This window comes from Lissotriton helveticus, chromosome 1_1, assembly GCF_964261635.1.
Source record: "Lissotriton helveticus chromosome 1_1, aLisHel1.1, whole genome shotgun sequence".
NCBI classification, from domain to species: Eukaryota; Metazoa; Chordata; class Amphibia; order Caudata; family Salamandridae; genus Lissotriton; species Lissotriton helveticus.
This window is the reverse complement of record NC_136057.1, coordinates 1,448,070,183-1,448,338,519: the sequence shown is the minus strand read 5'-3', so window position 1 is coordinate 1,448,338,519 and position 268,337 is coordinate 1,448,070,183. Positions and strand designations below refer to the sequence as shown.

General features: G+C 47.8%; 1 protein-coding gene across 1 annotated transcript; it reads right to left on the bottom strand.

The window, feature by feature from the left end:
* Positions 1 to 30,069: 30,069 nt before the first annotated feature.
* PRKAG1 (protein kinase AMP-activated non-catalytic subunit gamma 1) lies at positions 30,070 to 190,770 on the bottom strand. The gene is made up of 13 exons (XM_078685813.1): positions 190,515 to 190,770; positions 158,905 to 158,962; positions 153,980 to 154,086; positions 148,071 to 148,152; positions 111,603 to 111,661; positions 110,205 to 110,250; positions 109,767 to 109,821; positions 109,158 to 109,284; positions 87,366 to 87,531; positions 78,221 to 78,258; positions 71,694 to 71,840; positions 71,345 to 71,438; positions 30,070 to 31,893 (listed from the first exon to the last, which is right to left on the bottom strand). The coding sequence occupies exons 1-13, from the start codon at positions 190,521 to 190,523 to the stop codon at positions 31,877 to 31,879; spliced, it is 1,005 nt and encodes a 334-aa protein (XP_078541939.1). The 5' UTR covers positions 190,524 to 190,770; the 3' UTR covers positions 30,070 to 31,876.
* Positions 190,771 to 268,337: the final 77,567 nt, after the last annotated feature.

The following is a 268,337-nucleotide window of genomic DNA, read 5'->3' as shown; positions in this document are numbered from 1 at the left end:
AGTTTGAACCCAGCCATATGCAAATCAGTCTTGACCTGCTCCCCCATGGGTACATACCAGCCTGAATTGTCACACAAAGTCCTCCCTGGACCAGAAACAAGCATCCTAGGACTGGTTTCTGGGTGTCACCCTTCATCAGTCAGGCTAGCTTGAATCTAGTGGCACAGCAAGCATGGGACCCACATCTGGGCATACCCATGGCCACTTAGAGCGAACATAGCAAACACAAGAAGATGATGGACGGAGTGCTGACACTTTTCAACCACTCACCCCCCAGTCACAGATCTGGGTTTAATCCATCGTTCTTTTGCTCACTATGCCAGGCTAGTTTGAATCCAGTGGCATTTGCATATGATGGATTTAACCAAGATATGTGACTGGGGGTGAATGTTTGATTGGTTCAGCATTTCGTCCATCATCTATTCTTTCTGCATTTGTCACCCTAAGTGGGAAAGGTATGCCCAGACATGGGTCCCTTGCTCGCTACGCCACCAGATTCAAGTTAGCCTGACTGATGAGTGGTGAAACCCCAAAATCAGTCCCAGGATGCTTGTTCCTGGTCCAGGAAGGATTTGGCCTGGCAGTTCAGGCTGGACTGTTCCCATGGGGAGCAGGGTCAAGAGTGATTTGCATATGGCTGGGCCTAATCTGGAATGGCCTGGTGTGCAAAAGAAATGATGGATTTAAACCAGATCTGAGGACTGGGTGAATGTTTTGTTGGTTCAGCATTCCGTCCATGATATGTTCATGTTAGGTCTCGCTAGCGTAGTCTGCGCTTATGCGCAGTCTCGCTGGCGAGATTTAATGACTGAGTAGCGAGGTTAAACCCTGCCCCTCTTCTCCATTGGCTGGCCTCCTAAACGGCGGCCAGCCATTGGAGAAGTGGTTTCAGTTACGTCATTCTTTCCATCTAAGCCCCGTCCTTTTCGGATTGGGGGCGTGTTTTTTAGTTTTGTTCTACCCTCTTCTCCATTGGCTGGAATGTAAAAACAACAGTCAAAAACACACCCGTTGTTTACATTCCAGCCAATGGAGAAGCGGGGAGAAAGAAAAACACGGCCTCCAATCGCAAAAGGACGGGGCTTACAGACATGGCGAGAGCTTGTTTCTCTTTCTTGTTTGTGGCTGCATTTCGTGGTCTGTTGATGTCGACTGCAGGCGGCGTGGTGAGTATCCCCGCTTAAAAGCATGGCACGTCTGATTGCATGATGCACATGTCTCGCATTTAATCCGTTTCAGGTAATTTAGTCTGCACGGCTTCTAGCATGGCGGCAAGCGGGGTTTGTAAGTATATCCGTCTTTCAGCATGGGGCGCTTGCATGTTAGTTCTGATTGCATTGCGGACATGGGTGGCCGGTGGGGCGGTGAGTATCCCCGCCGTGCACTTAGCAGAATGTCGCAGGCCCCTTGTTCTTTGCTGGGGGATTGGTGGTCGGCCGCCGAGGCTCCTTACCTGGCGGCATGCACCGTCATCGGTGGTTGGGACGAGATTTATTGGGAATGTGTCTTTGTGTTGCGTAACCGACACATGATCGGAGCAAAGGCTCTGTTACCATCAAGGTTGCAGGCTAGGTTTGGGTCACGTCGGGCGCATGGCTAGTACCCGGGATCCGTAATACGGGTGTGGGTGTAGATTGGGGTAGCGGAGGCTCACTGTTTCCGGTTTTCGATCGCGGGCTGTTGATGCTGGTCAGCGCACGGTGCAAGGGGGAACTTGCACTTGGTCACAGCTACCTGCACCCCCCCCCCCAAATTGCTGTATTCCTTTTGTGCGGCATTTTAGAGGCTGTTAAGCGGCCGAGACACCTTATTATGCAGTAGGCTTGGGGGTCCATGGCCTGGTGTGCACGGTCCACCAATGGGCGAAGAAGCAATACCACTATAGGAAAGAGAAAATAATCTGCCTAAAAGGGAACGTTGACCAGGAAGGGATGGAGGCGTACATCTAGTTGAAGTAGAGGAGTAACAAGGCCGGTAAAGAAGATTGAGCCTAGACCAAGAAGTAGAAAGAGGAGCTCGTACAGTAAAATAACTTTCATGCAGGCAAGGAGTCGGTCATGCAGCCAGCTAGGACGGGGGAGAGCCTGCAGCTAATGGGTTTTTGTGGAAATTAGACATGGTAATAGGGTGGAAGCTGCAGCCAGAGGGAAGGTGGAACCAACCTGCAATTGGGTTTGTACGCCTCTAGGAGCCCGGTCGGGAAGCTTGTTGCAGGGCTCGTAGTGTATCTTCTTCGTTTGTTGGTCTGCACTGTCCTGGGGCTAGGGAGCGGCTTGGCCGCACCTTAGCCGGCGGCGGCTTTTGTCTGATGGAAACCGATCGCCGCACCACCTGCCACTGTTGGCTGGCCATGCCAGGGAGTGACGATTAGTACCTGCCAAGAAGGAAGGACCCAGTGTTTTTGTTGGCACCCTGCCAGAGAGCGGAAGGGTTGACACTGTCTCCTGGGCCTTCCTAGTAAGGGGGGACCTGTGTGAGACTTGCACTCCATACCAAGACAAGCCTGTTAGTGACCAGCGCCCTTGAGAAACGGGTCCCCTCCAATATGGAACATCTACGGCGCATTACCCAGCCTTCGTCACGTCAGTAAGTGTTTCTCTTTCTTTTTCCCCTGCATTAACGTCTACAGGCTCACTCATTTATGGTATAAATCTTTTATTAATTTTAACAATGAAAGACATAGACCCCCAGCTCCTGAGAACGGTGCACTGGAGACACATAGTGTAGCAAAAAGCAGTATAACAAAAGTAAGATGCAAGGAGCGAGTCACCAGAAAACGACAATATGTAGGGATAGGGAAAGGGAACAAACATTAAACCCTCCCCCCTCCCTCGTCCACAACCGGGTAAAAGGAAAAAGGGGAAGGAAAAGTGTGTGCTCACGTAATCAGCGCGTCTGCCTGGGTTTGCGCGCCGAGCCTGCTTGCGGGATTTGTGTATCGGCGAGGCGAAGGAGTCTGAGATAGCGAGGACAAGTTAGTTCACGGAATTCAGCTGTGAGCAAAGTCAAGAAAGGGCGCCACAAATCTGGGAATTCGGCCCCTCTGCCAGTCAAAGTGAGGGTAAGCTTTTCCATTCCTAGTACATGCCAGAGCCACTGCAGCCATCCAGAGTGTGTCAGTGGCTGGGTGGAGCGCCAGTGTGTGAGAATGTTTTGGGTGGCCGCCCCCCAGTGCGATTGCTATCAATCGTCCCCTCCTAGATTTTAGAGGATACATAATAGGATTGGGTTGCCCCAAGAGGACATAGGCGGGGAACCGCGAGATCTGTGTATCATCTAAGACATGAGCCTAATATGCTTGGATGTGGTCACAACTCCACAGTAAGTGTGTGAGGGTACCTATTTCCCCACATCCTCTCCAACACAGTGCACTCTGTTGTGTATCGAATCGGTGGAGGCGTTCCAGTGTGTAGTACCAGTAAGTGGCTACCTTCGTCAATGTCTCAGTGAGCCCCATATGGTACGCTGAGTGTCGTGCCCGGTGATATATGCCCTCCCACTCTTTATGGCTAAGGGTGCGACCCAGCTCCAGCTCCCGCTCCCAGCGTGTGCGGCCGGCATTGTATGTGAAGGTGGAAGTCAATAATAGCTGCTTATAGAGGTCAGATATAAGCTTTTTGTCTGAGGTGCGGGTGTCGAGCCATTTTTCGTAGGTGGTGAGTGGGCGTTGGGCACCTGGTTTGATGGACGGGTGGAGCGCTCAGTGCCTGAGTTGGAGGTAGGGGAGGCGTTCCGACTCAGGTATGTCATAGTGCGTCTTCGGTTGAGGAAATGGAATAAGCCCTTCTAAATCAAAGAGATGGCCAAGAGACAGGCACTGGGTGGGGTGCCAAGCCGCAAAAGCCTTCGCGTCAGTACCCGGGAGAAAGTCTGGGTTGTTAAAGAGGGGTGTTAGAGGAGAGGGAAAAGAAGTCAGGTCGTGTGCTAAAATAGTTCGATCCCAAACCTCCATCAGCGAACCCGTGACATATGATGCATATAGGTTAGTCGGCCTATCCGATTTACAAAGAAAAGGGATGCCCTGCAGGGGCACAGCGGCCACCGTTTGGTCCTGGAAGAGCCAGTGTTTCTCCGACTCGAGGCGATGCCATTCTACCAGGTAACGCAGTTGTGAAGCTTGAAAGTAGAGTTGCAGGTCTGGGACCCCCAACTCCCCCTTTTTCGGGTGGGAGGATTGCAACTGCGTGCTTAAACCGGGGCTTGCGACCCTTCCAGATGAAGTTCGCCAGGTCGGCTTGGGTTTGCTGGATCCACCCTGGGAGGGGGGGGGGGATTCGGAGAGGGAGGGTCTGGAAGAGATACAGGATCTGGGGAAGAATGGTCATTTTTGTGGCTGCAATTCTCCCCTGCCATGATAATGTGTGGTGTTTCCATTGCCCAGGCTCCATGCGGATGTGCACGGGGAGATTGGAGTAGTTAATGGTGGAGGTAGCCGGTATCGTGGGGCCGAGTTGGATGCCTAAATAAGGGATCGAGGAGGTTGACCACTGGATGGGGTACTCCTCTTGCAAGTGAGCTAGCGTGGTAGGAGAGAGAAAGATATCGAGGACGACGGATTTCTCGATGTCGACTTTAAAGCCTGACGCCTGCGCAAAGTAGTACAGTTCAGTGAAAATGGCTCACATTGCAGGGATCGAGCTCGGGAGTGAAAGCAGGATATCATCTGCGTATAGGCTGATGGTATGAATGTCCCCACCAAATTTAATGCCTGTTATAAGGGTGTGATTGTGAATCCGTAGAGCTAACGGCTCCATGTATAGCGCAAATAGGAGGGGTAAAAGCGGGCACCCCTGCCTAGAGCCCCTGCCTATGGGGAAAAGCGAGGGTGTCTGTCCATTCACCCGCACTGTCGCTTTAGGTAAACGATAGCAGTTGAGTATACGGGTTCGCAGTTTATCACCAAAGCCAAACCGAGGCAGGACCTGTTCCAGATAGGGCCAGTGCACATGATCGAAAGCCTTTTCGGCATCGATTGCCAGCAGCATATACTCTCCGGGTGTGCAGGACGCCTTTTCTATTAGGTGAAGTATCCTCTTGGTATTGTCACTTGTCTGCCGTTATGAAATAAAGCCGGCCTGGTCAGGTTCTATTAATTGGGTCGTATATGGCGCTAGACGGGTGGGCTCACTCATTTAAAGAGTTCAGCTCCTGTGTGCTTAGCTCACTCTTGGCCTACATCTGTGTGGGACATAGTGCTTCGCAGTGCATGTGTGATATACGTGTGCCTCTGAACGGTACAATACAGTCATAATCAAGTAGCGCAGTGAGTCTAAGTTAAATGCACGTGCTGGGTGTATGTGTGCCTGAGTGTTACAGTACATGCAGGATGTACTACTGAGTAGTGCATGTATGCTGTGCACATGTGCTGGGTATATGCCTACCTGTGAATGCTAAAATACAGGGCTAATGCAGTACTGTGCACTGCATGTATGTTTTAAATGTGCGCTGGGTGTATGTGTGACTGCAAGTGGTATAATACAAGGCTAACTCTGGGGTTCTATTTTGGGAGACCCAGGTATGCATGGTGAAATATGAGGAGAGGAGGTGGAGTAATTCCCACAGATTTCTATATTGCTGCATTCCTGTAAACCGGGTGGAATACACAGACGAGAGGGACAGCCAGGCCCCTCCAGTACACTCCAAAGGGTGCCCTTTGATTCAGAGAGAGCTCACAAGGAAGAGGCCTGGGAACATCTCAGGAAGGAGAAGGGACTGATAAGAGAATCAACAAGCATTTACAATGCAATGGTTTTGCCTTTGTTAAAGTTAGAGCTATTGGCATTGCTCTTGACATTATATTTATTTATGTTTTTTTAACATAAATAAATGGCATTGCCATTTACAATGCCACTAGCTTTATCTCTCGCAAATGACACACACAAACACACACAGAGCCCCCCCACACACACACCCATACAGAGCCCCCCCACACACACCCACACAGCCCCCCACACACACAGCCACACAAAGCTTCCCACACACACAGCCACACAAAGCTTCCCACACACACAGCTACACAGAGCCCTCCACACACACCCACACAGCACAAGCAGGCAACAGGGGCACACGGAGGCACAAGCAGTGGGTGCATCGGTGGAGCTGAGTGGTGGGTGCATCGGTGGAGCTGTGTCGGTGGAGCTGTGTGGTGGGTGCATCGGTGGAGCTGTGTGGTGGGTGCATCGGTGGAGCTGTGTGGTGGGTGCATCGGTGGAACTGTGTCGGTGGAGCTGTGTGGTGGGTGCATCGGTGGAGCTTGAGTGCTACCTCCTGCACCATCAGTAGCAGACATATTAAAATGGCACAGATGGTCGCTTTGGATCAGCCAATCTGTGGTGGACATTTTTGAGTTTCTTAAAGCATAAGAAAATTAATTCAAAGATAACCATCAAGGATGCGCTCGCCATCGCGGATCCATCTGGGAGAGAGAAAAAACCATTGGCAAAGTCCAACAGATTTCACAAGCAAGACCTACGGGCTTTGTCAATGCCTGTTGACAGAAATATAGGCTTTGAAGTCAAGACATGTTAAATGATGTTGGTTTATAAACCAGTTCTGAGTGTAACATACTTGACTTGGGACCACTTAGCAGAGTTGTAACTAACTGCTCCCCTACCCAACATATGTCAGAGGCAAGTTATACATCGGTAGTCTTAAATGTAATAAATACAAAGTTTGATAATGGCAATATCATACTGGAAAATGTGGACTAAATAACAATACGGATTACTAAATTAAAACACCAAAGCTTTTATTGGCAGTTTATTTCCTTGAAGTTTGTCCACATCTGATTTACTTCCTTACAAGCACTTTAAATGAACTCACCTACAAACGGTCTGGAGAAGGTCTTTAACAATAGTGCTCTCAAGGATGCAGCGTTTCTATAGGTTCAAAGGGACACAGTTACTGACAACTGAGTGAAGTAAAGACGACGGCAAGCGTTTCAACATTGACTTCATTCTGGTTGCCAATGACAAGGAAAATTTTCAAGGCCTGCCTCTGCATAATGTGATCAGGTCCTGACAACGTTTTCCATACAACTCACCATTCATAGAACGGACACACAGAGACATAAGACCAGAGGATGAGTGTAACCCGCAAAACACTTGTAAAGTGTTGTCGTGGAAATGAATGAAAGTAATTGGGCGACCAAAATAAAATAAAATACAAAGTATGTCATTGATAATGTTCTTTTGATGCGGGTTCTACCGGAATAGAAATTCTTAAGGATTTGTTGAGAGCAAGAGCACGAGGAATCTTCACAGACGGAATGTCCATTCTAAACATGCAAAGGGTGCTTCCATTAACTCCAGCACATGCTTTGCAAAACTTTAAAGCAGAAGCTCCAACTCGCAAGCATAGAGTTTCACTTTTACCTCTGCCCCTCCTTGCTCAATGACAATCAACGCTCTCTAAAGTCAGCCTGCTTAAACCGAAGTACGGCCACCGGGGTCAGGTCTGCGGGAGGACATGACGAGCGACGAGTGAAGGTAGGAGACAGGGGGAGAGAGGTTGGGGCAGGAAGGCAGGGGAAGAGAGGAGGGAAAAAAAAAAAAAACAAATCGACTCACCTGCACCTTGCGACGGCGGCACTTCTCCGGTCTCCCTCTTCGGCATGGGAGACCGGCAACGTCGACAATCTCTCTGGCACTTCTCCGGTCTCCCTCTTCGGCATGGGAGACCGGCAACGTCCTCCGCATCTCCCGGGGTTCCCTCCAGGCCACGGGAGCCCCGCGGGCGCCGCCATACTTCTTGCCGTCTTCCTTCTTCCCCCGGGCTGCGGGGGGCGGGCACTTCCGGCCGGCCGCGCTAGGATTGGCCGGCCGGCCAGTCACGGGGCGGGAAACGGGGGAGGAGAGACGCAGAAGTGCCGGCAATGCCGGACCAGACTCGGGGGCGTTCCCGGCGTCGCGTGACGTCGGCAAAAGCCAAAGAATGTCAGGAACGCCCCCGTGTCTGGTCCGGCATTGACGGACAGGCCCCTCATCCAATGGCTAGGCTCCATTTACGGAGCCAGCCAATGAATGACGAGGGCCGACCCAAAGCACACTACAGTTCTCATCAGGTTTTCGCCTGCGCGAAAAAGATGCGCAGAGCGCATCTTTTTGGCGAGGCAAAACCTAAAAAGGGTATGGGTGAGGCCCTGAGGTACCACATATCACATGGGCTGACATACAGGCATGAACGTAGTCACTCCCATGGTCTGTGTCTTTGGGCTATCAGCTTTGGAGTCACTCCTTCTGTGACAGACTGCTTTCTGAAGGAAGAGAGGACAGAGGAGTGAAGACGTCAAAAGACCCCAACATAAACTTCAAAGACTCAAACTCTAAATCACATTTGGTGTCTGGGAGAGGACGACAAGAAACAGAGCGTGAGACTCCAAACTGTGGGATTTGGGCTCCTCACTAGGTGACCAGGTGAAGGGAGACTAAATCATGTCACACACTGTGGCACCGTGTGAGTTGGCAGGTCTGTACTAGTGGCTGCCTGCTTGCCAAGAGTAGTGTGCCCTGCGAGGAGGCAGTGTTGGAGGGTACGAGGTCCAGTGGGGATCCTGTTGAGTGGATTCCAATAGTGAGGTATGAGAAGATGGCTGCTGCACTGATCAGGTCATTGCTCAGGTTCAGGGAAAGTTGGCAACTCTCATATGCCGGAGGAGGGCTGCTGTGAAGTGAGCCGTGATAATTGTTGCGCCAAAGGTGTCATCGGCCACATGCAGTGAACAACAGACGACCCCGTATGCCAGCAGGGGATGGCTTGAGGAGACTGACATACCAGGTGGGCCTCAGACCGTGTGTGGTGGAAAGTTCAGTAACCCTGTATGCCAGGAGGAGCCACCATGAACAGATTGCAATGCTGAGTGGGGTGTAGCCCATGTGCGGTGTTGAGCCGGAGGCCCTGCATGCCATGAGGGTTTTTAGTGAAGGAATCTGCTGTGCCAATCGGGTCGGAATCCGTGTGCAGTGGAGAGATGGTGACCCCATATGCCACCAGCGCTCTGACCTCAGGGGATTGTGGAAATTGTCTGTGAATTATGAATTTCCCCTTGTGGTCCTAGCTGTAAAATAAATACTTTTTTCATGAAAGCAGGTATTTAACTGGGCCATAAATTATTGTTGTCGCCGTGTGTATTTTGAGTTGTGACCCTGTGTTCAGCCCCCTGTATCTCTCTTCCCCCGAGAAGCCTTGGCCTGCTTGACCCACGCTATGCTTGACAGCCAAGTGCTGAAAGGGTAGTTGGCCTAGTTGCTCAGGACCCATAGTAGGGTGGCCCCGGGACATCAGCAGTAAAAGGTCTCAGCCCCAAGGGCTGGGCCCAGTAGCTCCTGCTTGCCCAGTGGCCCTCTATTTGGTTTCTGACACCAGTTGTTACCAAAGCAAGTGTAAAGTGAGTAACTTCTATGACCACCAACCCATTGTAATGGAAAACACCCCTACAGTACAACAGTAACGGAGATATCTTCAGTCCCCACAAACACAAAATCCACCAATACTTCTGCTTCGCACCAATCCTGAGTCAGCAGGGATACCATCCCACCATAGCAACCTGGTAAGAATGACAATATCACCATTCCCTACCAATCCTGTGTCAATGGGGTACTTCTATGTCCAATCCAGTGTGAACAACATCTGCACTTTCCACTTCCCATGAGCCAAGTGTCACTAGAGGTAACTCCACTCTCTGCCAACCTACTGTCACTAAAGATACCTCCACTCTACTAGTCCGTGTCAATGAAGATGTCCCCACTTCTCAACAATCAAATGTCACCTGCAAGTACCTTCATTGCTGGCGGGTTCAATGACAAAGATACCTCTGCTTCCCCACCCCCCAAGGAGAAAACTCAGGAAGGTTCCATCAATCCCTACCATCTCAATGACATACTCCCACAAACACCAAAACACAGGCCTCTGTCCACAAACATAGGGGCACTAGATGTTCATTCATTATTGACAACTAAAGTCTGATGTCAATGACGATAAAGGCATTCCCTGCTGCTAGCAGACTGAAGACACCTGCACTCCCACAAACCCATAGTCAATGAAAGTAACTACACTACCAACAGCCTCTTGTTAAATGCAGCTGTAACTCCAAAAACCCAATGTCAATGAATATAACTATATTCCCTGCCAACCCATTGTTGAAGCACTTCCACTCCACACAAACCCATTTTCAATTAAGAGAACCTACTGTAGAAGACACCACCGTTCCACACAGACACTCCCCGCGAACCAATGTTGAATATACCTCCACTCCCCACACAAACCCAATGTCAATAGAGATAACTACTCCCCCCACCAACCCATTGATGAAAACACCTCCACTACACAGACAAACCCAATGTCAATAGAGATAACTACTCCCCCCACCAACCCATTGTTGAAAACGCATCCTCTCCACACAGCAACTCCCCACCAACCCATTGTTGAAAACACCTCCACTCCCCACACAAACCCAATGTCAATAGAGATAACTACTCCCCCACCAACCCATTGTTGAAAACACCTCCACTCCCCACACAAACCCAATGTCAATAGAGATAACTACTCCCCCCACACAAACCCATTGTTGAAAACGCATCCTCTCCACACAGCAACTCCCCACCAACCCATTGTTGAAAACACGTCCACTCCCCACACAAACCCAATGTCAATAGAGATAACTACTCCCCCCACCAACCCATTGTTGAAAACGCATCCTCTCCACACAGCAACTCCCCACCAACCCATTGTTGAAAACACGTCCACTCCCCACACAAACCCAATGTCAATAGAGATAACTACTCCCCCACCAACCCGTTGTTGAAAACACCTCCACTCCCCACACAAACCCAATGTCAATAGAGATAACTACTCCCCCACCAACCCATTGTTGAAAACACCTCCACTCCCCACACAAACCCAATGTCAATAAGATAACTACTCTCCCACCAACCCATTGTTGAAAACACCTCCACTCCCCACACAAACCCAAAGTCAATAAGATAACTACTCCCCCACCAACCCATTGTTGAAAACACCTCCACTTCCCACACAAACCCAATGTCAATAAGATAACTACTCCCCCACCAACCCATTGTTGAAAACACCTCCACTCCCCACACAAACCCAAAGTCAATAAGATAACTACTCCCCCACCAACCCATTGTTGAAAACACCTCCACTCCCCACACAAACCCAAAGTCAATAAGATAACTACTCCCCCACCAACCCATTGTTGAAAACACCTCCACTTCCCACACAAACCCAATGTCAATAAGATAACTACTCCCCCACCAACCCATTGTTGAAAACACCTCCACTCCCCACACAAACCCAATGTCAATAAGATAACTACTCCCCCACCAACCCATTGTTAAAAACACCTCCACTCCCCACACAAACCCAAAGTCAATAAGATAACTACTCCCCCACCAACCCGTTGTTGAAAACACCTCCACTCCCCACACAAACCCAATGTCAATAGAGATAACTACTCCCCCACCAACCCATTGTTGAAAACACCTCCACTCCCCACACAAACCCAATGTCAATAAGATAACTACTCCCCCACCAACCCATTGTTGAAAACACCTCCACTCCCCACACAAACCCAAAGTCAATAAGATAACTACTCCCCCACCAACCCATTGTTGAAAACACCTCCACTCCCCACACAAACCCAATGTCAATAAGATAACTACTCCCCCACCAACCCATTGTTGAAAACACCTCCACTCCCCACACAAACCCAATGTCAATAAGATAACTACTCCCCCACCAACCCATTGTTGAAAACACCTCCACTCCCCACACAAACCCAAAGTCAATAAGATAACTACTCCCCCACCAACCCGTTGTTGAAAACACCTCCACTCCCCACACAAACCCAATGTCAATAGAGATAACTACTCCCCCACCAACCCATTGTTGAAAACACCTCCACTCCCCACACAAACCCAATGTCAATAAGATAACTACTCCCCCACCAACCCATTGTTGAAAACACCTCCACTCCCCACACAAACCCAATGTCAATAGAGATAACTACTCCCCCACCAACCCATTGTTGAAAACACCTCCACTCCCCACACAAACCCAATGTCAATAAGATAACTACTCCCCCACCAACCCATTGTTGAAAACACCTCCACTCCCCACACAAACCCAAAGTCAATAAGATAACTACTCCCCCACCAACCCATTGTTGAAAACACCTCCACTCCCCACACAAACCCAAAGTCAATAAGATAACTACTCCCCCACCAACCCATTGTTGAAAACACCTCCACTCCCCACACAAACCCAATGTCAATAAGATAACTACTCCCCCACCAACCCATTGTTGAAAACACCTCCACTCCCCACACAAACCCAATGTCAATAAGATAACTACTCCCCCACCAACCCATTGTTGAAAACACCTCCACTCCCCACACAAACCCAATGTCAATAAGATAACTACTCCCCCACCAACCCATTGTTGAAAACACCTCCACTCCCCACACAAACCCAAAGTCAATAAGATAACTACTCCCCCACCAACCCATTGTTGAAAACACCTCCACTCCCCACACAAACCCAATGTCAATAAGATAACTACTCCCCCACCAACCCATTGTTGAAAACACCTCCACTCCCCACACAAACCCCATGTCAATAAGATAACTACTCCCCTACCAACCCATTGTTGAAAACACCTCCACTCCCCACACCAACCCAATGTCAATGAAGAAAGCTACACTCCCCCAAGCCATTGTTAAAGGCAGCCCCACTGCCATAAACCCACTGTCAATGAAGATAACCACACTCAGTGAACTCATTGTTGAAAAGACAGTTCTCCTCCCCAGGCCACAACCCTAACGTCAATGAGAATACCTATGCTGCACCAACCCAATATCAATGAAGAAACTCACTCGCTCCAACCCATTGTTAACTTGGGTTTCTTCATCTGACACCAAACTACTGTCAGTGGCAACTCCAGCACTCCCCGCCAACCCATCAACAATTAAGGTAACTCCAAGAACACCGATCCTATGGTGGTGGAGAGCCCTCCACTTTCAACCAACTCAATGCTCCCCACCAACCTGTTAATATCATTCTGCCTCGACCAATCCAGTGTCTCCATAAACCTACTCTCCATATCAAAGCAATGTGGATGAAAATAAAGCCACTACAAACCAACCCAGGGTCAAAGGTGTATGCTGCCAATTCAAACCAACCCGTAATCAAGGACCTCCCTCCACAGACCACCACGCAGATGGGCCAACTCCAAAGTGCATGAGGTTGTGTGCCCCAACCCCAAATGTCTACATTTAAGCCTCACTTTTGCTGTCTTTCGAGCCATCTGGTCACTTCAGCATCTCAACGTCCAGGGCCAGCTTCTTGACCCCAGTGATTAAGATGAGCTGCTGCTGGGTGGTGTCTCCGAGGGGAGCCGGGTGTCTTCTGTCTGTGACTGCCTCATTGGCGAATAATGCACCCCTCTTTGGAGTGCAGCTCACCCGCTGCAGCCGGGCACCCCGGGGGAAAGCTGGCTGCCCCCGGTCAGTGAAAGCTGCTGGCTGGCAGAAGTTCCGGAGGCCTTAGTTCACGCTTTTGTCTTTTTGAAAAAGCCACGGAGCAGAACAAACACGGATTTAATTTTTCAACAGCACCACATACTCAGCAGAAACCTGCGCTCCTCTCTGCCTGGAGCCAGGTAGCGCGTAAACAGCCCCGGCTGCCATCACTTGCACACTAAACTCCAAATACAAGGCATGGGGAAGGGGTCTTTATATTAAAGTACAGACACCAGGCGATACAACCAGTCCTTGACACCTACACAGCTCTACCGATGCACCTCTGTCCTGGCTTGCAGAACCCCCCCCCCCCCCCCCCACACAACTCTACTGATGCACCTCTGTCCTGGCTTGCAGACCCCCCCCCACACACAACTCTACTGATGCACCTCAGTCTTGGCCAGCAGCACACCTCCAAGCACAGCTCTACCAATGCACCTCACTCCTGGCCTGCAGCACCCCCCCACACACACACAAACACACAGCTCTATCGATGCATCTCAGTCCTGGCCAGCAGCACTCCCCCACACACAGCTCTACCGATGCACCTCAGTTCTGGTGTGCAGCACCCCCCCCACACACAGCTCTACCAATGTACCTCATTCCTGGCCTACAGCACACCCCTCCCACATATAGTTCTAATGATGCACCTCAGTCCTAGCCCGCAGCACGCCCCCCACAGCTCTACAGATGCACCTCAGTCATGACCTGCAGCATGCTTCTCCACACACAGCTCTATCGATGCACCTCAGTCCTGGCCAGCAGCACGCCCCACCCAACACACACAGCTCTACTGATTCACCTCAGTCCTGGCCAGCAGCACGCCCCCCACACACAATTCTACCAATGGACCTCACTCCTGGCCTGCAGCACCCCCCCCCCCCTCACACACACACACAGCTCTACCGATGAACCTCAGTCTTGGCCTGCAGCACCCCCCCCCCCCCCACACACAGCTCTATTGATGCACCTCAGTCCTGGCCTGCAGCACATCACCCCTCCCCACAAACACAGCTCTACTGATGCACCTTAGTCCTGGCCAGCAGCACACCCCACACACACACAGCTCTACCGATGCACCTCAGTTCTGGTCTGCAGCACCCCCCCCCCACAGCTCTACCGATGCACCTCAGTCCTGGCCAGCAGCCCCCCCCCACACACACACACACACACAGCTCTACCGATGCACCTCAGATCTGGTCTGCAGGCAACCCCCCGCCCACACACAGCTCTACCAATGTATCTCAGTCCTGGCCAGCAGCACGCCCCCCCCCACACAGCTCTACCGATGCACCTCAGTCCTGGCCAGCAGCATGCCCCCCCACCACACACAGCTCTACCAATGCACCTCAGTCCTGGCCTGCAGCACGCCCCCCCACACACAACTCTACCAATGCACCTCAGTCCTGGCCTGCAGCACGTCCCCCCACACACAGCTCTACCAATGTATCTCAGTCCTGGTCTGCAGCACCCCCCATACACTGCTCTACCGATGCACCTCAGTCCTGACCAGCAGCACACCCGCCCACACACAGCTCCACGGATGCACCTCAGTTCTGGTCTGCAGCACCCCCCCCACAGCTCTACCGATGCACCTCAGTCATGGCCAGCAGCATGCCCCCCATACACTGCTCTACCGATGCACCTCAGTCCTGACCAGCAGCACACCCGCCCACACACAGCTCTACGGATGCACCTCAGTTCTGGTCTGCAGCACCCCCCACAGCTCTACCGATGCACCGCAGTTCTGGCCAGCAGCACCCCCCCACCCCACACACACAGCTCTACCGATGCAGCTCAGTCCTGGCCAGCAGCACGCCCCCCCCCCCCACACAATTCTACCGATGCACTTCAGTCCTGGCCTGCAGCACGACCCCCCCCCCCCCCACAGCTCTACCGATGCACCCAAGTCCTGTCCAGCAGCATGCCCTCCACACACAGATCTACAGATGCGCCTTAGTCCGGGTCAGCAGCACGCCGCCCCCTCCCACCCCCCCACACAGCTCTACCGATGCAGCTCAGTCCTGGCCAGCAGCACGCCCCCCCCCCCACACAGCTCTACCGATGCACCTTAGTCCGGGTCAGCCGCACGCCCCCCCCCCCCACACACAGCTCTACCGATGCAGCTCAGTCCTGGCCAACAGCACGCCCCCCCCCCCCCCCCCCCAACACACACACAGCTCTAACGATGCATTTTAGTCCGGGCCAGCAGCACACCTCTAAGCACAGCTCTACCAATGGACCTCACTCCTGGCCTGCAACACCCCCCCCTCACACACACACACACACACAGCTCTACCGATGCACCTCAGTCCTGGCCAGCAGCACGCCCCCCCACACACAGCTCTACCGATGCACCTTAGTCCGGGTCAGCCGCACGCCCCCCCACACACACAGCTCTACCAATGGACCTCACTCCTGGCCTGCAACACCCCCCCCCTCACACACACACAGCTCTACCGATGCACCTCAGTCCTGGCCAGCAGCATGCCCTCCACACACAGCTCTACCGATACACCTCAGTCCTAGCCCGCAGCACGCCCCCCCCCCCACAGCTCTACTGATGCACCTCAGTCCTGGCCTGCAGCATGCTTCCCCACCACACAGCTCCACCGATGCGCTCAAACCTGACCTGAAACACCCCCCCATGCACAGCTCTACCGATGCACCTCAACCCTGGACTACAGCACGCCTCCAACGCACAGCTCTACCGATGCACCTAAACCCTGGACTACAGCGCCCTCCCCCCCTCCAGCACAGCTCTACTGATGCACCTCAACCCTGGACTACAGTACGCCTCCTACTCACAGCTCTAACGATGCACCTCAGTCCTGGCCTGCATCATGCTCCCCCCTACTCACAGCTTTACCAATGCACCTCAGTCCTGGCCAGCAGCACACCCCCCATACACTGCTCTACCGATGCACCTCATTCCTGACCAGCAGCACACCCGCCCACACACAGCTCTACGGATGCACCTCAGTCATGGCCAGCAGCCCCCTTCCCCCCCCCCCCCACACACACACACAGCTCTACCGATGCACCTCAGATCTGGTCTGCAGGCAACCCCCCCCACACACACAGCTCTACGGATGCACCTCAGTCCTGGCCAGCAGCACATCACCCCTCCCCACAAACACAGCTCTACTGATGCACCTTAGTCCTGGCCAGCAGCACACCCCCCCACACACACATAGCTCTACCGATGCACCTTAGTCCTGGCCAGCAGCACACCCCCCCACACACACATAGCTCTACCGATGCAGCTCAGTCCTGGCCAGCAGCACGCCCCCCCCCCCCAACACACACACAGCTCTAACGATGCATTTTAGTCCGGGCCAGCAGCACACCTCTAAGCACAGCTCTACCAATGGACCTCACTCCTGGCCTGCAACACCCCCCCCCCCTCACACACACACACACACAGCTCTACCGATGCACCTCAGTCCTGGCCAGCAGCATGCCCTCCACACACAGCTCTACCGATACACCTCAGTCCTAGCCCGCAGCACGCCCCCCCCACAGCTCTACTGATGCACCTCAGTCCTGGCCTGCAGCATGCTTCCCCACCACACAGCTCCACCGATGCGCTCAAACCTGACCTGAAACACCCCCCCATGCACAGCTCTACCGATGCACCTAAACCCTGGACTACAGCGCCCCCCCCTCCAGCACAGCTCTACTGTTGCACCACCTCAACCCTGGACTACGGTACGCCTCCTACTCACAGCTCTAATGATGCACCTCAGTCCTGGCCTGCATCATGCTCCCCCCTACTCACAGCTTTACCAATGCACCTCAGTCCTGGCCAGCAGCACGCCCCCCATACACTGCTCTACCGATGCACCTCATTCCTGACCAGCAGCACACCCGCCCACACACAGCTCTACGGATGCACCTCAGTCATGGCCAGCAGCATGCCCCCCACACACAGCTCTACCGATGCACCTCAGTCCTGGCCAGCAGCCCCCCCCCCCCCCACACACACACACACACAGCTCTACCGATGCACCTCAGATCTGGTCTGCAGGCAACCCCCCCCCCCCACACACAGCTCTACCGATGCACCTCAGTCCTGGCCAGCAGCATGCCCTCCACACACAGCTCTACCGATACACCTCAGTCCTAGCCCGCAGCACGCCCCCCCACAGCTCTACTGATGCACCTCAGTCCTGGCCTGCAGCATGCTTCCCCACCACACAGCTCCACCGATGCGCTCAAACCTGACCTGAAACACCCCCCCCATGCACAGCTCTACCGATGCACCTCAACCCTGGACTACAGCACGCCTCCAACGCACAGCTCTACCGATGCACCTAAACCCTGGACTACAGCGCCCCCCCCCCTCCAGCACAGCTCTACTGATGCACCTAAACCCTGGACTACAGCGCCCCCCCCCCTCCAGCACAGCTCTACTGATGCACCTCAACCCTGGACTACAGTACGCCTCCTACTCACAGCTCTAACGATGCACCTCAGTCCTGGCCTGCATCATGCTCCCCCCTACTCACAGCTTTACCAATGCACCTCAGTCCTGGCCAGCAGCACGCCCCCCATACACTGCTCTACCGATGCACCTCATTCCTGACCAGCAGCACACCCGCCCACACACAGCTCTACGGATGCACCTCAGTCATGGCCAGCAGCATGCCCCCCACACACAGCTCTACCGATGCACCTCAGTCCTGGCCAGCAGCCCCCTCCCCCCCCCCACACACACACACACACACAAACAGCTCTACCGATGCACCTCAGATCTGGTCTGCAGGCAACCCCCCCCCCACACACACAGCTCTACCGATGCACCTCAGTCCTGGCCAGCAGCACATCACCCCTCCCCACAAACACAGCTCTACTGATGCACCTTAGTCCTGGCCAGCAGCACACCCCCCCACACGCACATAGCTCTACCGATGCACCTTAGTCCTGGCCTGCAGCATGCTGCCCCCCGACACACAAAGCTCTACAGATGCACCTCAGTCCTGGCCAGCGGCACACCCCCCACACACAGCTCTACTGATGCACCTCAGTCCTGGCCAGAAGCACACCTCAAAGCACAGCTCTACCGATGCACCTCAGTCCTAGTCTGCAGCATGCTCCCCCCCACACACAGCTCTACCGATGCACCTCAAACCTGGACTACGGCACGCCTCCAACGCACAACTCTACCGATGCACCTCAACCCTGGACTACAGCACACCCCCCCACGCACAGCTCTACTGATGCACCTCAGGCCTGGCCTGCAGCTCGCTCCCCACGCACAGCTCTAACGATGTACCTCAATCCTGGACTACAGCATGCCCCCCCCCCCCCCCCCACGCACAGCTCTACTGATGCAGCTTAATCCTGACCTGAAGTATCCCCCCCATTACAAAGCTCTACCAATGCACCTCAACCCTGGACTACAGCACGCTCCCCACACACAGCTCTACCGATGCACCTCAACCCTGGCCGGCAGCACGCTCTCCACTCAAACCTCTACGGATGCACCTCAATCGTGGCTTGCAGCACCCCTTACACACAGCCCTTAAACACCCCTGCGCAGCTTTACTGATGCACCGCAACCCTGGCCTGCAGTATGCGCCCCACACAGCTCTACCGATCCACCTCAACCCAAGACTGCAGCATGCCCCCAACGTATAGCTCTACCGATGCACCTCATCCCTGGCCTGCAGCACACTCCCCAAAGCACAGCTCAGACAGATATACCTCAGTCCTGGCCAGCTGCACGCCTCCCCTCACACACAGCTCTATTGATTCACCTCAATCATGGCCTTCAGCCCGCTCCCCCCACACAGCTCTACAGAGTGCACCTCAATCCTGGCCTACAGCACGCTCCCCACAAAGTTCTTCTGATGCACCTCAATCAAGGCCTGTATCACGCCCCCACACACAGCTCTGCCGATGCACCTCAACCCTGGTCTGCAGAACCCCCCCCCACACACACAGCTCTGCCGATGCACCCCAACCCTGGCCTGCAGCACGCTCCGCGCACACACACACACTACTGATGCACCTCAACCCTGGCCTACAGCATGCTCCCCACACAAGATCTACCAATGCACCTCAACCCAGGCCTGCGGCACGCTCCCCCACACAGCTCTGCTGATGCACCTCAATCCTGGTCTGCAGCACCCACCCAATCCCCTGCACAGCTTTGACGATGCACCTAAACCCTGGTCTGCAGCACCCCCCTCACACACCGCTCTGCCGAAGCACCTCAACCCTGGCCTGCAGCATGCCCCCCCCCCACAGTTCTACTAATGCACCTCAACCCTGGCCTGCTGGATACACACAACACTACTGATGTACCTCAATCTTGGCCTGCAGCACTCCCCAAACTCCCCCGCACAGCTCTGCCGGTGCACCTCAACCCTGGTCTGCAGCAAGCCCTCCACACAGCTCTACCGATCACCCGCCCACAGCTCTACGGATGCACCACAACCGTGGCCTGCAGCACAGACCCCCAAACACACACACAGCACTACGATGCACCTCATCCCTGGCCTGCAGCACGCCCCTCACACACAGCTCTACCGATGCACCTCATCCCTGGCCTGCAGCACACCCCCTCCCACACACACGCAGCACTACTGATGCACCTCAACCCTGGCCTGCGACACTGCAGCAGCCCTGCTATTCCATTTCTGAGACCCTGGCACTACTTGGCAGGTGCTCGTGAATCCTGACAGACAGCAGCATGGCCACTCCAATGTTGGGGGACACGCAGAGCTCTGCCAAAACAGCTCGATTGTAGAATTTCTAATCTCGGGCGCTCAGTGGCCTCTACATTTCGATTAAGTGAGATTGTATGCTTCAGGGCTCATTTTACCTTAACCCTGCATAAACCGCTTGAGCATATGGGACCATAACCCTGTTCCTCAAGCGAGAACCCGTTCTACAGGCATACCGCTGTTAGAATACTCTCTCCTTCTCTATTTTATTTTCAGACCATTCAGTACTACAAGGCCTACGGCTTATCTCCGCTTTCACCATTTTACTGTATTTATGTAGAGGTCCTGAGATACCTGTATAGCACCCTCGCTGCACCATAGACCTATTTAAATCCGGAGCAGTGCGTTTTCAAATCTCCTTCGTTATTTGTTGATGTACCCAGTTAATGGTCTCTGCACCCGCATGTTTCGATCGCCTGCATTTCTCTGTCTAAGCTACCTGCAGGCACACATCTGTAACACACGCTCCTTGTGCTATTATAAAGCATTTCACCTCACACGTGTCTCTTGTTTATCGCCCTAAGCCTAAGGCATTTCATTGGCGTGCTCATATATCACCCCCACCTCACAGGTTAGGTTGAGCCATCTCGTCTCTCGCCTTTAGATGCCCTTGGATCACACCAGCTTCTCACTCCCCTGCTTTCTCCTTAGCCTCGGTATTCGTCTCATAGACTGACCTTTATTTGCACAGGCCCAATCACCATATAGGCAGAGACACTCATAAGCATTCCACTTCCCTCTCTCTAACCTCCCAGTTCACCACCTCCTTGGCATGTCAGCTCCTACCTTCTCGTCTGACCAACAAGACCCAACACGTGGCCTATATTCGGCTATCCCAACGGTACAGACATCAACCACATTCAATAAACACCAGAGAACCACCCTATCAGACGTCATCATATACGCTCCTCACTTCCGATAAGCCTTTAGGAGTATGGAGTAGCGTGCTACCCGACGAAAATCGCATTGACACTTCATCAGGGTTAGCAAGCGTTATATAAATGAAAACCCTTCCCTCCTCTATTACTCCACTATGCTTTTTCAATCCCAATAAACAAGTGTCCAATACCCTTTCACCACTAATGCTTTGGGTTCCGGAGTAGCGTGCTACTCGTTGAAAAAGTGCTTCAACGCCTCGTCAGGGGTAGTAAGAACCATATAAATGCAATTACAAGACACCCAATAGCACCTTTCCCCACCATACTCACTACACAAGTCTTTTCCAAGTGCACCTCGATTCTGCCTTTCTCAAACATAACACGACTGACAAAGCGCTCCTCCTCAACATCAGGTGTGCAACACAGCACTAAAGCAATGTAGGTGGTAAAGTGCGCCAACTCTGTGGTATGCCCCCTCACCTTGCCAGCGGACATCTTAGAACCAGGCAGAAAAAGCGAGCTTAACACAGTCACAATCATGCCTCATGGCTCTTTAGCTGCCTTGGCCTGCGGTTTAGAATACAATTAGAGGCCAGGCTACACGCAAGCCACCACTCAACTCAAATAAAACCCGCAAAGTTCCTTTAGCACATCCACCCAAACGCACAGCTCACTACAAATTGTAAAGCGGAATCAAACTCCTAATAATGATCGAATCACTGAACAAATGTCTACTAACCACACAACCAAACCAGATACTTCCTATTGACGAAGAGCCTAGAACCGTGCAAAAAACGCACCCAGGTTAACAAAGAGCTAACTGACATATCAATGGTAGAAAGCACAATCAAAATGGTGGTGACAAACGTGTTCTCTTCATGTAGTTTCCTTTTTAGGTCTCGCCTGAGACAGCGCATGCGTTGTCTGTGAGAAAGTGGCCCTATATGTACTGTACCAAAGTAAGGTGCAGTGTGTATAGAGGCCACCAACCCCAGAGGTATAACCAAGGTTAAAGTCAGGGCTGACCTTACTCTCAAAAGTGGTAGCTTGGTCGAGCAGTAAGGCAGTACCAGAGGACAGTGTGAAGCATTTGTTGTACACACTCAGACAGCAAATGGTCTCACACACTCAAGAACTGAACTCCAGGCCAATTGTTTTTATATCAAAAGATATAGTTGCTTTATTTTTAGAACCAACAGGTATCAAAATATACTTTTCTCAGTGATGAGTAATCTCAGGTTATTGCTTTGCAAAAAGGCAATGACTTGGTAAACACAATAGGTACAGGGGTTGCAGTAGGCAACACAGTTCTATACATAATTTAGCATTGAGCTCAATGGGTTTTTCTACACAATTACAGTTGATTACTTTGTAGATTACTTTGGTAAGTCCAGGACTGGATCCTAGATTCAGTCCTGGGGTCTAAGCTGGAAACAGTTTAGTGAAAACGTTTTGTTTATTGCAATGATTTTTAAGGAATAAAAAGGTATTTTAAAAGTTCACTTTTACAAACTTTTCAGGGAAAATCTGACAATGTTATCCAATGGGAGAAAATTCATTTTGCAGGTAAAGTATGATCTCGTTACTTTTGTAATCCAGTGCTGGGCTCCTAGGTCCAGCACTGGGGTCTCGACTTACGACAGGTGAGTAATTACCTTTCAGTAGTATGTGCGAATTTTAAAGAATATTTCAAGTTTTCAAAAGTAGACATTTAGAAGAAATTTCATAGAAAAGCAGACAACGGATTCCTATGGAGAAAATACAGGTTGAGGGTAAACCCAGTTCGGATTACTTTTGTGGCTCAATACTGGGCTACAAGGTACAGTACTGGCTTCTCTCCTGATCACAGGTGAGTACTTCGGAATTAGTTACTCGGCTGATTTTATAGGAATATTTTAAATTTTCAAAAGTAGCCACTTGGAAGATTTTTTTAGTCAAACCAGTCAATGTTATTCAATGGCAGGTGAGTTACCGGTTTCCAGGTGAGTACTCGGCTGGTGAAGTTAAGGTTCTGGGCATAGACTTAGGGGTCCCCCAGGGTCAGGTACGTACAGTTGGTTCACCCTCAGCGGCACAGGGGCGGCCGGGTGCAGAGGTAGTTAGGCCCAATGTTAGCCAATGAGGGGCAGGGGGCCTTCGGTTGGTGGCTGCTGGCTAGCAGGCCACGCGGCTGTGGGAGCTGGGATCCTGGTCACTTGCTCAGGGTAAAGGGGGAAGTAGGATAGGGCAAAGGTTGCACTGCCAGAGGCACTCGGGCGTCTGGGTGCAGGGTGCTTTTGAGCCGTTGGGCGCTCAATGTTATTCAATGGGAAAGGTCAAAAGGGAACAAAGGCTGCTGACTCGGGACGGAGATTCTTCAGGTGCGACCACCACTTCGAGAGGTAATTTGGGATCCTGGAGAAGAAGTAGGTACCCCAAAGGGAGGCACAGGGAGACGCAGGGCACTGGGTGCAGGGGTGTCTTTGGGTGTCGGGAAATCTTACCCTCGGCTGGTTGCGGTTGGAGGTTCTGAGTCTGCAGGTGTCGTCTGGTTCGTCGAGGAGGGTCTTTGGGCACTGGACTTCGGGTCCCAGTCGCCGGGGGACTTCCTTGTGGTCTTGGATCACTCTGGCACGGGCCGGGCTCGGCAGGTGCAGAGTGGCTGGTCCGGAGCTTCCTGGCTGGCACCAGGGGTGTTGTTGCAGCAGAGCCTCTGCTGATGGGAGTCCCAGTCTTTAAGAGGGTCAAGGCAGGCAGGTCCTCTGGGTGTCCCAAGGTTGCTGTCCGCAGGAGTCGCCGGGACTAGGCAGAAGCAGGTTCCAGGATCGACAGGCCGGTAGGGCTGGGGCCAAGTCAGTTGTTGTCGTCCTGTTAGCAGCTGCACGGCGGGTCTTCTTCTTCTTGATCTTCTTTCTTCATCGGGATCTGAGGAAGGAAGGTTCAGGGAGCCCCTAAATACTAAATTTAGGGGCGTTACAGGTAGGGCAAGGGCAGGGACCAATGGGTCCCTGTCCTGGGGTGAGTACACCCCGTAGCCTGCTCCTCTCCTGTGGGAGGGGGGCAGGAGCCTAGCTGGGATTGGGCAGGGCTCCCCATTTTCAAGCTGGCCGGAGCCCGGGGTTGTGCTCCACCTTGCCTCCCCCACCTGAGGGGTGGGGTTGGCACAGGCTGGCACCCCCCCCTTTCTGACGTAGGGTTTCCCGCGAGAGTGGGGTTCAGAACTGATGGGGGCCAGTTGCTGGGTACAGCAAATGGTCTGGAGAAGCTCACAGAGGCGGCATGCCTTTGAAGCTTCCCCCTCTCCATCCTGGGGGAGGAGACCTAGCACCTCGCCCAGGATGTGCATTGTTGCAGGCCGAGGAGAGCGGGGGGGGCTCTCCACCCAGGGGTCCAGCAACATGTCTGCTGTGTGGCAGCCGAGGCAGCCTCTCAGTCCAGACGTGGATTGTAGGTTTATGTTTCAGGGGGCATCCCTAAGATGCCCTCTGGTGCATTTTACATTAAACCTCACACTGGCATCAGTGCGGGTTTAATGTGCTGAGCAGTTTGACACCAAACTTCTCAGTCTTCAGTGAAGCCATTATGGTGCTGTGGAGTTCGTAATGACAACCTCCCAGCACCATATACTCTTAAATGGCAGCACTGCACTTACAGTGCCCAGGAATGGCCCTGGGCACTGTAGGGGCACAGGGCTCCTGCACCTGTGCTCACACCACTGGCATAGGGCACCCAGCTAGAGGGGTGACGGATGTATGCCAGGGCAGTGGGGTTTGTTGGCATGGCACACAGGGATGTGGGCCATGTCGACACTCTGTTTAGTTCTGTACTTTGACACTTAGCCTGCAAAGACAGTGTGTGTGTGTCAGGGTACAGGCCCCTTAAGGGTGGCACAATAAGTGCTGCAGCCCTTAGGGATCTTCCCTGGTCACCATGCCCTGAGTATCTAGGGTACCATTTACTAGGGGCTGATAGGTGGCCAGAGATGCCAATTGGGTTTTGTTTCAATACAGCTTTAGGGAAGGAACACAGGCCCTGGGTACCTGGTTGGCAGGAGCCCAGAGCACACTCAGTCCAAGTACATCAGCAGTTCAGCAAAAAGTGGGGGCATACCAATGCAAGAAAGATGGCACTTTCTCACACTGTTGCTTCGAGACATTTAGTAAGTGGCGTTTAAAAGTGCCACCAGAGGCTTTTGCAGGCCTACAGCTTGCGTTCACCAGTTTGTGCACGTGCTGCCATCTGTGTTTTTATTGCTGTAATCAGGCTCCTCTGCTTGCACTACCCCCCTCCCTTTTACCCCTCCCTCCTGGTCAGCTTCATTTGTGTCTTCTAGCTGTGAATCATGCTCCTGTGCTGCACTCCCCCTCCCTTCTCCCGCTCCCTCTTCGTCAGTTTAATTTATGTCTTATATCACTGTGAATGCACCTGCTTCTACCAGGCACACACACCATCAGTCGTCAGTGCACGCTTTCACCAGGCACACACACCACCAGCCGTCAGTGCCCGCTTCCACCAGGCACACACATTACCAGCTGTCAGTGCACACTTTCACCAGGCACACACACCACCAGCCGTCAGTGCACGCTTCCACCAGGCACACACCACGAGCCATCAGTGCACACTTTCACTAGGCACACACTACCAGCCGACACACACTACCAGCCGACACACACTACCAGCTGTAGGTGGACGCTTCCACCAGGCACACACCACCAGCCATCAGTGCACGCTTTCACCAGGCACACACACACCACCAGCCGTCGGTGCACGTTTTCACCGGGCACACACACACCAACAGCTGTCAGTGCACGCTTTCACCAGGCACACATACCACCAGCGGTCAGTGCACGCTTCCACCAGGTACAAACACCACCAGCCATCAGTGCACGCAGCCATCAGTGCACGCTTCCACCAGGCGCACGCTTCCACCAGGCACACACACCACCAGCCGTCAGTGCACGCTTTCACCGGGCACACACACCACCAGCCATCAGTGCACGCTTTCACCAGGCACATACACCACCAGCCATCAGTGCACGCTTCAACCAGGCACGCACACCACCAGCCGTCAGTGCACGCTTTCACCAGGCACACACACCACCAGCCGTCAGTGCACGCTTTCACCAGACACGCACACCACCAGCCGTCAGTGCAGCAGGCAGGCTCTTCTAAGTTTCTTGGTAAATATGTGTTTGATAAAATACACATCTTGTGTGTTTAAATATGTGTTCGATGCCTGGGAGGAAGTGTGTCGAGTTTCCTTAAACCATGCCGAGTATGCAGGTGCAGTGCATACACTCCTGTGTGAGTGAGTCATGCTGCCTGGGGCTCGCACTCCACACTTGTAAATTGCGCCTGCATCAGGCTTTTTCTCATCTGCTAAGTTCGGTGCATGCGCACAGCTAGGCAGCCCCCACACCCCAGTGAATGACTGCTTCCTACAACCAGAATGGAATTAACATTAAGAGCAATGAAAACAAGTTCATTTGATGCAAAGCACTGTTAACAAAAACCATGTCCAGCTATTGTAGATCTGGCAACTTAAACAAAACAGCAACAAAAAATAAACAAGCATTGGCATAGCCAATAAGTGTCTTATAGGTTTTTTTTGGACCCTATAAGTATTTAGTTATGCAGCAGAATATCGCTGGTCCAACTGTTGCATGGCTAAACACTTATAAGGTCCCAAATGCGAGACCTATTGGCTATGCCAATGCTTGTTCTAATAATTTCCAATGTATGGCTTTTCTGCATTCAACCCCTTTGCTCCCCCATGAGGTTGTGAAATGTCTCGATCACGTGGAACTTCGCCCTCGCAATTGTATGTATATCCCAGAAGTATTTACTGGCCTCTCTCATATTGTCGCACTCCAAATTATGCTAATCTGCTGAAAGGATCAATCGACTCCATTGCTTCTGTTTGGATGTTCCAGTGGGTGGTTTTCATCACTCTCTTGTCCTCCTGGGGCATAGCGTTTTACAGACAGCACTACGAAAGGAGCTCAGACACGGAGTGCAAAGGTTTCACTTTATTATGAATTACAGATCTACAAAAAAATAACCTGTATGGAATATAAACATGGATCAAAAGATGAAGAAATTATACCATGAGAACAATCGTGTCATCATATTCTGTGTAAAGGCGTTCTGCTTCGATACAATTTTAAACTTAAAGATGAAGGCAAAAAGAAAAATCTAATCAAGAGTCAGCAAAAAAAGAAAAGAAACATTTTTAAATACTGATAAAAACGATGACAACTGTAAAAATAAAAACGATATAGAGATTTCCGACTGGTGCCTAAAATGCTTCTGTGAGTCAAGTGAATTAAATACATGTGTGTAGGCCCCGGAAATGGAGGTAGGGAGAACAAGCCATCGGGTTCTGCAACAAGTGGAGTCCCCAATAATTAAAGCACTCCAAAAGTTCACCTGTGTACAGAACCCTGAGGCCTTGAAAGGAATACATTGTGAAGACTGGTAATTGTTTTTATTCCAGCAGGCTGTGGGTTTAACTGCATGTGAGGCATATACAGGGGCAAAATCGCCAGAAGATTGTTTGTGTGGAGAAACTTGCAATGGAGGTGTCCGGAAGATTCTGCATAGGTGGCGATACATGCATACATGGAAATTTCTAGAAGCTAATTTTGTGGAGGACCGTGGAGTTGAGCCTTCTAGAAGGTTCTACATGTGTCTCACACCGTTTACGGGGAATGCCTAGATAATTCTGCATATGCAACACCTTCCAAAGAGATGCCTAAAAAGTTTTACGTGTGGACGAGTTCTGATGTCAAGCACTAAAATGGTCAATGAGTGGTTAACCCTAGGAGGGAAAAGTCCTGAGAGTTCTATACATATTGAGGAGCCTTCAATAAAGATGCCCAGAACATTCTCCATGTTTGGAAGTCCCTGTGATGTGGAAGTCCAGATGATTCTACATGCACGCCTCAAACTGGATCAGCGAGTGCTATTGGAATGCTTGCTTCTCCATAGCACAATCACAGGATCTTCCACTATGGCTAGAAAAACATCAATCTTCAGCATAAAAATGCTGTAAACAATGGCGCTTTTCTACAGAAGAGAAACATGTCTCTACAAATCGTAATGCCAACCTGACCCCGGAGAACCACAGAAGCTCAGAAGACGATAAACTATTGTTGGACTAAGATTTGGTGGTAAGGAGCAAGAACCACCGAAAAAAATCCAAACTATTACAATCTAAATAATTTAAAAGAACAGACACCCAACAGGTCAAACGATAAATTCCTGCAACGTGTTTCCGTCCACCAAGTGGGGCAATGTTAAGCTAACATGGTAGAAAGGGTAAAATGGATACGAAAATGTTGGTCCAGATATTACAACAAATAACTCAAAGTTTCTTGTGAAAAAATAAATGGATGAACAAGGTTCTAAAACTATACACACAAACGGGCATAAAAGATATGAGAGCACCAACAAACAAAATAAGGTAAGGAAAGTCTCAATGATGCTGCTGAGCCCCTGCTGGAAGGGCGACGTGTTTCGAGATTGGAAAAAAGGTTATGCAAGAGAAAGGCAACCTTCAGGAGGAATGAATGGGGGAGTCTATTTTTCTCCTACTCAGAGGTTGCTAGTCTGTTGCATCATTCACACAAATATGCACCAAATCGAACATGTGATGTTACGACGCATGCCATTACATCGCATGCTGTTGCAACGCAAAACTTTACCCCGACTTTCTGTCGGGGGAGCGCTGGAAGATGGAATAGATTAATTTTCTATTCCAACTCCAGTGTGTATAACAGTAGGGAAGGTGTTTGGAGTTAAATCCAACACCTTCTACCCACTGCTGCACACCTTTTGCGTTGCAACGGCATGCAATGTAATTGCATGCGTTGTAACGGTTGCGTTGAAAAGGCTGTTTCCCTACCAAATCGAATTATTGCACATCTATGCCATTAACACAGGTTTACGCAAAAACATTAGTAGATCAAATTTTGGAAAATCTGGGACAGATTTCCATCAGCAAAAGGCTACTGGTAACCATGTGGGGAAATGTGTGCAAAGATTAACAGAAACATGTGCAGTAACATTAATACTTAATTTTTATCCCCCAGAAACATAAATATGAAGATAATACCATGTGATGAAGCGGGCACTGCTTTGGTGTATCACCCTTGCAATTGCAGTGACATTGAAATTGGGTTTGGGGGACAAACGAAAGCCACATATAAAGGAGAAGGGTGGATACTCCAAGAGGGAAACATTTAGGAAACTCTGGAATCCTCTCCACACGTCATTATTGAAACCAGCATAGATTTCTAAAAGCGGTTCCTCTGAAAACTTTTTGACACCACACATCAAATCGAGACAGTGCAAGCAAGATCGGTCTTCATTATCAGCGGTAAAACCGAAATTGCGAGAAGACAGCCACAACTGTTCTGCACTAGGCTCTGCGAGTTCAGACTTGACCGGAGTCATTCTAGACACACCTACGAGGTATGGCATGGCAACAGGTTGCATACAACAGAAAAACTGACTTGCTTATTCCTAGCCCAACTACTAGATGGCGGGAGTTATGTAGAGCTTGTCCAGCTATAGACTAAGCCTGCCTGTAAAACTAGTGTTAAAGGTAAGTAACTGGTTTATAATGATCCTAAGTGTCACTCACAAGCCCAACATATTAATATAGTTTAAATGCTCGTCAAAGCAGACTAGCGGCACACTCAAGAAAGAACTGTCACCTCACTCTGGGATAAGGTGTTTTGTGGGTCTGCTTGTGTAATTTATGTGGTGTGAGGCCTTCTTAGATTCAACAGTACAACTTTTTTGCCTCCAATTTTTTTAGCCAAACGATAGCTTTCAGTTTGGTCTTATTTCGGTAATCGAAAAATATAATGAAGCAAAGCAATCTAGTGAGAAAGAATTTTGATACATTCTACAGCTTTCTGCACTGGAAGTGCATGATTTTTTTTCTTGGTGTGGAGACCGACATGACATCCTAAATGAAGACCGGGAATCATAAATGGATATGTTATAAACAAACCATATAAGAGCTGGGCGAACGCGGCTCAGAAGGACTATGTCTTCATTTATTGCTACGGTCAGAACTGCATTGTACTCATGGGTCACTATGTTCAGGTAACAGCTGGACTCAGACACTTACCCGGGGCCCTCAGGCATAAACCAGGCAGACCTGGTACCCGACAAAGGTCACTATAAATGTAGCTTAGGAGGATACAGTAACATTTCTCACACTCTTTCTCAGTTTCCTGGCTTTACAGCCAGGGCCTGACAGGTCTTTTATTGCACTGGGCATTTCCCTGCGGGCAGGAGCAGTTTGTTTTAGTGTACAGGAGCTGCTCTTGGGGCCTCTGACACTTTCCCCAGCTCCCCGAGGTTAGTTGTAGCAAGCAAGGGGAGGCTTCACAATAGAGAACAAGAGGGGCTGAAGATACAGAAAAAAACGAGCAGAGAATGGAGAGAGAGAGAATGGATGGATGGAAAGAGAGACTGCAAGGAGATAAAGGAAGCAGGGCTGGATTGAGCATTTTTGACACGGTTGCTTTGGTTTCCCAGTCCGGCCGTGTCTTCTGGCACTGCTTGTTCACAGTCACTGCACAGCCCTGGCTGCACCAGTGGTCCAGTAGGCAGTGCCCTGTTTGAGTGATGTTTCTGGAGTGTTAGATAGGGCGGGGACAGAGTTTCCCAAAAGTAGTGGATTTTTGATTGCAAAAATGGTGCAATTTTTGTCTGAATTAAGGGGAAGGAGCAGTTGGTACACGTATGTTATGATCAGGGAAATATAAAGAAATACAGAAAAAATGAATGCACAATACACAAACAGCAGAATAACCACTAACTAAAAAATATTAACCTGTTGTGCCTAGGTGGCAGAGTCCCAACAACTTTTGAAAAGCAAAACCGCATCCTTAAGTAAACATCCCCAACCCGGCGAGCCTGCAACAGTCCCGATGCACAGCGCCTCAATGAAAGCGCCGAGGGAGCTGTGCCTGGAGACCAGGGAGCTTGGCCGAGAATACTGGGGGTTCGGACACGCTCTTTCAGACAGAAGGTGCTAGTGGTGTCCACAGGCAGGATCATACTTTGACCACCCCCCTCCCTCAGACACAGGCGCTGGTGACGCAATACATCCCATGACGGTGTCACAAGGGCCCAGTCCCTTGCGCGGGAGTTGGAGGCCACAGACTCTTGAGCATGCTTTATCCAATGCGCGGGAAAAGAAAGAAGGGCCTAGTTCCGCGAATTCTCTCGCATGCAGCAACTAAATGTTGATCAGTAGAGTGCTGGTATTTTTGGAGTGCTCACACAAACAATCCCATGATGCTCAGCGCAGTGCTGGTGTCTCTCGGACACGGTCTCGCGCTCTGTCCCATCCCAGGGTTACAGGGAGACCGACACTCGGTGTGGTGCTGGTGTCCGCGGCCTGCTGACTCGTGCACCCTGTATTTCACACAAATACGTCTTTTCGCAGTGCTGATGTCTGTAGGGCGTCCCCTCCGGCACGCTGTATCCAATGAGCGCGCGCCTGGGATGCTCTCTCAGTGCGGCGGCCATGTTGGTCTGCAGAAGCACCTTCTCGAGGGTTCTCGTGGCAGCCCTGGGGGTGCTCTTTGGCAGGCTGCTCTCCGGCGAGCAGTTGAGGTGCGAGATACTGAGGCGGCTGGCACGTGCCTCTGGTCTGCTGGTGGCTGGGGTATGAAGGGAGGGGGGCTTACATGCCGCACAGACCAGCCTTTGTCCGCTGCCTGCTTTACAGCAGGTTCTCTCCTGGGGGTGGAAAGAGATGGAAAAGTTAATTACTTGGTAGATATCATTGTTCTCCATAACTTCCCTGGATTCATTAATGACTAGCAATGCAGGAGTGCGAGACCCAAGAGCAATTTACAAGAGACATTCTACCCCCGCCCCCTTTTTGTTGAAACACAAATGCCCATCTTAAGTCACAATTTCTTTAATTTAAAGAAAGCCCGGCAATGTAGAGAGAGCGGCTTCTAAAGCTTTGTTCTGCTTCTTTTTTAAACTGAAATAATAAAGGCGGTCAGAGCCTTTTAGAAAGAAACAACTACATTGTAAGATCCAAACAAGTATTTAAAAATACACTGGCAATACTTTAATGCCAATACAATTTACAATTACCAAATCAGGTGGTAAATCCAGTCTAGATAAGCGAGGGTGATGCTTCGACGGCTTGCACTTCGAGAGACGAGGGGCGTCTGCCACTGATTTGTGTACTGAAAAGATTTCTTTCCATCATCGACTCGAGAGACCTAAAACTAAGGGTGTAAAGAGTTTTGAAGGCGCTCGGTGCTCAAATATTACTAGTTGACCTGGTTGAGAGAGGGGCCGGGAGAAGCTGAAACACATGTTCAGCTTTGTGGGCCTCCTCATCAGAAGCTCCTCAAACTTTAGTAAATGATTCACTTGTTATGTTATGTTAATTACTTTTGTAACGCGCACAGCTGCCCCAGCAAAGGGGCGTCCTGGCGCCCAGGAAGGTAAACACAACATTACATATAGCTGCCGAATCAGAGGTTTTTATTAAAAAGTACTGTTTTTATCGCACGTCTAAACTGGAGAAGATCTTCCAGTACTCGAATTTCCGCAGGAAGGGAGTTCCAGAGTTTTGCGGCTACCACTCGGAAGGAGCGGCCACCAGTCCTGCTCAGCAGAAAACGTGGGACCACAGACAAATTCTGACCCATCGATCTCAGGGGTCGGGAGGGAACATAAGGGGTCAGAAGATTCTCCAAAATGGGTGGGGCTGTACCTTTTAAAATTTTAAAAGCCAGGCAGAGCACCTTGAACTCAATCCTCCTGGCTACTGGAAGCCAGTGGAGCGCCTGCAATGTTCTTGAGACCGAACATCTCCTAGGCAGGCCAACTACCGCTCTTGCCGCGGCGTTTTGTACTCGCTGCAGCCGTTTTAGTTCCGCCTGGTTGGTCCCTACTAGCAGAGCACTGGCGTAGTCTAACCTGGATAGCACTGAGGCCTGGACCACGAGCTGTCTGGTGGGGGCATCAAAAAATTTCAATACCGGCCTGATGCCTCTAATAACACCAAAACAGGTAGCGGCTAACCTCTCAGTATGACACGTAAAGCTCAAGGAGGGGTCCAACCAGACTCCAAGGTTTTTCATCTCTGTAATAGGAGTTGGGATTATTCCAAGCTCAGAAGGCCACCAGCGATCATTCCACCATCCAGGTTGCTTACCAAACACCATAACCTCTGTTTTCATAGTGTTCAATTGGAGACAGTTCTGATTCATCCAATTGGCCACCGCACGAAGCCCCTCACAGAACTTGAGGGCCTCCCCTGCTGAGTCCCCACTTAACGTGACCGCCAGCTGTGTGTCATCCGCGTAGGAGACCATTGTCAGGCCCCAGCGTTTGACTACATCAGCCAGCGGTCTAACGTAGATATTAAATAAAGTGGGGCTCAGCGCTGATCCCTGTGGGACCCCCAAAGTGAGCGGGTAAGAGGTGGATTTCCCGGGAGGGATAGCAACCTGGAACGATCTATCTGAGAGGAATGAGTGGAACCAGCAAAGAGCGGATCCCCTAACGCCCACTTCCTCCAACCGCCGTAACAGGATCTCGTGGGATACAGTATCGAACGCGGCACTCAAGTCTAACAAGAGTGCCGCTGTTCGTCCACCATCCAACACGGAGCGCAGATGTTCGGTCATAAACAACAAGGCAGTCTCCGTGCTGTGACCTGTGCGGAATCCGTTTTGGGTGGGATCCAAGATATTAGCTTTGGCGAGATGATCAGCCAGGATCCCATTCACGTGGGCCTCGGTGACTTTGGCGGCCCACGGCAGCAGTGAGATGGGGCGATAATTCTCTGGTTTGACCGGATCTAAAGAAGGCTTTTTTAGGATAGGTGTTACTACCGCATGCTTCCACCTAGTGGGCACAATTCCAGAGGACAATGATAGATTGATAAGGGCTAACATAGGTGTGCGACATAAAGCCTGCATGTTTTTAAACTGGGCCGGCTTGAGCGGGTCCATTGGGGAGCCAGATTTAATTTTTTGGCTCAATAAATCAAACCCCTCATCAGAGAGGGGGACCAGCAGGTCCAGCGTCACACCGTCATCCCTCGGGCAGCCATCTAAGATCGGCTGTTGCGTCCCCGTAGGAAAGGAGCGGTAGATTGCCTGAACATTTTGAATAAAAAAGGCAGCTAAACTCTCGCAGTGGGAGTCGGTACAAATTTCAGCTGCAGAAGCCCTCTTCGTCATAAGGTCCTTTAGGACCTTAAAAATCAATTTAGAGGGATTAGGGCTATTCCGAAACTCCTCTGCATAAAATGTGGCTCGGGCTCGACAAATCGCTCTATGGTATGCCTTAGTTAAAGTAGTGTAGCAGGTCTTGAGCGCGGGGGTATAGGTTTTCCTCCATCGCCTTTCTGCTTTTCTACAATCTCTCTTGAGAGACGCTAAAGTCTCATCATACCAAGGACTATGATTTTTCGTCCGACAATTCGATCGAACCAGAGGAATTAGCAAGTCCAAGGCCAAGGAGATCCAGCTGCAGAATAAGTCATAACCAAAGTTAACCTCAGAGAAAGAAGGCAAAGGTGACTTTTCCAATAAAAGGTAAAAGTCTTCTAACTTTAATTTATACCACTGGCGTTTAGGGATAGATTTATTCTGCGATATGAGCAGCGGGTCTGACATAGGAATGACAGCCTTCACCAACATACATACAACACACTTGTGGTTTCTAACTGAAGATGTTATAGGCAAGTAGATGTATATGATCTCCTTGACTAATATGACGACAAATGTATTATCAGACTCAATGGTCTTTTATCACTATTAGCCAGTGTTTGGTAGGAATGACTACACAGCAATCGAGGGGATTCAGTGCAGACTCTACCTGGATATCTCCTGTGGAGGAGGTGTGGGGTTTCTCCTCTTCGTAGGCGCTTCTTGTGGTGAAGCAGTGGATGTCTTTGGATGAAGTATTTTAAGGGCCTGCATCAGAAGCTCCTCTCGATTCTCAGGTGCCTCCTAGGGGAATTAGAAAGTGGTGTATTTTCGACTAGAAGTTGAAACCGAGATGACGAGCTCCAAGTCCAAGTCTACGTGTGTATGTATGTATACCTCTTGACAATGTGTCTCTGCTGCACTGTGATCCTCTAACTGGTAGGACATCAAGTGCCTTGACAAGGAGAAAAATAGGTTTATTCTCCGTGTGATAAAGGGCTTCACCACCATACCACATAACACTAAATGCAAACAGTGGGGGGTGTCACAATCAATGGTTTTGTCATCTTTTCTTTGATCCCTTCTGGGGAGGATTGCAAGTGGTTTCAGCTACTGTGGATATGAAGGTGGACGCTCATACTTTTTTTTTGCTGAGGACTGAGACATACCAACTGAAGACTGAGGCGGCTCTGGAAAAAATTTGGTAGGTCTAATGCAGATTCCCTTGCAGTACTTTCAATGTACCTTGGTATGTAATTAACATATTAGAAGGCTCCAATTGGTCCAAAACACAACAGCCAGAATGATTTTGAATTTCCCTAAATTTCATTCGATCGCCCCAGGAATTTGAGAGCTGCACTAGCTCCCAGTTCACAAGCGGATTCAATTCAAGGCCCTTTGTGTGGCTCACAAGACCCTGAATTCTTATGGGACCAACTTAGGTGGTACACCCCTAACAGACACCTGCGTTTGGCTACAGCTAGAACTATTGCCACGCCCAGATTCAAGAAAGTGAACTAGGAAGGAAGGAGCTTTGTCGCCCGCACAGCCAGGCTCTGGAACACTCTCCCTCCACATCTTAGAGCTATTTCAGCCCTGCTCTCATGTAGGAAGGAACTTAAAAAGTGCCTCTAAAGCAACTAATGGGTCCAATCTCAGCATGCTCACGTTCAGCCAGCGCCAAGAAACCCAAGCGTATACACGCGCTATATACATTTCTTTAAAATAACACCCCGAACAGTATGGCTGTCAGGTAGGCTGGGAATGCATAAGGCAAAGGCATTCTTTTCTGGCTTTTTTTTTTTTATACTTAAGGTATATTTCACAAACAATGAAGGCAAAACGGATTCTTATGGGTGAAAATATGACCTAAACAAACTTAGTTAAGAAAAATACCACTAAGCAAAAGACTACACAAAAACCATCGAATAGTGCTCAGATCTGTACCATCAAGTTTGATTTTGCGAAATACAGACTAAAAGTTCAAACTCCAAACTGCCCAGAGCAAAAAAATAAACGAAGACCCAACAGCCAAATAAATGCCCTCTGGGACTGCAAGATCAGCCTGGAGACCTAGAGGGACTGTGCAGTTCATTACTGTGTAAACTAAAGTGCTTATCTGCATGCATTCAGTCACTATTTTTATTTAAAAAATAACTAGTAAAATGTGTTGAGGTTACTGTGTGTATGTTGTTTTAAGGGTTTTGCTGACGAGCTACACAAGTCCTTGTAGAGCCGAGAGGTCTAGCTTTAATGTGTTAACACAAGCACCGACAGGTGCATGCTAATGGCCACAGTAGAGCTGCAATGCCGCTGTATAGAATGTTGCTTGCTACTTTAAGCTTAAAGATTAAAATACAATAAAAAAACAGGGCACATAAATAGGAAGCACAGAAAGAGGCAGGTTCCACGGAGACAAGGCACTATTAACCTTTGCACACTTGTGCAGGTCTATTTTACATGCATCAGCCAATCAAAGGCCGGCTGGTTGGCTTCACCAACGCTTGCTTTTCTCAGTGCCGTGGTGGCAGCTGAGCTTCATGCTGGTGTTCCCGCCGAGTTTGCACCAGTGGTCAGTGACGAAATCAGTCATGCTGAGGTGGTAGCTGCGGCCCTTGCTATGGTTGATGGTGTCTCCACTGTGGTGACAGCTGTCCTTGCTGTTGTACCTACAACGGTTGGAGCTGTGGATGCTGCTGTTATCCCTGCTGTGGTTATTGCTGTGCTTGCCGTTGTTACAACTTTTGTGTCTGCTGTCGCAGCTCTGATGGCAGCTGTCTCTGCTCTTCCTGCTGTGACTGCAGTTGAGTCGCTGCTATTGTTTTGGTAGCAGTTGTTTTTGTTGCCTCTGCCATCGTGGCAGCTGTGGGCTCTGCTGCTGCAAATGGGGCCAGGGCTGTTATGATCGCTGGTGTTGCTACGATCTTCACTGTTGTGGTTACGGCTGTGCGTGCTGCCGCGAAGGCTGCTGTAGTTGTTTCTGTAGTGGCAGCAGTGAGTATAGTTGTGAAATAACCACTTAACTTCATTCAAAACATTTGAAAGTCCTCTCTTGGGTGAGTCAGTGCAACCCGGCAATGAATACTATAAGGATCTCTCATATCGGCCTATCAAGGCAGTAGCATTATCATCATTCATTGTTGTTGCTGAGGCCCCACATACATTTCTCCCATCTGTGTTCAGCTTCTTACATTCTTACTCCACGGGTGCAGTGGAGGCTGGAGCAGACCCAAGGTATTGCCTTGTGCCTGTCACTATGAGACAGTGAGGGGGGGTCTACTGGTGAAACAAATGGCCATATGCAGGTGGTTTGCATTTCTTCAACCTAGCCCGAGCCACCTTGGTTGATGCAGGTGTCAGGAAAAACTCCGGCACTGGTTCCAATGAACCTTGGTTTAAAGTAGGAAAGTCTTGAGGTGGATTGGTGTTGTAAGGTCTCAAAATTAACATACGATGAAACCAGTGGTGTTGGTATTGGACTATTATGTTTCTCAGCTCATCTGAGTTATATCATGATCTTGGATGAGAGGTGTGCCTCCTCGAGGGTCTACAAAGGAGCCTTGACCTCGAAAAATGAGGTCTTCTTGAGAAACGGGACCATAGCCTCAAGAATCTTGATATCCATGGAGTATCTCTATGTTGGCGTTGGTAGCGACAGGTTTTTGTGTAGTAGTAGATACTTCAGATGACCCAGGAATTGGAGAGATGGATACAAGAGATGCTTGATGAGTACAAGGTGGCGATCTCTGTGAGGGTGGAGAGAAAGACTGAACACTGGTAAAACAGTTTGAAATGGAGAGTAGGTTATTGAGGGCTCAGTGTCTAAAACATGAAGCGATCTCCTAAGCTTTACCGTGCGCATCTAGTGCACTAACAAATGCATCAATCTACTCGATAACATGTATATCAACAGAGTGGTGGCTCAACTTTGATCAATGTTTTGATGTTATGTTTTTCAATGCAAAACTGATACTCTAAATCAAGATGGTTCTCAATGCCGAGCGGGGTCTTGATGGTGCACATATAGTTATTTTCCTGGTCCTCACCATCAAAGATCTCCATAATGACTGAGGTCGAGTTTCTTTTCACCTTTTGATCTCTTTTTATTCTCCTTCGCTGAGAGTCTTTAGAGAGAAGGGAAGGACACATTCCCCAGATCTTCTTCATGATTTCACACGTCTTTGATGGCCCTCCTGCAGGCCATGAAGACCGATCTTTCTCGTCTTTTAATACCCTCCTGGACATCTTCTTGCAGTTGTGTGCAGTCTTTAGGTGGAATGGAATTTTGGAAGACAAACTGTATAGAGATTGTTTAGGGTCTGCCAGGGCCTTCCTTCTTACACACGGACACTTCACAAAAAGTGCTGGCATTTTGAAAGTGAATAAAAAGGCTTTCCAAGGAAAAAAGCCAAGAGCAAATACAAAGAAAATGAAGGAAATGCCACTGACAGGGCATGATGGGACAGTAAAGGATTGTGCTTCCTCTAAGGAGCAAAGTCACGTTTCCCCTCATGGACTACAGCCTATTTAACTACTTTGCCCTGCTTTTCTCACTTTTCCTTTAACAAAATATCTGTGAAATATCACATTTTCTGATGTAGTGCCTTTTTAAAAATTAAAACGGGCTTTTATAAAATAAAAAATAAAAAGTAAATGAAAATTAGCTGATTCAGCGTGCAATTGGTTATCAAAAAAACAAATGGTCTATTTTATACAAATTGTTTTTTCTAAAGAAAAGGGTACAATATTTTGTAAAAAGGGCTCCACGATTCAGCAAACGGGGGGACTATCCATTGTTTATTATCAATGAAGATCCCTTGATGGATATTATTGAGCCTTCCTGTAGCCTGCCCAAGAAGAGTTGCCCCTGGCCTCATCTGTTTAAAATAGTCTGCCAGTTCCACGCTTCAGGGTACTTCACTCCTCCTTGCGAAAAGTGGGTACTGAATATTTGTTTACACTACTGTAAGTGTAGTAGGGTGGGCATATGTGCTGTGTTTGACTGCTACAGTCCAGGAATCAATGGTAGGGACTATGTGTTGATGATACACAGGACAGAGGTTGGAGGGAGGCAACCACACAGCAATGGTAATTACAGGGCTTCTCCAAACCCTACCTGATGTCATTTTAAATGTAGCTGACCCTCGGCGTGGGGCACCGGAGAGAGATGGCTCTTTTGAAGTACACAGACAGACCTTGCTCTTTTCCTGCTGCATCCTCCAAGAGGCATTATTCCTCCCAAGTTATGAGATAGCCGAGTGGAGATGCCCCTCCTCCTTTTGTTTTAGTTCTCCCTGCAAGGAAGCTTCTATCCCCACCCCTCCTTCCTGCTGATACTACAGGGTGCAGGCAGCCTGGGATGAACCGTCTCAACTGTCCTAGAACTGAGATGGGCAAACTACGACCAATGGAAAGAGACTATAAGAATGGGACAGAAAGCTCCACTCAATGTGCCAGCATTTCACATTGACAAGTGTCAGGGGTTCCAAACCAGTGGAGACCCAGAAAGACTTCTGAGCACTAGGGTGGAGGTTTTTGACTGAGCACACCACATTTTCAGGTTAAAAAAAACAGAACATGGACGTTGTGTATCCTGCTGGAAGAAGCCATCTTGAACAATCTTGAAGGAAGGAGCCCACTTTCTGCTGGAGAGGGGTAGTGAAGGTATTCCTACATGAAGGGGATGCTTCCTAAAAGGCAAGGGCCTGGAGGAAATATGCAGAAAGAACTGTACTGCCCAGGGAAGGATCTGCAATGCCAGGCCATGTAGCGAGGCTTTGTGATTGAGGGCCCCTTCTAGTGGGCTCCTGAGAAAGGCAACTGGCACCTTGAATTGTTGCTTGCGTCAGGTATCCTCTAACCAGCCATGGTTAGACAAAGGCTATCATGAAAGACAAAACAAATCAGTTCCTTTGATAGCCTGGGGCTAAGGAAAAATCAAAAACTCTTCGTTGGTTTCCTCCAAAGAAACAAGCATCTAGGACAGCATGGCGCTGTAGAAAATGCAACAGCATTCCGCAGTTGTACTTTAAACCTTCAAAAACAATTACAGCTGTGATCTGGGTGGATTCTTCATTTATGAGTTTGGTAGGCTTGATCTTTGAGACTAAGGAAGATTCCAAAAAGAACAAATTCCCTTGGTCTGGCAGGCACGAGAGTGTGTCTCTGCATACCGGTAACTGCAAAGACTGTATTCTTCTGGACTCGAAGCATGCCCCTAGGTACTTCCGAAACATTGGAGAACATTGTTGGAACAAGCACGGCATTGACGGAGATTGTGTGCGAACAGGCACATGTACGAAGCGCCACCCTAGTATTTGGCAACAACACACAGCAATGAGAAGCAGATGCCTCAGGACATAAGAGAACAGAGTGCCACTAAAAGTGTGAAGACCAGAAGTACATTTATAAACACCAGGGCCTCTGTGTCCCAGGAACAGAGACGACCTATTTTTGTCAGTGGTGTATCGGTCACCCTTGGGAAAGAAAGGATCACTTAATGTAAACTGCACCGAATTTAACCCACATTCTGTAATAATCCAATGGCTATCTCCCTACATTTCAACCATTAACTGTGCACTTTTTGCTCTTTTCAGTAGTATTTAGCTGGGAACTATGAATAGCTACTCTTTCTTTTCAAGTCAAAGCACTAACAGGACAATGATGTATTACCAGCTATTATCTGCAGGCTCAGTTCTGAGTCTCTACCACACATTACCTGCCTGAGAAAGCCTTCAACCCCTATGCCTTGTTATCGCCTGGGTCAAGTGCTAAAGAGGTGTATATGGTGTTGAGTTTTGTGTCCCTGGTCAGGTAACCACAGAACAACAGAGGTAAAAGGCTCCCATTATTACAACTTGAGCCCAGTAACCCTTGATTGCCATAAGACGCCTGAAAAGGTTCCCACATGAAATCACTGCTATAGTGAAAGCTGTTGTCGCTACTGGGGTTGCAGTTGCCATTATTTGTCTTGCTCCCACTGTGGGGCAGCTGTGGTCCCTGCTATGGTCCTTACTGTGGGTATTGCTGTGGACATTGCCCTGGTTTCTGTCACTGTGGCAGCTGTTGTCTCAGTGGTCCCTGCAGTAGTTGCAGCTGTTGCTACTTTTATTGTTCCTGCTGTTGTGACAGCTATTGTTCCTGCTGTAACTATATCTATGGTCACGTCTACAGTCCCTGCCTTACTGGCAGCTGTTTTTGCTTTTGTTGCGTTTGCTGTGTCAGTTCTGTGGTCGCTGCTGTTATGGCAGTTGTTGTTGCTGCTATAGTGGTAGATCTAGTTGCTGTTATGGTCTCTGATGTGTTTCAGCTATGGTTGCTGCTGTTGTCCCCATCATGAGATCATGTGTGATCGCTGGTGTGGTTAAACCATCACTCCTCTGGTTACTACTGTGCTTTTAAGTACTGCTGCAGCTGTTTTTACCACTTTGCTTGTGGCAGCAGTAGGAGCTAATAAAGATAAGGCTACTGTCATGGCTCCTGTAGTTCTTATTATGGTAGAAGCTATTGCCGATTCAGCTGTGGGTGCTGTGCTGGCAACTATGGTTGGTGCATTTTTTTTCTAAGCTTGCTTGCTAAGTTCTGACAATTGTTGTGGTCACTGCGTTGGTGAACCTTGTGGTCAGTGCTGCGGTGGGAACTGTCACAGCTGCTGCCGGCCTTTTCCCGGTCAAGGGTAAGATGTGGTCACTGGCCTGTTCCAAGTCCGGTCTGTGCCATGGCTTTAGCAGTGGTCACTCATACGGTCCACTACTGTGCTTGCAGTATTTGACAAAGCTATGATGGTGAGTGGAGCGGACGCAAAGCCACACTCTATATGTATTTCTTACGCGATGTAAAAAGAATGCCTTTCTTCCAAGGCGAAAACAGACAATTACTTACCAAGCAAAAGTCATCTCTCGCAGACATGAATCAACAGCAGTAAGGTTGTCTCTATTTAATATATTTTTTTAATACTAAAATAGCTAATGGAACCATTATTACCAGACCTAAAAAAAACTTTGGCTTTAGTTATGCATATATGTTACATAAACAGGCATTGGCAAAGCCAGTAGATCTCATCCATGCGGCAATGTGTTTTAGCCATTATGTACACCAGTGTTGCTGCTGCTTGGCATAGCTAAGTTAGTGCGGTAGAGTGGAGTGAGGTAGATTGGCGTAGAATGAAGTGGGGTGGGTTGGGATAGATTGGAGTGGGGTGGAGTGGGGTAGACTTGAGTGAAGTAGATTGATTGGAGTGGGGGAGTTCAGTAGATTGGGGCGGGGTAGATTGTAGTGGGGTAGATTGTAGTAGTGTAGATTAGGGAGGAGTGTGTTAGATTGGAGTGGAGTTGGGAAGATTTGAGTGGAGTGTGGTAGATTTGAGTGGAGTAGATTGATTGGAGTGGGGGAGTTCAGTACATTGGGGCGGGGTAGATTGTAGTAGTGTAGATTAGGGAGGAGTGTGTTAGATTGGAGTGGAGTTGGGAAGATTTGAGTGGAGTGTGGTAGATTTGAGTGGGGTAGATTAAAGTGAAGAGGAGTAGGGTAGATCAGAGTGGAGTAGATTGGAGTAGGGTAGATTGGGGTAGGGTGGAGTGGGTTAGATTGGAGTGGAGTGAGGTAGTGGAGTGGAGTGAGCTAGATTTGAGCGGCGCGTGGTAGACTTGAGTGGGGTAGATTAAAGTCAAGAGTGGGGTAGATTTTGGTAGATTGGAGTGGGGTAGAGTCTGATGGAGTGGATAGGATTTGGGTAGACTGGGGTAGAGAGGAGTTGGATAGAATGCAGCGAGTGGGGTAAATTGGAATGAAATGGGGTAAATTAGATTGAGTTTCGCAGGTGAAGTGGGTTGGATTGAGGTACACTGGAGGGGGTAGATTGTGGACTGGGGTCAACTGGGGTAGATTGGAGCAGAGTGGGGTAGAGTTGAGTGTTGAAGGTTGGGGTGGAGTGTGGTAGGGTGGGGTAGATTGGAGTGGGATTGACTGAGGTAGACTGGAGTAGAGTGGAGTGATTTGAGTGGATTAGGATAGACGAATGGAGTGTGGTAGATTGGGATGGAGTGTGGGAGACTGAGTTGGAGTGGGGTAGATTGAAGTGGGGAAGACTAGAGTAGACTAGGTAAATTGGGGAGGGGTAGACTGGAACTGGAATGGAGCAGGGGCAGACTGCAGAGGAGCGGGAAAGATTGGGGTAGAGTGGAGTGGAATGGGGTAGATTGTGTAGGGTAGAGTGGAGTGGAGTAGATTGGGGTATACGGAAGTGGGGATAGATTGGGATATAGTAGAGTGGGCTAGATTGGAGTGGGGCAGAATGGAGTGGGGTAAGTGGTGTGGAATGGCATATTGTGTAATAGAGTGAGTGGTGAAGACTGGAGTGGAGTAGAGTGGCGTGTCTTAGAGTGGAGGGGCGTAGACTGGAATGTCATGCTGTAGAGTGGAGTGTCCTAGAAAGGAGTAGTGTGGCATAGAGTGGAGGGGCGTGGCGAAGTGTGGATTATGCATATTGTGGTAGCACACTGCCATTACTGACAACAAATTTTCAATTGCATGAATCATTGGCATGGTTGGTAGAGTTTATTTTGCTTTGGCATAACAAATCTTTATATTTTTGACAATCCATCTTCCTATTCTTATTTTAGAAATAGCATTCCCTTTCTGAGGATTTCAGAAAGAAACAAACAATTGTGTTTTTCTGAAGGGTTTTGTGCATTCCAAATAGTACAGAAGTGCCATTTTAACATCAAGAGTATGTAAAGTACGTTCTGCTACAGTTTCTGACTTTGGAAAGAAAACTGGTAACTCTAAAGCTTGGTTTAAATGGAAAGGTGATATCACTTTTGGTAGGAGGTTTTGGTTTGTACGTAAGCACACTTTATCTGGGAACACTTGTAAGTATGGTTCTTTAATAGTGAGCACATGTACTTCGCTAACTACAAGGAAAGACACTTTCCAGGTTAAGAATTGAATTTGACAGCTATGTAGATGCTCATATGGTTGCCCCATGCATCTTGTTAGTACAATGTTTAGGTTCCATACTGGTACAGGAGGAGTACGAGGTGGAATGATTAGTTTTAATCCTTCCATGAAGGCTTTGCTTCCTGTATTGTAGATATGCTGCAATGGCGGCTAAATGTGGGTGTATGGATGTCAAGGCCAGGCTGACTGCACCAGGCGTTTTCCTGGGAAGGGTGGGGGCAGATTTGGTCAATAGGGGCCGGTTTTGTGGCAGTGCTGTAGTTTTAAAAGCACCCAATGCAGATTTCCTTGTAGGTTCAGCAGTTTCCAGACAACTGTAAAAGCGTCAAGATAACTCTGGTGATTAATGTACCTGCTGGAGAGAGATCCTTTATCTAGTGGCAGTTGTGACTCATCTAAGGTAGCACAGAGGGTTAATTTAATATGACTACTTCAATAAATGTGTTTCATGTAGGTCACAGAACAGTATTTTATGTACGTAGCTCAGTGGGCTACTGCTTTCGTAACAGAGATTCTTTTGTTACTATGCAGTTCACAAGTTACAATTGTAATCTAGCACAGTGAGCTATGAACTCTCAAAGAGCTGTATGCAAACTGCATGGTACATATTAGTAGAAAATTATGTTTTTTCACAGTCTTTTATTACCCTAAAGTTGTGAAAAGGGGTTTGTTTGGGTAGAAACAAGTTCTTATTAGTAAAGCCAACTGTAACCACTGTGTTATACTCTGAATACGGAGTGTGTGCTTCTCCAGACCAAGCACACATAAAAAATGCCTACCAGTATGAATAATATGGGAATCCTAGACCTTGGTTTTCCCTTTGTACATTGTAATATTTTCTGTACACAGAATTACACATCTATGATTCATTGTCTCTGTATGTGTGTGTGATGTACGGTGATCTGACACCTTACACCGGTATGAAAAGCACTACAAACAAATAAAATACATGTGAGAGAGGTGCTACGGAGAGATGAGAGGCACCGTTGGAGGGTGATACTGAGGGAGTTAATGAAGAGCCCCAACAAAGATTGTTGTATCATGTTGCACTGTAAGGTCATCATTTACTATGGTTTAAAAGCTAATACAATTGTTTCCCCACATTTTCTGGGGGGGAGAACCTGCCTAAGCCAACCTTGTAGTTGTCAGGCTCACTTGCTGTGCTTGTTCGTTATACACCGTATGGAGGCTGGTCTGACAACTTACCAGGGCTACTTTGGGTTCCCAGTCCGCCCCTGATGGAGGTATATGCTAAATGTGTTTTCTGGAAGTGTAATAGGTAACAGACAAGTTGCTATTCTGTTGGAGAAGAAGAGTTAATGTTTAGTGAAGCGCAATAGTGCATAACACGTTTCCATTTTGCTGCATAGCAAGCCCTTGTGTTTGGTCTTCTGGCCCCTTTTAGAATAGTCATACATTCTGGAGGTAGGTTCCGGTATCCAAACTCTATGACCTCAAGTGCTAAATTGCAAGATTGAGCTGTATAACACTGGGATGTCGCACCTGCCCCTGCTGTGAGTGAGAAGGTTTGGGTAGTTGGGTAACTTTGTGATGTACTAGGGATAGCTTTAGTATTGTTCTGTACCATGGTTGCTGAGTCCATGTAGGAGCTAAGAGTATCAAGGTTAATGAAGTCTGTCAGAGTTTCCTGACCACGTATGGAATGAGTGGGAGACGCAGAAAAGCGTAAACAAATATACCGATCAGTTCATCCATAGTGCATTCCCCTTGGATTGCGGGTGTGGGTGTCTAGTTGCGAAGCTTTGGCATTTTGAGTTTCGGCGGAGGCGAACAAGTCTATTTTCGGGGTTCCCCACCGATGGAAGTATCATTGTATTAACGGAGTGAATATTACTTGTGAACTTGTTGGTGTGTCCTGCTGAGAAGGTCCGCAATGGAGTGGTCCTGCCCTGGTATATATTGTGCCAGGAGTAGTATTTTGTGGCCCGTGCCAGCTGTGGCAAAAGGATGGAATGTGTCTCTCCCTGTTTATGAATGTAATACATTGCAGTCATATTGTCAGTTCGTAGAAGTACATTTTTCCCGGTTATGTTTGGTAGGAACTTTTTGAGAGCCATATAGATGTTGATGTGCAATGTCTGTTGTGGTGTGGTCTAGTGTCCCTGAACCAATATGTCCTTCATATGAGCACCCCACCCCATGAGTGGTGTATTGGTTGTGGTTGTTACTTGCAGGATTAGGTCCTTGAAAGCTCTTCCCTTTAGTATGTTTGAGTTGTTCCACCATTGTAGTGCTGATGAACCTTGGGTGAAACCAACACTAGATCCTCCATGTTGCCCCCCACTTGTGACCATTGCGATGCTAAGTACTCTTGGAGAAGTCTCACGTGTAGGCTTGCATGTGGTACTACTGCTACGCATGATGCCATCATCTTTAGAAGGCACAGCACTGTTTTGACTGGTAGGTGACGATGTGGTTGAAAAAGACTCAGTTGGTTCTGGAGATTTTGAACCCTTTGTGCATTGGGGTAAGCTGTTGGAGATTAGACTTTATCGCATTAATTGTGTAGCCCAATTGCTGTCGTAGGTTGATTGTGCTTTGTGTCTCTTTTAGACATTTGGCTTAGGTTCGACTCTTGATCAGCCAATCGTCCAGATAAGGGAAGATATCTATGTTTTCTCTTCGTAATTTTGCAGCTACTGTCGCAAAGCATTTTGCAAATACCCTAGGGGTTGTTACCCCAAATGGTAGGACCTTGAATTCGTAATGACGTGTTGCTCCTGCCATTGATAGGATGTATTCTCAGGCATAGATGCTTTAGTTGCCCGACTACCCTGGTAACGCCATAAGGGCTGCTGTTTGTGAGGTTTCATATGTAAGGCACCCATCGATTATACAATTGATTATGCTGTGTCAGTGTCTTTCTTGGTTTTCTCAAGTTGTGTGCCCACAGCAGGCCCAAATATTTTTTACCCATTGAATGGGACATTGAGAATATGTAGCTGCACCTCAGGTTTTAACCCTGCTAAGCGCAGCCACGCATGTCTGCAGAGCATGATGGATGTGTTAATGCACCTTGCAGCAGTGTCTGCTCTGTCTAGTGCACACTTGATTTTGCATTAGATATCTGCCTGCCCTCGCTTACCACGTCTTCTCCTTGCTTCTAATAATAGTCTGGGAGCTTTTGCTTGAGTTCTTGCATTTCGTTCCAGGTAGCCCGGCTATATCTGAATAGTAGCCAAATTGAATTGGTAATCCTCCAGTGATTGGCATGGCCTGCTGCCACATGTTTGACTGCAGTATCAATTCTTTTACTTTCTTTATCTGGAGGAGACTCTTCTCCAGTGCCCTGTGCTGCAGCTCTTTTCCTGGAGTCTGCTGGGGGTGCCTAAGTATGTTAATTGGGTCAGTTGGCGATGGCTTGTATTTCTTTTCCATGCGAGTTGGCAGGACCCTAGATTTGACTGGGTCCTTAAAGATCTCCTTGGATACGTGGAGTACGGATCCTATCATTGACAGGTATTGGACAGTGCGCTCTGTGCGCGAAAGTGTTTCCACCAGGAAGTCTGTTTGCTCCCCAGGGGTGCATGGGGAGCTTGTGGTACTCTGCAAACTCTCTGTATGACACCTGGTATGAGGATGCACCATCTGGTGGTGACACTTTTCTTGGTACTGGCGGCTCCATATCTGCGTCACATCAACACCAGGCGAACTGTCATACAGGCGCTCATCACCAACAGACTCTACTACAGCAACTCCCTCTACGTACTAATAACAGCCCAACTCATCAAGAAACTCCAGACGATCCAGAACATCGCAGCCAGGCTCAGCCTCGACCTCCCCAGACGGACGGACGCACCTAACCCCTCACCTCCGTAATCTCCACTGGCTTCCAGTCATGAAGAGATGCCAGTACAAGCTACTCATCCACGCATACAAGGTGCTACACAACAAAGGACCCGTGTACCTCAACCTAGACATTACCTTTCACTAGCCAACCAGGAATCTCAGATCGGGATCTCTCGCCCTAGCTGCCACCCGCTGGATAAACAGCAGAGGCCGCTCCTTCTCTCATCTGGCGGCCCAGACCTGGAATGACCTCCCCTGCACCTCAGAGCCTCACCATCACTCCAGCAATTAAAGAAGGCCCTCATGATTTGAATGTTCAACTAATAGGAGAACAGGCTGCACTTTCAGACAGTGCCTCGAGACCCTCACGGTTCAGTAGCCGCACTTTCCAAATCCTGATTGAGGCCTGTAGGGCCACATCATATTCCTCGTATGGGTCTGGGGTGTGGTGGGTGTCCTGTGTTCCCTGTGTCCCCTGCGAATCTGTGTCCTGGATCTCCCCTCTTCCTCTTGTTGTGGAGAGGGCAAATATGTTTGCGGTGACTCAGCTTTGGTACCCCAGATGTCTGGTTTTTCTTCTGTCTAGAAGAATGGCTGTGCTGTTTTTAAGTCCTCGGAGAGGAGGGCTGTTTCGATTCCAAGATGCTCGAGGCTGAGTGTTTCTTCGGATCCGATGACTTTAATTGGGTCACATCCTGCTTGGCATCCTTCTGTGCCGATTAGCGTTTGGGTGCCGATAGGTCAGTCGATACAGACTTATATTTTGGTGCAGATTTGCAACTGACCCGTGCTCTGGCCTTGTCGTCCGACTGGGATCAAGAACTTTCTGGTGCCCGAAGTGTACTCACGGTGTCGCCCTGACCCGGAAGGCTGTGATGTGGCGTGGCTGGAATGGTGAATGCAAGATCTTTTTTGCAAGTGGTTCAGTAGTACTCACTGTACGTGGCGTCGTCTTGGTCCCCAGCCCAGATATGGGAATCAGCGTAGGCGATGTGGGACCCTCGACCTGTACTGGAGCGAGTTTGTCACCGGAGAATGATTCAAAAGCGACAGTGGGGCCTGGCGATGACCACCATGCCTCCTACCGGATAATTTGTCTCTCTCTCTCTCTCTCTGCGTCGCTGTCGTGTGAGTACTTCACCTTGGCCGCCAGCTCCATGCTGTGCGCCGGACGTAGATCCCAATGGGTCTGAAGTGCCTTTTTGTTCTGTTACTGTGAGCAAGACGCGCACTCGTATTCTTTGTGCTCTGGGGATGGGCAATAATTACACACTTCATTTTTTAAAATTTGTATTTTTATTTTTTTAATATAAATATATTTTATTGAAACATTTAACATACAGTTACTGTATCGTGAGCATAGTACAATCTGGTAACAATAGGACAATCAGTTCGGGCATAGTTTGTGAGAGCTATCACATCAGCAAAAGTACAGTGAAGACAATCATCTTTGAACTCCGTGATCGGCTGTGGTGGTGGGTAATCCTGTTGGTGCCACAAAATAACAGACTCTCACTACACACCATCATACGTTGCGTCATCTATCTCACCAGAGCATCCGGCCCACCCTGTCGTTCAGGGTGCGCTCCTGATCAGAGCCCCCAATGATGTCCACAACCCTCCATTCGGTACTATAATGCGCCAATTTCCCAAGGAGCCGACCTCGCCGGTCAGATCCGTCGTGGAGAGCAGAGCAATTGTGCCGGTGTCTATGTGTGCTTCCTGATCATGGTCGCAGTGTGATTGAGGGTTGTGGCCCGGGTTGCCGCATATCGTGTGTTCACGTGCATGTCTATCAGCTACTAAAGTGCAGGTCAGTCAACTGGGGGGCGACTATCTGCAGAACTAACCTCCAAGTCAGGGGAGGAAATAATAGAAAAATCAGGGGGTGAAGTGAACCTGAGCTCAAAAGGGGGAAGGGGGGTACTGCGTTGCGGTTCCTATTGTCTAAGTCCCGTGTCCAGGTATCGTGATTATGCGGGGCAAAGATGTGTTACACATGTGAGTCGGTGTATGTGGGTGAGTTATGGGGGCTACTAGCTGTGGGGCGATGTGGTCCTGAGTGGGTCGGTCGAGTGATCGGTCGTCCCGAGCAGGGAGAGGAAGGGAATGGGGGAGGGAAGGGAGGGTCGGTGTGTGTGGGGGGGGGGGAGGAACAGAGATGGTGTTGCTCGCGTGCCCCTATATGTGTGTGCCTATCACTTTGCTCTTACCCAGTGTCCCACTTCCCTGCAGTACACCTCCGCGCTACTAGGAGGGGGGGGAGGGGGGGAGGGGGAGAGACGTCCCGTCTGTGTTATCCCCTGTTCTCGGCAGGCCTTGCTAAATGTCCGTAGGATGTCGTCCCAGATCTGCGCTATTGGGATGGCTCTCCTTCCCGCGGTCTCTTCCCTGCGGAGGACCGTGCCCTCAGCCATCGCCCAGTAGGTGAGAGAGGCACACCAGTGTTTCGTCAGTGGTGGGTTTGCGTCCTTCCAATGTCGCGTTATGAGTCGCTTGGCGGTTATCAGCCCCAAATCCCAGAACCTGGCATGAGCTTTGTTTTGTTTAGTCCTTTTAAACAGGCCTAGCACGCAGGCATCCCAATCGTGCCATAGTTCAATTTCTGTCCCCTTAGTCAAGAGCGTGGTCACATCCCGCCAGTACGCCTGAAGCCTGGGGCACGCCCACAGCATATGCAGGAGGTCTGCGTTCAGCAGCGGGCATCGCGGGCAGCCGGAGGTGTCCAGCGCGAAGTAACGGTTGATCTTGTCCGGGGACAGGTACGCCCTGTGTATGATGTAGAATTGTATAATTTTGAACCTCGAATTGCGGGGTATGTGACGGGGGCCTTCCAGGATTCTTTCCCATTCCTTGTCTGTCCAGTCCCTCCCTCTATCGGCCGTCCATTTGTCTCTCAGTGGCTGAAGCGTGCATGTTGTGTGGGACTGTAATGCCTGTGACAGCCAATGTATCACGTGGGACCCCTTCCCCATGACGCGGAGGTATTGTATCAACAGGTGCGTCTGAGGTTCCTCCGTAATGTCTCCCCAGTGTCTCGTGAATTCCCGGACCATGGAGGCGTGTAACAGGAACTGCCCCACCGGTACGTCAGTGTCTTCCACTAGTCTCTCGAACGGGATTAGGGCGCCTTCATTATATAGATCCGCCATCGACTCTATCCCCGCACGCTCCCAGCTGTCCAACTGCGCCGCGGTGACCGCCCCTCCCGGTCTGGGCATGCCCTGTAGTGGGAGTGCTGGGGCATAGGGGGTGGCCACCCGCGTGAGTCGAAGTGCGCGTCTGTAGCATTTAAGTGCCACCGTGAGATGTAGCTGTGCCCCACGGGCAGCTGCATTTAAGGGATGGAACATCGCGAGAGCCCCCGCGTGTGTCAGGGCCGGTGCCGTCGAGGTCGTGTCGCTTAGGTTTCTTCCCGCAAGCCAGGCCACCACCCATTGAAGCTGCGCTGCAAGGTAATAAAGTTCCTGATTGGGAACCGCGAGTCCCCCCAGTAACGTCGGGGCGTATAGCTTCTTCAGGGCCACTCTGGGTCTCCCTTTGTTCCATATGAGTGCTCGTATCATTGACTCCAGTTCTTTAAAAATCCGGGCGGGGACATAGACCGGTATGTTCGAGTAGTAATAAAGGAGTCTCGGTAAGACGATCATTTTCGTTAGAGTGATTCTGGCTGGGACATTCAACGGGAGTGTGCCCCAGAAAGCCACCTGGGCTCGCAAGGAGGATATGGCCCTGACCAGGTTGCCGTCCAGTATGTCTGCCGGAGACCGATATATATGGATGCCTAGATATTTGAAGGTACCCGCGTGCCAAGCCAACGTCGTCCCACCCAGTTGCACCTCGCATTCCTGCATGTCGGGGTGGAAGGGCTAGACCCCGGATTTCCCCCAGTTGACTCTCAGTCCCGAGTGGGCTGTGAATTCGCGTAGGGTGTCCGTGAGGTCCTGCGGTATCCGAGTGAGGTCCCTAATGTAGAGGAGCAGGTCGTCTGCATACAGCGAGACCGTGTGCGTGCCGTCCATCAATGGGACGCCCCATTCTGCACCCCGTCTCCGCAGCAACTCCGCCAGCGGTTCCATTGCTAAGGAAAAGAGCAGAGGCGACAGGGGGCAGCCTTGCCTCGTGCCTCGTCTGACTCGTATGGTGTCTGATAGGAGGCCCCCAGTCCGGACCCGAACGCTAGGCGTTTGGTAGAGGAGGCCCACCATTTCCAGGTATTCCTCTCCCAGGTCGAATTTCCGCATGACTGCCCTGAGGTACGGCCACTCGACTGAATCGAATGCCTTTTCCAGGTCTAATACAAGGCATCCTGACTGTGGCCAGGGCTCCCTCGCGTACTCCTGCACCCTAAATAGCCGGCGGATGTTTTGCGACGTACTGCGTGCGGGCACAAAACCGTTCTGGTCTGCGTGGACCAGGGTGGGAGTGTATTGAGCAAGCCGTCGGGCTAGTGTGGATGCTAGTATTTTATAGTCGGTATTCAGGAGGGCAAGTGGCCTGTACGAACCCAACAACGTCTCGTCCCTCCCCGGCTTCAAGAGGGAGACCAGGGTGGCCTCATTTAGAGAGGGCGGTAGGGAGGAGTCCTCAATCGCCGACTCATACATTTTAATTAGTTCGGGGATCAGGAGGTCCGGATACGCCTTGTAGAACTCCGCTGGGAGTCCGTCGGGGCCCGGGGATTTCCCATTGGAGAGCGCTGCTATGACCACCCGTAGCTCCTCTGCGGTAATGGGCGCCGCTAGGTCTTCGCGTTGTGTGTCACGTAGTGCCGGCAGTGGTATTTGGCTGAGGTATCCCTCCGTGTCTGGAGTGGGCAGGTAGGAGCGGTACAGCGTGTCATAATGCTCAGCAAATGCGGAGTGTATTCCCTGTTGAGTGTGTAGAGGCGTCCCATCGGTTCCCAGCACTTTCGTGACTGATTTTGTCTTTTCCTCCCTGCTGATTAGCCAGTACAATAGCTTGCCTGGTCTGTCCCCTCTATCATGAGTGCGCGCCGCATGGGCAGCGTAGTTCAAACACCGTAGCCTCTCCAGTAACTTGTCGTGTCTCGCCTGCGCTGCTTGTAACTCAGCCCATTCAATTTGGGGGGTGGTGGCGGAACCCGTGTTCTCCTCAAAGTAGTGCACTATGTGCGTGAACAGTGAGTCCCGAAAGGGTGCGTCCAGCAGGAGATCCGGTTGCAGTCTCCAGGTGGGGATAGGGGGGTGTGCGCTTGCCCAAGAAACCGTCAACATATGAGGGTTGTGGTCCGAATGCGTTTTCCCCATGTAATGTGCATCTGTCACCAACGGGAGTAAGTCTTCAGTGAGCATGTACCTGTCCAGTCGAGTATGTAAGGTATGAGCCCCCGAGTAATATGAGTATGTCCGGGTGGTCGGTTTTCGGTGTCTCCACACATCCCAGAGGTTCCAATGCACGGCCCAGGCCCTGAGGGCCTTCATGGCACTTACCACTGGCGCATTAGGCAATGGTGGGAAGGAGCGGTCTAATGTGGTATCCAGCACACAGTTGTAGTCCCCTCCCAGTATCCAGGGTATCCCATGCCAGTGTGATAGAGTCGCCGATACTTGTGCGAAGAAGCCCTGCTGGTCCGTGTTGGGAGCGTAGATCGACGACAACACTAATGGGCGTCCGTCCAGGCGTCCCTTTACAGCCACCAGTCTCCCCTCTCCGTCTATGTGTGTGTCCTCAATGGCAAACGGGATCCCCGGCCTCACCCACACTAGCACACCCCTCGCATAGGAGGAGAACCCAGTTGCATGCAACTGTCCTCGCCACCGTCTGCGTAGTGTATGTACCTCAGGTGTCGTCAGGTGTGTCTCCTGCAGGAGTGCTATTTGGACCCTGTGCCTCTTCAGGTATGAGTAAATCATATATCTACGCGATGGTGTGTGTATGCCACGCACATTCCACGTGCAGATCCTAACCTCAGCCATCACAGTATGTCAGGCGGGTCACAGCCTCCCTCCCTCCAACTCCACTCGTTCCCACGGATAACCTTTCACCACCCGTCTCAACAACATTTCCACGTAAACCTGTTGGGCACAATAGTGAATACAGCAGAGTCACCGCCAAACTGTAGATGCAGCACATTTCAACAGAAGGGAGAAGGGAGAACATGAACTGGGGATAATACCACAGGGTCGGCTGCCAAACGTGCAGCCATCCAAACACTCTGCCAAGACAGTTAACGTTCAAGTCTGGGGGGTTGCTGCCCGCTACGCAGGGCGAATGAGAAACAAACATCAAACAGTGCATGGATGCGTGTACAATCGCACATGGGGGGGGGGAAGTGCATAGTTCAGGCTGGCCACCTAGTGGGCCCCACCGATGGCAGAGCAGTGCGCCCAATGAGTCATGTGGGACCAATGTTACCGGATCTCAGAGTATGGCGGCGGTCCGGACCCACCTGGGGGCACCCCTGCGGCAGCATGACCAGTGAGAAGTGGGCACCCCAGGCCATCCGCCCGGCAGTAGCCAGCAGTATGCATGTCTCAGTGTCTACTCACTGCGTCCCAGGCGGTGCTTCCGTAGGAAGGGGCTGGTTTGCCGTTTCCATCGCGTGCAGGTACTCGACACCCTGTGGCCGCCTCCCCTGATTGCTCCGCACGTTCCGATCGGGAGCCGTTGGGGAGGGGGACAGTAGGGTGGGTGGAGCTCGGCCGATGGGCCGTTGATGCGTGTCGCTCCGTCAGCCGAACAGGTCCGCGGTTTGCGGTGTGACATCAGGCAGGTCACCCGAGACTTGCGAATCTGGTAGTCCATAGATCGCCTCATCGTCGCTCGGTTGTGTCCCGGGGCTGTTGAGTGGCTGGGAGCGTTGGGGCGGCGAACTGCTGAGCTCCGTAACCATCCGCAGGGCTTACTGCTGTTCCCGGCGTCTTTCCTCCTCGGGTGGGCTTGCGCTATGTTGAGTTCCGCTCGCTGCCGGTGAGGGCGATCTGTGACCGCGCCTCAGTTTGGATCCTCTGCGTCTCCTCGTCCGGGGCTGGTCTCCTCGCCTCTTCGTGCTTTTGTCCGTCCCGTTATCCAGCCATGTTTCCACCTCCTCCGGGGCATTAAAGAAGTGGGTCTTTTCATTAGCTATGACTCTCAGTCTTGCCGGGAAAAGGAGGGAGTACGTGAGTCCAAGCTGGCACAATCGCCTTTTCACTATCAGAAAAGAATGTCTCTGGCGCTGCACCTGGATGGTATAGTCTGGGAAAAACATTATGCTCGCGTTATCCACCTGGATGGTGCCAAGCTTTCGCGTTTCTCTCAGAACCGAGTCTCGGTCTCTGTAGTTTAGGATCCGGATGAGAAGTGGGCGCGGATTAGAGCCAGTTGGAAGCGGTCTGGTCGGGACTCTGTGTGCCCGTTCAACCACAAAGTGGGGCGACAGGGCACCCTCCGGCAGCAAGGTGCGAAGCCAGTCTTCCACGTGCGTTGTCGGATCTCTCCTTTCCCACTTTTCAGGCAGTCCCACTATGCGGACGTTGTTGCGTCTCGCCCGTCCTTCCGCATCCTCCGCCCTGTCCTCCAGAAACTCCACTCTGTTGAGGAGACCTTTAATTAGTTTATCCGATTGTGTGACCCGGGGCTCCAGGACCGTTACGGCGTGCTCCAGGGATTGTGGTACGTTCAGCCAGCTTCTTGTGATCCGCCTTCAGGTGCGTCAGGTCTATGGCGACCAGTCTATTTTCGCCTCAAGTGACGTCCTGGTAGACTGTATTGAGTGCTCCAGCCGCTCCATGGCCGCCAGGACCGAGTCCAACCTGGCCGTCACCGGGTCCGTGTCGCTCGACTTCTGAGTCTTGTCCATCTTGCCCTTTGGGAGTGTGCTCCCAGCTCCCGTGCGCTTCCCCGCACCTCCAGACATGGGCAGAGTCCTGTGCTTCAATGTGGTTGTCGGAGTGGTATGCGGTTCTACTGCCTGTCCACAGTCCAGGGTCCAGTTGCACTAAATAGGGTGGGTCCTCCGGTTGCAAGGTCAGGATTGTTGGGCCCGATTGGGCCGTGCAGGTTAACCTTCCCAGATGCTCGGCCAGGCACGGTCCGTTGCGTTGCTTGGCACCAGAGGCCGTGGATGCGAGGTCTGTGTTGTTCCGCCCCCGCGCTAGTCAGTCGGCGGGGCAGGAGTGTAGAGGGGACCGGGTCCTGCAGGCAGCTGGCCGCGCACGTCGTGAGTCACAGCGTCCTAGCTGTGTGCAAGGCTCCCGGTCAGCAGGGCTGCATGCAGCCGCCCACACCTCCCGGTCCCGGCCAAGAGGGCGTGGGGGTCGCCTCCTGCTGTGGGTCGTGGTGGATCCTTCCCGCTGTACCTCTGTGGCCACGTCGGGCGCGGCCGGGCGGTGCGTTCTTCGGTCAGGCGGCCGATGGGGGCAGGTGTATGTGTGCCCCGGTGCCCGTGTGGCCCATACCCGGGTCCGACCCCGGCGCTTCTCATTAATCACCGCACCTGTTCAGTGGCGTGGGGGCAAAGCTTTAGCTCCGAGGGTCTCTCGGGTCAGTGGCGCCTCTCCAGGTTCATGTTTGGGCTGGTAGGGAAGGCCCGTGTGAAGTGGTCGCCGGCCGGCGCCGCCATGTTGGTTAAGGCGTCCCTTCACAAAGTTGCCGGGAGGGTGCCCCGGCAGTGCCCGCCGCGTCTCTCACGCACCCCGGGTCCGAGTCGGCGGCGCGGGGGCCCCTAACATCTGGGCCGGGCGCTCGTGGTCCCCCGGGTGCTCTCGCCGGTTCACGGTGCCAGTGGTCGTGGGCGGGCGTGCTGGTCGCTGGGCAGCCGGGCTCCGCTCACCGTAGTCCGCTACTGGTCTCCCTAGGGTTCTCCTCGGTGGATACCGCGGCCAGCGGGCGTGTGGGGAGGGGCTCCTTACTGCATCGGGAGCTCCTTTGTCAGCCCGTGCCCCTGTCGGCACCGGTCTCAGTCCAGCGCAGTTGTCTGCCGTCCGTGCAGCTCGCGATGTTTACCGGGGGCCAGCGATGGTCGGCGGCACCCCGGATCCACTCCTTCCGCATGGCCACCAAGTGTCTCCGGCTTTCGCGGCCCGTATTTCCGGTGCAGTCCCCGGACTTGCCTGAGGAGCCCTGCCTGCGGCGTCGCTCCCTTCCCGGCTCAGCTGGGCCCCGAAGGACCGGTGCGGTCCCGGAGCTTGTTGGACCCTGAAACTTGGTCCGCTGTTAGACAGCAGTCTCGTGGTGGGATGCTCCGAGTCGCGGCCAGCCAGTTAAGGAATTTGACGGATAAATCACCCCCGTTGTGGAGGGTCACGCCGGAGCTCCTCTAAAACGCAGCCAGCCTCGCTGCGTGCATAGCCACGCCCCCCCATAATTACACACTTCATGTGTGTCGGAATGTGCATATTTGGCCCGCACCAAGGGCACTGTTGAATGAGGTCCTTATTCGTTTTAATCACCTGGAGATGGGCATTTTTGACGGGCTTGCCGATCAGTGGGCAGTAAGTCCCCAGAGTCTAGAAATCCGTTGGTGGTGTCATTCACAAGATCTCTGGTCACATTTACTCTGGACCGTAGGCCAAGTGGGCGTAAAATGCTGAAGATCTCCGACGCAGTCCATCCGAGCCAGATGGAGGAAAGATTTTTCTAAAAAAGGAACCGTTGAATATGCGCAATACCTCGAGGGGGAGGAGACAACGCACTACGCTGATCATAAAACGTCCTTGAGGAAAAGCAACTTGCAGAGTTCAGGCCCAACACCAGATGGCAGGAGTATGCATAGCATGTGTATCTGCAGCCAACATATGCTAAGAATATGTGAGTTACAAACCACAAAGACAATGGTAAGCAATGCATTCCTAGATCAGCATTCTGAATGTCCTCATGATGTCTTTAGCAAACCAGGCAGCTGCGCGGTCTGGTATGCTTCGACCTAAAAAAGAAATGTCTCATGTGAAGTGTTCTGCACCCTGCATATAGGTGGAGCTATTTCAGGGTCATGAATGTCATTAAACATCTAATGGATACATTTTAGATATCACATCAATACCAATAATCACGAACAAGAAAGGCGAAAAAGTCTACTTTGGTAAGTTGTGAAAAACACCCAGGGATGCATAGAAAGAAATGGGCTATGTAACTGCAACAACAATTTTGCAGTTTCATTCTATTCTACATTCACTTTCTGTGCATCATTAAACCATCTGTAGGTTGGAAAAGCACTGTGTTTAGGAATGCACAGTATAGAAAAGCAAGCATAGATAACTTAAAGAGTGAAGGTGTAGCTTCAGACATAAAAAAAACTGTTGAAGCTGCCAAAAAGACCATAAAAGTTAGTTAACTTAAATGTGAATCTAGCAGATGTAGTGATCTTTGTAAAATCTCTTCAAGTAAATTATTTGTTGTACTTTTCATAAGCTTTACAGCGTGCTCTAATTCTTGATATTTGGGATCTAAAGGAAAGTTTATTAAGTGACTTGGCACCTTGGGCGAAAGCCTGAGAACGTCAATTAGGACCAATGTCTCAAAACTAAGCCAGGTGTCATCTTCATACTGGCAGTACCAGGAGAATCAAGGGAGTCTTCGAAGCAGGCTATCAAAATTATTTACGTACATGGCAACAGATGTAGCCTACAGTATATGTTCCCCTGGGAAATGTTGTAAAAGCGTTTCTATCTGTAATATCCCATTGCTGGGAAGCCTACCCGTCAAGAAGTGCCACAGAATCAGCAACATCCCACAGTCTGGCTGATGCTGCCTCAAAGTTCTTTCCTTTACCATTTGCTCTCTATCTGGAGGAGACTCCAATGTGGCGAAGGAGATCACCAACCTCTTTCAGGATGTTGTTAAAAAGACAGAGTAAAGCTCTGACTGGAAACTAAGGAATGGCTGACCCGAAGGTACAGGAAAAAGCTTAAAAACACACAAGAGGTCTCTTGTCTTGTCAGTGTATGCTGTCTTACAAACGTCTGCCCATAGCTGCATTACCCGTTGGGGTGCTGATAACAATTGGTGTTTAATACCTTGTGGAAGAGCAAGCGAAAGAGAAGGCAGAGTATCGTCTTCTACTTCTAATTGCACACCACATAAAACCGTCTCTTTTTTGCAGAACAGCATTGTACGATCCCATTTCATAACAGTGGGATGTATGTATGAAATGCAATTCTTAATTCTCTTTAGGGGAACCACAATCTATTCATAGCCAATTTGGTCTTTCATCTCACCATGAACACAGCTGAAATCTTGTATATCATCTTGGGGTTCCTGCATGGTGGCTTTGGTGAGAATAGGAAACAGTCATTGTTGTACTTGGACTCATCTACCGGGGTGGCACTGAGGGGGGGGGGGCGAGGTTGATGCTTTGTAGAGGCAGATAAATCCTGCAGATTCTATGTGTGCTTTTAGTGAGTGTGTAGGAGAGTAGTTGTAGGAGAGTAGGGTCTGCAATCCTATGATCACCCAGATTTTTGCTTTTTGCTGCACTGGTTTACGACTTTCCCTGGCTGTGGGCCTGCTAATCAGACCCACAGCCTAGCTGTTCTCTCTATCCAAATTGTACTCAGGTACTGAATTGGCACTGGGCCCTCTCCAAGTCCCTGTACCCAGGGCTGAGGTGCACCCAGAAGTCTCCCAGGGGCTGAAGCATGTATTGTGCCACCCCTGGATTGACTAACTAAACTGACACAACTGGCTGCACGACAGCTGGGGCAAGGTGGTGTACTCACCCTTTGCTTTAGATATAGTATACCTATATCTAACCCTAAAATGGACACACAGATCTCCTATCAGTCACTCCTATGGCAGGCCTTAACAATCCTGAAGGCAGAGTGCTTGGAATCGTGTGAGATGGTGCTCTGGCATGAGCTGAGCCTGTCTGCGGCTTTCGGGATCCATCCCTTAGCCGTTTCCATGATATCGCATACCATATACTCTTAAGTGCATTATAATCCTCGCGGTTAAATGCCAACTCTGGTATCGCTTTATCAAAACATGTCGAGTAAGGTGTCATACGACTTGGAATACTAACCCCTCGCCAATTCTGGTGACGGGGTTAGCATTCCACCCTTCTAGAGGGACACGACATGTATGTAACCTGTAACCCCGGTTAAAGTCAGACAGAGCCTTAGCATCCACAAAATGGATGCTGCCACCGAGACAAGTCTGCCCTCCTGCTGCTGGGAGTCCTCCCAGAGCAGGAGGCAAGGACAAAGGGTTTCCTGCCAGGGGCGGTGCCAGCACCGTCCCAGACAGGGTTTTGTGTATTCCAGGTAGGCAGGGCTACAGAGAAAGGCGACTGCAAGTGGCACCCCGGTGCTCACTGTGCATAGGCCGGCTGAAACCAGTTCCAGGGGCACTCCAGCCCCTGGCCTGGGGAAAGCCCGCCAAAGGAGAGGGGTGTAACCACCCCCCTCCTGGTCCCACCCATAGGGCAGGACTTAGTCGCGTGCCAGCCCCCTTTTCCCAGATAAAGGTAGGAGCAGGCCCCCTTCCAAATTAGATCATCTTTGAATCCTGAAACTACTTTCCACGAAAGGAACTCAAGACTTCTTCCTAAGATTTCTCCCTTGTGACTAAGGAGTAGTCACCCTGCATCCGCAGGCACCATCGCAAGAACACTGCGGTCTGCTGTAAGTCCTTCCTCCGGAATCAGACTGCCCAGCTCGACGAGAACCGGCTTCCCTGGCACCTCTGACCTCTACCCACCTCTACAGCCCAGCTGAGAACCGTGGGTGCGACGAGACCTCGAGGGACCGGCCATCTGCAAGACTGCACGACTTCTGCAAAGCAAGCCCGCCGAGTAATTTCCTGGTGAGTGCTTTGGGGTCCGAGAAGCCCCGACCCTGAGCAGCTCCAGCACCGAAGTGCAGCCTCCCAGCATCTCCACGATCTGCGTGGGGCCCTTCTGCTTTTTGCTGCTCACCGCGTTGTTTGGCTACTAGCCCGCTGGCTTGTGGCCTTCTGAACGACGCCCGACGACATCACTGCTGCTGGTCTGGTTGCTCCAGACTGGCCCTTGCTCCCTTCCCGAAGAGGAGCACCCCGGACCCTTCTGGTCCACTCCAGACGCCATTTTGAGTCCACCGCGTGGGCTTGAATTAGCCAAGGCTTTGTTGCCCAATCCGGGTACTTCGACGCCGACAGCTTCATCCATCGTGGGACAGCTCGCCTCTCCATCCTGGTCGCCGACAACGCCTCCTGGTCCGTGAGATCTGCAGAGCCAGCGTCGCCCACTCACCTAGTCGAGGTGACTACCATCCGGTGCCCTCCTGGTGCCCACTGACTACTGGCTAGTAGTCACGAACTTGGTCCCCTCTGCTTTCAGGTGTCATCCATCTTCCAGATCCAGGCTTGGATCAACTCGAACTATCTTCACTGGTCGCCTGCCAGCATCTTTCTTCCAGGCTCCTGGTCCGGCAACGAGGATTCCCGACGTCTTTTGAGACATATGCAGCTGCAGCCCCTGGGCTAGGTAACTTCGGCATTTCGGTGCCCCAGCATAGCCTCACTATCCAAGGGTCAGGATCCACTGTCGTTTTCTCCCTACCAGGTCGGGTTCGCCCGTGAACACTAACTTTAGCGTTACTAGCTACCATAGACTTTGTCCCGCATCCCGCGTGAGAGTGCACACTCTGCACCCGAGTCCCCTAGGCCTCCTAGAAATAATCTAACGATTCCCTAGTCCAGTCCTAGCGATTCCAAAGCCTATTAGTACTGTACTTACCTGCTAGTAATTTCGCATTCCACTTTGAAAGTATATGGTTTTTCGTGCCCCTCGGGCATTTGTGTATACCGTGCTAACTTAAGTATTTTCGTAAGAGTTTTGTTGTGTGCCTAGCACCCTGTCCTCATAAAGAGTACAGGGTTGTTGTGATTCTAATAAATACACTGTTTATTTTCATAACACTTGTGTGGTGTCCTTTCACTGGGTGTTCAAGGGGTAATGTGATGGTAAAACAGCTGGCTTAACACGCCCTCTAGAGTCTTAGCCTTAGACTGCTCGTATCCATGCTACTAGGATAGCTGATCTATAAGGTTGACTTACAACCAATCATCAATAAGGGTTGTTTGGACTGATATATAGTGATCACTAGAATAGTGAGCACTGCACATCAGGCCAACTTCTCACAGTAGTGCTTCTTCAAAGATTATTTGGCTGTTTTTTAAATTCGTGGAGCAGTTCTTAAGAAGGCAACAAGTGGAGATCCTGCTTGAGAATGTAACCCTTTCTATGGCGCTGTGAGCAAGTCAGGATTTTGCCTTGAAAGACTTTGAAATGGAAAGTGCAATTTTGTACCTCCTAATTGTGATGAGACTAATCTTCCAAATCAATAATTCTTTACCCCACAACCTCTAGCAGTGGCTGGCATGTGTTTCAATCTGATCAAATCTCAAACAAAATCTTTGACTTCCTCCCCCTAGATGCTAGAAACAGTTGCCTTCGCTTTAATAACTTCCAGACTTGACTACGGCAGCAGTCTTTATGCATGAAGTTCAAAGCAGCTGCTTCACAAACTTCAGATGGTACAGCATGCAGCAGCCAGATTGGTGCTCAAACTACCCAGAGTTCGGAATCTGAACCGCTTAGAAGACTTCACTGGGTAACGATTTACAAGAGGGTCTTGTTCAAGATCCATCATTCTGGTGTTCAGTGCCTTTAATTCTACCATCCAAAATACCTCACTGCCTGGTTCTGCTGCCACAGAACTGAGAGGATGGAGAGATCCTCTAATACCAACCATCTAAAACTTCCCCCTTTCAAAATAAAATCCCGGGGTAGGAAGTCTTTCATGTTTCTAGGTGCCAAAGCCTGGAACCAACTTCCAGGTCCACTTCGTTCTATGGACAGTGAAGCCAGCTTTAAAAAGAGTCTGAAGACCTGGCTCTTCCTTGCACCTGACACTCTCTGTTATTCTCTAATCTAGCCAGAGCCCACGGTTTCTCACCCTTGCACCAAAGAGAGACTCCGAGCCCACTGAGGACAAAGAAACCCGATGCACCAGACGCCTACGGCCCGAATCCGAGTGACCCACCAGTCCCAACGACGTCCCCCAGTGCTCCAGAGTCTGAGTCCACCGTAGGTTGACCCCTCCAAGACTCCCCGACGAACAAGTTACTTACCTTCGGTAACGCTTTTTCTGGTAGATACTATATCTGCCTGTGGATTCCTCACCTTGTGAATACCCCCCTTGCGTCAGCAACATTCGGAAATTCTTTTTTCGTAGCCTCGCGCCGACGTGGACTCCTGACGTCATAGAGACACGACCTCGCTCGCGACTCCGCTGACGTCACCGACGCCTATAATAGGCCCACGCCGGCGTGATGACATCAGTTCCGCCCTTTTTTCCGTGCCATCGAGGCACACGGACGGACCAATGACAGTAGAAATATACAAGTATACACAGTACACAGTACTCAAGGCAAAACACACAGTGTTAAGCAAAAGCAGGAAAGCAACTGAAACATTTCCTTGACAATAAAATATATATATATATTACACTACAGTAACTCTGGCATAGAAGAGTGGACAACGGGGAGGCGGGTGGGTCGGTGAGGAATCCACAGGCAGATATAGTATCTACCAGAAAAAGCGTTACCGAAGGTAAGTAACTTGTTCTTCTGATAGATACATCTGCCGTGTGGATTCCTCACCTTGTGAATAGAGTCCCACAGCAGTCCCCACTCCCGGAGGAGGGTGTCCACTCTTCTAAACCAGGAAATCCTGAAGGACAGAGCGCGCAAAATGGCCGTCCCTCCTCACTTCGGAATCCAAGCAGTAATGCTTCGCGAAAGTGTGGAGGGAAGACCAAGTCGCCGCCCTACAAATATCCTCCACAGGCACACCTCTAGCCAATGCTGAGGTTGAAGACTTAGCTCTAGTTGAATGAGCCCTTATACCCTCTGGTGGTTCCTTACCGGCCAAAGAGTAGCAGATCTTTATGCAGAGGACGATCCATCTCGATAAAGTCCTTTTATGGACCGCCCTTCCTTTCTTGCAGCCAGCAAATCCAACGAAGAGCTGGTCTTCCAAGCGAAAGTCCTTGGATCTGTCCAAGTAAAAGGACACCGCCCTCTTAGGGTCCAGACGGTGCAGTCTCTCCTCCTCCTTGGAAGGGTGAGGGGGAGGATAGAAGGTAGGTAGGGTAATGGACTGTCCTAGATGGAAGGGAGTTACCACCTTAGGCAGAAAAGCAGCCCTGGTCCTAAGAACCATTCTATCAACATGAATGGTCAGGAATGGGGGCTTGGAGCTAAGAGCTTGAAGCTCACTAACCCTCCTTGCCGAGGTTATTGCAACCAAGAAGACTGTCTTAAGGGTAAGAAGCCTCATGGGACATTTGTGGAGAGGCTCAAAGGGAGCCCCCATCAAAAAGGTCAATACAAGATTTAAATCCCACTGAGGCACAATGAAAGGTGAAGGAGGGAACATATTAGTAAGACCCTTCAAAAACCTTAAGACCACAGGAGACTTAAAAAGAGAGGGCTGGTCAGGCAAGCAGAGAAAAGCCGACAGCGCCGACAGGTAACCCTTTACCGTGGCAACCGCCAGACCCTGCCGCGCCAAAGAAAGAGCAAATTGTAGAACATTAGACAAATGGGCCCTCAAAGGATCAACAGACCTTTCCCCACACCACGTGACAAATTTCGCCCATCTATAAGAATAGATGGACTTAGTGGAGTCACGCCTGGCTGACAAGATGACATCCACAACGTCAGGCGGGAGGGAAAAGGAATTCAGGTTGCCCCGCTCAATCTCCAGGCATGAAGGTGCAATGTCTGGAGGTGGGGGTGTAAAACCTGCCCCTCCATCAGAGAGAGGAGGTCTGCCCTGAGAGGGAGACGGAGCGGCGGGTGAGAGGAGAGGTGGAGTAGATCTGTATACCACACCCTTCTTGGCCAATCCGGAGCGACCAATATGACTTGGGCCCGGTCTTGGCGAATCTTCCTCAGAACCCGAGGAATCAAGGGTATGGGGGGAAACGCGTAAAGGAGTTGATCTTTCCAACTCAACTGAAACGCGTCCCCCAAGGCTCCTTGCATCGGATACTGGAGACTGCAGAACGACAGGCAGTGCGCATTCTCGCGAGTGGCAAACAGGTCCACCCGAGGAGTCCCCCACATCTGAAAGATGTCGTGAACCACCTCCGGGTGCAGCCTCCACTCGTGGTCGGCAGAGAACTGCCGACTGAGACTGTCTGCACGAACGTTCAGAACACCGGCCAGATGATTTGCCATCAGACAAATCTGATGGTCCTGAACCCAGGACCAGAGACGCAGAGCCTCTCTGCAGAGACACTGCGACCCTACTCCTCCCTGCTTGTTGATGTACCACATCGCAGTCGTGTTGTCCGTCAGGACTTGAACAGACTGACCGCGAAGGGAAGGGAGGAAGGCCTTGAGCGCCAAACGTATCGCCCGCAATTCTAGAAGGTTGATGTGAAGCAACCTTTCCTCTGGAGACCAAAGGCCTTTGACCTCCAGATCCCCCAGATGAGCACCCCACCCGAGAGTGGATGCATCCGTTATCACCGTGGCCACCGATGGGGGAAGTTGAAAAGGCTTTCCTTGGGACAGATTGCCTTCCACGCCCCACCAAGACAGATCCGCTGCAGCTTCTCTGGAGATCCTCACTGACTCCCTGAGGTCTCCGCTGTGCTGATACCACTGCCTGCGGAGACACCACTGGAGCGCCCTCATGTGCCAGCGTGCATGGTTGACCAACAGAATGCATGAAGCCATCAGACCGAGCAGGCGAAGGACCTTCAGGACTGGAACGACCGCTCCATTGTAAAACAAAGGAATCATCTCCCGTATGTCGCGAATCCTTTGAGGGGGAGGGAATGCACGACATACGGTTGTGTCCAGTACCGCACCTATGAACAGGTTGCGCTGGGAGGGCACCAGGTGAGACTTGGGTACATTTATTGAAAAACCCAACCTGTACAACAACTGGGTTGTCTCCCGCAAATGATGGAGCACTCTCTCTGACGACTCCGCTTTGATCAGCCAGTCGTCTAAATAAGGGAATACCGGAATCCCTGACCTTCTGAGATGTGCCGCCACCACTGCCATCACCTTGGTGAAGACTCGAGGCGCAGTAGTAAGTCCAAACGGAAGGACCGCAAACTGGTAGTGCTGCGATCCCACCGTAAAACGGAGATACCTCCTGTGCGACTTCAGGATTGGGATGTGAAAGTAAGCATCCTGCAAGTCGAGTGACACCATCCAGTCTTCTTCTTGCAGCGCTTGAAGAACCTGAGCAAGGGTGAGCATCTTGAATTTCTCCTGTTTCAGATAGAGATTCAAGATCCTGAGATCCAGGATTGGACGAAGCCTGCCATCCTTCTTCGGAATCAGGAAATACCGGGAGTAGCATCCCTGACCCCTTTCCTGCTCTGGGACCACCTCTATCGCACCCTTTCTTATCAGAGTTAAAACTTCCTCTTGCAGAAGAGACAGATGCTCCTCGGAGCAATACCCTTGGCAAGGAGGGAAATTGGGAGGGAATTCCCGAAAGGGAAGGGCATACCCATTTTCTACAAGATTGAGAACCCAAAGATCTGACGTAACCGATTCCCAATCCTGTAGAAAATGGGTAAGCCGGCCCCCAACCGGACCCACATGATCCTGAATGTCGGATCTAGGGCTGCTTCTCAGGGGCAGGAGGGTTGGAGGAAGTGGAGGAGGAAGAGACCTGACGTCCACGAGGACGCACTCTTTGCTTTCCCCTGTAGGACCTGTATAAGGAGTTTTGCTGCTGCTGTTGTTGCTGCTGCTGCTGCTGGCCTTGCCGGAAATTCCGAAAGGCAGGACGGCCAAAACCTCTGAATCTTCTGCCAGTTGAAGAACGTCTCATTTGGAGACCCAGGGATTTAGCAGTCGCCTTGCAATCTTTAAACCTCTCAAGGGCCGCATCAGCCTTCTTCCCAAAAAGGCCTGAACCATCGAAAGGAAGATCTAATAATGTCGCCTGAACATCAGCCGAAAAGTCAGAAGATTTCAAGCAGGCAGACCTCCTAGTAGCGACAGCAGTGCCCATAATGCGCGCCACAGAGTCTACAGTATCCAAACCGCTCTGAATGACCTGGCGAGCCGCTGCCTGAGCGTCAGAGATGACTTCCTCAAAATCCTTCCTGCTGTCATCAGGAACTTTTGGAACCAGAACATGTAAAGAGTCCATCAGAGCGTGTAAATATCTCCCCATCAAGCAAGTGGCATTTGATGACTTCAATGCCATACTGGCAGAGGAGAAGGACTTCTTTGCCACCTGATCCTGCTTCTTTGCTTCCTTCTCAAAAGGAACCTGAGGGAAAGCACTAATGTTCTTTTTGGAGCATGCAGCCTGAATGACCAAACTCTCCGGTGAAGGGTGAGAGGTTAAAAAGGCAGGATCATCAGGGGCAACCCTGTATCTTCTGGCTACACTTTTAGAGACAGCTGGAGCAGACAAAGGTTTTTTCCACACCTCCAGAATGGGCTCTGTTAGAGCATCATTGAAAGGAAGAAGAGGTTCCACCACTGAACTCGGAGAATGGAGTACTTCAGTCAGAATATTAGATTTGAATTCTGCTGTAGGCAAAGTCAACTTAAGCAGACTGGCAGCCTTTCTCATAATCAAATGATAGGGTTGAATGTCCTTAGAAGGAGTACTAGAACCTGATGGTAACTCCCACTCTGGAGAGAAATCCAGGCTTCCTGCTTCTGCCAAATCTTCAAAAGTATCTTCATCCAACTCACCCTCCTCGAGGTCAGATTGTGAGTCCAAAAACCTCCTTTCCTCCAGAAGGCGCTGAGCCTCTCTTCTGGATCTCATCTTGACCCGTTTTGCCCTCGGATCCACCATCGGCTCCGACGGATTCGGAATCGACGTCGGGATCGAATCCGCAGGTTCAGAGGGATGTGTTCTAGGTCGACCCGGAGCTGGCGAAGCCGGAACCGGCGTCGACGGCTTCGGTGGAGCCGGAAAATGCCACGGCGGCGTCGGAGCCGGCATGTAAGGCATAAACGGAGCCGGAGGGTAGGAGTGAGGGACTCCTAAGTTAAAAGCCAAAGGACCCATGGGACCCGAAGGTGCACCAGAGGGGTACCACGACCTCGAAAAGACTCCATACATCGCGTTGAGAAACGCAGAAGGGTCCTGGCCTGGGGCAGGAAATGGTGGATGAAAACCTTCAGGCCTGTCCCGAGGAGCGTTCGGATTCGGCTCACCTAAGGGCTCGGAACCCTCATCCTCATGAGGCTCCTCCTCATCTCGGACCGGGGACGGCGCCGGAGATGGATTCGGAGCCGGATTCGGAGTCGGAGACGGAGCCGGAGACGGCGCCCGTGACTCAAAAGGGGAAGCCTCACCTTCAGGTTCTGGATCCGAAACTTCAATGGTCACCACCTTCGAACGAACCTTCGGTGACCTCGACCTCGACCCCGACTCCTTACCAGAACGACGTCGGGACTCATGTCTCCTCTTCTTATGTTTCCTCTTCTTTGAAACATGGTCCGAAGCCGACTTCGAAGACGACCTTCCTCTAGATCTAGACCTGGACCTCGATCTCGACTTCGACCTCGCCCTTCGAGAACGAGACTTCGACGATTTTCCTTTTCCAGCTTTCATTTTAGCCACCAGGAGCTTCGCCTCTCTCTCCCTCAGGGCCTTCGGGTTCATTTTCTTACACGAAGAGCAGTCCTCCACATCATGGTCCGAGCTCAAGCACCAGATGCAGTCGCTGTGTGGGTCGGTAATGGACATCATTTTGCCGCATTCTCTGCAAGGCTTGAAGCCGGTCTTTTTTGAAGACATTGTCGAAGAGACAGGATACAGAGACGCAGAAAATGTTAATAATAAAGACAACAAAGTATCCGTTGGCTACAGAGATTCCCGATAACCGTTAGCGTCGACGACGCGGAAAAAAGGGAACTGATGTCATCACGCCGGCGTGGGCCTATTATAGGCGTCGGTGACGTCAGCGGAGTCGCGAGCGAGGTCGTGTCTCTATGACGTCAGGAGTCCACGTCGGCGCGAGGCTACGAAAAAAGAATTTCCGAATGTTGCTGACGCAAGGGGGGTATTCACAAGGTGAGGAATCCACACGGCAGATGTATCTATCAGAAATCACCTGCAGCCTCTGCACGAAGACTCCCCAACCGCGAGTGGCCCGGTAAGGTGAAATCCAACCTCAAGACACCCCTGCATCCAGCCGCCCTGTGCCCTGGAGAAGAGGACCTGAGGTGCACCTACGTTCCCAAGCCCTCCAACTTGCCTGCCCAGCTGTTGGTTCCTCCCGGAAGACTTGCTGGACAGAGCCTGCAGCCAAAATCCAAAAACACGGCACCCAATGCCAAAACAGCACCCTGCACTTCACCCGGTGGCCCCTGTGGGTGCACTTTGTGTGCTAACTCGGATCCCCCTTTGCCCTGAGCCTAAGTCCAGGAGCTTCGCTCCCACAACCTTGTGGCCTGCCTGTGAGCAGCCACCAACCGAAGGCCCCCTAAATACCATTGGATAACATTGGGACTCAGCACTCTACAAGCGGAAGCCCTAGTGCTGCTAACGGTGCTTTGAGCGTGCATCCTTGATCCTGGGGGAACCCTAGTTCTAACGCCCGAAAACCAACTCCCAAACCTAAGTACTTACAGTTAAACTGATAACATTGTTTTCTCCCATAGGACTGCATTGACTGCTTTCCTGTGAAAATTTCATTAAGTGTGGAGTTGGTTTTGTCTAAAACCCTAAGAAACTGCATATGTACAAAAACTGATTTACTTACCTTTTCTCTAAGAAATGTCCCAGTGTGATATCTAGGCAAATCACAGCGGGTAGAAAAAGTAACTTAAAAAGTAATCTGAAAAGTAACGTACAAAGTAATCTAAAAAGTAACTGAAAAGTAATTCCAACGGTTTTATGAACAAGTGACTTACCTGTAACCAATCCAATTGCATTCAACTGCACTCAAACTGTATTTAACTGCATTATTCTTGAAAAGTATTATTACACTTACCTGTACCAGGCCTGGCTCTGGAAAATAAAATACAACTAAATAATATATATTTTTTTATACAAACAAATTGGTCTGAGTTCAGTCTTTGAGTGTGTGACATTTCTTGCCTGAGTGTGTACAATAGATGCTTAACACTACCCTCTGATAAAGCCTTACAGCTTTCCCACACTACCACAAATAGAGAGTAAGGTATAATCTACCTTTACCTCTGCCTTCCTTTGGGGTTTCACTGGACTCTGTGCACACTATACCCTACTTTAGTATAGTATATGCAGAGCCAGCTTCCTACAGCGCCCGGATGATCTCATTTGAGTGATAGCACGCTCTACAAATGCTTTATTAATTATTTCATTAAATTTAGTCATTCTGAGCAGACAACTGCTTTCACGTGAAGTATGGAACCATAAGCAAACTGTGCTGCACAGCTTCGAAATGATGGCTGCAACCCAGTTCCGGTCCGGATGTCATCAAAGAAAACACCCAGGGCCGGTCTCTGTTTTTTCAGTTTATATGAAAAGAACTGTGTACAAGTCTAACACAGAGTGTCATGGTTGCAAGGAGAACACAAATTACACATCTTGTGTAGAATTACACAAGGATACTAATGGGGACATGTACACAATGCAAAGGGCCTATGGTCCAATCTAATTTCCGAATAGATGGAAAAAAGACTACAAGGCTCTGACTTTGGAGTCATTTTATAAACGTGGTAACCATAGAGGTATGAAATCCAAACCATCCATTGATGTTGAAATCTGGTCACAGACCATTCACATTTACAACTCGTTGGTCCTGACGGCACTCATGCTTTCCAACCAGAAAGGAGAAAAAAGCAACCTGAAGATGAGGTTTATTGCGTAGGGCATGTTGACAGGGACATAAAGCTTAGTACTAGTAAACAAGGTGCTTTTCCAAGACACAACCATTAGATGGTGGGATAATATACAGAGACAAAATCTGGAAATGGTTCACACTGCAAAAATCACAGGCATATCACCCCACGTTCCTGGATTAGTTACATAAAAAAATAGGTCCCACATCGAGCAGGCTCAAACTTCACAGCTGGACGCTGTACTCCCTATTACTTAGGCATGGCACCATTTAGCCCAGCTCCTATGCATTGACCCTATCTCGGATGCCGTGACTAAGTCACCCCAGCTTCTGCCTACTAATAGAACTTGATGAGAAGGGAGTTCACACTTCATGCTCGTTCAATAATCAGGCTCTCTGTACTGGGATTTCCTATTTGGGTGAATGCAACTTTCAGGGCCATAGAAATGTGCCAACTTATCATGGTTAATGTCTACGTACCCCCTGCCGTAAGTACCAGCGCCTGCAGTATATCAGAGAGAGACACTATTCCTTTCACCACGTTGTTCTCATCCACTGCCACCAGTCGATGAACCTGAAAGAAGAAACAAATAAACTGTTGAACTGAGCAATGTGGAATCAGCCTCAACCCAAATTCCCAAATTACCCATCAGACCTCCACATCTGTTTACCACATCTGCCTCACTCACAGATCCCACACTACCAAAGCGCCTGAATTCCATAATTAACATTAGCAGAGGCTCACGACCACCATCTTTCTAGGGAAGCTAACCTCTGCTTCAAATTCTCCCTCACCCAAACCTCCCATAACCCCTAGCATTCACATTACCTCAGCCTCCACAAGACGGTTAATAATAGTTTCCAGGGTTTCGTGTTTGTAGCACTTGAGCACACCCTCGAAGTATTGTGAGCGATGCCGGAGAGCCTTTGTCACTGACAAATCCAGGTTGTTGTAAGTCTTCTCAGCTGCCAAATTCTGAGGAGAAAGGATCATTGTAATCAGAAAGAGAAGAGTGCATGTGTGAGGATTAAGGGTATCAGTGTGGTAAGGCAAATGTGTTGATGTAGGAAGGACAGCTAAGACACCAGATGACAAACATGTTGTTGATCACACAGACCCTGAGAGCTTGCTACTTCCTCCTTATGTGCCATTTGCACCTTCCATAAACTGCTATCCTGACAGACATACCTGGTGTACCACTGGCAAAATTGTGCTACCCCTAAATACATGTCCTATATGGCACTCACCTCCACTAAACATGTGTTTCCTGGATTTGGGGGCGAGGGAGCGGGGGAGGGGAGGGGGGGTAGGTTTGGGGTGGTGGTCACAAATGTGTAGTTGTGACTACCTTTTGACAAATCTGCACAGAACTTTCCAAGTTTATTCACTTTGGCTCCTTCATTGAAAGTTGTGGTCTGACCAGTCAAGCAGGGGCCAAGAAAAAGGAGTGGGTTGAAGGGTATGGTGGACAAAAGTGTGATTTGCTGCTATTCAACCGTTTGAGAAATCAGCGTTTAAAGAGGTCCTTGGGTGGGCATGAAGAGTTTAACTCTAATAAAAAGTCAGATAGCTGGATCGTTGGCATTTGGACATGCTCATATAGGCCTATTCAAAGTGGATGGGTGGATCCCGATTGACTGGCCTCAACATGGAGAATATGTTGTGGCACCTATTAAATGATTCGGGGGCTCAGTCCGAGGGTTGTGGGATAAAAATAATGTAAACAAGCATTTGCAATGCAATAGGTCTCGCATTAGGAAAGTTTGAGCTATTGGTCTTGTAAATGAGAATTTTTTTATTTATGTGTTGGTTTTGAAAATAGCGAAATTAATAGCTTTGCCATTTACAATGCCAATACTTTTAACTTTTGCAAATGTGACACCTATAGCATTTGTAATGCAACATGTTTTGTATTTAAGTGACTTAGATGTATTGATATTACAAATAACAATGTTTTTTTTTTTAAATAATTAATACTTAAATAAAAGTTATTGTAATTTATAATGGCAATAGCTTAAACTTTAGTAAATAACTTTTGTGAAGATTATGTTCAGTGTATTTTATTGTGGCGAAAATACAAGAAAAGAAGTGAAATATTAACATCTTTTTGTGACATTTGTAATAAAGCTTGAAACATTGAGAGAACATATTTGAACCAGTTGTTGAATAGTTGCACAGATTGATGCTGTGGTGGCGCTGAGTGATGTGGTGGCGACGAGTGATGCTGTGGCGTTCAGTGATGCTGTAGTAGCGCATTGTGATGTTGTGGTACCCCTGAGTGATGCTGTGGGGCCCCAGAGTGATGCTGTGGGGCCCCCGAGTGATGCTGTGGGGCCCCCGAGTGATGCTGTGGGGCCCCAGAGTGATGCTGTGGGGCCCCCGAGTGATGCTGTGGGGCCCCCGAGTGATGCTGTGGGGCCCCCGAGTGATGCTGTGGGGCCCCCGAGTGATGCTGTGGGGCCCCCGAGTGATGCTGTGGGGCCCCCGAGTGATGCTGTGGGGCCCCCGAGTGATGCTGTGGGGCCCCCGAGTGATGCTGTGGGGCCCCCGAGTGATGCTGTGGGGCCCCCGAGTGATGCTGTGGGGCCCCCGAGTGATGCTGTGGGGCCCCCGAGTGATGCTGTGGGGCCCCCGAGTGATGCTGTGGGGCCCCCGAGTGATGCTGTGGGGCCCCCCCGAGTGATGCTGTGGGGCCCCTCCGAGTGATGCTGTGGGGCCCCCCCGAGTGATGCTGTGGTGCCCCCGAGTGATGCTGTGGTGCCCCCGAGTGATGCTGTGGTGCCCCCGAGTGATGCTGTGGTGCCCCCGAGTGATGCTGTGGTGCCCCCGAGTGATGCTGTGGTGCCCCCGTGTGATGCTGTGGTGCCCCTGTGTGATGCTGTGGTGCCCCTGAGTGATGCTGTGGTGCCCCTGAGTGATGCTGTGGTGCCCCTGAGTGATGCTGTGGTGGTGCGATAGATAGAGTGAGGGCGATAGATAGGGCTACGTTGCAGCTGTTTTCTTGATAAATGTGAGAAAAAACGTAGCATGCATCACTAACTCTATTTTCCATGTTAATTTATGACAATTATTTACTGTTTGTAGTAAATAAACATGTTTTATGTAAATCTACGTTGTACTCATTGTAGTATTGTAAGGAAAAAATAATTATGGGGCATGCGGGAGCACAATCGCATCCTTAGGAGGTTAGATGGACTGCTGACTTTCTAAATACCCTGCTTCTGTGCAGCATTTCCAGGCACTCATTTTGACTTCGACACCAGTTTGAATAATGAGGAAATAAAACTCCTTTGATAAGGAGTTTCTAACAGTGTTCTGTGGAAAGAAGCAAATGTGGCTGCACACAGAAAGATGCCAGCCTACATAATTAAAGGAGTACAGACGCGGAAGTTTGTTTTAATTTGTTCTTAGAGAGAAACAGACTAAGACTTCATTAAAAGAAAGTGAGAGCTAAGTAATAACCAGCTCTGTGTTTGTTGAATACTTTCTCAAGCACTTTTTAGAAACTGGTTTAATGAGCTTCGCAGCACATACTTTTAACACAGTGACCCGAAAGAAAATGTTTTGCACCGTTTACATTTCTTCAAGTGGCTCCGCTGGAAGGTTAGGTAGGTTTATTAGCATTGTGAGTCAAAGAACACATAAATTATGGGGTATACATGCGTTAACATTAGAAAAAGGCTACGGAACTTGTGTTAGTCCGGGAAGCATGGAGATCCAGCCTCCGGTTACCAGTTTTTTTTGGTATGTAGCTGCTGCTGACTGCACTGTCCGCGTGCGATAGGAGTGGAGGATCAGCCATCTGTGGGATGAACAGGGCAGTGATGACGCCTCGGAGTTGTCGGGGCTGCATCACGGGGCGAGCCCGAGACTTAAGGCTTGATGTGCTCCAGCAATTCGGAAGCACAGAGAAGCAGCCTCGGGTTACCTGTTTTACTTAGCAGGCGGCTATAGCGAAGTGACTGGAGAAGTAAACCAAGCAGCGATAGGAGGTTATGGTGTGGGGAGAGCATCGCAAGGCGTGAGCTGATCTGCAAGAACGGGTAGAAAGTGACAGAAAGTGTTGGTGTGGGGAGGGTAGAGCGAGACATTAGCTGGTCTGCAGCGATCGTCCGAGAGAAGAAAAAAAAATTAAGACAAGACGCACGTCCGAAACAACAAGCATGACACGGCCGTGAAAGTGAAACTAATATCCCACCTGGCCGTTAAACTGGAGCGGACGAAGAGGGAGGGAGAGAAGCGAGGGGGTAGGTGCCTGCGAGTGGTATAGGAAAGCCATAAACTAAGGAAAGACAGATGGCGCCTGATAGGAAACTGAAGCAGGAAAGTAATCATGCTCCAGATGGCGCCTCGGTGAAAGAGAAGTGCGGGCGCGTCAAGAGAGTACGCCTTTGAAGCTGGGGAACAGGATTCGAGTAGTATCGAGAGGGTCAAACATCTTGTGATTTTGAGAAAATCAATGAATCTTAAATAAGGCTGATGACTGCAGGCTCACTCACTCACCAAAATGAAAGTCCCAACAAGCATGACACTGCCGTGAAAGTGAAACCAATATCCCGCGTGGCCGTTAAACTGGAGCGGACGATGGAGGGGAAGTCTGAATGGCGGGGGCGGGGGAGCAGCTTGGGAGGCATACCATTGAAGTCTGGTGCGAGGCTGATGGGTTTGACGTGTACGCGCGTCTCACACGAGTCCATCACATGAAATGCACGTAATCCGCGCTTGGTCAAGAGTTTGTTTCGCCTACTATATACTCGCCTATTAATCCCTGCGAGATATAATAGGCAAGAACTAAAAACATCAAAGGCCATATAAAGCTCACACACATTTTTCCCATGCAATTTTTTATAGAAACTTTAGACACAGCTACAGTCACAACAGCTAAACAGAATGAGACCACATTTGTCAGAAAGCTAGATCCTGCTCCAGAAAGCGTGTTTTTTAATTATGGTGTAAATGTGTTCAGCAGTCTTTGAGAAAATAAGGTTAAAAATGTGTTATAATCTAGCATTGCAGGCTACTGTGGAGTACCGCAAGTGCAAACCATGAGTTATGATTGGCTGGCTGCATCATTCAAATAAAGTTTCAGCTGCCATTTTATGACCCTGGAACTCGGTTCCCATATCATCAGAGACGAATAAAAATAAACAACAAGATGGAGGCAGGGTAGGGGAACTCTGATCTGGCTGTTGTGGGGGGTTGAAGTCCCAGAGGGACACTCCGGGGGTCAAATTAAAAAGATTGTTTCATTCTGTGGTGCAGCAGTACTACAGGGGTGGACAGTGCATCCCCCATACTAACACACAGTAGTACTGGGGTAGAACCCAAAAACAAAAGTCAGGCCGTGGTGCACTGTAAGACCACGGGGTTGGTCAGCAACTGGGTCTAGCCTAGGTAGTGCGTAGCAGGGGTGTTGCCATCGTTGGGCGGTTGGATAAAGGCAGGCCCTTTGGCCAACCCCCACAGCTTACATGGCGGTATACATCTTACTTTATTTTAGAAAAACCATAGAAGGTCAATGAAAAAAAACCTAAGCTTAAAGTGACATTCCAGTTAGGAATTGTAATATCTTACTTTACATAAAAAATAAAACCTTAGAAATTCAGAGAAAAAACAAAGGTTAACGGGACGGTATAGTTAGGTGATATATTGGTTAAAACATAACGTTTTAAACTCACAAAACCACTGAATGTCACCATTTACAGTTATCTGAAGTAACCATAACTTGTGCCCTAAAGTAACTATAACTCGTGCCCTTGCCATGAACCCTCACATATTACACCCCACACGACATGTTCAATGACTGCATTGATAACACCCCTAATGATATTTCAAATTACATCATTGATAACAACTCTGTGCTTGGCGAGGCACAAGTTATAGTTACATTAGTAGTGGTGTAATTTGGTGTTTTAAAACATTATGTTTTAACTGACTTTCAGCTAACTATAGCGTCCCTTTACCCTTTGTTTTTTTCAGCAAAGGTATACACACACACATTACTATGGAGCACTGCAGTTCGGTCAGAGAGACCAGCTTTGTGAACTGGAGGCTTCCCTAGAATATTTATTCTGCGATTACAAATCCAGTCAAATAAGCTTCCACATATCAGAGTTGGACACCAAAAAGGGGCCTTAGGGCAGTGACTTAGTTATGTGCCAGGTTTAGAATCTTAACCTAAAGCTCCAGATTAATATGGTGTAAACTTGATGAAGTTATAATGGCCTTGAACTGGGAATGCTTTACTCAAAGATTCTACACATCACCCCACAATCGCCCACCTCTAAATGACCACAACCCCTTCATGCACCTTCTCCATTACATATGACCCGATTTAGATCTTGGCAGATGGGATTCTCCGTCACAAACGTGACGTATATTCCATCGGCCGTATTACAAGTGCCATAGGATAGTACGCACTTGTAATACGGCAGACGGGATATCTTCACGTTTGTGACCGAATATTCCATCCGCCAAGATCTAAACCAACCCCATAGTCTGAGTAGGGTTGGTGTTAGAAAACATTCACATTTAGCTGGGTTTTAGCACAATAAATGTAGCTGGGCAGCGTGTGGGGTAAGACGGTGACCAGAGCGTCCTGTTAGTATTGCAATAAAAGCAACACCCCAGACGTCCCATTTTGCTCATGAAGCCCACAAGCAAGCTTCACAAGTCATTGTACTTGTAGCAGACCGCTGTAGGCACACTTAGCCTATTTATTTCACTTTTCTGTAAAATACACAATTTTTTATTAAAAATACGTGAGTAAGGTGGGGAGGTCGTGCCCCCGTCCTGAAGAAGGAGCTTGACTCCGAAACATGTCGACAATGCACACCAGAGGTCCTGTTCCTTAATATAACAGATCCGACCTCACATTGCACTTCTTTTAACAGTACCAGCCAGAGTTCAGAATAAAAAAAATTTTCTTTCAACTCATGTGCCAGGTACTTTTTAACTTTTTTCACCACATCCCACCACTCACTTATAACTAATACACCCCACACACCTAACACCACACATAGTCATTACTATTAGTGCTCCCGCGTAGTCGTAGGTCGTAGCACGCCGCATCCCGATAGAGGGGTGCGAAGACCCCGATGATGAAGCATGACACCAAGGGGCCTTTTGGTGTGTGAGGGGTATTTTACAAAACAATGAGTGCTTCAACATTTGTCGATCACTCTTTTCCCCTCCATTTTTCCTGTTGGATTCTCTGTGTTTACTTAAGTACCCTTGTGGAGCAAGAATCCAGACATTCGCTCTACCTCCCTCTTATGTTTTTGACTTAGGCTGGGCACAAATAAACATGCATACAACTATAGCACAGAATGGCAAAATATTGGCGGGTTACTTACAATGACATCGAACTTGGAATATATGTCAACCACGTGACCTGATAGGAAGACAAACAGATACCAGAAAACTGAGAATTAAAGACAGTCAACAAAGGAGCCACAACATATTAAAGCAGGACCCAGGTTAATCTTAACAGTATCATAGTACAGTAGTGTAGTATGAAGGCACACATTCCATCTAGCAGGGCCTCAGCCAATCCAGGTGGAACCTACTGACCTCCCAGGCAAGGCACCTATCTATCCCAGCAGAGAGTAAGCCCGATATTACATGAAAATAAAGTCATTATGAAGATCATAAAATGAATAAAAATGACAAATTATTTTGAGTAGTCATGAAGAAACATACTAAATATTGGAAACCTTTTTATTTATTAACAAGGTCAACGCTCTAAGGTAGTTTAAAAGATTTGAATAAAGGTTACATTAAAATTTAGAGTTAGGGTTTTGGTAAATGTATGGGTAGGGGTAAGCATATGGTTAGGGAAGATAGTTGCCTGAAACACTGGTTCTCTATAGGAATTATATTAATTAAAGTAAAATACTGAATAGCTCCGCCCATGTGCGCGATCCCAGACTATCTTTAAAGCAAATTCTCTCAATAAAGTAATATAAACGACCACCCATATGGCAGGCAACATTCACTTTAAATAATTTTTCTGTTTCTTTCTATTTTTAAAGAGTAACATAGGTAAAGAAAAACTCTTTCCAGAACCAGCAAAGGTGTAAGAATTAGACAAAAAGTTCACTATCTAAAAACACATGCAAGTTTGTATTTAAAAGAGTTACATTAATTGGAAATGACTCACAGGCATCCAGTCTTTGACAGGAAAAAAATACACCGTCAATTCAAGGCTGTCCATGCAAATCTTCCCTCCAGCAGCGACACAGAGTCAGTAAAAGGTGGTGACATGAAAGGTCAAGAAATATGACGTAGAGATGTCTAATTCCATTCCTATGCCCCCACCAGGGAGGATAGTTTATGAATGTTATTAACTAGTGTTGCAGGTAAAGGACTATCATCTCTACCAAAGGATCTTCATTAATATTCGTAAACAGTGAAAGTAATAGCAAAACCGTCCTTTTGAGAAAGTGGTGGGATATGTTCACAGAAAGGAGACCAATTAAACATCTTGTTAAGACCCCCAAAAATGCATGAGCACTCATAAGGGTGAAGCCATTGGAGGAGAGTTGTAGTCAAGAATCAAGAAATACCAAACAGGAATTTAACTGAACCAGGGCTCAGCGTTCAACTTATCACAGGTATAAACTCGTGTAGTGTACAACTACAGCTTAGGTTATACTATCTACATAACTAAAGAAAAAGTTTCACTTTAAAGCTATATAATGGAGGCAGGAAATTTGGTAACCTGAGTACAGAAGCTTTACTAAACAATTCTTAAGATGCGGTAGCAGCTTTTGTCCCTGCAGAATGGTTGTTACTCTTCCCCTCTCATCCTGTAGGGGTGAACGACAAACAAGTAACATTGCTTTGGTAAGTATCTTTGTGGTGGATACTATGCAGGTTTCTCACCTCTTGTATCCTCTCAGTTGCCAGACAGGATCTAGAAACATTAACAGCTCTCCTGCGCCACTATATGGCAGCATGTCTCCGGACTATGCCGGAACACATGGCACAGAACTGCGTAGGCTGCTACCTTGACAAACTGAGGTCAGCCCCCCCATCCTTTTAGCCATATACTTGGTGGTGGAGAGGAGGTTGACAAGAGTGACCGAACGTGCAGTGCAGAAACATAGACTGGGACTGAACGATAAAACAAAAAGCAAGCATTTGCAATGCAATAGGTCTCGCATTACTGAATATTTGAGCTATTGACGCTGCATTAATATTTGCAGCGCCAATAGCTCAAATATTCAGTAATGGGAGACCTATTGCATTGCAAATGCTTGTTAACTCCTGCAGGGAGTTTAGGATTATGCTAGAGAAAATAAAGCAGATGGGTCAAATGACCCTAAATTTGGCATGCAAACAGAGCGGAGTTTTTTTTCCGGAGTGTTTTTTCCAAATTTACTTTAACTCTGTTCACTAATTGTTGTACAATTTAAAAAACATTTATTAGTCCTCATGCTTCTTAATTTTAGGAATGGCCCTGAAACCTTGAACGGCTGGTCAGCCCACAATTGCAGTTATTTTGTGATACTGCATCATGCCCATGGACTGCTGTGCCATCTGTGGGCTCTGTATTGGAGAATATGTCACTGGGGGCTACTGGGTGCAAGGATGTGCACACTCCCGCGCAAGCTCTGGGCACGGACGTACCCGGAGTCTTAAGTGCACTGCTTGCATACCACTGCAGCTCGCTAGCCTCCTTCCCCCTACAGACTCCACCAATGAGCTATTAAAAGACAAAACCGTACCTAAGGCCTCTATCTCCCACGTCGTTGTTCTGTACGTGGTTTTAATGCAGTCACGCGACACATCACGCTATTACAGGCTCCCTTATCTCACCCACTTCAGGTACCCATATGGTCTGGAAGTTAAGGCTGCTTTCACCTCCCCGTCATTGTATTAATCTCATTTCACTACTACATTGATTTAATCATGTTCTGGTTTACACTCTGCGTCCTCACGTGCTGTTAGAAGAGGGTCGGTGATCAGCAACATTCTTGATGTTTTCAGGTAAGGATAATGTAAAGGCGCATTCAGAAGTCATTCAGTGTCCTCACCACTGAGGTGCTTGATGATGCATCTGCTCACGTCATATGTGATGTCATTAGGATGTCTGTCACGAGGGCAGACTTGTATGTGATCATGAGTAGTGCATAGTAGAGGGGAGGATATGGTGTAGGTGCCGTATCTGGTAAGCGTCAGTAGTTTACAATTACTGGATAATTCCCAGTATATAATCGGACTACTACATACGCGATTTATGCAGCATAAAAATGTATATGCACTCTTTGCAGCCTTTATATGCTGCTTTTAAATGGTGGTCCATTAAGAATGCTCTATGGCCAAAGGGGTCTTTGAGTGGTCTGTGTGAGGCTTGTAAGAAGTAGTGGAAAGAAAGTGTAACTTCGGCCCTAAAACGTAAGTGATAAATTAATTCATAAATATGATTATGTGTCCCTTGAATGATCGCCGGGGGGACTTTTGAAGCACTGACGCGACTAAAGGAATGAATGCCTAATATAATACAAGACCATATGCAAATAAATCTGCTGTTCAGTAGCTGTGAAAGTGTAATGCAGTGTGGGCAGATGTCCGTGTACAGAGCAAAAGCACCGTGCACTGCAGTGTAAGGATGATGATGGATGTGAGCAGTGTTCCAGGGCTGAATTAAATACATCTGCTTTTCAGTAGCGATGAAAGTGTAACGCTGTCGACAGATGTCCGTGTACAGCACGACACACTGCACGCTGAAGTGTAAGGGTGATGTTGGATGTGAGCAGTATTCCAGGGCTGAATTTTACATTTTAGTTTACGAGCTGCACAGTAGTAAGTTGCTGGGACGGCATACAGGGAAATGCTCGCTGGTTAGAGCTAGGTCAGCCGCAGGAAGGGGGCTGGGAGCACAGGGTTAATACAGCAGAAAATAGCAGGGACTGAGGTGAAGCGTAGGAGTACCGGCTGAGACAGAAGAAGTGTCTCCAAGTACAACAAGCCTGCAAGCAAATGAGACGCCGAGCGGTGTGCACGCACATGAACTGAAAGCTAAGAGGAGACGCCATGCGCATGACCTGTCCATACGCGCACATGGTTTGTCTAGCTTCGCTAACAAAACCCACAACAATAGTCTCGCCAAGGCGAAGTAGCGCAGTCGCTGCATTCGCTATGCGAGAACTAAAAAGAAAAATGCATAACCACTGTTCATAAGGGGAAGGCGGCAGGGTAGTAAGGAACCCTAGCTAACAGCATCCACCAGAAAGGTTTAAGTAACTTGTTCTACTGATGGCTACTTCTACCTGCAGATGCCTCACCTCTTAAACCAATATAAAAGCAGTGCCTCCCAGGTAGCGAGCAGGTCTGAGGAACAAAGTGCCCACTTGAACAAAGAAAGGTCGACAAACTGTGACAACAGAAAAGCTTTGCCCCAGCAAGAGGCAATGCAAATACAACATATCAGATACCCAACTTCAGGGGGTCAACATCCACTTCTGCATGCGGTGTAGATGGTTGGTTATACTCCCTGCTACCCTGGTTGGAAAAGGGAGGGAAGTAGCTGGCACCTGGAAGAGGTCATTGTTGGCGGCAGGTATCCTTGCTTTGTCGTCAGATTTTCCTTGGGAAGGAGGTCTGTTATAGGCTGCCAATGGTGGTTGTCGTTGGTGGTATTGCGACTAAAATCGTTGGTTAGTGGAGGAATATGTGGTCTAGCGGTATTGTTAGTATCCCTTCAATAAGATGGTTGCCCTCTTCCTCAAGAACCCCGATAGGACATTTTTTTGTACTGCATGGTACCCAATGACGTGGCCATGTATGTGTCTGTTTTTATAGTTTGGAGAGTATTGTCAATGTTATTACCAAACAAAGCTTCTCAATCATAAGGTAAATCTAATATTTTGGTCTGGACCTGCAGCCTGAAAGTAGTAGCTTTAAGCCAGCCTTGACTGTATAATGCCGCTGCCCCAGCCAGCTACCTGAATCCAATGGTGGCAAAGTCCATGGCACAATCGATTATCTCTAATGATGTGCACTCACCTTCTAGCGATATTTGTTTTGCTTCCCGCTTGATGGCATTTGGGAGCTTGTCCAGATACGGGCAATATCGGACCACATTTGCCGATCTATCATCCAAGTAGAGCCAGGGAATTTGCTTCTCTCTCTGGAAGTGCTGACATAACTAAAAAACGCTTCCCGATGTCATAGAGGCGTCTACCTTCTTTGTCTGGAGGCACTGATAGGAGTGTGGAGTGATTCCTGGATCTTAACTGTGTTGCCTGGGAAATTACTGAATCTGGTTTGGGGTGACTCGTTAGGCAAGTTGGTGCCACCTTCAGTGCCTTATATTTTTTATCTAGTCGTGGCAACACTGCTGCTACTGAAGCTGGATTGCACATAACCTTTAAGCCCTCATCTCAAATGTAATCAATGATGGGCATAGCACTGACCGTTTTCCGAAAAGGTTCCTTGAATCATAAAAGAAACAGTCATTTTGTTTTGCGGGTATAGGCAACTCGATATGTGATGCTGCTCTTTCTAACAGATTGTGGAAACCTCCAATGTCTTCCGGAGGAGAATACACGGGACGGTGATGGAGAGGACAGTGTTGGCAACACGTAAATCCCACTCATCATGGTGGTCAGGGAGTTCACCTCCTTCTCGTTCCTCCTTAGAAGAGGTGGAAATCATGTAGTTAAAACCAAAGGGGGCAGAGCGTTCTCGGTCCTCCTTCCACAGATCTGGAATGATCTACCGGAGAACCTGCGAAAGGAACCAGTTTTACTTACCTTTAGGAAGCTCTTAAAGACCTATCTTTTTAGAGAGACACTGACATCGGTTTAGGTTCTGCCTCCGCTGCCGCTAGTTTTTCTACTCTAGCGACGTGTTAATTTTCTCTAGAAGCGCTTAGAGTCCGGTGGGTGATTTGCGCTATATAAAAATAATATAACATAACATAACATAACATAGTTGCGCTACTTGTGAAGAACGGACTACTGGTGGAGGCAGAGTCAAATGCTGCATGGGCGTTGGTGGCTGAAGAGGCCCTGAAGTTGTCGTAGCCTGACTGTTTTGAACAGGAGCAGACGCTGGAGGACAACTTTTCCTGTCATCTGACAAACTGTGTCAGATACAAGTGCTGTTGGAAGACATACCATGTCTTCTTGATGTTGTTGAGGGTGTTGGTAGTGCTTCTGAGGGGCATAATACTTTTGTTCATAGTAGTCATCCTCATCATAATCGCCCTGTTATTTGAGATGAAGCTGTGAAGGGCTACGTGTTGCACCACAGAGGCTATCATCTTCAGAGTCTTCATCGTCCAGAAGATGGGAAGGTATTAGTGAAGGCACCTTACTTGGAGATGTATGAGCCGGTGTGAGCATTTTTTCTCTTAGTCTCTGCTTAACTACAATGTTTTCTATGGCTATCGACGATGGTAGCGTCAACATGATTGAGGGCTTCGGTCTCATCGTCGATGAGGGATTAGTTGGCGACAGGGTAGGCACAGTTGACTGGAAACTCTCAGACGAAGGAGGTGTCGTCATCAATGGAAACTTCGCCAACGGGAGCGTCGATGAGGAGGTAATCGTTTTCGTCGACGATATAGCGGTATGGCTGATCGGTGATGAGGTAGTCATCGAGGAAGATGCCGCCGTCGACACTGTGATAGTGTTGGTGGTAGATGCCGTTGATGCTGCTATGACAGTCCTCATCCCCAACAATTTTCTCGTTGACGTATATGCTGTCGATGAGCCATCCGTCAAGGGAGCAGAAGGCGGCTTCTTAAATGTGTTTCATGTGAGTTAGAGGTGTTGGTGCCTCAGAAGTCGATCTTTGAAGTCCCTTGGAGGAGGAACTTGACTCCTTTTTCCCCTTTCGTCCTGAAGGAAGGTCAATTTTATGAGGTAACTTGGATGGGTTGGGGTGTCTATGAGAGACCTGCAAGGTCATTTTTGATGCCTTTTTAGGTGGTTCATGAGAGAAATGAGCTGCAGGATCATGCCTAACTCTCTTGAGAGGCGTTTTGGAGGAAGACATAGATGAAGTGTCACTCTCCTCATCAGAGGCATGAGTTTTTCTGGTCCTGACCTTTTGAAGCCATAGAAGTAGTCGCCCCTCGTGGTCTCTCCAAGTTTTATAGGAAAAGGTACGATATTTTTTTCAGTCTTTTGTCTTATGCGCAGGATAAAGATAGTACATGCAGTCTGGATGAGGGTCATCAACGTGCAACCTCTTCTTTCTGCAAGTACCACAGGGTCTGAAGAGCCCCTTCTTAGGTGTGTCTGACATATTATAAGTCACATTGAGACACTCTAATAGATACATATAATCTTAGAGTATATCTGTACATTTTCAAGAGAAAACGTCTTTAGAAAAATCTTCTGGAGAGTTCTGACAGGAAAACTGAGCAGAGCTCAGTGGAGACTCCCTAGCATGACGTGCGGTATAAAATCTGAGTGACTGGAGCTTCTCTCAGGAAGGTTCTTCAGGGTGGTGGGACCTGACTGGTTGACTCAAGTTTAGTCCTTTTTTTAAACAATGACTAGGATATGTTACCAAACCGAAAACCTTAAGGCTGGTATGTGCTATATCTGTTGTGGCATTACTTTTTCTAAGGTACCGGGGACCCCCTATGAAAGTTCTAATAGTGGAGTAATCCATACCTAATCAAAAGACACAGCTTCATTATATTTCTAAGGTGACTCAGCATCCTTTATCACTGATACAAGTCAAGCACTGCCATTAAACACACTTCACAACACTGAGAGAATTCAAACCACTATGCCTCCTCATGACGTTGTGTCTGCTCATGATTATGTGCATTATCATGGAACCGTGCCTGCTCATGATGTTATTCATTCAAACAACTTCAAGGCAATGTGACAGCACATCAGTCTCTAAACAGCTGATATGCTCCCTCGTCTAAAGCCATCACCAGGCAAAAGTGGAATCTCATAGACACTGAGTCCTTGAAACATCAGAATGCTCAGACGTTGAGGCACCCCTTTAGCCTCGGAGGGACCTACAATGAATGTGAGAGAGTGGTAAGGGCATTCTATGTCCACTGTACTGTGCAACATAACTGACACTAACCTAAACTCTCTAGAAAGTGTTACTGAAAACCCCTAGTCATACAATGGCTTAACGTTTTAGCTCTAGACACCATGTTGGGAAATGTGAGTATACCCTACCATACACGGAAACCAGATGAACAAAAATTAAAACAGTTAGTAGTCTTGCAGCAAACTAGTCTGTTTCTCATTTTACAGAGTCCCTGTAAAAAAACTTCACATCCAAAAGCAAACAAGCCTAAGGTCAACATAGAATGACCCCTCCAAACCCATCAGCTAATAGTTTATTAAAAACATGTATAATGTGTTTGAAGAGCATATGAAATAAGAGTAATGCCTTTTTTTGTGAAACAGCAATGAAAGTAGAAGAGATGAGTAGAGCTCTTTTTCTGTAATCCTACTTCAATGATCCGGAAAAAAAAATGGACGGCTAATATGGCCAACTGTCACTGTGAGGCATGCTGGGAAGGAAGATATTCAGGGGCAGTCATAGTGGCAGTGTTCTTTGTGGTCTCAGAAAGGGTGGATGCCTGTCAGAAATTGCTTTTTCATTCTTTACTTAAAAGGAAGATAACAAATGTAAAGTAAATGCTGAATGCCATAGTGCAATTTTTTTTTTTCGTTTTAAAGCTGTTCCAAGATCCCTCACTTTGATTGACAGTATCGGTGTTTATAAATATTAACAAAGATTCCTTGATAGAGAATTAATATTACTTTTAGGGTGAGGGTTATAGGTCTATTTAGGTTGTTTACAGCACAGATTAGTATGAAGACTATATAGTTAAGAATGCATTTGGCATTCATTCTGTTTTCTCCGCAATCATAGCATTAGAATTATCCATACAATTTAAAACACAGTTTTCATCATATGGGTTTCTTCATCAAAACAAATAAGTGTATTTCTTCCCTTTTTCTTTCTTGTTAATCATGAAAAGAATACTATTCCAACAAGCAATTCTTCTAGTTCATCCTAGTAGTTCACCCCATTTCCTCCTGGAAGAACCCTAACTCACCCCAGCCCAACTAAAGGTTTGGGCACCCACATTGCCGACACTTCATCCCAGCCATTCACCTTAGCTCACCCATGCAGTTAACCCCACTTCATCGAGACAGGACTCACATGCACCAGAGCAGGACCCTCAACCCACCCTAGCTCATGCCAGCAGATCCTCCTGGTTCGCTTGGCAGGAACCTTGTCTTCCCCCAGCAACTTTGCTCTATGCGTATCACTGCTGTTTACTGCAATTCCATTAAAGCCATTCATCTTGGCTCATCACCACAGTCCAGCTCAAATCATTCCAGCAGGAGCCTGAGTTCACCTAGATTACACGTGGATTAGCATTGTGTGGTCTAGAGTTAAACCTGTAAGACCTTTGTTTCTCCAAAGCCCCCCAAAAAAGTAGAAGGCAGCAACATTTTGAAGGCGGCGGCAACTAAAAATTGTATCTTCCCTTACCTGATTCATCCACTACTGGCAAGGCAGAGACTCGCTGCTGCACGAAAATGCCCAGAGCCACATAAACGGGAGTGGTAGTACGCACCATGGCAATGTTGCTGTATGTGCCTATCTTCAACTCCTCCAAACTCTTGGATAAAAAGGCAGGCTTTCCCAGCTCATCAATCTGCAATGATAGGATCAGAAACACCGCTTTATCATCTCTTCTGGGCTCAATTGTATTGCGCATTTTTCTGGTACTGTATGCTCATTTCCACGTGAAGCAGTTCCAGAAATGTTTAGAAAAACAATGGTGTAAATACTCAGGCAGTTAGGAATACATATTCTCTTGCGTGCAGTCATCCAGTATTGCCTGGTGCGGTCATCTGAAAAGGCTCCTGCACAGAGACTGTTATCAGCAAGAGATTCCAACACAAATAATGATGATCAACCCTTCCCTGATGGGATGGTAGTGTGTATTGGCTAGTTACAAGTTCAGCGAACATGGTCTCAAATAGAATTGATGTATGGAAACCTTTACATAATATAACAATCGGTTTGTAGCTTGTACTGCTGTAGATGATATGCTCAGGACCCTTCTACCATCTAGTGTTGTGTATGGATGTTACAAGTTGGTTTTCTTTTAAGTAAAAGTTTTGGTTTCAATGTGACTTGTGATCCCTCCCCTAAAACACACACTATGTACCAAAACAGAGACTTCACCTCAGATTGTGATTCCCCATGCAAGTGAGAGTAAGTATGTGCAGTAATGAGAAGCAGGACAGTCTTCATATATTGGTGACCTGTTGTAACTTGTAAAAGGAAAGACGTATTCATACTTGCATATAGTTTTTTAAAATGATTAATTATTCAAACGTTCCAATATGATCTTGCACCCAGGGAGTTGGGATGGTGCATGAGAATCTTCAGCACTACAAGCTGAAAACCGACTTACAGGTAAGTAATGTTTTCAGATGGCAGCACATGCTGCTGTAGATCACATACTCTGCATAGACTAAAAATCATTGCCCCTTGCCCAAAAGCACTGTCTACTGAGATGTTACAGTAGACGTCTGAAACAAAGTTCTAAGAGCACCTGCCTGACTAGTGCCTCTTGGCGGGTTAGAATGTACACACAACAATGCTTGTTTAGTGTGCATTTTGGAGCATGCTGCAGCTTTAAAAAGGTCTGTAAACACGAAGTTACCAAGAATTGCCATAGTAGCTCCTTTTTTTGCGGGTAAAATGTGCTCTGGTCACAGCGTCAAACATATGCTTGGCTTTGGCATACCAGATTTGCATGCACTTAACTATCCATCGAGTAATGTCCGGTTTGGAGATTGGTTTCCCTAAGTAAGGTTTACCAACATCTACAAAGACTTCTTTAGCTTTTCTAAAAGCTTTAGATCTGTAATATATATATATCACCTTTTACCATCTAAAGTGTGTAAATGCCTTTCTGTAACCATTTGTGGTTGGGGGAAAAGTCAGATGGTTGATTGACATGAAATGAAACGGGCAGAAAAGCAAGGCTTCATTCTAAGCATTGCCTTGTTTTTGTGCACTTGAATAAGTGACTCTATTCTATGAGGTTGCACTTCACTAACGCTCTGTAGAGATGCGATTGCAATAAGGAAGACCACCATCAATAAATGAAACTGTAATGGTGTTACGGCTGGCTCAAAAGGTGGATCCATCAGGCGGTTAAAACAATGTTGTGGTCCCAAAAAGAAACGGGTGGCAATTTAAGAGGAATTAGTCTTTTACGCCCTTCCAGGAATGCTTTAACAACAGGTACTTGGAATACTGACGGATATTCTCTATTTTCCACGTGAGCTGCTGCAGCCACTACTGAAGACCGCTTTTTAAGATTAGTGCAGTAGAGAATAAATCTTTTCCATCTAGTTGCAAAATATGCCCTTGTAGTGGCATTTGGGCCTCCTTCAGAACCGGCCTATATTCGTCAGGAAGTGGATAAAGGTAGCTTCTTGTGTGGATGTAGCAACATTTCCAGCAGTACTGAGTACTATGGCTGTTTGACCTAGATTGATGCTATGAGGATAAGCCTCGTAGATGCTCGTCTCATTTTCTTCACCACATAACAAATCAGTGATAGTAATGGAAAACATATGCAAACATCTCTGATGAAGTCATCCATACTGGATTTCCCAGGGTGTGGGTACCTGGAAGAGAAGGTGCAGCATTTTGTGTTTTTGTATGTTGTATCATGCAAACAGAAGATTGTTTGGTGCCTGGTGTTGAAGTACTTGCTGAATGGCTTCCTATTGATCCATTTGTTGATGCGTCCAACTTAACAGGTCCAAAAAATTGTTGTTCTCTTCGGGTATAAGAGATATGCCTGGAGAAATACTTGGTGATGAATTGCTAATATGGAGAGCTGTGGTGAGTGTGTGCTGCTTTGGTTTGAAATCTAATACATAGTGGTCATGATGTCTGTTTGATTGAGTACTGTTTTGTTGTGACTAAAATGCAAAAATGCTGCAAATGCTAACTTGTCTGCCATTAGCCCCAAGAGATTGAGGTGCAAACTTTGTTGCAGAAAAATACATTGGCCCTGCACTGTTAGGTAGCCCAAATGAGCTTCCCACCTCATAAGGGATGTGTCTCTAGTGATAGTGACTTGCATGTGGGGGAGGGGGGGCGTGGTGGGGTTGATAAACATTCAACCCATTAACAAGTTTTAGTTGTTCCACCATTGTACTTTGTGCTGTACTCTTGGCTCAACCAACACTAGATCCTCCCACTGTCCAACCACTTGTGACAATTTTCTGGCACGACTTTCCTGAAGTGGGTGCATAAGCAAGCATTCAGGATTATTGCAATTCAAGACACCTTCAACGAAGGTTTCAGGATTCCCCTCGCAGTTAGAGAACATGAAGCCTTGTAAAGAAGAAGCAGCCTTTGAAATGCAATCAATCTCTTGTTGTGGAGGTAAACCTTGCCTGTTACTGTAGCACATATTGCTCCCAAGAAGAATTGTGAATGTAGAAGAGGTGAGACTATTACGAAATGACCGTAAATGCTGTTTTCAGAAGGGTTACTGCTTGTTGAGTGAGGCACTGCCAGCGAGTCATTCAGATATCGGAAGACTTGAACTAAGTTATGTCAAAGGTATGCTGGAAACACAGCCAAACATTTTCTAAATACTCCTGGGGCTGTTGTGACCCCATAATGAAATTCTTTTAACTCGTAATATTTGCCGCTTACTCCAAACCTAATATACTAGTGGTGTGAAGGGTGCATGAGAATGCGAAAGTAGGCTTCCTCGATACAGAGGTTTGCTATGAAGCCCCTGAAGCAGGGCAGCAGAAGAACATCTTGCAGAGTTGTCATCTTGAATTGCTCGAAGATGATGTAGGTCAAGTATCAGACTTAGCACTCCATCTGTTTCTGGGAATGAGAAAGTGCAATAGGTAAACACTGTGTCCGCGCTGACATCTCGGAACTGGCTAGAATGTTCCCTTTGGAAGCAAAATTTGCATCTCTCTTTAAAGCAGTCTTTGGTGTTCCTGAATGATGCGACAGCTGAGTGGTTGAATTATAGGCGGTGTAGCATGAAACTCAAAACAGTATCTATGGGTGATGATGAAGAGTAACTAATTGTCTAAGGTTATTGTCTCCCAAACAGTTTGCACTCTCACCATACAACAACTGTCGGGGAATCAGTGTAAGTTCACGATTTTGCAGCAAAGGTGCCCCTTCCTTGGGTACCTCTTGCTTTGCAAGGCTGTTGGCCTGGAAATCTCCCCAGTGGTACTGCTTGGGTGAATTACTTTCTTGAAGAATCGGCTGTGACTGATAAGGTTGTTATTGAGAGGTTTCTGTTGACTTTGTCCCTGCTGCGGGCAAATGATTCCAAAACCGGGTTGTAGGGCTCCCAAGGCTTTATCTGTTTGAGTCCTTCTTGATTTTAATGAGTACAATGTAAACATCATGCCCAACCAGGGGTGCACCATGGAAGGGCTCATTTAGAAGGTGGGTTGAACCACTTACTTGAAACCTGAAACTCTTAGCCAGGCAAGACATTTCAGCAGGATGGGATGTGCCGATCTCCCTGGAGGCAGTTTCAGCTGCGTCTAGTGAGGGATGGATATTTAAGCTGGAAATTATCTTGCCTTTCTGCATTAGGGCCTTTTCAAGTTTCTATATGCTTTACAGAAGTGCTCAACTAAGTGTTCCATCAACTCCCAATTAAGCTAGCTATTCACGCTGTGTGACTTCACCTTTAGCTACTCTTTTCCCTGATGCACAGATCCTTTTACTCTCCTTATCAGGAGGTTGAGTTTCTCCTGTCCCTTGGGAAAAGGCCCTTTTCGTCACAGTGAGTAACACCAACAAATCTCCCTCTTCCTCCACAACTTGAAGCTGAAATTTGTGTTCAGCGACTCTTTAGAATACTGCATGGTATGACGTAGTATCATCCGGGGAAGACTGTTTCACTGGATAGGCCTCTAAAGATAATTCACCTTGTTGAGCTAAATGTTAATTATGCCATGGGTCATTTCCCTCATCCACATGGATTGGTTCTTCATAAGGGTTAGTTAGGTTTGTAGGGTCCTTGTCTGAGATTTCCACAGAATGGACCGATAAAACAAATTGTGTAAGGAAAAGGGGTGGTGTTGGTGTTTGGTATCTGAGACTCAGTGTTTTAAGGATTTGGCTTGGTCTGAGATCCTCAGAGGTGGTCTCCTCAAAAGTGAGCTTCCTTTGCTTGGGGGTGGACTGGTTTGTGCGCATTGGCTGTTCAAGTAGTCTAGCTGGGATATGGCCTGTGACAGGATCAATATATATCCTTTTATGCCTTACATCAGGTGGCTGCTAATCTTCTGGAGTAGTACCACACTGCTTTGAGGTGGCCTTTGGGGTCTAATTTGAGTCAAAGGTTGTTAGGCTACCCTCTTGAGATCAAGATGGGGTGTCTCTGTGTCAGGGTTTGGGTTTGACATCTCGAGTCTTGCCCAGTGTTGAGCAGTCTCGGCTGTGGTGGGTGGCGCCGACTGCCAAGGATTTTTTGTGAGCAGTTCCAGGCTTGAGGCATTGCTCTATCAAACATTCACCCCCAATCACAAATTTCGGTTCAATCCATCTTTTTTTGCTCACCACGCCACCCCAGTTTGGACCCAGCCATATGCAAATCAGTCTTGACCCTGCTCCCCAGCCAGAACTGCCAGGCCAGGTCCTCCCTGGACCAGAAACAAGCATCCTGTGACCGGTTTTGGGGCATCAGCCCTCCTTGGCCAGGCTAGCTTGAATCCAGTGACAACTGGAACTGAAAGCTGGAATGGCGTGATGAGCAAACAAAAAACACTGTGGATTTAGGCCTAGCATTCAATCCATAATTTATTCTTTTCGCTTTTGTCGCCCTAAGTGGAATGGGTATGCCCAGACGTGGGTCCCATACTCACTGTGTCACTGGAGTCAAGCTAGCCTGGCTGATGAGGGGTGGTATATCTTGACAAATATAACCTAATGGCTCAAGGAGGACCAATGTGTATGGCGGTCTTAAATATTTTTATTGGTAAGCAGCATCTTCTACTAAGCCGCTTTGAAGTTTGAACAGATATTGTGCTTGCCTGGACTTGAACAGGGTTCTTAAATTAAAAGGGTATTTCTAGTTATTTAGGCCCTAATTTATATATAGGCAGGCAGTCTGTTTCGCTGTGAGGGACAATGAGTAATTTACTTATTCGGTCTAAATGAAGGTACCGCCCACCTCATTTATAAATGAACACCAAAATGGTCTGCGTCCAACAGCCCTCACTGCACAGGGCCATCGTAGGAGTTCAATTACAGCTGTGACGTGATTAAACCTAAGTCCACCCACATTTAAATTTGGGGGCTGGCCCTTACCTTGGCGGTATGTACACTCGATCACAACAGTTTTAAATAATACATTTTATATTACACTTTACTCCAAATTATTTTATATCATTTTAGTTCGAATTAATTTGACCATGTCAGTCCATGAAACATCAATGCTGTATGAAAGTGCCTCTTTTGCATGGTTAGCCCCCCACTTTTTTGCCTGGTTTTGATGTGGTTTCAAATGTAGTGCACAGGGTCCGTGCAAACCAGGTCCCCTGTGCAAGTGCTCTTTCCCTAAAAACAAATCCCTAATTGGCACTTTTGCCCTTTGTAAGTCCCTAGTAAATGGTACTCTTGACTAACCTAGGACCTGGGAGCTCTCCTCACTGGGACCATGTCACTGCTTTTGCAGCTTGCATCCCCCTGTGAAGGAGAAAATGATAAAGTCAGCATGGCACCCTGCCTGGGGACCATGCAAACTAGCATTTCCTGAAGGCACAGCTAAGTCACCCCTCTAGCAGGCCTCTCAACCCTAAGGCATGGTGCACTATACCACAGGTGAGGACATACCTGAATGACCAGTTATGCCCCTAGAATATCTAGGTCCAGTTCCTAATATTGTAAGTGCCAGTGAAGCCATAGAGAGTACATGGGCTGGAAACTCAACTAGAGTTCCACAGCACCATGATGGCTTCACTGAAGACAGGAGTGTTTAGTACCAAACTACTCCTTTCAATACATCCAAACTGATGCCTGTGTGAGACTATTGTACCATGTACCCTGAGGGCACCTCAGATGTGCCCCCTGAAAACGTGCCAATCTTGGTGAGGTCTCTGACAGTCTGTAGGCAGCCAGCCACCACCAGACATGTTTCTGGACCCTTGGGTAGATAGCCCCTGGTCTCTGGGACCAGACACAATGCACATCCTGGGCAGAGGTTCCATGCTTCCTCCCCAAGGAGGGCCAGTGCTAGAAGAGGGGATCTTGAAAAGGCCTGCCACCTTTGTAATGCTACTCACAGCCTCTCCTGTTAGCAGCAGATGGCAACCCCCAGTTTACACCCCCACTTTGGGTGTGAAAGCCAGCGGGAAAACTTAAGAATAGGAGGTGTGCCCAACTCTGCCAACTCCACCCACTATGGTGGGGGAGGCAAGGTAAAGCATATCTTTCAGTCCCTGCCATCTTGAAGATGGGGGGACCCCTCCAATCAGGGCTAGGTCTGGCCACCCAAGGCAAAGTGCCCATTGGCCATACCTGCTACTTCCCTAAAACACCCCTAAATCTAGGTCCCTCAGATCTGGAAACTAGATCTGCGATGACCTAATGTGAGAAAGTGCTCTATATATACTGAAACAGAATAAGGTACAGTGTGTATAGAGTCCACAAACCCCAGAGGTATAACAGAGGTTAAAGCCAGGTGTGACCTTACTCTCTAAAGTGGGAGCTTGGTCGAGCAGTAAGACAGTACCAGAGGACAGTGTAAAGCATTTGTTCTCAACCACCCCCCTTCCTGGTCCCACCCATAGGAGGGACCTAGGAACTAATCCGGCCCCTTTTAGCCGTATAAAGGTAGGAGCTGTGTCCTTAGACTTTAGATTTGATCCTGAACTGAAACTTGAAACGAAACTCTGGACCTTCGACACTCTGCTGAAGCTGAAGACTGAAGAATCTCCCTTGTGGCCAAGGAGTGACCACCCTGGGCAATCAGGCACCATCCAGCATAACAACGGCTTGCTTTGTCGACGCTCCCGCCGGGACCCGAGCACAGAGCCTGACAAGACCCAGACTTCCAGACCTCTCTGACCCTCTCTTCACGTCTGCAGCATAGCTGAGATCCGTGGAGGCGACGAGACACGTGGGACCGGACATCTTGAAAAGTCCACGACTTGCTAACTGTGCAGCTCCTGAGGTATCCTCGCAGCTGTGCACTGGGGATTGAGAAGCCCCAAATCCGAGCTCCACCTGCATCGAAGATCAGCCCTCCACACTCCACGAGTTCTGCGTGGGGCCCTTCTGCTTGTGTTCTGCTCGACGCATTGTCCGGTTGCTGGCTGTGAGAAGTTGGCCTGATGTATGATGTCCACAGTTCTGTGGGCACCCTGTATCAGTCCAAACAATCCCTTATGGTGGTGGTTGTAAGTCAACCTTAAAGACAAGCTATCCTAGTGGTAGCATGGACTAAGCAGCCTAAAGGCTTAACTCAAGAGGACATGTGAAGCCAGCTGTTTTACCATATGCAACCTTGTAATATCAAATGAAAGGACACCACACAAGTTATATATTATAAAAATATATGCATTTATTCTCAGAATAATCCCCACTACTCTTTATGAGCAATGAAGCACAAGCGTTTAAACAAAAGCACAATATAACATATACAAGTTGCACGTTTATGGATGAGGCCGGTGGCCTCTCAAACCATATATCAAAAAAGTGGTATAAGAATCACTAATCGATCGGGGGTAAGGCCTAGGGCCTTGTGAATCGCTGGGACTACACTGGACTAACAGCAGTTAGGACGGGAGTAGCCCGCTGGAATCGGGTGCAGTGCAGAAAGCACACGCATGCACCAATGCAAAGTCAATGGTGCGTAAAAGTTATCGAGTTACAGTTTTAAGAGTCTTCCGACTGGACTAGAAGGACAAATCTTTAGACTTAGACACTAGAGGTGTTAACCACTACAGGAGCACCGGCTTTCAAAAGTTACCTCACCCACAGGAAGCGGGTGCACAGGTGCAAAGATGTGTCGGGTTTAGTCACGAAGATCTAGGGTGCCTGGAGATGAAGATGCTGCAGGCGTCCAGAAGAGAAGTGTCCGGTGCGATCCAAGGGTGGATCAAAGATGATGAGTACCTGAAAGCAGAGGGGACAGAGTCTGGGTCACCAGGAAGGAACCAGGAAGGAACCAGGCGATGTCGGGCGCAATCAGGTTGATGTCGGGAGCCTTGTCTCCGCTGCCATAAGGACTCTGGGGCACCAAGGATGTCCTGGAGTGAATCACGAGCTGTCCCACGAAGGCTCTCGCTGTCGGCGGTGTCGGCTTCCGGATCGGAGTCAACAAACCTTGGCAAAGGCAACCCACGCAGGATTCGAAGAAGGCTTAACACTCGGACCAGCAAGGTCAGAGCGGGTGCTACTTTTCAGGGGAGCGATTGCCAGTCTGGAGCAACCTGACTAGCTGTGTAAATTCTTAGGTTCGTCGGTTCTGGGGCCACTAGCCAACGGGCAAGCGACCGGACCAACGCGTCGAGCAGGAAAATGCAAAAGGGCCCCACGCAGCACTCGTCGAGTGTGGAGGGGTGAGCTTCGGTGCAAAAGCTGCTCGGGGCTGGAGCTTCTTAAACTCCAATGCACAGCTTCGAGGGAGCCTCGGATGCTGCACGGTCAACGCTTCGTGGTTTTTCCAAGATGGCCGCTCCAACGCTTCAGGTCGCCTCCACGGGTCTCAGCTCTGCATAGACTGTGGATCGGGCTGTTAGAAGGCAGGCACGCTGGGTCTTGTCGATCTCTGTCGCTCGAGTTCCGGCGGGAACTGGAACAAAGCAAACGTCGAGGTTCTGGATGGTGCCTGTTTGCACAGGGTGGTCACTCCTTGACCACAAGGGAGATTCTTCAGTCTTCTACGTCGAGTAGGATGTCGAAGGGTCCAGAGTTTTGTTTCATAAGTTTCAGTCAGGATAATCTGATGTGCATCAGCCCAGCTCCTACCTTTATTCCAAATCTGGGGGTTGGATTACCTGCTAGGTCCCTCCTATGGGTGGGACCTGGGAAGGGGGTGGTTACACCCCTTTCCTTTGTCCAGTTTGCCGCCAGGACTGGGACAGGATGGCCCCAGAACCGGTTTGACTGGAATCTGCCCAGGGACACCTTGTGTGCCCCAGGCAGTGTCTAGTTTCTTTCAACCCTCCCTGCTACAATCCACTATCTCCTGTCTGGGGTGGTGTGACACCTCCCTGTGACAGGAGATCCTTTGATCAAGCGTCCTCTGCCGAATTTCGGTCAGCAGCAGGAGGCCAGACATGTGTCTGTGGCAGCAGCATCCATTTTGTGATGCTGGGCCTCTGGTTAGGATTAACCGTGATTTCAGTAAAGTAACATGTCTTCTCCCTCTAGAAGGGTGGAATGCTACCCCCGTCGCCAGAACTGGCGAGGGGGTAGTATTCCAAATTGTATGACACCAAACACGACATGTTTTGATAAAGCCCAAACCAAAGTTAGCATTAACCGCGAGGATTATAATGCACGTAAGAGTATATGGTATGGCAGTATCACTAGAACAGCTGCACGGAAATGGTTCCGACCTCTGCAGACAGGCTCAGCTCATGCTAGAGCACCATCTCACATAAAACCAAGCACTCTGCCTCCAGGATTGTTAAGGCCTGCCATAGGAGTGACTTATAGGTATATATGTGTCAAGATAGAGGTTTAGATATAGGTATACCATATCTAAGCAAGGGGTGATTACACCACCTTGCCCCAGCTGAGTGATCCGCCAGTTGTGTCAATTTAAGGACTAGCCAGGGGTGGCAAAAGATATTCTGCAGCCCCTGGTAGGCCTTGGATGCACCTATGCCCTGGGCACCTATAGTGCACTGTACAGGGGCTGATAAGGTGTCCAGTCCCAAATTGGTGATGTACCTAGGGTACATGGAGTCCATTTTAAGGGAGAGCAGATAGCCTGGGACCCTGATTGGCAGGATCCCAGGCCAACTAAGTCGAAAACCAGCTAAACACTAGGCAAAAAATCTGGGGTAACCATAGTCAGATATCCATCCTCCTACACTGGCCCATTGGCTAGTAGCCTCTGTGACGACAATCCTTTTGAATCAACTTGCTGGTCTGGTTGCTCCAGACTGGCCCTTGCCTCCCTGCAAAGGTGAGGCACCTCAGACCTTGCTGGTCTGCATCAGAAGCCTTCTTTATATCCTGTGTGGGTTGCCTTTGCCAAGGCTTGTTGACTCCAATCCGGCAGTCGACCCCTCCATCTGCGAGAACCTTCGTGGGACAGCTCCTCTCCAGCATCTGGTCGTCCTCGACGCCTTCTGGTCCGCGTGGCTGAAGAGACAAGCTTCACGACAGCACCTGATTGCTCCTCGACGTCGTCTGGTTCCTTCCTGGTTCCACCCGGTCACTGGCTAGTGACCCAGACTCTGTCCCCTCTGCTTTCAGGTCCTCTTCATCCTCGATCCACCCTTGGATCCACCCGGACATCTTCCTCCTGGTCGCCTGCCGCATCTTTCCTCCAGGTCTCCATAGAATTCAACGGCGAAACCTGACACATCTTCACACCTATGCACCCGCTTCCTGTGGGTGAGGTAACACGAGTACTTCGGTGCTCCCAAGGGTATTGACTATCCAAGTGTCTAGGTTTTTAGTTGTTTCCTTCTAGCTAAACCGGAAGTGTCCTAAATCCTTCTTTTTCTAAACTCTAAGTTCCCATTGACTTAACATTGACTCTCGCGTGTGTGTAAAGACAGTGCACGTGCCGCCTGTGGGCCTCCTACTCCTGACCTAAGGTTCAGATAGTGTAGCCCCAGCGATTCTCTAGGCCCTAGGCCTTTCCTTTTCTCTTGACCTGGTACTTATACCACTTTCTTAGTATATGGTTTGCTTCGCCCCTAGGGCCTAACTGTATTTTGTGCAACTTAACGTTTTCTGACTAAAGTAACTTGTTATGTGCTGTTGCCTCTGATCTCATAAAGAGTTCAGAGTAGTGTGTTAGTAAATAAATACATATATATTTTATATATATCCTGTGTGGTGTCCTTTAATTTGATATTCAAGGGGTTACATATGGTAAAACAGCTGGCTTTACACGCCCTCAAGAGTCTTTTAGCCTAAAACTGTTCTGTCCAAGCTACCACTAGGATAGCTGGTCTATAAGGTTGACTTACAACCATCACCATAAGTGTTGTTTGGACTGGTGCAAGGTGTTCACTAGAATAGTGAACATCATATACCAGGCCAACTTCTCACAATGTGTCTGTTATTGATCACTGCTGTGCAATAAATGTCTTACACTCCTCTGTGTTAGGCCTAAGGCTGCTCGCCCACGCTACCGCTAATGGAGCACTTTGGGTTTTACATTGAGCCCTGTACACTTTTGGGGAACCCCTGGACTCTGTGCATGGTATTACCGCCTAGTGGTAATATCATATATTGAGACAGCTTCCTACAAATGCATATTTTGAAAAGTAGCAGCATTTATGAAGATTAAGAGAGTTTAAACAACAGTGTTAATATTTATGACCAAAAGGACAGACACTATCCAAGAATTGCACAGTGCAAAAATAAACAAAATGGTCAGCTGGAGCAACCTAGGGCCAGATGTAGGAGGCCATTTACCGACCGGTAACGGCCGATTTCGGCCGTTACCGACCGGTAAATGGGTATTTGTGATGTAGGGGGCCTATTTTACCGATTCGGTAAATTTACCGAATCGGTAAATTTACCGAATCTGTAAAATACAGAATCGGTATTTTTACCGATTCGGTAACGGCCAGATGTAGGTGGGACTCTTCTGAGTCCCAAAGGCCTTTCAGATTCGGTATTTTACCACCCAATCCAATTGGGTGGTAAAATACCGAATCCAGGTGTGCATGCACATGTGTGCATGCACACCTATGCCATGTGACAGACAGACATGCCCTTAGGGCATGTCTGTGTGCCACATGGCACACATGCCTGTATTTGGGGTGCTAGAGGGTGGCAAAGTGACACCCCCTGCACCCTTGCTGGAATCGGTATTTACCGAATCGGTAAATACCGAATCGTTAAGATTCGGTATTTAAGAAGTGGTAAAATAGAATTACCTACATCTGGCCCCTAGTCCATACCTTATGCTTAACCTAAAATTTGGCTGTAATGTATACCGATTAACTTCATATGTTGGACTATACTTCCTCTAAGCCAAAAATTTGAAGGAGGCAAGGTGATTTAGAATGTTGAAATTTACTTTTCATGGAATACCTTCACAGTTTAAGTAAGAGGGTGACTGTATATAAGTTTTGAGGCAGAGGTTTTTGAGGCAAAAGAAATTTACAGAGCAGTAGACCTTTCCAGGGATGAGCACATCAAAAATAGAGTATCGAAAGCTAATCACGACTCAGCTTTATGAAGGAGGGCGACTCTCACAATGGGCTTTTATTACGTTTCACTCAAGATGGCTATGATGTAGTACCTCAGAATTTATGAAGTATGCATTATGACTATTTTAAATGGATGATCAGTAATATGACACACAACAGCAAGCAATTCCTCAAAGTCCTTTGCCAGGAGACATTAAATAGAGGAAAAAGTCATCAAGTTATAGGTCAGAGCTAGCAGGGCATCATTCTGGTATCCCTTCGATAACCCATAGCCAGGAACATAATGTGTCACCCAAAAACTTATTATGAGCAAATTGCAACAAGTGGATGCGCAATTGTGTTCTTCAGCGACTTAAAATAGTTGCATTGACTTAACTCAAATGCTCAGTTCTCCACACCAATATCTAAATATCTTGGGTAACCTCACAAAATAAAATGGAAATGACAAAATGTTCTCAAATGTGAAAAGAGTCACCATCCCATAGAGTTGCTACGGTTTGAGATTTTATAGAAAAAATGACCAACGGTCTGAAAGTTGTTAGTCTCTTAGAGCTGGTAATTCCTGGTTTGACTGCCAGCAGACAAAATATGAAGATGATGCTGAATCACAGGGCGCTGATCAGGCTGAACCAGAGAGGGCTTTTTGACATCTCATGGAATCTGGTTAGATTCTCTCTCCATCGATGGCCATTAGTGTCTTTCAAAACGTTAAGCCCTATTGTGGATCCAACTATTAGATGGCAAGAGGATACAAAGAATATGGCCCAAAGAGTCATAGTTCAAATATAGCTATCTCTTTCCTTCACAAGAAGCAAAAAACGCTATTTAGTGGAGGTAGTAGTGTGCCCCTCATCCTAAATAAAATGCACATATTCTGAAAGGCTTCCATTATTAGACTAGCATGGTGTTGCACCAGCCTACTCTTAAGACAGAATGTACCAAGGTAGTTAACAATGGTAACAACCAAAAATATGTATTAGCGTAGTAAAAAGGAAAAATGTTTGCGCAAGATGGACCGCTGTACAGTCTACTTTTTGACAAACACAATATCTGTCTACTTCCTTACATCTCGGTGTGAGAAGATACAGAGCAGATGACCACAGCGTGGAAGACCAGAAATTCCAGACTCCACAGAAACACAGGCATGAGTTAGATCAGCATTAGGCTGGTGACAGGGGATTCCTTTTTCATGGGATCAGTTGTCCAAAAGAGGGACATTACACCATGAAAAGTGAGAACAGAATGCTGTGTGCAAGTGTGAAGCACTGACTGCTGTCATAGTCTTTAAAAAGAATTGAACACAGTGAGGATGATTGATCATGGTGTATGTGACAGGGTACACTTCAGGAATTGCATGGTTGTACAAAACTGATTAGGTACGTTGGGTGCAGTGTCTCAGCTGTCATCCAGATTCATCAGACGAGTGATAGCAAAATCCTAAAGGGGAAGGACCCAGGAGAAAAACTAGGAGACAGAGGAAGACCAGGCACTGTGGACGACTCGGCTAACCGTTAATGACCTAACAGATGAGCATTAAATACTAAATTAATGAAGAAAAGATTTCTCTACAGCAAGGGCAGTGGGATTCTAACACCTAACATATAAATGCATATAAATGCACCAGGTCTAAATACCTTCCATTAGATAATATTTTTGTCATGATGGAAATCTTGCTATAAAACTGAAATGTAGGACAATCCTTGAATGGAATTCACTTCATTACTTTGAACAGACCAGAGCGCACACATCTTGTAACAGCTCAGCATGTGCCTCTCTTTCGCAGTACTGCATACAGCACCAGGGGAGGGAAGAGTATGAGGCTTTGTCAGAAGAGAAGACACTTGGATCCCTGTGGTCTCCCTGCCACCTCCACGAGTGCTGGTAGCAAGGAAGTATTACTTCATTAACGACAGTGCCAGCCATAAGGGCCTGCAGATGCTACAGCAAACACAAAGCGACACAAGGAAGTCTTCATCCAACCCCAGAGGAAGATACAGGAGGGAGATTCAAATGTAGTTTTCTGAAGATTTGGATAAGACGCTAAGAGAAAGGGCGCTTCTGCTCTACATTATTGAGTTGCGGATGAACGGACTACTGAACACTATCTTCCCTAAAGCTAATTTTGAAGTGTGGAGGAGTTATTGCTAAAGGATGTGAATGTAGAAGGAGCACAGACACACGCAGGGGATACGGAGGAGATACACTATGATACCTGAAGAGCCAATCAAAAGAGAATGGAGAGACAGTCACAGACCCATGTAGATGGACACCAATCCTGTTCTAAGCAAAAGTGGAACAGATGGTTAATTTGAGAAGGGACTCCAATCAGAGTTTTATTAATACTTTTGCAGGTTTCTCTCGCAGATGAAATCTCTTAGGTGTTTGGTAACCTTTTGGAGTTGAATGCAGAAGCACTGAGGCAGCTGATTAACACTGTGCTACGGAGTCAGCCTTTCTAGATGTGAAGAAATGACAGGTGACAAAAGCTTCTAAAGCGATCATTAGGGTTTCCTTTATGGTTAAAACAAAGGAAAACGTTGTTAACCTAGGTGGTCACCGCTGGGGCTTTTATTTTTTGGTCTTCTAACACAAAGTGAAGGCAGTCTGCGCGACGTACCACATTTTTCTGAGAGGTTCCTTTGATAGACAGGATGCAGTCATTTACTAGGAGGGCAAAGGACGCCTGGAACTTGCTGCTGCCCACCGACCCCTTGAAGGACTTTTCCTGCCACAGCGCGCGGGAGGGCGCCGGGAGAAGCCCGGGACAAGGGCGGGACCGTCCAAGGCCGTCACAGGCCGGAGTAGGCCGGGCTGGGCCTACTCTCTTGGTTTCCCCTTGGTTTCCCAGATTGTGCAGGTAACTCCTGGAACTATTAATTTGTTATATCCGCTCTGTGAGGCATAACTGATCTTTCCTGAGTAAAATCATGCCTTCCCCGGCAAGTGAGAGTACCCCTCTGAAGTCGGGAGGAGTGAAAACTGGGACTCTCGAAAACTATTTCTCACGGGCAGTGGGGGAGGCTGACAAAGAGGGAAATTTGTCCCGGCTAAGGGCGGAACGGAGACGATCAGTGGATAACTTGAAAAATACCCCTATGGGAGAACAATCCATTACATTTAGGGAGGAGTTAACTCGAATCGAGGATGTTCCACTCCTGTTAAGGGAGCGTACTAACACCTCACCAGTTGAAATCATGAGTACAGCTCCAGCTATTAGCCCCAGCCCTGCTAGGGGGACTATCGATTTAATCTCACAACCGCCCCCAGCTCATAATGATAGGAATCCCAAACCGAAAGCAGTCACTACACAAGTAATTTTGGGACCCCCTCCAAAAAAGCGTAGGAGGAGGGCAAAGGGAGCGCAGGGAAGCAGTAAACCCAAGAACTCACATTTGGACTTTGGCAAATCCCTAAAACCCCCTGTACCAATAGTGAAACTACCGGCAGAGCCATACCCTAAACCTAACGCTCAGGAAGATACAGTTACTGCCTTGATCAAAGATACAGGAACTAGTATTGTTAATGTCCCCCTCTCTGTTGTGCCGCTGGGAAATCTGGAATTCCTGTTAAGGTCGCTGTTACTTCCGATCAGCGAAAGTATAAAAAAGATTGAGATCAGACTAACCATATTGGAGGCCACATTGGGAAGTCTGAAAACTCGCGCTGGTCGACAGGGAAGTGATCCAGAACCTATTACCACCTCTGTAGTCCCGCAAGGGTCGGCACTCAGGGTAGTAAACCCAGCTCCACCACAAGCTGTAAATGGGGTAGTCCCTCAACAACCCTTAAACCCAAAACCTGCAACTACCAACCCACTCTACGCAAACACACTTAATCCCTCTCTTGCACCAGTACCTCCGGCACACCCGGTAGATATTATTATCCCGGACTACCAAAAGAAGCCCCCCGCAAGACCCCGTCGTCCTAACTTACCACCTGAGACTAATGACCTTACTGTGGTCATGGCGGGGGTCCCGCAACTTGACGAAGGTGAAGTTGAGGATTTTTGTGCCCTAAAAACCAGGGTAATTAAGTGGCTAAACAGAAATAGACCCCTACCGAGACATCTTAATAACGAAATTATAATGGTAAGAAGGGTCCCATGGGTGGGGAGAACTCAGAAATCCATCCCTGGAGACTGTTTATTGGTGAGTTTTAGGGACAAGGGTACGGTGTCGCATATATGTCAAGGGGAAAACATCTCAAGGGAATCTACCATCCAAACCCTCAGTGTGTCCTTCTTCTTTCCCATCGCCCCAGGTCCACTCCACCCACTCCCAAATTATGATAGATGGGAGATGGTTGGAAGAAGGGGGAGACACCAGGCCTTTCATCCGAGGCCATTATTTGGCAGATCAGCACTACCTCTCCCTACTTATAACCGGTTTAATGGTCTGAACGGCCTAGAGGGGGTGGATTGACAAATAGAGAAGGCCTCTAAGGAGAACACAGAAAAGGGCGCTCAAGTAGTAATATCGGAGGAGCAAAGATACATGGCTCTGCAAATTCAAATAATTGGGGCGGAGGAACCTATGTTCTTTGAAAATAAGGGTATGGCTGTAGATAGCTTGGTAGAAGGAGGCGGGGGGGCTATGCAAGGGGTGTCGCAGGAGATAGGACCAAGGAGTCAGGGGGTTGTAGTATTAGGAGGCGAGGATGTGAGGATTATTTCCTGGAATGTAGCGGGCTTAGCAGGTATATTTAACAACAAGGAGTGGGTTGATTTTATCAGGAAATTTAATGTTATATGTTTACAGGAGACATGGGCTGTGGTGAATAATTACCATCTCCAGGGCTATAAGTGTTTTTTTGTTCCCGCCCGGAAATCTAGTTCAGGGAGAGCAATGGGTGGTTTAGCTGTTTATGTAGATTTATCCCTCCCAGGTACCTGGTCGTCCCCAGGCTGGAATTTATATGGAACACAGGCAGTTCGGTTTTCTGGAAAGGGGTTGAAATTGTCGGTTTTTAATTTTTATAACAGTGAGACATCAAATACCCATTCCCCCCTATTAGCTGAACTTGACCATAGGCTGGGTCAAGAAATTATATCCCAGAACAAAGGGCCGTCCCATGGGCTGCTTTTGGCAGGAGACTTTAACTGTCACCTCTGTCCGGCACTGATTAAAGCAAATACAGATTGGGCACAATGCCCAATTGAGAAGGGGCCGCATTTTTCACACACGCCGACTGGGGTGGGTCTTGGGTTGCTTCGGCTTAAGCACGACCTAGAGCACACTATTAATATGATAGACCCACAGACAGATGGCACATTCCCACCAACCTTTAAGGGCAGGAGCTGTGCATCTATTATAGATTACATCTTGGTCTCGAGATCTTTGATCAATAAAATAATCAGTGTAGGGATAGAGTGGAGCAGTTTTAGCGACCATAACCCGCTCATCTTAACGCTCTTTTACAAGGCGGGCACTGGAATTAAATCTCGTTGTTTAATCGAGGAGAGGGTCACTGACCAAGGCAGGAGATTGAAATGGTTTAAAATTGATGGGGCACAGTTTTATAAAACTCTGGGCGATAAGGGCCTAGTGGCCATTAACGATTGTTTAGATCTGGAAATACAGGGTCCAAGGGTCTTGGAAGCGTTCGATCACATTGCTAACTTAATTGATGAATTATTAAGGTCTAGTGCGCCCACACGTAACCAGGTAAATCCCCGTTGGTTCGACAGAGATTGCTCTAAGGCACTGAGGGAACTGAAATGCTCCCTCAAGATGAAACCTCGGGATCCACAGATCATTAGGGTTAGCAGAGAAAAGTATAAAAAAGAGACCAAACGGAGGAAACTTGCCCTACAGGCAGAAGCATGGGCAGATCTAAGAGAAGCTGGGGAAAGAAAAGATCTAGCGGGGTTCTGGAGAATCATCAATAAACCGACCTTTTTAGAAAATGATTCTCCGGAGATGGGGGCTAATATTCTTCCGGAGCAATGGGTAACCCACTTTAGGGGTTTATACAATTATGAGTCGGGCACTCACGTGGAACCACCGGTATCCCCAAGACAGGTCCCACCAGTTACATTCTCTCTTAAGGAGATCATGATAGGGATGGAGGGTTTAACTAAAAATAAAGCCCCGGGCCCGGATGGAATTCCTCCTGACCTGTTCCTTAGTAATATAGATCTATGGGCTCCTTTGATGACCAGGGTTCTAAATACCGCTATCACCTGTGGGCTTCCACCATCTTGGTCTAAGGCGATCATTGTGCCAATTTTTAAAAAGGGCAATAGGGATGACCCGAAGTGTTATCGGCCCATCTCCCTGATTGACGTATCGGCCAAACTTTTGGGAAGGGCAATCCTGAACAGATTGACCGAATGGACCGAAGAGAACAACATCTTCTCGGATACCCAGTATGGGTTTAGGACAGGGAGGTCCACTAGTGACCAGTGCCTGAACCTATACATGCTGACTGCCAAGTATACCTTGGCCAGCGATGAACCCATCTATATGGGATTCATGGATCTGGCAGCAGCATTCGATCACGTCAACAGAGGAAAGTTGTGGGATATGATGTCAGGTATGGGGATAGAGAGTGGCCTAATCACCATATTGAGGGAACTGCATAGTGACACCACGGCCAGGGTCAGATTTAACAGGGAGGGAGGACTGTCTGACTCCTTTCCATGTAGGAGTGGAGTCAGACAAGGTTGTATACTTGCCCCTTTTTTGTTCTCCCTTTATATCAATAACCTGGAGCAGTTCCTTCTGGGTCTAAAGGCAGATTGTCCAAGGGTTGGGCCGCGGTATATCCCCGTCCTGCTTTACGCAGATGATGCGGTTTTACTGGCAAGAACACCTCGAAGCCTACAAATCCTGATAGAGGGGTTTGCGGAGTTCATGAGTAACCTGGACCTATCTGTCAACCTAGGTAAATCATATGTGCTCCTGGCCGGCAAAAAACCTTCCTCCAAATTTGTTTACACAATTGGTTCCCACAGTTTGGAGCAGGTTAAGACGTTCTCCTACCTCGGGGTGACTTTTGACGGTGCCCTGCAATTTACCCCCTTGGTAGCGGAACGTTGGACTAAAATGATTGCCTCTAACGGGGCGATAGCTGGATATGGCAGGAGGGTGGGCAGATGGAGTCCGGAACAGGTGATGAATTTGTACGGCTCCATAACATGCTCCAAAGTAATTTATGGGGCAGAAGTCTGGGGGTTCGTGAACACAACTAGAATCCAACAGGAAGAAAATAGGTATTTGAAAGCAATCCTGAGGGCGCCACCCAGCACGGCTGGTCTTATAGCCCACAGGGAGCTAGGGAGGCCATATTTGGAAGACTTGTTAAAACTTAGGCCAATAGTGGCCTGGTTAAAAATATGGATAAACCCAGATGCGCATCTAAGCAGAGAAATTCTATTGGACTGCCTAGGTAGGACCCATTCAATGCGCATCCCCTGGCTCAAATACGTGAAAAATACCCTGGAGGATTTAGGGGTGGGGAATCTCTTCACGAACCCAGCTACTATTTCAGCACAGCACAAGAAGCGAGTAGGGGAACTATTTCTGGAGCGAGAAACCCAACGGCGAGCTGGTGCTGAAGGAGTGAAAAAGACTGTAAGGGCCCACAGTTTGGTAAAAAGCGTGGAGGGCATGGAGCCTTACCTATTTCTTCTACATAATGCACAGGACAGATTTTTAATGTGCCGTCTCAGACTGAATCTGCTCCCCTTTATGTTGGCTATGCCTGCCGGGTTTACTTCATCTATTGAGCAGAAGGGTCCATGCGGCTGCGACAACCGGTCTCCGCAGGATTCCCTTCACTTTGTTTTGCTTTGTCCCTATTTTTCCATGCCTAGGCGTAGATTCCTTGTAAATATTTTAAAAAAGGCCCAACTGGAACACGCCAGGGATGCTCTAGTATTTCTGTTAAAAGCCTCCGACCCTTTAACTTTGTGTAGTATTTTGAATTTCATCAAAGTCGCAATTCGTTTAAGAACGACGAGGGGAGAGGAATGAAATATTGTGATCTGTATTTATATGGCCCTTATGTCGGCATTCTTTTTAGTGTATTAATTTTGTACAAGGATCCTAATTAGTATTTAATAATGTTTTATTGTTTATCTGTGTATATAAATGTGCTTTTATGGTGTTTTTTAATCACCGAATAAAGATTCTTGAATTGAATTGAATACTAGGAGGGCAAGGATCCTTCTCTATGTTAGTAAAGGGTATATTCAATGGGTTAGCTATGTCTTCTTTATCTTTTGTCACTCTGCTTTCCCCCCCTTCCACCTAATGGCTGAGACATCCCACTGGATTTAGAATTCTGAAGCTTTTTGTGTTGAGTTTGTATTTGAAACGAAACAGCTGCGGTTTCAAAACTGTGTTAATGGGGAAAGAGATTCTCTAATTAGGTGCTGTTGTGAGTTTTCACTCTTCTATACCTAAAATGTCAAACAAATACATAAATGGTTTACCTTAAGCAAAGGAGAGGGATTATGACAATATTAGGTAACAAATGTTGATTAACATGTAAAAGATCATCTATTTGAATGCTACGTAGTCAACATGTATTGACATGTAGCAACAATTCATGAATGGCAAGGAAAGTAATCGCCACTAGTTCCCTTCGAAAACAATGAAATCTAATCTGTTAACAGAAAAAGGGAAACAGCAAGTGCGAGAGGAGGGGAACCAGATAGATATGGCTGTAGATAACAAACTGATGAACAGGGAAATGTGGAAAGAAGAGAGCGGCACAAGCGCACAAGAAAAACTCTCCTGCCAAACAACAAAAAACCCATAACCCATTGTTTACAGTGGTAATGGTTCTGTACTGGTTTGAAGCAAAGAATGGTTGCTGAAAAAGGATTTCAAAAATACAAAGGAAACCAGTGTAATGGGAAATTCTACTAGATTGTAGTGAAGAGGTTACTTACAAAAAGCTTGAGGAACTTGAGGATGCGTTTGTGGGTAAGAATGTACAAGGTATTTCCCGAGTCTGGATCGATGACAGGCAATCGATGAATACGATTCTTAATCAACGAGGACACCGCATCAAACAAGCTGAAAAAAGCAGAGGATGAAAGTGAGACAGAAACTTTAGGAGAGTTTGCGAGAGAGGGGTTAAACGACACGTGTAGTGCAGCAGGTGATTCTGCTTAGCAGAAGCCATGCCAGCAGATCATTTGGCAGGCTTCTTACTCATAAGGGCACTAGGCCAGTAGGAGCTATAAAACAACACAGTAGGAGCTTAGGAGAAATACTGGCAGAAATGCTAAGCAGTCCGCTGCACTTATTCTTTTGTGTAGGAACTAACAGGATTGCGCTTCTGTGCTGCAGTGGAGCCACAGGCTCTATGGAAAACGGCTGAGAGGCATTCTTAACCCACTGGGCTTGTATTATGATGCTGCAGCCACACTATTAAGCCACTACTTCCCTCGTGACCCCCTCTCATACCAGCAATGTTTAGATGCCAGTTGACAGCTTTCTATATATTAGGGCAAACAGAGGATCAAGGGCATAAAGGTGTATGTTTACAGCCTCACCTGGCATTCGGAGAGATGCACACCAGTGGCTTGAAGGAGTCCTGCAGGTACACCTCTAAAAAGAGAAAGACTACCATTAGAGATGAAAGCAACAAAAGAATCTCCAGTGAACCTCGACCTGATACAGTGTGCGCCCTGGTGTTCTCTGAGATTTTGTGTCTCATATCAGTTATACAGAATAGAGTAAGTGCATGTGAAGAGCAGAATACACCAGCATAATTTACACAAATAAACAGTGGACGAGCGAGAAAGAGAGATGGAGAGGGGTCCAATGAAGGAGAGACCTTTCCAAAGAGCTTCATTTGCTCAGGTGCAGGGAAGAGGGTGGATTTCTGAAGTAGAGGACTGTGATCAGGTTAGATGGGGCAAGTGAATAGGAAAGGGGAAGACGGCTGGAGTGGGGGAAGCAATGAGATAAACATGGATGTCCCCCCTTACCTCTCCATGTCTCGATCTTATGCTCCTCCAGTTCGTAGATTTGCACCTAGAACACAAAGCGGTAGAAGTCGCAGCTCTCTGTCAGCTTAAACAGTCACCCGCCAGGCCACTATCAGCTCAATGTCAAGTCAGAGGAGCTAGACAATTGTGTGCTAGATTAGCTTCAGAACAGTGTGACTGTGTATGGCCAGACCAACATCAGCTCAGAGGGGTTCATTTCAGGCCAGTGTCAGTTAGAGGGGCTCTCCATGAGGCCAGCATTTACTCAGATAAACGATAGTTAACCTACATAAGTTAAATAGCCTGGGGTAAAAACCCAAGTCAATTCAGAGAGGATCTACCTATGATGAACGTTCAGCTCAAAGGGTTTTGGCTATATCCTTGGTCAGTTCAGAGGGGTTTTCGTGAATGAAACATCAGTTGAGGGCTACTCCACGCAACACGAGCTCAGAGGGGCTTTGCCCCGGGCAGCATCCACTCAAAGTGGGCCTGGCCAAGGGAATATGAGCTCAGAAGGTCTCTGGCCAGGACAATGTCAGCTCAGGTATGCTTTGGTCAGCAAAAAAGGTAGCTAAGAGGGGCCCTGGAAAGAGTCCTGTTAGCCCACAAGATCTCGGGCAAGGGCACTGTCAGTTCAGTGTGTCTTTGGCCTGGACAATTAATGCCAGTTTAGTGTTTTAACCAACGTCACCTCAGGGAACTTTTCACCTAAGAGCCACCAGTCTAGTCATACCAATGCCAGCTTGGTGATAACTCCAAGGCAGTACGTAGTCAACTTTTGTCATTGCAGAACCAGTTTACATAAATGACACTTAACACAATGCACACTGGTAGCAGACCACTGAAATACGATTCTCTACAGCAACAGGAAGAACAATGTAAGGTGAGCAGAAAGCGCACTGAGAGGTAGGTCCTTATTGAATAAAAGCCTATTAATGTGTTCCTCTCAGTGACACTTTCAACCATACCACAATCTTAACTTAAATAAACATGCCTGCCCCCTAGGACTAGTCCGCGTTGGGAGTACCTCATAAAGGATATTATCTACATCTTTTAAATACATTTGCAGCATATAGAAAAGTACATGAAGGCAGGGTACCAATGGAGAGAAGAGGAGCAAAGAGACAGAGGTGAGTCACAGTGTAGGAAGGAAGTAAAGTGGTGATAAGTTGAGACATATTGTGATAGCAGAAAAAAGTAAAAAGCTGGATGCGGAAGAGGGATGTAGTACAACGTTGGGAGCATTCTCCGGTTCATCCCTCTAGGCTGCTTTTGTCCAGAGGTGGGACAAAAAGCAGCATAGCTAAAAACAGCTGAAACCTATGAAAACCCATCTCATGAGTCTTGCAACTGTAGGCATCTCCCCCCATGCTACCATTATTCCAGAGTGCTCCTTACCAAGGAAGACTTGTAGTATCGATGGAGAATATTAATGAAGTCCGTGATAGTCAGCATGCCTGTGAAAATAGAAAAAAAATAAATGAGTTAAGCTTTCGACAGTCACCATCAAGGCAGTATTCCAACATCACTACAAATCACTCCACACAAAAACACACTTCCACTGCAGACTGGTATCCTGTGCAGATCCACAAGCACCCAACACAGACTGCAACTAAAGCCAATGCCCACATTTTAACACAAAACCTAATTCATATCCAATTCCATGAAAATCCTTCCTTCAAATTCTGCAATCGAAATTACAAATCGTTTGCCTGTTTCAACTATGGCTGACGCGCATGCACACACACTTGGGGACCAGGAGCAGCTTGTCCTGACACATCTCTCCATATATACTGAGAGTAAATTGCCGTTGCCCCCTCCTGATAACTGCCCCTGACACGGATATCACAGACCCACTGAGAGTAGTATGGCTGATGTTCTTAGGCCCAGACTACTGAAGACCTGCGGCAAGCCTGAGCGCAAGGAGCTGCACGTGGGTCGATGGAACCTAGCCTAATGCAGCGCTGGATGACATGCAGGCAGCACATGCAGTGTGATAGTTAGTGTTCCTGTAATGCTGGAGGGTTCCAGATCCCAACAGAAAGGCCACATCAGGAAGGCAGTGGCTGGGATGCTAAGATTATACCAGACAGAGCGATGTTAACTCCCAGTCGGCCATCTCTGCTTTTACCTTTTCAAAGATGTTACTTTTTTAAATCCACAATGTATTGTATTGGTATTTGTGCAGCACTTTCCCAGTCCTTGCTAGGTCCACAGGGGTTTATGAAGGTTCATTTCTAGCCATTTCATTTGTGTCATTTAAACAGCATCTGAACCCTCTGATTTGGGTTGGGTTCTTGTGTGTCCTTTGGAGTGCATGGTAGAAAGGTTTTTGTTTGTAATTTGGCCTATTTGAGACACATGGAGCCAGATATATACAAGGTGGAATAAGCATCATGCAGTAAAACGAGGCCACACATAACCGTCGCATGTGCAAAGAAGTGTCAGAACAGGTGAGCATGCACGTAATTAACCATTTTAAGAAGTAAACTGCATCGTAAGAAGAACAGTCATTCAGGGGCACCAGTGGGGTAAACCAGAGGTACATACCATATGGAAAACAACTATACGTGAAACACGGGAGGCACGGTTAAGCCACCATTGAAAACCTACATGTAGTCCAACCAGGAGCAACAGGAGCCTTAACCACATGGAGCAATGTTAAGCTCATAAGCGGGCACCACATACAGGCCACTTACAAGCTAACAGAATCCTAAATCACTGAAAGCACTATTAAGCTACCAAATGAGTACTATATAGGGCACTCCCCTTGAGGGACAGAAGCTGAAGCTCTGGCGGTACAGTTAAACTACCAGAGACAATTATGCAGAGCTCAGTCAGGCAGGAGAGAGGTACCCAAAAAGAAAATCAGCCATAGCAATAACACTTAAAAGTACACACTGGAGTGAGGAGATCAAGTAATAGAATTGGGAATTCTTTATTTAGCCATAGATCACAATCTATGATCTTAACCCAGGAGAGGTGCTTGCACAAACCCTCTATGTGGGTAGAGCTGTGTAAACCAAGCTCAATCAATGACTGTGTGGAATTCATGCATTTATGTTACTTAGACAAGGATCAGAGAGAATTTTAGAGGATTGAAAAAGCAGGGGTTCTGGCTAATAGCCCTTTCAGGCCCAAACCAAGAAATCACAAGAAGGCATTGCTCTTAATAGCACCCCCTTTACCTGGCAGGTAAACATGGTAGGTACTGGAAGAAAGGTAAAGAGGAATCTGTAAGTGTGAAAGCGGCAGGAAGGATAAAGATCAAGAGGTATATACAAGGGGAGGAACAATGAAATACCCAGACCAATTGGAGACTTAAGTACAGGCCCAGGTTGGCTAAAGAGGGCTCAACTATGTTTAACACACCCGTGCACATTTGTAGCCTGCACATTAAAAGAACCACTGGAAAAGCCAATAGAGCACGCCTTTGCGATGTATTGGCTTTCCTAATGATTTTTGCTAATGCTGTGCAGCATCAAGAAAAGAAATGCAGCTAGGCACTCCAATACTTAAAAATGAAAAATAAAAAAATTAAGGCCCATAACTGTAGGCGTGGGGAGAAGAAGCAGGTGGGGGAGAAGGATAAAAGGGCTGTGCAACATTGTGTGGGCAGGGCGAGCAATGGAGGAGACTGAGGCTAGGGTGGGAGAAAAATAAACCCAACAAAATCAATGGGGGTAAGCAAGGGATGAGGTGCAGGTGGGTGGAGGAGGAAGCAACACATGACATGTGATGTAGGGGAGGTATTTGGTTGGAGAAGCACACGAGGGAGAGCACTGAAATATAAAGGAAAAAAGTGTCTCCCTGAATGTTTTTGGTGGAAGGGTACACGTTATCCAATCAAAAGCATGGTAATGAGACTATGCTCCATGGGAGGGGCAATCACCAGAGGAGGAAGGAGAGCCATCAAATGAGAAGCAAACAAATGATTGTGACAAGAAAGCCAATCAATGGTAAGAAATGGGCGGGCTCTAATCCCACTAAATGTATGTAATGGTCCCCAAGAGGTCTTTTGCAAATAAACAGTTAAAAGTGGATGGTGTGCAAGATGTAAAAAGGCTAGGGTTAGGTTCTTCCTACACTTTTTTTAAACATTTTTTCCAGGAACACTGTTCTCATACAATTGCAGGAAAAAAATCCCTGTCTGAGAAGTCCACTCTGTATTTTCCAGAGACACTGGGGTTTGGTGGAGGCAGCAAGCAAGGTTTGGGAAAGCCAGTTGATGCATCTTTGTCTCAGCACCTATACTGTCACTATACTTGCTTTGTTGGTCATGCCTGATACAACTTGAAAGGGTATAAGCAGGAGTTAAACTTAAGAATCATAAATAGGCGTTGTTGTTTTTTAGCATCTGAAGAAAGCAAATTGTTCTCTACCCAAGTGCACACAGATCATGGGAAAGAGCAAAGAAATTCGGGTAGATAGACCACTGAAGGGTTTCTAGGAATAGAAGGTGGATGTAAGGGAAGGGAATGCGATCAAGCTTGCCAACTTGCCAAAGATGGTCCAAGAGACCTCTTCTTGCAGTATGTCACAGCTCACAAAGCACTCTAAAACATTTAACCAAAAGCAACATCCTCTTACCCTGGGGTTTGAGGACATGGTCCAAAGGAGCATATCACAAATGTTCTTAAATATGCCTATTCAAGCAAAAGACAAAAAAACAGACAAGAGCAGGGATTCTGAGCGGGTTAATCTGTGCTGTAAAGTTGCAATACCCCGTCCTGAATTGGTTTCTGTAAGCCAGAAAGTAATGAGTAAAAAGGAACTGGCTCAAGGGAAAATGAGACAGCACAAGGAATTTAGCGAACCGGCAATATTATCCATAAATATATTAAAAACCGGCAAGTTGAGAATTATTACCAATGGAAGTGATATGTGGGGGAAGAACCAGTATACACCCTACCCATTCATACAGATGTCCATCTAGAACAGTACGCCAGAGCCAGACTGACATTGAAATTGACAGTCCCATATCTGAATCTCCCCCAAGAGTGATCACAGGATTCCCTACAGTACTCTTATGGCACACTTTTATCTGCAGACCTCTAATAAGGGAGGTAAAAAAATGAAGCCCAAGAACAAAGGTGACAGCCTGGTTTAAAAAGTGTACCATGACGTGCTACCCACATTTCAAGTATCAGACCTAGTAAAACCCAGCGATCACCCTTCCCAGCTCTAACCACACCGTACAAAGAATATATCAACTTGGTATCCCTCAAAGAATATAGGTATAATAACCAAAGTGACTTGCTAGGGCAATCACTTGCACCCATTTGATTTTTAGATACTCCCATCAAAACTGAATTTTAATAGATTATCTAGAAGACTCTGACCATCTAACCTGCGATGTATTATCATTAGCAGTATGTCGTATGATGTGGGAAACAGTTCAATATATAACAAATACGTTGATAAAAAGAGGTTGCGATTAGTTTTCAATACAGCACTGAAGAAATTAAGTACTCAACGAATTTTGGAATAAACTTTTGAATACATACATTAATTAAGGAATTTTGAAAGTTGTAATTGAACGACTACATTAACCTAATGAATTAGACATTGTTGTCATTTGGCTAAGGAATTTCACTGAAAAGCACTAGTAGGCAAATACGGAGAAGTAACCAAAACATGAGTAATTTCTTAACTATGTTATGCATGGAGACATATTCGACCAGATATGATTCTTATTATCGATTCAGAATTATGGGCATTGATCGGAATAATTTGTCCTGAAAATGATCCTGAAAATGTACTGTTGATAAGAATCAAAACCCAGCTTTCTGGGTTTATTAAAGGATATGCATGGTTTTTTTTAACGTTTAATTGTACCTCCTTATTAACAATGTATTGGTCAGGAACATGACTGTCACCTTATACTACTCACTACTTCTCATGATAAATTACAAATATATTTCTGAAACTTTGTCTCAAATCTAAATAATGTACTACAATTCAGTTTTTAAAAAAAGTTTTAAAAGAGATTTTATTTGATGTAAAGATAAACATAGTACAACAGTTATAACTACAATTCAGTGTAATTGTGATTTTGACATCTTTCTAACCCACCCCAGGTATGCATAGCACATACAAATCCAACAGGAGAAAAGTGAAAATGAGAGAAAAATCCCCGTCATTCTTGATTACTTAACTAAGGGCAAAAATAGGACAGACAAATCTCTCATCAACCTCAAGGGCTCCTTACCATAGCATATTGCAACGATTGGCGGCTGCCTCAATTTTGGTCAGAAGACAGCAGAAGCGTCTGGGTGTGCTTGTTCCATTCCGAATCAGCCTAAGCCGTTGTTTAGTTGCCCAGTTCATTCTATTAGCATCCATCCAGCAGACAGCCCTCCTGGAGATCAGATGCAGGAGTAGGGTGGAATGGCAGTATGAGCTGAGTCGGGCAGCAGAGGAAATATCCAAACTGAACTGAACAGTTGCTGTGTTTAGGACACAGTAGATTAGACTTCAGCACTGCACCATTAAGAGAGTGAGAAGTGCTTTGGAAAAGGAGGGTACTTCCATGGGGGTACTGTTGCCTCAATTGCGCTAGTATGGATTGCCACACATTGGTATACCAAACAACTGTGTGCTATGGATACACAAGAGAAGAAATGCGTTACTTACCTGTAACTGCAGTTATCCAGTATTGGTGTCTTTCATAGATTCACATGCCTGAATCCTTCCCCGTCGTCGGAATGGGAGTCCCTGGTACATAAATAAAGTAATGTCCCATAGACATATAGATAAATAGGCCTAAAGGCCTCATATTAGTAACCTATCTCTGTCCTTTTGTAGAAAGGACCAAACTCTAGAAAAGAGCCAATCAGCTGTCACCTCCCTCTAGAACCCTCCTGGAAGGAGCCTCACTCACTCAGATTTTCGAACGCACAAAGCTAAGTAAGCGTATTATTGAGACAAGTAGGTGAGCCCTTCCAGGGGAGGCGGGAGGGTCGCATGTGAATCTATGAAAGACACCAATACTGGATAACTGCAGTTACAGGTAAGTAACGCATTTCTTATCCATTATTAGTGGTGTCTTTCATAGATTCACATGCCTGAATCAGAGTAGCAAGCAAAGACCAAAGCACATTTCGGATGGTATAGGATATGCCGGTCATTAGATAACAACATATCAAACAAGTGATAGAAACATGCATTTGCAAGCGAGAGATACCACCAAATTATACAATAAAGAAATGTGCATACATGAGAAGGATGGAGGGATGAAAAGAAGGCTCACCTCTACTGAAATAGATGACGAAGTACTGCCTGTCCCACCGCAGCATCCTTCATGAGTTCTGTGTCCAGGCAGTAATGCCTAGTGAAGGTATGTGGCGACTTCCATGTTGCCGCTCTACAAATGTCTATTACCGGCACTTCTGCAAACAGCGCCATGGATGTAGATATTGCCCTGGTAGAGTGGGCTCGCACCCTAGATTGCAGGGGCTGCCCTGCCTGTTCATGACAAAACGAAATAGCTGCATAAAATCAAGCAATATATACTTTGCTTGGTGAGTGGAAGACCTCTTCTGGGTCTACTGTAAGCAACAAATAGCTGATGAGACTTCCTGAAGGTTTTTGTCTTTTCAATATAGAATTTAAGGCAACGATTAAGATCTAGAGAGTGCAACGACCTTTCCGCTGCCGTTGTGGAATTCGGGAAGAAAGAGCGTAAGACCAACGGCTCGTTGAGATGGAAGTCCGACGGGACTTTTGGAATAAACTTTGGGTTTGTCCGCAAGATTACTCTATCCTGCTTGAATTGCAGGAAAGGCTCTTGTATTGATAAAGCTTGAAGCTCACTGACCTGTCTTGCGGAGGTGAGAGCAAGTAGAAGGGCTGTCTTCCAAGAGAGGTATTTCATGTCAGCCCTGTTTACCGGTTCAAAGGGATGCTTCATAAGCTGGTTAAGGACTGTGTTCAGGTGCCAGGTAGGTGGCAAAATTCTCACAGGGGGAAAGGTCCTGTAGAGTCATTTAAAAAACTGTTTGACCAATCTGTTAGACCACAGAGAAGGGCCAGTAGGAGTTCTTCTGTAAAGGGATATCGCCACCAAATGGACCCTGATGGACGCATGAACCATGCCTGAGTTCGCCAGATGGAGAAGATAAGGCAATATTTGTTCCGGAGAAGAAGAGAAAGTATGTATACCTTGACCTCTACACCAGATGCAAAATCTCTTCCATTTCAAAAAATATGTTTTATTGGTGCTATCAGCCCGAGCCCGAGCCAAGATTGCTCTACATTCTGGGGGGATAGGCAAGCTTTGAAATTCTCTGAACTCAGGAGCCAAGCGGCTAATTTGAGTGAGGCCAGATTCGGGTGCTGGACTTGCTGGTTGCACATCGTGAGGAGATATGGGAACTTCTTCATACGCATCGGCGGTTCCAGAGATAGACGGTGGAGTTACGTAAACCAATGTTGGCGTGGCCAAGTTGGGGCTACCAGAATGAGAGTACAAGGCTCCGCCTTCAGGTTTCTGAGGACCCTGGGAATCATTGGAAATGGTGGAAAGGCGTACAGAAAGACGTTGCACCTTGCGATCGAAAATGCATTCTCTAGGACCCTTTCTGGGGATGCCAACTTGCGAAGTGTGGGCATTTGGTGTTGGACCTTGTGGCGAACAGGTCGATCTGAGGAGTACCCCATCTCGAGAAGATTTGATTGAGGATTCCTTGATCCAGTTCCCATTCGTGAGACGTTGTTCTCTGTCTGTTTAGTGAATCGGTGAGCACATTGTCCATGCCTGGAACATACTCCGCCCGAAGAGATATATTGTGTCCGATTACCCAGTTCCAAATTTTCTGCGACTCGTGAGAGAGTGTCATTGATCGAGTCCCTCCTTGTTTGTTTAGGTAGTGCATCGTCGTAGTGTTGTCTGTACGGACGAGCACTAGGGAATTTTTGATTCTTGGAAGGAAAGCTTGCAGGGCGAGGAAGACTGCCCGTAGTTCCAGAAGATTGATATAAAGCCCCTTTTCTAAGGGGGACCACTTCACGCTTATCTGTAGCTCTCGGAGGAAAGCTCCACAACCTTCCAAGGAGGCGTCTGCCGTGATGACATGTGGTGTAGCCGGAACCAGGAATGGTAATCCTTGAGAAAGGTTTCGAACCGATATCCACCATTGAAGGGCCTTGACCATTTGAGGAGTGACCTTTATTGGGAGGCACTCGCAAAGCAATGGGTCCAATGCACAGGGACTCCTGGAGGGGGCGCATGTGTAGCCTGCAGTGAGGTATCAAGAGGATACATGACAACATCATTCCCAGTAGGGATTTGAAAAGTCGGACTGTTAAGGTCTTCTTTGAAGTCACGAGCATAGCCAGTGTCAAAAGCCTGTTCTTTCTCTCTTGAGATGGGAAGGCTTTCTTTAGTCGTGTGTTGCACCTAGGAAATTGATGCGCTGAGAAGGTAGAAGGACTGATTTCTCCCGATTAAGTGTGAGTCCTAAATGATTGAAAAGTTGCAGACAAGCGTTGGAAGACCTGGACGCGCCTTCCAAAGATGGAGCCTTGATCAGCCAGTCGTCCAGATACGGAAAGACTTGATGAAGGCGCTGCCTGAGATATGCAGCAACTGGGGAAAAACATTTTGTGAAGATGCGAGGTGCAGACTTGAGCCCGAAGGGCAGGACGCAAAATTGAAAATGTCAGCCTGCCACTGCAAACTTTAAATATGTTTTGTGATTTCTGTGAATCGGGATATGGAAGTAAGCATCCTGAGGGTCCAGGGACGTCATGAAATCTTCCTTTTCCAGTAGTTGTAAGACCTCCTAGATCGTCACCATGGGAAACGACTGCTTCTTCAGGAATTTGTTGAGGGGCCTGAGGTCCAACATTGGTCGCCCCTTCTTCTCTTTTTTCCAAATTAGAAAAAAGCGAGAGTAAAATCCCCTTCCTCGGTGAGAAGGAGGTACCTTTTCTACTGCCCCTTTCTGGAGCATAAGAGAGACTTCTCGGAGAAGCAGCCGTAGATTTTTGTGATTCATTGGGCGGGGAGGAGTTTATGCGTGAATTCCAGAAAATGGCCTAACTGAATCAATTGAAGGACTCAACGGTCCGTGGTAATCTTTCTCCAATTTGTAAAGAAATGGGAAATCCTTCCTCCAATTTTTGATGAGGGAAACAAATCTGGGACTGGCTGAAGAGACATGTCATTGTCTAAACCCATTGTTTTTCCGCTGTCCTTTACCACGAAAGGACGACTTGCCATAAGAAGATTGTTGTCCATGTTGCTGGCGTTGCTGATATTGGGGTCGACTGGCCTGAAGAGTATGAAGACCTGTATTGATAGTTTCCTCTATAAGAGGACTGTCCTCTTCCTCTAGACCCACGAAAGGACTGGTTCATGTACTGAAGAGTACCCAGAGCCCGAGCGGTGTCCGTGTCCTTCTTTATACTCTGTAGCGCTTCATCAATTTTGGAGCCAAAGAGCAATTGGCCATCATAGGGCATATCCAAAATTTTCGTTTGCACCTCGGGACGAAAGGAAGTTGCTCTTAGCCACCCTTGCCGTCGCAAGACTGCTGCTCCAGCCAGCTGTCGGAAACCAGTTGTAGCGATATCCATCGCACAGTCTATTATTTCTGCCGCCGAGGTTTCACCCTCTAGTAAAATTTTCTTTACCTCCTCTTTGGATGTATCTGGTAATTCCGATAGATATGGGGCTATATCCACCCATAATTGTCTATTGTAGCGTCCCAAGAGCGCAAATGCATTGGCTGCCTTCACAGTCACTGCAGACATTGAGGAGAACCGCTTCCCAATGTTGTCTAACCTTCTGCCCTCTTTATCCGGAGGTGCCGATAATGGGGCAGAAGGATTTCTGGAATTCTTCTGTGCCGCCTGTGTCACCACTGAGTCCGGTTTGGGGTGTCCTATCAAACAAGCCGGTGCAGAATCAGGTGCTCTATACTTTTTATCCAATCGAGGTACCACCGGAAGCACGGAGGAAAGGGTTCTGCATGACTAACACCCTGAGTCCATAAATAATCAATAATGGGTATTGATCTCACTGCTTATTTGAGAGGTTCTATAAAATCATACAAGAAACAGTCTTGTTCTTGAGAGACCATTGCTATTTTAAAACGTTGAGCGGCCCTCTCAACTACGTTATGGAACCCTCCAATGTCGCCTGGTGGAGAATCTGCGGGCGCAGGCACTGGAGAAGCGGGAGAGGGAATGACATAGTCATCCCAGTCATCACGCATAGATTGGGTATCTTGAAGTTCTCCCTCTTCCTGCTGTTCTTCCTCTTCCTCATCAGAAGTTGGAGGATGTGGCAGATCAAACCGCTCAGGCTGAATATTTAAAGGTGGAGGCCGTGGTCTTGGTGAAGGAGATACTGTGGTAGGTGGTGGAGCAGGAGACTCTGGAAACCTCTGTTTGTAGTCCTGAATGAGGTACCCTAAGTAAGTAACTAAAGAGGCTGGAAGGCAAACCATAGGTTGAGGTGGCGGATGATATTTCTCCTCCTGATCCTCATCTTCATCCGAACTTAGGCATTTTACATTAAGTTCCGAAGGGCTTGTAGCCGTCTGAAACATGTCCCCTTCATCTGAATCCTCCTCTTGAAGAAGACATGCTGGAGGCAGTGGTCGAACTCTGCTTGGCGATGTTAAAGCCGGCGTGAGTGCCTTTTTCGTGATTCTTAGGCGTACACATGTGGATTGAAGGCCAGAATCCATCATCGTCGACGGCACGGTCATCGACGGTGGAACGTCGACGGGTGTCGTAGAAAGTGAAGTCAACGTCGACGGGGCCGCCATCGACGGTGGAGACATCCCTGTCGTCGACGATGTCTTCGTCAACGGTATCTTCGTGGACGGTGCCTTCGTCGACGAGCCCTTCGTCGACGATGTTTTCGTCAATGGTGCCGACGTCGATGGTATTGCTTTGTTGTCGAGGTCGTTGCCGATCCAGTCGTCGGTGAGGCCAGCGTCGACGGTGTCTTCGACGTCGACGGTGTTTTCTTGATGGCTATCGTCGACGACAAAGTCTTCCCTGCCGTCGACGATGGGGTCGTAGTCATCGACGAGGATAATGACGAAGATGCCGTCAACGTAGAAACAGTCGTCGTCGACGTAGATACATGTGAAGCAGTAGACACAGCTTTTCTCGACGCGGTGTCAAAACAGGCTTTTTGAAGGTATGAACTTCCAGAGATGAAACCTTCACAGAAGTTGCCTTAGAGAGAACCTCTGATGTCTTCTTTGGAGGAGGCGCCGTAGGGCTAGGAGAAGCCACCCTTGGTCTCTTCAGAGAAGATCTTGAAGAGACTGAAGAACCTTCACTTTCCTCAGAAGATTCAAGGTGGTCCCGGTCTTTCAGCCTCTGGAGCCAGATTAAAAGGCGTCCTTCACGGTCTTTGAGGGTTTTAGTGGAGAAGGTACGACATACCTTGCAGTCTTTAGAAGAATGGTCCGGATACAGGCAATATAGGCAGTCTTTATGCTGGTCATCAACATGTAGCCTTTTCTTTCCACATGAACCACAGGATCTAAAAAGACCCTTTTTGGTGTGTCAGCCATGATAGTATCAGCAGTCACAGAAGAAACAAAATAAGATATCTAAGAACACTGGAAACTAGTTGTGAAGAAAAATCTAAGCAGAGCTCAGAAGAGACTCCCTTAGCACAACGTGCGGTAGAAAATCTGAGGGACTGAGGCTCCTTCCAGGAGGGTTCTAGAGGGAGGTGCCAGCTGATTGGCTCTTTTCTAGAGTTTTGTCCTTTCTACAAAAGGACAGAGATAGGTTACTAATGTGAGGCCTTTAGACCTATTTATCTATATATCTATGGGACATTACTTTATTTATGTACTGGGGACTCCCATTCCGACGACGGGGAATGATTCAGGCATGTGAATCTATGAAAGACACCCCTAATACTGGATAAAAGACAGTCCTCTAACTTGTTTGCCTATGTTTTTTTAATTTGCTCATCTATTCAACAAGCCATTCCCTGATATACCCATGTTTTGGCTGCTGAGTGTTAAGTTTCAAAACGCACAGACTGTCCCGATCTGATCAAAATAAGGAGCAGGCATTAACAGGGCAAACTTTTAGGAATCCTTGCTTTCACGCTAAGCGTGTGACTGTGTAACTCTCTCACTCCTTGACTGGCTCTGGAATCATCATTATTTCTAGTCATTGCTGCAGGAACTTGCTTTTTTTCTTCACTGTGAAGCCCCAGTTTTAATGCCTGTTATTCTCTGCAATTGCAAGTATAGACAAAATGTTATTTCCCTTGCTGGCCGAGATAAGAAATAAGACACAAAATCAGTCCTGGAAGTAATTATTAGACTTAATATAGCACCATTTATTATTACTATTGTCTTAGAGCTTTATGGGAGTGCCAAGGTTTATATAAACTGGCTAAAAATAGGAAAATCGGCGATGAAGGCTTACAAAGGACAGCGTTGCAAGGAGAACCAATGGAGATCATGACCATCTTAAGTGTGGGGGAGGATCACTCAGTCTTTACTCTCTGGGACTCACTGCACTCTAATCTGCTGTCATGTAAAATAAGAGTGCTAGAGACTTAATGACCATCTCCTAATACCATACTTTACAACTTAATTTGAAAACAAAACGCTACCTGGGTCACCGCTAGGCCAAAAGAAACAGTCACATTTTAAATACTGAATAAAATAACAATAATAACCAGAGTAGCTACCAGGCAACATGACGTATATCTCAACAACCACACTATGCAGCAGAGGGGACCCCGGATTATCAAAAACAACTAATCCCTATGATTTAATCAAGAGAGCTAGTGAAAGTCAACCTAACAAAAGGAAGTGATCCTGCTACAGTAGAAAAACACAAGAGACCACAACATTTGAACCAGGCTCTTATATCTCCTCTAAACTCCCTCCTCCTCCACCTTCGGCTGACCCAGGACCATCTCGCCTTCAGGAAACAACTCAAGACCTGGCTGTTCGAGCAGTAGCATACCCCTCCCCCCAAGCGCCTTGAGACCCTCCCGGGTGAGTAGTGCGCTATACAAATGGCATGATTGATTGATCTAAACAGTTTGCAATCTAATATGCAAAGGAAAGCTTTATATTCCTCTGACTATCCAGGTACAAGGATTTGCGATGTGATCAAAGTAAAGATGAAAACACTGCAGATAATTAATTTCACCTAAATGAGGAGGAGATGATCATAGATACTTGCGCCTCTCCTTGTTTCCATCAGCAGCATTACAGATAGTATTATTAATAGTACTGCCAACATCATTATTAATATCAATGCAAACGAGGAATAGTTAATTACTAGCAAAATAGGCAATACGTTTGCTGAACCACCACCAGCCTAACCTGTACTCTCAACTCTGCTGTTTCTTAGCAGTTTTTTGTTTCACCTTTCTTCCGATATTTTAAACGCATAATTCAATATTGTTTGGCACCTTACAGGCTTGAATGCACAGGATATGGATGATAAAATGCAAAGTTATTCTGAGAAAGGTGGCCCAAAAACATATCATGTCCCGTGCCCTAAAAATCCTTAAGATGACACCGCACCTGATTATGACTGGCCTTCAAGAGGGCTTTAGAGAGGAGTAGGCACTTTCGATCAGGAAATGAGGCTCTACCTCACATGTATTAAGTATGCAAAGCTAAAGAAATCCACCTTGTTTTTGACATTCAGAAGCCTGAAGATAGCATTCAACTTGGTTAATAGAACTCTATGCCGATGACACCCAACTCTACTATAAGATTAAAACCCACGCTGACATCCTACACCTTAACAACACCCTCACTAAGATCCAATCTTGGTTCCAATTAAATCATCTCAACTCAACCCTTAAAAAACTGAAATCATTCTCTTCTCCCCTAAAAATAACCCTCTCCCCATTCAAACCTGGATATCCGACCTCAACTGCTCACTCTCCTTGTCCAACTCAGTAAAATCTCTTGGTATCTCCATAGACAATAGCCTAAGTTCGGCTAAAGGAGCCCTCTTCACTCTCCGTCATCTCAAGAAAATTAAGTCCTTTCTCCCAACTAAAGACTTTAAACTAGTAGTTCAATCCCTGGTACTTTTGCAAATTGATTAGGGCAACACCATCCTCACCGGAATCCCCAAGGTCCACCTAACTCCATTCAAATCTGTACTCAACCCTGCAGCCAGGCTCATCACCGATTGCAAACGTTTCAACCACATCTCCCCAGCCCTCAAAACTCTTAAATGGCTCCCCATCGAAAGCAGATCCGCCTACAAAAACGCATGCATTACACACAAAGTCCTCCATCAAAATACACCGCCATACCTCACCAATAAACTCTGCATAGCGGGCAGCACATGACCTCTGAGAAGCACTAATGCCCTCCTCCTTGTCCCACCCCTGCTAAAAAAGAAATCCACACATCCGCTCCTTCTCCGGCAATGCCCCCTACATCTGGAATGCCCTCCCCAAAGACCTGCGATGCAACCCTTCCTATATCAGCTTTAAAAAAGACCTGAAAATGCACCTCCTCAATTAATAGCGAGGGTCTCAAATTGCGCCTTAAATTCGATCTACCATGTCATATATGTATATAGCTCTTTGCTCTAACTGTTTACATGATATGTATAATCTCAAGCCGTTTCTCTTTTGCTAACTTGTTGGTATTCCATGCTGTTTGTAATTTTGTTTCTTACCGTTACTATCTTATACTCATGTAAGGCGCTATGATACTCTGGGTCCAGCCAGCGCTATATAAAAGCTCTAAAATAAAAAATAAATAAAAGTAAAACTCTTCTTAGGTCTACTCTGAGGAGCAAGGGATACCTGAAAATCTTCAGATAGCTCTGCAACAGCAGCTCCATTACAACACAATGCTGTGCTCCTAACAATGCATTACCTTGTGAGTGGCTTTGTAGGTTATTGTAACTAAAAAAAACAGCATCAGGGGAACCTCAGTCAAGTTAATCCTAGATGTTTAAACAATGAAAGCAGTGGCTTAACCATGTAGGATGACGATTAATGGGGCTTTAAAAAAAGATAACCAAGACACAGAAGATTGAAACTTTCTTCCTACTATCTGTGCTGTATCTTGCCTCAGGTACCGCGAGGGAGGCTTTAGTATCTGAACTGGGCTCATACAGCATTAATCCACAATCTACCTAAATCCGGTTCTTAACTGGGCTAGACTGTGGAAATAACCTGCAGCTAATGTCCATTTAAAATAATTTCTTCTATTTATTCTGGCAAGCAAACACTCTACAAAAAGAAAATTACTCAATGAACAAATCCAGTGGTGAAATCAAAGAATGTTACTTCGGAAATGTACTGATATTATGCCGAAAAACACTGGCAAAGGCAGCCCGTTATCACTTTGCCTGGAAAGAAAGTTTTAAACAAGCAGTGGTATGCGGTCCTCACGCTCTTCAACATCAGAGTGGTCTGCCGATTTCTGCATTCTATCTCTTCTGTTCCGATGCAAAGAGAAACAGCACCAGGCCGGTGCCAAATTCTGGAAAGCCTCATCAGATTCTCTGGTCCTTAAACAACCGTTAAGCACTATCTGGAAAATTCTGAGACTCACACATTTTTCAGGGCAGTTGTTCAATGGTCTAGCATCCACTCAGAGAGGATTTATATTTTAAAGTAAAAATATCTAGCCAGTAAAAGAAGAGAGCGTTTTGGCTAGCATCTTGCAGGCCTGATTTGAAGGGAGATCACTAAGCATGAGGATTAGTGTTCTACAGCAACCTTCCAATAACCTTGACCACTCCATAGAAAGGTCCAGGTGGTTCACCAGGGAGGAAGTTACTTAGTGGGCAGGAAGCCAGCTACCTAATTGCGAGCATAACCCCTGATCACACGCATACATCAAAGATTTCACAACAAATAATGCTCTCAGCGCAAGAAATACAAAAGCCTTGTTACAGACAACTGTTTGAATTTTTTAGGAGGCCAGTAAGCCTCACCCAAGCTTACAGTAAAAATGTGGTACCCCCAGACATGATCACATAACCACCAACCATGCTGGGAGGCTACGACTTCAATAGCACAGAAAATGAGCACTCTTTATAGCACCCAATGCAACCAAGAGCTACGTGATAGACCACTACAGTTTGTAGAGTCTATGTGATAGACCACTATGTCGTAAGGAGAATCGGACACGCTGCATTCAAGGTAAATTGTAGTTTATTCTTTGTCAGCTGGACCATCAAAGCAGGGCAGTTACAGCTTCTCAGTCGGACTCTCAACTGTCTCACTTGGAATACATCACGGTCATCATAGAACTATAGTGTTTTAACAATGTTAAGATTCTACAACAAGCCTAAGAGACTACATGGGTCTTTCCTTATTAAAATAAAAGTGATACTGGCAATATTAAAATAGTAAATACAAATTAAAGAAAACAAAGGAAAAGCAGAAAAACAAAATATAAAAAACAAACAAAGAAATATAGCTTTCGAAAATCATGAAAGAATATTACTTCCTATATCTAAAAGGAATCTGCTTAACTCGTGTACTACGCCTCAGGGTAAGCTCCCCGGTACAATCTGAATTGAAAGTTTTATTACTACCATTCTTAGGAATAGATCTAGATTTATTTACACCTTCTTCCTTCACATTAGTGGTATTGTTATTTAACATGAAAGGTTGAACAGTTCTCTTAACTAACACAGATTAATTCCACCACTACCCATTGCTGAGTTTTACAGCACTACCTTTCACATCTAGTACCTTAATTGGTGAACCAATTTTAGATTATCCTTTTTGTACATGTACAGGTTTCTTTATACACGCTAAATCACCTGGTTTTAGATCAACATCCTATACTCTAATTTTTTTATCATAATACAATTTTTGTTTGTCCTGAACCAGTTTAACTTGTTTCCTAATACTTTCATCAGACCATTGCGTACCCTTTACCCATTTGTTCATCCACGCAGGACATGAAATAGTGGTAGCCCTTCGACCAAGTAATAGTTCAAAAGGTGATACACCTGTAGTTGAGTGAGGAGTTGTACGGTAAAACTATAACATACTCCTCACCGAATTAGCAACCAGACATTTGTTTGCAATGGCCCATTGAATACATTTGCCCAACACCCTGTTCATACGTTCAACCAAGCCATTGGTTTGAGGATGATAGAGTGAGCTTTTGAGATGTTTAATGCAACAATTTTTCAGAAAATTCTCAAATTCTGAACTTACAAACTGTGTACCATTATCTGTTATCAAGAATTCTGAATATCCCTCTTTCAAAAAAAGATCATTCAGAAACTCAATCCCTGTCTTAGTAGTAACCTCTCTTATAAACCTAATCTCAGGCCACTTAGAGTAATAGTCCATGAGAACTAACCCAAATCTGGAGGATGAGTCAAGAGCATGAAAAGGGCCTACCACATCTAATCCTAGTTTTACCCATGGTGCAGATGGCATTTCAATAGGGGTTAGAGGAGGATTACGTAGTTTGACTGTTTTATCACATCTTGAGCAAATTACACATGCCTTGACATAATCATCTACAAGATTGTCTATTGACGGCCACCAAAATGATAATCTTATCCTTTTTTTAGTCAATGTTGCACCAAGATGCCGCTCATGTGCATTCTTGATTAAACCTGCTCTCAACGTGAGGGGAGGCACAAGTTTATCCCCTCTAAATAAAAGGCCATCCTCAATTGTTAGTTCATCTGTTATTTGTAAGAAAGTTGTAAAATCAAAAGAAAGATTCCTTTCTTTAGGCCAACCTTTTTAAACAAATTTCATGATTCGAACTAACGAAGCATCATCCTTAAGAGCACTACGCCATTTTTCTTCCAATACAGCACATAAATGTCGTACATCCACAGCCGCAACAATAAAATCTTCTCTATCCTCTTCCTCAAATTCTATAGTGTCAGAAGAACGAGACAAAAAATCTGCGCAATTATTATTATTTTTTTTAAACTCTTTATTCGTGACTGTAACAAGGTGTTATACATTACATTACATCATTATACTTTATATCAGTCTTTTCCATTTTCTTTACTACTAACTTTTGCATCATATCTTTCCTCATCATGTGTTGTCTGTCTTACAGTTCTCCGGATGTGTTCCAGTCACAGCCTAGAAACATCTTATCCATGACTTACATAATTCGCTAAACCCCAACTCCTCTTCCCACCCCGCCCTCCCTCCCCTCGTCTCCTGGTCATTCTCCTTCATACACTCTACACGACGGGTCTGGGTGCTTCCGTCTATCCAGAGAGTAATATAGTGCGTAGGCCTGGCTTACCCCTCGTGCCTTGTAGTCGCGCTCGTGTGCCCTGGCCATCCCCCGTTATGTGTGAGTAGTCACTCCGCTGGGTCTTGCGAAATGGTCAGGTCCATCTCTTCTATGTCTATAAGCATTAAATCCCATTCTTGTGCTATAGGGTATTTGCGTAGACCCCTTCCCTCCTCCCCTCGCAGCGCCGCAGATTTAGCTTTGCCCCATTTCAACAAATCAGATCGCCACGTTTCTGCCTGCGGGGACCTGGGCGATTTCCATCTCATGGTGAGTACCCTGAGGGCCAACAAGAGTGCCAGGTCCACAAATTTCAGTTGTGCTTTACGTGTTTTGGGTCGTTTCCTGTTTCCTATCAGACAGGGAGAGGCCCCCTCGGGGATCTGGAGCGTTGTTACGGAGTGTAACGTGTTTTTGATCGTCCCCCAGTAATTTCGTATCTTCGGGCATGTCCATAGCATGTGAAGGATGTGTGCCTCATCTTCTTGACATCTTGGGCAACAGTGTGTAGTGGCGGGGAACATCTTGTGGAGTCTCTGGGGCGTGAGGTAGGCTCTATGGAAAATCATGGCTTGTATGAATTGGAACTTAACATTCCTAGATACTCTCCTATGATGTCCAAGTATGATTTTCCATTCCCCGTCTGTTATGGGTTCTCCTGTGTCTGCAGTCCAGGTCTCCCTAAGTGTGGCGATTGGCGACATTACATGTTCCTGGATGCCTGTATATAACCATCTCACCAGGTGTCCTCCCGTTCCCATATAATGCAGGTGTACTAATTCATGTTGGACCGGTTTTGTGCGTTGCGGAGCCCAAGCGCGCCGTATATAGTGTGTCACCGAGGCATGCAAAAGGTATAAGCGCGGTGGGGCTCCCGTGAGTTGTACAAAGGAGGCATGGTCCAGTATTGTGTCATCACCGAACAGGTCTCCCACTCTATCCTCCCCGGCCTCCGTCCAGGGACGCAGTCTGCGTTGTGTCAGGACCCCTTGCGGCGTCGGGAGTCCCATGAGGGGGATGTTATCCGCATAGGGAGTGGCCCCCGCCGTGTATGTCAGTGCCTTCCTCCAGCAGGTCAGATCCACGCGCAGGAGGGGGTGGCAGTCCCTGGGGATCTTGGCAGTGGGTAGAAGGAGGGAGTGCAGATCCCTTCTTGCCAGCTCGTCCGTTGTATAAGCTATCTCATGTAGGTCCCTGCCCGCTACCCACCGCGCCAACCATTGGAGCTGGCTTTCATAGTAATAACTCCGGAGGTCCGGTACGCCCAGGCCTCCCTGTCTAGTGTTCAATTGTAATTTTTTAAGGCTGATTCGTCTTCTCCCCGAACCCCAAACAAGGTTGATCAGTAATGTATTCAGTGTGGTAAAAATTTGCTGTGGGAGTAGCACCGGTAGATTTACAAAGTAATACAGTATTCGGGGGAGTAGGACCATCTTCGAGACCGCCACTCGTCCCATCACTGAGAGGGGTAGGGATGTCCAGAAGTTTATACTACCTCGGAGGCCATTGATTGCCTTACGGATATTACCATCAATTTGATCCACCGGGTCCCGGTATACATTTATCCCGAGGTACTTAAACGTGGTCGATGCCACCTGGATCTCACAGGCCCCGAACTGTATGTGGGGGGGCTGCTGTCCTTCCCGGAAGAAGAAACCTAAAGATTTTCCCGGGTTTATGGCCAAGCCAGAGATGATCTCAAAGCGTTCGAAAATAGTCGCCTGGTGGGAGTGGTCCCCACGTAGATTCCGGAGGAACACCAAGATATCGTCGGCATATATAGAGACCAAGTTGTTGATGCCACCAACTGGTATGCCCTCCTCCGTAGCTCTAGTTTGGAGCGCAATTGCCAAGGGCTCCAGCGTCAGCACGAACAGTAGCGGCGACAGCGGTCAACCCTGGCGGGTGCCCCTATGGACGCCATAACTGTCCGAAGTATGCCTTCCCGTGCGTGCCCTGGCCGTCGGGCCCGCATATAACAATCGAATCCATTTTATGAGGGCCTCTGGAAAGCCAAAGCGGTGTAGGACTTCGAACATAAAGTCCCATGTTAGGGAGTCGAATGCTTGTCGGAGGTCCAGGGCTATACAGCCGGCATGTGGTAAGTCCTGGGGGGTGGTTGTCATAAGGGCGTGGAGTCGTCTTGAGTTTTGGGAGGTGCTCCTCTCCGGGAGGAAGCCACACTGATCAGAGTGGATCAGGCCAGGGAGATGGCGTTGAATCCGCAGGGCAATAGCTTTACTAAGGATCTTATACTCCGTGGAGAGCATAGAGAGGGGCCTGTAATTACTCACGTCTAGGGCATCCCTGCCGGGTTTCGGGATAGAAATTACCAAAGCCTGCATGGTCGTGGCAGGCAGGTGGCCAGCCTCGTAAGCAGTTTTATAAATTTTCTCTAGGACAGGCGCCAGTACGTCAGAGTATGTTTGATAAAACTCCCCTGGTAGTCCATCAATACCCGGAGTCTTACCCCTATTAAGCGTGTGAATTGCCACCTTTATTTCCTGCTGTGTTATGGGTCCAGCTAGGGACGCCTGGACTTCCCGGGTCAAGGTTGGGATTGTTAGTTCTCCCAGGAATTCCATCATTTCTTCCCTGGCAACTACCAATGGGGGAGCATAGAGTTTCTCCAAGTGAGTTTTAAACACAGCGTTAATTTCCAGTTGTGTGTGTACCTGGTTGCCTGTTGCATCTCGGATGTTCGTTATCGTAGGGCTTTCTGGGGTCTCTCGGACCAGTCGAGCAAGTAAGGCACCGGATCTGTCCGCCTCCGCCTGTTGGCGTTTCAGATAGGTCCCATAGTCTATTACCCTTAGGGTTTCCAGCAGTTCAGCGTGCTCAATGTTACCCAACAGCAGGTCAGCTTTACGGCCAGGGTCCTGCCCCACCGCAGTTTCAAGGTCCCGCAGGCGATTCTCCACTTCGCCTAGTTTATCGTGGATTTCCTGTCTAGCTCCCACTAGTCGGCCGATAGCAGCCCCTCTCACTACAGCCTTCATTTCATCCCACACTATCAAATTCGAGGATGCAGAGTCCCAGTTTTCACTGAGGTAATCAGTCAAGGTGTCGGATAGGTGTTTCCGGAACGGGCCGTCTTCAAGAAGTGTGGGGTTAAGTCTCCAGGTAGGGACCGGTGAGGGTACCTTTCCCCAGTGCAGGTCAAGTGTTAGTGGTCTGTGGTCTGAAAATGTTTTGGCAAGGTAGTCCGATGCGACACATTTAGTCGTTATGGAGTTAGAGCACACAAATCTGTCCAGTCGGGTATGCAGGTTGTGCACAGGAGAGTAGCATGAGTATTCTTTGTGTGTTGGATGCAGTGTGCGCCAGACATCAGTCAATCCCCACCCTTGGAGCCATGTCCCAAACGATGCAGATAGTTTGTGTATCCCTGTCGCCTGAAGGGGGGGGTGTGATCTGTCCAGGGCCACATCCAGTATCATGTTCCAGTCCCCACCCAGCAACCAGGGGACATCTACCCAGTCTGCCAATGCCCGGCCCACTGCGACCAGGAATCTATCCTGATCGAAATTCGGGGCATAAATGCTGCCCAGGACTACCACTTCCCCATCCAGGGTGCCCCTCACCAGTATATAGCGTTCTTGCTCATCAGTTCGTCTCTCCAGTTCCACAAACGGAGTATCGTGTCGTATCCATATCGTGGCTCCCCTAGAAAAGGCAGAGTATGTTGTGGAGAATATAGTTCCCCTCCATTTCTTTCGTAGTAAGAGTGCCTCGGGTTGCGTTAAATGTGATTCTTGTAGGAAAACTATGTGCGCCTTTTGTCTAAGCAAAAAAGCGTGTACCCTGTGCCTCTTCTGGACCGCCCCCAGCCCTCGCACATTCCAGGTAACCAGCCTAAACTTTCCTCTGTCGTCAGCCATACCCCCATGTAGGTGTCGTAGTGAGTGTCCCTATATGTTGTAACAGGTAATTCTTCAGTGTCGACCAGGAGACGAATCCCTCCCTAACCCAAACCCCAACTTTGGAAGCGCAGCCTCTGAACTCTGCTGTGCCAAACCATAAACTTTGAAACAAACTGAAACAAATCACGGTGCATACGCTTGTGGGGGGTCGGCCAAGCATGTGCCTTGTCAAAAGAGCCGTACTTGGTCACGCCGCCGGCTCAACGGCGCCGCCGGGAGATTTCTCTTGGAGCTGTCCATTACAGGTAGCCACGTCTAATGGAGGGGGGGGGGGGAACATAGGGTGAAAAGGGAGGAGGGGGGGAAGCAGGTTGGTCATGTCCCCACACACACAAGAGTCTACAGCTGCATGCCTTAGGAGTACGGGAGGTGTACAGTTCTCGCCCTACGAACCATATGCAGAAAAAGCTTCTTCCCTCCCCAATTTGAAGCCACACAGCGCTTCTCAACAATAAAGCAAACACAGATATATACTTTGTGAGTACCTCCCCCCTCCCCCCACCGCCCCACTGTATCACCATTTTATACAGAAAAGGATACCAGGTGTGTCTTAAGCTGCAGGCTTATCCATAGAAGGTATTATTCTCGGGCATTGTCTATAAGTTCGTCCGCCGCTCTGGGTGTCACAGTCGGGAATAACACCATACTATTGTCCGAGTCCGAGTGTATAGTGCTGTCTTCAGTGTCCGTATCGATTGTCCCTTGTTCCTCTCTGAAGGAGCCCACCGCTGCGACAGCATCGTCCTGGCCCTGCTTCTGCTGGTGGGCAGTAGGTTTGCGCTGCTTCGGGTCCGTGCGTCGGGTGCTGGTCTCGTTCTCTTCACGGCCCGAGCTTCTTTTAGATCCGGTGTCCGAAGATCCTGGCGTCGGGTCCAGATGCTCATCAATCTCCATCACTTCCATCCATTCCTCCACGTCTGTTGGGCTTTCAAAAAAATTAGTTTTGTTGTCGTGGATCACCTTCAGGCGCGCACGGAATAACAAGGCATAGCGGAGTTTTGCCCTCTGGAGTCTCTTTTTAACCTCATAGTAGGAGGACCGCTGTTTCTCCACCTGGGTAGTGTAATCCGGATACAGTGATACCCGTTTGTTCTCCCACTGTATGACCGATTTTATCCTGGCCTGACTCAGTAGGGTGTCCCTGTCTCGGTAATTTAGGATCTTGACAATCAGTGGTCTCGGTAGCTGTCCCGGTCTTGGTTGGCCAGGAGGGATCCTATGAGCTCTCTCCACGCAGAAGAAGGGCGACAGTCCTTCGGAGGCGACGTTATCTCGGAACCACTTTTCCATGAATTCCGTCGCATGGGACCCCTCACTTCGTTCCGGAAGGCCAATAACGCGGATGTTATTGCGTCGATTGCGCCCTTCTGCATCCTCTACGCGGTCCATCAGGGATTTCACCTGGTGTTGGATCAGTCGGATGGAGTCCGTGTGTTCTGCCACCGCCGGGGCAAGGTCAGTCAGCGTCAGACCCTGGTCTTTGACTTTATCCGCCAGTTTCTCATGATCAGCTTTAAGTAAGGAAAGGTTAGTGGTGAGGGTGCCCATCTGTGTTACCATCACAGTCCTGGATTCCCTGATCTCTTTAAGTATCAGATCTAGTTTGTCACCTTGCTGGGCATCTGAAAGGGTGGAGGTCAGTGTCAGCGGTGCAGAGCCCCCTGGGTCCGCATCCAGAGTGGGTCCCGTGAGTGACCCATCCTTGCCCTCCGCGGCCTTCATCCCTTTCCGTACCGTGGTTAGCGCCGGAGGCCCGTTCGGTGTCAGGGGCACGACGTGGGGCGAGTCACAGTCGTCCGCTGCGTACCTGTCCCCCCGGTACTCGCGTTGCTGGCCGCCTGTACCTCCTATCGCCGGGAGTATTCGCTTTCAGGATCCCAGTGCGTCTTCGGGGAGCGTCTCTCACCGACTCCGGGCAACAAAGGGTCTCCCTTTCTCTAGTATTGTCCACCATCGGGTAACCCCCAACAGGTCCACTCCGGCGGTCAGATTCCGGCAGCAATATTGGCAGACCTTCGGATTGCGTGTCCACTCAGTCACTATTGGGCGGGCGGGCAGGTAGAGGAGGCCTGTCCGGCGGCTGCTCTATTATGTGTGTTGCGGGGGTGTCACCCGCAGCGCCCCAGGCTCAGCCAGCGCCCGAGTCCTCGGCTCGCAACGCGGTAGTAGGCCCCGGGCTCTCCCACCTCCTCAGGCACCGAGAGCTGCACCTGCTCAGCCTTATCCCTCCACGCCCGTGCAGTCGGGCCCCCGCAGCAGGAGCCGGCTCCGAGCCCAGGAGTCTTCGCGCACCGCAGCCTGTCCCCACCTATGTTCCGGGCAACAGCTACACTTGAGGCCCCGGCGCACACCGTGGCGCTAGGCCACAGGGGCTCCCACGCCGGTCATCAGGGCTCCTCACCTCCGGACCTCAACAAGTGTTCAGCGGGGCAGGCGGGGAACACCAGCTGGCCGTTGCCGTCGGCGGCGCGTTCGGGCGGCCCCCTGCGCCTATGTCCAGGGCCCCGGTCCGCAGTCCGGGGCCGGCCTCAGGCACCTCTTCCTCTCCGGGCACCGGGAGCCGTAGTTCACGGGCCTCACTCCCTCACAGTGTAGAAGCAGAATCTCAGCTGCGGGGGCCTGTTTCCGGCACAGGATGTTGCGCCGCATCGCAGTCCTCCTTCTCCAGCTCTCCGGGCACAGGCCGTACTCGAGGCCCCGGCATGTGGTGTGGCGCTAGGCCTCAGGCTCTTGCACGACGCAGTCCCGCAGCCCTTGCCTCCAGACCTTCAAGGTTTTCAGCGAGGCAGGCGGGGAGCTTTATCTACAGGATGCGTGCGTCAGCGGGCGAAAACGGCCCCTCAACGTGGCCCACAGGATCTTTATTCCCCCGGCGGCACCGGAGCTTAGCAGACTCCGTCCGCCATGATGGCCTGCTAGCCACGCCCCCCGTGCACAATTATTTTTTGATCCAGAAATGTACTCTACCGAAAAGTCAAATTGAAGAAGTTTAGATGATAGTCGTGAAATTCTTGAAGTAGAAGACTGTTAGACCTGTCTGTTTTTTTTTTGCGTAGTCCCTCCAATTTATTATTTATTTTGTCCCCTTTCTGCCCCTCATACCCTTAATAATTTTTGTGTCCACTAGCTTTTTCTAGGTGTTGGTCAAGGGGATAGGTGTTCTTTCCCCCCCTCATAGAGGAACTCTGAAGGAATAACCCTCATCCCTTGATACCAGCCTCCATTCAGTGTTGAGAGGTAAAAGGACTTTGTAGGGCTAGGAAGTGGGAGCTGAAGTAAGAAGAGAGCCAGCGCTGTTCCTACCTTCCTGGGTGTGGGGGAAGGCTTGTGCCCCTGTGTCCCAGAAGAACCTGGCCGGACGTGCAGTCAGCTGATCCCCTGATTTCCTTGGGAACTGACGAGGGGTAAGCAGTGCCGGTTTCCTTGAGGCAGCGCCACCTTGGCTGTGAGCGGGACCCCTGGGGCACTGTTCGCGCTCCGTGTCAGCGCCTCCCCGGGACCCACTGAGCCTGAGAAGCCTTGCGAGGCTTCCCTTCGTGAGCGGGACCCCGGGGGCGCCAACCGCGCTTCAGACGCGTTTCCTGTCAAGCTCCGGTTGTCAAGGGAAAGTGAAGGCGCCTTCGCGCATGTCCAAAGCGTCGCAGCCATCCCCTCAGGAGGGGCCTAGGACCGAGCAGGCCCGGGTAGACAGCGTCCTTCCTGGGAGCAGGCGCTGTGTGAGGCAGCATCAACGCGAGCGCTACCGCGCATGTTCGCGAGAGTAGTGCCCCCGCCGAGCAACACAGAGGAGCGCCGGCTGCCTCAGCAGCCAGAGTGAGTGTCCCGCCTTCTCCCCCTGCTCGCGAGCCACACGGAGGAGCTGGCCGGGCAGGGAGGGGGAAGCTGAGGGGCCCGGTGGCGGCCTGGGGGGCATGGTGAAATCGGCCTACCTTCCGCTCGAGTGCTAAGCAGAGGAGCTGGCCCGAGTGGGGAGGGAGAGCAGGGGAGTTCTGTAAAGCGGAAGAAAGCCCTTGCCACTCTTGATAACTTGGCCATATCGGCTGTTTTTCCCCCTTACTTCTGGCGCAGGACGATTCCAGCATCAACAGTTACAAGTAAGGAGGTAAACACGTGGGGGAGTGACTTCCATAAGATTAACTGGTGTCATAGTTTGAGACTCTGGCCCCCGCGTCCATGAGGAATCCCTGAAAGAGTTTTATTGAAAGCTGATTTAAGTGGTTATAACCAATTCTTCTTTAACAGGCTAAGAAGGGGAATTGTAGAGTCATCCATGTAAAAGAAATTGCTTACCTGATCTAACATAAGTGCTGATATTGTCTCTTTTAAAGTAATGCTGTAATGAGAGATGCTATAGAGGAAAGCAGAGTACAGTAAATGCATAAGTGAGCTATTGGAGTATAAGAGTTACCTGCCAGATTTGGTTAAGAGGACTGACTAAATGTAATGTATTGTAAATGCTGGTTGTTGATGTTTTAGAACTTAAAAGTGTAGTTAATGCTTCCATGATAAACTGAAGTGCCTAAATTGTAAATTTTGAAACCAAAGAGCAGAGTATCTTATTTTTATAAACCAGTACATATTTTTCCAACAAAGTGGTGTAGTGTCCTTTTTCAGTGTTATTGCGTGGATTTACTGCTGGGTGGTCTGCAACCTTCACACTTGTGCCTCTAGAATTGCATGTCTTACCCTAGGCCAGGCTACCCTAGGTGACCTGACATCCCAGGTTCCAACAAAGACCTAACAATTTTTCCACTTAGAATAAAAACGAAAGGTTTGTGATCTGTTTGAAGACAGAATCTTCTTCCCAAATAAAATTCTTAAATTTCATGACAGCCCACCAGCATGCCAATAACTCTTTTTCGATAACAGAATACTTATTTTCTGAGGTAGATAGAACTGTAGATGCTTAGCCTATGGTCCTAACTTCGTTTCCTTTTCTTTGAGAAAGAACTGCCCCCAAACCTACAGTACTTGCATCTACTGTAAGAGTACAAGTGAGGGATGGATCAAAATGTTTGAGAACTTTTGGAGAGACTAGTTGTTGCTTAACCCAGTCAAACACTTCTTGACAATCTTGGCTCCATTCAAACACTACTCCTTTCATCAACATTCTGGACAATGGTCTTAGCTTGCTTGCAAAATCAGGAATAAAACGCGAATAAAATTCACATACTCCTAGAAAAAACTTCAACGTAGCTTTATCAGAGTGAGTTTTAGATCTGACAATGGAGTCAACCAAGCTCGCTTTCGGAAAAATACCATTTTCATTCACCAAATGTCCCAAATACTCAACTTCTTTTGCTTTGAAAACACATTTATCTCTCCGTAAGACTACGCCATTTGTTTGAAATCTGGAAAGTACTTCTCTAAGAATGTTGTCATGTGTATCATTGTCAGGAGCCAAAATAAGAACATCGTCTTGAAAAACAGACACACCATTGACCCCCTTCAACATTTTTGGCATCAAACGCTGAAACACTGATGCCGCTGAGGCAAACGCGAAAGGCATTCGTACATATTGAAACGTACCAAATGGTGATACAAAAGCAGTAAGGCATCTTGATTGCGGAGCTAGTTCAACTTGATGATAGGTTGATGCCAGGTCTAGTTTTGTGAAAACTTTTGCATCTTTAAGAGTAGCTAACATTTCATTGATGTTGGGGAGTGGATGAGAATCTACCCATATCTCCATGTTCAAACAACGAAGATCAACACATACTCTAAGTTCGCCATTTTGCTTGCGTGCTACTACTAAAGGAGATAACCATAAAGATGACTCCACTGGTTCGATTATTCGTTTAGTGCACAAAGAGTCTAATTCTTTCTCTAAATCTTGTCTTATACTAAAAGGTACGTTTCTCAATTTATGTTTTATTGGACAAGCCCCTTCCTTTACTTTAATGTCATGTTGAAAATCTTTGATTTTTCCCAGCTCTCCTGGGAGCACATGAGGAAAATCATTCACAAGACTTTCAAGGTCAGGATGTTCTCTTATAGCTAGAACCTGTTCTTTAGTTCCCGGTCTAAGTACCATCCCAAATAAACCTTGATGGAAACATCCCAATAGATTTAAACCTTTGTGTGCCACATACATTTTCCCGGCAATCCTTCTACCTTTGCACTCTAAAATATCTTCGATATAACCAGACAAATCAATTTCACGTCCTTCATACGATACTGCTTTACGATCAGGAGGTAACAAAGGTCTGCAAGGCCAAGTTGCTTTGTACAACTCTAAAGTGATCATGGAAATTCGAGCACCAGAATCAACAAGGAGACAAAGTGTTCGATCTCCAACTAAAATATCAACGTAAGGGTCTACACACAGTTCTGGATTGCCCACAATAACACCAACATCCCTTACAACTACAACCATATTGCTCAGATCCTTTGTTACACAATCTTCTTCTTCATCTTGGATATTTTGTTCTGTGACACACGTCTCTTGTACAGGTTTCAACCATACGGTATTTTTACTAGTTTGACATACTTTTGCGAAGTGTCCTATTCTATTACAATTCTCACATGTTGCAAACTTCACTGGACACCTAGTCCCCCCAAAATGCAGTTTGTAACCACATCTGAAACAAACATTATTCCTTGAAAAGAAAGAATTTTGATTATTAGACGTGTGTTGTTTGTCATGACCTTTGTTTTCATCACTTTCAGTGTCTTTCATTTTAATAGTAGACACCGGCTCATTCTTCTTCTCTTCCAATTCCTTAGCAGAGAGTTGAGACGTTTCAATACTTTCAGCCACTTTGATAGATTCTTCCAAAGTAGGATTACCTAGTGACAACAGTTTCTGTTTTATATTCTTATCAGTACAATGACAAATGAACTGGTCACGAACTAGTTGTTCAGAAAAGTTTTCAAATTAGCAATCCGCTATCAGACGTCTAAGTGCTGTAATATACGTATCCACATCTTCACCAGACTGTTGTTTTCTCCGAAAAAATGTATGACAGAGCACAACAAGGCTAGGTTGAACATCAAACCTAGTTTGTAATTTTTTCAATGTTTCCTGATACTCATCAAGAGGATTGTCTTCATCCACAGGAAGCGCAGGAAGATGTTTAAGAATTTCCCTACCTTCATAACCTAAAAAATACAAAAGAAGGTATTTTCTTCTTTCTGGCCTAAATCTTGTTGCACCAATTGCCCCCAGGTAAGTCTCGAATCCATCATACCACTGTTTCCATTTGATGGGTGGGTCACCAGGTGTTACTAAGAAAGGTGGTGGAGCTACAACACTCTGCATTTTTTTTTAAAGAAGAAATAGGCAAAACATATATATTTATACGTGTAGATATGCTACTTCTTCTAATAAAACTAATATTTTGAAATGCACTATTCGAAAAATCCACCAGATGGCAGCATTGTAAAAGAAAAGGCAACAAACCCAAATGTTCTGGCTCAAAATGTCAATATTTCAATGTATCAAGAAGAGAAAAAGTAAAAAGGAAAAAAAAAATTGTTCTTAAATTAAATGATGGCAAGGTTGTATATATCAGCGCTGAAGTGGAATCCTAAGTATGGACTTTATTCCTTGGTTTTTTTTTCTATTACTTAGAATTCTTCATATGCTGTGCATATCAGCGTTACTTTTCCTTCGTGATATGCACTGTAATCAGCAGACATGTTTGCTTTGTTTGACAAAGGAGCATTCAGCCGCTCCCTTTATTTACGCTCCCTTTGTTCCTCTGTGACGCTAATGAAAGGACTTCAGACGTTCGCTAATCCCTTCTTGCCAGGGAAGCATTATGACGTCTCCCTTCACATGCGTTTCACCGTTGGAAGGCAAACGTGCCTTTCACGTCTTTATGTAAACACGTTCTCAATATCGTATGTGTGACTACGACCGTTGCTGGAACGCAAACCTTCCTCATGCGTTTCAATGCCCCGAATTCGTTTTTGTGCCTTCCCGCCCTACTCACTACAATTATATGCACCGGACAGTTATCGGACAGTCTCTCCTTAATTTTTCGTCGTGCAGAAGGATCCTCTAATCCACCACATTAAATTACGCTCTTCATCAAATCGGTGTCACAGACTTTGTGGGTTCTTGTTGATGGCCCAGCCCTCGTCGCCATCAAAAGCGTGTCGTAAGGAGAATCGGACACGCTGCATTCAAGGTAAATTGTAGTTTATTCTTTGTCAGCTGGACCATCAAAGCAGGGCAGTTACAGCTTCTCAGTCGGACTCTCAACTGTCTCACTTGGAATACATCACTGTCATCATAGAACTATAGTGTTTTAACAATGTTAAGATTCTACAACAAGCCTAAGACACTACACACTACAGTTTGTAGAGTCAGAGATTACAGGATGTGGAACATTTCAGGGGGAAGGCAATAAATGCATTTTGGGAAAGCTGGTACTCACAATTTAGAAAACTCATTTGTGAATTTCTTAATATTTTTCCAATACCTGGGCCTATTCTGGACTTGCCTTTTGCTTTTATGCGCAATACCAACTGTATCAGTTTGAAGGGCAGCTGGTGTATAAGGAAGCATGCGTTTACCTAGATACACCTATACTCCTAGCCTAAAGCACATCTTCCTTAAGATCACCGCCACACCAAATATTTGTTGATGTAGAACAATAACTTTGGTACGAATGGAGACAAAACTTAACTGAAGTATGGTGAAGTAGGCATTTTCAGGGCATGTTCAAGCTCTGGGTAAAACCATTCAGCAATGGGATCCCAAGTTGCCTTCACTTTCTTGCTGTACAAAACCACTTGTGTCGCCTCAGCTGGCACTGCCAGTACAGGCTTGCAACATTACACTAGTCTGAACAAAGGGAGTTTAAGACAATAGTCCTTGGGGACTAATGTGTATTTATTATTTTATTGGTTAATAGGCGAGGAAAAATCTGATCAATGATCGATTGTTATGGGGAAGGAGTTAGGTATTTTATGCAAAGCCCACTACAGCTCACTGCAGGTGACCTGTTTGCAGGGGAGGCGTAGGTGAAGGCCAACCAGAAATCCGGAGACATCCCTCCCAATGGCGACCACTGAATTGCGATTGATGTTTCATGGCTTTAGTGATTAATAGCGTGTATTCAATATTTGGTTAAGAAATGTTTTGTTTTTTTAAATTAGGATGAAGGCGCATTGCACTCGAGATCTTGGAATAATGTATGTATCAGTGCGGTATGCCAAAATAATTATGTTTGACCTGAACAGAGTGGCCGTTTTTCGTTTGCAAAAATCTTCTCTATCTATGAATCACAGTCCTGTTATGTAATCAGTATGAGTTGTAGTGCGCTGGGGAGGGTAGCGTGTTTATAGTAAATGTATCACTTCAAAGCATCTCTAAGTCAGTCATGAGGGCTAACCACGATAATACTCGTAACAGTTCACAATAGCAGGTACCCTTGATTTACAATGAAGTACCGTACTTCACGAATGAACACTTTGTTCAAGCTCTCACTACATCACGGGGCTGGGAAACAGTGTTGTTTTACGTGTGTACAATATCCCTGCCGAAGCTAGACTTTCCCACCAAGGGTGTTTTCATTTTAGTGTAAACACCTAAAATCCTAAACCTGTAATAGTAAACACACTACAAATTCTATAACCTCTACCCATGCCTTCACAAATTAAAATGCGGCGTTCTCAAAATGACGGCACAAAAGTCCAGGGCTAATAGATTAAAGGCTTGTTGCATGGGCGATCATCAATACAAATGCCGACATGGCCAACTCAAGTTACCATCCTCTCAATGTCGGTTCAAAACTACTAAACCGGGAATTAAAAAAAAAAAGTCCGTTATTGGCTGCGCTTATAAACGATCAACACAGATCTACACGAAAGCGATATATGAAAAAAAGTATTTATCTCAAACCACAGGGAAGAGCGACTTCAGTGTGTGTTGAAATGAAGCAGTCGCACTCCAGCCCCGAGCTGCCGGGTGTGAGGAGCGCGAGATGTAGCTCACAGCCAGCAGCGGAGTCACACTGCACTCGTAGCCGCACCGATAGGCAGCGAAGGCCTAGAGAGAAATTGCAATGTGGAGCTGGGCCGCTCAGGCGGTGAGTACTTACAACAGCGTCGGCGTCTTCAGAGGGCCGGGCGGGGCGCAACAGAGCGGAAGACAACCTAGCCCCGGGCGAAGAGTCCGGAGACATGAATCCCTAAACTACCCACTGATACAATTGGATGGTCAGAGACCATCTCCAAATATTCTGACAGCGTTTCACCACTTACATGACGTCAAGTACGGGATGTGGAGCAGTGAAATGATGTGCCAAGGATGTGTGCGGGCGAGAGAGGAACTGACCCATTCAAGAAATGGCAAAGGCTTGTTCGGCCAATTGACGGGCACGATAAGGCCAATCGCAGCTTCTGTGCATTATGACAAAGGCTCCTGCAACCAATCCGAGATCTCCATACTTTTTCACCCCAAACAAAATAAGTATCCACCTGTGTGATTGCTTGTTAGCCTACATGGTTGTTGCTCATGGACAATGGATTCCTTTATAAAAGCGTAATACTCGGGAATGGATTTAATTCTCTATCGAGCGTGCAAGGACGTTCCGAATCCCTAATCATTGATTACACAGGAAATCCTCTTCTCTTTGTAGTCCGTCCCACTTGGACGGACTTCTTGCTGGCGTAAAAGGTTTCTTATCTTCTTTATGGGGCGAAACAGATGGCCCCATAAAGAAGATAAGAAACCTTTTACCACAGCAGTAAGTCAAGGAAGCCAGTCCAAGTGGGACGGCTTCAAAAGAGAAAAGAGTACGTCACTAACACCTCTATTCCAATGGCTGGCCACCGTTTAGCATGAACGGTGATGCCAGCCAATGGAAAAGAGGGGCGGGGCTTAACCTCGCTAGTGAAACTTACTCTAACTCAGCATTTCCCAAACTGTGGTCCGCGGACCCCCAGGGGTCTGTGAGACATTCCCAGGGGGTCTGCAGGACTCGAGTGCCTGTCGTAGTGAAAAATAAAACGCCCATACGTCCTCACAGCACACAAGAGCTGTAACACAGAAGGCAGAAGGGCACAAAAAAACGAGTGGAACAGACGGCAGAAGGGCACAAAAAACGAGGGGAAAACGAAGTGGAACAGAGGGCAGAAATGCACAAAAAACGAGGGGAAAACGAAGTGGAACAGAGGGCAGAAATGCACAAAAAAAGAAATGCACAAAAAACGAGTGGAACATAGGGCACAAGGGCACAAAAACAAGGGAAAAACTAGTGGAACAGAGGGCAGAAAGCCACAAAAAACGAGTGGAATAGAGGGTAGAAAGGCACAAAAAACGATTGGAACAGAGGGCAAAAGGGCACAAAAAACTAGGGGAAAACGAGTTGAACAGAGGGCAGAAAGGCACAAAAAACGAGTGGAACAGAGGGCAGAAAGGTACAAAAAACAAGGGAAAAACGAGTGGAACAGACGGCAGAAAGGCAAAACAAATGAGTGGAACAGAGGGCAGAAAGGCACAAAAAATGAGGGAAAAACAAGTGGAACAGAAGGCAAAAGGGGCACAAAAACTAGGGAAAAACGAGTGGCACAGAGGGCAGAAGGATTCAGAAAAGGGGGTGGTGATGAACAGAGTGTCTGAATTAAGCAGACCACTCTTACCCAGTCCAAATATCAGGGCTTGATCCATCACCGTTATTTAGCTCACTGCCCCATCCCAGTTCAGAACCTGGCTATATGCAAATTAGTCTGTCCCTGGCCCAGTGCATCATGGGAACAGGGCAGACCAGACTACCAAGCCAATTCTTCAGAGGGCAGAAGGGCACAAAAAACGAATGGCACAGATGCAAAATACAGAAATATAGGGGCAGCTAAGAACAGAAGGCAGAATGGGCAGAGAGGCACGGGGGCAGCGAGGGGAAGGGAAAACCGAGCAGAGACACGGGGCAGCGAGGGGTACAGAAGGAAAGACCGGGCAGAGAGAGCACAGGGACAGCGAGGGGAACAGAGGGAAGAAAAAGGGGCACGGACTACGTACAGGCAGCGGGGGAAGACAGACAACAGCAGTCACAGACACAACAATGAAAATACAGGCAAAACAATAAAAGCAATAAAACGTTGAAAGGCACATGTGTATAGGTTACCGTTACTTGGCAGGCAGGTAAAAATAGATGCAGCCAGGATCAGCAGTTGGATTTTCGTGCTGCTGTCTGATTACTCACTTTCCAAAAGCCCTTGGGTACCACTAAATAATACACTGCTGTATGCATACATGTCCATGCCAATAGACACAATTCAGGCTGTCTCCCTCTTAAAATTGCCTCTGCTTCAAAAGGCGTTTTTTAAAAGAAATTTAAATTGTACAAATTGCTTGGGGGTCCCCAGCTTCCAGTAGTGATTCAGTGGGGGTCCTCAGGAGTCAAACGTTTGGGTACCACTGCTCTAACTCATTAAATCTCGCCAGCGAGACTGCGCTTGTGCGCAGCCTACGCTAGCCAAGACCTAAAAATCTACAATCCATATGTAGATATTATACAACCAGAGATAAACAGAAGCCTTTACATGAAATTTAGGCTGGGAATATTACTAGTCTTTGTCTAAACAAAAAAATGGCATACGAAGAAGGAATGCACAGTGCTCTGTATCTGTGATTAGGGAAGACTAAAGACAAGGAATACCCTCATGCTGCTATGTACAAAAAAGATGTTGCTAGGGAATCATTTACTTCACTCTTTAATTTAGAAGCATAGCTTCAAGCCCTGTAACGAGATCATGGTTCTAACCCCTAGATGCATCATTGTTGCCGTTTGCGATCCCTAAATTGCGAAAATTAAGGAATCGCAATTTAGAAATCGTAAACGGCAATGCATGAACAATTCGCATTTATTTTTGCGATTCTGTATTTTTCCTCAATTGCGATTCACAATTTGCGAATCGCAATTAAGGAAAAACCTTCCCATTGATTCCTATGGGCCAAAAGGCCCATAGGAATGAATGGGAAGGCAATCACATTTTGCGAATTTCAAATTGCGATTCGCAAAATGTGAATGCAATTTAAAGGGTGCAGGGGGGGGTCCAAAGAACCCCTCCATGCACCCCTGAAATGTAACTTTAAATGCAATTTACACACACACATGCCCCAAGGGCATGTGTGTGTGTAAATTTAAACTTCCAAAAATGCAATTTGTGCATATTTGATAGTTTTAGGTAAATTAGCATGAAGTTCAATTTCATGCTATTTTACCCCTTCCAAACTGCGAATTCGCAATTTAAAAATAATCATGCATTGCATTTAAGAAATCTCTAATTGCGATTTCTTAAATGCAATCGCAATTTTAGAAATCGCAACGTGGTTGCGATTCCTAAAATTGCGAAATGCATGATGCATTCCAAATTAGTCAATTGCATTCGCAAACGGCCGAAAAATGCGATTCGCACCGTTTGCGAATGCAATTCTGTTTGATGCATCTAGGCATAAGTCACCAGACTGACTTCGCTATTATTTTCCTCACAGTTGCATCTTATATTGCTTTAGCTTAGAGACTAACAAGATATGGCTGAAATAACCTTATTTTTTTATAACTGATAAATGATTGATTAAATATTTGAATAAATCATTGCACTCCTATTGTGACTATATCTATTTTTGCAGCATTGTATAGAAGTATGTTTTTATTACTTGTATGCTTTTTATAATTAAAAAAAATATTAGGACAGGGGAGTAAGCCACAAAGAGCAGCAAAGAAAGGAACCTAATAAGACTTAAGGAAGACATGACAGAAAGATTACGAGAAAGGTTAATGGCAAGAGAAAGCTAATTATCATCTATGTTGATAAAACTAAACTTGTAAAATCCAAGGATACTATAAAAATAAAATAAAAGCATTGCAGAACAGAAAAATCTTCCGAGGTAATTCACGGTCACAACTCCTTCAAATAGTTTTAAGGGTAGAAATCAAACAAAGTTCAATGCATAAACATTAATGCCTCAGGTAGTGTCTTTTGGAAAGCTCTGACACGAAAATTGTTCTGAATAGACCCTAATTTTTTTTAAATATTTGTCCTCAGCTGCCTGTTCACCCAAATCAATATACTTGGGACAAAATATGGGGTAAATGGACACAATACTCAGGGCTCTGAAATAACTGTAGGAGTAATGGGAGTGGGAGAGATGGGGAGGAACATCATACACTGTAATACATTGCAATGTACCCAAGGACTATCTTATTGATATACCTATGCATTCTATACAACAAATGTTAAGACGAACAGCCTTGAGAAAATGCATGGAACGTGTTTGTTAACGGACGCACTGCCAGGTCTTTTGTTTGTTTACTCAATAAAAAGACTTAAAATAAATCAACTGAAATGACATGCTCCAATACAATATCATCCCATGACCAAGCACACGCCACACTGTTAAAGCACTCTACCCCAACTGTGCACCTGAAAGCACTGGCTGAATTCCATCTTTCAAATAGGAAAACCACATTCTAATATGATCCAGGTTAGACAAGCAGAACATATGAATAAATCCTACCTCCTGGGTAATCAGAAATACATTTCGATAAAAAAGGGTTTCAGCTTTTACTTGCCCACATAATGGTGCGAGCATGAACTGAGGACAATGACCGAGAACAATGCAGGAGTACTCGCTCCACAATCATGACCCTCAACCACTACATTTGCTTTTCTTATCATTCCAATGACTACCTTTATCACCCCGACTCGAGCACCCACTATTCTTTGCCATGTGTGCTGTATTTAAAAGGGAATGCAATTACCCACAAAGCTCTGCTTCTTGTTGTCCCAGAGCGAAGCAGCCCTCACGCCGTTGGTCACCAATGCAAAGAAAGCCTTTTTCACCTGTGCAGTAAAATACAAGAAGAGGATCATAGTGGAGGACAACTAACAGGAAGAGGTCCATGTACTCAAAAGGAAAACGCAGATGCTGTTTGGTCACTGTTCACAGAAGTAACAAGCCATAGGGTTAAAAACATGGAAGCCACAAACACAGGAGAAGCTTAGGGACAGATAAATCCTTTGCAAAGGGCCTGCCCCTGCAGAACAAGTTATTTACCTTTGGTAACGCCTTATCTAGTAGAGACTCCATCTAGTCATAGATTCCTTACCTTACAAGGTTCCCTAGGCATCAGACAGGATCCGGAAATTTTCGAGCAGTACCCCTGCACCCGCTAGGTGGCATCTTTTGGCACTTCAGCCGCCCCAGAAGTGACGTGCGCTGTGCCTATATAGGCGCCACCCAGGCACACGGACATCAGTTTCTTTTCGTGACTTTCCACGCTGGGAGCACGAGTCATGAGGAACACTTAAAGCTGATGTAAATTTCTAAAGCCCTTAGAAGGGTGACCCTCACCCTAATCACTTCGCAGAGCGGGGTGGATGGGAGGGTCAATAAGGAATCTGCAGCTAGACAGAGTCTCTGCCAGATAAGGCTTTACCAGATGTATGAAACTCATTCATCTGATAAAGACTTATAGCTGCAGATTATTTACCTTAAACTAGATATACAAACAATGCTTCCCCAGAGGTGGGTCTGAGAAACCGATTTAGATCAAAATGTCCTGCAGGACCAAACAGGCAAAGTGCCCATCACTAAGGACCTGACTGTCCAGGTTGTAGCGTTTGGTAAATTTGTGTCGAGATGCACACATAGCTGCCTGACATATATCCAGGACAGGGACTCTGAGCTAATGCAGTGGTCACAGCCTTGGCTCTGGTGGAATGAGCACTCAGGCCCTCAGGAGTTGCTTTTTGGCCAGTGTGTAGCAGATCTTTATGCAGAGCACTAGCCATTTGGAGATGGTCCCTTTCTGCATGGACTTCCCCTTCTTAGCTCCAACATATCCTACTAAGAGTTGACCGACCAACCGGAACTCGTTGGTACAATCAAGGTAGAACAACAATGCTCGTTTTCGGTTTAGGCAGTGGAGTCTGTAGAAGGGTGAGACGGAATGTAGGCAAGGTGATATTTTGGCCTACGTAAATGGGTGTTACTACCTTCGGAAGGAAGAAGGCAGTGGATAAAAGGTGGTATAAGGAGGGTGCAAACACAGTGTTTGCCATTCCCTGACCCTCCTGGCCGATCTTATGGGCACTAGGAAAGCAGCCTTTATGGTTGGCAGCTGCAGCAGGCAGTTGTGCAGTGGCTCAAAAGGTGCGTACATCAGAAAAGTCAGAACTAAGTTTAAATCCCAATAGGCATGATGAACGGCCTGGGAGGAAACATATGTTGGAGAGTTTTAAGGAACCTAGTCACAACAGGTGACTTGAACAAACAAGCATTTGCAATGCAATAGGTCTCACACTTGCGAGAGTTTAAGCTATTGGTATTGTAAATGACAATGTCTTTTATTTTCTGTTTTGCTAATTAACACATGACTAAAAGACATTGTCATTTACAATGTCAATAGCTCAAACTCTTGTAAACGCAAGACGTATTCAAAGAAGCAGCCGTCATTGCCCTGGGCTGCTCGGAAATTGAAAGCATGCATGGCGCGCTGAATGGTGCAGGGAAGCATATTGTGCCTGTAGTAGGAGAAACTCATTAAAGAAAATAGGGCTTACAGACTAAAAAAGACGTACCATGCAGAGCCTTGAAACCCTCACGGGTGAGTAGCGCGCTCTACAAATGTATTGATTATGTAACATCCAAAAAAAAAAGGGCCGGTCCTCATTGGTGGTTACAAATGAAGTCATGGCAGTACTAAGGAGGGACTAACAAGCCTATTAAGGAATCAGAAGGCAGCATTTACGAAGGGCAATGACACAAGCCAATGACAAATATGGGCGTACAGTGGGCGGGGCTTCTATTTTATACTCCAATACAGCATGCCACTGAGCAGGCAATGCGCTGCCCAGGCTCGACCTAAAAAGGTTAGTCTGGCAACAACAAAAATGCTAAAATGGCTGAGCCCGTTACTGTGCTCAGAGCAGAACCCTGCTGGGTCAAATAGAGAACAAATAGTAAAACCTAAGAAAGGGGTGCAGAGAGAACGTCGATGGCCTACATACACAATGCCACAAATCTGTCTCAGCAACAGGTGTATACCATCTTGGTGGAGGCGACACCTGGTTGCCAGAATAACATCACAGACTTCGGATGGAAGGTCGAAAGATGTCAACTCTCGCTGCTCAATCTCCAAGCATGAAGGAGGAGGGTGTACAATACTTGTACAAGAACCTTCCCTGTCGTGGCGACAGAACGTACTTCCTAAGAGGAACCCTGACTGAAGAAACAATGCTCATACTCAATAGCTCAGGATATCAGGTTCTCTGTGCCCAATTCAGAGCCACAAGATTGACTTGGGCCTGGTCATTCTTGCTCTTTTTAAGAACTCTGAGCAGGAGAAGTATCGGCGGGAAGGTATACAGGAGGCCGGAACGCCACTCAAAATGAAAAGCGTCTCTAAATGAGAGCCGCCTTGGAAACTCCAGTATGCAGAAGTGCTGGATTGCACGTTCTCAGCAGTGGCAACCAGCATCTAACCAAGATGTCCATTCATTATAGACATCTTGCGCCACCTCTGGATGGAGACGCCATATGTGATCCGTTAAGCATTAAAGGCTGTGTTCGCCCCTCCCGCCATTCAGGGAGCACAGCAGGCGTTGAACCATCAGGGAAATGCCCTGACGTTCCAGCCATGTCCAGAGATGCAGGGCCTCTTGACAAAGGGTCCATAACGCCACCCTGCCTTGTTTGTTGCAGTTGCACATGGCGCTGAAGTTGTCTATGAACACCTGCACCAGACTTCCTCTGAACATAGGAAAAAACGGCCTTAAATGCCACTCAGGTCACCCGAAGGATGTGGAGCCCAGACTCTGCCGCAGACCCGAATCCTCAGATCTCCACCTCTCCCAGATGGCCACGCCATATGTGTATGGACTTATAGACCTCCTTTACTTGGGCAAGGGTCAATCCAGCTATGGGAAAGTCAAGGAGGCGTGGAGCGGACCCTGGCACAGGCTCCACAGAAGTGCAAGACCTGGAGTGCCAACGCTTCCACGCCTCATCTGAGGATTTGGACAGCATGGCAAAGTCAAAGACCTCTAACTTCCTTTTGCGGTGGGACTTACTCGACTAGTTGGATCGAGCTGATGACTGTCGGGTGCGGCTTCGCCAACGGTCCTGGGACCTTCCATGCAACCGGGATTGTTAATGTTGCGGAGTCCTCGGGTGGCGAGGAGCTTGAGGGAACACTCCCTCAGCGCCTTCAGGTGCAGTGTGACATTTCTCGCAGGTCTTGGAGCTGTGGTACCTCTCCAAGTACCACAGACAAACCAAGTGCGGGTCCGTCACGGTGACAGGCAGTACGTGGTTTGAACCTGCAGGTTTCTTTGGGGACATCATTGTCACACCAGGACAACCAATTTTTAAAAAAGTGTTGTTAAAGTCAAGAAAAAAAAGTCAAAAAGTGACATGGGGTAGCTCTTCACGGCTGGCGCAAAAATAAAAAAAGAACTGACATCAGCATGCTGGGGTGGCACCTATATAGGGACAGCGCACGTCACTTTCGGTGTTGGCGCCACCAAGCCAAACACCACCACCTACCGAAACACAGAGGTACTGCGCGAAAACTTCCACATCCAGTAGGACACCTGGGGAATATTCTAAGGTAATAAATCTGCTGCTAGAAGTCTCTATCAGATAAACATTTTTTAAGGCCCAGCAGCTACAAAGTGCTTTTAGGCCACTTGCTTCTCTTTTACACTCTCCAGAGAACTTTATTTTTATTTTTACTTTACTATTCTGAAATATCTGTCAACCATGATTAAACCGTAAAGTATAAAGACTTAAAATGGCCACCAGTATGTCACAACACAATAATGCACTCAAAACACATGCATGCACATGCAATGAAGCATAGGCACTACTACCATCACGTAATGGTTTTCCTTACCATTGGAAGATGACAATCGTGTGTGTGTGCAGAAGTGCACGCTTCGCAACGCATCCACATGTATAGGTCATGACTTACTGTTAGCCATTTTGGCTTTTTTTTTGTTTTTTTAACTTTCCGGTTCCATCATGGCCAATGGACATTTCAGAACAATACAGAAAAAAAGATAAAAGAAAGCACGCCAGGACACCAATGCAAACAAATGCTGACAAAGTGATTAAGTCAGCACTCGTCTTTAAAACGCTAGACCTATTGGCTTTGCTATTGCTGGTTTTTTTCAATTTTGCAGTTGCATTTTTGTCAGCCCTCCTGGATGCCATCCAACATTATTTTCTCTTCCACTATAAAACATTGATGATGGCTATTTAGCCACCCTCACTTTAATAGTTGGAAATATCACTGGATCACATATAAATATCCAGAACATCACTTAACCAAACTTATTACACAAGGAGTTCGTTCAGGACAGTGAGAGTCACGCCATGATAAAGCAGATACAGTCCAACAATCGTGCGGCACACCACAGAACAAAAGGTATACAAAAGACTGACACATGCTGACATTAAAGGGTCACTGGAATTTACCATTCAAGTAGGAAATCTGTGTTGGAAACTTTCACATGGCTACAGAAGCCACAAGTAGAGGATGTAGAATCAAACACAGAGGATAAGAGTTCCACTGGTGCCTTGGACAGAGGAAATAGGGCCAAGGAAAGGTAAAGAGCAGAGGGTAAAACAGTAATACACAAATAAGTAAAACAAGCATTGGCAACGGCAATTCATCTCACTTTTTCAAAAGACCACTTTCCTGATAAAGGCTGCAGTACCATAGGCCATTACTAGAAGTCCCTTTCATCAGACCCAAATGCTCACTGTAACAGACAGCAGTATGTTAGGCTGTTACAAGAGGTATCTTGTGCGAGACTCAAACGCTTGATAGAGCAGGCTGCAATACCACACGTCCTTGCTAAAGTTCCATCGTCTTCCACCACAGCCTCGTCAAAGTGCAGATACTAGAGAAATATGAACAGACCAGATGCCCTTTAATGTGTCCTTTTGTTAACGGTTGAAAGGAACAATAGCAAATAATCTTTAGTGTCCTTTTATTTGAGCATGGAAGATCACAGAGAGGGTGTGGCTTCAACATATAAATCTGCATATTCAAGTTGGCAAGTCTAATGATTGTTGCTTCTTTTCTAAAGCCTAAACAAATGTTTTGATATGTTTTGATCAAGTATGGACAATAGGAAGCACCAAGTGTATTCGCTATGTTTTTCAAGAAGTTACCATAAAGTTCATAGTTAATACCAGTTACTTGTATTGACAAACTACCTGCACACTCCATAAGTAACCACACTTTAGGTGTTTCATAAAATGAGTAAGGAGTCAGCAAGCTGTGTGAATGGAATGAAAAGAAAGGTAATCATATAGATGAGGTTGAACATGGGGGTGAAAGGAGTGCATGAGTAAAGAGTAAGGGGGAAGCAAGCAGGTAGGGTGAGAGGCATGGAGAGTAAGGGCAACATGTAGCCCTGTATCACCAGAACTTAATTTAAACAGTAATGGAACAATGTAATATTCCACAAAATGTCACAGACTTGAAGGACAGCCCAGCTAACCAATGGCGCTCTGTAATACTTTGTGGATGCATATAATGTTTACGGGTATGATGACATATAGTCTTCCAGACATCTAAAGCAGGTCTATAACGTGATCGGAAAGTGTGCAAGAAAATAAGAGACAAAAGGCCAAAAGTGCCATCAGTTCACAAACCTGCAGAGATGTGTCAAACACGACGAGCTTGGAACTGGTAGGTATCAAGTCATAACACCGGTGCGCTTTCATGAAGCGAGTAAACACAGCATTGTCCGATTCAGAAGCTGTAATGGATAAACAAAAGGGAGTGAGGAGGCGAAAGGCCTGGATGTTAATAGGAGGACAAAGGAGCAGAAAGGGACAAAGAGAATGGAAGATAAAATGGGAGGGAGAGAGGAGGCAAGAAGACGACAGGAGCAAGGAAGTGGGTGAGAAAAAGCGTAGAAGGCAGGGTGGGTGAGGGGAGTGAAAGGGTTAATCGCATAAGGCGAAAGACCTTTTATTCTGGAGACCCAGGGCATGTCCCATTTCCAGTGCACTGGAGCACAGAGAAACCTTGCTGAGGTAGCAACAATCCATGAACCCAAGCACGCTACTAAGATATCTCGAACCAGTTTTATTTCCAGGATCCCGATTTCTTTAAATAGCTACCACCCATGGTCCACTGGGCAGCAACAAAGCACCCGTAAATGTGTTTTTATTAAATTTATAAAAGCACAAGTCCCGCCATCCTGCTGATCTTGGCTTCCTATCCAACATAGTATAAAAACCACAATGGTTCAGAAATAAAATTACAAGCAAACAGCATATTTGCACCACTTAATCAAGCCAAAGATGCACAATTTTAGGTTAAAAAAAAAGAAAAACAAGGTACCCACACAGACATTCTTTCAAAATTGAAAAGTTGTTTGTTATTTGAATTATTCTTTGCAAAACAAAACAAACAGTACAGTCCAAAATCCAAAACATAAACAGAACAAGCATTTGCAATGCAATAGGTCTCGCATTTGCAAGAGTTTAAGCTATTGGCATTGTAAATGACAATGCCTTTTATTTGTCTGTTTTGCTACTTAACACATAAATAGAATGCATTGTCATTTACATTTACAATGCCAATCGCTCAAACACTTGTAAAAGTGAGACCTGTTCAAAGAAGCGTCCGCCATTTACCCTGCTGCTTAAAAAGTTAAAATGTGCATGGCGCGCTGAATGTTGCAGGAAAGCATGCCGTGCCTGCAGTAGGAGAAACTCATTAAAGAAAACAGTGCTCACAAACAAAAAAAAATGAGGCAAAAGCAGGAGAGAGCAATGAAGCAACACGGGAGAGCTGGGTAAAATGTAACGTTCGGAGTTTGAGAATTATGGTATAGTCCAATCGGAGTTTGAGAATTATGGTATAGTCCAATGAACAAAACATGTACGCAAATGTTAGCAAAGCAATTTGGGTACTGCGATGTATATGAGCGGAAGTGACTGGCTACAAATGAACTATAGTGTCACTGAAGAAGCTGGCAGCCCTCTGCTTGAAAGGTGTTAACACATGCAAGATGTTTTAACCAAAATATATGGGGATGTGTGAGGAAACCACATAGTGAACAAATCATGTAATATCTGGTTTGTTAAATGCTATTTCAGGGAATACATTGATCAAATATAGCACCTTTGCTATCCTTATTAATACAATACTTTAGATGGTGTAATTTCATTGATGAAGTTGCCCAAAATCCGTAAAAAAATATTTGTCCCGTAACGCAGGTCGTTCTGCATGGCCGATCCTCGGCATGTTTCACCTCATGGTGCTGCGCCTTTCTTTTTAAACCTGTCCTGTTTCCTGCTCTTCTACCGTCAGCATAGGCAGGACAGCTGACTGTGCGGGGTATGCAGGGATATCTCTATGCGTGATCATCTACACAAACAGCTTCACATTCACAGGCGCCATGGTGAGCTCGTTCTGTGGTGGGTTACATGTTTACAGCAACAGCATTCTTTCAGAGGAGCATCAAACAATTTTGCGAAGATTACTGTTTGAACGCAGCAGCCTATTCCACCAGAAGCAACATATCTTCACAAAAGCCATTAGATCTGCACTGACTGTAGCAGCCCAGGAATGCCATGATAAGCAATTAGCAGCATTTAAGGTGGAAGGGGGAAAAGCCACTAATAAAAGCACAGACAAAACGCCTACCATTAATTTAAAAAAAAAAACAGCGTCCCACAAGTGGTGTGCGCTCGCTGTAAGGAAACAAGCTTACTTTAAGTAGAGCTATCCTATTAATGGAACTGTGGGGACAATGATATAGTTAACTTCAGTATTGGGGAACTCGAGATCACTTGCTGGTTGGGAGGGGTTAGAGGGCAAGTCTCACCTAGAAGTGGTTCGCTCAGTCCTCGGTATCAATTTTGCTATGCTGGAGGTAGATAATCCTGGCCAAACCATCTATCTGAGGGCAAACCTGCAATCTGGTGTGCTAGGCATGTGCGTGACCCACGGCCGAAAGCGGCGACGTGCTTCTCTCAGTGGGGCTTCCTTTTCAGAATCTGCCCATTGTAATAAGTCAGAGCGCCAGCGGGTGAGGTTAGGTCCTTGGAGGTATTTGTAGGTGGGGAAAATGTTGGAATCGGAGCCATGACGACGTCATTACAATGCCAGTGTAATCTTGTCATAACGACAGTGATGAATGTCACGACAATGCCTGGCTTTACCACCAAAAAAAACAACAATATTACTCAACCCTCTCGTCTTCTCCATAAAACGTATGTCACTGTAGTGGTGCCCGCCGCGTCTACATAAAACATATACATGAAGTGGGCGCCATGATAATATGAAGAAACTAGCCCAGAATAACGCGGTGCTGAGTCAGGAAGAGACATTAAGGGGGAGGAGTGTAGCGCAGCAGTACTGTAAAGCGGTCACAGGAGTACACGTCATAGGCCCGCCTCTGTCACCCTATCACGGTACACACCAGCGCGCACCCTGAGAGCCACAGTGCACCCTTGCACCCACACTGAATTCACCCAGCGCCCCCTGCAAGCGCCAGGACGTCAGAGCCCGCAAGGCGCTAGCACGGGAGCTAAGTCACATGCAACCATGGATCACACACGCCCCCCAAAGGCACACAGCTCACAGTAAAGTAACCAGTGTACATGTCACCAGCATTCTAACACACAAAGTAAATAACCCCAACTTACATTCTAACTATGACATCATGACCTGTCATTTCAATTCACTGGCCAAAACAACTGCACATTAATTCGGTCCACACCTGTGCGCCGTGAGTGACAGTTCATATCTGTCGTGCGAGCAGCTCACACTGACCGTTACAAAAATGTAACTGCACCCGTTAGCTGAGAGTGACCACCGCTGGACAGTATAAGCCAGCCCTGCCGTTCAGTAGAATAACCAGGAAGTCAGGCATCCTTGCCCGTGTAATGGGCGGGGCCTGTGACGCGGCCGGAAGAGGCCGGTGTTGCTCGTTGATGCGGGGCTCCCATCATGGAGGGAGAGCCCCGCGGTAGCGTGAAAATACAGAGAAGTGCCCCGCGTGTGGAGATGCGCCGGAGAAAAGGAGCGCAGCGAGGCGACGCCACAAACGAGCACGGTGAGTGGAGGGGGGGATATGTGTGTCTGTGTGTGCGCGTGGGCCCGTGAGTGGTGGTGGTGGTGGTGGTGGGGGAGGGGGGTGCGTGTGTGTGCGCGTGCCTGCCTGCCTGTGTGGGTGTGTGTGTGTGTGCGCGCGCGCGTGCCTGCGTGTGCGTCTCTGTGGGCGTGCCTGCGTGTTTGCAGGGATTCGGAGCCAGGGGGCGGGCAGCCTGATACAAAAGCGCGAGGCGCGCTCACGAGGACAAATCTGAGACAGCAGAGGCTCGTGGCTGAATGCTGTCTCAGATTCCCCCGAAAGTAACAACTATAGGCCCTGAGCTAGACAGCGCATGATACGCATGCACAGCTCTACGCTCGACCTAAAAACAACAAAACTATATGTCCTCACAAAGTTACACTAAATATACACATATGCACAAAAGATTGCAGTGTAAACAAAAACAAAATGGCAGAGGAATAATCAAAAGGTTGTCCGTCTTGTAACAAGAACATGGTGCAATAAATGCTTCCCCTTGATTTTCCAAAGCGGAACGTCGATGGCGTTTTGACCTTGAAGATTTGTTAGGTAATCGTAAGGACATATAGTCCTTGGTGGTCAGACAGCAGTACAGTTGAGGTACCTTAAAGCAAATTGACTTCTGCTGGGTTTAAATTATGAATTGCCTTAATATTTAGACGCGCTGACGGAACTTGATGTTTCCCGAACCAGTGTAATTCTCTGTACACCTGGTGGTACGGGAACATTGCTTTCCCTAAAACAATGAAATTAAGACAGTCGTTAATTTCTGACCTCATGAACCATTGTCTGGGTTGATATTTGAATTGTATGCCTCAAATTAAATTTTTGGGATGCTCTCAATTTTATATGTCCTGATGATGACCTAGCAAATCATCAAGGTTGAACCGCCATCAATGTTCCCCTTTGGCAAATCAAGAGGAAGCATTTATTGCACCATGTTCTTGTTACAATAAGGGGAAACCTTCCGATTGTTATTTCTCGGCCAATAAGTTTTTGTTTACACTGCAATCTTTTGTATATATGTTTAGTGTAACCTTGTGAGAACATATTGTTTTGTTGTTTTTCTGTTTATGTATCAGATTTTGTACGGTACTGTTTGTTTTGCAAAGAAGAATTCAAATAACAAAAAACGGTTCCATTTTGAAAGAATTTCTGTGTGGTTACCTTTTTTTCTGTTTTTTTTTTACTTAGATTTGCAGATCTTTGGTTTGAATAAGTTGCGATATGCTCTTTGCTTTGTAATGTTATCCTTGAACCAGCGTGGTTTCTATATTAGTTATTGCCCCAGGTGCTGGGGTAGTGGCCTGCCCCTGTTTAATGTAATTTATCCTATCTAAAACAGTCACCTGACACAAATTAATTGTATCAATTCAGCATAATACCTTTAGATTTAAATAATTCTAAACTGTTTAAAAAAAAAAAGCATGAGAAAGCATTTCTTTAACAAAATCGTGGTCTCCCTCAAGCCTTCATTATTCTCACCTTCGGGAGTTGTTGGGAACTTTTCTGGAGCCCTCTGAACAGCAGCAACTGTATCCTGCTAAAAAATAAAGAAAAGAGATAAGTTAAAGGATGGACGGGTATCAAGCCCCTCTTGCATTACTAAGTGTCAGAAGGCCAAGAACCAGTCTGCACATCCTCACTGCTTCATATGAATGGTTGTGGGGCTTACTTCCAAACTGTATGTTGCAAGCCTCTTTACCCTCACTTAAAGCCAAGGTAAACAGCAATCGCCTGAAGGAATTGTCACTGAACAGACTGAAGTGAACCCAGGGTGTCAACATTCATGCGGGTACACTGATGGACCAAGTATTCCCTTTTAGCACTTGACTGTCGAACAGAAAAAGCATGACAGCTTAAAACATTTAATAATGAGAATGTCCAGGCAATTCATGGCTTCCAAAAATAAAAGGACTTAAGTACATGTAAGTTATTTTACACTGCAATTACATGTTCCCAAAGAACATCTGCACCTTCTGTCCTAGAGTTAAAACCCAAAAGTGTTTCTAGCTTCTATGCACAAGGTGTTGAATCAACTGCCCTGTGATCAATGTTATCCTGTGAGGACACAGTACATGTCGACTCGGATCTGTAAAAAAATTACCTTTTTTGCAAAATGTAATGAAATAAAGGGAACCCCCTAAGATTCTTTTGAGTTTGGTTGCAATGATTTTAATTAAAGCAATATTCTAAGGAAATCGTCCCAGTCCATCCATCACAAATCTAAAGAACGCAAAATCAGTCAACCACCCAAAGAGTGAAGTGCCCAAGCTGCAAAATGATGTTTCTAGGTGCACCAAGGGTACTTTCTAGAGTTGACCTAAGGTGATGTTGCTTCTGGCCACAATAGCCCCAGATGAGGGTCACAACTCCAGACGACTGAGACCAAAAGTTCAGTAGCCTCTGGGAAGTAAAGGGTACAGTGCATGACTGAACTACAAGTTCAGACAAGGCGACTTTTAGGTCATCAGTAAGAAGGGTGGCCTGTATTTCCGGAAAAGGTGGCCAAGATGTTGTAACCACTGATCAAAGTTTTTTGATGGTGGCACCAGCCGATCGGGGTACCCAAAATGGTCACTGTATAGTCCAGTGGTCAGTGGGCTGTACGCATAAACAGGAATTGAGGGAGTTTAACTAGGCTTCAAACCACCACAATATCTCCGAAACTATAGAGTTAGAAAGGGTACTTCAATGGTTGTGAAATTGAGGCACTTTTTCTTGAAGGGGATCCAAGATTCAGCCCCACCCTTCTAGACTGTGAGGATACTGCAACAGCTCCACGCAACAGCAGGAGTTGCGACTCCCGAGCAGCTGGCAGGAGATTTCATGACTCCGGAGAAATCTCAGTCTATCAGGAGGTCCGGCATTCAGGACTTCAGTCAGTGGCGCGTCAGTCGGAGTCTGCAGATCAGGTCAGCTCCTTCTGATTGAAGCACTCCAACCCCTTTTGCAAACATGCACATTTTTCTTTCTATGCACAAGTCCAGAAGCAGGGCAACTCCACAGACTTCTCGAATTTCAGCCCTGTCTGAAGGCAGAGTGATGAGTTAGCAGCAGTCTCCCACTCCTGGTTCTGCAATAATCTTTTCTATTGCACAGGTATATAGGAGTTCCTTAGTGATGGCCAAGGCTGAACAGAGTAGTGGCTGAGGAGGAAAATACTAATGTTCCTCTGGCTGGCATGCCTAGCCCTTCTTTGAGGCTGCACCCTTTGAATGTTGATGTGCTCCTCCAATCCTATCCCGTAGGTAATCGCTTACAGCATGATCAGTCCGTGGGTTGTGCATGCAGCCCAGGCTGGACCACCTGGTAATGGATAGGCTAGTTCAGGTGAATGTGGAATGGATTCAGACAGGGAGGTCATTTAACAAGGGGAAGGGGATCAAGGACAGGGGAAAGGGGAGGTGTGGACTTCACTTTGTCAGGGAAACTGCGGCTACATCAAAGTGATCTGGCTGGCTAGCCTACTTCACCCAACAGCGAGAACTGACTTTTTGAGGGGAGAAGAAGAGGTGATGTGCAGGCTTCAAAGTGAAAGATGGACACCGGACACAAGCACACAAGTAACCACTATCTAGTGCAGCAGACACACACGTGTGAACGCCACCACTGACCCGCCACACACACATCATGAAAGCAAAATACCCCTGTTATAGGTAGCAACCTGAACTCTACCTGGTGGACTCCTTCCACTACAGGGTACAACAAAAAATGCCTGCATCTCTGACTACAATCGTACACTGATACCATTGCCAACCATCATATCCTGTGAAGAGGGGGCAGCAGACCCCTTCACCACAGAAGGGTGGTCTTTGGGTGCCCCCTAGACACAGACCTACGGGGAAGAGCTGTGTCTTAGTTGTAACTCCCACCCCAAAGAACCGAGACTTCACTCAATGTATTTAGTAAGACCTCTGATAAAACCACATTAAACACTAGAACGCACTCCCCGATTTGCAATAAATACCCAATTAATAGCAACAGTAAAAGAAGCTGAAACAAGCCACAGATATTACAGCATCGCAAGCCAAATGAAACTCTAGTTTGCAAAATCTCAAAACCTGGAGCAGAAGGTGTCAGGACAATAGTAGTGAAGGGAGGCAATAGTAATTATAGAACAGTGCTGCACAAATCATTTAAAAATGAGAAACGTTAACCTGTATAGCAAACCTAATGAGTACTTAAAAAATCCAGGGACTTCAGCCAAACCCCTAAATGCTCCCTAAACATCTAAGGCGATCCTTTACAGCTTTCCCATAGAACAAGATCTCCATTTTGAACTCTTCACACATCTAAACCTTGCTCGCCAAAGCCCAAGATTTCTCTGCTAACTAATTCCTCCTTCGGAAGCCCATGCCATCCCTCTGAGCACAGAACTCACGGCTTGAAAAGGAAACCCACCGTACTTCTAGTGGCGCTATCGCGCCTCCTCAGCAGAGCTCTCCGGAGCTTCATCTTCCTATCCTGGACGTGCTGCAAGTGACTGGCTACCCAAAGCCCTAATGAGCTTATTGTAAGAGCTTAAGAAGGATAGTGAAGGTGTATTAGCCCACGACGCAGACAGATGCACATAGGATTTTATCTGTACCTGCAATTGAGACAGCTTGTGCAATTGTCAGCCTGCTTGAGGCTGACCTTTCCCTCTAAGGCAAAAGAACAAATGAGGAAATATTTGAAAACACAGATGTAAGTGGTATTTATATATAGTGCAATATCACCTCTGTCGCATTGCACTGTCATAACAGGTGGGTATTGTGGTTGGTGCAGTGTGCAGACCTGGGTGGTCTGACTATTGGCTGCATGACTAAGACATAAAGACCTCGGAAGAAGAGAGTTTGGTTTGGGAGAAAGCGGACGGAGGTGTCTTAAGAACTGACCGGGAATACAGGCATAATTGTAAGGACATGGCAGGGGTGAGGGAGCTCTCTGGACAATATACCCTGCTTCCCATGACAAAGTGTGTGCTGTCATGCTGAGGATACTGCATCAAACTGAAGGCAGGGATGATGTATTCTTAAGTGATGCATTCAAAACTTCACTTCCTACCTGAACTCCATTTTAAATGTACATGTCCCAATCTGTCACTGTATTGTCACCTTTATTAAGAAATGCCCTGACACAACGCTTAATAGGGTCACACAAAAGTGTAAAAGTGACAGGGACAGCAGAGTGGGCAGACAAACCAAAATAAGTGGGTCACAGAGGGTGGGCAAAGTAGCTCCAGCTTGGTTTTCAATGTTGTCTGGGTTAAAAAGCCTGCAACTGATCGTGGTGAAGAGTCTGATATTGTAGTGTGCACCATAAAGTTTAGCATTACAAAGTAAGGGGATTCCTAGGGGCAGTTATTCCGGACACATTTTACTGATTTAAATAATCCTACTTCAGGATCAATTTAGAAATCTGTGGCAGAGAACATAGAGCAAAAACCCCTCTTCCTCACTGCAATAAAAAGGCTGGTCACAAGTGTGCCCTTTCCCTGCATGCCTACTGCTTTGCAGTACCGCACCCGGCCTGTTTTGTTGGAGAGTGGATGTAGAGCGGTGTTTTGGAGCTGGTGGCTTTTAAGGGAGAAGACACAGCACGTACAGCTGAAGCCCAAAAGTGAAGAAGTTGTCAGAACCGTCCCTAGGGTGAGTAGTGAGTAACGGTTGGGGGAGCTGCACTGCTGGAGTTGGTGACATGGACACAGAACCAGACAGTACTCAACATTGGTGCTAGAGGGTGAATCCATTACTACACAAAGGCATCATGCAGTTCCTATATTCCCAATAGGCTCTGCACATTGGAATAATATAAACTATAGTTCTGACATAGGACTGAGGTCAGTCTGCCTCCATCAAGTATACTAAACTTAATTGTGAGTGCCAGAGACAGAGGTCACTAGAAACTTTCTCGAATACACAAGGGATTAGTTCCTGACAACCACATTAACATGACAACTTTGTTACCCAAAGAATCGAAACATATCTTCAGAAACCGTGGAAACAAAAGATAACTATTTTACTCAGTCAATCGTGCATGCTTCGTTTCTACAGAGTTGCACAGAAATAGAGAGACGGGGTTTCAATAAAAGGGGTTTATTGAACAGTCTTCGTTCTCATGCAAGATAGGTGAACTGCTACAATCGTTAGACAGAATGCAAAGTATAATGCGTACAGCGTAAACAGTAATATAAAATAATACTGTAATAGCATTGTCTGCTGCTATGACATGCAAAAATACATACATAAATAACACAGGCTAAAATACTCAACTAGTGCTTCTAAAATACGCCTACCCCAATGTACCTAACCTAGGTCTAGTACCAGGGAAGAAGTAGGTGTTTGTCTTTTAGTATAGGTTTAGTTTTGCCAAGAACTGCCAAAGGTTTCTCATGGTTCTAATCAGCTCATACCTTAGAATGAGAGAGGTTGGTATCTCTTTCACAGACTCGATTTCCCAACCCCCCGCAAGGGGAGTCAGAAACACCAGAGCTGGAATTCTAGCCAGGAGATGACAGCTTCTGGTCAGTGCGTCAGCTGGAGAGTTGGCTTCCTTCGGCACTTGCTGTAGCGAGCTGCGTCATGCAAGTAGGTAGTCGAACTGCACCGAACCACACCGTGCTTTGCTATAGCAAGAGAAGGTATATTTATACCTTGAAGGTGTTTAGGAATGCCAGTGTTGGCCTGAAAGTCGGGCATATGAACGCCATGAATTAACCCCTAAGGAATAGTTGTTCAAGCATAATAATTAGTTTCTTGGAGAAATCAATATCCAGGCTAGGGGAAGTCCCTTCTGCTTAAGAGTCTGGTTTTCCAAGAAATCGTTGTGACGTAGATGAATGGATGGAAGTAGCCATGCCTGTATTTGGGTAGCATGGGCTATGCCTAAATAAGGACTGGATTTCTATGCCTATATAAGGGCATGAATCGGGAAAATGTATACAGAATCTAAATCAATACACAACAGTTTTGTTGGGGCGTGGATGTAGAGTGGTGTTTTGGAGCTGTTGGCTTCTAAGGCAGAAGACAGGGCACGTACAGTTGAAGCCCAAAACTGAAGACGTTGGCAGAACCGTCCCTAGGGTGAGTAGTGAGTAAGGTTTGGGGGAGCTGCACTTCTGGAGTTGATGACATGTACACAGAACCAGACAGTACTCAACATTGGTGCTAGAGGGTGAATCCATTACTACACAAAGGCATCATAGCCACCTACTAAACAAATAGTGATGCACTCATGAATTACCTGTGAAGAAGCTGCACGCCCTAGAGTCTGAGGCTTTATGTGAACAGTTGAGGCTTTGTATCCATTTTGAAACAGACATCCTTCAATACACCTAGTGTGTAAGTATAGTGCGTTTCTATAGTCCATAGGAAAGGCTTTTTGTTGCATCTTTGGCACCGTTTGGAGGCTCTGCATGAAAATTCCCCCTCAGAAAAAAGTCAGCCAGTCTGGCTCCTTCATGAAAAGTTTAGAGCCAATCTGTGAGTCCCACCCATGCAGACTGACATCCGTTCCTTTCTTTACGGGCCTTCAAACGCAGATCCGGAGGAACTCCATGGTCTCTTTAGACCTTTTTTTTATTTTTTTATTTCTATGGTGTGCAAGAGAAAATGTCACCCCCTCAAATAACAGGTTCTAGCCATGTAAGGACTATCGCGAACAGACGTTTGTGACGGACCCTCACGAAGTTTGCTTACTGTGCCTGGCGGCGGAGCACAATTCTAGGGCCTGCATCGATTGTGCTCATTTGAATCTGAATGTCATGCAGGACTGTGAGGTGAAGTTCCAGGTCGCCAAATATTGGAACCCTCCACACCGTGACATGTCGGAGCGTTGTGACACCACCTACCGGTGCGCAAGAGTCCTGCATTAAAGTTTCCAGATCCAGTCTCACACTTGGGTAACATTCCCACGGTTAGTAATCTGTGGTTAGAAGTATCCATCAGAAACAGGCCACCTGGTAACAGTGATAAAACAGACCGAGAAGAGAGGAGGTCGGAGACAAATAGGGGATAGACAGAGGCACAGAAAAGACGTATGTAACATGGGAAAGGAGATTAAAGTCACCTGGGACAGAGAGTGACTGGGCTAAGTGACAAAGAAGAGCCGGGGAAACTAAGGGACACGGAATCCAAAAGAACAGCGACACCAGGAGACCTACAATGACCAGGGCCGGACTGGGAACCACAACCGGCCCAGGCAAAGTGCTCGGCCAGAACCCTCCCCACTCGGGGAGGGGATTAGGGGGGGATTGGAGGGGCCGCCGAGCACTTTGCTGGGGCCGTTTTTCAGCCGATTTTAGTACAGGGCGCTGCAAAATCGAACCTGTAACAAAAACGGCCCCCAGGGACCCAAAACCGGCACAACCCGTGCAACGCACCGGGGGATTGCCCGGCGCTAACAAGGACGCAGAGAGACAGAAGGAGTCAGAGTGAGGGAGATCATACAGTGGTGCAGAAGAGAACACAATGCGACATGGGACAGACTTGGGAAAAGTGACGTAGAAGAGACATCTTGGGATACACACTGGCAGAGTAGACACTCAAAATAGAGAGACACCAGGGGTCGGACACAGGGAATACAATCAGAGGAGCAGCAGAGGACAGACTATAACATAACAGAGAGACAAACCTGAAGACATCTTGATTGGAGCAGAGATTAGCACACACAGTGACAACCTACTCAAGAAATAGAGAAATTAACAAACTAATCGGCAGGCCGGTGGCTCCAAGGCCAGTCGAATCTGGTGAAACTTATGTAGAGTTGCAGATTTATATTGACACGAATCACTGTGCACCAGCCCTGCCTTGCCTATCGGATTGCACGCCTTTTCAGAAATCAGCCAGTTTCCAAGCAGGTTTCCCCTCAGACACATGATACAGGGTGCACTGAAGCAGAATGCTGAATACAGGGCATCCTCTCCACAGAAGGTGCACTCTCCCCACTTCTTACCTGAAACTTCACAGCTCCCCCGATTATGATCTCCATTCTGCTTCTTCGCTGAGCAGTCAGGGACAGGAAAGACTTTTCCACAGAGCAGCCCTTTGTATACAAGAAGTGCAGTAGCCCTGGGAGTGGCGTTTCCGGGTTCATCACCCCTCCCACTCTGACCTTATCTGCCTGGCATGTGACAAAGGTCACATGAACCAATATGTTGTTAAGGGGACATGACCCAATAGAAACCACGCATCTACTATTTTGTAAACATACTCTCGTGGTGCACCGGAATATGCCCAACAATGCATGCAAAGAAAGGCTTCGGAGATACCGGGGGGGGGGGGGGGGGAAGCTTTAAGAATAGTCAGAACCGATCATTTCAAAGGCCCGGAAGTGGAAAAAGACAGAAACTGGATATCTGCATAATGAACCAGATCAACTATGTTTCTAACGACGGCAAAGCGCGAGATGAAATGGTGATTAAAGTGGGGTTGGGAAAACTAAAAGACAGACAAACACCAATCGCATGGACTGCAGATGCCAGATGCAGACAAACCTGAAAGACGGAAGAAGACCGGAAGTGGGTGTTATCGACAAGGATCTGGCACACGAACCCACTGGAACAAGTATGCAGCGACGAACAATCACCTGCGAGGTTTGGCGGGGAGAATCACTTTCCACAACAAATGGACGACCAGAATCTGAAAAGCCTGCTAGACGAGACCATGAGATGGCAGACAATGCTGCAGAATGCAGTGCAGCATGAAACCGCACAAGGCACCCAGAGCCCACACATAGTGACCTATGATGCTGCCTAGGCTAGAACAAACTGCTACACAATAAACGTAGAGGTGACACCCTTCCTTCTGCGGGTAGAAGGTTGAAATACACCACGCAACTAACCGATCGCAATCAAAGTACGTTAAGTCAGAATTTATTGGGCTGCAGTGGGCAAGGGGCCTAGTGTAGCAAAGGCGAACGAACGCTTTATGACGGGTTTCAGCTCACACAGGACTCCGCAGGGCAGAGGCCCGGGCAGGATCTATGCACCTGTTCGCAGCACATGAAGGACACGAGGCGATCACCCAGGCCCGCCCCTGACCCAGGGAGGGGATATGCACCTGTGCACTTCAGTGCGGCTCATACAGGGCACTGGAGGGCTCGGAGCCCATACAGGGCACAGCAGATCAGAACAAGGACCCGGGCAGATCTATGCACCTGTTCGCAGCACAAAGGACACGGAGCGATCACTCAGGCCCTGACCCAGGGAGGGCATATGCACCTGTGCACTTCAGTGCGGCTCATACAGGGCACTGGAGGGCTCGGAGCCCATACAGGGCAGGGCACAGCAGAGCAGAACACAGACCCGGGCAGGTCTATGAACCTGTACGCAGCACATAAAGGACACGGGGGCTCACCCTGGCAGAGCCTTCGCCCTGCTCATAAGGGACACCGCAATGCTTAGGGTGGGCATATGCACCTGTGCACTTCAGTGCGGATCAAATGGCATTGGAGGGCTCCGAGCTCATACAGGGCACTGCAGAACAGCACTCGGGCCCAGGCAGGATATCTGCACGTATGTGCAGTTCATTCGAAAACTCTGATCCATGTTAGGTCTATGCAGATGCGTGCTGCGCATGTAGGACCATGCACGATTATGGTCTAGATTTGACAATCACTGCAGGGCAAGCACGCACGCAGAGCCAATGCACTGCTGTGCAGTGCAAACAAGACTCCACATTTCTCCGACAAAAGCTAGACTATATGCAGCTCCTAAAGGACCGATGTATGGATGAGTGCAGCTACGTGTTACAATATCGAGCTCTTGCTGGCCCAGACTCGATATGGGTACCTTTCTGCTGCACACACAGCGCACTGCCGTGCTCCGAGCAGGGCACGAGCTCCACAGCTCCGTGCAGCTCATACAGATCACTGCAGTGCTCCGAGCAGGGCACGAGCTCCACAGCTCAGTGCAGCTCATACAGATCACTGCAGTGCTCCGAGCAGGGCACGAGCTCCACAGCTCAGTGCAGCTCATACAGATCACTGCAGTGCTCCGAGCAGGGCACGAGCTCCACAGCTCCGTGCAGCTCATACAGCGCACTGCAGTCTTCTGACCCAGGCTCAAGCTCCACAGCTCCGTGCAGCTCATACAGAGCACTGCAGTGTTCTGACCCAGGCACGAGCTGCACAGCTCCGTGCAGCTCATACAGCGCACTGCAGTGTTCTGACCAAGAAACGAGCTCCACAGCCCAGTGCAGCTCATACAGCGCACTGCAGTGTTCTGACCCAGGCACGAGCTCAGTGCAGCTCATACAGCGCACTGCAGTGTTCTGACCCAGGTACGAGCTCCACAGCTCCGCACAGCACATACAGCGCACTGCAGTCTTCTGACCGAGGCACGAACTCCAGAGCTCCGTGCAGCTCATACAGCGCACTGCAGTCTTCTGACCCAGGCTCAAGCTCCACAGCTCCGTGCAGCTCATACAGAGTACTGCAGTGTTCTGACCCAGGCACGAGCGCCACAGCTCCGTGCAGCTCATACAGCGCACTGCAGTGTTCTGACCAAGAAACGAGGTCCACGGCCCAGTGCAGCTCATACAGCGCACTGCAGTGTTCTGACCCGGGCACGAGCTCAGTGCAGCTCATACAGCGCACTGCAGTGTTCTGACCCAGGCACGAGCTCCACAGCTCCACACAGCTCATACAGCGCACTGCAGTGTTCTGACCCAGGCACGAACTCCAGAGCTCCGTGCAGCTCATACAGCGCACTGCAGTGTTCTGACCCAGGCACGAGCTCCACAGCTCTGTGTAGCTCATACAGCACACTGCAGTGTTCTGACCCAGGCACGAGCTCCACAGCTCCGTGCATAGGGTGACCAGACGTCCCCGTTTTCCCAGGACGGTCCCCGTTTTTGGAGAAGTGTCCCCGTGTCCCGACACTTTTCTCCAAGTGACTCAAATGTCCCCATTTTCAAACAGTGTCCCAGGTAAACACAGAAATGTCCCTGTTTTTCATTGTTCCAGTTGAGCATGCCAGTTGAGCATGCGCGTGCATGCTCTGTTTGCACTGGCATTTTGTAGCCTGTGATGTTTTATTGATTTTTGGCAAATATATGCTGTTGTCCTTAAAAGTGTAAATGTAATAAGAAGTACTAATGCTGCTGTGTAAAGGAGAGGGGTGCCAATAAAAGACCTCGGATTTGTTGTCTGTAATGCTTCATCTCGGTCTGTGGAGGGAGCTGTTGTTGTTGTCCCTTTTCTATGTCTATGACAGCTGTCAAATAATCCTACTTTTAGGTTGATGGTTACTGCAAACCGTAGTCCTACTTCTATGTCTATGACCGGTCCCCGTTTTTTTTTTGAAAATCTGGTCACCCTATCCGTGCAGCCCATACAGGGCAATGCAGTGCTCTGACCCAGGCACCAGCTCCACAGCTCCGTGCAGCTCACACAGGACAGTGCAGTGCTCAGTCCCAGGCACCAGCTCCACAGCTCCGTGCAGCTTATACAGCGCACTGCAGTGCTCTGACCCAGGCACCAGTTCCGTACAGCGCACTGCAGGGTCTGATCCAGACAGGGTGTGTGTGCAGCTCATACAGCGCACTGCAGGGTGTAATCCAGGCAGGGTGTTTGTGCAACTCATGATACAAGACACTGAAGGACAACCTCCAGGGAGGATTATCTCCGCCTGTGTGCAGTTTACAAGGGAACCCTGACCAGGTCACGACCTATGTCCCCTCGTAAAGCTCATAGGTCATATTTCACGGCTTGGCCAGTATCTACTCGCCGAAGAGCGGTTGAACAAGCATTTGCAATGCAATAGGTCTCGCAATTACTAGAGTTTGAGCTATTGGCATTGTAAATGACAATGCCTTTTATTTACTTGTTGATTTTTAAAACATAAATAAAAAGCATTGTTATTTACAATGCCAATAGCTTAAACTCTCACAAACGCGAGACCTATTGCATATGGTCAGGTCTAAACTGGGGTGGCATGGTGAGTAAAAGAATGATGGATTTAACCCAGATCTCTTGACTGGGGGTGAAGGTTTTGATTTGTTCTGCATTCCGGCTATCAATTGTGTGTCTGTTGCTAGTGAGTAGAGAACCTTGCGTCTGATATTTATAGATCTCCTCTAGAAGTGAACATGCTTTTGTTAAATTCTCATAGTGCTTGCACTATTGGGTAGAGAAACCTTGCGTTTGTTATATTCGTACAGCTCTTCCGGTAGTGAGGGGAGAGACTGTGCTTTTTTGGACGCTCACAGCCCTTGCACTAGTGAGTAGAGAGGCATTGCGTCTGATATTTGTACAGCTCCTCCAGTAGTGAGCAGAGAGACCTTGCTTTGTTGGATTCTCACAGACCTTGCACTAGTGAATAGAGAGACTGTGCTTCTGTTTTATTCATACAGCTCCTGCAGTATTGAAGAGAGAGACCTTGCTTATGTTATATTGATACAGCTCCTGCAGTAGTGAACTATTAAAGTATTTTAAGGCACCATATTCGTGAGTGTTTACATAAATATGGGAATTTTACTTCAGCTTAAGGCTTGTGTCTTTTCTCCTTGTGCCTACCTTTGTTGAGAAGGTGTACGGAAAGAGGTTTGTACATCCTGTGTTGCGTTTATGTACTGATGGAAAAGTTACCAGCAATGTAGGGCTAGGGATGCTAATCAACAGGACATTTTGAGTTTTTAGCTGGCCAGGTTGTGATGCGATGTTTCGTGCTGTAGCAATGTCGTAGTTTTGTCTACATTGTCGGTTTCCAGGTGTGAAAAAAAAAATGCACTTCAACTGTATACATGATTTTTTATTTAAAATAAAATATCCAGAGGAAAGCTAATGACATTTGTAGCTGCTGTGCTGGTCCAAACCACATGCTAGACACTATGCACTAGTAAAGTGAAACAAGGATATTGTGCTGCATAAATAAATACTTATAAGGTCCCAAAGGCGAGACCTATTGGCTATGCCAATGCATGTTTTTATTTTCCCTTCTACATTGTTACGGATACATCCACAGTGGTCTGCCCAGACATGGCAAATCTTGAAGTGATGAACTCTTAATTTAGGGACTGATTTCGAGAGTCATGGAAAATCCTTCAAGTATTTTATTTTTGGGGAAAATGCGAACATGAAGCCACCATTCCCATTCGGTCCTTTCCACCCATCGCAACCCTATAGTATGATGATGCTCTTGGCGGTCAAGTAGGGGAAACATCCCTACTAAATCTTCCACTACTTTTCCCGTTCACCAGGTGTGTTTGTTCAGTAGTAGCCAGTATTCCTTCCTTTTAAAAAAAAGTGTCAGGCAACTGCGCATGTAATCAATTCCCATTGTTGCTCTTCTGGGATCCTTACACTCATTTGACAACATCTCTGCCTTTTTCATGTTACCATACGGATTAGAGGGCCTTCTTTGATTTCCCCCTTGTTGATGAACATGTACACAGCATCCTGCTCCCCTTTTGGCTATATGTTTGAGGACTTACTACAGTTATAATTTGCTAGTATATCTCTCACACACACGCATCCATCACACTTCCCGGAGATGCATCCTGTAGCACGATTACTCCGCCCTGGAGGCCATCACACATGAAAACACTTCCCAGATAGACTCAAAACACCCTTTGAATTATACACCCTTCATGAAGTCACTTGCTATGCATGTCGGCAAGCAATTTAGATCTCCACACAGATAGTAAGTGGTGTACAAATGCTAGAATACAAAACCTGAATTTCTTCACCCACAGTAATAGTGACATTGAAGAAACCACAGGTGCATTCTCTTCGGTATTTAGCTCTTCCTCCAAAAATTGCAGGATTTTCCTTTGCCACCCTACTTTACATCAGGCTGGAATGTAAATTCTTAACTAAGTCAAAAAGAACTGTTCCAGTCTCTGCATCCCCAATCCAAACCTGATCATCGATGCTGATCCTAGCAAATTCCTTCTATCTTCAGTGTCTGGGTTACCATAGTTACCAACATTTAAGAGTACTTAGAAAGTAACTAAAACAACAATGAAATGCTGTACAACTGTGCATGAACATACCAACTTTGAATACTTTCGGGGCCAGTGTCCATGCTGACATTTTATTTCTAAATTATCTGCATGTTTAATTCTCATTGATTTTGAAGGTACACAAAATTGCTTAATTAATACATATGTATCATTATTTATGCCTGAGAATGAGAAATGGCTTTATTCACCACCACTAAGAACTGTAGGGGCGCGTCGGGGCTGCGCGTGCTACGTCCAAGCTGCGTCTCGAGCCGCGCGCACAGAAGACTAGACAGATGGGCAAGAAGGGACTCACTCTAAGAGCTGCTAATGCTGCAGAACTGCTTGGCGCGCGTAGAACGAATATTTATGTATACATATAAATGCGCGGGTGTGCATATGCATGAGCATTATAATAACTGAATGTCTATCTCAAAGGCCCTTCAAAGCAACAAAAAAATGAATGCAAATGATGCTCATGTAAAGCGCTCCAATACCGTTGGGTCGAGTTTGCGCTATATAAATCTGTAAAAAAAAAAATCCTGAGGTTTGTGGTATATTATAAAGTCGCCAGCACCACCAACAGCTTCAAATGAATATAACGGTGCATTAAGCAGTCTCTGCTGATAACTGTGACCTGCTGCCCACATTCATTTAACTGGGAGCGCTCAGTTCAGCAGCTCGTGTTGCTGAGGTCGGAGCATTTAAAACATGCCTTCTAGCTAGCAATAGACAACTCTCCCATTGAGTTAGTTTCAGCTGGTCACGTGCTGGTTGGTGGCACGGTCAGTAGCTGGCAGCTAACTAGCAGTGCAGCTTGAAGTAGTTAAAACCTTGAACGTTCCTGCACCGTGGCTTGTTCCGTTTCCCAGGCCCTTGTGCGTAGACACACGTGTAAGCTAGAAACTGAATTGAGGCACAAGGAACATAATCACTTTTGTTACGTCCTGTAGGTGAACACTGCCTTCTCTCTGATTTTGCACTTTTGTAATTGCAGTGATAAAATCCAACTTTGTTAATGGTAACCGGGCACTAAGCAAGGCTAACGGCCACGATTGCGGGCAAAGTGCTAATCTGTTATGTGATTCACAAACAATTCCATGCGTATTTTGTGTCATGCAAAACCAAAGTGAAAATGGAAATATTTATAAATCACTTCCCACTCGTGCACTTTGAGACTAGCAAATAAAGCATTTTACATCTGGAATTCTATTTTTTGCGACTCGTTCCCACTATGCGTAATGAGCTCCAAAACCCAAGAATGGTACAATCTGCCCGTAAACTAGTATTCAGTTAATAAACAAGACAGGGCACACATGCACAAAATGCCTCATTGAACCCAGCAGCAGTCCCCGTTGTTAAATCTGGCTCAGATTACAGTGTAAGCAATTGAAAGCAAGTGAAGTGCGGAGACATTAGGGGAACTTTCTTTCACCTGCGGTTCATTTGATGGAAGTCTCTGACCCAGACACGTTCATTCCAACACAGAGCTAACAAGTTTGTGTTAATCGATTTCGACAGCCGTGCATTACAAAAGAAATGCGCGGCTGCCGTTCTCGAACCTGAAGGTGCCTCAGGGAGAGAGGTAGGGGGCACAGACAGAAAAAATACTTAAGTGCAGTAAACACATTTTCAAATGTCGCTTAAAATAACCCCGTGTTGATCTGTACCTGCAGATTGCAGTGGTGCTCGTTAAAAAAGCGGGTGCCCACTCCGCTATTATCTTTAATTTGCAATGGGAGCCTAACCCGTATTGCAGCCGCCGTATTAAGGAAATCAATGCCGCAACCCGGCTCGGACAGGAAGTCAGGCAACCTGTGTTGGGACGGGGGCGGGGCCGCAAGAAGACAGGAAGCAGACGGGAGCCTGCCCCGCGCTCCTGTGCCCGTGAAGCCAGCCGGAAAAAGAAAGCGTGCGAGCCAGCGGTGCTCCCGTGCTCGTGGAGAGCCCAGCCTGCTGCTGAGCCTGCCCCGCTGATGAGAAAAAGAGCCCGGTGAGCAGGGACTCCTCGAGAACAGCGGGGGGAGTCCTGAGTCAGCCCGGTGAGTGTGTGCCACCCCGCATCAAGCGCCGGGAAACCCACTGCGGGTAGCTGTGCGCTATACAAGTACAAAAACATTTACATTAAGGGAGACAGGAGATGGGCACAGCGCGTGACTGCACGTGGTGAACGCACGCGTTCACATTTTCAGTCCGGCCTGCGCGTGCCCATCTCTTGTCTCGCATGAGAGGCAAGTCCAGACAATAGGTATCGCTGGCTATAGCGCTGCGTCACCAGGCGAGACCTAAAAAGGACGTGCAGGGCACATATCGGAGGTAGGATAAATACCCCTGTGTGCAACCATTACAGCACACACTGTATAGCTCAGACCCAAGCAGAGCATAATCACTTCTGTGCAACTCCTATAAGACACTGCAGGGCTGTGACCCCGGCAGCTCATACTTGGTTATCGATCTGCGCACCTACATGCAGCTACCACTCGCTCCCACAGGGCTCTAGCTCGGGCCCTGTCCAGCTCATTCTGGATCTATGCATGTGTGCAGCTCACACAGGACACCATAGGTTCGATCTATGCACCTGTGTGCAGTTCATGGACACTGCAGCATTCTCACCCAGGCACGATCTCGTAGGTGCCTACTACCAACTCATGGAAGATTTCTGCACCTGAAACTCGCACAAGACACAGACCCGGTATGAATCTCTGCAGGAGAAACAGAAATCCACACTGCATGAGCTATTTCTAGTGAAGTGCGATCTGCACTGGTGCCAGACCCTTGTGATTCACTCAAGTGATTCCAGGAAATGACATGAAAGGGGCACACATTCACAGCCCCTCATGCTTCACAGCCTCCCTGATAATTGTGAGTGAAGACTGGCAATTGTGGTTAGCTGTGTACCTGAAGCTTTTTCCGAGAAGAACTCTGAAACTATTTTGTTTAAGGGTGTTCCTATGACTTCAGGACATAGGAAGTCAAAACATCACCTGCCTGACAAGTGTCCAATTTAGATATTAAAATATGACAGTCTGTAAAATAATCAGCAGGGTTATTTGGCATTTGTGGAGTTCATATTTTTCTAAGTGCTTCTTTGAAAAAAAATAGGTTTTGCTTCAGGTAGAAAAATTGTTTCATTGGCAACTCTGGCATATTGACATGCTAAATCAATTGTATTGGTAATTGTAAGAAATTAGGTTATTATCCCGTGGGTACTCACCCCAAGTAATAATCACAGTCCTTTTCAGGGTGAATGAACCACTAGAGTCTCTAAAAAAAAACACAGTCACGCTCCTTTTTTTAGAGACAACTTGTCTAAAGAAAGTGGTACGACCGACATTACAGAGTAAGTGACGCATGGGTATTTTTACAAACTAGCATTTGTAATGCAATAGGTGTCGCATTTATGACACTCTAGTAAATGCGAGACCTATTGAATTGCAAATGCTTGTTGTACTGGTCACCCCGAGTGGGGCGGGTATGCCCAGACATGGGTCCAGTGCTCACAATGCCACTGGAGTCAAGCTATCCAGGTTAATGAGGTGTGATACACCAAAACCGGTCTTAGGACGCTTGTTAGCAGTCCGGGGAGTACCTGACCTGGCAGTTCGGGTTGGACTGTTCTCAGAGGGAGCAGGGTCAAGAATGAGTTGCATATGGCTGCGTCCAAAATAGAATGGCGTGGTGAGCAAAAAAAACTATAGATTTAGGGTGTACTAAGGGTGAATGCACTTCTTACACATTATCACCTGTGTCGAGCTGTGTATTTCTGTCTTGCATTGTATTTCTGTCTTGCATTATCATTTATCTGTGTGCACTTTCCTTCTCATACATTGTGTCCAGTTCTGTACTTCATTTCTCATACATTGTCTATGTAGAGCAGTGTACTTCACTTTTTTGCACAATGCCTGTGTCGAGCTATGTATGTCACTTCTCATACATTTCTACCCACCTATGCAGATTGGTGTACTTCCCTTCTCATACATTATCGTCAGCTCCGATGAAGAGACAATGGTCATCGACAGCAAAGAGAAAGTGGACAGACAACACCACTTTAATGAATACCATAATATCACTCGATGGTGAAGAGCCCCCTTTTGACAGGAGAGACAGCTTGAAAAGTTAATCTCGGCAACCTCTCAAGTGAGATCCTTACTGGATACAGTAACTCCATGTTACAAGCTGGTGTGAATCCAGGATGGGAAAGGAGACATGTGGGCTTGCACTGGACACTCCTACTACTTGGGACGTTATTATTTTTTTTTTTTAAGAGGTTTTATATAGCGCTGGCTGGACCCAGGAGTATCAGAGCGCTTTACAAGGTGTTTCCATACAGGTACAGTGTGTATAAGCACAGACAATGGAATAATAAAAGAGCAAGTCCACATAGGATACATGACATCTAGATAAAAAAGTAAAAACAATTTCTAGACACTAGGAGTAATACAAAATAGCGGTCACAGTTTGGCGGGAAGCCTCACTTAAGTATACAAAAAACATGTAAGAGAACTGAGGGTCATGAGGAGAGGAGGTAAGGTGATCAGATAGAAGGAAAGGGAGTTGGCCAGGCGGGTGGTCACAAGTCATATGCGGAGCAGCTAGGCGGGGTGATGCAGAGGGGCAAGGCTACCAGGGAGGGATTAGAAACCCCAGTATTTATTAAGGAGAAGAAGTTTGAGTTCTTTTTTGAAGCTGGGGTAGGACTGGTTACAGCGGAGGTCTTTTGGGAGGGCATTCCAAATAAGTGGGGCATTGCCTGAAAAGGAGCGCGACTGAGTGGAATTCTTTTTCTGAAGGGGGGGGATAAGTAGGAGGGTGTTGGAGCTTCTCAGTGATCGCGTGCAGCCTGCTTTGGTCAGTTTATTGGAGAGGTATGTCGGCGTGTTTTGGTGGAGGATTTTGTGCGTAATGCAGGCGGTTTTATATGTGGATCTACCTTCAATGGGGAGCCATTTAAGGGATTTAAGGGCGGGAGAGATGTGGTCAAATCGTTTGCAGTCCGTGATAAGCCTAGCCACGAGGAACATGGGCCGATCACGAGTGCTTAACCACGAATGGCACCCTAGGCTCACCGAGCCACAGAAAGCACTCCAGGGGCCACAAACGCAGATGGCACCCTGGGCCAGCAAAGTATTCGCATTACCCCCAACCCCACCAAGATACGGGCAACCCCAGACTCACAAGTCGTAGGAGAATCATAGACCCACTGAACCATATGGAACATCCCTTATCAGCTACTAACCCCAAAAGGACCTGCAAGCCAATAGCAGCCCAGACCCACCAAGTAACAGAGTAACAGAGCAATTTGGGCCACCTGAAAGTATCCAAGGACCTCCAATCCACCAACACCATCCCATGCCCACTGGGCTGCTGAAGGCACCTCATACTGACGCAGCACCAGTCCACTCGGCTGATGAAACAGCCTCTTGTACGGTGGGCCGCTGACAGCCAGGACACACCTAGTGCCAATAAGTGCCATTGGGAACTAAGGCCACAGAATACAGCTCTGAAAGCATCAACTTAGGTTTCCATAGCTATTTCGTATTATCACACTAGATTACACAATTGGAAACCAGGAATATTTCACAACAGGGACTGAAAAACACTCCGTTTCTGTCTGCAGGCTTGCAGTAGGGCGGGCTGGCCCACCTTCGCAGAGTATCGCCGTTTTCCAGGGGGGTGGCACTGAACAAAACACTCCTGGGATTGTTGCCTCTGCTTTTCACCGCGACTGAAGAGAAGATTCACGCTGCCACCCCTTCGACCTAAGCTTACAACCAACAACATGACCACACCCTACACACAAGCCTCTTGGAGTCCCGAGAGATTCCGTTTCAAGGGCAGCACAAGATGTTCACACAGAGCTACCGACTGTAACGCTTCCTGATCATCACAGCAACGTGCCAAGCCCACACTAGGCCTGAGAGTGGCCATGGCTGCCAGGCCCTCAGAGAGACCAGGGTGGGCACAGCACATACCCACGGAACTCAATGCGCGCACAGCACATATCCGTGGAGCTCACTGCGCGCACAGCACATATCTGTGGAGCTTACTGCGCCCACAGCACATATCAGTGGAGCTCACAGCGGCCACAGCACATATCAGCGCAGCGCACAGCTTCAGATCTGAGCAGAGCCGCCTTAATACTCCATCCTCTATAAAACGTTAACTGCAGGGTCGGATGATATAAAAACTAACATGAGGTGCTGCGAAGAGGCCAGTCTCAGCACTGCCTGCCACGTGTCAAACAATGCTCTCCAGTGTTTGGAGGCGCTGGGCTCGAGAGTAGAGCCCTCACTGCGGACTTGGAGCTTCGCCCGAGACCACCACGGAGTGCCGGCTTCCTGGGCGGGTTAACCAGCGGGACCACCATTTTACATCTGGCACCTTCAGAGACAGCAGGGTTGAGATCCGCTCATCTGGTCTTCAGAGACCACGGCTGAGATTAACTGACCACTTCACACTCTGTAAGATCCACTTATCGGACACCTTCACACACAGCACAGAGAGCTCCATTCACAGGGCGCCTTCAGAGACAGCTGGGGTAAAATATATCCGCGGTCACCCTGCTAGCCAACTAAGCTCTCGCAAAATCCAGGCCTCTTTAAGCATGCTTTATAGACCGCAAAGCAGCCTTTGACAAAGTCCTGAGAGCCAAGCTATGGGCAAAAATGCATTCCTGGGGTGCCCCAACCAAACTCCTGGACGCCATCATCAATTTGTATTCCCAGACGTGGGTTCCGGTCAGGAAAGGAGACAGGCACAGCATAACCAAAAAGTTCCAAACTCTTAATGGGTTAAAACAAGGGCGTGTGCTGGCACCCTGCCTCTTAAACATCTACACTGCCGACCTGAACAAACAACTAAGGTCAATCTAATCTGACCCCCCCCAAAACTGGGCAACGTCCCCACACCCAGTTTACAATACGCGGATGATACTGTGCTCCTCGCACAAATACCTGTAGGCTCGCAGCGACTCAACGCCAGACTAGGAGCTTATACCATCACGGCCCAACTAACCATCAACCACCAAAAAACAAACATGATGTGTTTTGCCAGACGAGTCAAAACAAAGGCAAACCGTAAATTTATCTGGCACTAGTATGGGCAACCCCTGTCCCAGGTAGACTCATACAAATATCTAGGTTTCCAAATAGACCGCAACCTTAATTTTAAATCACAATTGGGACAAGGCCGTACCAGAGCTCAACAACTGTAGTTTGCCTTCAGAGTCTTAAAGAAAAATCTCACAGGTTGTTCCACAGGTCATTTGCTTAAACCCATTTCAGCAAAATTCCTACCCTCGATTTCATACAGCTCAGAAATGTTAAACCTTAAAGACACCATCTCCTTAAACTCAGCACAATCAACCTTTTTTAATGTCCTGTTCTCAATCCCCCGACACATTTCACAATCCCAAATCCGACTGGAGTATGGACTAAGAAAGCAGACTCCTGACAGACAAGGGGCATTAGCCAAATATTACTGGAGAATGAGGGATGCTGAGGACAATACTCTTGCGCATCACTGCTGGGAGGAAATCGAGACCCAAGCCAGGCTAAATAACTTGACGTTCAGTGTTCTGAAGGATTTCCTCACGGCATTGCAGCTAGAGGAGGCCTGGCTCATCCTCCCCACCTATTCCAGTATCAAAACTGTAGTCAACAAGGCAATCAAACGGACCTCTTTATTAATAGACAAAACAGCCTTCTCAACAAAAAAAAAACACGCCGAGGCTGTGATCCAAGGCTACCAGCGGCTGAAACCCCAACCATACCTGCTAGACCACTTTTCCCCGGAGAAAAAGCACTACCTAACGTTACTGCAGCTGGGGTCATTTCCATCAAAAGACTTGACACCAAAATGGCAATGGCAATCCAAGGAATGCCGCTTGTGCGGAGGAGGGGACAAGTCTTTTCTACATTTACTATGCATCTGCCAGTCCCTGGCAGAGACCCGAAGAACGGTCCTCCGGGAGGTCTTTAGGAAGGAACAAATAAGGTCATGTAGAGTAGCCGTCATTCAATGTCTTGGAGGACTATTAATCCAACTGTCCTGTAGAGCCATACAATTCCTGAAAACCACAGCAACAGAAATGGAAAAAAGGAAAACATTAACTAACTTAATAGGTTTTAGTACAACCCATCCAGAAATTTACTTATGGTATTGTCTGTATGTTTTATACTCATCTGTTTTTATTCCAAAATGTACATTTCATGTATGGTGGTTTACCACCCTTTTGTGATTTTTTATGAAATCAAATAAAATTATTCATTCACCAGCTGGGGTGAATGCTACTCTTCTGACACAGTCAGAGACAGCTGGGGTGAGTTCCACTCTTCAGACACCTTCAGGGGCAGCTGGGGTGAGATCCACTCACAGGGCGCCTTCACAGGAAGCTGGGGTGAGTTCCACTCTTCTGACACCTTCAGAGACCGCTGGGGTGAGTTCTACTCTTGGGGTGAGTTCCCCTCTTCTGACACCTTCACAGGCAGCTGGGGTGAGTTCCCCTCTTCTTACACCTTCAGAGACTGTTAGGGTGAGTTCCACTCACACGGCGCTTTTGGTGATAGCTCCTGTGAGTTCCACTAATGGCTGCCTTTTCACACAGCACGGGTGAGGTTTACCACCCTTTTGTGATTTTTTATGAAATCAAATAAAATTATTCATTCACCAGCTGGGGTGAATGCTACTCTTCTGACACAGTCAGAGACAGCTGGGGTGAGTTCCACTCTTCGACACCTTCAGGGGCAGCTGGGGTGAGATCCACTCACAGGGCGCCTTCACAGGAAGCTGGGGTGAGTTCCACTCTTCTGACACCTTCAGAGACCGCTGGGGTGAGTTCTACTCTTGGGGTGAGTTCTACTCTTGGGGTGAGTTCCCCTCTTCTGACACCTTCACAGGCAGCTGGGGTGAGTTCCCCTCTTCTTACACCTTCAGAGACAGCTAGGATGAGTTCCACTCTCCTGACACCTTCAGCGACTGTTAGGGTGAGTTCCACTCACACTGCGCTTTTGGTGATAGTTCCTGTGAGTTCCACTAATGGGTGCCTTTACACACAGCACGGGTGAGGTTTTTAAAAAATATATATAATCAGCGCGAAGTAGACCAGAGAAATCGGGTATCAGAGCGCTTTACATGACCACCAGTTTCGTTACAGATGGACTCATTCATTTTTGTTAGGCACGGGGGGATTAAGTGATTTGCCCAGAATCACAGGATGTTGAGCATCGTTGCCGAGACTTGAACTCAGATCCCCAGATTCGAGGTCGACCGCTCTAAGTTCCACTGACCTAGTTGCTTGCTGTCTCCATAACTACAATAACTGAGTGCAGCCGCTGTGGTCATACAGTGAGTGATCGCCAGGTGTGTGAAGGAGGCACTGGTGCTTGCTAACACCACAAGGTGTGAAGCGTGGCGATGAAAAATAGAAGATACAGTTGGAATTGAAGTCCAAGGGAAAGCATCCTTGAGTCGTGAAACCCTAGTTCATCTACCATACCAGCAAGACAAAAGTACAACTTCGCTCTCTTGAGGCCTAGGCGAGGCTATTAGCAATTATTGAATTAAAAAAAAAATTCTAATAAAAACCGTTCACGAAGCGCATACTGGCGCACACAAGTATAAAAAATGTATAGCAAAAGCCTATCAAAACTAGAAAACGTGTTGGAATGTAAGCTTTTTTTTTTTAACAGTGTATTTTTTAAAGAATAAACATCCGCAACAGACAGTGCGTGGAAAGGGGGTGTGCGCCTCTGGAGTAAATTATTAAATAAACACATTAAAAGGGCAGGATCTGCCTCAACGTCAGTTACTGCATGATTCCTCAGGAATTAGGCAAAGCCTGTTGTCTCCGTGATCTAAACCCCTGGACTCTGTGAATTACATCATAGAGATGAATGTACCTGAAGCTGGAATGCAGCCAGCCCACCATCTGGCACACTGCGCGCCAATGCCCTGGTAATTAAAACAAGCGCGGCCGTAATCGATTCAACATGTGCACGCGTATGGAGGGACAAAAAGTGCACGCGCATGTGAACAGCCCGGCGCCATCTTGGTCCCTCCATACGCGTGCACATGCTGAAGTGATTACAAAAAGCCCTTGCATGGCGAGAACAGCGCTGTGCGCTGCTAACGCCTAGAATCACAGGATGTTGAGCGTTGTTGCCAAGACTTGAAACCAGGTCCCCAGCTTCAAGGTCGACCGCTCTAAGTTCTACTGACATAGTCGCTCACAGTCTCCATAAATACAATAACTGAGTGCAGCCGCTGTGGTCCTACAGTGAGTGATCGCCGGGTGCGTAAAGGAGGCGCTGGTGCTTGCTAACACCACAAGGTGTGAATCGCAGCGATGAAAAATAGAAGATTTTGTTGGAATTGAAGTCCAAGGAAAAGCATCTTTGAGTCGTGAAACCCTAGTTCATCTGCCATACCAGCAAGACAAAAGTAATAACTTTGCTCTCTTGAGGCCTAGGCGAGGCTATTAGCAATTATTTAATTAAAAAAATGTTTCTAATAAAATCGTTCACAAAGCGCATACTGGCGCACACAAGTATAAAAAATGTACAGCAAAAGCCTTTCAAAACTAGAAAACGTGTTGGAATGTAAACTTTTTTTTTTAACATTGTATTTTTTAAAGAATAAACATCCGCAACAGACAGTGCGTGGAAAGGGTGCGTTTGCCTCTGGAGTAAATTATGAAATAAACACATTAATAGGGCAGGATCCACCTTAACGCCAGTTACCGCATGATTCCTCGGGAATTAGGCAAAGCATATTGTCTCCGTGATCTAAACCCCTGGACTTTGTGAATTACATCATAGAGATGAAGTAGCCTGAAGCTGGAATGCAGCCAGCCCACCATCTGGCACACTGTGCGTCAATGCCCTGCTAATTAAAACAAGCACGGCAGTAATCGATTCAACATGTGCACCCATATGGAGGGACAAAAAATGCACGCGTATGTGGACAGCCTGAAGCCATCTGTGTCCCTCCATACGCATACACATGTTGAATTGATTACAAAAAGCCCTTGCATGACGACAGTAGCGCTGTGTGCTGCTAACGCCAGGCGAGACCTAAAAATGGTAGGGAATTCTAATAATTCAAGCAACAAAAAGGGAAACAAATTTAAGCTCTCTCAATAGATGGAGCCTTATTATTTCAAGGGAGGACAGTACTCCCACTAAAATTGACCTAAAGCTTCCAGCTCAGCAACAGTTAAAGCAAGCTCGCCCCTTTCCCTTGTGTGCCACACCCCAGACAAAATGAAGCACAAATATTGTCGAAACTGTACCAAATGCAACCAGTAGCTTAACCAGAGAAGTTCGAGTAGCAGAATGATTGCATTAAAACGCAAAGGTATTATAGCCAAGATGTACACTTAAGCACCAATGTACACTTAAGCACCAACTCAACTCACTGCATGATGATGAAGATCTTGCATCACTTATGTTCTATCCAGAATACACATCAAAAGGCCATGTTGTAATCTTAAATAGGGGAAAACGGTTATTGCTCCTAGGCCTGGAGTTGATTAACACAGCCAATATAGAATCAGCGGCATTTAGACCAGTTATATGCAAATCAATAAGAGTTAGGAAGAGTCAAGATGAGCTAGTTCATTTGCCCAATACGAATACATGTAATCAAAAAGAACTGCCTTGTAGTTTGAAGCCTCAAGTTTGTATTTGTGAGAAACCAATAGGTTTCTTAAGAAAACCCTCACCCACCAAACTAGTTGGTGGCATCCTTCATCATCGGGTCCCACCCAAGGTGCTGAGTGCACCCTGGGTGTGCTCCAACGCCTAAACTACAGCGGAGCGGGTTTTTTTGTGCAGTGTGGTGTTAAAACTATCTATAGGGTCCCTTTTATGATTTAATTTTAATAGTGGGCCCTATGACACTGTTAAAAATAAAGAGATGTGGACATGTGCAGAGCTTTGGGTTTGGACTCAAATATCCTACGGGTAGGTCTACATGTTTAAGCCAGTCTATTTAATATGCTGGCTTTTGTCAGGACCAGTGTGAAGAAGTGCATAAACCAGTCAAGGTTGAGTCTTCCAGACCGGATTGCGTAAAAAGTGTCACATGTGCTAAGGTACGGTTAAAAAAAGTGGAGGGAAAACAGTTGTTTCCTCCATTAATCCTTTGATTGTGCCATAGTGATTATGGTAGATTAGCCATAGACATGAATCCCACAAGGGGGCAGCGCCTGTAGTAACACTTCATCAAGGTCCACTGCCCTCTGCAAATACCTGTTGCGGTCTTGGTCCGGAATTCCGAGGATCCATTTAGACCAGGCCAAATTCAAGAAGTGAACTAACGGACGAAGATAGTCCTTGTGAACAGACAAACTAAAATAAACTATTGTCAGAGAAAGCAACTCTAGAGGTTTGGGGCATCCAAGTATTTGACCCTCCGTCCATCAGATATCCAAAGGTGTTCTCTTAAGTTAGCTAAAGAAAACCAGCTAAATATTCAGCAACTGACCATCCTTCTGAGAGAAGATCTGTCCTTATAAACGTAAGAGGAGCGGAGCTTATAGGCAACCCTTCTATGGGATTTCAATGTCTAGAAGCTTTCAGAAGAAAATCTGCAAACCCACCCAGAAGCGGGAACAAACAATTACAAAGGGAAATTCCAATCAGATAGGCATTAGCATTCCCAAAATAAAGTCTCCTAGGCAGCAGTGTCTGCCGAAATGCAATCTAGCTGTTGGGCTAACCGTGTGCTCTTGGAATATTATGAGGCTTAATAAAGTGCTCACAAGACCAGAAGTAATGAAGGACTGGTATCAAAACGATATAATATCCCTACAGGAGACTTAGCAGACAACTGATAACTGCTGGAAAGATGATAATGAAATATTTGCTTCCACCCAACCATTTACAAAAGGAGGACACCGTTCTGGCAGAGTGGCAATGCACATAAGCAAATGCCTGGGGGCAACAATTCCAACACTCTATACAGACGTTGATGACTTTGTATTAATTCAACTAGATTGTATTCTCTCTGCAACAAATCTCAATTTAACAATGATCATTTTTAATGTATATGTTAACCCACTATTGGTAAAGAAGTTGCACCTTAACAGTATTCTTTCAGTAGTAAGGGAGTGGATGAGCCATCCAGAAGCTATATGGTTACTGACAGGTGACTTCAACTCAAACCTGCTGGACTGGGCAAGCGCACCAATTTGGCAGAAAGTAGATGATGCAGAATGAGGAATTCTTACAGTAAAAAAAAAAAATTTAAAAAAAAGAAGAACAACAACTGCAAATTCGATAAGGCGGTTGCACTAGCGGCTACTCACCTGAATGACTTAGGCCTTCATAGCATCAATGGAAGAATCCTGTCTGATCAGGTGGCATCATACACCTGAATATCCCAAAATCAGATGTCAACCTTGGATTAAATTGTGGTCTCAGGGCAACATTTCTCCAGAGTTAAAACCTTTACAGTGATGCATACAGGTATCAGCAATCACACAATTTTAAAGTGCCAGTTAGAATACGGAGGTCGCCGTAAATAGTCATTATGATTATCAGGATCCCAGGAGGAATTAACACTAGTCTACAAAATTAGATGGAGACCACAGATGACATCTGAGTGAGAAACTCAAATGCTGTCTTGGGAGGATGTCGAACGAGTTTAGTAGCACGTATAGTAGCTGGCACATAGTAATAGAGACAATCTAGGATCATTTTCAATTCTTCAAAGTTTGCCCAGACATAGGAAAGTCTTCTATCAATAGTCCCCAAGGAGGTGAAGAAATTAGACTGCTGAAAAGAAAGTTAAACTTTACTGCAAGACAATTGGCACGTGATGGCTCAAACAAGCTAGAATCACCCTGTCTCAAATTATGAAAGAGTATAGGAGAAAGCGCTGGGATCTCAAACAACAATGGCAAGAGAATCAATGGCTAGAATTGTTAGAGGCCCCAAAATCTTTAACCCCCCTACATTTTGGCTCCTTACCTAACGGTTACTGAGATCAAATAATACACTGATCTATTTCAACATTACAGTAGCAAGGTGGTCCAGAAATATAGCTACAGCATATACTTACTGATCAAATGCACAGATTTCATCTAACTGCCAAATTCCTAAATTGGAATAACTTGGCACAAATGCAATGGCAAAATGCACTGTTATAGTGCCGCTAGACCACAGCACTGCCAACAGACAGCTTCCCCAAACGGCACTGCGCAGCATGTCAACGTCAGCACACGAGGCTTGCAACTCAGCACAAACGCAACAGTGAACAACATAAGTATAGTGCCGCTAGGCCGCAGCACTGTCAACAATCATTTTCCCAAACGGCACTGGACAGCGTGTTGACGTAAGCGCACAAAGACTTGTCGGGTACTGGGAAGATTGTACACCCAATATGGCTGCACGCACAGACATTACACACACACACCCAACACATGACAGTGTGCAATATGACATAACCTAAACGCACAGACATGACGAACACACCCCCAACACATGATGGTGTGCAATATAACATAACCTAAACACAACAGGAGCATTTAATGCCGCATTCCAATTGCTAATACTCCTTGCAGATAATGGTGAAGAATGGCTAACAACAGGGCACCACTGTTCCATATCACATGTCAATATCCAAAGGATGCTAGTTTGCAAAATGCAGTCGCAAACAGATAATGGATGCGCCAATAATATCAGTGAGTAGGAATTTGAATCCTCTTTCAGCAACCATGTTGCTGTAATCCTAGTGTTCAATTCCTCCTGAAGCGGTACACAACAGTTTCCCATCAGGTACACAAAAGGCACTCTGCAAGAGGACAAATACAAAGCTGTTCTGTATTTCCCAAAAATTATGAAAATCCCCCAAAAAGCACTGTAGGTTCTTATCTGGTGTTCCAACTGCTCCCAGCTAGTCGCCAAATTTGTTAAAGTCAGAAACCATATGATTTAAATGTAGATTTATTTAAAGTTGAAAAACCAAATAACAGTTTACAAGACACGTCCTGTCCAGGTCTCCTCACTCAAGCAACTGTCCTACCCAAGTCCCACAGAACACAACTTGGAACATGCATGGAATGGAAGAGAATCTACAAAAGTAAACACTACTTAACACTATATGTAATTATACAATATACATAATTACCAAACTGTAACAATACATAATATAAGACAGAAAAGAAAAATAATATAAATAATATAAGTGTCAAACGACAACTTCCACCCCATCCACCTTCCTGTTGTCCACTCCCATCAGATTGGTAAAGCCAATAGCTTGCCCATAGAGGGGCGACCTATTGACTTTGCCAATGTTTGTTTGCTTTAATGTCTTCTTTACACGTGGTAGTCGGATGCCAGTTGGCCTCTTCAGCAGAACAAAATTCTCACTCAAAGCTGCCTCTCAATCAGGCACTTTCCTAAATAAGACATCACATGGCATCTGCTTTCTCATTACCAAACTGAAAAGGAGAGTAATTATGCTAAATAAGCCATACATGTCAATCAGTTGCTTGCGCTCAACAAGAGCAGCCTATTCAGTCCTATTTTCTAATAAGAATTATACGCAGGAATTTGATGAATAATAAATTGCTGAAGTCATACCGGACATCACAAGACTAATCATATCACTGATAACAGCAAAACATATCACATACGGGCGATGGAACCATGTCATACGGGTTCTTTGTGAGTGGTATTTGCGCGCCAGGCCCTAAGAGAGACGAGTTGTGAAATTGTCTGCACATACGGAGCCAACATGAACAGTGCCTGCTTGATATGGTCAGTAAAACAAAGCCACGTTGATGGACAGGTCTGACAGTGAGAATTTGGAAGCTGTGGTTTGGTGATCCAGGCTGCGACTGCAGTGGTGTATGAGGAACCTTGAGGTTATAAGTGCGTATCTGAAAACATAGGGGATAGATATGTGGAGGGACAATGAATGGAGGGTGCACTATAACAGTTTTCGTAGATGTTTGAGGCCATCTGTATGTGGTGTTTTTTGTTGTCTTTGGATCAATGTAGCGAGATATACGAGGGCAATCTTAAGAGGTCTGTGAAGGATATTCGGTGGGGTCTAGAGATTGCTTGAGGTGACCTGTGATGTGACTAAGATTGGTCTGTAAGGGCATGTACTGTTCATAGAGTTATTGGTATGGTATAGCTGCAGATCTGTTGAGGGCATTGTCGACAATCTGTAGGTAGAATATATAGGGTTAGCTTGGGGTGTTCTGAGAGTGGATCACACAGAATGCTCAAAGGTGGTCCTGACGTGTAGGATTTTTTACAGCATGCTTGGAATGGCCTATTGGAGGCATGTGGGGGTATCAGAAAGGAGTACTTGGGGTGGTCGACGGGTTGCAGACTTTTGAGGTGGTCTGTGAGAGATGGCGATTTTAGTTTCCTAGTAAGAACTATGTAGCTGACAAAGTACAGAATATGGAGAGGGCTTTTGGGTTGGGGATGCTTTGTGGAGGTTTGTAAAGAAGTGCTGGGTGGTAAAATGTGATGTTTCATCTGGTCTTTGGGAAAACATATGGAGCTCTACAAGGCCATTCAAATGTATGTGAGGCATGCTTTGGGAGTCTGTTGAGATTTCGAATCATTCAAAAGAGTCTGGGCTAGTCAGTGGGGTTTGCTTTGTAATGTCAGAAGATGGTCTTGAGAGGTGTTAATCTGTAGGGGATGCTTGGGGTGGCTGTTCGGGGGAAGAATTGCTCTCAAACAGACCTCTACGTGCACCCCAATGGTCGATCTTTTTTGGTGGTGTGATGGATTTAAGAGGTCTGAAATGGCTTGTGTTTTTCAGAGTGGTCTATATGGATTATTTGCAGCTCTGCTGGGGGCATCTTGGGTGGGCTGCTGGCAGATTATGTAGGGAGAGTTGGGGTCTGTATAGAATGTTTGAAGGTAGTCCTCAAGTCTATTTTTAGTGCAATAGTGCATAGGTACATACATATATATATATATACACATACATACACACACAGATACCTCAGTCACTTATAACAACAGAACGGCACTCCGGGCAAAACTTAAAATTGAACTTATTTCAATATTTACAGCAAACTCTGTAGATCACCATGACGACACGGTGAAAAAAGCTGACCAAGCCGAGACGCACCCAACGCTGTCATGGTGAGCTGCAGAGTGCGCCGTAAATTTTGAAATTGAAATAAATACAATTTTACATTTTGCCAGTTCTGTTGTTATAAGCGATGGAAGTAGCTGGATGTTAATACGCCGGGCGTGTCACGTGCACCCCCGATGATCAGGTTGCACACCAGCTGTAAACGATGATCTGGATATATATATATATATATATATATATATATATATAGGATTCAGGGAAATATCAATATTTCTTGTTTGCATTATGGCACAGGCCATCCTTGGTCTTTGGCTGCTAGTGTTCTGGTTCAAGGAAGGCTCGGCAGTTCGGGTTGGACTGTTCTCACTGGAGCAGAATCAAGACTGATTTGCATGTGGCTGGGTCCAAACTGAAGTAGCAAGGTATGCAAAATAGCGTTGGATTGTGATGCTGTCCCGAGTAATTACTAGTGACTAAGATTATTTCACGCATTCCATCCATCACTTTTTGGATACTACAGGGCACCCTTGATACATCACTATTTTCGGGTTGTGTGGGGGGGATGCTTTAAGTGATCTGTAGGAGTTGACAGAAGCAGCCTCTGTGGGAGGATACGAGAGACAGATACTTTTTGTAATATCCACCGAGTTTCTAGTGATCGTTTGAAAGTGGTTAATGAAGGCTGTGTTGGACGCCAAGAGAGATCCGAAGGGCCTTCTGTGCTTTATTTTGAGTGACTTGTACAGAAAGTTGGGCAGCCAGTCACAATATGCGAGGAATGCGTGGGTTGCTCTTTAACTAGCGATTTATTCATTTGACTTCTCTGTATATTCGCGGTGGTATGTAAAGTAGATTGGTGATGAATTCCTGTACTAGCTGGTCTCTATTGAGTGTCCAGTAATTGGCAGGTATGGTATTTCGGGGTAGGTGTGTGGGTGCTAAATGGTCTCAAGAGACTGGTGTTTGCAGTTTAGGGAGAACCCTACTGGTTGTAAAGGTGGTTTGCTGTGCTGTGCTTGTGGGGCTTTTGGGAGTCACTGGTCTACGAGAAAACGATGTGATGGTTTGTAAGAACGTATGGATAGGTGTTCTTACCTCCTCCATGGTCACAGCTGCTCTGCCTAATGCTTCTACACTCTGCACGTCCACTGTGGAGTGGTCCAAACCGCCGAAAGCAGCGATTGGATGCCTCAAACACAAAACACTATACCGAGTCCAGAGCGAGGTGCGCTCCCATTGGACCCTGAGACCACGTCAGATAGGCGCGTGAAAGATGTCGGATCGCCCCAACTGATTGTACATGAAGTCCGTAAAAAAGGGCTCCCATCAGATAGCGTCCCCAACTCAAGATGGCCGCTGCGTGACCCGGAAATCAGCAGACGTTGCTGAACGTCAGCTACGCCACATCGCTTGAACATCGGTAATACTGTTGTCGGTAGAGTTAGAATAATACGTAAAACAAACTGTGAATAGCCAGCCCAGACGAAGTAGAACTTCTGAAGCGCGGTATCGTGTTAGCCTGTGCCAGCACTTCCAGACAACGCCATGGGAACACTCGCGTGCACCAAGCAGCGTTGTTCCTGTGCTATGTGCCGTTCAGACTGAACTCAACAAGAAACTGATTCAGTATACCAGACGCCATGCTAAAGCGCCTATGCCTTAACCCCGTGCCAGGCTGGCCACACTGTATCTGGTTCCTTGCACAAAGGGTACTGCTAAAACCAGTGCTTTAAAAGGAAAAAAATAAGTGCAGGTATCATACATGCCAACATTTCAGAAGAGCAAAGAGGGAGATTTAAAAAAAAAAAAATCGGGAAAATGGGGTCTTGAATCGGGTTACTGGCATGTATGGTCTTCGGAAGGGTGCTGCTGCAGGATTGGCCATTTGAAACACAAATGCTCGTTTTTTTGTTACCTTTCACAAGCATGGAGGCAATGGCAGGCAGAGAGAGGGTGATGCAAGTGGTGTACACTGGCCTGGCAAATTGCTGGCAGTGCATGCTCCCCCCCTCCCTCACCGCCCCACCCCCCTGTGTGACAGCCCGGGCTGAAACAGCTTCCTGTGCACACACACAGCCCTCCCCCCCTACTTCACAGGTCTTTAAAAGACCATTCAATTGTTAATGACGCTTTGTTGCTTTTTCACACCTTCTAGAGCCCCTGCATGGCCACTCTGACTATTGCTGGAAGAATTGGCACTTTACACAATACTAAGCCCTGTCAGCTGAAACCCAGAGGAATCGGGTTTTTGCTTGCAGGAATCGGGAGGCGGGAGACTAGCCTTGAAATCGGTAGTCTCACGCCTGAATCGGGAGGGTTGGCATGTCTGAGGTATTCACCAAATTGAGATGTGGACTAGGGGGGCGGAGCTATGGGCAGCGCAAAGGGGTCGGGGCAGGGGCACCCATTTAAGCATTCATGCACGCAGACGGGGCATTCAGTACATGTTTAGAAACATTACTAAACCTTGATTCCCACCTACAGCATCACTATCGCCACCTTGCTCCTCAGTCTGGTTGCAAACAAGTGCTGATGATTAGCACTCGATCAGAGTGTTTCAAGTAAACGGATCCATTTGTTGTCAGCTGTGTTGCGCTTGAAAATGACAATTTCACTGATCTTGGTTCACATCCCCATGAGTACCGGTACTCTCTTTGGACAAAGAGAAGTTAAGGTACTTAAGCACCAAAAATGTAGAAGTGCCGGTACTCAGTACCGGTAAGGTACCGGCCCATTTAAAGCACTTCCACAGCCAAGCTGTAGCCGCGGTCCTTGCTCTTCGGGGCATAGGAAGTCAGTTCTCCGTTGAAAGGCGGTACCAGAGCCCTGTCAAAGTGCCAAAGCAGCTATACAATCCCTGACAGAAAGGGTCAGCAGAGACTGATGGCTGCCAGGCAATGTGGCAGATGGAACATGCAGCAGGCACTGCAGAGACGGTAGAAGCAGGGAAGTCCAGCAGCCATCATTCCTCTGCTTCACTGGGTCTCAGCAGACTCGGGTGGGCGGGGCAACACAGGGAAGCAAGCACTTCAGTAACAGTCGGAAACAACGCTTGCTACGTTTTTTGTCACAGCAGTGAATGGCCAGATTTCAAATCTAGGTAGGACACTGGCACCCCGTGAGAGCACAGCATAACTATCCTATGAATAGCTTGTTTTGTACATAGTGATACATTAATGATACTTTACATTTCTAGACCTCTGAAGGATGAAATGTTGGCATGGCCTTGCCAGGGCTCCAAATTGATACCTAATGGTCCCAACAGATTTCAGGAAAGAGTTTAGCACACTAACCTTTTATACTGGATTGCATCATCCAACTCTCCAGCATCTCTTGAAGCATGGCATATAAGACAAGGCCGCTTGCTCATTACTACACTCATTTCAGAACATGCCCAAATCATCTCTTTCCCCTTACCCCTCCTAACTGCCCCCTATTCTGTCCTTCAAGGGTCTGCTATTGACCCTCATGCCACATTTATTTTGCCCTCAGGCCTTATTAGTTCAACTATGCAGATGACACTAAAATCATCTAGAAATTTGAACAATAACCCAACGTTGGCATTTGCACGATAGGCCCACGTCATTGTGCAGTTGAAGACTAAAGGACTAGAAATACCTGAAATCAACCAGTAAAAAGACTGACATCCTGTAATGCAGCACTGGCCTTATGTTGAACTGGTAACAGTCTTGAGTCTGCCTGTGGTGTCAAGGATAGGTGGGTGAGCTAAGTTGCATGTATTTCTCACTGACTTTGATGAAGAAGGTGGAGGTCAATTTGCGCGCCTTGGTCATTACAGGGGCCACTGGAGTTAAGGGCCCACTGAGGGCCTGAGGGTATCAGTAGTTTAGTTCTTCTTTGACAAGAGTGCTAGGGGCAAGGCGTCAGGCCATTTAAGACCTGTACAGGCTTGGATCTTGGCTAATTTGAGCTTTAAAGTGCCATTGTAGCACTCTACTTATCCAGCTGATTGGGGGTGATTCGCAGAGTGAAACTTTTGTTGTATGCCTAAACACTCACACACTCTCTTCATCACGCGTCCTACAAATTCACTTCCATTATCACTCCAGACGATTCTAGGCATGCCGAATCTCGGGAAGAACTCTTTGACAAGGGCTTTGGCAGTTGACAAGGCAGTATTGTCCTTAAGGGGGTACGCTTCCACCCACCTGGAGAAAGCGCAAACAACAACGAGCACATACTTCAGATTGTTGCATCTCTCCATGTGAATGAAATCGAGCTGCAAAACCTCGAACGGATACGTTGGAGGCGCAAAATGACCAGCTGGAGTTGGGGTTCCCCTACCGGGATTGTACTTCAAACACACCATACACTTTCTGACCACATTCTCTGCATATTTCGGGATATTGCTATTTTGCCATACTGGGGCCAATACTTTACAGATTCCTTTTGAACTGATGTGCGCAAATCCATGAGCCATTGTTACTACTGCAAGTACATAGGCGTTAGGTAATAGCCATCGCTGGTGTTCTGACAATTCGACCCAACAACCATTCGCATCTAACCTACCCTTACTTTCTCTCCATTCATTCACCTCTTTCTCAGTTGCCTCGGCTTGTATAGATTTCACGCTTTCGATGGTGTCCTCACACATTCCCACATCAGTAATCCATCTAGCGGGACCTACAACATACATCCGACTCATTGTGTTCCTTGCAGTCTCTTTCGCAACCTCGTCTGCAAATGCATTCCCGCGGCCAACATCATCCTGAATCTTTTTGTGTGCACTGCATTTTACAATGGCAACTTGTAGTGGCAAGGTCAGTGACTCGAGGAGTTCATTAACTAACTGACCATGTTGTATCTTTGCACCATGTGACGTAAGAAACCCACATTCACGCCACAATCTCCCAAAACTGTGAGCCACACCAAAGGCGTATTGGCTGTCAGTGTACACGTTCACTCGCTTTCCTTTCGCTAACACACATGCTCTGGTAAGCGCAATTAGCTCTGCAGCTTGTGCAGAATTATGGGAAATGCGCGCGGTCTCTATAATGGTGTGTAATGTCGTTACGGCATATGCTGCAGTCGTATCACCATTCGGCAGCTTGAAACATGAACCATCAACCCATAAAGTATCGTTGCATTCAGGAAGGGGAGTGTCCTGTAAGTCTACTCTCCCTTTTGTCTCTTCTTCTGTCCTAAAACAGCAGTCATGGTTATCAATCTTGTCTGTTTCTGTCGGAATGGGTAATAACGTTGCGGGATTCAGTGTATCGCACCTCTTTATGTGGATGTGACTTGCTAGCAGTGTAAGTTCGTAACTGGATAGTCGAGCGCTAGTAAGGTGTTGTGTCTTCGTCCTGTTTAGTAAAATGTCTACTGCATGCGGAACCATAACGATCAGAGTATTATTCATGACTAATCCAGCGGATTGTCGAATGCAGACAGCTGCTGCGGCGGTAGCCCTCAGACAACTTGGTAGGGCTTTAGCCACAGGGTCTAGAGTTGCCGAAAAATACGCGCATGGGCGCTGTCTGTCCCCAAAATGTTGTTAAAACTGATAATGCACAACCTTCCATCTCATGGACATATAATGTAAAAGGCTTACTGTAGTTGGGGTTTCCCAACACAGGAGCCGAACATAATGCATCACGCAACTCGTGGAAACTCGTCTCGCAATCTTCAGACCAAGGCATAGGATTTGGCGTGTCTTTGCAGAGTAGTGCCAGCAAGGGTTTAGCTAGTAGTGAGAAATTCGGTATCCATTGTCTACAGTACGATGTAATGCCCAAGAAGGCTCGAACCTCTCTCTGTGTCCTTGGGGCACTCAGTTCTGCAATTGCCTGTATTCTTTCTGGTGTCAGTCTCCTTCCCTCCTTCGACAAGATGTGACCTAAGTAGGTTACTTCTTATCGGCAAAATTGTAGTTTGGAAAGAGAGACTTTGTGCTTCATGTCACATAAGTTACGTAATAATGATAACGTAGCTTTCTTGCAAATCTCTTCAGTGTCTGCAGCGATCAGCAGATCGTCTACGTACAGAATCAGAGTTGAACCATTCGGTAGAACAATCGTGTCTAGTTGTGTTTTCAGGGCCTGACTGAATATTGATGGGCTTTCGCAGTAGCCTTGAGGAGCGCACTTGAAGCGGAAGCTTCGTCCTCCTAAATTGAATCCAAAAATATCTCTACTCTCCTCAGCAATCGGGATGCTGAAGAAAGCGTTCTTCAGGTCAATCACCGAGAACCAATTTGCTGAAGCTGGAACCATCGTCAATAAAGCAGTACTGTCAGGGACAACTGGAAACTGTGGGATAACTATCTTGTTCACTTCTCTGAGGTCGATGACGAACCTATACACAGGCTGTTGTAAAGGATCAGTACGCTTTAAGACGGGCAGAACTGGACTGTTACAAACATTTCCTGTTGTTTCTTCGATGACGTCTTTATCAATCAGGTCATAAACAATCGTCAATAATGCATTTTCGCATTCGCTAGATATTTTGTATTGGGGAATACGTGGCAACCTAACGTTGGCTTTCAATGTTATGACATACGGTGCTATCTCCAAACGACCTACATCATTAGAGCCATTAGCCCAAAGTGTATCAGGACGTGATGACAATTCAGTCGGAATATTGTCCTTTGACAAATACATTGGAGAAATGACTTTCTTACCTAAAGTAAGTTGTACTCCCAAGGGGGAACAGTACAAAGTCGCATATAACCTTTTTAGCAAATCCAAGCCTAACAAATTTTCACCGCAACCTGTTGTAAGAATGAGGGGTGCTTCTAATTCGCACGGGCCAATAGAAAGAGATATAGGACTGGAGATCGGGTTTCTAACAGGGGCGCCAGAGAAACCTACTGAAACATTCATTTCGCCAGACAAAGGTGCGCCAGGAAGTTTCGAGTGCATGATAGAACTTTTTGTAGCACCAGTATCCAGCAGAAATGGCTCTGACACTCCTGAGGTAATTACCTTGACATAAGGTCCATTCTGATCTACTGGAACTGAAACAACTCCCTCTCTTTGTCCATGGCTGTCCTAGCAATCGTTACCCTCATTTTCGTGTTCGGTGTAATAGTCGTCAGCATAGTACTGAGCTGACCTGGACGACGCATTATTCTGTTGGTCAAAGCTGTTCATCGAATTCTGAGGCGGAAAAGAAGTTGTATTTTGCGTGAAATTTCCACGGCCCCTACCTCTAGGGGCATGTTGAACACCTCTTCCCCTTACACCTGAAGCACCGCTCAAACGTCGCGCAAGAGCCGGACAATTACCTTTAAAGTGACCCTCTTCCTTGCAATACGCACATTGATTCGGGCCATAAGCAATACGCTGATGGGAAAACTCGTTTCCTTGCGCGTTTCTCGAATACTGCTGTTGTGGTTGATAATTGGGCTGACTAGCCGTGCGAGGCGGATAGGCTTGCTGGAGAAGAACTTTAGTTTTTAAATCTTTTGTCTTTTTGTCGACTTTATCTAGCTCGTCTTTGCGCCTATTTTCATAGTACTGGGCTGTAGCTAAAATTTGAGCTGACGTAGAGACAGCCCAAGCACTCTCTGAATCTTTCAGTTTATTACACAGTTCAGGGATTAAATTATGTACGAATTTGTCTACAAACAATCTTTGGCCACCCTCGGTAGCCATATCCTGACCACTATAATCGGTGAAAGTCTCCTCAAATCTTGTGAAAAAGTCAGACACATTCTCATCTTTCTTCTGCTTGCACGCAGATAGCTTGTCCCAGTTTACGCGTACTTCAGGCATTATCGTTTTCATGTACGTGATAATTCTACCGGGAAGTTCAGCTATTAACGGCTCAGGTTTAGAACCACCTATTTGTCTAGCATCTATAGCGGCAATGTTCGCCCATGAGTCACCTAGTTCTTGGTCATGGTTCGTATGACGTATTTTGCTCCATAGAGGATGTGGAACAACGTTCCCAAACAACATGTCTATATCCGCTAAATTCATTATACATGAGCTTGCAGTTTGCGATAACTCCTTATAATACCCAGTCGGGTTTTTACGAGGATCAGGCAGTGTCTGCTTGAGTGCTAAGACATCGGATCTTTTCCAGGGGACATGTACCCATACACACTGGAAATGAGGCAGAATCGGTGGATTCGCATTCGCATCACCTTCCCTCCAAACCGGAGAAACCTCTCTCATGGGGTACTGTCTCGCTCTTTTCCCGCCTGGTGCATCGTCTTCGTGACATGATCTAGAGACGTTTCCCTTACTCCTATAAGAGAGCAATAACTCTATCGCTTTCTCAACATCTGCACCTATAATCATACCTTCATAGAACTTAAAGCGTGTACGCCATAGTTCGTTCATTGTGTAATTGGGATCATTTGTCTTCACATCTTCGCCCAGATATACACACATTTCTTCGAATATGTATCTCTGAGTGGGTGCATTCCATTGACGGAAAACTTCCATAACAGACTGAACATCATATCTAACAGTATCCGTAATCCATTTACGGGCTAGTTCATTCAGCACTTTTCTTTCCTCGTAATCAGGCAGTTGACTACGTAACTGTCTATCTTCTGTTTTAGGGGTCGTTTTAGGCGACCCGAAGAAAGGTGAAAGCAGACCAGTGACGGTACCTGTCACTCTTTGTCTAATAGAAGGAGAACCTTGCGGAGGAGCAAGTGCATCGGAAAAAACAGGCTGGGGCAAAGAAGAAGTGGAGGCAATAGCAGAGGAAGTTGAAGTACTAGCAGACATAGTATCATAGACAATAGCTGGAGCTGTAGGCAAAGTCGTAGAAGTAGATGGAGTAGGTAGCAAAGATGGCGGCCCTTGAGAAGGCTGCGCCGGAGAAGTAGAAACCAGCTGAAGAGGAGCTGGCGTTCGTGCAAGAGCTGGGTTACGTGCGCCGGGGCGCGGTATAGTAAAATGCTTTGGCGTTGTAGTAGCGTCTAACGCATACGGTGGAGGTGAGCTCAATAAGTGGGACATTAATGGATCTTTCTCGGATCTCTCCTCTTGACCTTGTCCCATATTCGGTAACATCGGGTAGCATTTATCTACTGCTAGTTTCTTGCTCCTAAGTATTTGTTCACTTTCTTGCTCTTCCTCGTTATCCCTGTATGCAACGGCAGCTTGCACCATTGACATACCTCTTTTATTCTTTTTTGCTAATTTTATTTCTTTCTGTTTGGCTTCTTTGTGCCATAAGCGGAAAGAGTCAAACATCGCCGGCCGGGCTTTTCTCTTAAATAATTTGACCTCTAGGTTATCTAATATTTCTGAGTCGAAACTACCATATTGGGGCCATTTTAAAACACCATCCTTGCGGGTGTATTTTATCCACACTTCATTATATGTGATAGGACCTACGCCGTGCTTTACATAGAGCTCATATGTTGGAGTTCCAATCGGAGGAACCGGACAGGAATCCTCTAATCGGGAGTCCTTACTATAACCAAGACAAAACAAGTTTCCAAGTCTGCTAAAACCAGGCATCTTTGCTCACTAGTCTAGCTTCAAACTTCAAAGGATTATCTGTTACGATATTTCTCGTGAATACACAAGTCTTTCGGCTTTGGGGCTTGCAAGTACCAAATCAAAGCGTATCTCAAGGATACCAAAAACTAAGGACAAACTAAGGACTGGGAGACGCTCCACTTATACTTAACTGAAGTATTTGAAGATCGGTGACGTCGCTAGAAGACTCGTCTATCGTTTCGCTCTACCAAGGATCACTGGGTCCAAAACAAGGCGATAGTCAGGGCAGCAGTCCTTCGTAGCCGTCGGGACGCGGGGAACCTCGCAGCAAAGACCTTCGGAACCACGTCGACATACAGGGGTCGCTGAAGTGTCTGGTCGTCCTCTGGAATTTTCACACGAAGCTCCTCACGAACATCTGGCTTGGACCGTCGCCGCTTGATACCGCCCCGAGTTGGGCGCCAACTGAGGTAACGGGTTTTTAGGAACCCGTTTGGTGCCAGGGGATAACACCCGAAGACCTCTGAGTTCTCCCTGTTCCGGACCACAGAAACACTGAGTCTTCTAGTCGCAGTCAGAGATCAAGTTTTATTGGCAGCTACCAAGTAACAGGTGTCCTAGAAGCACGACAAACACGGGTCATGTGTTCTCAGGAGACTGTTCGTTTTTACAGAACCAGCCTTCTCCTTATATACAAAAATAATAGCTGCAAGCAAGAATTCTTGAGTTTATGATATGGCTATATACATATTTCTACAATAATACAAAAGAGCGAAGTCATGTAGGCAAGCCCGTATTTTAGATGTCCAATTCGTGATAGATTACCTAGCCAGGCCCGGAACTCCCATCAGATATCGGTGAAGCCCCAATAAAAGAAGGCACCTCCTAGTCATAAAACAGGGAGCGTGGACAGGTGTGTATGTGTGTAGAAAACATGATCTGTACGCGGTGAATGGTTTGTGGTATGTTGGGCATTGATGCTATCGTGTTTGGCCACTGGGCGAGCAGCTGCCCAAACAGGTTTGGTTGGAGGCAAGGGAGTTAGTTGGGACAGGTCAGGGGGAGTCAGGGAAGGTGGACGTGTCCTTTTAGATCAAGCTCGACCTTTAATTGACTTATCATGAGGGCAAGACACAAGATGGATACCGTTTACAAAATGGAGTCTGAGGGGTCGGGACGGAAACTACGATTCAGGGGTGTTAGCATGCCTCGATCATGACGCAAATGCATAGGAATGATGTCCTAATCATTATCGGTTCGTCGACACCAAATTCGTCATGGTACGTTGATGTTTCGGGACACGGGTATTGGACCTCGATACCGGGACAACGGTAGGGTCCAGAATTTCAGAACCACAACTTCCACCTCCCGAGTCTCCTGAGGAGGATATTCACTTTCCTTGGATTTCTATAAAGAGTGCAGCCTCCTATCACACTTCTACTTTCTCATCAGTACTACGCTGCCAATAGACCCTATATCTGCTGTCTTCTTTGGTGGTGTTTGCTGAAATGAAGGGCCCAATATCCAGAGGACATGGTGAAAAGTAGCGTGTGCAAAATGCACTTCAAACGGTTTGTGACCCAGGCTGTATTTTGCAGGCAATTAATGTGCTAACCTGTGACATAGCAGAACGAGGATTCACAGGAGGTGGCGAATCACAGTGAGTCAGCCCCCTCCCAAACTTCCTGCCAGCTCTCAATGAATGCCTTCTGAAGGCTGCTCAATTAGCAGATTGTAAGGCGAGATTAGTACTGGAGCAGAGTGTTTCACGTGAACAGATCCACTCGTTAGCTGTGTTGCGCTTCTTTTTGAAAATGCCAATTTCACTGAGCTTGGCTCACATCCCCATGAGTACCGGTACTCTCTTTAGACAAAGAGAAGTTCCAGTACTTAGGCGCCGAAAATTTAGAAGTGCCGAGACTCAGTACCAGTGAGTACCGGCCCATTTAAAGCACTGGCTAAAACTCTATCACGAGTATTCCTGTTCCAGGCTCAGCAGTGTTTCTAAAGACGTGCACAGCGGCAGCCCCGTTACACCGCACACACTACTACAGCGTTGTAATTGCATTTGTTTAGCTCTTCGTACGCCCTGGAAGCCACAGACGCATCTTTTTCAACGGCTAGTGCTCTACACTGCAAGAGAGTGCATGGTTGGAAGAATTTTCAGTTTGCATTGTGGCCTACGTGCGAAACGTTTTGGTGCCATGTGTGCCAGAATGGAGCTCTTGTGCCGTTTTGGGTCACTGCGATTAAAGCTTGTTCGAGGTAAGAGTGAGAGTTAAAGCTCAGATAGTTTACTTAAGTCAGCTGCTGTGAGTTATTCTGCAGGTCGCTTAGCCCAATCAGAAAACTACTTACTGTGCTTATTATTTCAGTTATTGGCCACTATTTATAATCTTGGAGGGGCTGGAGATAAAAAAAAAAGTGAGAGATGTTCAGGTATTGCCTGCTTTAAAGGCAATCTGATGCGAGCTGTTGCGGTAGTCACTAGGATACAAAATACTTAAGTGTTTCAGTCATGTAACTGGGAGGTGGGTTCTGTGGGTCAGGAGAGTTTGAGTCCTGCAGAAATGGGCAATATTATAGTCACCCAAGATACCAACTGGTTATATAATAGTCCTCGTTTATAAAGTTTTGTGACACCAGTCGCATTCAAGGGTGGCGGATTTTTCTGTCAATTGGAAGCATGACATCTCGGGTATTGTGTGGATTGTCCTATGGCTTCCTGCTTGTAGGTTGCTCTGGTTGTCTCCACGGGGTTAGTCTAGGTTCGGGGATATGTTCCATTCTGATCTGACTACTGGTGTTGTGAACATGTGATTAGAATCTCCAAGCAGGGCATAAGCCTGTTCTGGGGCGTGCACTAATTACACTCAGCCATATGGTGCCCAATAATGGTGCTTTGTGAAGCTCTTTCTGGAACTAGACTTTGTCCTGTGTTTGTCATGAAGTGCAATGTGATCCAAGTGTTTTGTTCTAACTTTGAAGTCATCCAGTTTTGTTGTAAAAGTGAGATTCCTATCAGTCTCACTGGTGCAGGGACATCCTTTGTCTACGGATTCACAAAATGAGGATCAGCACTGGAGTGGAACAAAAACACATGTTTATTACATCTCATGAGCAGGCTCCGTCACCCTTATTCGACCAGTATCATATTACTAGGTATTCCCATCCCTGGGGGCAGGCTTACTAAGGTTAGAATACACGCCTGGACAGAGGCAGGTGTGGAGGATGTTGGAACTTTCTTTGGCGATGGTAACCTCCTTGACCACAACACCTTCGTGCAGATCACTGGAGCATCTAAACGTTTATATCTAGATCATGCAGTAATATCACATTACAACCGGAAAACATGGGCACCACAACGCACGGAACCTCCACAACAGGTCTTGGTCCATCTTCTATACTACATGGGGAAGGGAGGCCATCTAGTCAAATGGTTATACACTGGCATCAGGGCACATGCTGCAATCACACTCACAACTCTTAGAACAAAGTGGGCGGAGGACGCAGACACAGAACTTACCGACAAAGCTTGGGCGAGCATGCTTGAACATCCAAAGAGGGTATCCTGTAATGTTAAATTGAAATTTATTCAAACAATGATCCTACACAGATCCTATTTAACCCCAAAGAGAGTACACCGTATGTTCCCGGAGGCCCAACACTGCTGCCCCCGATGCAATGGTGATGAGGCGGATTTTATTCATATGCTGTGGGCCTGCCCGCGTATACAAGATTATTGGTATGTGTGGACTGGGGGTTGGTGCAGACCGGAATAACAGGCGTGGAGGCCGTATATACTTGGCTATGTTAGCTGTTTAGGTCTCGCCCTGCGATTGCAGGCCAAAGGCCTGCTGTCGCAGAGCGAGACTATTGTTATCATTCCGGCTTTCAAGGACTCAAGGGGAGCCGGAGAGGACAACAGACTGTCACGCGCACGCAGCAGCAGCAGCAGCAGCCTGCCGGGATCAGGTCGCGCGCATCAACAGGCTCTTCACAACACATGCACAACACACATACAGCCCCCCCACGCATACACACACACATACATACATACATACAGAACCCCCCCGCATACACACACGCACGCACACACATACACAGAGAACCCCCGGCGCTTACACACACATCCCTTACCTCGTCTCGGCGTCTTCGCGCTCCCTTGCCCCCGCTCCTCTGGTGCGCGCGCACCACTAGTTTCGATTCCCGCGTCGGCTCCTCAGCCAATCAGGATGCAGTACTCCTTTTAGACATGCTCCCTCTCTGGTCCGCTATCATTTCTAACTGCAGGGTGCGTCGTGGCCCCAGCAAAAACGAGATGGCCGCCCTTGTCACAGTCAAGCTTGGGACAGTATTGACTCATGCGGTTAAATATTGCAGAGACGACCGCATATGTATCTCACATGCTATTTTTTTAATCTGAGGATATAAAGTTAAAACACAACTAGAGTGCTGTACAACAGGCTCGAGCAGGCTGAAGGGGACAGACACACACATAACTTGGAAGCTGTGTGTATAGGAATTTAAAAATGTAATGCCCCACAGTAGAAAGCTTGAGGTGTCCTCACTAAGCCTCTGCGGGTTACTTGGTGCGTGTGACCTCTCCGTGCTGGCTTCTGAATGTAGTGTAAACTGACGCTCTAGTTTACACTGGTGACGCGCAGATAAATTTGAGCATAAATAAAATACTTTGAAAGCTGTTTCCGTTGGAGACCACACGAGCTGCGGGTCTAACAGTGAAGTCTGGATGTTTTAAACAGTGCTGACTGGGCGGGTTTGGGATGGTATTTGCAGACATATTTTCCCACATATTCAGCATTCGGCGCTCTTCCCCGTGAGCTGTGTTTTACAAATCAGCTGCACGGAGCGCCCACCGCAGATGATGAACGAGGAGAGAGGCGGCCTGCCTTTCATGGAGCGCATTTTTGGAAGGACGGTGCACAGCCCTACATGGGCAGACAGGAGAGCTCGCGAGTGACCCAGGACCAGTGGCGTAGGAAATGCCCCCGCGGTTCCGCCCCCACCCCGCTCCGGGCACTGGCAGGCCCATGGCCTGAGAACTCCGGACCGGGTCCAGAACGTTGGGGAGAGGGGGCAGGCGGGAATGATGGGCTCCTGCATGTACTTTGCAGGGGCCCCACTCACGTTTCGTTTCTTTTCAAGTTTTTGGCGTTGGGCCCATCGATAGGAAAAAAACCCAGCTGTCGAGTCACTAGCTGAATGTTACATCTGTTACGTTATGATCTGGGACGATACAACTGGTTGACCTTCATTTTAATTATTCTTATTGGGGTCACTAGATGGCCCGGGGGACCACGACTCGTGTTCTAGACCATGTCTAAACTTTCAGATACCAACCACTGCGATCCTTTACTTCTGTGTAATGTCTGCTTTGTCGGGTGACTGGCAGCGGGACTACAAGCCCCATAATGCAACTCTTTGTGATCTGATAACTCGAGACTGGAACATGGCGTCCCATTGACTTGGAGTCATCTGCTTGCACCATGGCATAGTGATACTAATGACACCAAGAAATGCCTTCTCAATTTGTCCTTTGTCCCTTTTCTGATGAAGAGAAACATTCTTGTTTTATTCTTTCACCATAATCCATACTTTATTGTTTAGAGCTCGCATTTGCAAAAGTTTAAGCTATGGTTATTGTAAATGACAATGCCTTTTAGTTATCTGTTTTAAAAACAACACATACATAAAAGACACTGTCATTTACAGTGCCAATAGCTCAAACTTTCGTAAATGCGAGACCTATTGCATTGCAAATGCTTGTTTTATTGTGGGATTAACAATCTGGGTAGGGGCAAGGTTTGAAGACTGGAGGTCGGAGAATCTGTTCTGCTTGGTCCGCCGGTAAACGGGTCTTCCGGAGCGGTCAGCTGGTCTTCCGGGGGGGGGGGGGGGGAGAAGCTCCGGTGTAACCTCGGAGGGAAACAGAGAGGTAGAGGGGTTTTAGTCCTTTTCAGCACGGACTTGTGGAGTACTAACACCAGCACCGGGTCGTGTGGGGACAAGAATGAACGTGATGATGGGAACGGAAGGGAGGGTTCAGGTGGAAGGGAAGAGATGGTGGAACGGGGAGAAGACGGATGCTCCAGTGAGTGAGGGGCGGGGTTTAGGGCTATGGTACACGAATGCGGTGCAGTGATACTACTATATATATCTACAGTGCAAGGGTGAAGTCTACGTGAGGTCTATCAATATACAGATATTTACAGTTATCTACAAGGGGAAACACGGAGACGGTAACAAGGTACTCACGCGCCCCGCCGTGACTCTCCGGCGAGTCACGGCCGCTCTCCAGCCACCTCCAGAGGACTCCACCACTCCTCGGTCCAGACGTCCTCCACTTCCTCTTCGTTACTCCTCTCGCTCCGTCCACTCTCCTTCACTGGTCCACTACGCGCTGTCTCCTGCCACGAGTCGGCTACCTGGGACGCTCTCCTCTCTTCGTCCTCGGCTTTTCTGCCTCTCGATCTGTTGCAGGGGGCGGGACTTCCGGGTTCACTGCCGGTCGCTTCCGGGTTGTCACTTCCGGGTTCTCGGGGTTCGTGGGAAGCCGCTTCCGGGTTAGCGCTCTGTCCTGTCTGTCGGTCTGAGTCCTGCAGGGAGAAAAAGAGAGGTGGAGTCCTGGTCGTCAGGGACGCAGGAGGGTTAGTGTTCATGGTCTCCCCGTTCAGGTACAGCCCATTCAAGGTGAGTGGCGCTCCCCCTCCACATCCCCTATCCCTAGCTGTCATTCTTGTGGGGGATACCGAGATAAGTAGTCGGCATTGCCCTGTTCAACCCCCTTCCGGTGTAAGGTTTTGAACCGGTATGGCTGCAGGGATAGGAACCACCTAAGCACCCGGTCGTTATGACCCCGATTCCGCGCCATCCACTCCAGGGGGGCATGGTCTGTGTACAGAAGAAACTCACGCCCTTCTAGATAATAGCGCAGGCTCTCAATGGCCCATTTTATGGCCAGGGCTTCTTTTTCAACTACCGCGTAATTAATTTCCCGAGGGAAGAGTTTTCTGCTGAGGTACAGTATAGGTCTCTCCACCCCTGCTTTATCTTTTTGGGAAAGGACAGCTACCAGTCCCTGATCAGAGGCGTCTGTTTGCAGGATAAAAGTTTGGGTGTAGTCGGGGCTGATCAGTACTGGTTCTGACACCAGGGACTGTTTGAGGTCTTGAAAGGCCTTCCACATCTGTGGAGATGGATGATGTTACATGGCCTTGGTGTGGGTGTTTTTCTTTAGGAGGTCTGTCAAGGGGACTGCGGTTTGCGAAAAGTTGGGGATGAACCTCCGATAGTAACCTAGCAGCCCAAGGAAGGCACGGAGGTCCTTTTTGGTTTGGGGAAAAGGAATGGACTGAATGGCCTTAATTTTGTTGTCCTGAGGGCGGATGACACCCTCTCCCAGTAGGTACCCTAGGTATTTTACGGACTGCGCAGCTAGAACGGTCTTTGCGGGATTGATAGTGAACCCATATTCCCCCAGGGAGGTGATAACTCGATTCAGGTGGGACAGGTGCGTTTGCCAGTCATTGCTGTAAATGACAATGTCATCCAGATAAGCTCCTGCGTTTTGGGCATGGGGTTGCAGTACTATGTTCATGGCCCGTTGAAATGTCGCCGGGGCCCCATGAAGCCCAAAGGGCATGACTCTAAATTGGAACAGGCCGTCTGGTGTGGAGAATGCTGTTTTTTTTTTCTTATCTTCGCTCTTCAGGGGGATCTGCCAGTATCCTTTGCAGAGATCCAGCGTACTGATGTAGCTGGCTTGACCAATGCGTTCTATCATCTCGTCTACTCTTGGCAAGGGATACGTGTCGAAACTTGAGACCTTATTGACTTCACGAAAGTCGATACAAAACCTCGTAGACTCATCGGGTTTCGGGACAAGAACGATGGGCGAGTTCCAACAACTGATGGATGGCTCTATGATGCCCATTTGCAACATTTGTTTGGTCTCCTCCTGTATGACTTTCCTGCGTGCTTCTGGGACCCGATAGGGCCGCTGTCTTACGATCTTCCCGGGATCTGTGTGGATTGCATGCTCGATGACCGTGGTGTGTCCGGGCATGGAGGAAAACACCGTTTGCAACGGTAATAGGGCTGTCCGTAGTTCTTGTCGCTTGTTTGTGGGTAGTTCTGTGTCCACACAACCCTCGAAGTGGGGATTTCTTGGGCATGGTACGCTGGATAGCACCGGCTGTGGGCCCACCCACCTCTTCAGGAGGTTAACATGGTATATTTGTCTCTGGTTGCGAGTGTGGTCCAATTCGATTTCGTAGGTGACAGGAGTCACTTGTCTTGTTATTGGGTACGGCCCTTGCCACTGGCCCAACAGCTTGTGATCAGAAGAGGGTATGAGAAGCAGTACAAGATCACCAGGGATGAAGGTTCTTGCCTTGGCTCCTCGGTCATACTGGCGTTTTTGTGTTGCCTGTGCAGTCAGCATGTTTTGCCTCACTATTTCTCTGATCTGACCCAGGTGGGTTTTTAGGTTGGACGACATATTCAGGGAGAGGCCGGGTACGATCGGGCTCGGCCTCCCATGCCTCGCCGGCCATGTCTAAGAGTGTCCTGGGGGCTCTCCCGTATAGGAGTTCATAGGGAGAATACCCGGTACTGCTCTGAACCTTGCATCGTATAGCGAATAGTGCTAACGGTAACATTTCCTCCCACCGACGGCTCTCTAGTCCCAACAGCTTCTTGAGGGTAGTTTTCAGGGTGGCATTATACCGCTCTACCAACCCATCGGTCTGGGGGTGGTAGGCAGAGGTCCGTATTTGTTTAATGCCCAACTGAGAACACACCTGACGCATAAGGGAAGAGACAAACGGGGTGCCTTGATCTGTTAAAATCTCCCGGGGAAAACCCACCCGAGTGAAGATGTTTACTAGGGCCTTTGCTATGTTCTGAGTGGTTGGGTGCCGCAATGGAACGGCCTCAGGAAACCGGGTAGCATAATCCACAAGGACGAGAGCATACCTACACCCGCTCCTGGAGGGCAACATGGGGCCTATCAAGTCCATCCCAACCCTACTGAATGGGACATCAATGAGCGGGAGTGGCTGGAGGGGTACTTTTGGGGGCCGGTACCGACTGTTTTTCTGACATACCGGACACTCTTTACAATATTGGCTCACTTGTTTGTATACCCCAGGCCAGTAGAACTTGTCCAGAATGGTCTGTCCTGTTTTGTCGTCTCCAAAATGACCCCCTAACAAATGGCTATGGGCCAGGAACAGTACTTTATCGCGAAAGGGACCAGGAACGAGTAGCTGAGGGTCTTGCTGGGGTCCACCTTTCCTATATAACAGCCCGTTCTTTTTGAAGAAATATGGACATACGTGTAAGGGATCTTCGTTCTCCAAGGCACGCCCCCAGGCGTCCTGCAGTATCGGGTCCTCTTGCTGGGTAGCACGAAACTCCCGATCTGATTCTCATGGATGGTTGTCCACTTGGACAGGAAAGGCTGTAGTGTGTGTCCGTTTCTCCTTCTTTTGCCCCCTTGTCTTCGGGACTCTGGTTGTTGGGGCCGCTGGAGGAGAGTTCCGGGAAAAGGGAGCTTCGGACCACCACCTTTCCAGGGAGTCCGTAGCATCCTGTAGTAAGCGTGGCAGACCATTATAGTCACTACCCAGGATCACCTGCTCCGGTAGGTTTGGAACCAGGCCTACAGTAATGGGGCTTCTTTCCCCCGAGTGGTGTTGTACTTGGACACAGGTGGTGGGGTACCTCTTAGTGTCGCCGTGTACGCATTGAATGTCCACTATGCCTGTCGTGGGCCCCACATGTCTGGGCATTTCCTGTGGCCTTAATACGCTTTGTCTACACCCGGAGTCGGCGAGGGCCATCATAGGGTGACCGTCAATCTTCACCGGACACCGGAAAGGAGGAGGGCTGGCATCCATAGTAAGACATACATAGTTCCTAGCCAGTCCAACCTCCATGGGTTCTTCCTTCTGGGGACAGAACCGCGCGATATGTCCATGTCCTCCACAGTGGTAGCATTGGGGACCGGGGAGACTGGGTCTGGGTGCCACCGGGAATGGAAACAACGGGACAGGTTCTGGTTTTCGGGGAACGGTAGGTCTCAGGGCTCGAGGATGGTTTCCCTGGGGCATACGGTTAGGGTGTTCGTCCTTTTTCTGGAAGTCCTGTGCCCGGCTGAAGGCACTTGCGATCTCCACGGCAGTGTCTAAAGTTAGACGGGCGTGCTGTCTTACCCATTTCTGGGTGGCAGGGTGTAGGGAGGCCAGGAATTTTTCGAAGTAAATCTTGGACAGGATTTCTTCTTTAGTGGCCGTGGCAGGCTTCAGCCAGCGGTTGGTCAGATCTTGGATACGGAACGACAATGCTCGGGGGGTTTCTTGAGGACCTTCCCAGGCCTGTCGTAGTCGCACTCTGTAGGTTTCGTCGTCTATCCCTAGCCTCTCGAGGATACAGGTCTTGATGTCCTGGTACGGTGTCTGCCCTTGTATGTTGGCCTGTTGGTAGGCCACCTGTAGTTCTCCCGTCAGCAGAGGCCCCAAGTAATGACCCCAGCGATCAGCCGGCCATGCTGCCGCTTGAGCCAAACGCTCGAACTTCGTAAAAAAGAAGTCCGGGTCTTCTCCCGGGACATATTTTTGTAGAACCACTGATGGCAAGGAAGTGGCTGGTCTCTGCTGACCCATTACATCGGCTAGTTTCCCTAGGGCTCGGTCTTGCACGGAGCCCTGGTCTTTTAGGACGTCATGGAGTTGGCCCCGATCATCCTCGGCTGTTTTAAGGAAGCGCTCCATCATCTTCCCGAGGAGCTCTTGGCTTTCAGCGAGTTGTTTTACTGCGGCCTCCATGCTTCCGGATCCCACTTCTGACACCAGATGTGGACTGGGGGTTGGTGCAGACCGGAATAACGGGCGTGGAGGCCGTATATACTTGGCTATGTTAGCTGTTTTTATTGTGGGATTAACAATCGGGGTAGGGGCAAGGTTTGAAGACTGGAGGTCGGAGAATCTGTTCTGCTTGGTCCGCCGGTAAACGGGTCTTCCGGAGCGGTCAGCTGGTCTTCCGGGGGGGGGGGGGAGAGAAGCTCCGGTGTAACCTCGGAGGGAAACAGAGAGGTAGAGGGGTTTTAGTCCTTTTCAGCACGGACTTGTGGAGTACTAACACCAGCACCGGGTCGTGTGGGGACAAGAATGAACGTGAGGACGGGAACGGAAGGGAGGGTTCAGGTGGAAGGGAAGAGATGGTGGAACGGGGAGAAGACGGGTGCTCCAGTGAGTGAGGGGCGGGGTTTAGGGCTATGGTACACGAATGCGGTGCAGTGATACTACTATATATATCTACAGTGCAAGGGTGAAGTCTACGTGAGGTCTATCAATATACAGATATTTACAGTTATCTACAAGGGGAAACACGGAGACGGTAACAAGGTACTCACGCGCCCCGCCGTGACTCTCCGGCGAGTCACGGCCGCTCTCCAGCCACCTCCAGAGGACTCCACCACTCCTCGGTCCAGACGTCCTCCGCTTCCTCTTCGTTACTCCTCTCGCTCCGTCCACTCTCCTTCACTGGTCCACTACGCGCTGTCTCCTGCCACGAGTCGGCTACCTGGGACGCTCTCCTCTCTTCGTCCTCGGCTTTTCTGCCTCTCGATCTGTTGCAGGGGGCGGGACTTCCGGGTTCACTGCCGGTCGCTTCCGGGTTGTCACTTCCGGGTTCTCGGGGTTCGTGGGAAGCCGCTTCCGGGTTAGCGCTCTGTCCTGTCTGTCGGTCCGAGTCCTGCAGGTAGAAAAAGAGAGGTGGAGTCCTGGTCGTCAGGGACGCAGGAGGGTTAGTGTTCATGGTCTCCCCGTTCAGGTACCGCCCATTCAAGGTGAGTGGCGCTCCCCCTCCACAGTATGGTATTCGACACTCCCTGGGAGAGGCTACACACATAACAGTTCAGGACAGTATCTTAGAGTGCCTCATGGGTCTCCGTAGGTGCACTAAAGCTTAGAAAGTACTACAGCGATTCCTGGACCTTGTTCTTCTAATAGCCGTTAGGGCCATCACTATGAGATGGAAATCCCCTAGATGTCCACTATTGTCTATTTGGCAGGGAGATATGGTACAGTGGGGCAGTGCAGATAGCGCGGCACTTAGAAGAGAAGAGACAAGAGGGTTGCGGAAACAGCCTATGTTAGAAGACTTTAAACAGCTAGATCTAATACCCACACAAGGCAATCCCACGCAATAATTTAATGTCACACCTTACGAATACGGGGCTAGACCCTTACAGACGTCAGACTACATACCAACGAATACAAGCAGAGTAGGACCAGTATTGTTATATTAATAACCCTAATAGGCAACTGTATGTATCTGAAACGGCAGACCAGGAGGGTGGAGGGCGAAAAGTTATCAATGTTAAAGTTAGGTTAAATATAAACTTGCTTGGTATTACCGAACTCGATGCCATAGTGTTTTACATGTATACAAACTATCCCTTCTTGTCCGCAAAAGCGGACATCAGACAAACTACATCTGTAACAGCAATGTATAACTTGACAGAAAATGTATTATGCATAAGCTGGAAAATCAACACAAGATTACATGGCAGATGCATCAATAATGTCACTATAATATGCAGCCATGGTTCTCAATAAAATATGTTTTAAAAAAAAGAGCGGGCTCCGTCATACAGACACTGCAAGTGTCTGAGAGGGAACTGCCTAGCATGGTTTCAAATCTGGTATTTATACAAATTTGGTACAGTAAGACAAGCCCTAACACCCCTTTGTCTTTGTTACATAATGCTTACATAACCCCCTTGTATAATGCTTACATTCTGAACTGTTGAAGCCTGATAAACCCTCTCCCACTTCACTTTCATAGATAGGCAGGGGTGGGTACAGACGTTGGTGGGTTCATAGATTAGACATCTGCGTGCTCAGGCCTTTCGGCCCCCAACTCTGGCACGCAGGCATTATCAGCACAACCAGCTTTCAGTGAACACGTAACTTCTGACTTTGCAAAAATTCCCAGCAGAAACACAAAATGGGGCCTGGTAGACAAAATGGAAGAGAAGTTAAGGGTATCTTAACAAGATACATTTTTTACCATTTAACATTGTAGAGCACACACAGTGAAGTTGTTTTTGAATCCTGGGGTTGAAGCTGAGGGGTGGGGAATGGATTTTGGATACTTGCACCTGGAAACGGTGTGGACACTGAGCAAATGTACCAATGTTATCATTCCTTTCTTTGATTTGTTGTTTGGTTGTGCTGCAATTGTATTGTACAGATTTGAAATTGTGTGTAGCCCTGGCAACAGGCTTGCTCCCAGCAAATAACACATAAAATAGTAAAATATATATATAATATGTGTGTGTATATATATGTATGTATGTATATATGTATATATATATATATATATATATATATATATATATGTGTGTGTATATACATATATATATATATCTGGACTGCAACTGAACTGCCCAGGTGTGTCAATTACATAAGGGAGAGGAGTATGTAGTTGCAGACGAACATTTTTAACAGGATGGAGTAACAGTTGGAAGGAACCACAGTGAAGGGTACTGACGAAGGCCTTATTGCCGAAATGCATTTACCACCACTGCCAGCAACTCATTAAAACCTGCTGTTCCCTTAAAACCCCCTCTGGCCTCTTATTTCCTCACAGAAATCGTCTTCCATATTTTCTACGCCCGCCAGAGACGCAGCAAAGATGGCCCTGCCTTACAAGTGTCCCGATTCAAATCTGGCGATTCCGCTGTTCCAGCGCTACACAATATTGAGTTATCAATAGAATTGGTGACCGCCCGGACTCTCGGATGGAAACAGGAAGACGGAGATATTTTATCTCCACTGAGCGTCACGCCTCGCATTTGGCAGCTCCTACCTGAATGGATTCCGGTGAGAAACGGCGGGGCAGTATGGAGGGGGCCCAGGGGCACGCTCGTGGACTTTGGGGAGCTGTAATGTTGTTGCTTCCACTCACTTGGATGTCGCACAGACCCACATTCTTTGATCTGCTCGCCCATGCCACCGACCCGGTATCGCCGACACAGTGCATGCTGGGAGAGGTAGTTCTCTGGACTGCAAATGAACTGCCCAGGTGTGTCAATTACATAAGGGGGAGGAGTATGTAGTTGCAGACAAACATTTTTAACAGGATGGAGTAACAGTTGGAAGTAACCACAGTGAAGGGTAGTGAGGAAGGCCTTATTGCCGAAATGCATTTACCGCCACTGGCAGCAACTCATTAAATCCTGCTGTTCCTTTGAAACCCCCTCTGGCCTCTTATTTCCTCACAGTTCTCGGGGGGTGGGTGGGTGGGGGGGTGGGCGGTGTGTGTGTGTGTGTGTGGGTGTGTGTGTATATATATATATATATATATATATATTTTTTTTTTTTTTTGTATATATGTGTGTGTATATATGTGTGTGTATGTATGTATGTGTATATATCTATATATATATATATATATATATATATATATATATATATATATACACCAACAGGAGTGGATACACAAGTGTGCCACGTCAAACCGTGTGGCTTCTGGGGGTTTGAGGTGAATGGTGGTATTGATATATGCCTTCGCCTGCCTTTGTGATAGGAAGAAGTCCACGTTAGTCTATTTCTTCATACATCAAGTTCTTTCAGCTTCTGTAGTAGGGTCTGGTGGTGGAAGGTGTCAAAGGCTGCCAACAGATCCAAGTGTAGTGGTGATGATATTTCATTGCTATCCACTGTTAATTTCTGGTAATCCCAAGTAGATTTCAAGATGGATTAATAACCTTTTCTTGAGCGGAACCCAGATTGCTGACCTGGCAGTAGGAAGTTCCCCTTCGCAAAGATGAAAATCTTGGAGAACAAGGCCCTTTCAATCAGTTTTCATAGGAATGGGAAACTGGATAGAGGTCTGTAGTGCAGTGACAAGTCTCATGCAATCACAGATACACCCATTAACTCCACCACTTTTCACAAATGTGCGTGAGATTAATTAGCTATTCAAATTTGTGGGCCATTTGATTGCTTCGAGCAGCAGAATAGTTATGCTATCGTCGTGATAGGCTATTTTTCCACGTGGCCAGAGGTAGCATTCATGAGGGAAATCAAAGCCAATAGTGAGTTCTTTCTGTAAGGAAATCTTTGGAAGGGTGTCCCAAAATAGTAGTCTCAGACAGTGGTCTGCAATTCACATCAGTGGAATTCACCAAATGGAGGGAGGGCATTAATCATTACAAAACTATGGTGTATAATTCTAGAGAAACCGGTTTAGTGGAAAAGTTTAACTGTGTATTGAGTGAGTGTGTGCAACTAATTTTGAGCATTGGAGTGGAAAAAAGAAATAAAAACATGTTGAGGAACTACAGAAACACACTCCATTCAGTCATGGGGGATACTCCATATTTCCTACTGAAGGGAAGAGTAGCATGTACTACTTCAGTTCCTGCATGGATGGAGAGAGCATCCAGAGACAACATAGATCATAAATTGTTGAAAGTAAGGGTAAATGATTATCAGGATCAGTATGTTCAAAGGCATAATAATAGGATAATAAAGACGTGTGATTTTGACAAGGGAGAATGGGTGAGGTCATCCGTGGGAGGTCATAAGAGAGGCTATTCCAAATGGTCATGCTGTAAGGTAATCAGTGATGTGAAGGGAAACAAAGTATTACTGGAGGGAAAATGGTGGAACGCATGGAAAGTGGTTAAGTGCCATGCTGTTGAACCTGATATGTGGAGTGGAAACAATCCAGATGGAGTTGGAAAAAGTGTGTGTGTGTCCCGGAATGTTCCCCAATGAATCAGAAAGCTTCCCAAGGTTATGGAAGATTACATTTATACTTGAATTGCTAAAGATATGTTGTTTTTGATATATCTATTTTTCTGTAAACTGTGACTTCATTTTCAATTATCAGTTAGGATTGCTTTTCCTGGAAGTTACCAGCATAATGAATGTATTATGTCTGATTACATGATCTATTTAGCCATTGTTAATTAAGTTTATATTTAGGGGGGCGTGGCTTGAGGCGTCAAGATGGCGGTCGCACTCTAAGAGTGCTCCGGACCCCCTCCGTCATCCGCCTCGCATCGGCCCACTAGTACCTGCCATCAACGCCCCAGAGTCCCAGTGGCGACTCCTGTACCCTGCCTGCATTGCTCTGACACATCTGGTGGCCTGTCTGGTACCCGCGCCGCCTTCGCTGGCCCTCTTCTCCGGGCGGCCTTCCTCCCTCAAGATGGCGGCCCCTTCGTTAGCCGCTCTTTGTGCCTGAACTCTCGGCGGGTGCCCCGGCTGCTCCCTCCCCGCTCTGCCCGCCTGGGATCCTTTTGGCGGCGGTGGTCTGTGCCGGTGGCGAGGGGTCGGGCGAGGTCCGGATCTGTGGGGTGAGATCCTGCCCCGGAGCCTGAGGACTGGAGAGGGCCGGCTCCGAGGTGTATTGGTGACGCTCGGAGGAAGTGGATGGAGGAGGCTGCTGCCGGACGGCGCGGAGTGTGGCGCTGCCTGCTCACTGCGCTGCATCTGCGCCCGAGACAACCCGGGACAACGGGTCCGGGCCTTGCTGCTTCGTTGGCCCTGCCCCCGGGCGTCCCGGTGGTGAGTTGACCAAGGCCCGGCCACCCGAGCGGCTGAAGAGGTGCCTGGAGCCGGGTGCGGCCTGAGCTACTGACCGGAGGAGGTGAGGAGGCAGGGGGTTTGCTGTGTGGGCCGCCTTCCCCCCGAACCCTTCTGCGGCCGTGCCGGGCCGAGCGGACATGGAGCGGAGGGACTGTGGCCGAGGCGGGCAACAGGACTGTGCGCTGCGGTGCTGCTGGGCCGGTCGGGCCGCCCCTGGGGCCTGGACTTGACTCAATACCTGGGTGTGCCCCTATTGGAACCCCAGATGTGACTCCTGCTGGGGCGCCCCTCCCCCCCCTCTGGCCTGTTGCGACTATTCGCGCCCTCCGCCATCTTGGGGTGCGAGGAGGAGATACGTGCTGGGGGGACCCGTAGCGGTGGCGGGGCGGCTGACCCAGGACTGTCCTGCGTCCCCGGGGCGGTCGGCATGGTCTGCAGTGCGGTGTGCCACCTTCTTTGTCTGCCCTGATACCGGGGAGGTGGGGTGCCCGACTCCGGGGGTCCGGTGGGTTCCCTGGCCTACCTTGGACTTGCGGACTGCGAGGCCCGTTTTTCCCTACTGGCTGCAGGCTGTGAGGTGAGCTGGGACTTAATGTGGGGCAGATCGGCCACTGTGTCGGGTGGTGCACGTGTGTGCCTGCCCCCCCCCCCTTCTTCTCCCCTGGCGGCCCGGGACCTAGAGGCTGGTGGAGGGGCCCTGGGGTCTCGGGCCCACCGAAGTTGCCTCGAGGACCGCCGTTTACGCAAAGAGTTGTGTTACCCTAGAGGGCGGCCACCTCCCTTCATCGTAGGGGAGTGGGAGAGGGACCGGCCACCATACCGGGTGGTGGGGGCTGCGACAGAGGCGCCGATGCGTCCCCCCCCCCTTCAAACACCTCCACCTGACTCTTTGGGAACATGGGCAGGAACCGCGCTGCTCAGGCCACCATTCCCTCAACCCAAACAAAAATGGACCAATTCACCAAGCCTGATCGCGACCCCGCGGTTGGGTCTACGGCTTCGCCTGGGGCGGCCGGAGGTGACCTCTCCACTATCCTGCAGGCGATTAGTGCATCACAGGCCTCGGTGGAAAACAAGATTGATGAGGTGAGGGTAGATGTGGCACTTATTCGGCAAGACCTCCATAATGCCACGGCCCGTATTACAGAGGCGGAGTCTCGTCTTTCCACGATGGAGGACGACGTGGGCACTCTCGAATCCCAGGTGGCCCGCCTGCAGACACTGACCGCGGAACTGCATCGAAGAGCCGAGGATGCAGAAAATAGGGCCCGAAGAAACAACCTGCGCCTCCTGGGCTTTCCGGAGGGAGTGGAGAAGGGACTTACCGACACCTTTATCGAGGCATGGGTCCGGTCCTGGATCCCCAAAGAGAAACTCTCCCCCTGGTTTGCGGTGGAGCGAGCTCACCGCTCCCTCGCTCCCAAACCCCCTCCTGGAGCTCCCGCTTGTCCCATTATCCTTCGAATCTTCAACTTCTGGGACAGGGATGCAATTCTGGAGGCCACCAGGGCACTAGGTCCACTGCACTTCCAAAACTCCAAAATTATGGTCTTCCCGGAACATTCTAGAGAGGTACAAACTCAAAGCCTGTCTTACGACGAGGTCAAGCAAAAACCTAGGGCCATGGGCCTCCGGTATGGACTCCTCTTCCCAGCTTGCCTTAAGGTGTTTTTCCAAGACAAACCCTTTTTCTTTGACACCCCACAGGCGGCATGGACCTGGCGCGGCCCCCTCCCCTGCCCAGAAAACAACATCCCAACCCGGCCAGGAGGTACTCAGCGCTGAACTGGATCTAGAAGACGAGGCAACTGCCCGGGGGGGGGGGGAACTCTCAATCGCCGGGGGCATGGTCCCGGTGCTCCCCGATTCAGACCTCTAGCCAAAGTGCCTCCTCCCCTACTCTGGTGTCTTCACTTATTGATATGGGTAGCGCCCACGATCAGATGTCACTCGGCGGAGGGGCATTTTGGACTCTTACGTGTCTGGGAGCCCCGTGATCCGTGACTCTGGTGGGGAGGAGAGTGTGATAAGTGTTACAAGTTGTGTACTTTCATGCCACCCTTCAGGACCTGATATAGTGGGCCTATCCCCGTCCTTGTGAACGGGGCTCTACCTGGCTCCTCTGGATGACCCGGCCAGGGTTTACCTTATCACTACCATCCTGGATCTGAACCATCTTATGACTTCTTTGTTATCCACTCTATGCTTATCTACTGTGGGCATGCATCCGTATACATGGAGGGGGATCCAACTCAGCCATGCTCCGGACTGATTGTTGCTAACCATTTTAGAGTAGCGAATCACCTCTTTGTGGGGTAGTTAGTAGTTGGGGTTTTGGGGCGACAGATGCTTCCACTTCAGAAGTGTAGGGTGGGGGGAGTTGGGGAGGATAGGAGGGAAGGGGGACCGTTGTTCCTCGACAGTTTGTTCTTTTTAGCCGCCTACGGGCCGCTGGTTGGAGATCTCCTTGGTATCTATGTCTCTCTGATTGGTCCACAGTTGACACGCAGATCACATCTTCCACTAGTTTGTTATTTTTGGCCGCCTACGGGCCGCCATTGGGGGTTCCCATTGGTAGTCGTGTTCCCTCCTTTCTTGGTTTCCACAGTTGATGAGCAGATCACCAATTTCCATGGCCCCTTTTCTGAGCTCGGATTCGGGTGGGTGCTCCCCTCCGGCTGGGCAAGGTCCCACGTAGATATCCGCCCCTCCACATTCCATTCTCCTAGATGACTTACACCCTCACTAGGCCTATCCACATCCTTTCCTGGAATGTCAATGGCCTCTTAGACCGAATCAAGCGCACGGCTGTCCTCCGCGCTGCCCACCGCCACACACCGGACATTCTCTTCCTCCAAGAGACGCACCTCCTGGGTACACAATGCAACTTCCTAGCTCGCTACGGATTTGACAGGATCTGGCACTCTGGTTTTACACGGGGCTCCCGGGGGGTGGCTATTTTACTTAGGAAAGGGCTTCCCTTTACCCTGGCTAAAGCCGAGACTGATGCACATGGCTGCTATGTGGCCATCTTGGGAACCATTGAAGGGCGCCCCTTGAGCCTCCTAAGCCTTTACATTCCCCATGCACTCCTGCCTCCAATGCTTCACCACCTTATACAAGTAATCTCCTCCTTCCCGCAGGGGCTTACGGTGGTAGGGGGGTACTTCAACGCCGTCCTGAAGCCCCTGCGAGACACGACTGGGACCCCACCAGGGGCCCGTGTCACCTCCGCGAAGATCCTCTTGAGCTGGTCCTCGGCCCTGGGTCTCTGTGACGTGTGGCGGGTTTGGAACCCCCCCGGGGAACAGTACACCTACTCATCGGCAGCCCATCATACTCACTCCCGAATTGACCTTCTCCTGATGCCTGCCACAGACTGCCAGCTGGTATCTGGAGCTGCGATACTGCCCAGGGGAATCTCAGACCACTCCCCCCATCTCCCTCCGTCTCGGGTTCCCCCCCCCCCCCCCCCCGACGGGTCCACGGGCGACTTGGCGACTAAACACCTGGTTCTTGCAGGACTCTGCGATAGTGGAGTCACTTGGTCAGGAGTTGCATCACTATTTGTCCACCAACATGGGCTCGGTTCCCTCGCCGGGGACGCTGTGGGAGGCTAGCAAGGCCGTTATCCGCGGGATGGCCAGGGGACTGGTCCACGCGAAGCAGTCGGAGCAGATGGTCCAGCTTATCCAGCTGGAGTCTCGGGCGGCACAGCTGGAAACTGCTCAACTCACTAGCGACCAAGGGGATTCCTCCCGACAACTGGCAGCAGTTCGCGAGGAGATCCGCCGGATCTCGTTGGAATCTGCTAAGATGCTTTGGCGTTCGTCGGTTGCCCGTATTTATGGGTGGGGTGATAAGAATGGCAAGCTCCTCCACAACCTAGTGTCCTATCCCAAAGTCAACAGTATTATTCCCGAGGTCCGTTCGAACACCGGGGTCCTCCAAGTGACGTCCTCAGCCATCGCCCACACTTTTGCTGCTTACTGCGCGACCCTCTACACCGCTCGTCCCCCGGGCGCTTCTGTGGCTGATTTGCTGGACAGGACTGCTACCCAACTGCCGTGTCTCTCTCAGGAGGCTACAGAGGTTCTGAACCGCCCCTTCTTCCTGGATGAAATCCAGGAGGCTATCTCGCTCTTACACCTCGGTAAAACGCCTGGTCCCGATGGGTACCCTCAAGAGTACTATGCGGCATTTCGGGATATTCTGGCCCCCCATTTGGTGGACCTTTTCCACCATGTGGCGGAGACAGGGACATTCCCACCCGAATCTGATGTGGCCAAGATAGTGGTCATTCCAAAGACGCAACCGCCCTCCCTGAACTGTGCGGACTACCGCCCGATCTCACTGATCAACACGGAGATCAAGATCTTCGTCACTGTTGTGGCTCAGAGACTCCGACCCCTCCTGCAGGACCTGGTCCACCCCGACCAGTGCGGGTTCATGCCTGCCTGGGGCACTCGTCACTGCATTCGTCGTCTCCACCTGGCTCTGGCCCACCGTGGTCACCTAACCCCGTATTTGGCGCTGCTTTTCACAGACTTTGAGAAGGCCTTCGATACGGTGGATTTGGATTATCTGCAGGATGTGCTGGACAGGATGGGTTTCGGTCCCTCCTTCCGCCATCTGATCAGAGTTCTCTACACTAATCCCAGAGACTGTGTATTCATTAATGGGGAGCTTTCTGAGACATTCCCAATCCGGAGGGGCACGCGTCAGGGTTGTCCGCTCTCACCAGTCTTATTCACGCTGGCGATTGAGCCTCTGGCGGCGCTCATCCGACAAGACCCACTTATTCGGGGTTGGGCCTGGGACTTGAGCCAGGTTGATGAGATAACCCTATATGCGGACGACGTTCTGCATTATTTGGCGGACCCAGATAGCTCTGGCCCCAGGTGCCTGGCGGTTCTTTCCGCTTTCGAGCGGGTCTCTGGACTCCGCCTCAATCCGGCGAAGTCAACTTTGGTCCCCCTGCCTCCCTCCAGAGACTGCTATGACTGGCAGTCGGACATCCCCCCTCAGGAGACAATCGGTTAAATACCTCGGTGTTTGGGTAGCTCTTCTGCCAGAGCTCGAATGGGCTTTGAATGTTACGCCTTTGGTCGTCAGGATGAAGGCGGATCTCAAGAGATGGCAGACCCTCCCCCTTAACCACTGGGGCAGAAGTGCACTTTTCAAAATGATGGTCCTCCCCCATTTTCTTTACATACTGCAAAACATTACTGATCCAGATGTTTTTATATGGCAGCCCAGTGCCACGGGCTCTGCCCCCGGTCACCAGAACAGTGTTGCTGGCCTGGCGCACGGCCCTGCGTCACGTGAGGTGGGACCGAAAACTCACACGGAAGACGCCACTCTGGCATGGATCCTGGATGCAAGAAGTCTCGTCCTTGCAGGGGTTCCGACGATGGGACCTCATCGGGGTCTCACTGCTCGGAGATGTATGGGTGGGGGACCACATCCGATCCTTTGCGAACCTGCAGCAGCGCCACGCCCTTCCTTCAGCAACTCTATATGTACCTACAACTCAGACACGCCCTTCATACACATGTCTCACCCCCTGTCTCCCTTCCAGAGTTCAGCCCGCTGGAGGCCCAGGTAATGATGGGGAACCTAGACAGGGGGGGAGTGTCCCGCATATACTGCTCCCTGGTGAACAATGGCCCTGCTTCCCTGGATCGGCTCAGGGCTCGATGGAAGGGTTGGCTGGGCCCCCTAGAAGAGGCGGACTGGAGGGATGCCCTTATGGCACCCAAAACCCTGACCATATCCTCCAAGCTGCGCCTGGTCCAACTTTATTACCTTCATGCGGCATACCTCACCCGACACGTCTGTTCCAGGCCCAGATGAAATCCTCCCCAACATGCGCACGATGTGCCTTCGCCCTAGCCGATTTCTATCACATGGTATGGTGTTGTCCGGCTTTGGCGCCATTCTGGAGGGGGTGGAGCTTGAACTCACGCAGGCCCTGGGATGGGAGGTTCCTCATGATCCGATGCGTCTGCTGTTGGAGGTGTTTGATGGCTTGGATAGCTCTAGGGCGGACAAACGCCTTTTGGGGACAGCTGTGGCGGTGGCCAAGAGTGACATAGCAGCACACTGGTCCCAGGCTAAGGCACCTACTGTACAGGGATGGAGGAGGGGAGTGGACTGGTGTGGGATCCAGGAAGAAGCCCTATTCGAAGCCCGGGGATGCCCTGACCTATTCAGTAAAGTGTGGGGTAAATGGTTTAATATGCTGCCACCATGATGATCTGCCTTCATTTTATTTTATGTACGATTGTATTCAATGTCTGGACTGCCGTGATCAACCCCGAAGGACCGCCCCTTTACCTGTCAACTATATGCATTGTCATGCTTATCCCAATGATTAATGAACTGCAGCCAATGAATTTACATGTTGTTACAAATCTAATAAAGTTGATCATCAAAAAAAAGTTTATTTTTAATTAAAACGTTAATACTTAATCATCTGCCCTGAGCGAGGGGAGTTCTGGAATCTTGGCATTTGAGCATTTTGACCTCTGGTGGAGGTCCTTAGAGGTCCTGATGTGCAAATCGGTCGTCCAACCTGGGTAGAGGGGCAAAAGACTAATCAAACCATCTAGTTGCTGGTTCCCTCTGAAGTTTACCGCCGGATAGCTGGCGCTCGGAAACCCCAATATAATCTGGTAAAGCGAATGGTTAGAGGTCTTGGGGCCGAAACAATCTCAGCCCACTCTCTCTAACTGTCCACTCCTTCAGGCACTTGCCAACATTACATGCCATCACACACCGGCTGAACAGCAGTGAACAGAGAATCTGTGGAGAGCATGCATTACTACCAACAGCAGATTATAACACCTCGCTTTCCCTTAGAAAAGAATAGAAATTACAATAGGACGAATGAAAATACAAACAGAGCTGATGACCGTCTGAAAGGCATGCACACAAATTGCTATGCCCCTTCGGGTGTGATAAATAATGTCCGGTATTTGGAATCAGGATGCAATCGTATCTGGTGGTATGCACTGACAAGTCTAGTGTGGTGTACCATTTTGCCCCTCTCATACTTATTAGCATTTTATTGATGTGGGGAAGTGGATGACTGCCCACCCATTTACATTCGTTCACATCTCTCAAGTTAACGCAAGTGCGTATCTTGCCATTAGCCTTCTTGGCAAGCACATTTGGGCCGAGCTACCCAGATGCTTCAATGGGCTCAATGACTCCATCGTCACTAAACTGATCGAACTCTGTTTTCAATTGGCCACGTAGAGCTAATGGGACATTAGAGACCGTGTGATCTTTAGGTACTGCATTATCTTTCAATACAGTGTTCAAAATTCGTTAAACAACCCAGCCTTTCTTTAAACAATGTAGGAAATTTGGAACCCCATACCCCCACACCATCTTGTGTAGTCAATAATACTTTGTCCGGATGATTGGGATCCAAAATTATTCTAAGAGATTTTTGTTCTCCAGCCCAACAGAGTTTCCCTCTTTCCACTACATACACCTTGCAAAATGCCCTCCTACCTTTATATTTCAACTCTGTCATAAAAAAAAACAACATTGTTAACTTATTCCCACAGTAACATTCCGGCTTCATCAGTGAGAATTCAGTACCCTTGATGGTTTTCCACACCTTTGTCAACTAATGTGTACGGCGAACACAAATCAGCCCACATGTTTATTTTAACTCAGTTCACTTCTACCTCACATTTTGGTGGTTGATCTGCCCTTTGCCATAATCACCACCTTTATCTACCTTACACACCACTAATAATTCCACATCTTCGTAATCCATGTCAGAATTTGAGTATAGCTCTCATGACTTCCGCTCCTTACCTGAACATACATTGTTCTTTTCGCCACAACATTTCCACCTTTGCAGACTCTTGAACAATGCCCAACCCTTTTGCACTTAAAACACTTGCCCATGCTAGCTGGGCAAGCATTTGAATCCGCCAAATGTCTGGTGCTACCACACCTGAAACATTGTTTGAAACTAGAACATCTATGCCATTAATTAGTTTCTTCTTTCTTAGTGTTCCTATTTTTCTTCCCTGCACTACGTAATGCACTCACTGCTTTGTAGGATCCTCTGACTCACTCTAATGCTGATCCTGCTTCAACTTCTTAATATATTGTGAAGTGTTCTCGATCCTGCGAGCTATGTTTATATATTTTTCCCCAAAAGGTTCCTTTAGCCCCAGCAATTTCTCTTGAATTTTGGATTTTGCTGGTTCTGTTTATAATTTGATCCCTTATATCTTCTTGTAAATTCTTGAATTTACATGAAATGTCTAGTGTTTTCAGTACTGCCACATACTGTTCTATAGACTCGCCAGATAATTGTGCTTGTGAGAAAAGTATGTGTCTCTATAACTATACAAGTTTTTCTACCAAACTTAGAATAGGCATTTTTCTTTTCTCCCAAAAAACATCACCCCCAATGGCTTCCAAGTATGTCTCAAGACTCCACCCCCCACCCCGCAATCGCCCCAAACTATTCCAGACACTCCTGGATCTTGCAAAAATGGGGGAATATGTACAATGGCTTGAACAGCTGTTCCAACAACTTATATATCACAGAAGTAAATATGAAACAAAAACAACAGATAACACAATTAAAAGTTGTCACCCTAGTCTAGTTAAGCTAAACAAAAAATTAAAACGAAAGTTGTTACCATTTTCTTTCTTACTGCCTACGCACTACCGAGAACACAAGCTTTGCATAGTCCTATGACTTTTAATGCTCTAAACTGGGTTGCACAGTGCAAATATGAACAGTCCTTTCTAAGTGGTGACTGTGTCTCACCAATCCCTGCAAGTTCAGAATGATGCATACAACCTGCTGTTTCTGCCTTAATTCAGACCAATGAAAACAAGGCTCCACAGCACCAATGACACAGCAGTTACAATGACTGCTTTGAAAACTGCCTGAACACTGCTACTCCTCCATGTAGTACATGTGGATTCCATTCCTTCCCTTCACCCTGTCAGTTCCTTATGATTTTTATTGTGCCAATGGTGTTGCTTTTTAGGTCTCACTGAGCCAGCGCATGTGCTGCTCTGCAAGAAATTTAGTGAGTTGCTTTTGAAAGTGCAACCAGAGGCTTTTGCTGGCCTCAAGCTTGCGGTCATGCGCGTCTTCACATGCGCAGCCGCCATGTGGGTTTCTGGCAAGGCTCATTAAGACTTGCGAGCCTCTCTCTGCCTTGTATAATTTACTTTTTGCGTGTGCGCGCACACAGCTCCCGGTTGCGGACGAACTTCTTGCTCGTGATCACTTTCACGCGCACCATTCGCTTGTTTTAAAGAGGTTTCTGTCCGACTTTATGGCCCTTTCAGATCACTTTAAAGTTTAAACCCATCCTTTTATATGACATAGTTCAGTGGTTCATAGTTCTAATTTATTCGAAAACTTCCTTTCAGCCGCCCGCAAGCTAGACACGAGCAGCCGATCTCCCAGCAGCCCCCAGGTGGCAGCAGACATTGCAAGATGTAGCGCGGGTGTGTGGAAGTGGGGGCTGGCTGTCAGGCTTCCGTAGGTGGCATGGTCGCAGAGCAGCACTGCTCTACAGCTCACCAAGAACGGCCGTCAGCCCTCAAATCATTCATTAAGATATATGTAAATATGGGCGTGTGTCATAACTAATTGCAGATCTGAGAGTGGTGCCCTGCTATACAGTATTCGTATGTGCAGGTATGCTGTGCATGCACACCACACAGGGATGTGAAGCACAACATGCATATATGTACAGCTATGCTGCTGACATGCGCAGCACATAGGGATGTGAAGCGCATTACTTACAATCACAGCATACATGTATGCACAGGCATGCTACTGACATGCGCAGCACATAGGCATGTGAAGCGCAGTACTGACAATCACAGCATACATGTATGTACAGGCGTGCTGCTGACCTGCGCACAACACAGGGATGGGGAGCATGGCACTCAAATCACAACATGCATGTTTATTTATTTATTTCACTTATAAAGCGCGCTATCACCTCGAGAGGCATCCTGGCACTGGCAGACTCGAGGGATAAAGAAAGGAGGGGGCAGCTGATAACAGGCTAAGGATTCGGAAAAAGCCAGGATTTCAAATGCCTTCTAAAAGCAAGAAGGCCGGTGACCTGCCTGAGTTCAGTGGGGAGAGAGTTCCAGAGCTCAGGTATGCTGCTGACATGCACAGCACATACAGATGAGTACAATGGTATCAATTACAGCAATGGGGATTGGATGCTTAGTCTGTTAATCACAACTTTAAGAAATATGCAGGCGTCGCACTATGATGAAGAACCTGCAGGCAGTGTGAGTCAAGGCAGGGCTTGAGGAGAGTGTACAGTACTGCCAATCACAGCCTGGCGGTGTGTGCAGGTGCACTGGCGTCAACCTTGGATGCGCCAGAGTACACAGCTACCAATCACAGCACAGCTACTGCTTGGGAGAGTGTGTATGTACCGCAATCATAGACACATCATGGGATCTGCTCACACGCCAGACACCACCCTGCCAATCACAGCCTGGCGGTGTGTGCAGGTGCACTGGCGTCAACCTTGGATGCGCCAGAGTACACAGCTACCAATCACAGCACAGCTACTGCTTGGGAGAGTGTGTATGTACCGCAATCATAGACACATCATGGGATCTGCTCACACGCCAGACACCACCCTGTCAATCCCAGCCTGGCGGTGTGTGCAGGTGCACTGGTGTCAACCTTGGATGCGCCAGAGTACACAGCTACCAATCACAGCACAGCTACTGCTTGGGAGAGTGTGTATGTACCGCAATCATAGACACATCATGGGATCTGCTCACACGCCAGACACCACCCTGTCAATCCCAGCCTGGCGGTGTGTGCAGGTGCACTGGCGTCAACCTTGGATGCGCCAGAGTACACAGCTACCAATCACAGCACAGCTACTGCTTGGGAGAGTGTGTATGTACCGCAATCATAGACACATCATGGGATCTGCTCCCACGCCAGACACCACCCTGTCAATCCCAGCCTGGCGGTGTGTGCAGGTGCACTGGCGTCAACCTTGGAAGCGCCAGAGTACAAAGCTACCAATCACAGCACAGCTACTGCTTGGGAGAGTGTGTATGTACCGCAATCATAGACACATCATGGGATCTGCTCACACGCCAGACACCACCCTGTCAATCCCAGCCTGGCGGTGTGTGCAGGTGCACTGGCGTCAACCTTGGATGCGCCAGAGTACACAGCTACCAATCACAGCACAGCTACTGCTTGGGAGAGTGTGTATGTACCGCAATCATAGACACATCATGGGATCTGCTCACACGCCAGACACCACCCTGTCAATCCCAGCCTGGCGGTGTGTGCAGGTGCACTGGCGTCAACCTTGGATGCGCCAGAGTACACAGCTACCAATCACAGCACAGCTACTGCTTGGGAGAGTGTGTATGTACCGCAATCATAGACACATCATGGGATCTGCTCACACGCCAGACACCACCCTGTCAATCCCAGCCTGGCGGTGTGTGCAGGTGCACTGGCGTCAACCTTGGATGCGCCAGAGTACACAGCTACCAATCACAGCACAGCTACTGCTTGGGAGAGTGTGTATGTACCGCAATCATAGACACATCATGGGATCTGCTCACACGCCAGACACCACCCTGTCAATCCCAGCCTGGCGGTGTGTGCAGGTGCACTGGCGTCAACCTTGGATGCGCCAGAGTACACAGCTACCAATCACAGCACAGCTACTGCTTGGGAGAGTGTGTATGTACCGCAATCATAGACACATCATGGGATCTGCTCACACGCCAGACACCACCCTGTCAATCCCAGCCTGGCGGTGTGTGCAGGTGCACTGGCGTCAACCTTGGATGCGCCAGAGTACACAGCTACCAATCACAGCACAGCTACTGCTTGGGAGAGTGTGTATGTACCGCAATCATAGACACATCATGGGATCTGCTCACACGCCAGACACCACCCTGTCAATCCCAGCCTGGCGGTGTGTGCAGGTGCACTGGCGTCAACCTTGGATGCGCCAGAGTACACAGCTACCAATCACAGCACAGCTACTGCTTGGGAGAGTGTGTATGTACCGCAATCATAGATACATCATGGGATCTGCTCACACGCCAGACACCACCCTGTCAATCCCAGCCTGGCGGTGTGTGCAGGTGCACTGGCGTCAACCTTGGATGCGCCAGAGTACACAGCTACCAATCACAGCACAGCTACTGCTTGGGAGAGTGTGTATGTACCGCAATCATAGACACATCATGGGATCTGCTCGCACGCCAGACACCACCCTGTCAATCCCAGCCTGGCGGTGTGTGCAGGTGCACTGGCGTCAACCTTGGATGCGCCAGAGTACACAGCTACCAATCACAGCACAGCTACTGCTTGGGAGAGTGTGTATGTACCGCAATCATAGACACATCATGGGATCTGCTCGCACGCCAGACATCACCCTGTCAATCCCAGCCTGGCGGTGTGTGCAGGTGCACTGGCGTCAACCATGGATGCGCCAGAGTACACAGCTACCAATCACAGCACAGCTACTGCTTGGGAGAGTGTGTATGTACCGCAATCATAGACACATCATGGGATCTGCTCGCACGCCAGACACCACCCTGCCAATCACAGCCTGGCGGTGTGTGCAGGTGCACTGGCGTCAACCTTGGATGCGCCAGAGTACACAGCTACCAATCACAGCACAGCTACTGCTTGGGAGAGTGTGTATGTACCGCAATCATAGACACATCATGGGATCTGCTCACACGCCAGACACCACCCTGTCAATCCCAGCCTGGCGGTGTGTGCAGGTGCACTGGTGTCAACCTTGGATGCGCCAGAGTACACAGCTACCAATCACAGCACAGCTACTGCTTGGGAGAGTGTGTATGTACCGCAATCATAGACACATCATGGGATCTGCTCACACGCCAGACACCACCCTGTCAATCCCAGCCTGGCGGTGTGTGCAGGTGCACTGGTGTCAACCTTGGATGCGCCAGAGTACACAGCTACCAATCACAGCACAGCTACTGCTTGGGAGAGTGTGTATGTACCGCAATCATAGACACATCATGGGATCTGCTCACACGCCAGACACCACCCTGTCAATCCCAGCCTGGCGGTGTGTGCAGGTGCACTGGCGTCAACCTTGGATGCGCCAGAGTACAGAGCTACCAATCACAGCACAGCTACTGCTTGGGAGAGTGTGTATGTACCGCAATCATAGACACATCATGGGATCTGCTCACACGCCAGACACCACCCTGTCAATCCCAGCCTGGCGGTGTGTGCAGGTGCACTGGCATCAACCTTGGATGCGCCAGAGTACACAGCTACCAATCACAGCACAGCTACTGCTTGGGAGAGTGTGTATGTACCGCAATCATAGACACATCATGGGATCTGCTCACACGCCAGACACCACCCTGTAAATCCCAGCCTGGCGGTGTGTGCAGGTGCACTGGCGTCAACCTTGGATGCGCCAGAGTACACAGCTACCAATCACAGCACAGCTACTGCTTGGGAGAGTGTGTATGTACCGCAATCATAGACACATCATGGGATCTGCTCACACGCCAGACACCACCCTGTCAATCCCAGCCTGGCGGTGTGTGCAGGTGCACTGGCGTCAACCTTGGATGCGCCAGAGTACAGAGCCACCAATCACAGCACATAAGGATGTTGAGATACATACTGCTGCCACAACTTGGGAGAGTGTGCATGTAGTGCTCTCACAGATCTGCTCACACCGCTCTTTCAATCACAGCTGGTAGGAACTGTCAATCGCACATTAGAGAGCAGAGCTGTTCAGGAGGTGACTTTGTTTACATTTTAATGTTGGTTGTTTACTACACAATTAGATCAAAACTGACCCTAATCAACAATGCAGACTACTGTACAGTGTGTGAGTAACTGGCATTTTAACCCTGCTCTCCTTACGAGTGTCATCAAGCTGCAGAATCAATCATGATTAAGACTTGGCTCATCTCACGTGCAGCAGCCACTAGCAACATGAGATATGTTCAAAGTGTGTTATTCATGGTCACTCTCTGTTCGTTTTAGCTTGTAATTAAAACGAGGGTGTGTCTTTTCTGCTGTGTTTTTTTTTCTTCTCGTGGTGGGGGAGTTGCAGTAGCAGTTCTTAGCGCCACTTGCTTGAACATGAGGAGCGGAGAGGTGTTCACTAAATAAACTATAACTCCAGTGTAGCTACTTTCACTCCTAGTACTACTGTGAGTAATGGTGGTACCAGCAGTATCTGCTACTAGTGGTTGTACTAGTCGCGCTCTGATCTCTGTGACTTCGATTCTGGTGATACTGCTTACGCAGGATATTCTAACAATTTAATGGATAGTATAAAGTCCCTTACTTCTAGTAATATTACCACCAGCATTAGTAAATCTAATACTAATAGCACATTACTTTTTTTTCTAGTGCCAGTAAAAGTACTACTGATCGTGCCATTACCACCTACAGGACGGCTTCTTGTGATGGGAGTATTGCTAGCACTGTAACTTTTAGCACTCTTAATTGGTACTATTAGTAGTAGAGTTGCTCATACTAAAACAAGCACTTCAAAGTCTATACTATTATTAGTGATATTACTGACAGTAATGATACGTCTACTACTAATAAAATAGTAGAACTACTGCAGCTCCTTGCACTTGCACTTTAGGCACTACCTGCAATATTACTCACATTTTATTAGATTGTTTGTGGTTTTTAGATATACGAAAGGAGTTTTTATGCCCGATTTTTAAAAAGTATAATATTACAAACAGGATGCAAGCCGCTAAATTGTTGATGGAAATGGAGAACTTGGATATAGCCTGTGCCTTGGGGAACTATATGAAAAAAGTTAAGGGGTTCCTCAACTGCACAGAGTAAGATCTAATTATATAAGTCCTCGATATTAAATAAGTCTGAAACAATTAGTGTTTAAAATAGCAAGTGCTGCATGTTTAAGGAGGTGTTGTATAGTATGAATTAAGTGATTTTATTAATTTAATTGTTATAATACTCCGATTTTAAAAATGATAGTACTCCTATGTATACCAAGAAGTAATATGTCTATTGATACCGCCGTGCTATGTATCTGTCGCTGTTTTTATTTTATCCTTTTTAGTAAGATAAGATGTAAATTGTACTTTTATGGTTGTAACAAACCAAATAAAGTTTGTTTTGACTACTGCAGCTCCTAGCAGTACTACAAGTACAACTACTTGTAAAAAGATGGCTAGTGGTTCTACTCCAAGTACGTCTGCCAGCATTGCTAATACACCTACCAATACTACGAGTCCTTCTGCTGCTAGTGACATGATAATAAGTGCTTTAATCCAGCTGGGAGTAGCGATACTCTTCGTGTTAGGGGTAGTAAACCTCCTGGCACTACCACTAGCAGAACTACTTCTGATGCCAACCCATGTGCATCTCATTTCAAACTCACAAATCCCGACTCTTTCACAGTTAATATGAATTATGGGCCATGGTTCACTGCAGTGATGCCATTTCAATGAGCTATGGAGTTTGTAAGTATAAACAAGCATTTGCAATGCAATCGGTCTCGCATTACTGAAAATTAGAGCTATTGGCGTTGCATTATTATTTGCATCACCAATAGCGCAAACCTTTACTAATGCAAGACCTATTGCATTGCAAATGCTTGTTTTTTTCTGGGACTTTATTCTGTTTACGTCACTGAACTCCAGCACAGTTTGCTCAGGGCAACAGCCTGAGGGCTGCCGTTTGTGACACCTGTTTCTCGGTGAAAGCAACACACCCTCCTTCAAGAGCAGCTCATAATCCTGCAGAGATGCCATCGCATCGCTGTAGCCCAAGATCAGCCATAAATCACACAGACGGTCACAACAGGATGTGATAAAGTATTGTGATAAAGCTTGGCTTCTCAACAGCACAGATAGTATGTGTGAATGGCCCAAACGCCGTGCAGGCACCATTAGAAACGTTCACGCAGCAACCAGACTAGCACGTCATGTTTACTCGAAAGGTGAAATAAAAGGAAAGTACAGCTGCAGGTAACAGCAGATGTTTCTTTCCTAAGAATATAAAAATCAAAAGAACTGTACACGTGGCACACAACCAGTTCACGAAAATAATAAAGCACCAAATAATGTTCAAAGGTTCTATTTTAGTAAACACCTTGTTAAAAATAATTAAATATATAAAAATGCTCCAGTTTTTTTTTGTGCATAGGCCATAGTGCATAGCCAATAGGTCTGGCCTTTGGGACCTTATAAGTGTTTAGCCATGTAACGGTTGATGTTGTTGCACCAAAGATATTGTGCTGCATAACTAAATACTTATAAGATCCCAAAATCGAGACCTATTGGCTATGCCAATGCTTGTTTTTTTAGTGATCAGGCAGCATTGCCGCTGCTGCCGGGGAGGGGTGGGGGTGTCAGGCAGCATTGCCGCTGCTGCCAGGGAGGGGTGGGGGTGTGGTATCTTTCTTTTTTAGGTCTCGCATGAGCCAATGCGCTTGCGCATTGCTCCGGCGAGATTATAGAAAGTGGAAAAGAACAGTCTACCAAAACGGCGGATAAGACACAGTTCATGTGATCTATGCGCATGCACAGCGCCAGCCACGTCACACACCACCATTTGTCTGTGCCTCGCATCAGACTTCAAAGGTTGCCGCTCCCCCCAATCAGACTTCAAAGGCTGCCGCTCCCCCGCCGCCGCATCAGACTTCAAAGGAATGCGCTCCCGCTTCCCCGCCCCCCTGCTACAGCAATGCAGAGAGCTTGTTTTGCTTGCTACTCCTTGCCCTCTGGTCTCTGCCTGCTCTCCCGTGTGCATGCATCTTCCTTCCTTTGTCCTGGGTGTTTTCCGTGTTCTCCCATTCAGTGCCTTCTCGACCCCGTACTTCATTGCTGTCCAAGCCCCAGCCTTCGCTGCCTCTATCATTATACACTCTCCCTGTGTTTTCCTGTTTCCCCTTGCTTTTTCCCCGGTCCATCATTTTGTGCTTTGATAAACTGAACGCGCTTTGTAGCACTCAGCCCTGCGTGTTCTTAGCTTCAGTCTCTGTGCTGTTGCACCACATCACTCAGGGACACCACCACATCACTCAGGGGGACCACCACATCACTCAGGGGCACCACTCACGGGCACCACCACATGACTCAGGGACACCACCACATCACTCAGGGACACCACCACATCAGGAACACCACGACATCACTCAGGGACACCACCACATCACTCAGGGGCACCACCACATCACTCAGGGGCACCACCACATCACTCGGGGACACCACCACATCACTCGGGGGCACCACCACATCACTCAAGGGCACCACCACATCACTCAGGGACACCACCACATCACTCAGGGGCACCACTCAGGGGCACCATCACATCAGTCAGGGACACCACCACATCACTCAGGGACACCACCACATCACTCGGGGACACCAACACATCACGCAGGGGCACCACCACATCACTCAGGGACACTACCACATCACTCAGGGACACCACCACATCACTCAGGAACACCACCACATCACTCAGGAACACCACCACATCACTCAGGGGCCCCACCACATCACCCAGGAACACCACCACATCACTCAGGGACACCACCACATCACTCAGGGACACCACTACATCACTCAGGGACACCACCACATCACTCAAGGACACCACCACATCACTCAGGGGCACCACCACATCGCTCAGGGACACCACCACTGTAGGAGAGTAGGGTCTGCAATCCTATGATCACCCAGATTTTTGCTTTTTGCTTCACTGGTTTACGACTTTCCCTGGCTGTGGGCCTGCTAATCAGACCCACAGCCTAGCTGTTCTCTCTAATCCAAATTGTACCCAGGTACTGAATTGGCACTGGGCCCTCTCAAGTCCCTGTAACCAGGGCTGAGGTGCACCCAGGAGTCTCCCAGGGGCTGCAGCATGTATTATGCCACCCCTGGACTGACTAACTAAATCAGACACAACTGGCTGCTTGACAGCTGGGGCAGAGTGGTGTACTCACTCTCTGCTGTAGATATAGTATTCCTATATCTAAACCTAAATGGACACACAGATATCCTATCAGTCACTCCTATGGCAGGCCTTAACAATCCTGAAGGCAGAGTGCTTGGAATCGTGTGAGATGGTGCTCTGGCATGAGCTGAGCCTGTCTACGGCTTTCGGGATCCATCCCTTAGCCGTTTCCATGATATCGCATACCATATACTCTTAAGTGCATTATAATCCTCGCGGTTATATGCCAACTCTGGTATCGCTTTATCAAAACATGTCGAGTAAGGTGTCATACGAATTGGAATACTAACCCCTCGCCAATTCTGGTGACGGGGTTAGCATTCCACCCTTCTAGAGGGACACGACATGTATGTAACCTGTAACCCCAGTTAAAGTCAAACAGAGCCTTAGCTCCACAAAATGGATGCTGCCACCGAGACACAAGTCTGCCCTCCTGCTGCTGGGAGTCCTCCCAGAGCAGGAGGCAAGGACAAAGGGTTTCCTGCCAGGGGCGGTGCCAGCACCGTCCCAGACAGGATTTTGTGTATCCTAGGTAGGCAGGGCTTCGGAGGAAGGTGACTGCAAGTGGCACCCCGGTGCTCACTGTGCATAGGCCGGCTGAAACCAGTTCCAGGGGCACTCCAGCCCCTGGCCTGGGGAAAGCCCGCCAAAGGAGAGGGGTGTAACCACCCCCCTCCTAGTCCCACCCATAGGGCAGGACTTAGTCGCGTGCCAGCCCCTTTTTGCAGGATAAAGGTAGGAACTGGCCCCCTTCCAAATCAGATCATCTTTGAATCCTGAAACTACTTTCTGCAAGAAGGAACTCAAGACTCTTCTCAAGATTTCTCCCTTGTGACTAAGGAGTAGTCACCCTGCAGCAGCAGGCACCAACCAAGCATCGCGGTTTGTTGCCAGTCTCTCCTTCGGATCAAGACTGCTCCAGCACGACGAGAACCGGCTTCCCTGGCACCTCTGACCTCAACCTGCATCATCAGCCCAGCTGTGATCCGTGGGTGTGACGAGACCTCGAGGGACCGGCTATCTTCAGAACTGCACGATGCTTGTCCAGCACGACGCCTGAGTGACCCTCGACTGAGTGCCTTGGGGTAAGAGAAGCACCGACCCTGAGCAGCTCCAGCACCGAAGTTCAGCCCCCCTGCATCCACGAGATCGGCGTGGGGCCCTTCTGCTCTTTGCTGCTCACCGCGTTGTCCAGGTCGCTTGACCGTTGGCTAGTGGCCCTCTCACGACGCTCCACGACGACAACTACTGCTGGTCTGGTTGCTCCAGACTAGCCCTTGCTCCCCTCTAAAAGAGGAGCACCCTGGACCCTCCTGGTCCACTCAAGACGCCATTTTAGGTCCACCGCGTGGGCCTTGCATTTGCCAAGACTTGTTGCCCAATCCTGGGTCCAGCGACGTCGACAGCAAGAACCTTCGTGGGACAGCTCGCACCTCCATCCTGGTCGCCGACAACGCCTCCTGGTCCGAGAGACTGCAGAGTCCAGCAGCGCCCACTCACCTGACTGCGGTGACTTCGCCCGGTGCCATCCTGGTGCCCACTTAATCACTGGCTAGTGATTCAGAACTTGGTCCCCTCTGCTTTCAGGTCTTCTTCTTCCCTGATCCAGGCTTGGATCACTCCGAACTTTCTTCACTGGCCGCCTGCCAGCAACTCTTTCTTCAGGCTCCTGGTTCTTCAACGAGGGTTTCCGACGCAACTTCAACCCTATGCAGCCGCAGCCCCTGGGCTAGGTAACCTGAGTACTCCGGTGCTCCAGCATAGTCCAACACCCTAAGTGTTCGGATCCACTCTTGTTTTCGACCCACCTAGTCGGGTTCGCCCGAGAACAGTAACTTTGCAACTGCTAGCCTCCATAGACTTTTTCCCGCCTTACGCGTGAGAGTTCCCACTCTGCACACGACGTCCACAGGCCTCCTGCATCTAATCCCAGTGTTTAGAATTGTAGGCCTAGCGATTCCTAAGTCTAGAAAAGTATTACTTACCTGCTAGCAAGTTCGCATTCCACTTACTGTGTATATGGTTTTTCGTGCCCCTAGGGCATTTGTGTAAATTGTGCGACTTAAAGTATTTTCTTAGGAGTTTTGTATTGTGCTTAGCTCCCTGACTCATAAAGAGTTCAGGGTAGTCTTGTTATAAATAAATATCTGTTTATTTTCATAACAACTTGTGTGGTGTCCTTTCACTTGGTGTTCAAGGGGTAATGTGATGGTAAAACAGCTGGCTTAACACGCCCTCTAGAGTCTTAGCCTTAGACTGCTCGTATCCATGCTACTAGGATAGCTGGTCTATAAGGTTGACTTACAACCAATCATCAATAAGGGTTGTTTGGACTGATACATAGTGATCACTAGAATAGTCAGCACTGCATATCAGGCCAACTTCTCACAACCACATCACTCGGGGACACCACCACATCACTCGGGGGCACCACCACATCACTCGGGGGCACCACCACATCACTCGGGGGCACCACCACATCACTCAAGAACACCACCACATCACTCAGGGACACCACCACATCACTCAGGGGCACCACCACATCACTCAGGGGCACCACCACATCACTCAGGGGCACCACTCAGGGGCACCACCACATCACTCAGGGACACTACCGCATCACTCAGGGACACCACCACATCACTCGGGGACACCACCACATCACTCGGGGGCACCACCACATCACTCAGGGGCACCACCACATCACTCAGGGACACTACCACACCACCACATCACTCAGGGGCGCCACCACATCACTCAGGGGCACCACCACATCACTCAAGGGCACCACCACATCACTCAGGAACACCACCACATCACTCAGGGACACCACCACATCACTCAGGGGCACCACAATATCACTCAGGAACACCATCACATCACTCAGGGACACCACCACATCACTCAGGGACACCACCACATCACTCAGGGACACCACCACATCACTCAGGGACACCACCACATCACTCAGGAACACCACCACATCACTCAGGGACACCACCACATCACTCAGGGGCACCACTCAGGGGCACCCCACATCACTCAGGGACACCACCACATCACTCAGGGGCACCACTCAGGGGCACCATCACATCACTCAGGGACACCACCACATCACTCGGGGACACCACCACATCACTCGGGGACACCAACACATCACTCAGGGGCACCACCACATCACTCAGGGACACTACCACATCACTCAGGGACACCACCACATCACTCAGGAACACCACCACATCACTCAGGGGCACCACCACATCACTCAGGAACACCACCACATCACTCAGGGACACCACCACATCACTCAGGGGCACCACCACATCACTCAGGGGCACCACCACATCACTCAGGGGCACCAGCACATCACTCAGGGACACCAGCACATCACTCCGGGGCAGCACCACATCACTCAGGGGCACCACCACATCACTCAGGGGCACCACCACATCAGTCCGGGACACCACCACATCACTCAGGAACACCACCACATCACTCGGGGGCACCACCACATCACTCAGGGACACCACCACATCACTCAGGAACACCACCACATCACTCAGGGGCACCACCACATCACTCAGGAACACCACCACATCACTCAGGGACACCACCACATCACTCAGGGACACCACCACATCACTCAAGGACACCACCACATCACTCAGGGGCACCACCACATCACTCAGAGACACCACCACATCACTCGGGGACACCACCACATCACTCGGGGACACCACCACATCACTCGGGGGCACCACCACATCACTCAAGGGCACCACCACATCACTCAGGAACACCACCACATCACTCAGGGACACCACCACATCACTCAGGGGCACCACCACATCACTCAGGGACACTACCACATCACTCAGGGACACCACCACATCACTCAGGAACACCACCACATCACTCAGGGGCACCACCACATCACTCAGGAACACCACCACATCACTCAGGGACACCACCACATCACTCAAGGACACCACCACATCACTCAGAGACACCACCACATCACTCAGGGACACCACCACATCACTCAGGGACACCACCACATCACTCGGGGACACCACCACATCACTCGGGGGCACCACCACATCACTCAAGGGCACCACCACATCACTCAGGAACACCACCACATCACTCAGGGACACCACCACATCACTCAGGGGCACCACCACATCACTCAGGGACACTACCACATCACTCAGGGACACCACCACATCACTCAGGAACACCACCACATCACTCAGGGGCACCACCACATCACTCAGGAACACCACCACATCACTCAGGGACACCACCACATCACTCAAGGACACCACCACATCACTCAGAGACACCACCACATCACTCAGGGACACCACCACATCACTCAGGGACACCACCACATCACTCAGGGACACCACCACATCACTCGGGGACACCACCACATCACTCGGGGGCACCACCACATCACTCAAGGGCACCACCACATCACTCAGGAACACCACCACATCACTCAGGAACACCACCACATCACTCAGGAACACCACCACATCACTCAGGGACACCACCACATCACTCAGGGACACCATCACATCACTCAGGAACACCACCACATCACTCAGGGGCACCACCACATCACTCAGGAACACCACCACATCACTCAGGGACACCCCCTCATCACTCAGGGGCACCACCACCTCACTCAGGAACACCACCACATCACTCAGGGACACCACCACATCACTCAGGAACACCACCAATCACTCAGGAACACCACCACATCACTCAGGGACACCACCACACCACTCAGGGACACCACCACATCACGCAGGAACACCACCACATCACTCAGGAACACCACCACATCACTCAGGGACACCACCACATCACTCCGGGGCACCACCACATCACTCAGGGGCACCACCACATCACTCAGGGGCACCAGCACATCACTCAGGGACACCAGCACATCACTCCGGGCAGCACCACATCACTCAGGGGCACCACCACATCACTCAGGGGCACCACCACATCAGTCCGGGACACCCCCACATCACTCAGGAACACCACCACATCACTCAGGAACACCACCACATCACTCGGGGGCACCACCACATCACTCAGGGACACCACCACATCACTCAGGAACACCACCACATTACTCAGGAACACCACCACATCACTCAGGAACACCACCACATCACTCAGGGGCACCACCACATCACTCAGAAACACCACCACATTACTCAGGAACACCACCACATCACTCAGGAACACCACCACATCACTCAGGGGCACCACCACATCACTCAGGGGCACCACCACATCACTCAGGGACACCACCACATCACTCTGGGACACCACCACATCACTCTAATACACCACCACATCACTTTAATACACCACCACACCACTCAGCCCAACCACATCATCACTCAGCACCACAACAGCACTGTCATTGCTTGCTACCAATAAGCATTGCCATAGCCAATAGGACTCGCATTAGGAAAGTGTAAGCTATTGGCTTTGTGAATAACAATACTATTAATTTATATATTTTCAAAGCCAACACATATTTTAAAAAAATTGTCCTTTACAATACCAATAGCTCACACTTTCCTAATGCGAGACCTATTGCATTGCAAATGCCTGTTTAATTTATTGTTCTGCTTTTTGCTTAGGTTTCACGGTAATCACTAAATCTAAAGTACCCTGCTGGGCATAGTAATTCACCCCGCTAGTGGTGATGTTAAGTTATGTGATTAATTAGTCGTAACATATCAATCGCATAACTTATAATGTGTTACACATGTGACAAATTATTGTGCTACACTCTGATGCAGTGCTTTAAAAAAACAAGTTTACAAACAAAAAGTGATCAGGCGAGCATGTCGCACTAATGCTTCATTAGACATCACTTTCTGCCTAACAATCAATACTACTTCTCTAATGCACATTACGTGCCTCAATTCCTTATTCATCCAAGGCATCCAGCATAAAAGACTAGTAGTGCTGCTTGAAAGACTAGTGCTCCGCTTCCTTTGCTGCTAATGTTTATATAACTTAGTGTAGCTTGTAATGATCCGCTCCCTTTATCCGTGCTGCCAGCCTTGCGTGTGCCTCACAGGTTCAACCTTGCATGCACCTGTTCGGTCGCAGTCGGACACCTGGAGCTCCTGATGACGTGCACATAATCCCACTTTCTCTTCTGCACGCAGCGCCTTAGTAAATAAACAATTGCACTACTGGTTTCCTCAAAATGCTCCAAAACAGATGTAAATGAGTGCCTCAAAAGTCTTTTCCTCCCACCAGGACAATGGACGCCCAAGCAGTTGTGGTCTGCCCATCGTGCTTAGCCTTAATCAGTGCTTAACCTACAGGGGTTTATATCAGCACCCAATGGGAATGAAAACATTCACTCGCCTCTCCAATTCACTTTGCATCGTATCCCATCCTCAGTCACCAATTGTGTAGTTAGGCGCTTCACAGATGAAATTCATGTAGTCAGTGTTTAATTTGAGCTGGTGGTTTCCGGTGCTCGGCACTGGTACTTAAATGTCAGCACTGGCTGTAGAGACTGTCCACCACATGGTGGCACGGTCTAATTTTGAGATGAGCACAACAGTGTTTATTAAGAAAATGCACATTGAAAATGAATAATACCAGACTCTCACACCATTATTATAGCTTTGTGTGACCTAAATTAGTCTGAATTGTCACACTTGTAGGCTTGAGATGGTTAGGTGTTATGTTGGTAATGTCATTGGCAGCGCTGGCAGGGGCAATGTGTGGTGCAAGCTGCAGTGGCCTACAGAGAAGGGCCTTGGCACTTTTTTTTTTTACAAATTAAGCATTGGATATTGTACTTTATTAAGCTCAGTACACAGCTTACAACCCCTGGCAGACCAACTGCTCAAATGCCAAGATTCCAGGACTCCCCTTGCTCAGTGCAGATGTCACCTGGGAACAGTCACCAAGTGACATCAGAGCTAAGCTTGCATTTCAACACATAAATCAGTGGCTGCCAACTGCTGCTTTAAGAGACCCAGTCATTAGCAATACATGTTCTATCTTAGTGTCTTAATGTTTTTCACATCTACCAATTGCTCACTAAAGATCTGCAAATAAATAAGCAGTGATATTTTTTTTTCTCAAAATTCTCTTTAATTTTGAGATAAAAACATAATACAAACAGGCCGACATGTCACTCAATCACAAGGAAATCATTATTTCCTAGAAAAATAGTAATCAATAATGTAGAGGTGACCAAGGGCGAGTCAAGATTCCATTACCCAATATCGGTGTTGGAATAGAAATGTTTTAGCTGAAGCTCTTCTTGCATTGTATGATTTAAGTTAGCATTCGCTGCATCATTTTATATTCAGCCACCATTTTGAGCCATGATCGAAACTAACTTCGGTCTTACTCTCTGTCTGCCTAGCTGTAAGCAGCTGCAATATTTTTTTGGTATTTCTCCAAGGTTGAGCTTCACTGTGCTAATGAATACACTGTTCTTGCCATTACATATCTTTCCCCTAGATAGGCCTGCTCCCACACTTAGCGCGGCGGGCACAGAAAGAGTGGCCTTGGCACCGAGATAGCATGTACCCGGTCTCAGGATCGCAGCCCATCATTCTGAAGCTCCTTTGTTCACCAGTTACCAACTGTAAATTTCCAGTCTGTACATTATGTGTCGCCATGCTTGCTGAAGTCAGTCCCTCTGCAGCAATCGAAGGAGGCTGATCAGACCGGACTCCAATAAAAAAAAGTTGGTATGTATTCTCTACTGTCTGACGACTCTTCATTTGTGAGGAAGGCTGAGAGGTGGTTGCTAGAGACCCGGGTGACCCTGATCGGGTCACTTCCTTCAGTTGGCGCCCAAATCGGGACTCCATCGGATGACCCATCCTTGCCCTCAAACAAATCCCTCAGTATCCACTATGGAGCACATGTGTGCACCATCACCAACAACTCTGCACTTCGACATCCCATACCTTCTATTCTTTTGCAAGATTATTCTAATGCAAGACCATCCTATATTAAGGCTAAGGTAACATAGCACACTAAAGTCAGTACACAATGGTGGTGATCGAGGGTCATCACAGAGCATCAGACCACTAAAGTGGCTGATTCACTACAGCCTCTGCTGTCTCTGCTACTGTTGCTCTGTCTGCCTTGTCCACGGCACCTTCTGTCCTTTCTTTGCCTTCAGCATTCCGGCAACATCTATGGCCTCAGCATCTCTTTCGCCAGCTCCTACACCCACGACCCAGCCAGCAGCGACGTTAATGCCCACTACGTCTGTTATCACTCCCACTGTTTTCCTCCATTCTCCGACATTGCAGGAGGTTCTATGTTTAAATATCAATGTGAAAAAAAACGATGAAAAAAATATCGATGTAGATTACAAAAATATCGACTCTATGTACTTAAACAGGTAAGTACAATAATATTAATGAAAAATATCCGCTTTAAAAAATAACATAACTTGAATTAAATTAACTAAATATTATTATTAACACAAATAAATTAATGTAATATATATTTTAACTAATTATAACAAATAAACCTAATTTAATAAATATAAACACAAAAAAGTGTACATATGCATATATTTACCTAAATACGTTTTATTAACTATTATCTTTATTTAATGTATGAACTTTTTAAATTATATAAAAATGAAAAACAAATATATAAATAATTTAAAATAAATATATTCTATATTTAATTAACACTTTCAACTATTTAAATCAAATAATACATACATTTCATAACAAAATAAAAACATTAGTAGTTAAAACGTTGGATAGCAAGGGGGTAGAAATTACTATTCCCACTCCAGTGAGTGCAACAGTAGGGAAAGCACTGGATACCATAGGGGTAAAAATTACTATTCCCACTCCAGTGAGTGCAACAGTAGGGAAAGCGCTGGATAGCGGAGGGGTAAATATTACTATTCCGACTCCAGTGAGTGCAACAGTAGGGAAAGCGTTGGATAGCGTAAGGGTAAGAATTACTATTCCCACGCCAGTGAGTGCAACAGTAGATAAAGCGCTGGATAGCGGAGGGGTAACAATGACTATTCCCACTCCAGTGAGTGCAACAGTAGGGAAAGCGTTAGATAGCTGAGAGGTAAATATTACTATTCCAACTACAGTGAGTGCAACAGTAGGGAAAGCGCTGGATCCCAAAACAATAAAAAACAAAACCATCAACATTTTTATTAAATTTAATTTCCAATATTAACATAATTATTATATACAATCAAATATATTATTATTAACAAAGATAATAAAAAATAAGTATTTACACATTATTTAACACTATAATATCCACAACAGACACCTAAAATTAATTACACAAATAAATTTAATAATTACTAATTAACTAATGAAAATTAATTTATTATTTATTAATTAATCAATAAAATAATTTGTTACTTACCACCTTTCACTCCATTTACACATACAAACACCACAACACACACCTAAAAGTAATTACACAATTACAATTAATAATTACGAATTAATTAATAATAATTACTTTAAAAATATTTAATAATTAATCAATAAAAAAGTAATTACTTTTCACCCTTCATACCATTTACACATATAAACACCACAACACACACCTAAAATTAATTAAACAATTAACATAATTATTAATTGACTAATTGAAATGAATTAACAACTAATTATTAAACTATTGTTAATTAATCAAGAACTGGGGTGGTGTGGAGTGCAAAAAAACGATGGATTTAGGCCCAGATCTCTGTACTGGGGTGAATGTATGACATTGTTCTGCATTCTGCCCATCAACTGTTGTTTTGCATTTGTCACCCCGAGTGGGATGGGTATGCTCAGACGTGAGTCCCATGCTCTCCACACCACTGGAGTCAAGCTATCCTGGCTGAAGACGGCTGATAGCCAGAAATCGGTCCTAGGATGCTTGATTCCGGTCCAGGAAAGACATGGCTTGGCAGTTCGGGCTGGACTGTTCCCATGAGGCACAGGGTCAAGGCTGATTTGCATATGGCCACGTCTGAACTGGGGTGGTGTGGAGTGCAAAAAAACGATGGATTTAGGCCCAGATCTCTGTACTGGGGTGAATGTATGACATTGTTCTGCATTCTGCCCATCAACTGTTGTTTTGCAATTAATCAATTAACTAATTATTCAATACATTTTATATATTTAAATAACTTCCCACCCTATTCCCCTATAAACCCACAACCCGTGACGGAACTAAAAATGCAGAATTAAACTTAAAATAAATTAATACCTAGTAAAATACTAAAACATATAGGGGCCGATTTTGATTCGGTAAAATGCCCTCCGAATAGCCGTACGGAGCGTTTTTCCCGTACGGAGCGTATGCAGAACCGTACCCGTACGTACAATGTAGTACTATGTGTACCCCAAGCAGTTCTCCGTAGAATCGTACCGAAGACGGTACAACTCACTAATCCATACGAATCGCATTCGGAACGCGCAGTATGCGACGTCCGTACGGATCGAAGCTGCATTTTCCGACCCAGCAAGTACGAATCGTATCGACAACACTCCGTACGACTATTTTTCTACGGGAGCTTAAAACGTCCGTAAAAGCAGATCTCGCCTCAAAATGCGTACGAAACGCCCCCCCCCCCCCGGGTACGGTGCGTACACCCCATGATTGCAGGGGTACGGTGCATCGGGGTACGGTGGGTACACCCCTAGATTTCAGGGGTACGTCCTTGTGTGTACACCCCATGATCGTAGGTGTAGGGACCGTAGGGGTATGGTCCGTACACCCCAAGGTCGTAGGTGTACGGTGGGTACACCCCATGCGTACACCCCTTGATTTTAGGGGTACTGTTTGATAGTATGGGTATGTGATAGTGTTGCCCTCCGTACGAATTGCTCATAAGCGACGTTTACCGTACAAATCGCATACTCATTCCCCGGTCCGGATCGTACTTGGCGGGTCCTACGGCATTTTTATGAATCGTACGGTTCACTGTGTGGGTCTATGTCGTACGGATTTACCCTTCATTTTCGTACGGTTTGCAATGATTCAGACGTATTTTCTCAGAACGGATCGTACTACGCGATTCGGATGGATTCGTACAATTCGTACGGAAACGGCTACAAATACGAATCGTCGTACGGATTTGTTTCCCGAATCAGAATCGACCCCATAATAAAATGACAAACAATTCTCATTAAAAACACTAAAATACATAACATTACTAATAAATCGATATTTTTGTCAACTATATTTTTGTAAACGATATTTATTACAATGATATTTTTGTAATCGATATTACTTACCTGTCAGTCGATATTCTTGTCAACTATATTTTTGTTGTCGATATTTCTTCCCCACGATATTTTTACGGCGATATTTATGTCCCACAATATTTCTCTGTCGATATTCCTGCTCTGCACCATTGCAGGTGACTGGGACACCAGTACGTGGCCCTGAGGATAGAGACTGGACGCAACAGGGTTCTCAAGGGAAGAGGCGTGGCTAGCAGCCGATGGCAGTGGCTGCATAGGAGCCGAGCTCCGCCATTCAAACCCTGAATTATCCTGTATTATTGAGGCTCTGCACCCCCTGACCCCACCAATTGAGAGGGGAACGAGGCACGCTCAGCTGGGCGCTATCGGGGGAACGGAGCGGCGCAGAAATTGGGACTTTGCCGGTGATTTCGCGGTCGGCGCTAGGGGCAGAAAGGCGAAGGCAAGATGGCGGCTGGGCTCCGTCGCTAGCTAGAGGAGGGGCTTCCCCGACGATCGCAGCCAAACGAGGAGGGCAGCGAGAAGAACGGGACCGGCACTGAGGACAGCTGGGCGCCTTGCATGCTGCCGAGGTGGGAAGCGGAGAAGAGCGGAGAAGACCCTGGCTGGCGCTGCGGCGGCCCTTTGCTGACGGGGCTGCCGGGAAGCGGAGGGAGAGACGCGGCCGGGGCAGCTCTGGGGCCCTGGCGCCGAACCTCAGGGCATTGTGGAGCGGGGCGCGCCCGTCTGTGACCGGGTGGAGAGTGGAGTAGTGGGAACTGCGGAACGCCCCGCGGCCTTCCTGACGGCTAATGAACAACATGGAGTGGTCTCAAGATGGCGGCTGAGCGATGGCGATGGAGCTGACGGCTAAAGAGGTGGAGATAGCCGATTGATTGGGCGGAGCGGCTGCTGCGACGAGATCGAGACTGACGGAGGCTGGGAGTGCTACACTCGAGCAAGAAAACGGGTGCAGGGTGTTGATTGCCCTGGCCCAGTGCTGGTGTGACCCTCGTTGGAAGGAGGTAGTGTGCAGAAGACTGCGTTGGGGGGCTGGAACTGCTGCGGAGGCCGAGCGGCGGGAGCCTGACAGTGCACTGGTGAGTGGGGTGCGGGGGACCTGGACCAGTGAGCTGCGTAGGTGGGCGCGGGGTCCCGGGGCTGCTGGGCTCTGAGAACCGGGGCGTGGGAGGGCGGGGACGCCTGCGGAGGCCAGGAGAGACCACTGCCTGAGAACGCAACCGTAACGGAGGCCAAGAAGCGGACGCCTGCAGGGCGGTGAACCGCAGTGAACTACGGTCAGCACTCGAGAGCGGGAGGACCGCTGGCGAACTTAGGCTGGGCCGCGACTGTTTGTGTTGTTACCCAGGGGAAGGAGAGCTTCTTGGCGCTGGGGATTTGAACACTTGGCAAGCGCCTGCCCACGCTTGAGAACTATACTAGTTGGCGCCTTAACGCTGAAGGGAGGAGGTGCAGGACTGAGTGGACGGTGCCGGAGCGGTGTGTGGAAATCACCAGGGGGTCTGGGCCTCGAATCTGCCGAGGTGGATAGTGATGTTGGGGGCTCTGAGACAGGCTGTGATGACTGGAGCAGACGACGGAACGGGAAGGTCCTAGGGGATATCCTTCGGGTATCCCTAATACCCTCGATGGTAGATGAGAACTGCCGGCCATAGCGTATTGTAGAGGAGTCCAAGTCGACTGTGACGAAGCACTTCCACGATTAACTGTCCCTGATGCGGGGTGGCGGCAACGCGCTGTTCCCAATTTAGCTTGTAGGGCTATTGCTGGACCGTGCAGAGCTGGGCAGATAGTCACCAACAACTGCCTCCATGGGGAAACTGAAGGGGAGGAAGGAGGGAACTCAGCAGCAATCGGACAGTGAGGCCACTAATCAGGTGGAGCAGACCGCGCCCGAAATGACTCAGGAACTTACCTTGCAGGAGCAGTTTGATAAAATTTTAACAGCGATAGCAGACTCTCGCACTGCTCTCCAGCAGGACATAACACAGGTGGCCACAGGACTGGGGATTCTGCGGGCAGACCACTCTAAACTAGTGGACAGGGTAAAGGCTGTAGAGGGAACGATCCAGGTGGTGGAACCGGCACAGGTCGCACTGAAGGCCACGATGACGGACGCCTTGGATCGTATCACGGCACTAGAAAAGCGGGCGGAGGATGCTGAAAGCAGAAATAGGCGGAATAACATACGCATAGTCGGTCTGCCAGAAAAAGCGGAGGGGACAGACATGGTGCAGTATCTCGAGAACTGGATGAGAGCTGAAGTGGCCCCGGAGGGACTGTCTTCCTTTTATACCCTCGAGCAGGCCCACTGAGTGCCTGCCAGACCCCCACAACAGGGGAGACCCCCAAGACCGGTGGTGGCCCGACTGCTGCACTTCCGAGATAGGGATCTGCTGCTTCAGAGAGCTCGTTCTGATGGCCCCTATCATGTTGGGAACAGTAGGGTCAACCTGTTCCCGGACAATACTTTCTAAATTCAGCGGTGTCGAGTATCATTCCTTGCCATTAAAAGAGATCTAAGAGAAGAGGGGCTTCAGTATTCCTTGTTATTTCCCGCCAAACTCCAAATCATTGTCGATGGCAAGACGTGTTTTCATGAAACCCCAGATGAAGCTTGCGCATGGTTGGAATCCTACAGGGCTGGGAAGGATGGACAAGATCCAGGAACTAGAAGCACCTCTGAAGGGTTGCCACAGCGTAGATCGCTACAACCTCGACGACGTAGAGGGAGGGGCTTGAGGCGGCCATCGGTGTCGCAGACTGAGGTGGAGCGACAAGGAGCGTTGGAAGCGGTAACTGCACTATCGGGGGGGCGGAAGGTGCAGTCTCCGGTGGGCACAGACTCGGACAAAGATAAGGAACGCTCGGATACAGAGGTCTCGGAGGTGGACAGTGTACGGGTACCGAAGATTACCCCAGCGACGGCAGATGGGATGTTTGATGAGTGATCAGACGCAGTAAAGACGGAGCACGAACTGTTGCAGGAGCTGCTGAGATTCTTTGCTCATATGGGTGGGGTGCGGCTTTCGCTACTTCCCTTTGAGTTTCCAGGTGGTGAATGGGGGGGGGGAAGGGGGAAAGGCATGAGGCGTCCAACTGATTAGGGTTTTGGGGGCACGATGTGAGCAGAGGACAAGCAGCAGGCCGCGGGTGCTGAGCTCCCCTCATTGCCCATAAGGCATGCCCTCAGAGATCGCTGGTGGGCTTAGTTGTGTGGTATTTGTTGCAATGGTTTGGACGGGGACTAGCTGTTTGGTTCTAGGTCCTGTTCTTGGAGGGGGGGGTGGCTGGGATGTTGGGAAGGGAGTTGGGTTCAGGGGTGCACCGGTGTGATGGCTGAGACAGATACGGAGAAAATGGCAGTATGCACCAATGATGGGGGCTGTGGCTGACCTGCGTTTTATAACCTGGAATGTACGGGGGCTCCACACCATGACACGTCGCCATAAGGTCCATGCATACTTAGTTAGAAGAGGGATCCACATTGCGCTGCTGGAGGAGACTCACCTCACTAAGGCGGAAGGCGTAGCTTTACAGAATAGGTGGAGAGGCCAGGTATTCAACACTACATATTCAGCGTTTGCACAGGGAGCATTAATATGGATTAGGGCCGGAGTTCCTTTCCAGGTGATGAGGCAGACGATAGACCCGGAAGGTAGATTTGTAGCGATAGAGGGTAGACTCTGGGGCAGGGATATAGCTCTGTGCAGCATTTATGCACCAAATATTGACCAGCCAAGCGTTTGGAGTGCTTGTCCAGCACGTTAGCACATTATTTCACAGGTTCGATGATGCTAGGGGGGGATTTTAACACTATAGCGGATGTGGACTTAGATAGATCGCACCCCCCTCTGACGGACTCCCCGGTACATAGGGTAACTAAAAGTAGGCGGGACTGGCAGGACAGATGGGCGCTAATTGATGTATGGCGTACGCACCACCCTCTTGATCGGGACTACTCTTACTTCTCGGCGGTGCATGATCTGCATGTTCGACTGGACACGGTGTTGTGTTCACCCTCGGTGGTATCTTCGGTGGTGCATACAGAATACCTCACCAGGACACTGTCAGATCATAATCCATTGCTCCTTACCATGCGTTGGATGCCGTAGGTGTCGGCTATTCCCACCTGGCGGTTACGCCCGGAGACACTGGAAGACCCGGTTCTCCAGAAAGAGGTGAGAGAAGGGATAACGCACTACTTCACTGAGAACGAGGGGACGGCCTCCACCGGGGCACTGGAATGGGATGCCTTTAAGACGGTGATACGGGGGTTATGCATAGGTAAATATGTAGGGGTACAGAAGGTACTGCTCCAAGATGTGGACCGGGCAGAGGGTAGGCTGAGGAGGGCGGAGTTGGTAAGACCAGAACACCCTGAGGCTCAAGAAGAAGTGATAGCAGTGAAAGAGGAGGTGGCAGGGGAGATGGAGAGATTGCGTTGTTTCGACCATAAGGCTTATTTTACGAAATCGCATGAGGAGGGAGACAAGGCAGGTACATTGTTGGCCTGGCTGGCCAACCCGATGAAAAGGGGCTCGCCTATACTGGGATTGGAGGATGATGAAGGGGAGGTAGCCTTCACCCAGAGTGAGATATTGCACCGATTCAGACAACATTACGAGGGACTGTATGATAGCTCACTGAGGGCGGGAGATCTTGAGATTGACTCCTTTCTGGACGAGGTGACACTACCAGCTCTCATGGAGGAGCAGGCGAACTGTCTAGGCCAAGACATACAGTTAGAGGAGATTCGGGTTGCTATCAAGCATATGGCCGCAATAAAACGCCAGGAACTGATATGCTACCGATTGAATTTTATGCGAAATATGTGGACTTGCTGGCTCCGAGGTTATTGGAGGTTTACAAAGAGGCGAAGGAACTGGGGCGTCTCCCAAGCTCCATGTGAGAAGCACTAGTGATCCCACTACTGAAGACGGGACGAGCGGGGACAAACGCGGCTTCCTATCGCCCCTTATCGATGTTAACTACGGATTATAAGATCCTGAGTAAGATATTGGCGACTCGCCTATTGCAGCATATGACCACATTGATCCATGAGGATCAAGCCGGTTTCATACCAACCAGGAATACCTCCCTTAGCGTTGGAGATTGATTAGGATATTCGAGGAGGAACAGCCGGGGGCACAGCGACCTGTGGTGTTGTCAGTAAATATCGAGAAAGCATTTGATAGCTTGGAGTGCCTCTACCTGTATAAAACGCTAGAACGGTTTGGGACGGGGTCTGAGTTTGTGACTTGGACGAGAGTGCTATACACATCGGCAGTAGCGGGAGTACGGGTTGGGACATTGATATCGTCCCAATACCTGGTGGCACGGGGAACTAGGTAGGGATGTTCGCTTTCCCCCCTGTTGTTTGCTTTAGCTATAGAACCGCTGGCGGCGAAGGCCAGGCTGGGTGAGGATTACCGGGGTCTGGGCTACAGGGGGGTAAGGCAATATATTTCGCTATATGCCGACGACCTGCTGATGTTTTTGGAGGACACGGGGGAAGCGCTGGAAGGAGCGGCGAGCTTGCTCTCGGGATTTGGAGATATATCGGGACTGAGGGTGAACTGGTCGAAAACATGTTTGTTTCCGATGAGACCTGGGGACTCTCCCTCCATTGCATTTATTGAGGTTCGATGGGAACCAACTTGCCTGGCATATTTGGGGGTACATGTGTACCACAGTGCTACTGACATGCTGAGGGCAATGTTGGGAGAGGTGTGAGGGCACTGAAGGGTAGTATGGCCTTTTGGGCTATGCTCCCACTGTCTGTGACAGGCCGCATAGCACTGTTAAAGATGATAGCGCTGCCTAGACTGTTATACTTTTTTAGAACACTGCCGATATGGATCCCAGGCTCGGTCTTTAAACTGTTGAAATCACTGATAGTGGGATTCCTGTGGGGGTCGGGTAGGAGACGAGTGGCACAGGCGACGCTGATTAGGCCTAAGGTTGAGGGCGGATTAGCGGTACCGGATTTTGAAGTGTATTATCTGGCGGCCCAGCTACAGGTATTAACGCAAGCAGTGGACAAGGAATTCAGGGGTCTGGAGCATTTAAGAGGTAGAGGGATCCCTCACCATGTCCTGTTTTATATAGTAATGCAACAAAAATTGGTTATTAGAGATTTATCCCTGGAGGAGAAGACACTGAGGCTATGTTGGAACCGCTCTCAGCGTAGGGCGGGAGTACTGCATCCCCATGCGCCTGAAATCCCGCTGGGGATGGCCACGGCGTTGCCACATGAGGGTGATTGGTCACCATTGGAGGGCTGGGAGTAAGAAGGGATCCAAGTAATAGGAGACCTCTATGAGAACAGGGAAATGCTGTCCTATCAGGCGTTACAAGAGAGATATGACCTGCCTAGAGGAGGGTTCCTACTACATGCGGCACTGACAGGAGCGCTGCAAGCGCACTGGAGAGAAGGGCTTACTGAACCTAAAACGACAATGGCGTGTCAATATACAATGATGGCAGCGGGGACCTTTAAGGCGGTCACTTGTTTGTACGCTAGAATGTTAAACGAGGGACTGGCACCCTTGGACAGCCTAAAAGCAAAGTGGGAAGCGGGTATAGACAAACCCATACCGGAAGCGGCCTGGGCGCAGACACTGCGGAGAGCTTGGAAGAGCACGAGAAATGCAAGGTTTCAGCTGGTGCATTTTTATATACTTCACAGAGCGTATCTGACCCCTGGGAAGATAAGGAAATATTTTAGTGTAGAAGGAGCGGCATGCCCCCGATGTGCGCATGAAGGGGCAGAATTGGAACATATGCTGTGGTCATGCACTAACTTGAGGGAATATTGGGAAGAAGTAGGTGACACGTTAAACACAATTACAGAGCGACAGCTGACGTTTGATATTGCAACTTGCATATTGCACTGGTTTCCACACACTACTAAAACAAAAATAACAGGCAAATTTGTGGACCTGGGGCTAATCCTAGCAAAAAGGGAAATAACGAGGCGTTGGAAGGCAAGAGAGGGTCCTAAGGGGGGGAAATGGAGAACTGAGTTCTGAAAGTGGGCAAGTAGCGAGAGTAAAAGTAAAGTAAAGTCCACATTTGTAAAGCGCACAATCACCCGTAAGGGTCTCTAGGCGCTGGGGGGCCGTCGGGAAGATTAAGCGAGCTATTGCCCAGAGTCACATGGTGCTGGGCTAACCTGCCGCCGGAGCCGGGGATCGAACCGTGGTCCCCAGATTCCAGCGTCAGTCGCCCTGGCCGCGGCGCCACAGAGTGAGACCAGGTATCGGCAGGCGAGACGACTGAACAATGAAAAGGCGCTAGATTCGGCGAAAGCATGGGAGGCGTTGGTACAGACACTGTCGGAGATCCAGCGAGGGGGTACTGAAACTGAGGAAGAGGAGGTGGATGGGGTCCCCAAGGTACAATAGATACACAGGGGAATGACACAGAATATGGCCGCAAAGCAATGTAAGATAGATGCCGCAGATAGCAGTTACACACACCGGCGCAGAGGGAGGGGGGAGGGGGGAGTTGGGTAGGGGGGGTAAAATAGGGGCTGGACTTAGCATATTGGCACATCAGCAAGGCTGGGTACTGTCTTTCTTCACCATGTGGAACAGCATTAATAATGTAGAAAGTGTAGGATGAAACGGGAAGTAGAGATAATGCTGTATTTAGAAGTGAGACGTTGATATATGATTCATGTATGTCTAAAACCAATAAAATACGTTTTAAAAAAAACAGGGTTCTCAAGGGAATGATAGAGGACGTGGTGGTATGGCCCGACAGCTTCCTCGTACTGGTAGGAATACTACGCCTGTAGGACTGAACCAGTGTGCATACTGTAAGGAGGAGGGACACTGGTGCAGCGAGTGTCCTGTGCATTTGCAGAAGGTGGTGGTCCCAAGAGAACGAGGGTCCAGTGGATGGGGTCGTGGAGATGGTGGCCAGGACAGAACCCAGACAGCTGAGACATCGGATGGCCGAACTGATCAAAATTACTTTGACTATCTACGAGGCAAACAGTATTATCATGATGGCTAAGATACGGATGAGGTGACAGGGATGTCTTACAGCTAGGGCAGCCAGGGACAGAGTGAGGGACCAGTTCCGATACCTGTGGATCAACGTGGTCCGTACGTTAGTGCGGATGTGTATGGTTCGACTAAGGAGTTTTTGGTGGATACAGGTGCAACGAACAGCTCTATTTCCCGTTCCTTGGTCCCTGCGGTGGCTCTGTCTGGCCATAATAATGTTTCGGTATGTTTTTCTGGTGTACCAGTTGTGAGCCCCATTTCCAAACCTCTTGCATTGACACTTGGTCCTTTCACTGTGGATTCACCATTCTTGCTGACGTCCAATTGTGGAGAGAATTTGATGGGTTTGGATCTATTGAAGAAATTGCATGGCACTATTTATTGCTCCCGGGAGGGTGTCTGCATGACAGTGGGTCTGAATATTGTGTGTACTACGTAGTGCCTGTCTAAAGATGCGCCTCTCCCTGCTGAATTTAAAGATGTGCCACGCACACTGTGGGCAACGGGCGACACAGATGTGGGCTTGATGCAGATATCGCCTGTTTCGATTTGAGTCAAGGAAGGTGCTATTTTACCCCGCATTCCTCAGTATAAGATACCGCTGGTAGGTGAACGGGCTTTGATTCAGATTGTGCAAGACTTTTTTTTTTTTTTTGAAAACCTTTATTGTGCAGATGTAGCTTACAAATACGGGCCTACAACCCATCGGGCCGGCCACCACACTGTATTAGCACGTAGGCCAGGAAAGAAGCTCCAGCGGGTCTCCGATAGAACAGATGCAATAAGGCGAGGCAGAAAGCCACAAGGAAACCACCATGAGTAGGAAAAGTGAAGGTTAATTTTATAATACAATAGGGTGAATAGCAGGAACAGTGCAGTTATTAGGGTCCAAAAGTCCGTGGCGGGCTGTCAGCAAGCAGTAAAACAATACACAGCGAATTTCAAAAAGAACAGCTATATTATAGCAAGAGCAAAATGTAAGTCCCACATCTGCAAGCAAGTCCAACCACTGCCCAACGCCCACCCGTTACTACGAAAATACGCAGCAATACATAAAAAGGAAGTCAGGATTGCAATACAAAGAGCCATCCGCTACATCAACCCAAAGAAAGGGAGAAAGAAGGAAAAAAAAAAGGGAAAAGGACGTCAAGAAAAAGGATAGAAAAAACAGGGAAAAGAGAACGCGGCACCACATCATGCGCCCCTTGGCAAGCAAAGGATACAAAAGAAAAGGCCAGCCAATGGAACCGAAGGAAATAGGAGTAGTGGATGCACAATGAACATCGGAGGCAGGGAGGTCATGAGGCCCACGCTGGCAAAAACACCCCAAGAGGCCTACGTGTAGACGCAGCGTCCAGAAAATAGGATACATAAGAGCCATAGAACCAAGAACAAAGAAAAAACAAAAAGACAGACCCTCCCCCCACCCACCCCACCCTGCACCCCTGCAGAAGGCTACGGCCTACCCCCCCAGCAGCGTGCCTGTCGCCCTAACAGGAAACCCGAAATATAGAAGAGTCAAAAAGTAAGGAAGAAACCACATAGGCAAAAAGAGAGGAAGGGGAAAGGAAGGGAAGAAAAAAAAAAAAATTCTCTAGTGGGAGAGGAGGCACATAATCAAAACTATCAGCTCCCAACCCCCCGTTCGAACACATTTTAGATCCCACGAGAAGATGAAGTCATTTCAAAAAACAGGCACCAGGAATATGAAGAGGAATCGATCATACACGTACAGCTGCAAGGTGGTCATAGGCCATGCCACGAAGCAATAGTCCGGCGGTACAAGTGTAACTCACCCCTGTCCTCGTCTGTCCAGTGCCATAGGCACAGAGTGCACAAAGAACCAGAACATGAGGGGCCAGAGGTGAAAAGCAGGGATTCCAATCGTCGATACACCACACAAGTCATAACGGCTTCGGACCGGATGAGCAAGAAAGGACAGCAACAGCAGCAAGCAACTCAAGCATAGCTCCGCCGACCAAGGGGAAAAAGTCGCCCCGGTGAGACAGTTACAGGATCTCCGTTCGGCAGGGCGAGGCAAAAAAACACCGGGAGACCCGGCTAGACAGACCCGGACGGATCTCGGCTGGAGGCCCTCCAGTACATCCACCACAGGGAAGAACTCCTGACGATACAAGGCAGTAGGCATCTGTACGTCCAAACAAGCGGTGGCCCCGGTGTCTTCAATTTCCAGGAAGGACCCCGCAGCACACTGAAGCGGTGGAACCGCACACGCAGGGGACGGCCCAACGAGCCCGGTACCAAGACCACCATCTGGCCCAGCGACAGGTACAGTCATGGAAGCACGCCAGGAACACAAGGCGGCGAAGACGTCGCCAACTGTAGGCTCACCTTTACGGTATTCAGCAAACGTGCCGTGCGGCCAGCCGATGTCGCCATCTCCAACTGGGCGTAGATACAGGGCGCAGGCCGCCATCTTTTTAGCCCGGCGAGGCCTCGGCAATCTCCGACCCCAATCCGGCCACCGGCGGAGCTCGATGAAATCCAGCCGGCGACAAGCAATGGAACCTCCAGGGCAGAAAGGCGGGCCACCAGAATATTGAGGCAGCCGGCGCCACCGACCCACAGGCGCCGCCCGCCAAGACCGGGCGGAGGGTTTCAAGATGGCCGGACAGGAGAACAAAGGGGAGACGAGTCGCCCATGCGGTAAACCCCCGTCCGCGGAAGGCAGCGCTCCACCACCAGGTCCCCGGACAGCCAGACCAGGCCCGGTCAGTCGCCACCGGTCCAACCGCACAGTGGCCGCTCCGGCCGACCCCACTCCTCCACCAAGGGGTTGGCCCCGGCGCTCCGCCCCGCCCGGGCGCCGCAGACGAGTCCCAGGCCCGCCCGCCCCGGAGGCTCCGAAGCGAACAAGGGCACAGCTCAAGATCCGCGGCACCTAGGATCATCCGGAGCAGACGGTAAGTGCCAGCAAAACGTCATAATTCCATATTCCATCAAATAAGACTTCTCGGGGCAGGATAAGGCGCAGGATAGATAGTTCAAGCAGGAAGGTTGACGGAGCCGAGCTACAACGCGGCCATCACGGTCGCGAGCTTGGCTCCTCCCCCAGATTGTGCAAGACTTAATTGAGAAAGGAGTGGTTGAAGAGGCTTTTGCTAATGTTTGTAACAGCCCTATTCTTCCGATCCTCAAATGGACGCTTTTGGGTCTCTCTGAGTATCACAAAGATGTGTACCGTTTTGTGATTGATTTGCGTGTGGTTAATAAAATAGTTATTCCTCAGTTTCCGGTGGTCCCTGACATTACGACTCTCTTGACAATGATTCCTTCTTCTGCTAAATTCTTTTCTGTCATTGACTTGAAAAATGCATTTTTCAGCATCCCCATTCATCCTGACAGCAGGTACCTGTTCGGGTTCACCCTAGCTGGTAGAAGTTTTAGATTCTGTTACGCACCTCAAGGCTATATAGAGAGTCAGAGTATCTTTAGTCAGGCTTTGAAAGGTCAGTTGGATTCTTTGTCGCTCCCCACGGGAATGTATTACTCCAATATGTTGACCTGCTCATCGCCTCAGACACCGAACAAGGTTGCAGAGACAGTACAGTTAAGTTGTTGCTTCATCTAGCTGACCATGGTCATAAGGTATCCCTTTCCAAATTTTAGTATTGTCGATAGGTCACCTACTGTTGAAGGAGGGTAGGAGATTGACCCCTGAACGTAATAGTATCATTGTGAAAATGTCTGTCCCACAAACTCAGAAAGGTGTGCACGCTTCCATATGTATAACTTCCTATTGATACCTGGATACTCACTGCTTGTTAAGTCCCTGCTCACACTAACACTAAAAGATGTGCATGATCCCCTGCCTTGGACGCCAGAGTGTCAGCAGTCTTTTGAGCAATTGAAAACTGCGCTTTGCTCGGCTCCAGTGCTTGGTACCGCGAACTATACAAAATGCTTTGTGTTGTATGTCCATCAGCTGGGTGGTTGCGAGCTTTCTGTTTAAACACAAAAATTTGGGGCTAAGCAACAACCATGTGCTTATTTCTCTGCTGTGCTTGACCCTGTCGCCTGAGCCCTCTCGAGCTGACTACGAACGGTCGCGGTCAAGGCCGTCTCTATAAGACAATCGGCTAGACTCTTACTTGATACTGACCTCACAGTTATGGTACCCCATGCTGTGGATACACTTTTGAATAAGATAAAGACGCAGCACCTCACCAGTGCACGTCTGACCGATTACGAGCTGCTGATCTTTCAAAAGCACATTACGATCAAATGCTGTGCTACTCTGAATCTGGCCATGATACTACCCCTCCCTTCTGAGAACAAGGAAATTGACATACATGATTGCATTTTTCGGACGGAGGAGAGACGAAGGGACGGGTCGACCTGACTGATGTTCCCTTATCTGAACCCCAAGGGGAATTATACGTCGATGGCTCTTGTTTCAAATTACCAGATGGCACCACCACTGCAGCATATGCAATTACTACGCTGCACATGGTAGTCGAGACCTCACAAGTTCCCTATCAGTCCGCCCAGGCAGCTGAGCTAGTCGCCCTTATTCAAGCCTGTGAGTTGAGCAAGGGACTGGTTGTTAATATTTATTCTGACAGCCAGTACGCCTTCAGGTCGCCTATAATTTTTGCGGCTCTGGGCAGAGAGAGGGTATCTTACTTCCTATGTGACCCGCATTCAGCATGACCCTCTCATATATAGGCTTCTGTCTGCCCTGACCCTCCCTAAGAAATTGGCGATTGTGAAGTGCAGCACTCATTAGGAGGTTACTGACCAGGTGGGTGAGGGGACTGCTTATGCAGATCAGACCGCTAAGGAGACAGACCGCATTAAGATGAAAAGAATGTTTGTAGCAGGTCCCGCTAGGTGGGTGCCTGAGTGCTCCATGTTTGAGGATACACTTGAGAATGTTAAATCCAGAGTGAAGCCACGCTGGAGGAATTAACGGTGTGGCAAGAGAGTATAGCAAATTTGAATAATGAGGGATGGTGGATTGATAAGTCAGGGAAGCAGAGATGGATGTTGCCAGATGCATATGTTCTCCCTGTAGTGACAATGGCACATGGCCTAGCTCACATCAGTGCTAAGGGTATTTGCAAGTTGCTAGACCCAGTGTGGCAGAATGACAATATCATCAGGACAGCTGCCCATTTATTGAAATACTGCATGATGCACAAGCTGGCATGGGTACCCCCCACACCGCCTGGTAATTTTGCACCCCCCCCCCCCCACACTTTCTCATTTGAGGTCCTCCAAGTGGATTTCATTGAAATGGACAGGGTCAATAATTTGAAGTATGTGTTGGTGGTTGTCTGTGCATTCAGTAAATGGGTTGAGGCTTACCCCACTAAGGAAAATACAGCCATTGCGACTGGAGTTCTTTCCTTGCTTCGGCTTGCCCCGTTTGATCTGGAGTGATAACGGAAGTCATTTTAATGCCAAGGTTGTCCAGCTAGTTTGCGAGGGACTGCACAATGGCAGAGGTTTCATGCTGCGAATCACCCTCAGTCTGCAGGTTTGGTTGAGAAGTGCAACGGGACCCTCAAACTGAAATTGGCAAAGATTCAGGAGACAACAGGGTTGTAGTGGCCAGATGCTTTACCACTAGCCCTGTGGTCTACAAGAACAACAGCACATTCTAGGACAGGATTATCACCTTATGAGGTCGTGTTCCGATGCCCGGCAAATGTCTGGGGCGTCCCGCGACTGCATAAGTTCTCAGAAATGGAGTATCCCTTGTTGACGGATTACTTATATGAGTTAACTAAAAATCGGCGTTCTATTCATCAACAGATATGAGACTCTGCCACCTGTACACGAGGGGCCCGGGCATGATATTCGGCCTGGAAAATACATCCTGGTGAGGAATTTTCAGCTGAAAAAGAGTTTGGAGCCCCGTTGGAAGAGGACCAATCTAGGTCCTCCTAGCCACTCGCACCGCCATAAAGACCGCCATAAAGGTCGCCGGCCGAAAAGCACTGGATTCATGCCCATCATTGCCGCAGAGTACCTCTGCCCTTACCCTATGACCAGTGGGTGACGGAGGGTATCGAGGACTCGGAGTGGGAACAGGTCCCACGATTTGTCCCCTATTCTGATGCCAAGCTCACGTGGACCCAAACGGAGGCCGAAAAGTGCAGCAGTGCCCCCGGAGATCAGAGCCATTCAGGAGCACCTTTCAATGGACCCCCCCTGTGCCTGAGCCCCTTTTTGCTTACACCTGGAGTTACCAGGTACAATTGGCGCCCTCGAGTGAATAACAGTGCACCAAAGGAGAAGTCAGATTAGTAGGGATGGACTGCGCAAGTCAGGGTGTTCTTTGTCTATAGTACCAACAGTGTTCGTTTAGGGCGAGGTGAGATTGGTGCATTGTTCGGACATTGGACAGGATAGATCGAGTGTGCTCCCTTGGAGAGGAGTATATTATCCTGGACAACATGGGATTCATCGCGAGCTAGGACTGAGCAGCTCCACCGCCGGTGCTCAAGAGCACCAACATTGATGAAAAATAGGAGTCTACCAGTAAGGCACAGACGGACACTGGGTACACTTGCGCCCCTTTTGTCATCAGTTTTACTGCATTCCCCTTTCTCTGTTTCACAATGTATCCATTTCTGAGGAAGAACAGCCATTTGCACCCCGCATCTAGAGCGGGGTTGGTCCACAAAAAGTAAAACAGTTTTTGCATCAATAGTTGTCATTGCACTAATTGTATTAGAGATATCCAATTTTTTAGACGAGAAGTATCCTGTGCATTCCTTGTACCTACAACACCCATTCCTCCCGAACACATGTTTGTCCCTTTGGCCCCTCACAAAGGAGAGCACCGAAAGTCTTATAAGGATAATGTATTTATACAAATGTTGCATCCGGCTCATAATGTGTCTAACACAACTAATTGTTGGGTGTGTGGACTACTTCCCTCAGTGACTCATAAAAGTGATAACTTGTTGTCCATGTCATGCATTAGCAGTTGTGAGGGTTGGTTTGCATTGCTCAGTATGGGGCGTCCCCCATCCCCAATTCGGTGCTTTACACATGCTGATTCTCACACCATGGTACAGAATGTACATTTCCAGCATAGGGATCCCCCCGGCACTTAGACAGGCCAAGAGCCGTTTGGTAGATTGTTCTTAAGCTCCTGTATGCATGCATAGAAGGGGATGAGAAATGGAATGTGGTCTCGAATGGAAATAGCGGATTTCCTGCGGTTCAACACGTCAGAGTATTTTCAGTCTTTCCAGGCTCGTAATGTTACTGAGAAGAAGCCAATACCGGTGTCAGTGGTCAACACAACAGCTAGTTTCTGTGTCCAGGGGACTCAGAAGACAAAGGTGGGGGAAATCAGATGCAATTCCACATATAGGTTAATACCTACCCCTAATGTCTATTTTGTTTGTGGATCCCAAGGTTATGTCTGGCTCCCGGAGGGCTGGTTGGGTAGGTGCTATCTCTCATTTCTCCTTCCCCCTGTGTATATAGCTCCATCATGTTATCACAAAGACCATCAGCTACAGCGTCGGCGTATACACTTGCCCTGAGTCAGAAGGGTTATTAACACGGAGGATATAGATCAGACAGATACCACTTTGCAACAGTTTGAAGACGCCATGAAGGGTATTGTGCCCTTTTGGGGCCCCATGTCCAATAGTCTCAACATTCGTCGGCTCACAAGAGTTGTAGAAGGGGTTAGTAATACAACAGCGGGGATACTGACAAAAATCACTGCTGAGCTCCAGGCTACGAGGCCACCTTACAAAACAGTATGCTGTTAGACGTCATCCTTGCTGATTGGGGAGGAGCCTGATGCGTTATTGGCAGTAGCTGCTGTGTGTACATCCCAGACCATGCCCCCAACGTATATGCTGCCACACAGAAGTTGCATAGGTTTTCATCTGATATACACCAAGAAAATGGTACTTGGACCATCTTCGGATGGTTCTGGGATATATTTATTCACGTCCTGGGGTTGGAAGATTCTTATCTTTCTGATGCAATTGCTGGTATTATCTTAACATGTTGTCTTTGTATACACTGCCTCCCTGCTTGTTGTGCTTATTGTGTGAATACTCTGGCACCTTAGCCAAAGATTTCAGTCTATGACACTAATGCCACAATCATGATGACGAAAGATATTAATGACCTTATGTTAATTGATGAGAGCATCTTTGAATATTGACAACGCATATATCAGTTTGTAGAGGTAGTACATATCTTCTGTAAAGGGTTATTTGCTTTTAGACAGTAATAAAATAGTTTAGCAAATGTTAAAAGGAGGGTCTGCTGGAATAGAAATGTTTTAGCTGAAGCTCTCCATGCATTGTATGTTTTAAGTTAGCATTTGCGGCACTATTTTATAATCAGATGCCATTTTGAACCATGATGGAAACTAAATTCTGTCTTACTCTCTGTCTGCCTAGCTGTAAGCAGCTGCAATATTTCTTTGTATTTCTCCAAGGTTGAGCTTCGCTGTGCTAATGAATACACTGTTCTTGCCATTACATACCTTCCCCACAAGATAGGTGTGCTCCCACCCTTAGAGCACATGCAGAGTGGCCTTGGTGCAGAGATACAACAACAAAGCAAATGGCCAGGTAGACTGTTTGTATAACCTTAGTTGAGCGCCACTTACCCAATAGATCTAAGCGGACGCACTTTTCATTAAATATTTTTACTTGCTTAATTTTTAATTTTTGCAAAAACATTCATGTATGTCTGAAATTCGACACCATCTCAATAGCGACATTCACATATAATGCAATATTCACAACACAAATTTTACAGACACGTTAAATGAGACATATTTACATTTACACCATATATACAAAATATACAAAAACACAGACAGAAGATGCCTATCTTCACTCAATGTTTGAGGCACCAGTCCTGATAACAAAAGAGCTAGCAAGGGGCCGTTTGACTTTTTGGCTGGCCTGCTTGCTTGCATATGCTGGAACCTTCTACGTACAAGGGTCACAAACTTAGGTAGACTTTATCTAGGTTTGTAGTCCTGATGTGCCCTTCCTAAATCTTGTTTCAACACACAGTCAACGCGTTTCAAACCCCTGTGTTTGTTATAGGGTTCTCCTCAGGACCTGGACTGGGAACTGTCCTGTACTGTGAATATAAAAAATAATAAAGATTGGTGTAAGAACTGCTAATCCTTTTCATTTGTGCACTGACTCAACACCCCAACCTCTACTTAAAGTACCTGAATGGGAACCTTGGCGGGGCGGCTGTTTGATTTCTTACAGGGGCCATGTGGTTCTGTATTACTGTGAATACAAAGAATATATGAGCACTTCACAGTATGTCTCATGAGGAGCTCGGTCAACAACAAAAAAACGCTGTGTGTAACTTAGCGTCCTACCTTGCGGTGGCAGTGTCCTTAGATGGTTGTGATTTAGTGAAATTGTTGATGCCCGGTGCTGTGGATTACAAGTGGGCATAAATGAATGAAATGTCCTGTACGCAATGTGCAGCTAGTTCATAACTGTGTAATAACGTGACAGAGTCATACCTTGCAGGCGGGGCTGACAAGCTGAAAATAATGTTTGTCCGTTTGATGTTGAATCAAAAATCGGCCTGCCGGCTCTGGAAACACGACAGAACACACGTTGGAGCATTTGTTCTACTGGCTTACTTAGTTCGTGCACTCTGTTCGATAAATTACGAGCCTGTACCTTACGTCTGGTCGGCACTCGCTGTAACTCTCCGCTCTCGGCTTCCGCGTCTGACGTCAGCATCAGGGGCGGGGTGTGTCCGTCTCTTAAAGGGTTCAGTCGGGCGGCAATACTTCCCGAGGGCGCTTGGTATTTGTAGTGCTGATCTAAAATTGACCCGATTTTGTTTTGAACAAAGCCCAGGCAGATGTTAAAAGTATGTGAACACTCAGACGTGATCCCGAAGTGGGCCTTTTATCTTAAGTTACTCAGTTCAGACAAATCATTCAGACCCATATTAGTTGTGTTGAACTTCAAAATCAAGAAGGCTTCCCTCCGTGATAATTGCAAGTCAGGGTCTCCTCCGGACCCCGGGGCGACTCTGATTGCTGATAGAATAGTCCATTCATTTGGGCCATGATTTTTTTCTAAAAAATGAGTCACGAGTGGAGCTGACATCACCTTATTTTTTAGCCTGGACCGGTGCTGGATGATCCTTTGTCGCACCTCCTGTGTAGTTTTGCCAATGTAAATCAATTGGCACGGGCATGTGATGGCGTTAATCACATATTTCGATCTACAATTTGTGAACACATTGTGTTTCCAGAATGTTTTGCCATCGCTAAATAGTGTGCCTTCTTCAGTGGTATCACATGCCGAACAGGTCCCGCATTTGTGATGTCCTTTGACTGGGCCCGACGAGAAGATTGTACTCTGAGTGGTTTTCTTGATTAAAGGACGTGTTGACATGATTTGCTGCCCAATGCTGCGGTTCTTCTTCAATGCGAACAGGGGTTTGCCCACCCTGGGGATGGCGTTCTCAACCAAGTGCCAATGGTTGCGGATGATTTTCTGCACCAATTGCGTATAGGGTCCAAATGTGGAGACACACACCATCCGTTCTGTAGGTGGTTTGTACTTCTTTTGTAGCAAGTGTTCCCTTGGTGTCCACCGGGCCCTCTTCATCGAGTGTTTTACCAACTTCCGTGGGTACCCTCTGTCTTGTAACTTTCGACACAGTGCTTCTCCATGTGTCTCAAAGTCTTCAACCCTTGAACAATTTCGTCTCACCCTAAGGAATTGTCCATAGGGGAGATTGTTTTTTAGATTTCTTGGGTGATAACTGCGAAAGTGCAAAGCGTTGTTTTTATCTGTTTTCTTCAGATATAGAGAGGACATCAGGCCCTCAAGGGTGTGTTTGACTTCGACATCCAGAAAAGGGAGAGATTTGCAGTCATACGTAAAGCTGAATTTAATATCGGGACTGCGATTGTTCAGCCATTGGTGGAACTCCTCCAGGGACGTGGGTGATCCTTCCCAGATACACCACACGTCATCTATGTACCTTAGCCACTGTTTTATGTGCTGGTTATATGGGTTGTCATTATATACATACTTGTCTTCATATTGCGCCATGTACAGTATCGCCATTTCTGGCGCAAAAGGACACCCCATCGCGGTCCCTTTAATCTGAAGAAACAATTTGTCCTCAAATTGAAAAAAGTTTCTTTTTAGTGCCAGTGCGGCCAGGCGTATGATCAACTCCGTGGGCACTCGATGAGGGCGAGGTCTTCTTTCAAGAAAAATCTCCATTGGATCCAAGCCGTCCTGTTGGGGAATCTGGGTGTATAAGGACGTAACGTCCATGGTTACCAAAAGCTGAGTTGTAGGGTCAAATTGAAAACCCTCAACCTTATTTATGAATTCCATTGTATCCCGTAGATGTGACGGCACCTCCAAAACACACGGTTTTAAAAACACATCAACAAATTTGGACACTGGTTCCAAAATTGAATCGCACCCGGAGACGATCGGTCGGCCGGGTGGGGTTGTAGCATCCTTATGGACCTTTGGCAAGAAGTATAAGTGCGGAGTCCGGGGATGTTTTTTTACCAGATATTCTGCTTCCTTTTTTCCAAGTATGCCTCTGACCTTCGCATCATCCACAATAGATGTAATTTCTTGTAGTATCTGCGTTGTGGGATCAGAGGGAATAGGTAGATACCATTCCAAATTTCGTACATGTTTAGTACCTTCAGATTTATACACATCTTTGGACCACAGGACCACCGCTCCGCCTTTATCTGCAGGTCGAATGACCACTTCTCCCTGGTTCCTCAGATTATCAATGGCCTCCTTGTGTTTTCTGGTGATGTTTGCTGGAACGAAGGTACGTTTTTTCTCCGTTGCATTGAGTGCAGACAGTACCGTGTGTTCAAAGGTGATTATTTCCTTTGACATGTTAAAATTGGAAGGACAGAAAACAGACTTATTTCTCAGTCCTGATGCTTCAGTGGAGGTTATGTCCATGGAGTCTCGAAAGAACCACTTCAAGCGGATCTTTCTGAAGAATTAAATAACTTCCATCTTGACTTTGGTGAAGTCCAACATGGTACCGGGGACAAAGGATAATCCTAATTCGAGGACCTCCATTTCAGCTTTTGTGAGCACCATATCAGATATGTTGATTATTGGAGATTTATTCACGATTTGTAATGTTGTTTGCGCGTTGTCATCTCCCATTGGGGTTTGAACCTCGTGTGTGCTTGTTGCTGACCTTGGCCTAAAAAAGGCCTCTTTTGTTGTTGGTTTCTGTTGGACGACCCTTCTCCTGGATCTGAGTCACTTGTAGCTTCGGAAGAAGAAGTATCCGAAAACGTGAGAAACTTTCTTTTGGATCTCCCTTGATATGTATTCAAATACCTAGTTGAGTCTGATCGTGTGTAGAACTCGTCTTTTAAATACGGGTACACTGTCTCAAGGTTGAAGGTTTTCTTGTCTTTCTCAAACTTGATGGTTTTGAAATTAATCGTATGATCTTTAAATGTTGCAAGTTCTTTCTCGATTCTATCCAAAAGTACTTTGGCTTCAGACTCTGTGTGATTCTCCTTGATTGCTTTTAGTTGTTCACAAATTGTAGATCGAAATATGTGATTTACGCCATCACATGCCCGTGCCAATTGATTTACATTGGCAAAACTACACAGGAGGTGCGACAAAGGATCATCCAGCACCGGTCCAGGCTAAAAAATAAGGTGATGTCAGCTCCACTCGTGACTCATTTTTTAGAAAAAAATCATGGCCCAAACGAATTTAAATGGACTATTCTATCAGCAATCAGAGTCGCCCCGGGGTCCGGAGGAGACCCTGACTTGCAATTATCAAGGAGGGAAGCCTTCTTGATTTTGAAGTTCAACACAACTAATATGGGTCTGAATGATTTGTCTGAACTGAGTAACTTAAGATAAAAGGCCCACTTCGGGATCACGCCTGAGTGTTCACATACTTTTAACATCTGCCTGGGCTTCGTTCAAAACAAAATCAGGTCAATTTTAGATCAGCACTACAAATACCAAGCGCCCTCGGGAAGTATTGCCGCCCGACTGAACCCTTTAAGAGACGGACACGCCCCGCCCCTGATGCTGACGTCAGACGCGGAAGCCGAGAGCGGAGAGTTACAGCGAGTGCCGACCAGACGTAAGGTACAGGCTTGTAATTTATCGAACAGAGTGCACGAACTAAGTCAGCCAGTAGAACAAATGCTCCAACGTGTGTTCGGTCTCCAGACCCGGCAGGCCGATTTTTGATTCAACATCAAACGGACAAACATTATTTTCAGCTTGTCAGCCCCGCCTGCAAGGTATGACTCTGTCACGTTATTACACAGTTATGAACTAGCTGCACATTGCGTACAGGACATTTCATTCATTTATGCCCACTTGTAATCCACAGCACCGGGCATCAACAATTTCGCTAAATCACAACCATCTAAGGACACTGTCACCGCAAGGTAGGACGCTAAGTTACACACAGTGTTTTTTTGTTGTTGACCGAGCTCCTCATTAGACATACTGTGAAGTGCTCATATATTCTTTGTATTCACAGTAATACAGAACCACACGGCCCCTGTAAGAAATCAAACAGCCGCCCCGCCAAGGTTCCAATTCAGGTACTTTAAGTAGAGGTTGGGGTGTTGAGTCAGTGGACAAATGAAAAGGATTAGCAGTTCTTACACCAATCTTTATTATTTTTTATATTCACAGTACAGGACAGTTCCCAGTCCAGGTCCTGAGGAGAACCCTATAACAAACACACGGGTTCGAAACGCGTTGACTGTGTGTTGGAACAAGATTTAGGAAGGGCACATCAGGACTACAAACCTAGATAAAGTCTACCTAAGTTTGTGACCCTTGTACGTAGAAGGTTCCAGCACATGCAAGCAAGCAGGCCAGCCAAAAAGTCGAACGGCCCCTTGCTAGCTCTTTTTGTTATCAGGACTGGTGCCTCAAACATTGAGTGAAGATAGGCATCTTCTGTCTGTGTTTTTGTATATTTTGTATATATGGTGTAAATGTAAATATGTCTCATTTAACGTGTCTGTAAAATTTGTGTTGTGAATATTGCATTATATGTGAATGTCGCTATTGAGATGGTGTCGAATTTCAGACATACATGAATGTTTTTGCAAAAATGAAAAATTAAGCAAGTAAAAATACTTAATGAAAAGTGCGTCCGCTTAGATCTATTGGGTAAGTGGAGCTCAACTAAGGTTATACAAACAGTCTACCTGGCCATTTGCTTTGTTGTTATAACTTGATAGTGGTCTAGGCCAGTTAGCATATAGACCCAAGCCTTTTTCTGGTTTCCCCCTTGGTGCAGAGATGGCATGTACCAGGTCTCAGGATCACAACCCATCTTTCTGTTTCTCCTTTGTTCACCAGTTACCAACTGGAAATTTCCAGTCTGGGCGTGTCTTTATTGGTTCTGCAATGTACATTATGTGTCGCCATGCTTGCTGAAGTCAGTCCCTCTGCAGCAATCCAAGAAGGCTGGTCAGACCGGACTCCACTTGAGTGTACCTGAATAAAATATCTCTGATTTGCATTCTTTACTGTCTGACCGACTCTTCATTTGTGAGGAAGGCTGAGAGGTGGTTCCGGGTGACCCTAATTGGGTCACTTCCTTCATCAGAACATTCCAACAAAGTTCCACCCCTCACCCCTCTCCCCAAACAAAGCATATTCCACGACCACCCCAACTAGCCCCACAAATAAAACAGTACAGTACATGGGGGCTCCATAAATATCAGAGGTGGAAGGCTACTTGCAGTGTACTACTTTATGATGTCAGTAGGTTGGCCCGGGGATCTGAAGGACAGCTGAGGAGATGCAGGACTGGTGGAGGTCGTTTGCAGTATTTTCATTTTGGGCTATTTCCTGTAAAAATCTGCGTTAGGTTCCTATTTATGTAAGAGAGAGCTCTCCTGGTGGGTTGGCCAAGTTTTGGCTTCAATATGCATTGTGTGCATTAAAGCTTTAATTATAGCACAGCTCACCACTTTAGACACCTAAAGCATGCTCTGCGCTATGCCCAGAGACCCAGTCTTGGCCAACCGAACGTGCGCACAGTGAATATACCCCTTGGGGAGTCTCTTAAAGAAATATTGAATTTCATCCGAATTGAAGGCTGTTAGATACATGCTTTCAGGTGCTATGTTTTGACAGAAAAAAAAACATCGGAAATGTCCAGGGTTGTTTTATTCTTTGTTCATATTAGCCTTATTATTAAACTTGTGCTGTGAGTGTTTTGAACTGCATAGGTCTGTGTTTGTGAGTTCAGGTATTTATAATCTAAAACTATTCTATAAGATCTGCCTATCTTTAAAACTGATAAAAAGAGGAGTATTCAATGGTAAATTACAAGGCACTATAATGCCTTAAAATTATAATTGATTTAATATTGCTTTTATATTGCACTTTGCTTTTGGCTTCATTGGATATTATTGAGCCTGCGCTTGGGGCTCACTACACAAGGGAATATCATGAGGAATAAAGCATTTATCCCACCACTTGGTTGGGGATTGCTTTACAGCATGTCATTAACCTCA

Coding starts and splice junctions, on each gene's coding strand:
- PRKAG1 (XM_078685813.1), bottom strand. Junction 148,153..153,979: donor TGTTTGACACATCTCTGCAG/GTTTGTGAACTG, acceptor TTTACTGCACAG/GTGAAAAAGGCTTTCTTTGC. Junction 78,259..87,365: donor GCCAGTAGTGGATGAATCAG/GTAAGGGAAGAT, acceptor TCTTCCTATCAG/GTCACGTGGTTGACATATAT.